Raw genomic sequence first — 267,216 nt, forward strand, 5'->3', positions numbered from 1 at the left:
TCTATTCTAGTAGCAGCCCCAACTCCAGTGGGCTGCAGTGATTAGCACACCCCCTCCCCTCCATCAGCTGATTGCTGCCCAGTGCAGTCATTTTATCCTGGGCTACCAGGATGCTATGTTCTCTGCATGTTTTAATAATCTTGCAGTTGATCCAACAATGGCCCATTAAGCCAATGTACTATCCTCAACACTAGAAGCTCATGCTCCATTCAACCCTTACATCTCCTAATGGGCATCCTTTCAGTTTCTGCCCAGCTGGGCAAAACATGCTCCTCTTGCTTTCCCATCCCTTGCCCGATGTCATGAGTACTGATGGTGAGCAGGAGGGGGCCCCTATCCAGGGGGAAAATGCATGGGTAGTACTGAGGAGTTAAGCAGCCATTCAAAGAGACACAGATCAGGCCCGCCTTAACCTTTGGGGTTTATCTGTCTGGGTTTTTCCCATGCTTCTTCAGTTTGTTAGGATTTTCTGTCTAATGTAGCAGTAATAAAACACTAGAGGCCTATTCCTTGTCTCGGCGTGGTTCCTGACTGTTAGGACAGCCACGGTATTAAACTTTCCCTACCCTACTCATTTTTAATAACTTTAAAGTATAACTAGGAACATTATAACTTTGTTCCTATGAAGTTGAACTATCATTTCTTTCTCATTGCGAAGTTTCAGTGGAATCACAAAATGTAGGAGGAAAACAACAACCTGTTCCCCATTGCCTCAATTATTGTATATCACAGAAGTGATAGAACCATAAGGGAAAACCAGAAAAAAGGAAGTCCCTGTGTTAGTGTCAAAACAAACATGTGGGAAGGGGATGCAAAGGCATTCATGAGTGGGAAAGCAAAGGAAAGGCACAGGGATTACTGGGGAGGGTACAATCTCTAAAAAGAAAGAGCAGGCCCTGATAGACTAGTCCACACAGAAGCCAGCCAGCAAGGCTTGCCTTCCTTGCAGGATGGGAAGGGCAAGAAGCAGGGGTATGACCAAACAGATCTTGAGGGACCACCTCTCTCCAATTACATCTACCCATCCCATCTGGTCTGACAGGAGAGACATGTTCCTGTCCCATCTATTAGAGAATGTAATCTGTCAGGACCCAGGAACAGAGCCTTTTCTATTGTAGTGCCTACCCTTTAGAACAGCCTTCCTCGACCTTTTGACCCAGGAAGAATCCTTGAAATATTTTTCAGGCCTCGGGGAACCCCTGCACATTCAGGCTCAAATATAGGCAAATCTTGTACAAATAAGTACAAGATTATTATATTTGTTTAATGTGTAGGCCTGTATAAATGCATTAACAGTGTTCTTAAACTAAAAATAAAGAATGAAACTTACCTCTTTAATGTGAAGTTGCCCAAATTTGAAATAATTTTTTAAATAAATCATGATCTCCCAGGGAACCCCTAGTGACCTCTCATGGAACCCTAGGATTCCATGGAACCCTGGTTGAGAAACCCTGCTCTAGAATATCATGTCTCCAGAGATTAGATTGGCCCCAACTCTGCTGGCCTTTCACAAAGCCTTAACTACATGGTTTTATAACCGGGCTTGGGGATCTGGATGCATGGCAGAGCCCATGAAATGGTTATGTTGATTTGTTCTTGATGGTTCTGTGTTATTGCTGCTGTTTACCTTGGCTGCTGATTATGTACGTGTTGCTTTTATAGTTATGTGTTTTATGATGTTTTAACTGGTGTCAGCCACCCAGAGTCATGAATTTGAGATGGGCAGCCATATAAATTAAATAAATAAATAAATCCAGACTGACACCAGTCCAGCACCCACTGCAACCCGGACTGGAATTTCTGAAATTGGCTTTAGACACAGATGGGAGGGAATCAGTTTTGGCTGCAATGCAGAATTGCCCTGAGTGAGTTTTCCCTATCCCAAACCAATATTCCAACCACTATATCCTACTAGCAATATATCCCTTTCCCATTAGCCCATGGAATAACTATACAATCCTTTTTGTTTAGCAGCATTAGAAACTCTTCAAACGGAAGTATCCTCTGTCTTTGTTTCCTCTGCTCTCTTCTTCTGATCGTCTCTCTAATAAGTAGAGAGTAAGTAAGGTCATCATTACATGCAGTAATGTCACATGCAGTGGTCACTTCCTGAATTTGCTTTCATATCTGTTCCTGCATTTATCTTGGAATGATCACACTTTAAAAATAAATTTTGTGTTCTGCCATGTACTTCAGGTTTTCTAAGTGCATCTGACAAGCTCATATGCTAATAAACACTCAGTTAATTTTGCTCTGGCAACATAGTGATGCCTTCTGTCTGTGAGTTCTGCTCTGTCCCTCGCCTTTTCATTTCCTTGTTGCAGCCAAAGTAAACAGAGCTGGCACTACTGAGCCATGCTGTGGAAGCAGTTCATTCTGATGTGGATTTTCAAATGATGCACTCAGTTCTCCACAGCCAATCCTGTTCTAAATTGCCCCTTATTACGCTGATATTTTTTATCTGATATCTTTGGTTGATGTACAGTTAATTCCTAATAAAAGAAAAAATACGCATAATTTTAGTTCATAGTATGCCCCCCAAAGATTTATTTATTAGACTACTAGCTGCCAAATGGCTAAAATCAAAAATATGAACAATGAATTAAAATTATCATCAGCCATGCTTGTCCAAAATGTGTTTTAAGGTCCTTTGGAAAGTATGCAAAGAAGTTGGAGCATTCCAAGGACCTGGGGCAGTAATGGTGAAAGCTAAATCCTGATTTGCTATGAGATGCAGACCTCCTCAAAGGAACTTTAGAAAAAAGAATTCACTCATGTAATCTAGACCTAGTCATATAGGTCTTCAAAGATAATAACTGGGACTTTGTATCTTGTCTGGAAACAAATTGTGGCAAGATGGGTCATAAAAGGAAACGATTAAAGAAACCATCATCAAGTTTTTGACCTGCCAATATATATTTTATTTTTTTTTATTTTTTTATTTATATTTCTATCCCGCCTTTATTATTTTTATAAATAAGGTGGCTAACAGACCTAATACTCCTTCCTCCCCCTATTTTCCCCACAACAACAACCCTGTGAGGTGAGTTGGGCTGAGGGAGAGTGACTGGCCCAAAGTCACCCAGCAGCTTTCATGCCTAAGGCGGGACTAGAACTCACGGTCTCCTGGTTTTTAGCCCATTGCCTTAACCACTAGACCAAACTGGCAGCTCCTCTCCTTCTCCTTCTCCTTCTCCTTCTCCTTCTCCTCCTTCTCCTTCTCCCTCTTCACAGGCCAGGGATGGGGAAATTGTGGCCCATCGGATATTGCTGAAAACAATTCCCTGTATTGTCCAGGCTGCTTGGGGCTGCTGGGAGTTGTTGTTCAGTAAAATCTGCCCAGCTAACTGCATTTTAAATTTGAACATGTTTGCTCCTAATCTCTTAAGCTACTCTGTCCTTTGAGAGAAGGTCAGGAGATGGCATTTTTTTGTCTTGATGCTCTGTAACTTCAGATATTTATATCTAGCATTTTGCCTATCTTTCATCCTTTTCTTCTGACTGCCTATATCAGGGTTCCTCAACCCTGGCAACTCTAAGCTGTGTGGACTTCGACTCCCAGAATTCCCCAGCCAGCAAAGCTGGCTGGGGAATTCTGGGAGTCGAAGTCCGCACAGCTTAGAGTTGCCAAGGTTGAGGAACCCTGGCCTATATAGAATGCATCACAGGATGAAATCTAACAGGAACTATATTAATTCTGCAGCCAGTGCTATCATTGCTCAAGGCAAGACAGACAGCTCAGGAACAGCAGCAAGCTAAGACCAGGCCTCACTTACTCAGAAAGGTCCAGTCTAGGAAGGGAAGGAAAATATCAGCTAAAACAGTGTTTCTCAACCTTGGCAACTCTAAGTTGTGCAGACTTCAACTCCCAGAATTTTCCAGCCAGCATGGGGTTGGGTTATTTGAGGAACCATCTCTCCCCAGTTAGATTTACCTGTCCCATCAGATTCAGCAGAAGAGGCATGTTACAGGTCCCGCCTACAAGGGAGTTTCATCTGACAGAACTCAGGAGGAGAGCCTTTGCTGCCATGGCACCTGCCCTCTGGAACATCACCCCTCCTGAGGTGAGATTGGCCCCAACCTTGCTGGCCTTTAAGAAGTCCTTGAAGATACAGCTGTGCCATCAGACCTGGGGATCCCATGGAGATGGGGAGCCTGCAAGATGGCAATATTGCTTGTGAGCTGTTGGTTGGCACTTTCCCCATTTTTTAAAAATGTCTTTGGTTAATTGGTTTTAACTCTTTTAATTGTTTTAATTTTAATTATATGAGTTTTGCCTTTCATGGTTTTAATTTTTAAATTGCTCAGAGTCACGTATGTAAGATGGGCAGCTATATAAATTGAATACAATAAATAATACATAAATTGGGTTGTTTTTATTATTGATTAGGATGCCAGTAGTCTTGTACTGTTACCATCTGTGTGATGTCTTACAGATTTACAGGACTTCTTTAAAATGTTTCAGTAAAGCAAGCAGCATAAAACCTGAGCCTGGCTCTAGTGTGTTTTGTTTTATCAATGGAAAAGACACAGCAGTAGCAATGAAGTGGGATAATTTAAAAAGGTTCTCAAGACTCATTTTATCTCCTGAAGGGGAGAAAGGACAGTAAAACAAAAACATGAAGCAAGCAAAGAGGAAGAACACTGAACAGGTTACAGTGAGAAAAGAAACAGGGAGATGCAGCACAGCGGAATGGCTAGCTTCACTGGAAAGGTGGATGCATTCAACAGTATCACAGATGACTAGACATGTACATATATAAGGAGAGACTTGAATGAAGTTTTAAGGCAAACAAAACAGGTGCAGAAAAAAAGATGCCAGTGTTCCCGAGCAATATGGGAGGCAAAGCAAGCCTTTATTATAAAGCCGAATTGCCCCACAAAAGCCCTCACAATTCATCTTTGCAGAACTAGTAAAAATAATGCAGGAACAATCAGTGCCCAAACCATTATTGACTGCAGAGTGTTTTAGGTTTCAGAAGCTCAAACAAGGAGGGAGAGTCCACTGTGGCATACAAAGCTGGATTTTAAAAACTGTCCGAACGTTGCAGATTTGGTAAAGGGCTAAATGATATACTGAGAGGTCAGCTAGTCTATAGAATTCTGAAAGAAAATGTTTTTTTTTAGAAAGCTGTTAACAGAGAAAGATCTAACATTTAAGAGAGTGTTTGAAATTGCTGTCTCCACAGAAATTGTTGCTGGAAGTACTATAGAGCTTTGTTTGGAGTAAAAGCAAGAGTAAATAAGTTTGCAATACCATACAGAGTGTAAGAGGTCAAAATGAATTAAGCTACTATTGTGGCAGAAGTTCATATATCAGCTTGATGCAGATTTAAAGGAGAAACCAGCAAAATCTGCACCATAGTGAGACATATTCAGGGATCTTGTCACTCAGGAAAAAAACCATTTGCAGGAAAAAACAAACCCTTTGTAGTCATCCACGCAATAAAGAATTTGATAAAGAAAGTGAAACAGGCACAGTTAGCTTGGAATTCTATAGCATTAAAGTAGGATCAGGCCGACAATACGCCTCACAGCAAAAGTGAATCACAGAAGTGTATCTGCACCACACTTCCTATCATGGAGACCATCAACAGTAAACTGAAAAAAGTATTGACAGATTCTGCACTTGTGTTTAAAGTTGGCATTGGCACATACAAACACAACAAAGGTAAACTAGTGATACAGAAGAATGCCACACCCACGTTTCACACGGCATATCCAGCTGCACATGCTGTACACAAAAAGATAGAAACTGAACTGAATCCAATGGAAGTTAAGGGAATTATTTCAAAAGTTTATTGGAGTACATGGGTGACACCTATCATTTCAGTAGTCCCCCTGCCAAAAAAAATAGAACCGTCAGGATTTGTGATTTAAACGTTTCCATTAATCCACTATTATCTCTGCTTACAATTAAAAATATTTTCGCTGACCTTGCTGAGGTACAACTTTTCAGCAGAATAAACCTAGCAGAAGTTTATTTGCAGATGAAAATGCACAATGATTCCAAAGCTTTTCTCACCATAAATACACATTAATCATTATAACAGACTTGTTTTCAGAGCAGCATCTGCATCAGTGCTTTGGCAGAGAGCCCTGGACCATGTGCCACCAGGCTGTCCAGGCATCCAGTACTACTTAGATGACATCATTGTCACCAGAGAAAATGATGCACTGCATCTGCAAAACCTGAAGACTGCACTGGAAAGATTAGTAGACTACACAATGAAGGCAATTTCTTTAAACCTAGTCTTACATATTAGAGTCACATCACAAGTATGCAGAGAAAATTCAGGCGGTTGTGAATGCCCAAAGGCCACAAAATGTGTCAGAGCTATTATTCTTTTTAGCTGTATTTCTGCCAAATTCAGCTACCATTATGCATTCCTTGTACAGTACTACAAGTGGGAGGGTATGCCATGACAATATTGTCAATGAAAACAATGAAAACAAGCTTCACAGAAGCAAAGACACCAGTAAAGTCAGACACACTGCTCACACATTATTTACCAGTGGAATTGGCTTGTGATGCCTCACAATATGGCATTGGCACATTTACGTCACACATCATGAAAGACAGCAAATGCTTTGCAAGTTTTGCATCATGCTTACTCCAGTTGCAGAGAGAGAAAAAATCCACAAACAGGGAAGTGCTGAGCTTGGTTTGAGAAATTGCACCTCAACCAATACTTAGATGGACAAGGGTTTAGCCGCATCATTATTCATCAAGCACTACTGTCAATCTTCAATGCCCCCCCCCAAGGGGGTCTGTTTACAGGAGTTGCTCAAATGCAGCACTGAGCTTTGTTTCTTGGAGTATACAGACACAATCATGCATGGGTAGATGAACTGTTTTGTTTACCTGAATGGAATAAACAGTTTGAGAAATCCACAATAGGTAGGGATTACTTTGACATGCTTTCTCTCAAGTGACTGAAAGTCTTCCCATCAGAGCCGACATTGTAGGAGGAGAGACATGTTAGCCTATGGTAGCCAAAAATCAGAAGGAATCTGGTAGCAGCTTTTCAGACTAACAATTTTTTATTAAAAGATATAAGCTTTTGTGATGGACTCGTCCCTGGGGGAGCTGGGGGTGTTGACGACTGACGGGAAGCTCTGGTGTGGGCTGGTCCATGAAGTCACAAAGAGTCGGAAGCGACTAAACAAATAAACAACAACAAAGCTTTTGTGAACTGCAGCTACATAGATCTGATGAAGTGCATGGATCTTTTGAAGTCTATACATGCAATGAATTGAGCTATAGTTCAGAATTTTAATGCAAACTTTAATAATATTTTTAGTCTGAAAAGGTACACCAGATTCCTCCTGATTTTCATCAGAGCTGAGGTGATTCAAAAGCTAGACTACACACCTCACTGATCCATGTAGTTTTATCAGTACTGTGATGAACTTACATATTTTCTATAAAAATATTGTGCTGTTTAAGAGAGAAAAATAAGACAATATACAAAACATTTTAAAAGAAAGAAAAACAGTAATATATAACTAATGAGTTATGAAATTGTAATAGCAAAGTGCCTGCCCTACCTGCACAAAGGCCCTCTTGGGCACAGCTTCTACCTGCTCCTTGAGCAGGAGCTGTAAGGTCAAGTTTACTCCCAGATTGTGCACCAATTTTGAATGGGGAAATACAACCACATCCAAGATGGAAAACTCCCAGTCTCTGGGTGCCCAAATATCCACAACTACTAAGTCTTGTCAGGTTTTAGGCTAAGTCTGTTCCTCCCCATCCAGACCTGCATAGCCTCCAGACTCCAGGACAGCATCATTTGGTTGGCCCGGAGCTGAGATGTACAGTTGAGTATCACCAGTATATTGCCCAGGAAAACAGGATGTCCAGGAAATACTGGGCATATAAAACTTCAGAAACACAGGTACACATCCAGAAAGGAAGTGACCCAGAAACACATCTTCCTTGAACCATGCATGTGCAAATTTGTATTCAACAAGGATTCTCTTTGCCTTCATTGTCAAGCAAGGATTTTAGAAGTGACTTTAATGTTAAATGTTTGCCCAGTTAGTTCTCCTAGAAATGGTAATTATCAGACTTCATTATCTGCTGATTGAATGGTACGCTGCTGGCTAATTTCTGAAAATTCTTCCGGAAGGATACTTATCTTTGCAAGACAATAATTATTTCCTAGACATTAAAAAATGACTTTCTGGAGGAAAAATTTTTTTTTTCTGCTTAATGAACTTTATTATTATACTTGATGTGTTTGATTATTATTATTTTCTGGCTGATGAGGATTATTATTATTGAAGTGTATTATTATTATTACTATTACTTTGTTTGATGTCTTTTATTATCAAACCGGAGAACAAAATTTACTGTAAAACCACCATCTTTTGGTGGTTGTGAGGTTATGATGCAAAATGGATGGGTCCAAGGTTCCCTGTTTTTGTTGTGAGAGGGTTTTTGTTTGCCTTTTTGGGGAGGTGTAACTATATAAAACAGTTTGATACTTCTGGGGATTACAGCTGCAGGTAAGGGAACTGATCACACAATTATCCACTTGATTATTTTTGGTTTTGTTTTCTTGGGAATGTTTTAAACATTACCACAGCAATGAAGAACTTTTGGCGTGCAGGCCTGATCTGGCATGCCAAGATTTTCCTCCAACACATAACTCTCTCCCACCAGCCTTAGTCTTCTCTATTCAGTTTTGCCCTTATATCTTTTCACTTCTCATCTTCTCTTGGATTGTCTACTGGTTCATTTGTTTGGTTCTCAATTAAACCAGGTCTAAAAAATCTGGAATATGAAATAATATGTTTTACTGTATCTAGATCCTCCTTCAGCTTTGGTGATCTTTTTTCTTTGTTAGAGCTCATGGCAACTTCTTGGTCTTTGGAACTTAGTTTAGAGCACTGCATCTTTGTTTAGAGCAGTGTTTTTCAAACTTGGCAACTTTAAGATGTGTGGACTTCAACTCCCAGAATTCCCAGCCAGCATTACAGTTGAAGTCCATACATCTTATAGTTAACAAGTTTGAAAAACACTGGTTTAGAGAGTTTGATTTGGATCTGTGTTGCACTACTGGCTACAATATGTTTGGAAAGTAGCTGCAGAGAACTTTGATTTTTATTGATCCTTACTGCGTTACTGGATGCTTTTGAATGCTTTTTCTCTGACTTTGATCATTTGTGCTGCATCTGTGTTTTGTTAAGTAATGGTAGGGGCTTCCAATTTGGAATTAGAGTTGCTTTACAGCTGCATAAATTTTAAAATTTGTTTGAATCATTTCATTGGCTGATAAGTGCACTTGAAATGCATTTCATTGCAAGGAGAATTACCTAAGATAAAGAATCATTAACTACTCCAAAGGGGAAGAAATGTGACTTGGACTTCTCTGCAACTTAATTAGTCATTTCCGCTCTGTGGGCAGATTACCAATTTTTAATCCTGTCAATTGCCTTCTTCCAAAACAATCCATTCCATCATCTACTTTTACAGGCTATCCAAAGGGATTTGGATAAGAGTCTTTTCTAATTGTATCTGGGAATGTCTAAATTTGAATCTGGGAACTATTCATGATCTACCATTAAGCTATAGCCTTTCCTTAAAACACTTCCTGAACCCTGAGACCAAATAAACTTAAAGTAAATATTTTCTGGAAGACTATTTGCCTGAACAATGAAGCTGCCTTTAAGAGAATCAGATAACTGGTCCATCTAATACAACAGTGGCTTCTTTTGCAGCAGTGATTAATGGCTTCAGTCCAGAGAATTTGCATCCCAGATGTATGACATTTTTTAGATGCATGTGAAAGCAACCTTCAAGTACAGTTTGATTTGAAATTTGTATAGCTTGGTAGAGATGCTGAACTTCAATGTTCACACTGACAGTTTGTGCTGCTTAGTAGTTTGATACTTTCTAGCACAGCTAATGAGACCTATATCAGTTTTTCTGATGATTCTATTGTCTTCACTAAGTTCTGGTTCCTTCATATTTTAGACACATTACATTAATTTTACATATACAATCAAAACTAATCTAATAAATTAACCATCCTTCTCAAAACTCTTTGAACTGCCTACTCTAAGTTCAATATATCCTGATGGAAGTTTTTATAATTTTAAAAGGATCTGCCAAGAACATCATGATGAGACAAAGAAATTCTCAATGTGATAGTGATCATCCATGTGGTAGATGACAAGTTATGATTAGAATAGATGTCATTTCCAATGAGAAATAAGATTTCAAAACCCGTAGAAAAGATGCATGCGATATTCATTCCTCTAAAAATTTGTATGCAAAAAAATACAAAGTAAAACTGTTTGCTATGCTATTGCATGAAGTTTTTTCCCTTTTGAATATAATCTTCTTGCTAACAAAGTGCACCTATTCTCAACAATTGTCCTTTTGGATAATTTCTGTTTAAAATTTTCAGTCAAGAGCAATGTAAACAATATATGAATTTTCAGTTCCTTCTTTTGGTTGGAAAAATTATCCTGCATACATATTGAGTTTAAAGTATCTTGAGAAGAAAACATTTGTTTGATCCAAGAAGAAAGCTTTTCCTTGTAATCTAACATAGTAGGAAGCGAATAAATGTATGTGTATCTTAGATTGGGAAATCAAAGCAAATCCACATTCTAACAGTCCTTTCATTATCTAAAAGTAAAGGGCAGACATACAGCACCATGTAATTATTTTAATTTTAATGCCATGCTTCTTGTACCCACATACTAAATTGCCTGAATGTTTTCAATCTGTTCACTTCTCCGGATCTGAAAATATAAATCATCTTAAGGCAATTGCCTTCTGAGTGAATCCACTGGAAAATAGGTACCTTCCAAGATAAAATGAGTTGAGCATGTCATTGTAAAACCAAGTCAGCTGAGAATTGAATGCTGCTTGAGATGTGGGATGATTCTTTGCCCATATTACTCATTGGAGGGTTTTAATAAAATGAAGGGTCCTTCATTTTAAAATCTAAAGGCTTCCCCCCCCCTTTTTTTTTGAGGTTCTTGAATTTATATTGCCTTATTCTTTTCCAATATAATTTTGAATTTGTCTAATGATAATTTCATATCAAATGTGAATAAAGCCAAAAGGAATAAATGAAAGGATTTAACGAAGTACAGTAGAATGATTGTTGAATACAAAGGATAACACAGAGCTGAGGAGCTATTCATGGAACAGTGATACACTGAGGGCACTGTTTGAAAACACTTGCATATTAGTACAAACAAAATAGGAGGGAGATGGTCCTTTTTTGTCCCACATGAATTCAGATTATAGTTAAGCTCTTTCCCAGGATTTCAGAGGTTACATTTTCTGTCCTAATTTAAAATTACTAAGAAATCCCCACGTGTTGCTCTGAATTGAGTTTTTTCCCCCTGGGGATTGAATTGCTTCATCCCTGCCAGGAAGACTTTGTTTCAGGCATCCACTAACAAATAGCTTCCATCACAGCTTTGCTCCCAAATTCCTGCTGGGTAATAAAGTCTATGCCTGCTTACTCAGACATAAGTTCTACTTTGTTCAGCAAGGCTTACTTCCAGGTGAGTATGCATAGGATTAGAGGCTAAGGCTACACAATAAAGCCTTTCCCTCATTAACTTGTTAAAATATTCTCTACCCATCCTTGAGCTGGCAGGAAACTATACAGGCATCTAACGTACTGTCTGTACACTACCTCTATTGTCTTTACTCCCAGTTTCTGCCAGTCACCTGATTTCCTCCAAAACCTAACAGATTTTATACCTTCAAGGAGTATTAGAATAAGGGGGAAATACTACTTCAATTCTACTTTGATTCCAATAAACAAAAGATGACTTAAGCCTGTCTCACTTATGGGTTAGGATGAGATGAAGACAGGGTCATGGGGACATAACAAAAAAGAAAAAAAAGAGAGATGACCATGCCACATCTGTGTTATGGTTAGGTGCAAGTGGGGAAAAGTCATAAGAAAGAAAGATGCATTGAACACAGCACAGCTTACTTCTTAGAGCACAGGATGTTTCTGGACATTGCTCTTTTGTTCTACATGAGGGTTTACTTCAAAAATTAATAATTCAGCATGAATAAGTATTTCTTATTACCATGCTTTTAATCAAGGGGTAGGAATTATGGAGCATATAGATTGCACTGAGCTCCCACTCCAGTCCCACAAATCATGTCATTATGTCATTGACCCAGAGTTGAAGTCTGTGTGTCAAAAAAGGCAGGATGGTTATCACAGCAGCACAATCCAAACCTTGCATGTGATGTTGACATGCATACAGAAGGGGTAGGGCTTTGAGCCCTCTGATAAAATTACATCTAGCCTTTCTTGACCTCCCTGCCCTCAGACACCATGTGTCCTTGCCATGCTCACTGAATGTTTGGTTTGTCTGTTTCCATGATCCTGATGTAGTCATCGGCATGGCTCATTGTACTGTAAGTCTCAATATTAGTGTTACTTAGTGAAGCAAGCATTCTGATTCAGTTATGGTACAGGCACATGCACTGAGGTTTAACAAAAGCAAGTGAACCACTTGATCTGAATCAGCAGATAGATTGATTATTCTCTGCATTTGGAGAAGAAAACCCAAACCAAGAAAAAGAGGAGGTGAAAAATATACCATATAATGTTCATGTTATTGCTTTAGGAGTTGGCACAATTGCCCAATATAGAGCTTTTAGATACACAACCCCAAAGCATATGTGTGTGTGTGTCTGAATCAGCAACCAGCATTTGAAAAATCTCTAACGAGTTATCAAATCATGAATGGAACATGGGAAATGAGGGAAAGTGGAATGGGGATGTGTATAGTTTTATCATTTTAAATGGACACATATACTATGAATACAAAGGAGAACTGCCAACAAAATATGCAGCATGGAATGCTTTCACTGGGAATCTCAATTTAGCATGCTGTTTTTCAGGAAAAAGAAAATTCCCTCCAATAGTTTCCCTGGTCCAACAGCTAATCAACATAATGGGTTCATTTTGCATCTGTCAGTGTCCTGTTTTTTTCTCTTTTTCTCTTCCTCTTCTCCATTCAGGTTATTTGTCCCTCTCTAAAAAGTATTTTGTAGTGCTCCAAATATCTGAACTTCCCCAGCAGCCGATTTCTATCTTGTGTGCATGGATAGTGCTGTTTTGGCTACATAAGGAATCTACAGTACCCATAGAGAATGCGTGTGTTATTAGTAGACATGATTTATTTTTAGAAGAGTCTTTTGATGGAGAGGCAGAGAGATTGGCTTCTTCCTCTACCCACTTACAGTACTCAGGGTATGGCAAACTGGCCTTGTGATGCTTCATCTTCTCCTTAACTCACATCTCATGCCAAAAGTGATTTCCTCAGTTCTAGAGTTACAGTGCATTGGATGGTTTTGAAACTCAAAATGGCATTTCTATTCTGTTCTTTCTCTTTAAAAAAATGATGGTACACAGACTGTGACTGGAGAAGTAGGAAAATGGCACTAGTTTCACACCAGTGGCATTTTTGTGTTGTTGCATAGTTTCTTCATAGTCCCCTAAGCTGACTGGCATTCTCTCTAGCTGGCCAATAGGTGATGGCTAAAAATGGTGGTTAGCTGGACTCTGCCTTAATTAACTCACTATAAATGAAGGTTGGAAATTCCTCTTAGAGTTTCTAAGATTCTGTATCTACACTACACCAGCTTTAAAGATACTTTTCTAAATTTGGTATAGCTCTTGCTTCCTTGATCTTACCCAGTTATGTGGGACCTGAGAGTTGGCATCCTGTCCCTTTCCTTGTTCTTCTCTCACTGTTTGTTGTTTCACCCTGGTAAAAAATTAGAAAGTGGCCCAGGGTAGGGATACAGCAAAGCCACCCCTCTGAATTGCTAGAAAGCAGCAGAGGGCAGGCAAAAAGATGCCACAATGCCCTTGTGTCAGGATCTGAGAAGAAACCTCAGGAGTCAGGAAGGAATGTGGGCTTCTGCCAAAGGGGAACTACCTCCCTGCAGCACAGCTTCAGAGGAAATGCAGCAAATCTGTCTTCTCTGATTTTTTTTTTTTTTTTGTGAAGCAGTAGCTGAACTGATTAAAGTTAATTGGCTCAGCATGTCAAGCCTGCCAAAAGCCCTACAGTGCCATGGGAAACAAAAGGGTGGCTCAGATAGGGAACCGGTGCTGCCCTTGTGTTTGGAAGGGCCCTCCAAGCATCTTTCTCATGCAGCTTCATATGAGTTGAGCTGCCACTGGTTATTATTAGTTTGCTCTGTTTTCATTGAATAGAATTATTTACTGGCTTATTTACATTACCTTAGTGATTTGGGGTACAAAAAATAACTTTACATTACCACTGATGTTTTGTGCACTGTGCCTTCTATGTATTGTTATTTGGCCATGCTGTAAACAGCTAGGGGTCTGTTAAGAATTAGATGGTATACAAATCTGATAAATAAGTAAAGCAATCCGATGAACCCCTTAATATGAAGCCAGTCTAGTGTGTGGTATCAGGTGACAACTGGAGAGAACTGATGGTAGATGTTCTCTGCAAGGGCTCCCCTCCTTCAGAGTAGACCCTCCGACACCCCCACCCCCACCAGAGGCAAGAGTGGCTCCCACTCTCATAATCTTGAGCTTTGAAAAACTTGGCTTTGGGAATGATCAGCCTGGAGTCCTGAGCACCAGAATTATTTTATTAATTGATATGAGAGTATATATCATATCATATGATATCACTATTCTATTGCTTTATTAATATGCATATGATACATCATCTAGAATCCTAGTCAAGTGAGACAATATAAATACATTCTGTATATAAAGCAACGAATGCACAATTTTCAAATCTGCATGCAGCCCTGACATTTATCAGATCTTACTCCAGGCATTGAAGATAAAATTGCAGAAGGTGGAGTTTTTTTGTTTTTTGCAGCACATTGAATACTCTAGCTGGTTAATATGAATGCACATTTTGTCTCCTGACCTGTGTTGCGAGGCAAGAACAAAAAACTATTCTAAGGTTCAGCATATTTCTTTGTTTGAAGCATGATTGTTTCTTGGTTTCAAATTTCAGTTAGTTCTCGCTCAATGAGTGGGGGTGATCCAAAGTCAGACAACATGCTTAACCTTAGAAATGACAAAGGTGGTTAAGGCCAGGGATAAAGAGGGGGTGGCCATGGGCATCCATGGGTGGTGGGGTGGGGAATGATCACACATACATGATGACATCATTCCCCATACGCCCGGAGTCATGTACTTGCATCAGATGTATGTAATGGCAGCATTGTCGTGGTGATGTCATTGTGCAGATGTCATTTCGGCCTCCTCAGCGTTTGCTGCAGACACTACTGGTGGCGGCAGTTGCACGCATATCAACCAGCCAGAAAGGTTGGATGTATTCGGTGGGGTGTGCAAACCATACATATTATCAGGCACTCTTGGAAGAAATAAAGAAAATGACCAAGCACTGCATGGTCTTATTCATATGTCCTGGAACTCTTCAGAACACATGATTAGAGTTTGGTGGCCATAACTGCATGCTGCCACACATGAATGACTTTCTTTTTTTTTATTTTTAATCTAGAACTTGAATTTAAAAGGTGGTTGTTGGAATCTACTGATGGATCTGTATGTTTAAACTTGGCAGGCTCCTCAGTTCAACCGAATACCTCTGTGAACAATGGCAGGAAGGTGAGATTCAAATTAGAACAAGAAGAAGAGACAAAGAAGAAGAGATCCGTCTAACTCTGAAAAAGTCGATGTGTCTGACATGCAAATGTAGCCATAGAGAGCAAACAAGACAGCTTAATTGTTTGTTTCTCTAAGGGAAGGAGCTAAACCCGGAATTAATTTGGCTCCGCTCGTGAACCAATCCGTTTGCTCTGCTTAATTCTGGCAATTAAAGAAGTTTCTCAGACACAATTAACATGTAAATCAGCCGCGGAGTGAGGGGCGCGCTGGAAGGAAACGGGGAAAAACAAGCACGGAAAGCTGGGCAAGGCGGCGTCTTTCCTCATGCGTTGAGCTTCATTGGCCGCTAGGGGCGCCGAGGATACGAATTTTCGAAGGAGCAGCTTCAGATAAGCGGCAGCCAGTCGGTTTCCCCGAAGGGAGGGGGCTGGGATGCTGAAGGATTAATTTATTACCGCTGCTGCTGCTCCCGCTGTTCGCTGGGCGGATTGGCTCCGAGGCAAGGACGGATTAACCCAGCCAGTAGCTGTTAGGATACGATTTGGGTATAAAGAGGGGAGGGACGTAGGGTGGAGTGGGGAGGAAGGTGTATTAATGGGAAAGTCGAGACAGATATGCCAGAGATCCCCGTGAAAAGACTGCAACGCGATGGCCATTCCGGGACGCATTAGATTAGCATTCTCCATGCACGCAACTGTCTGCGTATAGCCAGTAGGGCTGGCACGTCAACAAAAGCTGTTATTTGCCTGCGAGGACAATGCCTGCCCCGTGCTGATAAGCATCACCAGGAATGTCGGCTGAGACCGAGAATTTAGCCAAAGGACGATCTTGCTCCGGTACATCGGCTCCTAGTTACGCGATGAGCCCACTCTGCTCCTTAGAAAAAGACGTCCTGGGAGCACAGCAGCATGTTTTCCCAGTCGCGCTAAGGCTTCAGTCAAGAGTTGGTCCACTGTAGGCGCCAAACTTTTGTCGAATTGATTAAAGCATCACTGGCGTAGCGTCCCCTTCTGGCAAAAGCGGCGAATTGCAAGCAGCAAAATTACTATTTCTCTCCCTCGGCGGTAGAACCTTCGTGGTTACGTAGGATGAAAATACAGGATTACGCTACCGCTGATCTCTGATAGCTTGAGTGCGCCTGACGGGACGGGAACAGGTTGCGGCAGAAGGCTTCCGGCCTTCCTTATTGTATTTCGAGTTCTTCAGCAGCTTTAGTTGGGGTTCTGTCGCCCGCTGATCCTTCGCTGGACAGGCACAGGGCCCCGGCAGTTCTGCCCCGTTTTATTTCTTCAGAAGTGCGCACACCCTTTTTGACGGCCTTTCCCTCGGCAAACTGCTTCGCAGGCACAATGAGCTAGCCTGCGTTTCTTTCTCCTTTGACACAATCTCGCGTTGAGCCTCTAAAGTTTGAGACAGGCAAGAAAAAGTTGAGTAACTGCGGCACGATCAGATAGGGGAAGAAGGGAAAGTTAATTTTTGACGGCTATGGACCAGTTTTCTAAGATTATTTTAGGACAGGCTATGCTGCTTCCTTGCCAATAGAAGTTTTTTAAGAACAATGGCTGTGCATTTTATTTCTCTTGTACGTATTTCAGTAGTGCACGCACACGCACAGATGTCCCAGGGATGCTTCTAAGCTCAAAAGCTTTTGATCGGGGTGAATACGAAATGGTCAGCCAAAATATTATTCCAGAGGAGATCCTTATGTCGTGAAGTCTTGCATGCCCTTATTGGTAAGTTATTCATGGCACTCAAGGAAATACCAGTTCATGTGCGTGTGTGGGACGCTTAATGTATATAATATTGCAAGGCTTTAGTCTTCTGTTAGACTGAAATAATTATGATGTGATCGTCATTGCTTTTACGCGTGCCTCTCTGCTTTCTTGTTCTTTTGGATGATTTCCCCAACTTTCGGTATAGTATGCTTGTTTGGCAACGTTTCCTTTTTTTTTTAATTGAAACTCTTCCTTAGTTTTTTTTAAATTTGAGTTTTTCAAGAAACGAATAATACTTAGATTTTTTCCCCCTTCAATTAAACAAACTTATCCCAAGAGCGTGGGATAGAAAAGTACCAATGTACTACCGTTTTGATTGTGTTTTTGTGTATGTGGTGGTGGTGAACTAATTCTAAAAGAGATCTGACAAGTGCCCACACCTCACACATACCTCCCACCCACGCACCACAACTAACCCACTCCGTCGTCCAATCGGCATACACTCATTCATGCGCAGAAGTGGGTGTAGGTGGAAATAATTATTGGCCCGGTCCGTTTCCACGGAATCCAGCCCGGGATTTGACTCCACCTCCAGCCAAGCTGCTTTCCAGTGACAGAAAGTGTTGGGACTGAGTCTGGCACTGAGAAGAGGCAGGGCAAGGGAGGTCGAGAGAGGGAGAGGCGCTGCTCCGAAGTCATCCCCAAACACATTTCAATGACCAGGAGAGCTTGGGAAAAGCGCGCTTTCCTGCCGGCGCACGAGCGAGGCTGCTTCCCTCGGCGGAGTTTCCACGAAGCAATCTCGCCAGCCGGGAGCACTTTTGGGGAAGGGCAGAATAAGACAACGAAGGGACTTCCCAGATCCGTTGGAAGGGGACTTACTGGAGTGGAAATCAGAGTGGCGTTTGGACGAGGAGTACTTGAAGAGCCTGTATCATCTTCTCCCCACACCTACCCTTCCCCCCTCCCTCCCTTCAGTAGAGATGAACGCATCGCGTTTGCGTTCCCCAAACTAGTCCGCGCACTAAGCCTCTCTCCCACTCTGTTTCCCCGAAAAGCCCCCACGTAATAATGACAAAGGATTGCAAAGGCGAGAGTGGATCGAGTTTCGCTGAGCGATCCCCTTAACTGGATTACTAAATGGGACGCTCCATCAGCTAGTCTTGTCTTCTTAAGCCTCCAAATACATGCACCGACGAGGTATGTGAACTCTTCTTCCGCGTCGGGATCCGCGCGGGGCATTGTTCGGCAGTCGGGGAAGGTTGCGCGGCGCGGAGCTTTGCGAAGTCCTGCAAGGCTGCAGCAGAATGAGAAGCGGCGGCAGCGGCGTTCCCAGGAAGGCGAGGCTTGCGGCGGCTCTCTGTCGACTCCACTTTTCCCACCGGTCCTGCGTGCGGTGCTCCCTTTTTAAAATTATTTTTGCCGGTGGGGTGGGGGAAGAAAACGGCTACCACGCTTTTCTGTGCACGAGCCGCGAGCGCTAAGGAAGTGCTCCGAGATCGTTCTCCCTTCCCCCCTGCCGAAGTCCCTCTATTTTCGCAGCTTGGGGCCACCTTGCCCCGCTGTCCGCCCGGGCGCTGAGGAGGGGGCGGTTGCTCCGCGAAAGCAGCGGCAGGCGCGCACAATGTGCTCCCGGTGGGGAGCGCAGCCGTCGCGTTCCTGGCCGGCGTTGCCCGTCCCTTGACACGAGGCTTCCTTGGGGGGCTTAGCTGGGCGTGGAGTCTTTGTTTCCGAGACAATGTGGCAGAAGAAGGCGGCTGTGGGGCAGGTTGGCTTGCTTTTCGTGAAGGCGGGGAACTTGGGGCTCAGTCGCCCCCTCTTCCTCTCTCAGCCAACGCCTCTCCGCCTCCTTCGACGCTCTGCTTAGTGCCCACCCTGGTCTCTGGGGTGCTGGTGTCGATCGGCGCCGCCGCCGCCGCCCGCCTCTGGCTTTGTTTGCAAGGCAGGAGACGGGCTGGCGCAAGCTCGGAGCTCCTTTACCTAGGGGATCCGGGGATGTGCGTGCAAGGTGCTGTCAGTCTACTTTCCTCGGAGAACTAATGGGCTAAGCTGAGGGAATCGGGGTATTCGTGGACGTGTCTGGGAAGGGAGTGACTGGTTGCTCCGAGCCTGTCAGCTCCCGCGCAGTGCAAGCCTCTTGCTGCCGCCCGCCCTTTCCTCGGCTGCTGCCGCTGAAGCAAAAGGGGGTCGCGCGACCAGGCTACCGAGGCCACGCGGATAGACGCACACGCTCGGCAAACTCCGCTGAAGGGAGAGTTAATTGGGTTATTGGGCCACATGTTGGTTTATTTCCTTCCTTGGAAAGTGTACATGTGGGGCGGGGCAGGGCGCACGTTTCGTTCGCCCCTCCAGACCACAGCCACCCCCATAGCGGAGGACTTCGCAAAGCCGGATCTGGCGGCAGAGGAGTTTTCTGGGCGGCTCAGCGGCCTCAGGACCCCTCCGAAGGGTGGGAAGGGTAACTTAGGAGGAGGGAGAGGCGAACAGTGGAAGGAGGTGTGGTTGAATGTGATGAGGAACTCCTTCCATTGGACAAAGAATGGAAACGAGGAGCAGAGAAGAGAGTATTCCTGGCTCAGGTAATGGAGTTGGGGAAGGAACACAGTTGTAAGAAAGAACTACTAAAGAAGGAGAAAGCAACAATCACGAAGTGGGCTTCTGGGAAAGGAAATTCCTTGTTTAATTTGTGTGAATGTTTAGTAGGCAGTGCAGGCTGTTCCAAAGGCAAAGGGAGGGGTCTCTTTCTGTCTATACCTGCATGTATGTGTATAAATACACCTTGCGTTTAGCTACTTTAAGATTGGTTAACAAAAATAGGTTTATCAGGGGTACAAGAACCTTTTCTCAACCACAGGACTGATCTTTGGAACATCATTTGGAATAATAATAAAGGGTGTGTCTTTAAGCATATGCAGAATGACTTTTCATGACCCCTGGAATAATCAGTCAACCCCATTTTGGAGATCAGTGAACAGGAAGCCTAGAACAGAACAACAAAAAGAGCTTTCCGTGCAGCTCTGAACCCCATCAGTTCCTTCTCCCTTGAGTCCCACAAGAGAACAGCATATGCTAAGGGATTGGGGTGTGTGTAATTTTGTCTTCCTTAATACCTTAAGGAATTGGGCTGTGCCAAAAGGCTAAAGAAAGAAAGGGTTAATGGAAGCAAGTTACCAATGCATTGGGAAAGGTGCAATTCCAACTGCCCTCACTTTTTCCCAATACTACCTAGATTCTGTGAAAGAAATCTATCCATCATACCAACAGCTATCTTAAGCCAGTTGGAGAGGAAATTGATGCTGATGGCAGAAGATGGTGCTGTTGGGAAGAACTTAGATTGTGTTTGTGTGCTATGTATTATATCAGCATGAACAGCTTTTAATTGAAAGTTTTGTGTATTAAATGCCCTGGCTGTAAATTTGCTTGAGTGAACGTGGGAGGTTTCAATCTCCCATGAGTTGTTTTCCCTGCCTGCTGGTCTGTTGGAGAAGTGGACTGGAACTCAGGCACTGCTGGGGAGTGCACTTGGGGGGTGAATGGGGTGGGATTGAGAACTGCTGCGGATCACTGCCTTCCTTGGAATATTCAAAACAACAGTTACAGTGCAAATGTAATCCAAATAATGGGTACTGATTTCAAATCTAAGAAATGCATTTGGGTATTGTCAGGTTCCGGAAAGTTTTGCTGAAAAGTTTGTGTTTCTTAGATAGGAAAATATGTTTGCAGAGTTCATTGTTTTGCACAGAATATTGTTTTGAAAAAGTTTCATTGAAAAAGAAGTGAAAATCTATGGGACTAAGGGATTAAATTGTTGCTTTGGTGGTGTTGTTTTTCACTTGTACTCATGGTTTTATAAATCAATCCACCTTTTTTTGCTGGAGGAAATTACTGGATACTTGTAATTATATTTGAAAAGATCCAGACCTATGCCAACTTGACAACCAACTTAAATATTGTTAGCAAGGACCAATATTTGGTTATCCACAACATTGTCAGAGCAAAATGGACTTTAGGTAATTATAAACATATATTGAAGGTAACCACAAATACTAAGTAATTTCTGTTAAATAGAAGCAACTAAGCCAAATATTTCAGAATTAAGATTAATTATTGACCTAAAATTAAAAATGGCAACATCCTGTCTTTATTGTGAAAGCATTGTGGTCTTTGCACTGGGACCGTGATGTTAAAAATATGTAATACTCCCTCCTCCTCCTATTTTCCCCACAACAACTACCCTGTGAGGTGAGTTGGGCTGAGAGTGAGTTACTGGCTCAAGGTCACCCAGCCAGCTTTCATGCCTAAGGCAGGACTAGAACTCAGTCTCCTGGTTTCTAGCCCAGCACTTTAACCACTAGACCAAACTGGATCTCTAAAAATAAATAAATTAACTAAGTAATTTCAGTTAAATAGAAGCAACTAAGCCACATATTTCAGAATTAAGATTAATTGTTGACCTAGAATTAAATAAAAATGGCAACATCCTGTCTTTATTGTGAAAGCATTGTGGTCTTTGCACTGGGACCGTGATGTGAAAAATATGTAATATTCCCTCCTCCTCCTATTTTCCCCACAACTACCACCCTGTGAGGTGAGTTGGGCTGAGAGTGAGTTACTGGCTCAAGGTCACCCAGCCAGCTTTCATGCCTAAGGCGGGACTAGAACTCAGTCTCCTGGTTTCTAGCCCAGCACTTTAACCACTAGACCAAACTGGATCTCTAAAAATAAATAAATTAATTAACTAAGTAATTTCAGTTAAATAGAAGCAACTAAGCCACATATTTCAGATTAAGATTAATTGTTGACCTAGAATTAAATAAAAATTGCAACATTCTGTCTTTATTGTGAAAGCATTGTGGTCTTTGCACTGGGACCGTGATGTGAAAAATATGTTTATAGCTTTCGGTAGAAAAGAATCCTGCTAGTTACCACAACCTTGCAAAGAACCAGGAAAGTATGGATCTATAAGCCTTTACAATATTTTAAAAGAATTAACTAAATGTACTAATCTGTGCTTGAAACAATATATGCATATATTGTATACACACAAACATGCACATATAGATGTATATATGAGAAATGCTTTTCAAGGGAACATTTTTACCAGGATATTTTTCTACAAGGTATATAAACTATTTTTGATTGGAACACTGGTTGCTACTAGGAAAGCTTAAAATCAAAATCCAGAGTCTTCTGAATAAGGATTTAGAAAGCAACATACACACCATTATTCCTTCATGCTTTCTATTTATGAAAATCTCTAGACTTCCATAATAGTTTAATATATATAGGCTCTTGAGGAGAGAACATCCTGCCAGCAAGACTAAAACATGAAGGGTAGGGAAGGAAATAGCATAGAAGATAGTTGGTTCTATTGTTTTATGCAACAAATCAAAGAAGATCTGAACCATGTGTGAGAAGAACCTATGAACCACATATGTTGCTCATGCTTTCCATCATGAAAAAATGTTTATTTTTTTCCCCAAATGATTAAAGAGATGTACTTCATGTTCTAATCCACTGTTCCTGAATGGGAAATAACTGGCACTAAAGGAATAAAGAACAGATCTACCAAAAATCCCCAGCTGTTTTAATGATAACAGAAATAGATGGTATGTTCCACACAGGATATATAATTGGAGCAGTTGAAGTTTTGCCTGTTGAATTCTGGAAAAAAGAGGCAGCAGGGGTTAAAGGCAAGGAGCTGCCTTCATTGATTTTTTTTTTAAAGGAGAGCAAATTACTGACCTGTGATAAATTCAAAAGAAAACTCTGTTCATTAAAAGGAAGTGGGAAGCTGTAGACTTATTTGTTTGCTTGTTTGGGAAAGGAAGGGGGAAAGCTGTTAGTTCAGCAAGAGTAGGAAGAATCTTACATAAATGCAACAGGAAGGTGGTCACATGGTTTCCCACAATAGAGGACATAAAAGAGATTCATTTGAACTTGCTTAGTACATATATTACCCCTGCCTACTGACAGGAATATACTGTTGTGCCACATATAATCTGCATAAACAAGTACTTAAAGGCTAAAGGACAACTTTAGTATAATATTGGAATTTCAAATGAATTATTATAACATTCTGAATTCTTGAAACAAATTATATATGGAGAGACACATGAGAAGATGTATTAGTAACAAAAGTAATCCATTTGTTTATTATTATCTTTAAGACAGATAATGAGTGATGGGTTTGGTCTTTCAAAGGCTAAAACAGATTGTTCAGGAGAGAGGATGCATTGAAATCAGTGGGATCATTTGGATGAAATAAAATCCACAAAACTAAAGGTTTAGAACAGAAGTGGGAAAGCTCTGGTTTTGCCCAGCATCTCTCACTAGAACCCTGGTTTAGAATAGTGACATGTCCATTAGGGAATCATGTCCTGGAAGAAACACAATGATAACCATGGATTCTCTGACCTTGATGTAATACTGAAAAAGTATGCTGCCATAAGCAATCTGAACCAATCAGGAATGGACAGAATATCTGGTTCACATATTACAATAAGCCATAATATATTTTATTTTCAGTTTAATGTGATGTGTAAGTCATCCATTATGACTTGTGGTATGTATGAACCAAGCTGCTATGGCTTGTTCAACAAATTATGGCATAGTGTTTAGTGTGAAAGCAATAAAATCATCTGAATAAAGCTACAGAGCATTTCTCTATGTTATGGGCTACAGTTTAATATGCTTTGTAGCTCAGAACATAGTTGCTGCTGCCTTGTTATCTGGTTTCTTTATAGAAGCTGTGGTCCCCAGAATTTATGTAATTTAGAATATTGATAGTCTTTTCAGAGTATGGAACATTGTATTCACTGTGACTGCAAACTATTTCATGGCGCTACACAGCATATGTCAAGGCAAAGACTATTTCCTAGTATGTGTTTAACATGTATGTCAGTCTCTGAGAAAAAAAACCCTGACAAAATAGAAAGTATAGGACATTGGTCACCTCCTCAATTGTTAATCTGTCTCTATCCCTAATCTCCTCATTTGCATTTTACCCAACATTTTCTTCATTGCAGCAGAACAAGTTAGAAGCTAGTCTTTCTTCAGCAATGTCTTTAATTGGTGGGTCATGAAATGCTTTTAGTAATTAACTAATTACATTTCAAAGCAAAGATACGTAAGAGATATGCTGTGATCAACTCACCTGACAAAGATACAGCTGCCTGTGGGTTGGCAGCTGCTGTTTCAACCTATGGTTGCAACATGATTATTAACAACAGGAATCAAATTTGTAAAACTAGAACCTGTAGCTCTCTGGATTCTAACCTATAATCCTGTTTCACTGTTCTTAGAATTACAACATCTTCTGTTCAAGACTTACTTGACTGGTCCTTAGCTAATTTTTCACATCTATCCATGAAGCCTAAACTCAACAAATCCTTGCTAAGTATCTGTATGGCCTGTGATCTATATGACACCTTGCAAAGTAAACAGTTTTACAGGCTTGAGTCATTTTCCTAAGTAATTTGCCATTGGGTTATCAGCTCCAAGTTTAAGTGAATATGGTAAGGAATCATACATTCATTAATATAGTATGAACTTTCTGCTTGATTGTGGTTCCAGAGTATGATGTATAGTTGCTGACCAGTGGTTTACTCATTAACCTCTGTAGGCATTATTGACCTTTTTGGGATTAACCTCAACAGTGTGTCATTCCTGTTGCTTGATAATATGCCCTTACTGGGTACTTTATTATAATCCATCTTTGTGTCAACAATGTAGACAAAAAGCCACCCATGCATTGCTTTGTCAGTCTGAACATTTGACATGATACAGGGTTGGTTTCTCTTATTTAGATACTGGCTTCCAACAAATACGTCAGTTTGATTATTTGATGCCAGTAATACTGTTTATATAACTAAATTTACTCAATTGGTTGATCATCCTACTCTTCTTAAAGAAAGCCAAAATAACTGGATTTAAGATGAATTATACAGTCAATTTCACTGATGCTTAATTGGCTTAAATCCAAGATCCCTGGCAGATTGTGCTGAAAGATAGGTCAGCAGTACTTAATTATATGATCAGGAATTTGGCTTCAAACGATGAATTAGCATCTCCATTTTTCTGAAGAAACTGCAAGTCTAATATCCCAGTACTGAAAAATAGAAGCAGGTTTGTGGAATCCTCAATTTTAAAAAATCACTGTCGTCTTTTAATCCATTTAATCCAGATTTCTGTAATTTTCCATTGGGCTATTGAATCAGTTTAGTGTAGTTATTAGTAGAGTTTTAGTAGAAGGTATAGTGCTGTTAGCACCTTAGAGACCAAGATGTCTGTACTGAATTATATATAAAATCATTGCAGAATATTTTTTTTCTTGATAATTAAATCCCACCTTTGAGCTAGCATTGCAATCTCTCTACAATGCTACTCTAAATTAAAGCATAGGCCTAATTTTTTTTACTGAGGGCTGCATACCAGATACTGTGGTTGCTGCTTCGCATGATCTAGTGCTCATGTTTAATGAAAAAGCATTTGGGGAACTCTTGACAGAGGCAGTTACAGCTCAGACACAGATCAGTGTCAGGCCATCTGATGTTGTCCCAGGCTTCTGAAACTTGCTGTGGAAAACTAAAAATAAAACATTTGAGATATTCAGACTGTCAGAAGATAATAAATGCTTGTATGTACATACTGTCTAGAAATCTTGGCACAGAGCATAAAAGCTGCTAATGTTAAATTAAGAACCAGAGCAGGAATTAGAGGCAAGATAATAAATATATAGATAAAAATATAAACTTGCATACATGGACGTATCAGCAATATCATGTAAAAATAAACAGAAATGAAATGTCCAAGTAGTCTGTTTTCGTATTTTAAATTTAATTCAAGCTAAAGTTTAAAAAGTATCTTAGGCACTTTTGAGCCCATACTATATTAGTTTGCTGGGAAATGGCACAATTTAGTTTTCCTGAAATCTTGAAACAATTTCACATGGAATGTTACCACCATGACCCCCCCCCCATGTAATTGTTTGGTGTATTGAATAATGTAATAATTCCCCACCCCCACCCCAGACTATTTAAAACAAAATCCAAAACTCTAACTGCGTGCAGACTGAAAAAGAAATGGAAAATGATAAGCCAGCTATAAACAGCTGACAGTTGCTGCATCTCAAGAGAGAAGACATATGGTAACTCACTGAATTCAATACTGACCTTTCCTTTTAAAGGTATTTTAAATAGTAGCTATTGCTATATACAGGGTTTCGGTGCAATGACTTCACACTGAATATATTGGCCTTCCCAATTCTTTTCTCTAGCTACAAAGCAAACTTATGTGGGAAGGAATCTGTCATACCATGCTGAAATGTATGGTGTTTTTATTTCTGTATGGATGTCAGCCTGAGGGTTCATCCAGCATGCTTTTAAAAAGTTTATGTTTGTATTTATGTGCAACCCATTACCCTATACAGTAGATTCTGATTTTGGCTGCCTTCAGTGGAAACCAAATACTTCAGGGGAAACAGGGAGGAAAACTGTTATTTTTATTGCAGGGATTCAGCCAGTCTGGGCCAAGGATCGAAGGGTAGAATTTTTTATAGGGTGAAATTGTGTTTATCATATTGATTATGTCCTTTAAAAAGGGATTTGTTCCATACATATTCCGTGACTGCTCTTTGGCCATGACACAAAAACTTTCCAGCAATTAAAATGAACGCAGTTTTTGCAGCTACTGCAAGGGAAATTATTGTGTTTGACTTTGTAATAAAATAATGAAAGGTTATGCCTTAGTACCAGAAAGCTGAATTATTCCCTCCAAATGTCACGTTTCACAAAACTGCATATCTCTTCACTGCCAATAATACTTGAGTCTTGATTATGCCTTTCTAACCATTTGCATAGGAGGCATTTTCTAAGGAAGAGAGAAATAAGGAAGCACATAACTTGATGTAATTTAATCATTCTCATATATATATGCCAATTTTTATTGATAGCTATCAAAATCATCTTAATGCCAGTTTGACATGAATCTATGCTAATTCCTCTGTCATTCTTAAATTATGGTTTGGCTTGACACTGTCCTTGGCCTCTTCATCTATTAATCATGGAAACTATTTTCTTATTCAGTTGCCATAGTTTCAGTGCCTCTGATAGTGTTGGGGTGCCTTGGGAAAGGCTGAAGAGATACTAAGACTTGCAAGCTTTGCAGTTGTTCTGGCAGTTGTGTGGCTATGAAAGAACAGAAAACATCTTCTAATATAATTCAGTGTTGAATTAAAGGAGGTCACTTCTGGATATGTCTCTCTGGACCTTGTTATGTGCACAGCCAGCTGATATTTACTTCAGGATCTGCTTCTTATCAGTTCAGAGAGTAATGGCTACTTTTATGGACTGCAAGAAGAGCAAAGGCTTTTTTTATTAGGGGTGTTAATGAGTATTTGGATAAATTGGGGCTTACCAGATGATCTTGGTAATTTGTTTCAGGAGATTTGATGCTTATTTACACATGACAGGCCATCATGGTTCGATAAGACAAATTTTAAGCTCACTTTAACTATTTTCTTGGAACAAAGAACATTTGGCTGGCATCTGTGGCTGTTTCATTTGCCAGGGTTGAAAGAAAAACTGAACTTGTGATTCCCAGAGATATTACATTGATTGGAAAGATCCTTTGGTCCATCCATACTTTCATACTTTCTGCATGTTCATTTCCAATTTATAAGCTGCCTGAAGTTTAGATACAATCTTATGAAGCAAATGGTGTCTTATATAGAGGAAGATCACTCTGGAGAGGTAATCCAAGATAATTCCTGCACCTTTTAAAACAACGATCCACAAATAAAGAATGTTTGATTTAGTTTAGATCCTTTTTCTAAAATACCATTTACAGTATTTTAAAATAAATGCTAAATAGCAGTAGATTCTTGTGTTTGCATTCAGAACAGCACCATTTATGTACAGCAGGGTTAGCAAAATATGCTTTCATGCTTGGTCCTGTTGAACTTCACCTCCTCTCAGCCCTTTACAACATAGCCAATATTGAGGGATAGTGACTGCCATCCAACAATATATGGTGAGTCACCCATAATCCACCATATTGTACAAAGTAGTTGATGACATCCTGTTTTGACAGCAAAGTGGATGAATATTTGAGGGGCGCAGAACTATACTTACTACTTTCCTCCGTTGCTTCTCCCTGCGAGTTCATTTTTCCTCAATGAATTTCAGTAATAAAGGTGATTTTGGTTGGTTGAAAATTATATGGGAAAGACTAGCTATGGAGAAGGAAACAGCAGGAGAAAGAAGTGTTCACCTGCATGCCTCTAATGCTGTTAGAATTGGACATTTACATCTCTATGTTTCTGGGGCCATGATACGTTTTAATTCACGAAAATTCTGCAAGCAAAATTTGTGTGGCTACTATAGATAGGCTTCATTTTCTTTCTTCTACATAATATTAACAGTGAAATCCTGTACATTAGAGTTGTGCAGCATTTCAGATGAGAATGCAGAAAGCTGCTTTGGAATGTACAGGAGTGTATATTTAGCACCTATAAGCAACTCAGTAAACCAAATATATGTATTTTATGGAGTTGCATAGCAGCTTCACAATGCCAGAAAAGATGCAGCTGCTTTAAAGAGTTTCGGTTAATTATTTAACATATACATCTCTGTATGCTCCAAAGCACCTCTTTGCCTTCTAATCTGAAGTGCTGCACAGTTGATTCAATGCCTAATCTGAAGTTACCCCAGTTAATTCAGCGAAATCAAATATGTATCAACTATGTATAGGATTGAATCTTAAAACTATATGAACTGTGTGTGAATTCCATTTAGTGTAACATTGTTTAAAAGGTGAATATAGTTTTGTGAATTGCAAAGTAAAGGATTTGCTTTTTTCTCACTTGAGATGAAGGTATGATTTCATCATGAGCAGGTTTTCATTTGGTTTTTATCTAGCTATATACTATCCAAAAGACCAAATCTGACAAATAGCTGTAACTCTGTATGAATACAGTTATACTGTGCTATGGCATTGGAAAACTGAGTATCTCTGGCTCCCATCCACATTTAAAATTACTGGAAGTCTGAAAAGGCTAAACATCTTTATTTATTAAAACGACAGGGCCCACATGAGGTTAAAAATAGCAAAACAGATCCGTACCTGAGCAAACAGCAGTCCAAACAATATCAAACAAACTAGCCAGTCCAATCCCAGGGCAAATGGAAGATAAGCTTTTATATTATGTCAAAAAATCCAATTAGAAAATTAATTGTGGATCTCAGGGAAGGGAATTTATTCTACAGCTTTTATCAATTATTGTAAAAGCCTGCTTCTCATTTTGCATAGAGTTGTTGAAGCGGCCTATGAGAGAATGAGCAATATAAGAGATTCCATCTCTGAAATGTAAGCATCTCAGACTATATTACTACCCAACACCTTCAGTAAGATACTTATATATATTTGGGATGTATTTTCCATTCCAGAACCAACTAAATAAGCCATAATAGTCAAAGCTTTGCAGAAGTGTTATGGACAACTTTATTTTTTCAGGCGTGGAACTAATAATATGAAGAAACAGCAACTTTCGGAATTGTTAAATTGGTTATTTTTCAGTCAAGGAGGAACTTTGGAGCTTCATTTTGACATTTCAGCAATCTGAGTAGTACGTTCTTGCCAGGTGGTTCTCAGATTGCATTTGTTTCAAGGAATTATTAAAAGACTTTATAATATAAAATATATCCAAGTGTATTTTTAATTGTTTATGGCTTTATTTCTCGTTGCGTTAAGCTTTTGTGGTTCGAGAACTTTTGGACTGTGTATCATCATAGGAGGTTTGGATGGAACAAATATTTTTGCCTTAAGGGCATCACAGGGAGACTCTGGAACCATTGTTCATTAAGGAAAGAACACACATTTGTTAATAAAAATAGTCTTTTGATGTCTCAGTTCTAAAAAGTATATGTCTGACACCTTTATAGTATTCCCATGGGTAGAGCTAGTTTGCTTCAAAGGAAGTTTGAAGTTTGACAACATAGCCTAGTATTAAGTTATCTTATATCACAGGATGAAAAAGTGCTTTATATAATGCAGTTATTCAAAAATTACTGTTTTTACCTTAAATATGGTCTCACTCATGTATCAAAAACAAGGCAAACATCTCTTGAATTTTTTAGAAATGTACTGAACATTTTCTGACTCTATGCTTGTTTTCTGCAATAAAAAATGTGTGTGTGTTTTGTAAAAGGGGTTCTCTGAGCAGACTAGGTAAACGATGATAAAATGCTGTTAAAGTTTGAGAAGTGGTTTTTTTGTTTTTTTGCCCTATTACTCATTCTTATTGGCTTATTTTGAGAATATGGGTTCATTATTCCTGGCGAAGATTGTACCAGCTTCTCTGCATTTAAGTTGGACCTGTAACTGTGACAGAATCATTATTTTGAAATATATTTATAATTTGAGAAACATCTTTCCTAATAAATAAGTGGTTCATTATATTAAAACCATTCAAAGCACTGCTTGTGTTCATCCCAATAGTAGTACAGTAGAATAAATTTTAAAAATTGTACTTACTACTTACAAATAGTGAACTTTTGCAATTCAGACTTATTGACCTTTAACCATGTAAGTGAGAAATTACCTCAATTAATTTGATCTAATATTTGTTGTTCACTTTTCTAGGAAAATGCCTGTGGAACATAATTCCAGAATGGTTGTCTTGATGAGGCTGGTTTTTAATGGAAATACAATCATTTGGCTATGGATTGGACTAGAGGGAGGAGATAGCCTTAGTTTTAACCAAGTAGTAATTAATGTAAAATATTTTTGGAGTCCCTTTTTGTGCCTGTTATTATGACTTTTAATGAGAAAAAGGGAAGCTTTACACCTTACTGTGTTCCCAAACTCAGATTAGTTGATTCACATTTTGCTTCCCTCTAATATTGGACTAATGAAAATATTAAAGGGAAGCAGTACGTGAATCAACTAAAAAGTATTCCCCTTGATAGTCAGTTCTGTATGTAAAAGAACTCAGACAAGAAGGGGAGGAAACAGCATGAAAAGGTAGTCTAGATGTAGCAAAGAATTCAGTATTTTTGACAAAATGACTTTCTGCCAAAGCTATCGTTAAAATTATAGCAAATCTGTATTTTTCATTGTAAGGATTGAAGGATGAGTTCTTCACAGGCCATTCTAGCAACAGCAGAAAGCTGTTGTGTAAACTTTTGCAATCAATTTTATCATCTTCAAGGTGTTTCCTTTTTTTATTTTGATGAACAGAAGTTCAACATATTTGACTCAACTGCTTTTATTTCCTTAGAAGAAACATGTAATTAGAGTGTTGTCGTCCCAGCCTTTCACCTTGATTGGCACATAAAACCGAGACATTCTGCCAAGTTACCTTCTTTCCCTAACGGGAAAATGGTTGTTGTTCTTTTCTCTTAAAAACAAGTGCAGTTCCAGGATCCCTCATTAAGTAACACTGCATTCTGAAGGTTGAATGAGATTACTCATGGATCCTTTGGATTAGTAGCTACAGATTTAGAAGTTGTAGAGGAAAAGGAAGGGTTAGTAATGTGCACTTCCTGTTTCTCCTTTGTCTTACTCAAAATAACATTTTCATACATATACCCTGCTTAGTAGGGTATATCATTTCCCAATATAAAGGGAGGTTATAAATTCCTTTAGCAGAGGAGTTAGGGAAGTTTGGTGAACCAGAGAGAGACAGAGATGTCAGGTTATTGTCTTTTTAAACATAACTACCTGCAGAAAGAGTTGTAAACCTCTATACCAGGAAAATTATTTATTTCTACATTTCTGTGTGCCATGCTGTTTGTCACAGAAGGTGGAAAACAATGGAAAACAGTTTGTTAAATTTGTCCAAAGAAGGGTTTTATTTTGATTGAGTTTATTAAAGCAGTCAACCCTTTTAATAAATGAAATTGCATTCCCAGACTCAAGCTGTATTACTTCATCTTTAGCAAGTGGTTTAAAACTATCTGCCATATATTTTACAAAAAAGTATTTTTATCCATACTGGTGGGAGAAGTGCTGAAGGTGACATCATTTGCAAAAATATAAATAGCACCTAACACAAGTATTGTTGGTGTTAGAGAAAAGAATTACCTCAAGGTAGCTTTTTTATATGTGTCATGGTGCTGAAATTTAATGTACCTTTTATAGTGAGAGAATGATGAACACTATCAGTTGCATGGATTTAAACCATTTTATGTGATGGATATAATACTTTATATGACCTGTAACTTGCAAAAGAGATGAAATATTAATTTAGGAAAATGTGGGAGAGGTCATAAAGTCAATCCATTGTGTATTATTAGCAATTTTTATACTAGGATTTGACATATTAGGAAGCTTTCTTATGTCACATTGCATTAAGACATAATGCGGTTTGCTTGGTTTTGGCATAGAATGCTGGACCAGTCCAGCCAATTGTGGCTTGGTAAGGGGGGAGTTTACCCAGCCCTGTCTGTGTTTGCAGGTGTTGTATCTGGAATCTTCTCCGTGTGCTCCTTCTCTGAGAAATCCCCTGACTCTCAAATTTGCTTTTTTTTTTTTTTAAGTCCAGCGCTTTTTTAATGTCATGATGTGAAATTCAATATGGGGACTTTGTGATAAATAGCATAATTTATTTAAATATCACTCCACTAAGCGTTAAGGAAAGAAGGGATTGAAAACATTAAAGAGAACGTATTTGTGATAAATTGATGTGTGTTAGTTTCACCAAGGACATTTGCTGCTAGGCAGTATGCAAAATACATAAATGGCTTTACCCCTGAACAGAAAGTAAAAGGCCCTGATGATAGGAAGGCACCTTTTGGAGGACAGCTTCTACCTTCTCTTTCATAAGAGTAATTGTTTGGCAGTAAGCCTAATTAAACTCAGTGAGATCTACTTCTGAGTAAATATATATAGATTTGAACTGTCAATTAAGTTGTTTCCTCGGGGAGATAGAAGTTTCAGTCTGAGTACTCTTTGAAACTCCTCTTGGCATGAATGGACTTGAATGGCTATTGCTGTATCTTAGTCTTAAATTAAGATTAATTTAAGAGGGAAATAAAGACAGTTGTATTACGCTTTCTGCAGTATTTTTCTATGTTCATAACTAGCCTAAAGTTGCTTGATATAATAGCAATTTAGAATCAAGAATTTATACTATAGTTTTCTCTACTTTAGATCCTTACGGGGGAGATGGGCAGTGATAAATTTGATAAATAAATCAATTATAAAATGTGCGCGTTCAGTGTTACTGCATATCTCCTTTTGCTGAAATTTCACTTAGCAAACTTTAATTGCTTTTTGTTGACTGGTGTAATATAAAGTGCCAAGGAAACAACCATTTGGGTAATGTTTATCTAATTATATGGTATTACTTGTTGAAGGTCCAGTATTTAAGACAGGGGAAAAAAATCTGTTTTCTCTTTCTTTCTCTTGTCTGCCCTCTTGTGATAACTGGTTTCATTGCAACTTCTCTTACAAGCTAGATGTAACCAAGCAAAATGTTTGGTTATGGATTCTGAGGTGCGCGAAGTAAATTTTTCCCTTTGGTTATAATATTTTTTAACATTAATATTAATGCTAACATAGAATTTTTACAATTCAACCTCTGGTTTTTTGATTCTCATTAAGGACTGAAAATGAAATTCAACCAAAGTCAAATGCTTTTAAGAATGACACTACAGGAAAGCTCACTCAACCTTTAAATAACAATTTTCTTGGCACACTTGAGGGTAAAAATTACTCTAAGATATTAAACAGTTCCTGGAAAAACTCCCAATTTCCCCTCTCACTGAAACAAAGCATAGCTTTCTTGACTTGAAAAAAAATCCTTTTTTGTTTGAGAGAGGTAGGAACATTTTTAAGTATATAAAACAATTGCCCAGTAAAAAGAAATGTATGATTATTTCTTATGGTACAAGAATCCATATGAATCTTGTCTGTGATGGCCAGCAGTGTAGTTTTCCTCTTATAGCTCATTCATTAACTGTGATTCCATTAATTCATTCACTCTGAACTATCCAAATAGAATGGGATTGCATGACAAGCTGTCTATAACACTGCATTTGTTGTGCAGATGTAACCTAAAGAACAAAATACAGTGTTTGAAACAGCATATGGACTTAATAGAAGCAAAGATAATTTGCAAGGATAGAGGTTGGATTATGTTAATGATGTTGGTGAAAAATAGTTTTAACTAAGTTTTCTTTTTCCTTATCTCAGGCCTTTTCTTTTGCTTAGTAACTTTTACTTCTTCCCTGCATTCTGCATGTTGTTGTGTACCCCAAAAGGGAATAGTACAGATCTGGTAGCCCTAAGACACCTAGTGTTCTCTTTTCCATATAAAGCTAGATTTGGAGACTGGCAAGGAAAATGTATCCTCAAATCTCTACTCAGCCTTGATGTCACTCGATGGTCCTAAATTCTTAGGATTTGCTGTGAGAGTAGCGAAAGGGAAACTGTGGACATTTTGTATATTAAATATCTGTGCAAATTGATAATAATAGTATTTTAATATCAAATTAGCCAAAGGCTCTAATAAACATTCATTTATTCATAGTATCACAATGGTTTTTGATTAGTCTTAAAAGGGAAATTGTCCAAAGTTACAAGATTATTTGCAGATTTTTCTTTGATTATTATATCTGTATTTGGGTTAGCTTTACTAATTCAACATTATACCAACCCAACAGGTTCTGTTATACTGTTCTACAGCAAGTACCTGTGTCTGGGTCTCTTTGTGAAAAATCTTCATTCAGTCCTATTACCTGCCTAGAAACCAGACTTTCAAGTCAAGCAGTTCATTTGTTTACATTTGAAAGATGTGTTAATTAATAATCTCGGCACATGAGAAAGCTTAAGAACAGTAATTATGCAGTCTGAAACATGTCCCAGTGCCAACAAAAGCCTTTATAACCATTGACTCTGTAGCCCTAGGCAACACTGTTCTTGCCCTGTTGTATAGTCTGGTAACATCGCTAAACTGGAAATAGGATGTGAACAACATCTTATCTAGATAAAGGTTGGCAGAAGATAGGCCTCATGAAATATAGGAAATCTCAGATAAACACTTTGGACCACTGTCTTCCTAGACTATAAGTCCAAAGTCTTGTAATTTAGTTTTATGATTGCTGGGAATAGTGGTAACAAAAGAATATTTGCTTTGCCTGCAGAGATCCCAGGTTCAGTATATGGTATTTTTAGTTAGAAGGGTAGGTACCAGTAAATGAAGAATATCTTCGTCAGTGACACTGGAGAGCTGCTTCCAACTGAGTTCTCAGATCTCCTTCCAAGAATGCCAATTTTGTTTCATTAATGATTTTCCAAAAACTGATAAGAAACCTATTGTTTTAAAATAGGTTGCTTTTTATATAATGTAATTACTTTTTTCTTTTGCTTTCAGAATATTTTAAAGTTTTCATCACTGTTCCATTCTACTTCCTGCTGTTTTTGTGCTTCAATATATAATGTTAATTTTTAAACGTGAAAGTTGTATTTAACCATTGGTGCAGAGGAAACTATTTTTATTGGTATGGTCCTGGAATTTGTGCATATTTTTTTCTGGATCAATGCCTGTATTTGTTCTCTGATTAGCATGCCAGTAGCTCATTCGAAAAAGATGGCAGGGTCAAAGAAAAAGTGTATGTTTGTGTGTATCATATACATTAAAATCTCATATTTACTAAACAGGCTTTGCATGCAATGGGCCAAACTTCTGATTTATCTCATTTGCATAAATGACAGTACTGTGCAAATGACATAAATACCCATGATATTTATTTTATTTGCATAATGCTGATTCACTGGACAGTAATGGACACCTTTTTCATTAAAATGAGGTTTTACTATATGTATGTGTGTAAACAAAAATAATAATTCCTTGTAGGGATTTTAGATGTCTTCTTTCCAGCGGGGAATACTACAGTATCTACCAGCTTTAAGGGAGGTTAACATAAACCATAGGGAAGGTTAACCCTAACTAGTAACATAGGCTAAAATGAGATTGTGGTGTTTGTTACTGAACATTATCTTAGCATTTTGTGTGAACCAGTTTATCACTGTTAGCCCTAACAGGGATTATTTCTTTGTCTATAGTGCATAAAGGAAACATAGCAGTTGTGTTTTATAAACCTGGGTTTAGGATTTGTGTGAACTCAGCTGAAATATTTACCTATTGAAGGAAGTATGAAAATAGTTTCCCCTATGAACTGGAATTACTCTATAGGCTTGTGGCTGAGGAAGATGGCTTATGTACATTCATATAATTACTAGGGCTGTGAAGTGCTTTGTACTTGAAGGTAAAATGTGCTTTGTAGAGCACAGGAACAAAAATACATCTCTCTGCAACTCCTTAAACCAATCCTGGTCTTTTCTCTGGATCACATGGCTGCTTTAGTGAATCCCTCCATTTGTACTCCCATATACTCTGAAGTACTTTCTGTCTTCAGATTCAGATGCAGCCATAACGATTACCCCTTCATGATTATCTCATTGAGGTAACATACATAGAACCAGTATTTATAAACAGAGAAAAACGGCTTGGATAGAACTTAGGGTTTGTGTTTCTGAATTTTCATAAGAATATTGTTAACTTTTTAATTTAGCTACTTATATTTATGGCTTCCATTTACATATTAGAAGTATAATACCTCAAACTATGACAACAGTTTAGTCAAAGTTTCTCAGTTTCAATAACTGTTGTAAAATTGAATTGAAAATGCTTATGCTCTTGAACTGTTTAAATCAGACTACAGTTAGCATATTAAATGTCCTTTTCTGGGTGGTTTCCTTTGAATGAATTTAAAAAAAAGCAATTTTTGCTGAGCGTTTTTTCTCTAGAGCCTGAAGGCTCCTTGTAAAGCTGTTGGAGCTCTCTTCTGTAGCTATTTGGGAGATGATATAAGTGACAGCTAGGAGAAATCTTTGGATTCTAGAGATACTCATTTTGCAAAAGATTCAACTTATGTCCATTTGCTCACTAGTATATAATGGTTAATTTGTGGGAACAAGTCTGGTGTGGAGGTTAAGGCACCAGGCTAGAAACAGGGAAAACATGAGTTCTAGTCCCACCTTAGGCACAAAGCCAGCTGGGCATCCTTGGGCCAGGCACCCTCTCTCAGCCCTATGAAGGAGGTAATGGCAAAGCACTTCCGAAATCTTGCCAATAAAAGTACAGGGACTCCAGGCAGTCTCCAGAGTCAACGTTGACTTGAAGGGACAAAAATAAAATAAAATGGGAGAAACATATTCCATATAGATCATGAACTGAAGCAACAAATGTACCTATTTCTTAATTTGCGTAATATTGCCATAAATCAGTAAACCAAGATTCAGTGGAAGTTTCATTTAATATAACACTTCTACATAACTGTATTATGTAGCAGTATGTGAAAATTGGATTGTCTTTGTAATATTGTTCTTGTCAGAACTTTACAATCAGAGAAGCAGATACGCTGAATTTTCTTCCATTCTTGCCATCAGATATACAGACTTCTTTTTGCAATTATGAGACCTAATCATTGAAAAACAGAGGAGCTCCCAAAATGGTTAAGAACATACATGTTTTGCTCTAGAAAAAAGATTTAAGGACAATTTCAGTTATTTTTGAAGAGATGGTAGTACCTTGATATAGACCTGCTAATATAGTGCAGAATAGGTATTTTGCTAGGATTGGACTGGAAGCCAATGTGATATATTTTGTAGAATATTAAATTAAGATTTGTCAAATCCACATTCAACTATCCACATAACTGTAATACTCAGTGAGAATAGTATACAATATACAATATAAAACGAAAGTATTATAAATTGAGAGCCAGTTTGGTATAGTGAGTGAGAAAGTCTGCTATCCCTCTCTTAGGCATGGAAGCCAGCAGGGTGACTTTGGGCTCGTCTACTGTCTCTCATCCCTAGGAAGAGAGATAAAATTTATTTTGGTAAAATAACCAGATAACCAGATAAAACAAAACGTACATAAACTAAATACAGCATAAAAGCATCCATATAACAATCAAAAATTGAAAAGGTGAATGTTTGTATGAATGTACTATGAATTCTAATGGCCAAAGTATTGATGTAATTATTAAATAAGATATTAGAGTAATGGGAGTCAGTATTTCATTCCGACATAAGATAACTAGATCAGGTGTGTGTGGTAGACAGTTTTTTGTGCACATTCACAGCAATTATACAAAACTTTGCTACATTGTGGATGATAAAACTTTCCTTGCCTGATAAGAGGAAATTAACATGAAATTCCCCAGAATAGTTTGGTGCTCATAGCAAGAGAGGGGACCTGTTAAAATGCTACGGGTAGACTCTTATACCTGGCTCTGAAGAATAAGCTTTGTTGGGCTGGAGAGATGAGTGAGTTGATATAGTTGGCTGGTTGCCACCTGACATGCTTGAACCAAATTTGGATGAGTCCTCTTTCATTCTAGGACTCAATGTCTAGAGGCTTTTATTTAATAATTCTCCTAGCCTGAGTAAAATGAAGAAAATAAAAGGAGTCAAGGAAAAAGCCAGATGATAAAAGTTTTTTATGTATTGCGTGAGTCCAAGAGGATTCAAATTTGTCAGAGAGGAGGGTTGTAATCAGCCCAGCTGGAAAATAATGTTGTTTAAATCAGTAATTAAAGATTGATGCACTAACCTCAATCCTCATCTGACCAGTTTCTAATCTCAAAATTGCATTAGATAAGAATTTTGGAGCTTGGAGTGCTGCTCTTCTAAGCTTGGTTTGTACAATTTCCATCTGTGTGTAGTTTAGGTAGGGGTGTAGTTGGGAATGATACAATAGCTGAGCCAGGGATTTTGCAATGAATAATTTGAAAGCTGCAGGGATCCATTCTTCACCTTTTGCATGGAAGAATTTTAGAATGGCTGAAGAGCTTTCTTGAGCCCATGCAACCACCTGTGCATTGATGTGTGCATTCCATGAGTCTTGAAAGGCAACACCTACATATTTGAAAACCCTCACCTGCTTAATTTCCTGATTACCCAGTGAAGCTTCCTAAACATTTTAGTGAAGACCATTACTTTGGTCTTCTTCACCAAAGGGAAAGGTGATTTTCACAGCAGTAGCACACTAGGCTTTTGAGTGTGTGTCTAAGGCCAGTTGGGGTTCTTGAGATAATGGCTGCATCATCTGCATAAAGCAGAAGAGGAACATCCATATCTGCTATTCCAGGTGGATGGAAGTTTGGATCTGAGAGTTCTTTTGCTAATGAGTTGATGTATAAGTTGAACAGAGAAGGAGCTAAAATACATCGCTGCCTGACTCCCATGCGTAAAGGGAATGGGTCTGAAACTAGACCTTGTGGATTGAATCTTACTCTGATCTTAGAGTTTTGATACAATTTCCAGATTAGGAACTATAGCCTCAGGTGAGTGTCCAATCCCATTAGTTGAATATTTTTATAAAACATTGAACTCTGCTTTGATTATCAACTTGCAAAAAAATAACACACTTATGGTATTCTTTAAAAAGCAACCTATTGAGGACACTAGTGGTTTTTTCCCCCCAAGCTTTGTAAATTAAAATGAAAAATATACCCATTTCATCATCTAAAATGAAAAATACCATGGATGCATTTGATAGCCTCCCCTTCATAAGTTGGAGAACTTGTTCCTTCTTCAAAAGGCTGCAGTTGTCTTCAGTTGTAACACTTTATTTCCCAAAGATCTTTGTGAGTATTTTTTAAGATTGATCAACTGTCTGTGTGGAGAGCAAGTACTAAAATCTAGTTTGGCTATGAGGTACATTCTGTATGCCAAACTTTGATCTGACTACATGCTGTTTTGCTACATTGGAAATCTCAAGACATTAGCACAGCTATATGCATACATTAGAGAGAGAGAGAGAGATTCTAAAGGGATGTGGGGTTGTTTGTGACCCATGTCTGAATTGGTGTATTCATGCTGGAACGTGACAGCATTTGGAATGTAAGATCCTTGCTTTTCCCCCTTTCAGACCACCTCTTCAGCTTTCTCCCTGTGCCCTGTGGAAAGCTGCCCTAATTAAAGAAACATTCTGCTCTATAGGGGAAGAATTAAACAATGGATTTCATAGTTCAAAGCCAAATCTGGTTTTATGGCACAGCGTGTGGTTGAATTTTCACTGATTTCTCTATTTTTCCATTTATTGCTGTTGATGTCTTTGCTATATTATTTGTATCCTAATATTAAGCAAAGACTATGGATGCTACTGAGCTATCCCAACAAATGCAGTCTTACATGTAATTATATGCTTAAGTTTTATTGAAATACGTGGCAATGAAACATCTTTAAACCAGAGGTGAGATTGAAGCCTGTGTTGGCTGCATCTCTCTCCCCCTCTCCTCATTTATAATCTTTTTCAGCTTGTTTAGAGTTCCAGGGTGGCCTCAGCAGAAAGCTGCTGACAAATATTTGTGGTATGTGTGTGGTAGCTAGAAGAACAGAAGTTACTAATTTGTTAAACTAACAATAAACTTCTTTGTAAGCATTATTATAGCTTCTACAATACATTAAGACTACGTCTGTGATTCAGCCAGAATAATATATTTTCGAAAAGTAACAGAGAAGCTATTGTATGTTTTTGGGAGCACCTTGTAATTTTTAACTATAATGGAAACCTTGTGAATCTATGCAAAAAAAATTCTTTAAAAAAAACCTGTATTGATTTTCAACGTATAAGTAAAATACATAATGTAGAGTACAGAATAGAATACAGAACTAAAGCTGTAGTATTATTTCCTTCAATTTTTTTTCTTTCTTGATTGTATAGTTTAGTAAATAACACTATTACTTTACTATTGTTTAATTTTGATGTTACGTAAATATATTGAGAGCTCTTCCACCGAAGTCAAATTCCTTGTATGTCCAATCATACTTGGCCAATAAAGTATTCTATCTATCTATCTAAAGATAAAAGAAAAATGATAAAAGTGCAGAAATAGAAAATATAGAAGAAAAGTGACTTCCGACCTTCTCCAACATAGATATAAATGCATATTATACAAATGTAATCTCTTACCATTAGTTAAATGTTTAATAACATTATTTCTATAAAATCAAACCATTCAAACATCAAAACCCAAAATCAAAACTTATTTTTTTTTTCAGATACAAGCAAAAGTGGTTGCCAAATAGAGACAAATCCAGACACAGTATTTTCTCTTATCAATGCTGCCAACTTAGCCGTTTGTGCCAGTTCCATTGGCTTAACCATCCATTCTTCCATAGTGGGAATTTGTGGATCTTTCCATCTTTGAGCATATAAAAGTCTTACTGCTGTTATCATATATAGAAACAAAGTCCCATGGTGCTTCTCAAGCTGTTTGTCCATCAAACCCTAAAGAAACAGTTCTGATTTCATCTGTATATTCATTTTAAGAATCTTTTGGATCATAATGTGCAAAAAAAAAAATCCTATTACTCCCTTTTGCCTTCATTATTTGCACTTGCCACTTCAACACATCTTTTTTGGCTTACTTCTATGACTCTAATTCATTTTAAAGACAAGTCTCTTTTAAAAAAAAACTCAACAATTACATATCTAAGTTCTGTAATGGGTTGTATAAATGTAGTGTTATTGTTTTCAAATTTGTTGTTTATTCGTTTAGTCGCTTCTGACTCTTCATGGACCAGCCCACGCCAGAACTTCCTGTCGGTCGTCAACACCCCCAGCTCCCCCAGGGACGAGTCTGTCACCTCTAGAATATCATCCATCCATCTTGCCCTTGGTCGGCCCCTCTTCCTTTTGCCTTCCACTCTCCCTACCATCAGCATCTTCTCCAGGCTGTCCTGTCTTCTCATTATGTGGCCAAAGTATTTCAGTTTTGCCTTTAATATCATTCCCTCAAGTGAGCAGTCTGGCTTTATTTCTTGGAGGATGGACTGGTTGGATCTTCTTGCAGTCCAAGGCACTCTCAGAATTTTCCTCCAACACCACAGTTCAAAAGCATCGATCTTCCTTCTCTCAGCCTTCCTTATGGTCCAGCTCTCACCGCCATATGTTACTAGTTTTCAAATTAGGTGGATCTAAACATTTTAATTTGGCTAGGAGCAGGCCTAATGCTATTACCTCTATTGAACTCTCTTAGAATTTGAAATACTATGTCATGGGACCAATTTATTTGGCATGCTGATGGGCAATTCTGGAAGTTTAGAGGGTATCTTGTTGGAGAGGACTGCTTTACATTGTTATTTTCATATACATTTTCCGTTATCTGATTTTGATAGTGGAGTACTTAGAGAAAAGTACTCCCTCTCCCATTCACCGTCTCACCTTTGTGTTGCCTGTGGAGAATGGGGGATAGAACAGAAAACACATGAGAGGGTTGAGTGGTTATTCTCAAGAGTTTCTTTGAGCATAATTTAGAGAAAAGCATAGACCAGTGCTGCTTAAACTTTTTGCTATCAGAATCCCTTCCAACTTTTAAAAATTATGGAGAATCCCAAAAGAGCTTTTGTTTGTATGTGTTATATTTATTGATATTTACTGTTTTAAAAATTAAAATTGATGCATTCGCTGCCACTATCACTTCTCGCAATTGCTTGGTGAGGTTTTAATATTGTATTATTTTTCATCGTAGGCTGGCAAATAATTTTGATTATGGACCCCTGAGAGGGTCTTGGGGGACGCCTAGAGGTCCTAGGACCACACTTTAAGAAACATTGGTATGGACATAAAGTTTACATGTGAATATTATTATAAGTCATTTTGATATTTTCATGAAATTCGAAAGCAGTATGCCTTTTTGTAAAATATATGTTGGTGATGATGCTGAATATTTCTGTTCCATTTCTTGCATAGCCCTCCTCTGTAAATGTTTGAGATTATTTCAGGCATGGAGACAAAGACATACCTAGAAGGATAAAGTTTTCTTCCACTTTATATACTGCATCATCTTTTCCTTACTAACTCTCAGAAAAGTCCAAAGAATTATTTCAGGTAGCGTATGGAACTACATGAAAAGACAAAACTTCTCAGCTGAAATTTATGTGCAGGTTGAACAGTGAACCACCTCTGGCTTATAGGTAGTTTATTTATTTATTTGTCAAATTTATCGCTTGCAAGGTGTACACAGATATTTTATGTCTTCCTACAGTGACCAGTACTTCCTCTTTTTAGGTTTATAATCCTAACCCGCCCTCCACTTGAAAATAGAAGGGAGAATTGAGACATTGCAACAATGACAAGTGGATCACAAAAGCAATGACCAATATAGGGACATAGTATCTCTAGTGTAACTTTACTGTGCTTTAGCCTACATGCCAGACAATGTGCATGTAGTGTTTACATACAGGGCTTATAACCCAGATGTTGACTACCCTTGTTTGTATGCTGGATATTTATGAGCTGGATCATGGAAATAGGATATGAGCCTTTTGCCTATTATACATGTAATACAAATTCACTACCCAAAAGATTTGCTACCCAAGTTTTACATTTCCAGTAAGTCTCAGCAGCATGGTCAATGGCTGGATAATGTGGGCATTATAGTCCAAAGCATCAGGAGGATATCAGGTTGCCTACCTCTAACTACATGAAAAGCCTTTTTAGTGGATTTGGATTTGGCATTTGGTTTAACTGATTTTATTCTCAGTCTGAAATAAGGTGATTACATGTGCTTGACAGTGTCATTTGATGTGGGTGTGGGCAAGCTGAATATCCAGATATGATGCAACACTGTTTTATCATTAAAAGTTAAAATGGCTTAACGTGAAAAACTGCTTTCACAGTATGAATGTGGTTTGTTTATATACTAGTTGCAAAAGAGATCTACTCCTTAAGATTCTCTATAATATATACATACAAAGACCTGTGATGCCCTTTTGCTGGATCTGGAGCTGGGGAGCTTTGCTGCTTTAATTTGATGTTCTCTTGTCAGCTCCAAAAAGTATGAAACATGCATACATTAACTATCTCTTTTATACACTCTCTTACTTGGAAATAAGTTTTTTGTTCATACACAATCACAGTGTCAAAATGTTGGAAGGGTCCCACATGTCTAATCCCTGTTCAGTGCTGAAATCCAGGTCAAAGCATCCCAGAAAGATGCCTGTCCAACCTCTAATATACCCTTCACTTTTCTAGGTAATCGTTTCTACTGCTGAAGTGTTTGAAAAGCTAAATGGTCTTGCCTTTCTGTGTGACCTCCTTTCAGATATTTGAAGAGTGCTATCTTACCTCCATCTCCTATCATCTCAGATCTAAACATTTTCCTTCAGTCCCTCTTCATATAATGTAGTTTCTAATCTTCTGATTATTCTCTTTGCTCTTCTCTGAACCTGTTCTTGTTTGTCTGAGTCTTTAAAACATGATGCTCAATGCTTGACGTGGGATCTAAACAGAACAAAGTAAGATAAAACAATTGTTCCCATGACTTGGGAACCATATTTCTGTTGATGCAGCCTAAAATTGCTATACTCCAACCAGTATTATTTTGGAGTAAGTTTTGTATCTGTTTAACTTCATGCTGACACTTCCCTGTCTTGCTAAACTAGATTGATTGCATGCCTAGGAAGATACCACGCTCACTTCTCTTTGATTGTTTGAACTACCCAGGGCACGTTATTAATACTTTGCCATCTTACGGTATTTTACCATTGCTTTTCCCAGAATGTTTTGAAACACTCTTTGTTTACCTTCCCCTTTCATTTATGATATTTACCCATTCCATATGATAGATTAAGTGCTGACAAATACATCATATTGTATTCTTGAAGAACTTCCTGATTCTGAATGGTTTCATACTGCAGTTGTGCAGACCTTCTTTCTAATTGGTACCATTTTCTTGTCCAGTACTAGCTGAAGGAATATATTGTTTGCTGCAGGTTTTGCATTGCATTTTGGTTGACAGTCCTGGTTGACAGTCCTTGACGTTACTCTCTGTTTCTGTCCATTGAGCTTGTTTTTGTTACCCATATTGTCTGCTTTATTCTTTCCACATTTTTCAAGCCTTACTCTAGTACTTCAAACATGTCCATTAATTTTCAGACTGGCATTGAAGGGGCTTCTGCCAAACCAGAGCCTTTTGCCATAGTTGGCATTCATACATGCCTTCATATAAATAAGCAGATAAGATTTGCTTATAAGATATAAGCATGCAGAAGTTGCCCCAAATTCACACACTGAAAAAATACTTTTATATTGACTGTAAGAATGCATTCCAAAATTTTGCTTTGACAAAATTTGATTTGCTGTTACAAAGTATAAGAAGCCTGATATCTTCATGTTTCTACATATGCTTTCTTCTTCCTGTTTGTTCAAGGAAAGATATTAGAAACTTCTAATAGTGGTTTACAGCAAATAATAGTTTACAGTATCATTTGAATCTGGTAAACTATGGATTGTATTGTATCAATGATTTGTGTGAATTGTATTTGTACTTCATGCTGTGTTCACATGATCAAAACAAAACAAAACAATCTTTACTATGGCTTTTGGGCCAGAAAGCACAACAATACTGTAAAATACATAGACCTGTAATTATTAAAAAAACTGTTTAAAAATGCAATGAAATTACATAAAATTCATTATTATAGTAACTGTAGTACAAATAGTGGCAATCACCAAAATTTGTGCTAAACTTCAACTGTAGGTAGGATGGATACAACAAATGATAGCACAAAATCAGGCAACCGGGAAAGATATGTCAGATAGAAGCACTTGCTTATTTGGCAGGGAAGATAGGATAATCATGAAGGTGGTTTTCCCAGGGTGAGGTGAGGCTCCATTGCACATGTAAACTATGTATGCTTTTAGGTCAGCTCCAATCAAAAGAACAAAAAATATGAAATCAGTGGGAGTTGAAATTCACTTTGTTTCAGTAGAAAGATCCAAAGATCCATGCGTGATATAGTGCTTTGTTTTGGACTATATTGCAAAACAGAAGCATGAACAACTGGAGAACTGGTTGAGTGGAAAGCTGAATAATACTATTTTGGCTCTCTATAGGCTGGCAAATCTGATAGGAAAAGACTGAAAAGAACACAGGAGCCATATTGGTAACCAAATCCTGTAATCCTGCTTTCCTATATTCAGCAAAGCATTCTTTACAGGAGCAATTCTGCTGCTGTTTTGACTTAGTGCTGATTTCACTTCCCAACCCAGGGACAATAAAGCTCTAATAGTATCAAGTAACATTTCAAATAAAAATTATTTCTCTAACCTTTCTGCAATTCATAAGAGTACTGCTGACAATGTACAAATGTTACAGCCAATCTTCTATCTTTCTAGATTATTTTTGTTCACTTACTATGGGATACTGATTGTGGTGACAGCCATATATGAAATTGGAATTAAGATTCCACCGTGAGGAGTATCTATGAAAATATAGCCATGAAACAAAAAGATAAATGTGGTTTATCCTGTTGCATCTGATTATTTTTCAGCATCTCATTAACATTCTCTGTGTGCAAAACTGTTCCAAACTCTGTAAAGTGAAATGGAAATGTGGATAATCTCTCTGTATGGATTAGACAGAAATATGCGGCTTAATTATACACAAGCAATTTATCTACAGCATATGACATAAGAAAGAGTTGGTCTTGTATATAAAATCCATGGTATTGGAATTAAATTATTCACATGAAATCCCACCTTTTTACAAAATTGTATAACCTTCTGAAGATCTGACTGTTTTGCATTTTCTTAGCTACTCATTTGATGCAAGAAGCAATATAGCACATATGTATAGAACTGAGCCCTTTATTAGACTAAGAGGTTCTTTCAAAATATTAGGATTTTAAATCCTTTAAAAATAGGATTTCAGACTTCGTTTCTTTTTGGATTTAAAATAAATAAAATGTCAGGGAACAGATATTTTCTCCCCAACTGGAAACAAATTATTTGGAATTGAATGACAGTAGAGTATCTCATTTCAGGCTGTGGGACACTTAGGGCTGTGACTCCCAAGCTGGGAGAGTGGCTTTAACAGATCCCAGGAACAATATCAGAGCTCTCTGTCCAGAAGAGTGCAGTGCTAGGAACAGCTAAGATACTATGCAGAACCCTCAAACTTCCAGGCCTCTGGTAGACGACTCAAGGTTGAAGAAGACACGTAGCACCCATAGGGGTGAGAAGGGAATGAATGAATGAATGTGTGTGTGTGTGTGTGTGTGTATCTATCTATCTATCTATCTATCTCTTCTTGGTGTTGGAGGAAAATTCTGAGAGTGCCTTGAACTGCAAGAAGATCAAACCAGTCCATACTCCAGGCAATAAAGCCAGACTGCTCACTTGAGGGAATGATATTAAAGGCAAAACTGAAATACTTTGGCCACATAATGAGAAGACAGGACAGCCTGGAGAAGATGATGATGCTAGGGAAAGTGGAAGGCAAAAGGAAGAGGGGCCAACCAAGGGCAAGATGGATGGATGATATTCTAGAGGTGACGGACTCATCCTTGGGGGAGCTGGGGGGGTGTGACGACTGACAGGAAGCTCTGGCATGGGCTGGTCCATGAAGTCATGAAGAGTCAGAAGCAACTGAACGAATAAACAACAAAATCTCACTTCTGCAGACATTGTATATATCTGCAGAGGTCAGCAGCCAGGTCAGTGGTATATTCCTCTATCATTTGCTTTACCTTTTTAATATAACTATGGAGAGGCTCTGAAAATAGCATCTTGTGTCACATCCTCTACTGTGCAAGTTTTTAAGGGACATTTGATCTTTCTTCAAGATAGAATAGAGAAGCACCTGATTTTAACATGATTTCTGATCCACCAGATGGCTTATAATGGAGTTACTACTTATGCTTGAATTCAATTACAATTCATTTTATATTTATCTTACTTTAAAATTATTATTCTCCCTGCTGATTCTGTTTTTCTGCATCTTTTATTCTATACTCTGTTCTTTAATTCTAGGTATCTAAATTAGGAATTACCTTTGTTTCTTCTTTCTTTGGTTATACATCATTCTGGATCCTATCACAGAATGCAGTTGAATATGTAATTCCTTTTTTAAAGTTCTTTTTCCAAATCTATTCCAACATTCCCTTGATCAAATTCATTTATTTTATTGAATAGTAACTTTTATATCAAGAAACTCCCTAATTTTCTCAGTATAACTTTGACAGCAAGCCATGTCCTCAATTTTGTTTTCCAATATTTGTAATCTTATATCTTTTCTTTCTCTTCACATGCTATTCCAATGTATAAATATAAAAGACATCAGCATCCATGTCCCAACAAGTTCAGAAATACTAAAGCATGATTATTCTTTGTGATTATTTGTTGAGCTTAGATCATATCCTTGTTTTTCTTGCTGCCACTTAAATATTGCTGTTCCATATGTCAGCAATATTCAAATATTCCTTTAACTGTGTCAGTAGAGCAGCCTCCATTATGGTGTGAAGAAACAAAGAAAACAGACCAAGGGTTGAAATTCTTCTTTCATGTGCCACACCAGAAGTTTTAATAAGCACCTTCTTCAAAAAGTTTTCTAAAACCTATCAAGAAAAAAACAATATTTACTTAGCTAGCTTATTAAGCAAGCCTTGAGCAATCACTGTTTGCCAGGAGATTATACCTTTGTTTCTTCATCACTCATTGATTGTCAGATACCGTACTGCCAACAAAATCAGGGATTATTGTGAACAACCCCTCTGTAAAAAGGAACTTTTCCTCTGGGCTAGTTGCTTGATATATAACAGAGGAAAAGCTAACCTAGTTGTCTTTTACTGTAGATAGTAGTGGTATTAAATAGATACAATTTTAACAGCACACTAAAAAAGAATTAAAATTATCCTAAGTGCCATGAATATATTTCAGCAGATTTAATAGTCTTTCTAAGAGAGCTGGATCTAAATAACCACAGCAGTGTATAAATATCTACTTAGAAAGTGTATTGTTTCTGAATATACATATATAGAATTACATTTTTAATTAAAGCTATTTCAAGTTACACCATAACCAATTTTATATTTATTTCAGTACAATGTAGGCATAACTACCTTAATCTGAATCAAATTATATGACTAGTAATACAGTTAATATTATTACTATGTATTTGTTTAGTGATAATGGATTGCTGCACATGGTACAATAAATCTAATTTGTTTTGTAGAGGGTCCTTGAAGGCAGTATGCATGCAGTACAGGATTAAACTTATACTGAAGTTGGTAGACCTTAGTATTTGGGATGTGCAGCATTTTGGATTAAGAATACAGTAGTTTGAAATGCACAAGATGTATATGTAGCACTTACCTTAAACCAAATGTGTTTTTTCCAGGATTGTGGGGCAACTAAGAAATCTGAACAATCCCAGGAAAAGAGTAATATGCTGTAGGGAGTTGCAGACAAGGCTAACATTAGTGCCCTTGTGTTCTCCAAAGCACCTTTTTATGATCAAATCTGAAATGCTGTACAGCCTCCTTGGTACCACTAAGGTGATGGTATCTGAACACAATTTCTAGACTGCATAAACACAGTGAAGTTTATATCTCACTCATGCATGTAATACGTGCAACCAAAGGACATTAAGAAACGGCTGCTATGTTGCTTTTGGGTGAGCTAAATGAGATTAAAGTACAAAAACTTAATCTGGCACAGAAGGCACAGCATTGGGGAAGTTTTGCCTGTTAAAAAACTCACATTTTTGTGAGAGTCATAAGAATAAAAGAAGTTGGCAATTGTGCGCCAGCTGATGAATGATAATGAAGTAGCAAGAAAAGAATATTAACTAGTTGAGTGTTAGAAAATCTGAGTTTTTGTTGGCTTATAAAAAGCAGTCCAGAAGGAAAAGGAGAAAAATATTAAATTTGGGGTCCTGTGTACGCTTACTTCAAAAACTCCCCTATTGACTATAGTGAAACTTGACTCCCAGAAATGAGAAATAGAACGGAGCTGCACAGTGAGTCGATGAATAAAAAAAAGAGTTATTCCTTATATGGAGTACAGCATGATAGCCATCATGAAAGAGGCGTGTTAAATAAAATATTTCATGGGTCAGATGGATCAAATATTTGGTGAGTTCCACATAATTTTCCCCATGAGCAAGCATGTAAAATACAATGGTCTTATTAACAGTCCTGTATCAGATCTTGTTTCCTACAAGCAGTACCTATATACAATTCCTGCTCTGTTAAAATTGATTAACAAATTTGGAAACTCCCTTTTGTGATTTTGTGAGACTAGCTGAATTTAGTGGGATTTAATTCTTAGTAAATGTGCATAGAATAGGGTCGTAACAAAATGCCAAGTGTTTTTCCCCCCCGTATGTGTGGTGCGTCTGTGCACCCATATGAGTGTACACTCAGAGAACATGCAATGTTTTTTTTTTCCTTAAATACTTCTGAAAAGCATGTTTCAGAATTACAGTTGCTTCCAGTAATTAATTTATATACTATTCTAGAGACACTGGCTTGTTTATATCCCAAACTACTTTGGGTTATCATTGTAGTCTCACTGCTTTGTTAAAAATGCAGGTTTCAGGTACAGTTATGATATGAAACCAGTGAAAATAATTTAAGGTATTTTTTTATTGGACCACTGTGATTTGGTAAAATTATGCAAGATGTTATCAGATATACTCTATTCAACTGCATAAAAACATAGAGATATAATGTAAATGATTCTTGGAAAGTCAACAAATTATATTATGAAAATGAAAAAGTATACAATGGCTTTGCACATTATCCTACAAACATATAGTTGAGATACTTGACCTTCTCTGATCAGTGAAATTCTCACTACATAGCCAGTGAAAATGGTTTTGATTTCCAGAGTTGAAGTCTAATAGAGTGTATCTAATTGTATAATACTTGAAGTATTAAACATACATATTTCAAAAGTAAAAGTGAAGTGTATTTCTATATTGTAAGTAATATTCAGGAGCCCACACATACATATATGATTGTACCAGTATTTCCAATAACGTATTGAAAGATAATGAAACCTTAAACCAGAAGTGGATAACCTCAGCTGCCCAGATTTCAGAGACCTTCAGGAGGTCGCCCAATGATATAATGTAAATGGAAGGGGTAGGGTTAAAACTTTGGGGTCATTTTTTTCTAGACTTTAAAGTAGAGAAATATGAACAAAAAATCAGCCCCATCCTTTCAACTTCATCACCACCCTGTAACAAGAAATGTAAAATTGGGGAGGGGGGCAGAATGGGGGCTAAATTGGTCTGGAAAACTGCAGCTTGGACCTCTTTCTGTGTCTGAAAGAGATTTAAGGTTGGGAATAAGTGAAGGAGGTTAATTCTGAAGAAAAACAATCACACCCAAATTTTAGTAACATGACCTTGGGGTTCTGAGGACTACATACAGAATTGTCATCCCTCCCTTAAATTACTGTGCTGGAAACTGATGGGTTGGTTTGAAACTTGACCCAGATTCTTAGAAATGTTAATGGTAAGTAGTCCAGTCACTGGGGGGGGGGGGGGGGTTGATGCTTCTCTGGAAGGCACTGCATTTCCCCTGAAAGGTCTGTCATGCAAGACTGAAAAAAATACTTCTGGATTTGACCTTGTTCCTGACATTCAGGATACTTGACCATTCAACTTGGATTAGTCTGGGTTACAGTCTCTCAGTTTAATTTAACTTTACAGTGGTGTTGTAGGGAAAATTGAAGGAAGGAGTCCAAGGTACACCATCTTGAGCTCCTAAATGAAAGATGGGATAGAAATCTAACTGACAATTTGTTTTAAACCTCAAGGTTAGATTTTTGGCCTTTAAATGTTCGACATACATATTTGCCTACGCTGTAAGAATTTAGGAGAGACTATCTCCAAATTGTGTATTTTAAGAAGACACAGGATCTTCTCAGTAATGGTGCCCCAATAATAGCACTTTGTCCCCAGAGAAATCTGTTGGTCCAAGTATAGTGAAACTTTTGTGAAAATTATGAAGACTTAGAAAGTCATTCAACAAGAGCTTAGGGATGTGGCAAGATTTTAACCTTTAAACTGCTGAAGTGGCTGCTGCTCAGTTGTTTTATGTTGTTAACTATTTACATTTGGATTTGCTTAATGAGATGTGTTAATATATTTTATTGATATTTGTTTTTATTGTCCTTAAAGCTATTTTGAAGCTTCCTTTGAAGCATATTATAGGTACAACTCTTAAAATAAAGAAACTGAGATAACGTAGGATGTATTTGTTGAAAATACATCCTACGTTAACAGGGAAATGATTTTTTATAGCTAAAAAAACCCTTAGTGACTGACTACATGTACTTGCATTTTCCCTGCTGGAGAAGGAATAATCCTACAACTTTCACTTAAAATGCACTTCTCCAAGCAAACAAGGGAAGTGATTTATGGAAATATTCAGAAGGATACCACCTCCCCCTTATGTCATTTGACATGACAGTAATCAAATAGAATTTGTGCAGTATCTCATAAGAATGAAAACTAATTTAAGAAGAAATAAGATGACTCAGTAAATCATCAGGTACATCAAAAACAGCAAAAGGAACTCTAAAATGTGTGTCATTAGCTCTTGGCTATAAAAGTAGACTAAGAAAATGTAAAGGTAGAATGCTTCTATGCTTAAATTATTTAATAGAGTTAAAAAATAGAAAAACTTCACCATCAGCCATTTCATGAAAAAGAGAATGAGGGGCAGGCAGTGGATCAAATTCTCCAGTTTCCACTTTCAAGCAATGTGATTTATATTTTGAATCATTCTGCAGCTAGCCACAATGATGCTAAAATGACAAAATGACACTTTTTCAGGTGGATCATGGTGTCACATGCACATACATTTGTTTGTTTGTTTTCTATCCTGCCTTTATTTTTATAAATAACTCAAGGCGGTGATCGTACCCAATTCTCTTTCCTCCTCCTATTTTTGTGACGACAACAACAACCCTGTGAGGTGAGTTTGGCTCAGAGAGAGTAACTGGCCCAAGGTCACCCAGCCGGCTTTCATGCCTAAGGTGGGTCTAGAACTCTCAGTCTCCTGGTTTCTAGCCTGGTGCCTTAACCACTAGCCCAAACTGGCTGTCTATATATAATGTGTAGAGTTGCGTCATGGTACACACTTTGTAACTTTCTGTCCTGTCCTGTGGATATTTGTACTGTCCTGTGGATATCTATGGCTGTGTGTTTGTATCTTCTCTGGTGAATTGAAATTAAAAACTGCATCCACAGCAAATGTTCATTTATGCTATTCTCCACACAGCTGGAGATAATTGTCAAAAGCTAACTGGTGCACCTATAGAGGCTGTTGACTAGGGATAGACATGCTGCTGCCGTGAAGATGCATGCTGCTCTTGAACTTTTTTTTTTTTTTTTGCAGCCTCAAGTTAATTGGTGGAACAGTTTCCAACTATTCTCAGGTCTTGCTCATCGGCCATGATTGTAGCTCCCTCCACTGTATCTTATACTGTTGTAGTAGCATGGCTGAACCTGTAGGGTATAACCAGCCTTTTAAAAGGTGCTGGTACATCCCCTCCTCAAGAAACCATCACAGGACCCTACCATTCTGGACAATTTTCATCCAGTCTTGCACCTTCCCTTTCTAGGGAAGGTGGTTGAGAAAGTGGTGGCATTGCAGCTCCAGAGGGTCCTGGATGAAACAGATTATCTGGACCCTTTTCAGTCAGAATTCAGGCCCAGATATGGGACAGAAACGGCATTGGTCACACTTACAGATCTCTGGCGGGAGCAGGATGGGGGCAGTGCATCCATTCTGGCTCTTCTTGACCTCTCAGTGGCTTTCAATACCATCGACCATGGTATCCTTTTGGGTTGGCTCAGGGAGTTGAGGGTGGGTAGTGTGGTTCTACGCTGGTTTGCCTCCTTCCTCCAAAGCTGGTCCCAATCAGTATTGATAGGGAGTGAGATATCTGGCCCGCAGCCCCTCCTTTATCGCATGCTGCAGGGTTCGGTGCTCTCTCTCCTTCTTTTTAACATCTACGTGAAACTGCTGGGTAAGATCATCCATCGCCACAGGATGAGATATCATCAGTACACTGATGATACTCAACTATACATCTCCATCCCGGGTGACATAAGTGAGGCTGTGGCCACCCTCTCTCGGTGCCTGGAGGCTGTGGGGGTCTGGATGGGAACAACAGGCTTCAATTGAACCCTGGCAAGACGGAGTGGCTGTGGGCTAGGGGCTCCTGGGTATCCGGGAACTTAACATCTTTGGTTCTGGATGGGCTTGCACTGCCCCAGACAGACCCGGTGTGGAACCTGGGGGTTCTCCTGGGTTTACAGCTCCTGCTCAAAAAGCAGGTGGCAGCCATGGCCAGAGGAGCCTTTGCATAACTTCGTGTTGTGCATCAGCTCCGCCCCTTCCTGGATCAGGAGTTCCTCCGAACAGTCACTTATGCCCTGGTCACCTCCCACATAGACTACTGTAATGCACTCTACATGGGGCTACCCTTGAAGATTATCTGGAAGCTGCAGCTGGTCCAGCATGTGGGAGCACGAGCAGTCTTGGGAGCCCCAAGGAGGGCACATATAACACCATTGCTGCGCAAGCTGCATTGGGTACCAGTTTGCTTCCGGGTCCAATTCAAGGTATGGGTTATCACCTTTAAAGCTGTACATGGCATGGGTCCAGGTTACCTGAGTAACTGCCTCACCCCATCACATTGACCCATCCCACCCGGTCAAGCAGAGAGGGCATGCTACAGACCCTGTCCATAAGGGATTGCCAATTGGCAGGGTCCGGGAGGACGGCCTTCTCTGCTGTGGCACCCACCCTATGGAACAGCTTACCCCCGGAGGTAAGGCCCCCATTCTCCTGGCCTTCCGGAATGGGGTGAAAATATGGCTATGCCATCTCACTTGGGATGGGAGGAGGGACAGTCAGTCTTGGGGGTGGCTAGTATGTGATCATGCCAAGTACAAAATTATTGCTATCTTGAATTTTACATTTTATATCTGGTATTTTTATATTTTTATTGCTGTTTATGTATATTTATATTGTACTGATTTTATATTGTACTGTTTTTACTGATTGTTACGTTATTATCTGTAAGCCACCCTGTCGTTGGGTATGAGATGGGCAGCAGAGAAATCTGATAAGTAAGGTTGTTCTTGTAAACTGCCCAGAGTCCCTCCTCTGGGGGGAAGATGAGCAGTGATAAAAAATTGATAAATAAATAAGGCTGAGTGATCAAATCTCCTCTTCCAGAGTCTTTCTGAGTCTATACGACCAGGCTCTGCCTCCTGCTTTGGTGTGGTTGCTTGGTAGTTACTATTGTTGTCTTCTGTCTTCCAGGGGATGCCTCATCTGGTGTCCTTATTTGACAAACCATGGTAAAGCCAAAATAACTTAGCTTGATGTGTGAAATCAGTCAATGCCTCTGAAACAGAACCCATTTCTATCTAGGCAGATGTATCATATAGAAGTGCAGCTGAACCATCTTTGTCTATGAAACCACTGACAACATTTACCATTTAAATGGTAAAATGGAACCTCACCAATTGTTTTAAATAGTTTTATTTTTATTGTATTATAAGTTTTCCTCAGGGAGGATGAAAAAGCAAGGTAGACATTGAATGAAGAGTATTAAACATTTAAAAACTGTGAAGAAATAGAACTAATATATGCCAGGAAACTACCTGGAATTATTTAACAAGGCAAAACTGAAAAAATACTGCTTAACTTAGCTTCTGCTCTTTTTAAATTATTATTACTATTATTATTATTATTCCAGTCTTACTCAATCTGGCACTTCCTTTCAGTCTGGCACTGTCAATTCTAGACTTTCCATTCAGCATGGGCTGCTTTCATCTATTTTGCAGAAACCTGTTTTTGTTAGATATGTTTCATTTCAAATCCTTAATGTGATTGAGCAAGAATTCAATGTTTGACGAGCTTTGTGAAACATCGCCAGCACAACCGCAAGCAGAATTTTAAGATGATATGACTGCATCTGAAAACAAAAAGATAAAAGGAGATTGGTGCCACTACTGACTGGATGTGATAGGAAGAATTGCCCTGGATTAAACTCTGCTTGGATTAACTTTTTCTTATTACAATATTCAGCATCAAGATCTTCTGAAAGGCATCCTGACTGTTTATCAGCAAGTGTTTCATGCAGTTCTGAAAACAAATCTGAATAAATGGAACAAAGCAACTTAAATGGAGTGCCACAATCATCAAAGGTGCAAAGACAGGGAAATCAAATAAAGAGATGTTTTATGACCAGTTCGTCTACTTCCTCATTATCCCACTCAAGTTTATCATTCAACTGGTGGCTTTTGTAAATGAGCTTGTACTTTTAAATGTAATGTATCTAGATTTTCTTAATATTTTCTCTATGAGATGACCAATGCAAAAAAGAATGGAATTTCTGAACATTTGATATATATTTAGAGAAAAGAAGTTCAGCAGATCTGGCTTGACAAGCAAGCTAACTGCCTGAAAAATCTGCTTTTTTATTTAGGGTGTAAGAATTTTGTCCTTTTTCACAATTAATGACAATCTTTCTATATCAGTTCTTGTGCAAAAAAAGGGGGAGGGTAAAGGGATTCCAGCATTGGTTTAGAACAGTTGCTGAATGCTACTCGGTGTTCAGATCTGCAGCAATTGCACAAGTTTTTAATGTGAAAGGGGAAAACATTTAATATATGACTAGAGAGTGATCATATTAACTGTATTTAATTTTAATTAAATTTAAAACTAAATGAAATAAAACCAAATGTACTTTTTGACTTCATCCCATTGCTACTTTTTGGAGTATATGCCTTCCTTGGCCTGGAAAAAAAAAGTATACTCTGAATTTAAATACCATTATCTGGGCTGCAAAAATCCAGACACAGTGGAAACACAGAAAACAAAAGCCATTTAAATTTATTTAAATTTATCAGCCACCCAACTCCAGTGGACTCTGTCATGTAGAGGTCATCTAGATTTTTGCAACTCAGGCCATGTCTCATAGCCTACCTGATACAGGAAGTTAGTATATGTGTCCATCTTCTAAGTGACAGGAAGAGTTTGCAAATAGATAGAACATGAAGTAGTCTCTTACTTAATAATTATATGTAGAATTTGTTTTGCAGTTTAAGTGTTCAGAGCATTCCACATGTAGTATATGGCAGCAAAGTTTACAAAAGTTTAAAGAAAGTCATTATTATTATCCATAATGTTAGAAATGGAATGTCATATCTAAGGATACCTAGTGACTTTAAGGTAGAGGCAACATTCGGGGGGAGATGGGCAGTGATAAAAATTTAACAAAATAAATAAACATTCAAACAAGGGGCTATCTTATTTATAATTTGTCCTTTCACTTGTATACAAGACTCTTAGGCCTTTTAGGCTCTGCATCTTTTGTAGATCGTAGATTCCAAGCCATTATGATCTGAGTCTCTGTGTTTAGCTTTCCCCAAGCTTGGCACTTTCCAGATGTTTGGACTTTAACTCTCAACATTTTCAGCATTGATCTTGATGGCTGGGGAGTTCTGAGGTGATATGTACAGCTGGAGGACCCCAAGTTGGATAAGTTCTGATCTGGATAGTTTGCAGTTTTCAATTTTAGTGAACACTGTAATCATTCTATAATCTTATAATCTGCTAAGATCTCCTGAATTTTGTTCCTTGACCAACTACACAAAGGACCCATATTATTGAAACTTTTCTGTGTAAAATAGTTGCAGGTTGATTGTACTGCAAGAGGCCAGTGGAAAAAGCAATTTCCTGTGTAGGCAAGAAGAGAGAAGACAGGACATTTATATTTGCATAGGTAAATAAGATTATAATTTGAAATAAGCAGTAAAGATAGAAAGTTAAACTATTAATGGACTAGGCTACCACACTTGAACGAACAAGCTACACTTTTTGAAGGATATTTTTTACCATATTTTCCAACATTTGACTACTTCTTAAAAGAAGCTACCATGGAACATATAATTTGAGCCTGGTCATTTGTACCACAAGTGAAAATTCAGGATTGATTTGCTCTGTGATCCATTTGTTTGTTTTCCTGGCTGCCTATGGTAATCTCAAGTTTCTATCCAGTACCAAAGTTCAAAAGCGTCAATTGTCTTTATATCCTGCTTCTTCAAAGTCCAACTTTTGCTTCCATATATCTTGACTGCTGGTTCCTTTACTATTGATAGTTAATCTTAAAGGCAGAAGCAATCTACCACTTAATGCCTTCATTATCAATTCTAAGGTTGGTTGCAGTACTACTTGTGATCATTTTAGTCTTCTTTATATTTCATTTTAGTTCCATCTTTCACTATGTGTCTTGACTTTTATTACTAGACATTGCAGATCCTGTGTGTGTATATTTCAACCATATTCAGCATATGAGTTGAATAAATAAAGATATATCTATATTTATGAAGCCTTGTCTCATTCCTTTGTCAACCTGAAGCCAGTCTGTTTTGCCATGTTTCACCCAGACTGTGGCTTCTTGACCTGTATATAGGTTACTCATGAATACAGTGAGATGTTCTGGGATTTCCATTTTCTTAAGCAGATTCTACAACTTCACATGATCAACACAACTGAAGGCCCTTCTATAATCAATGAAGCACATACTGATTTCTTTGGCTTTTTTTCAATTATCTCACATGCATCAGCAATAATGTCTTTTGTACCTCAGTTTTTTTTAAAGCCAGCTTGAACATCTGACATTTTCCTTTCCATTTAAGGATCTAATCAATGTTGGATGATTGTAAGCATTTTTTTTGCTATCATATTAAATTATGGATATTATGTAATAGTTTGCACAAGACTCTTTATTTCAAGTCTTACCTTATTTTCTTTATAGACTGACTTCTTTCAATCTGTTGGTGACTGTATCATTCTCCTGATTTGTGGGCATAGTTTGGATGTAACCTTTACTGATTCTTCTTCTGTTGCTTGCTGCGTTTCTGTAGATAAATGCTTCTGCATTTCTGTATCCGACTACTGCCTTTGCTGTATCCTTCCTGACAATTATAGCAACATAATTCCTTTTTTGTTTTACATGCCCTGAATAGTAAACAGTGCCTTCTGTAAACTTCTGCCTCAAAGTGTCCAATTCCAGTCCATTTCAATTTGCTGATGTCTAGGATGTCAATATATGGTTGATTCATTTCATCTTTTACTATGTTGAACTTTTCTCTGTTCATGCTTCTTACGTTCCACGTTCCTACTTTATTTATTTATTTATTTATTTGTCGAACTTCTATTACCGCCCATCTCCCCCAAGAAAGGGGGACTCTGGGCAGTTTACAATAAAATTATTTTAATTGTTTTTGCAGTTTTGGATTTTCCTTTTTTGCATGACAGTGTCAGCAACTAGTCTAGTAACTAGGTCAGATAGTGTGGGTGCGCTCCAGGTCCCTTCCCTTAAATGATGTCATCTAGAAGGGCCTAGGCACAATGCCTTCTTGGTAATGGTTCCTGCCCTTTGGAACACTCTCCCCCCTGAAATCTAGCAGGCCCCAGCCTTCCTAGCCTTCCAGAAAGTCTTGAAGGCCTGGCTTTTTCTACATGCTTTGGGGTAGTGTGAATATGGAGCCAAGTAAAGGTCTTTGTGGATGTGTGAGGGTGTGTGACTTTTGAGGGGCCAAGAGTTTTTGTGATGATTTTTATGTTTTTTACTGTTTTTAATTGTTGATTATAGGCCACCTAGGGTTATGGTATATAAGATGGGCAGATTTATAAGTCTTTTAAATAAATAAATGCATCAGCAACTAGACATCCAGGAGGCTTTAATATAGACACGTCATAAATGCCATTAGTATTCTGAATGATCCCCAGGTCTTTGTCAGATGGCATAGTGAGTGCCATCTGATCTGAGGACCCCTTCATCTGGCACTATATTATTTATCATTTTATCTTGCCTTTTCAGTGGTTTTATTAATAAAATACAGGAGTGGCTTACCATTGCCTTATCTCAATAAAAAGATGGGGAAAATTTATCTACATTTAGCCTTATACAGTAACTTTATTCTACTTTAAAAAAAAAGCTTCTGTGGTACCTCCAACTGAAATGGTAATATGAAATACTGCTTTTATCTGCCTGATGTCTTTATTTTTCCACATCCAATTACTGTCCGTATCTTAGTAGTAACCCATATTATAAAACAAGACATTTGAGAAACTTTGTGACTTGTGGTGAATTATTACTCTGATTTAAGTAAAAATTGCTTGACAAAACTCCCATTCACATGAATGAAATAGTCTTTTCTCCATGAGTGAGTTTTCATCAAAGATTTATTCAAAAATACTACTGTATGAAGAGATTAATTCTTAAGAATTTTAAGAACAGGCGGCATTGCTACAAGATCCTTAGTTTCTCAAAACAGTTAACTATTGCCTGTAGTAAGTGTAGAGCTGGAAACACCCTATTGCTTTTAACTGAAACCAAAGTTAAAGAGAAAAACTGGAGCAACTTCTTGATTAAAAATAAAAAAGGACAAAGCTGTGCAGTAAAATGAAAGGAAAATCAATAAAAAATAATCTTTATGTAGTGCGTACATTATAGCAGACTTTCACTAGATACTGCTGAAGGTAGAGTTTTAAACCTCATTAATATGGTATGAATCTGAAAAACAGTTCTGAAAGAGTTTTACTCCAAAAACATGCTCCAATTACTGTAGGCAGTTGGTCAACCTGTCATTACGCTTATTGCCTTTGAAAGGGAATAATTTAAAGTTCATTTTGCTTAAAAATGCAGATGTTTGATTCTTTTGTGTTTGTCTATACAACCCTTTTTGATCCTAAACCACATGAACTGCTCTTTCTGAAACTTAGATCCTTGTACTATAACTTAATTTATGAAAGCTCATTTTTACCAGCTTGTCTTAACCTGCCAATTATTAATTACAAGCTGGGGTGTGGTGGTGGTGGTGGTGGTGGGGGAAATAGTGATAGAAATGGCAGAAGCTCTCATATTTGTGGTTAAACATGAAAATTTTTAACTACTTACATTAAATATTAAAAACAAAGCAATAAAAATAACTCTTAAATATTTGTAAATAATAAAGGGGAGGGTTTGTCACCATTATTAGTCAACAGTTCAGGGGAAAACTACTATATTTAGATTGTGTATGTGTGTTCCTATGGAATTATAAGGTTTGGGGTTTATATTTTTTCATTCTAAAGTAAAGACAGATGAGTGCTTCAGGAACGTGAAGCTAAGGGAAATTGATGTGGATTGATTTTAGGAGAAATATATTTTAAGGAATTTATTAGCTTTTGTTGTAATTACCAATATCTCTGTTCACTACTGTCCTCCTTTCTTTCTAGGACTGCTAGATTACAATTTTGAAAATAGTTCTGTGACTAGTTGGGGTATTCATTTGGAAGACATTACTTGACAAAGAATATGCATCATGTTCTATTTAGTATTAACACTATTAAATAATACTCCTGTAATATAAGAAGCATTATTAAATCCAGGGCAGCCTTTTTCAGTTGAGAATATATTTGGCTCTCAAGTTATATTATGGGCTGCATAGCAAAAATTTAAAAGGACATTACTTTTAATTTAATTAGTATTAACTTAAATACAGATAATATGCCCAATTCGATTACATGGGATGAAGAATAATCATTGACATTTCTGGGACTGGAACAATCTCGAATGTTCACAGGATGATTTTGCCTAATTCATAAATGCCTGGCTAGGACAAATGTCCAATACATTAGTCTTGTGCTCTACTTTCAGAAAATAGTCTTATATTTGAAGGTGTCCTTTATCTGAAAATCTTGGACCAGTCCAAGTCTCATTTCAAAATAAAGAAACTTTGAATTACCCCTCAACATGTGCATAGCAAACACAGCAAGCATACAGATCACTTGATTGATCTTTTCCACTGTGGTAGAGATACATTACATTACATTACAGTGGTTTATTTATACAATTTCATCTATACATATATATTAACATAATTACAGATTATGCAAATCTCCTTGCTTTCTTTTTTATGGGGACTGGTAGTTCCTTTCTTCAGTTTTGTAAGGTGTAAGCGGCCATTCTAGAATCTGAAGGAATCAGACAGACTGAATCTGGGATTTACAGTATGTGGGGAGGGAACCAGGATTGTGAAACTCATAGCAGCACACAAAATGAAGTGCAACAACTGAGCATCTCTAGAAGAGCATATTGCATTGTTTTCAATGTTTGCCAAAGACCCCTTGTATATTTATTTGAAAGATTTACTTCTACACTGTTAATCGCTCACCATTCAAATTACCCAAATATTCTAGTGGGGATATATATTATGAATTCCAACTTCATTATTATAATCTGGAAACAGGTTAGACTGATTCTGAGATGAGTGCAGCCAAAACCACACCTATATATGTTTGAAGGTGTCACCAGGCCCAAGATTCTTCAGGACAAACAGATAACACCACTATGTACTACAAGTATATACTACAACAGAAATATAACAGACTATAAGGACTGGGCCTGTTCAGCAGCCACAGAATGTTCAGTGCCTGGAAATTGGATGGGTGGAATTAAATGGACTACAATAGTCCATTCTCATGTCTTTCCTCTTTACATTTGAAATAATATGTATATACAGAAAGTGTTTGTTTACTAGTCTTTTCGTTACTCCAATTGATAAAAACTGACAGGCTTTCAAAATTAAAATATCTAAACAGGATTGAAACATTTGACAATAAACAAAAACATTACATCCATATTATAGGCCAGAACAGTCAAATAAACAATCCCAGTCGCAGAAGGAACAATTTATACTGTGTCTATTCCATAGTTGATCTTCTCTAGAATCAGAATTAATATGATATGCTGAACAGGATATCAAGTCATAGTTCTCCAGTGACATAAGATGTTTTTGTGGTATGAGTATTCATAAGGCTGTTCATATATAAGGAAGCTTGTCACTAACCTAGTAAAACTTTACCTTCTTTCCTCTTCTTGACCAGTCAAAGAATCGTTAGAGGGAGGATATTAGTGTCAGAATAAAATATTTACATTCTTCTGCCATTCCTTCAACTTTTGTGTAAGAAATATTGCTTTCAGGAGATTCTTGTCAGGGTTTAAAGGCACAGTGGTAAGCAGTTCTCTTACATAAAGACAGACTGAATTCAGAGAAAATAAATTGGAATATTAGGATCCTGCTAAGAAATAGTACTATTCCAATACCTGTTATTGTACATTATCAAGTCTTTAAATTTTATATATAGTGGCCAATAAAAGCAAACAAAAATTGATAGTAGAACTGATAGAAACTATTGTTCCCATACTGCAGGTGGTCCAGAAGGGTATCTAGGACTCAGACCACAGTCTATTGCATGCAGATTAAATTATTCTAATAGTAACTTAAGAAGAATATACAGAACAAAAAATATGCAACAAAAAGGATAAGGCACACAAATAATTGCACACACACACTCTCTCTAAATAAAAATAACTAGGAAATGAAAATTTAACATATGGCTACAGTCTGAGAGTGTAATGGTTGCCTAATCCCAAATACTCAGTCTCACAAACCCAGGCTTAAAGATAACTGATTTATTAAAGGAATAGTATGCAAATACAGAGAAAGCTGAGAATGAGCAAAAGCGCGCCAAATACAAACTTAAGAGCCTTGATTCTAACCCAGTCCCGCCCCGAGCGCTCGTTAGCAACCACCCCCTCCCAGGTGCTAGCAACCATTACATCTGCCTGGGAAAGTAACCTTGAACAGAGTTGCAAACCCAAACATACATTCCAAAGTAGCAAAATAAGGAGCACAGCAATAATGGAAAATACCAGCAAACGTTCAAGCATGTAAGACACGGAAGAACGGTTTGACATGTGAAACGTTACGATGTTAACAACACATTGAAATGGTGAACATGACACTCAGGCAATACTTATACAAGCCTGGCAGGGACTATAAACAGTTGAGGACGGTTATTATGAGGCTGAATTTAAACAAATTGGGAAATTAAAATATTCTAGAATTACAGAAAAGTGAGAAAGGAGTTTAACAAAAGTTTTGAAAGCTAATTCCATCCTGGTTATTTGCTCTTCAGTTTGAAAGAAAACAAGATTGCAGTAGTTTTTGTTGTTTTTGTTGCTCCATTGAGTCGTAGCCAACTCCTGGTGATTCTGTGGATGAAAACTCACCAAGCCATTCCATCCCTCACCATATTATGCAATTCTTGCAGCTGCCTTTCTGTTACTTTCAACACTGTACTTATCCACCTCATCTGCCATTGGCGTCTTGTGTCATCCACCTTGCCCACCATTGTAATTTTGGTCCATAGGTAACCTTTTCCTCATGGTATGTCCAAAGTATGATAGTTCTTATTTCCTGACCTTGCTTCCACTGAGCATTCTGGCTTGATTTCCTTTAGTTTCAGTGGTTGATTCTCTTGGATGTCCAAGGAATGCAAAACAGCTTTCTACAACACTGTAACTCAGGGGAGTCAATCTTCTTCCTCAGGCTGTTGTGCAAAGTCCATCTGTTGCATCCATAGATTGTGTAGAGGATTTAAGTGCAAAGATGTTCATATATAAGGAAGCTTGTCACTAACCTAGTAAAACTTTACCTTCTTTCCCCTTCTTGACTAGTCAAAGAATCAGAGGGAGGATATTAGTGTCAGAATAAAATATTTACATTCTTCTGCCATTCCCTCAACTTTAGTATAAGAAATACTGCTTTCAGGAGATTCTTGTCAGGGTTCAAAGGCACTAGGAGTTTTGAGGAGAATTTCATTTACCTTTGGAATAAAGCTCCAGTCTTCCTCAGTGTCTGCAGGCCACTTGATTTGAAGACTCTAACATATTTCATATGGCATGTAACATCCTGGTGGATGTGTAGAAAATAAATATATATATGTATTTATATAGGTTAACTACACAAAAGAAGTACACATTGTGTTTTCAAAGTATCATCTGGCAAAATTGAACACAGTGAGGTGTTTCTGAGGTTCTCTTCTCCAAAAATTGGATTATTGCCTAACAGTGGTATGATACCTGCTTTGTGGCTTTGGCAGATGCTTCCTGCCTCAAGAGTAATAGTGAAAATTACACCTTGTTTATTTTGCTAGTCCTTTCAGCTGCCTTTAATACCGCTGATTGTGAAGTGTTGGCTATAGTAACTATGTGATTTGACACATGTTCCTGGGAGTACTCTCAAAGTGGCTTTACTTGTTCTTAGCAGGTAGGAACAAGGAGCTTCTTAAGGATTATAGGAAGCTTCTTCCACAATATAGCACCTTCCAACATTTTCTCTTCCCTTACATGCTGTGCAATCTTGCAGTGTTTACTCAAAAGGTGTTTTGAGTAAGTGTGGTTAGATTGCAGCGTTCATTTGCTACAATCCAAGCTGCCTGAGAACTTGATTTAGAATTAAACTTTTATTATAAGGTAAAGCTGCATTGAATTTTGTGTCTACTGAGGCCTAAGTTGGGTAACTTTAATGTGAATAACTGGATAGTAGTATGGGTAAGGATGGGTTTTTCATAATGCTGTGGCAATTAAGATCAAAGGGAAAAAATTGAAGTAATAATGGCAGGTTGTTTCCTGGACAAAAACATTAGTGTTGTTAGGAATTATGCTCTACTGATTAATTGCAATTAATAGCTTCAGTGTGTTCTGCATGGGCTCATCCCCAGTCCACTCTTAATTTCAAGGGGTAAAAGTATCTCGTTCTTGATTCAGCTCTTGTTGGCAACCATAATTTATACCACTAAGTGTGTGAATATCTAGCCATCATGTGCTGGATACGAAGTGCTGTTGCTTGCGGTTGTATCCAGCCTTGAATCTAATTAATCTTATTACAGCAGTGTTTCATGGACTTAGTTGTAAATTCTTTTAGGACATGCCAAAGAACTTCAGGAGTGTTTCTCCCCACCCCCAAATACTTATCTGACATTTAACAGGAACAGCCCTTGATCTGTGGTCCTTGATTGAATGAAAAGGGCAAGTAGAAAATACTTGGCTGTGTAACACCTCTAAACACCTTATTTTTCTCCAAAGTGCTTGTATGTCCAAGCCTGGAAATAATACAAGGTCATCCCCACATTCCATCTTCTGGACAATTACCAAAGAAAACACTTTTGCTTGGCCTGACATTTTACAAGCAAAATTAAACAAGATTGTTCTGTCTTGTGTCCTGATCTCTTGCCATTTGGAAATATATTGCATAAGTTTTGCTTTAAAAATGTTATCATTCAGAAGTAGGCATATTGTGGTCCACTTTTCAATAGCCAAAGTAAGCAATAGCTGTTTATTGTTTTTGGGATTGATTTGGGTTAGGACAAAATTTATTTAGAATTTACATTCTCTAACATTGGCTGTATGGGAATGGACAGTTACCTAAAATATTTCTCCAGTGCTTTTTATGATATCTGTTAGATATTGCTCTTGGGAACTGACAAAAAGAAGAGACCAGAAAATCCCACCATCCCTTCACTTTGCACCTCATTTACATCAGTATGTATAACACGAAGAGATATCATTACATGCTGTCTATCTTCTGTTTGCTGAAATATTTCTTTTGCAATTGACATAAAAGCTGCATCTGGCTTACAGCCAAGGCTGCAACAGTGCTCCAGCCCTACATTTCGCTTCCAGAATGTCACATTCCTTTCTTGTCATATGTATTCTTTTTTTTTTCTTCTGGTAGCCATGAGGTTTCTGATACGCATACACGCACACACATACAATCCTGTGTGTGTGAAAACCTCTTTCAACTTAATTAGCTGCTGGCATTATGTTGTTACTTTAAAAAATGCTGGAAACATCTTGCTTTTGACAATGGAGTACCTGAAAGAAACAGCCACATCAAGCTTTTTCAGTGGACCCTTGCCAAAGACTGCTTTTATGTGTGCACATGTTCATATGTGTGTTTCTAAATCTTCATTATATCCAGAAGTCCTTTTAAATAATCCACATATTTCAGTTTGCCTGTCAACAATTGCTTCAGATATTTATTTTTGTAAAAACTTCATGATAAATTTAGTAATCAGTCTTCTTGAGTTTGTGAATAGAATTTTGATTCTCCTGTTTTGTAAATAAATCACTGAGCTGACTTGAGTTCTCATGAACCAAGGTATCTTAGGACAATGGCCCTTTCTTCTCCAGATAACTCGGACTTGCCTCTTTGTTTCCTGCTAGCAGTCATTAATTAGTGAGACTTCTCATTTTATATCAGCTGTATACAAGAGATCTAGCTATTCTAAATTGCTACATAAAAACTTCCTTTAATTTGAAGGTGTGGGGATTTAACCAACAAGAAATCCAGAAGTAATTGGAAGGAAGACATTTCTTACAGCAGTTTGAACTTTTTGCTAGCGGTCTCATTCTTAAGCAAAACTTGAACTGAAATTGTTAGGGATCTTGGCAGACCATTCAACAGCCCTGCATAACAAAGCTCTCACATAACTTGGTGCTTTTATAAAAATCCCAAGCCCTTTTAGACTGCCCTGATCAAGGTTTTTCTGTCATCAGAAAAAAAAATAATAATTCACAGTTTTCTAAACATTTCAAGAACCACCTGAATGGAATTTGATTACTGGTGGTCTTCAGTGAACTCTTGAACAAGCAGGCTCCTCTTGCTAAGAGAATGTAGGACTTATTTCCAGGTGACATGGGAAATGTTTACCCTTAAATCTTTAACAAGGTTTATTGCCATGAACACAATAAGCTAGCTAGCTAGATCATATTTCATTCTAAAATCTTCAGAATCAGTTTTGGCAAAACAAGCTTTTTCTCTTACAAACTATATTTGATACAAAAGATACAAAATATTATAGTGATATAAATGGTGTTTTACTGAAATTTCTTTAAAATTAATATTGGAAAACAATGTGAAATATAATACCTGTGAGAAATAAATAATCCATTTTATTTATTTATTTATTTGATTTCTATAGCTGCCCATCTCAACAAGTGACTCTGGGTGGCTTACAATATTTACTTTTTCATAACTGTTTTTCCATTTATATCCATCTCATTTTTTTTCCTGTTAAAAATCCCCCATAGCATTTTGTGCATATAATTCTGATTAAATCCCTCATCTGAAATTCAAGAATAACTTTTTCAATTCTTGTAATTACAGTTGGACTAATTTTGAAAGAGGAGGAGGAATATTTTCATTTCTTTGGTAGAAAACTTTATTTGCTGTTTTTTTAAGCTGCATACAGAGAAACCAAAAACTTTACAGTGCTTTCCAGTGTTTGCTATTGTTGCTATTAAATAGGCTTAGCGAATCTGTTAACTTCTTGGAATAGGGCTGAGTTTGCTGGCTGCCAGTTTCTCCGTCCAACAGATTGACTTGGAAATGCAATTTCAGAACTTCCTGGAAATAGGAGTTTATAATGGAATTACGGTGATGAATATTAATCTCTACAGCTTTGTAAAAAAGGGAATACTTTGTGGATTTGATTACTTTTTCTTTAAAAGTTCCAGTACACCAAATGCATTTCTGCTGTATCAGTGTTACTTCCTGTCACTCTCAAGTGCAGAACTTGTATTTGATGTGCACAATATCTACATAAGAATGTTTTCGAACAAATGATCTGTCACATATACTTCAGGATGATACATTAATTGAAAAGGACTGTACTATAGAAAAATATGCACATTTGACAGTTCTGGAAGGTTTATTACACAGAAGTGTAAAAAAAGAAAATGAAACCTTTTTTGATGCATAGAGATAAATGATGCCTTCAAAAATGAGTTCTGAATATCCTCAAATCACAAGTGCCCATGCAGTAGACCAGCTTGATCTAAAGGAGAGAGATTGAATCCAGTGTATTCTGGGCAAGAATCTTGAAGTCTGAACTACCATCTTAATAATTCCCTCAAGTCAAAATCAGTAAACGGTTTGTATGGAACATATGGAAGTGGCTTGGCAGGTGCAACAAATTATATTGTAGCTGTATTGTTGGTGCGGGGATTTTAGATTGTGCATGAATGGCTGTTGGGATTGGAGAAAACAGTCTACTTGCTTACTATTACAAGAGTCTGTATAGACTGAGATACAAGAAAAATAAATGGGAAACCATGGCACAAAACAAGTAAAATTAAGGAAAGAAAGATCTGGTCTGTACACATTGCTGTTGTGATCTAGCTATAATGCTTCAGAAGTCTGTAAATTATAAGAAAAATGTATGTACTATAAAATGTATAGCAAGAAAAGCTTCTTACAATTGAATATTTCTGTGCAGCGGGATCTGTGTGTATGTAGTCAGCTGTATGTACATTGTAGAGCTGGAACGTTGACAGTGGTCTCATACAGCACTATATGGACCCAGGTGATAGAAAACAATATATCACAAGCTATTTGCCCCTTAGGATTCCTGTTATCCAACACTGTTATTCTGAAATACAGCTCTTCATTAAAATAAAGGACACTCAGCAATCCATCTTTATAGCCCAGTTTGTCACTGAAGCAAATACAAACCTGAAATCCAACAAAGAGCTCTCATGATGGGGAAGGTAACAAGCTGATGAAGCTCTTCTTCATACTTAATTTTTCAATGACATCTATAAGGATTGTATACGGGGACCAGCTATCAAACTGAGATATTTTCCATTTTCCAGAGCTTTTTGTTCATACATATGGAATTTCAAGCATACAGCTTGAATGCAATATCAAGCATACTGCTTGACATAAAAGAATAACTAATAATGATTTCTACTCTACAGTGGAGTTAAGATCCATGTATAATCTGTAGTATATTCCTTGATATAGATTCAAGTAACAAACAGTCTCAGGGTCAGACAACTTGTTGTGTTAGGTATATAATATATGTATGCTGGTCTATGATCAAAATACAATTGATTGATTGATTATATGCAGCTGTTCGTCCTCTTTTTCTTCTGGAGGGGAGCATAGATTGCCTCCCTGCCCCCAGCAGTTAGATAATATTACATTCCTCATTGGTGCCAATGGAAAGTGGGTGCATACATGAATTTTAAATTGCTTGGGGGAGGGATATCCTTCCACAAAATCATTTATGCTCTTTAGTAACTAGCTTAATGGATACTTTAATTTAATTGGTATTACAGTTATCCTTCCTTTAATTAGGTTATTCTGTATGAGAGAATTTGCTCCCAAATAAAACATGAGACTAAAATATGGAAATACATCCCATAGAAGTAAATGAATGTCTCTTCTCCCCAGCCTATTACTGAAGTATTATACAATACCATTAATCAGAAGTTTCACTAAACTATGATTTAGGCTTGTGTGAATGAGACTTGGACAATATAAACCACCTTTTTTGTATTCAGTTAGCATTACATCCAAACCATAAACCAAATTTAATCATAGTTCTATTGAAAAAGAAAAATCTTTGTACTGTATGTTACAAATTGGCTTACTTCAGTGAAGCCCAGTTTAAATTAGCTGCCTTTTAACTTCTTTAAAAATAATCATGAATAATTATAACTAATTATAACTAATTAATTTCTAGTTCAAAAAAAGAAGGGAAAGCTAGCAATTACCTTGCCAACACAGTTTAATAATATGCGTATATGGAGAAACGTTAAACAAATTTTGACCCACAGGTAGAGAAGGCACTAGCATGGAAGAAGAAGAAATGTTGGTTTTAGAAATGAGTTGTTCCTCAAATAATGATTTGTGTTAATGAGACTTTCATGCAGTATAAATTCATTAATCACATGTCAAACAAATGGCAATTATAGAGTAATCTGCGGTGAAAATGAGGTGTATATGCATCTCTGTTCACTATTCAAGTGTCACTTTTTAATATAGTTTGCTATCAGCCAGGTCACAAAAGCCATATTAGATGTTTGAGGGCAACTTGGTTATATGAAAGTGCTTTTATACATCTCAGGTACATCTCAGAGATTTGAGCAGAACATAAATGAATTTGGTTCATTTTTATGATTTTACTCCTCACTCTTCAAAAGATTGCAAAGAAAAGTGACCTAAACGCAAAACAGGTTTTAAGTTTCTTCTAAACCTGGATGCTTGACGATAGTGGTGCTTTTCATTAAAGGAGTAGAACGCTTTGCTAAAGTAAATCTTTGATTCTCCATGGGGCTTCTCAGAGACAGTAGTAAAGTTTTGTATATAGTCTTGCACAATTGTATAATCCTAGGAGAGTCACTATACACACACACACACACACATGTGTATATATATATATGTACTGTATATATATACATACAAACACACATACACGCCATGAAAGGTTCTTCTGTTACTGTAATAGGGAACACATTTTCCCTTTTTCCCTACTGGCAAGAAACAAAATAATGAAAACATTAATTATGTGAATCCTAACTTTCCCCCTCCCCAAAACTATACCTATTTCTACTAACAGTTGATAAACTCCTGAATGTTGGCAGTTGTTGGACAACTATTTCTTTGTACCTGGCAGAAGTCAGTGCTGCATATTAGATCTAACTCCTTCGCTACCATGTACAACATCTGGATATCATTAATCTTTTGAAGGCCAGGTACTGTTTTTATTAGTCTACGCATTTACAATATATGAAAGAGGACATTGGATTACTCTATCAGCTTCATCTCCACTGGTAACCACTATGTTTCTCTATCCATATCTGTTACCCAACTCTACTTCTAGACCTGGGATTGCTTTTGATTGCATTGCTTATTCCTACCCTAAACTGTTATGAAGAAACAAATCATTTGAAATTAGTGGGAGTTATTTCCAGATAATATCTTTAGATCAGGTATTAGCTAGTACATTACATTAATGTAATTGGAAATTGATTTAAAATCTGGTTATGGAATTATTTCTCTTTTTTACCTTTAGGCAGCAATAACTTAGTCTAACATATTTGCTTCAACATAAGAAAACTAGCAGAACAGCTAAAAGCTGCATGGAATTAGCATCCTTTGATTCTTCACTAAGGATATAAGTAACTGGTTGTGCAGCACCTGTCTTGCAACATCTTTAAATAACTATGGGAAAGATAAAGCTGCTTTTAGGTATTGCAAACCAGTGCTATGTTGATGTTCCCAAGCATGATTTTGTTGATCAGATCCAAAGTGCTGTGTTGCCCTAATATCTGCTGGTTCTACCATACCTGTTTATGGCTTCTGGAGTTTTCACTGAATTTCTTACTCAAATATTATTCTGATGACAACTGTTCAGATTAATTATGTGATAGCAGCCTTATTTTTGTAGACCTTATTAACCGCATTATTGTAAATTATTTTGTATAACATTATTGACCATTTGGCAATCTGCAAACCACAACAATGATGGCTTCTCAAAGAAGTGATTGGATCAAGATTCAAAAGTGGTTAAAGTAAGCTTATTGAAATGAATATTGATAGGTTGATCATAACTAATTTGCCCCATGATTTCACTGGTTCTGTTCTAAACAAAATTAAATCAGAACAGAGCCCAGCCTGTTTCTGAAAACATTAATGGGAACATGTCTAATATTTGTAATTTTAACATTTAAAAACTGGTCAAAGGAATAAATATTTTTTTTAAATGGAATACATTAATGTAATGATTGCCTATTCCAATAAAAGGAGTCTCATCAGTAGTTACTAGAGAAAACTAATTTATTGAATGAATAGTATGCAAAGTACGAAGAAAGCTGAGAATGAGCAAAAGCGCGCCAAATACAAACTAAATACCCGCGCTTCAAACCCAATCCCGCCCCTCGCCCCACCATAGCAACCACCCCCTCCCAGGTGTTGGCAACCGTCACACATCGGCCTGGGAAAGTAACCTTGAAGACATGTCATAACCCAAACATACATTCCTGCAGAACAGCAAGGAGATTACAGCCTGGCACGGCTGAAATTCCCCTCCCCGCAAATGACAGACACGGAACAGGAGAGTGACATGTGAAACGTTACGATGTATTCAAACCATTGGAACGATGAACATGACATATCGCCCCCCTTAAAGAAACTAAACTAAGCAGCAAGTTCATGCGGCTAGGCAGAATAAAGACGGGCGAAGTGATTTTACAGTGTGGGACACGCATCAGCACCTATACATAGGAAGACGCGCATCAAAGAATCCACATGTGAAATGCTCCCATTCATCTCTACACAAGATCTAAGCATTAGCGATATAGATATTAGCATTGAACATTGCGATCATGACAAAACGCAAGGAACAGGTTACAGTGGTTAAACAGCATATAAATGCAAAAGGCTAAACAGCATGATAATGCTAAAGCAAACCACAGAGCCCCGCCCCTCCACTCAGTCCGGAGGGACATGCTTCCAGCAAACAAAGCCCTGAAACCCACCCCTATCTCGCCCGAAATCCAGGATTTCTCGCTGATCGCCAGCCTCGCTCGGTGGGTCCACCTCCTCTGCCCTCAGTGCGATGAATGCGTCGCCTTTTTCCTCAGGCCCCAAGGCGGGCTGTCTCACCTCAGCCTCTCCGCTGCATCCCGCCCGGCCGCCGCCGCTCTCCACGCAGCCCAGGCCCCTCGAGGCCGCACCCTTCTTGGCGCTGACGCAGGCAGGGACGATGGCTCTCTCCCGCCGCGCTTGCATCCCGTGGAGCAGCGCCATCTCCAGCCACAGGAAGTTCCTCATCCGGTCCCACTGCGCCTCCGAGCGCTCGCACCGCAGCTCGGCTTCGGTCAGCAGGAACACCCACCACTCCAACGAAAATGCCGACATGCCGCCCTCCTTCGCCGGAACCATGCAGCCACGCCGCGTCCCAGCCCGGGCCATCAAGGATGCCAGCCACTCCGGGGACCACACCGGGGCGCCGCTCTCCACCTCCAAACCCATCCCCGACTCCGGAACATCGCTACCGGCCACCGCGCTGAGGTCGCTCCCCCGCGACTCTGCCTGTTGCGGCCTGACCCGCCGATCAGCGAATTCCACCTCCGGAAACGTGGGGTATTGGGGTCTCCAGGTGGCATGAGCTAGCCCCGACCGAGCTTCCGCCACGCCGTCCCCGCTGGAGCGCTGTTGGGCCCCGATTCCTCCATCCATTGTTAAAGTCATCGCTAGCTCTCCCCTTCACCAAAGGCTTGGATGGGGGCTAGCGGAAAATTTCATTATGATTCTCAGCTTTATGTAATGGTTGCCTAATCCCAAATACTCAGTCTCACAAGCTCGGGCTTAAAGATAACTGATTTATTAAAGGAATAGTATGCAAATACAGAGAAAGCTGAGAATGAGCAAAAGCGCGCCAAATACAAACTTAAAAGCATTGCCTGTGAGCAAGTTCCACCCCCATCCCTTGTCAGTGCATGCCCCCTCCCAGGTGCTAGGAACCGTTAGACGCGCCTGGAAAAGTAACCTTGAGCAGGAGCGCAAACCCAAACATACATTCCAAACCCTCAAAACAACGGAGGGCGGAGGAATGGAAAAAGCCTGCATGGGTGAAGTAACACGGAACAGAAGATGACATGTGAAACGTTACAATGTTAACAGAACACTGGAATGGGTAACATGACACTTACCCATTCTTTAAAATAATACCATACATAGATTTTGGACTTGCTTGGTATTAGACAATTGAAAAAGGGATAAGGGGCTCCAGAAATACCAACATAGGTCCAGGGAATCTCATGCAGTAAATAATTTTTGTAACTGTAATTCAACAACATCCTCATTCTATTTTTAAAATTACAATGGATAACCCAACTATATAGCATTCAAGAATGATTATTTCGCCTTTTACATATGAAAAGAGAGTTGATCAAAATCTAGACATAATTGCTTTGTTGTTAAATAGGTAAAGGGTAAAGGTTTCCCTTGACATTAAGTCCAGTCGTGTCTGACTCTAAGGGGTGGTGCTCATCTCCATTTCAAAGCCGAAGAGCCGGTGTTTGTCCGTAGACAGTTCCGTGGTCATGTGGCCATCATGACTAAACGGAACACCGTTACCTGCCCGCCGAAGCGGTACCTATTAATTTACTCACCTTTGCATGTTTTCGAACTGCTAGGTTGGCAGCAGCTAGGACTAGCAACGGGAGCTCACCCTGTTGCGTGGATTCGAACCTCCAACCTTCTGATTGGCAAGCTCAGCAGTTTAACCCACAGCGCCACCGCGTGCCTTTTTTTGTTACATATCAGAGGCCGAATAAACAGAAACTAAAACAACTTTGGATATAAATAGATTTTAAGAGCTGCTTTTTAAGGCATCTTTTAAAAATGTCCTATCATATGAACATTTTTCACTGGAAATTCTAAAACATTTAATTGTCATGTTCATCGTTCCAATGGTTTGAATACATCGTAACGTTTCACATGTCACTCTCCTGTTCCGTGTCTGTCATTTGCAGGGAGGGGAATTTCAGCCGTGCCAGGCTGTAATCTCCTTGCTGTTCTGCAGGAATGTATGTTTGGGTTATGACATGTCTTCAAGGTTACTTTCCCAGGCCGATGTGTGACGGTTGCCAACACCTGGGAGGGGGTGGTTGCTATGGTGGGGCGAGGGGCGGGATTGGGTTTGAAGCGAGGGTATTTAGTTTGTATTTGGCGCGCTTTTGCTCATTCTCAGCTTTCTTCGTACTTTGCATACTATTCATTCAATAAATTAGTTTTCTCTAGTAACTACTGATGAGACTCCTTTTATTGGAATAGGCAATCATTACATAAAGCTGAGAATCATTTTAACCATCTTCCGCTAGCCCCGTCCAATCGTTGGATAAGAGGGAACGCTAGCGATGACCGAACATCAGCTTCGCGCAAGTGAAGGGAGCGAGGAAGAGCAGGAGGTGGCAAGGATCCGGCCAGCTCTAACCTCGAGAGCGCAAAGAGCGGCACGTTGGGAGATGCGGGATGTCCAATTAGATGAGTTGCTGATATCCATGCAGGAGAGCCTCAGGAGTGAACACAAAACCGTAATGGAAAGAGCACCTGGGAGGGGGTCTCCACAATTATCCTGGGAGCCCGAAATTCCCTTGTCACCGAGGGTGGTGGTAACCAACCAACCCCTGGAAGAGCCAGTCACTCCTGCTCGTATGAGAGCATTAGAGGACAAAATGGATCTAATAGTGACAATCCTGAAGGATCTCCCCAGGGGTGCAGAGCCCACCCCGGAAGATTGGGAGGAAGAGCCTTCACAATACCCAAGGCATAGCACCCTGCCACCCAGGGGGAGAAGCAAGACTCGATCAACCCGTCAGGTGGGGGGGCGAGAGGCAAGACCTCCTAGGGATCGGCCACCCATGGGAGCTCGGCGTACGCTGACATTCACGGAACCGCCACAGCCAGCTGAGCCGGTAAGAAACTTCCCACCATTTGGAGTGAAGTTCGATGGGGATCCCACTACGCTCTCCTTCTTTATCACTAATGCTAAGAATTATATGGAGGATTGGGGCCGGAACCTTCGGTCAGAACATGGCAAAATCAATTTTATTGCCAACAAACTGAGAGGGAGGGCAGCTGATTGGTATGTGCAACTGTGCCAGACCGAGGCAGCAGAGTTAGAGGACTTCGATGACTTTTTGTGGGCACTTAAACAGCATTTCGAAGACCCTCTAGCCCAAGAAACAGCTAAAAACGCCCTGAGGAAGCTCTACCAAGGGTCCCTCTCAGTTGCCAATTATGCGCTGGAATTTAAAGCGTTATCAGGGAAAGTAGAAGACTGGTCTGAGCCAACTTTAATTGAAATGTTTAAGCAAGGGCTAGAACCAGAAATCCTTCGTTGGGCACTAGGAAGAGACGATCCTAAAACGCTATACGGGTGGATCCAGTTGGCGGGCAGCGCAGAAAATGCCCTGCAAACCTATGCCCATACCAAAGAGCTTAGACAATCCCGACTTGCCAGAGGAGCGCGCACGACTGGACTTGCTAGCCGCCCCAAACCAAAAGCCTGGGAAGAGGAAAGGGAACGACGGTTCTCCAAAGGTCAATGCTTGAGATGTGGGAAGGAAGGGCATCGAGCCACGTCGTGCCCCAGACGCCGTCCAGAAGAACGACAGACGAAACCTGCAGTAAAGTCGCCTGCTCTACCATGGAAACTGAAAGCTGCCGTCACAGAACTGAACCCACCAGAACTACCCTTCGGAGAAGAGGAAGAAGAATTGCAATTTGAACAGCCGGCGGGAAAAGCCTACCACCTGCCCTGAAGGGTGCCCTAGGGCAGGTGGAAGAAACCGGGCGTAACCACGATTCGTTTACTCAAGCCCTACCTGCCGTTGGACCGCTGGCATCCTCAATCCGTTCCACCACCTCCTCTCATGATTGATAACCAACAACACTTCGAGGTGACATCTATCCTGGACTCTCGCCGCCAGCGCTCCGCTTTGCAGTACCTCGTTCGTTGGAAACATTTCCCTCATCCTGAATGGGTCGCTGCTCCTGACGTACTTTCACCTCGCCTGGTAGCCCAATTTCACTCTGCCTATCCTGACAAACCTGCTCCATAGCATTCTTTTGGAGAGGGGGCGATATGTCATGTTACCCATTCCAGTGTTCTGTTAACATTGTAACGTTTCACATGTCATCTTCTGTTCCGTGTTACTTCACCCATGCAGGCTTTTTCCATTCCTCCACCCTCCGTTGTTTTGAGGGTTTGGAATGTATGTTTGGGTTTGCGCTCCTGCTCAAGGTTACTTTCCCAGGCGCGTCTAACGGTTCCTAGCACCTGGGAGGGGGCATGCACTGACAAGTGATGGGGGCGGAACTTGTTCACAGGCAATGCTTTTAAGTTTGTATTTGGCGCGCTTTTGCTCATTCTCAGCTTTCTCTGTATTTGCATACTATTCCTTTAATAAATCAGTTATCTTTAAGCCCGAGCTTGTGAGACTGAGTATTTGGGATTAGGCAACCATTACAATAAGCCTCCAAACAATGCTGTCAAAATAGAATAATATAAATATGGTGGTCACATGCCACACATTATTTGAAGATGTACTCTAGTTGAAGGGGTGACCAAAAACAGAACAACAAAGAACCTTGAACAACAATATCCTTGAACATTAAACTGAGCTAGAAAACAGATCATCTTTCACAGACTTTTCCAGATGCTATATTATATTATTTAAATTATAGCACTTATTTTTAAATGTGCATCTGTTCCTATGAATTAGTATTTACAAGTTTAGCATAGATTGTGACCTCTTTTACTGTGCATTTCCTCCTTTTCTACAATGTATGGGGGGTACCCTAAATGAGACCCTGGTGGGTTATATTTGACTTAGTGGGTCATGAATTGCACAGAGTTGCAACAAAGGAAATAGCCTTTTTAAAAAATATATATTTATAAGATTTCTATATGCCTTCCATCCAACAAACGCTTAAGTAGTTGTCGGCACTGAAATTCTTATTTCAGTGTTTGTTAATAACTTGATAACAAATTCTGCAAACCAATAAAAAGCAAATAAATTCTGATTTCTTTTTTTTAAGAGCAGTATGCATCTAATCTCCAGCTTTTTCCAGTATGACTTCTATAGTTCTATAAACACACATTACAATCGAAAGAGGGTTGTGAATTGGGGGAAAGTGAAATGGCAGATGTTACAAATGAGAGCTTTGGGGGGAGAGAGAGAGAGAGAGAGTTTGTCACTGCATTCATTTCCAGTCAGGCATAAAACTGGCACCACACCTACTCCCTGGGAGATGAGGGATGTATATTCAATTTCTTCAGTAAAGAGCTGCTTTTAGAGCTTGATGGAGAGACAGGGAGTAGAAAAAGGAAGGTGTGGAGCTTAATTTGGTGAAGGAAGGAAGGGAGAAAGAGCATGTTCACTTCTTTGTGGAATGAGGCTTTTAATATAAAGTTTTCAGCATTTGTTGATCTTTGGTCCTAGGAAGGTATGCACATCATATATGCAGGGACTCCCTTCTCATCTCTTCTGATGCTTCTTGGACTAAAATAACCCCTCACCAGATGAAAGCACAGTGAGAAACTTCACTCCAGATAATTTTTTTTTTCATAGACAATAAGGTATATTATGGAATCTGGAAGCCTCAGCGTATTACAATGGAGCTGAATATATTCTGCTGGGACCCTCAATCCAAGGCTAACAATCAATCCCAGAAATATTTGCTGCTGCCTATCAGATGATTTTTAACATCCTATCCTTCAGAATATATCTACTTAAAGAAGAAAAAGTAGCATTTTAGTCACTGACGTGCTGCCAAAATGATTTACCCACTGAATGTAGCCTCGGCATATTAATATACATTTGATAATTAGGCAGTGATTCTGGCGATTGGAAAGTTATTTCATAAATCCATTCCCTCCTGTTCTAAATTGCCAAACTTTGACCTCCACTATGACTTTTATGATGGCGTAACCTGAATATGTATTGTCTAGAGCAAGTCTCATGGGACTAGTTTAAAAATATGAATATTTCATGCAGACATACTTGAACAAAATGAATTCTGTATATAGAGCAGGAAGGGAGATGGGAGCTCTTGTTTCTAATGCTATACTGTTACAGGGTGCACTATATTAGAGAGTGCTTGGACATTTTCCCTTTTAATTTCTCATCACAGTCACCTAACAAAGACTTCTGCTATGAGTCTTGTAATGTATCATTCAGCTAACCCAATTCCATCAGGCAATCAGGCATGTTTTAAATTTATGTTCCACGATCGCCATCCTACCATAAACCAAACCACCAACCATAAAATGTTGAAGAAAACAAATGGCTATGAAGAGCTAATACATGATAGTTCCAAATAAGTAATTATCACATGATAATGGGATTCACAATGTGAAGAAAGATTACAAATGGCTTCTAGTTAACTGAGTGGTGTGTGTGGTCTTATATCAATATATAATGATGCATTGACATACAGTATAACCCAAAATATGCATAAAATTTCTAAGCTGTGCATTTTGTCAGGAAGATGCCACATACAAACTTCAGCTGTATTGAATTTCCCTTTCCTCCCCACCATTTTTGGACCACCACTTGTCCTGTGCAAAAACAATAGGGAGTAGCTTTTGCAAGACAGGTGGTTTCTATGATTTTTCAAAAGAGGAGTTAAAACAATGGCAAGTATTCTTTTTTTCAACAACTAAAAAAATATCAATACATCCTTGCCACTGCTTTCCAGGGTTACTTTTGAAAGAATAATTTTAACTGGCTGCTTCCACTAGCCACCTTTATATCACTGTGATGATAATCAGCTACTCAGTCTTTTTCAGGTGTTTTTATTCCCCCTCTGAAAGTCAGGAAAATCACAGTCAGCGGTGATGTATAAAATAGCTCAGCAGAATTTCCTCAGGGAGACCACACACTATGGAGCCTACTTTACCTTCTACTCTAAAGCAAATTAGTAAATTGTTAGTATATGTTGCAAAATATAAATTTTCTAGAATTTTATCACAACAGCAATGTAATAAAGCATATCTTTCACAACTTTCAGTGAATTTATTGAAGGATGACTGGAGCTTCTACAATCATGAGAAAAGACAAGGTCAATAATGTCAGAAACCAAGTGACAAAATGTATATGCAATGAATAGGTTACCACAGGGCTAGATAACACATTTTTTGTGGATAATGTAGTTGGGGGATAATACATCACTTCAAACATAAAGGCATTAAAGATAACTGGTTTCATACTGTGTGATAAATCTTTGGTTTGTACAATTCCTCTTCCCACTTTATGCAAAAAATAGGAAATCAAAAGCTCATTTCAAGATTATATATTATGTCCAGATTCCTATTCTCAGCAACTAATCAGTGAAAATAAACAGGGCCAAGCTAAGGTCTCTGATTCTGATTTTGTCTGCTAATTTGACTTCACTAATAAACCACAATATCCTGGGTTCAGATGCTTTGGAGGACCGTGATGAGGTCTAAAATGAGAAACAGAAGCATCTGATGATCTCCTCTGAAGCATAAAACAGAGAAGAAGCATACAAGTGCAAGGTTTATATAGCCTTATTGACATAGAAAATAATCTTATTTTCCTATTGCATCTGAAACAAGGTAAAAAAGTTTTGGTCTCAAGAAGGTCCAGGTACAAAATTCAACATATGTATGTTCATCAAAATTGGGGCATTTATGACATCAAAATAGATTCAGTAAAATAGCTATATACAATGGGGGTTGTGTGATCCAACACGAGGAACAGCCAATATTTTATGCTTCAAATTTGCACAGTGGATATTGTTAAGCAGCTGGAAATCTAGTATTAAAAATTCATGGGAAAGTCTGATGAAACAGTTTCTCTGTTGAGTGGGAAGCAGACTCTGACACCATAAAATCATCCAGGCTCATGATGATATGCCATAGCATTTTCATTTAAAAAGACTCCTTAATATTTTTATATGGTATTTCTTTTATTTTTGTTTTAAGTTTGATAAAATATTGAAATGAAAGTAGATTTAAATTACTAGGATCATGGTTTAATCCAAATCATTCAGGAGATTTTGAGTCACATACTAAATGCTTTCTTTGACACATGTTTCCTTATGTGATGTTTTTTTAATAATAGGTATTGGGAGGGCTTTTTTAAAATCAGTTTGGAAATTTAATATACTGTAGTCAAGAATCTGCTCAACTGTAGTTTTTGATTTTCTTATCTTGAAAGTGTTTCACATCTTTTTCCTGGCATCCCTCTGCATATTTGAAACAAAGGTAATATACTTCTTTCAGAAAGGTATTATTTTTACTTTTAATCAGGAAAGTTTTGCTAGCTATAAGTAGAATACTTAGATTAATCAACAAAAGTACTATTCTGAAGCATTTTGCTAAGAACTAATTGCTGGGCTAAATTCCAGCAAAGGTTTCCATCCTTAAAATTGATCAAGGAGTACAACAATTGGGACACTAAACAACTAAACTAGCATGATTTGAACATCATTCAGAAGCACATTTATTTATTAAATTTATACCCACCCCTCTACCAAAAGGAACTCTGGGTGGCAAACAAAATAAAAACATAATACAATAAAACTACCATTTAAAACAATGAACTACATGAAGGCCCTGATAAAAGCTCACATTCACCCACCAACCAGCTCTATGAACATCCTGGCCCCAGTCCCTGGAGGAAAAGTCAGGTCTTCACTGCTTTCCTGAAGGTCTACAGCATGGCCATCCATATCTCCAGGGAGGGCTGTTCCATAAGGCAGTTGTTACAACAGAGAAGGCATGAATCTGAAGGCCTACCAGGTGACTTTGGTTAATCAAGGGGACCTGGAGCATGCCTACCCTTCCAGATCTTGTAGGATAGGCAGTCCCACAAACTATTTGTATCTTTCAAGGCCACCCATACATGTGGGTCTCAGACAATCTACAAAATTAAAAACTAACAAGTCCCCCATGAAAAAATAGATACAGAAAGTGTGTTTTCAAGTCCAGCTACATCCTGATTCCTCCATTTTCAAGACATATTCCAAAACTAGGACCAGCTGCTGAGGCAGCCAAATTCAGTGGCATCAAAAGTTTAGTCTCTTATTTTTATCATAAGAAGATAGAACCCAGGTAATATTTATATAAGGAACATTCACAAAAATGGGACTTACAGGTAAACCATTCTGGAATTTAGGGTGTATGACCTGTATTGTTTTGAAATTGACACTTTTTACAACCTGAGTGGATAACCTGGGCTGCATGTAGCCCTGACTCTCTTGTGTGCATTTTCCTAGAATCCATGCCAACCATAGATTCCAAAAGTTATTTGTATGTTTACCCTCATTTTGAGGTGGGAAACTCATGAACATTAAAAAAAAAAAAACTCCAGTCATTTCCCCCCACCCCACAAAAAAAGCAGGAAAAATATACATTTGGCCCTGTCCACATGGCTGAGGGAGCCCCATCTACTTTGCTTCAGTTTTGACCAACTGATGCACTCCTCTGCAAAAGTTTGCCTGTACCCTCTTGGAATGTGGATTGATTATCTTTTGGGGTGTTGCAGGAAAATTGCATTCCATTATGGCAATCTATAACCTTTCAGCCGATAGCATTTTCTATTTCATCCGTTGCAATTATAGATCTAAATTCATAATCTAGTGTTTAGGGTGAAATATCCTAGAATATACAGTAGTACTAAAATATACCTTCTCTTAATGGTCACAAACTACTGATGACTTCCTGTGAGCAACTTAGTTGTAAAGAAACATCACTTTTCCATAACTTGAATTTTAAAGAAGAGTGGAAGCAGTGACTAATTCTACTTAGTTTCTGAAGAATGAATGTGGTGTACAATGTGAAAGCAACGATGGAGGCAAAAAATAAAGATTGTGACCAATAATCTTTATTTTATAAATAATAGCCAGTTTGGTCTAGTGGTTAAGACAACAGGCTAGAAACCAGGAGACTGTGAGTTCTAGTGCAGCCTTAGGCATGAAAGCTGGCTGGGTGACCTTGTGCCACTCAGCCCAATCACCTCACAGGGTTGCTGTTGTGGGGAAAATAGGAAGAAGGAGGAGTATTAGGTATGTTCGCTGCCTTGAGTTATTTATAAAAATAATGAAGGCGGGATATTAAATAAATAAAAATAAATAGTAAATACAGGGATCACTTAATGCATGGGAAATATCAGAAGCTATTCTAGTTCATACTTGTACACCTCATCTTCGTGTGTTTAACTTTGAAGTTTATGGTGAAGCATCTCTCAAGTTAGTATCTTAGACCAAGGATGTAAAAAGTATAGCCCAGGTTCAACATGTGACCTGTCAACATCTCTTTTGTGATCTCCAGAGCGCCACCCCCATAGGCCCAAAATTATGGGCCCTTTCTCTATTTTGGGGTTTTGGGGTCTTGCATATAAACTCCTGAGTCTTCTATCAAAGTGGCCCCTGGTTCTGCCCACTTGAGTGTGACCTGTGAAAGCTCTTAGACCCTAGTTTGATTTTGCCACCCACATTGACTTGGATCTTCCTGGACAAAAAGGATAGTATGATGGTTCTGGGAGCTGGTTAATCTTTGCTCTGACGTTTAAAAAAATCCTTAGGTTATTCTTTAATTTTGACATCTGATTTGTTTCTCATGTCTGTCTCCTTTGGTTGTAAGCAGTTGTTCAGTACCAGGGACCAGCTTTGATCTGTGACTGTGTCAGACTTTTTACAGATTCCTACTTTCTGGTTCATGGCTCACCTCAGATTGAAGCTCTTAACTTAATCCTTGCAGGGAAAAAACAGCTGCCCACCTGTATTCATGACTGCTAGTTGTCCAGTGCTTTCCTTCTAATGTATGGTAATCTTCATAATTTTAACAAAAAGAGACACTTCTGATGTCTCTTACAATTCCCAACAGTTGTGCCTTGAGCATTTAATAGTATCTTCCACATCCCAATAAAAAGCAAAACTGCAAATCCTTAGCACATATTCCCTTACTATTCTGGGATTTGGGGGACGGGATATTGGAACAGGCTTTTTGTTTCAGAAGTTTGACACAGCAGTGGATGACAAAGAAACGTGTGTTATTTGAACATTAGAAAGCTAAATAGTCAAGTGTCTTCCTTTTATGTTGCCTGGGAACATTCTTCTGATTTGTTGGGGTGACCTTTTTTAATACTCTTTCCCAGACCTTGTGTCTATGCTTGAAAGGGCAGGGAATATTTCCTGCACAGGAAAAGAATTACTTTGACTTGTTCCTCCAATGATTCAGCATGTGGATTAGCAGTTTCTCCTTCTCAAAAGGTAGCTCATCCATCATTGCCAATTCATATATTCATATACTGCAACTTTACAGTCTTTCTTTTAGCAGGCCTCCAAGCTGAAGCTTTTTGAAGAGAGTAGAGCATGCAGCTAACAATACAGCTATGCTCCTTTTTAGATCCTGATTTACTTGGTGCATTTTTCTTGTATATCCACAAATTTACAATCTATAGAGACATATCATTTAAAAAAGGAAGGAAGGAATTCAGAGAAAAATGTGCTTTGGGCATAAGCGTAACTCCCATGAAACGTATGGAATGGATATGTAAACCTGAATTGATGGTTATAATGTCAACGCTCTGGGTGAAAGAGCCTTACAGAAGGACTAATCTTCTGTTAGTAAAATAAAGTCTGCCAGTGGCCACGTTGGGAAATACTGTTAAGCTAGAATGGTTGAGAATCTGCCCTAGTGAACTCCCAATGTACTGCTTCATTGCTGCTGAGTTAAGTTCACTGGGTCCTTGCAGCTAGCAGGAGTGATTTAAAAAAGACAGAAGGCCTAGTTCTTGTGGTTTGTTTCCACTGCCAGAATTCTCAACCGTCCTGATCTAAAACAATTTTTGAAAGTCACCAATTACTGAAGTTGCATGTAGATCAAATTATTTGATATTCATCCTGAAATCCATTTGAGAATAAACTCAGCTATAGTTAGTAGACTTATTGCCTTGGAATTCATTTCTTGCAATCTATGACCAGCATAGTCTGACGGGAGGAGATGGGCAGGGATAAATTAGATAAATAAATAAAATAAATAAATAGTCTTGGAAGTTTTTATACAAATACAGGTAGTCCTTGCTTAGCAATCACAATTGGGACCATCCACTCCATCACTAAGCACCACGGTCACTAAGCAAAACATTACATGACCACAGCGGGCTTATCATCTCACTTCCCTTCAGTCATTGAGCAAATCACCTCAGTCATTAAGGGAAACATCACGTGACCATGACTTACAATTTACTTCTGCCTTCATAAACTCTGCTTGTCACAAGCCATGTCATGAATAATGATGGCGAGCAGGAAGGGGCTCCCATCCAGGGTGGAAAACGCATGCGTAGTACTGAGGAATTAAGCAGCCATTCAAAGAGACACAGATCAGGCCCGCCTTAGCTTTTGGGGTTTATATGTCTGGGTTTTTCCCACGCTTATTCAGTTTGTTAGGATTCTGTTTATGTAGCAGTAATAAACACTAGAGAACTACTCGTCTCAGTGTGATTCTCATTGTTAGGACAAGCCAGTTGCGAAACACACAGATGGTAATCACGTGACCATGGGAAGCTGCAACAGTCGTATATGCAAGGACTGTTCACAATATTTTTTTTACACCATCATAACTTTGAATGGTCACTAAACGAGGTAGTCAGTAAATGAGGACTACCTGTACACCACATACACCTTTGATAATGTTATAATAAAAATCGCTTAGAAAGAAGTCCTATAGACTTTTGAGAAAGTTCTATAATGGCCTTATGAGGTAACATCTTCACTAAACTGGCTCTTAGGATTACAGAATTATTTATCTTATTCGGTATACTTCTTTTCCAGAAGAAATCTGTATATTTTAGAGAACCAGTATGGTATAATAATTATGATGTTGAATTATATCAAGGAGAACTGCATTCAACCTTAACCTTGAAAGCTCAGTAGGTGACTTAGTAGGTGACTTGTGCCAATCATTATTTCTCAATCCAACTCACCACAAAAAGTTATTATGAGAAAAAAGTGTGTTCTCTTCTAGGAATCCTGGGCAACAGCTTTAGGTACTTTCTATAGGATCTGAACTTAAAATTTGCTTTTTCGTTGGCAAGATCACTCTGCTTGAGTAGGTTTTGGATGTTCCACTCTTAAAATGTTGCAACTAATGTGACTATGGTAGAAATACAGGGCAAGGATATACTGCATGAGTGACTGGTGTATTCAAGTTCTGATTTACATTTCAAAATGATGAGCATTTTTGGATCGTTAGCATGGCTTTGATCAGTATTTTTTTTTTCTGGATGATGTTTGTAATACATGGAAAGTTTCAACCGTTTATAAGAGAACACTGATTATTTTTGAAATGCATGCTACAAAAACTTGCTCCTCTAAAGCTAAATTAAGCAAAGCTGAAGCTTGGTTTCTCAGTAAACTACACCAACACAAGCCAACATTAGTTATCCATAATTACAACAAGATGGGCCAGGCAGTTTTATTACTCAACAATTGACTTAACTGTGAATATTTGCATTTATTTATTATATTATACTCATTTTAATAGAAGTCTACTGAAATATTTTAAAACAAAAAGATGCTGAAAATCAAGGGATATCACGTGTCTCCAATTTGGCTTGAAAAGTACTCTCTTTACAAATGTTCAAATCATGTTAAAGTTTGGGCTGTAATCCAGTGGTATATTATGAGAAATGATGAATTTGGATAGAGGTCTGGTTCATAATATTTATTTATTTGATTGTTTGATTGGTTTCTATATCTGCCCAGAGTCACTTGTCGAGATGGGTGGCAACAGAAATTAAACAAACAAATAAATAAATAAATTATTATTATGAGCCAGACCTCTATGCAAATTCCTCATTTCTCATAGATTTGGTCCCTAGAAAGTCCTTCCCTCTCCTAAGCCTCCAAAGCTTCCTTCCTTTAAAAAACCAGCTTACCAGATGGACATACAAAATAGCATATATGCATTTAATTTAGTCTTGAAATTACATTCCACATGGAAAAAAATCTAAACATGCAAAGGTCAGCTGTTCTTGAACCTGGAATGGGTATAGATTTTTTTTAAAGCTTTGGAGTAGTTTATTAGAGAGAATTTATCAATTTATTAAATGGAATCAAATATTTATGGCATTTGTGGCCCTTGTTTTGAAAAAAAAATTCTTATTCTTGTATACGTTGATGATTAATTGTGATATGCAGTAGAAAACAGAAAAATAATAGTTTGTCATAGGTTCCTGGCAATGAAAAGAGAGTCTGAGTTAAACCATGGTGGTCCCTAGCTCAGGCTCCTGTGATTACAGAAAGAAATACAAATCTGCTGATGGAAAGAAGGCTTGTGCTGTGCATCTGGGAGAAGCTGGCCTAAATCATAACACATGTAAAGAAATTATAATTAGAAAACTTTACCATGTTTTTTGCAGGCATTTAGGAGTATTGATTTATTTTATGCAACTTAATTAGTAGAATTGAGCAATGTGGTTCTGAAAGGCATAGCAAGTTTCATTGTTCCTTCTTTTCCCTTATTTAAAACAAACAATTCCCCCCAAAAATGTTACACTTGATCTTTGACGTAGATATACAAATATATCTATATTTGTGTAGATATTTGTATTTTTTTAAAAACGCATATGCTAGAGAGTATAGAAAGCCATTTGAGTAGCACAAATATTTCCCAGGCAAATACAGTACTGAAAAAAAAAAACTCTGTTTATTCCTGTAGTTTATCTCTTTTATATTAAAGATGCTGCAATGAAACAGCGACTGAATATTTTTTTCCCTTGTCAAAAACAGCACTTACTGCTGCATTTGGTGCTTAGTTTCACTGAAAATCTTGACAGACTTGTGGAACTCCACAATAGACCTACTTTTATCTCTTAAATGAACAAGCATTTCGCCCCCCCCCCCCGAATTGTCCAGGCATCTTTGTTTAGCCTCCAATAGAAGAGAATATCTGTAGCTCAGGGTTGAACTGTGGAGTCCTTGGTGCTCTCTGAGCTTGGTTGTTTGCTTGCAGTGAGTGTGGGGATTGCTCCCTGTTTATATACAGTGTATAAATAGGGAGGAAACCCCACACCCAATAGCACTGATGATGTTACCTAGTTGGGTAATGAAATGTCTGCAAGCAAACAACCAAGCTCAGAGAGCATGAAGAACTCCACGGTTGTATAGCCTGTTTCAGAGTTGGATTTTGTCATTATAAGTGTCTCTGCTGTTAAGTGAGAGAAATGGGTTGCTTTTGCTCTAGCATCAGACATTGTACTGTAACTCTTTTTCCAGGAAAAAAATGTAACTGCTTCTGGCAACAATTCATTTATGTCTAGATATACAATAGTTCGTTGCTGGAGTTGCTGTAGTAAGCATCCATGGGCTTAGTACAAAGCGATGGCCGTAAACGTTTGTTTCCTACACCCATTTGTGAATAGTCTTTTCAGCAGAGAACTGGTTCAGTTGTTCAAATCCTATGAATGATGATCTCTAGTTGATATTATTCTTGAGTCACACAACTTACATGTTAAGTGTACCTCTTCAAAGAAAGCAAAGGCCTAACACAATTCCTCTAATCTTTATACTCTTTCATTTTAAAGAGTGATTGATAAATCCTTCCCAGTAGCAGCATTCATCAAGGTCTAAACAATGGGATCATTTTATTATATTTCTCTAACGTTTTTGGTGGTGGTGGTGGTGGAATGATCCACGGTACAACATTCTGACAGTCTTATCTTAGTTTCCAGTTCCAGACACAAAATATGCGGAGTACAAGATATACCTTACGCTACCTTAGAACAAAGATGTTTGCAGGAGGAGAACAACGTCCTGCAGATTATGTATGACACCTTCCAGTATTTCGTGTTGAAGCTGGAAGGTATAAATGCATAACAGTATTTTTTGAATCGAGATAAATTATTGTGATATCTTTGTAAACTGTGTTTACCTTGGATCTCATCACAAATAAATGTGATGACCAGCTGTCTCATGTAATGTGCTGATCATAAGATTAAGATCCTGTTTAAAGAATGTTTAAGTAAATATTATGGGGTGGGTGTTTGCATTTCAAGAAACATGTATATTTTCTAGTATAATTTGAAGAATTGACTCTGAAGTGTGGACAGAGACATTTGGCCTTATATTAAAATTAAACTTCCAAGTGCAATCCAACATACAGATTGTAACCTATGGTTTACAGTCTTGTTCAAACCATCTGATGAGGTAATCCTGGAAGATTGATAGCTCCCAATTTCCACAATGTACTGTACATATCATGGAGGTTTATAGGTGCTGTACCTCAGTAGCAATTCCTACTCTTTGAAATAGCCCCCTGCTCAGAGTGAGATTGGCCCCCACAATGCTGGCCTTCGTTATTAAAAACAGAGTTGTTTCAGAGAGCTTTTGGTTATTCATGATGTCTAAATTGATTGTAATTACAACTCTGTTTTTAATAATATTATGGTTATTTATTTTAATTTGTATGGTAGGTAGGTAGGTAGATATTACTGTGAACTGTGGAAGGTTTTGGGATTGCAGCAGGTAAAAATGTCTAATAAAGCTCATTTTTTGTAGTTTTGTGTTGAAGACTGCATACATATTTAAGAGAGAATATATTTCCCATTAAAAGCTCTAAAATGAATCCCTGCATGGAGAATGAGAGGCTGGAGATATTGCACTAATCTATCCAAATCATGGGGAATGAGGGGATACAATGATAGGAATGCTTGTGGTTGGATTTCTACGGAGCAAAGCAGGTGGATGGATAGATGACTGAGTTGTGAGAAAGGCAGAGAAATAGAATGGAGGTGACATTGCAGGTATGTAACTTTGGTTGGAAGCCTAAATCCTCATGAGATTTGTTTTGCTTTGGGCTAGCATACTCTGAAGCCGTATGTTTTTTCCACAACCATGCTGTAAACCATGGTTTTGGGCTTATTGTAATGTGTGAACCCACCACATTGAGGTTGATTCAACAAACTTACGTTTTGGCCAAAGGGTGAATCCACTCACTGGGCTTTTCTGCATAATCTGTTAACTTTGGGTGGCAACAGTTCAGCATTTACACTGAGATTTCTTGAAAGGGTGATGTCATCCTCAGCTTGCCCATCCTGGCACAGAAGCAGCCTGGAATTGTACTTTCCTGCTTCACTTCAGAGTAGTGTTTTCTGGCTTGCACCAGCACAAGCTTGGCTATGCAGTTTCTTTGCTGCACTTCAATTCAGTCAGTGTTTGTGCTTCTATTAGTAATTATATGAAGTGCTGACATGCCCACTCCCGTCTAGTCACTGGTTGCTGTGAAAGCATTTTTAGTTTGTGTGCATATACAAAAAGTCTGAACTCCACTGTGGTTTGTGAAGTGAGTCTTAGGCATTTCATGGGGTCTTCTGTATCTCCAGTAAGCAATGTTTTGAAACACAGTTTCATCGCTTCCTACTGTATATTCTGTTTGGTTAGAGAGAACCAGAGAATCACTAGACCATTTTGGAGAAGTGACCAATTTGGAACCACAAATTTCACATTGTTCTTCAGTATAATGAAGTTGGAAAGCGAATTGAGAAATCTAGATTCAAAGTAACATCATGATGATAGTAGAAGTTTGGGAATGTTATGAGGGTCAGAATAAAGGATGTGCTGCAGATGATACAAGTTAGAAAACAACAGCTTTCAGATCTCATATTGCCCTTTTGGTAGGAACTTCAGTCAATATTTGAGAAGTGAGCCCCAAACATTAAAATAAATGCAGTTCACAGATCTGCAGCTGATAGCAGCACTTGGAAATAGCTGGCATATGGCTGCTCTGTTTTATTCAGCACTTCTGGTTCTGTATACTCAGTAATGAAGGCTAAAAACAGCAGGATAAGGAAACTCAAGCAGTTGCTGTTGTTTGTTTCCAGATATTTCACAAAGGGTGAGGGCTTAGTGTGGTTAATTTAAACTTCTGGCTGTAAGAGAAGATACGTCAGTTGAACGATTTCAGAAAATAATTTCATAGTTAAGTTCTGATCCTCTTACATTTATCTCTGCAATTCCACTTGCAATTTATTATGGTAAAAACAAATCCCCTCTAGGGCTATGAAATCATAATAGTGATGCGATTGACCATACATATTAAATTCAGCTGTCGGTCTATCTCCAGTAAGGCAGAAGAAGTATAGCTAAGAATCCTATATTCATAGCCTAGTAAAATTACTAGAATAGGCCAAGGTTCCAATGTACAGTAAAGAAAGAAGCTTCTCCTGTGATCTCTTGTAGCACTAGTTGGGAATTTGAGGCAGTGTGGGATACTTTATTACCATACATACATTGTCCCAAAGGTGCATGTATACTCCCATGCTACAGGTCATGGCATTCTCCTGTTTGACAACCCATCATGTACACGAAGAATGCTTTCATATCCTGTTTCAGCCATCTTTTCTCAAAACTAAATGCATAAGCTTTTCATTGCTTGTGTTGATATTCTCATTTTTTTATTTAGTTTTGAAGATACACGTTCTTTTTGTTGTTTGTCAATTTCAGCTCATTCTCTGTTTTAGCTTTAGAGTAAATATCTCTATAAATCCTAGTTACTATCTAAGTCTTCCTTGATGATCCCTTTTTCTACTTAGTAGATGTCTTCTTTTTGTTATTCATGTCTTTTCTACTCTTTTTGTGCAGCCAGATGGCCTCTCCTGTTGTATTCTTTTTTTTTCTTTGTTGTAATTGTTTGGAATTCTGCTTTTAGTACTTGTTTTTTTTTACTTTTCCACATCAGCTTCTCCTACAATGAATGCTACTTAATATTGCTCTGTAGTTATTACAGTCTTATCTTCAATAAACTCTAGTAATTTTTTATTGATTAGGATCAAATCAAGAAACTGATGCCCTTGTGCCTTCCTCCATTCCTGAAGGAGGCAGTTGTCAGCAAGAGATTTTGTGGTGGTTCTTCCCCTTTCTGAGTGTGTAGTTCCAGCTGGACATAGTGAGGGAAAAGAGATTAAATGCTTGGCAGAGTTTATCTACCAAAGTAATTTAGGGCAATTGAACACTCTGATCAGTACAATTTCTCTGAAGGTGATGTCTTACAATATCACCTGAGATTCATTTGAGCCTGTGAATCTCAAGGAAGTGGACAGATCTCTGTAAGGCCAGCTTTGCCACCTGTGGCATTTTATATCTGTTGTACCTGGCTTGTGAAAGCTGACAGAAATGGGAAGAGAGGGAAGTCAAGCTGCAGTGAATTCTTCTTTGCAGGAGGGTGCAAATATATGATGCCATATAAAGAGGTGGTTAGGGTCCCTCAAATCAGCTGTTTGAAATAATGTTTCCAGCCTCCTGTTTTGGAGAAAGGTTTTTGAGAAGGTGGTGGATAGCAACTAGGCTCTGGATAAAGTAGATTATCTACATTATTTGTAGTCTGGATATAGAACTCGTTGGTTGCTGTTGTCGATGACCTGTGGTAGGATATGGATAGAGGGAAATGGGACGGTTCTGTTGAGCCTCTCGGCAGCCCTCTGTACCATCAATCAAAGCATCTTTCTGGATTGTCTCAAGGACTGAAAGTGGAGAGCACTGTGCTGCAGTGGTTCTTCTCCTTTCTGAGTGGGCAGTTCCAGGAGGAACAGCTTAAGCCTCTGGTGCTTCCTTGTACTGCGCTCAAGCACTTAGCACTTTTCCCATTTACATGAAAGCACTGGGGAAAGTCATCCGTCAGCAGAGGGTGAGATACAGTTAGTATGCTGATAGTACTGAGCTTTATAGAACTAGCCTGGGCCAAACAGGAGAGGCAGCACTAGTGCTGGGAGACTGTTGGAACTGAGCAGCAGAAAACCTCTACTTGGCAAAACTTCTCATTTCCATTTATACCCCTGTTATTTTGCTGCTGAATTTCAGTGGCACAATAACAGAGTGCTGACAGACAGCATATAGCCCATGGGTTGCATTAACTGGCACATAAACTAAAGCCAAGCCAAGTCCCGGCAGATCAAATCTTAGGAAACTACTTTTTAAAGAGGATAGATTTAGGCCATGTAAAGTCATGGCCAACAATGAAACAATATTTGAGTATGTCAGAATAATTATAGCCCAACATGAATGCCGAGCCCATAATAAAGCAATGTTTTGCATATTGTTTACAGAAGTAGACAATTTGGAGCCCTCCAGATGTGATATCCTGAAATTCTCATAGGTCTCAATTAGCATAGTCCATTTTTAGGATGATGGGAGATGAAGTCCAAAATACCAAGTTGCATATCTCTAGATAGCATGCAAGTTACTTGTTAGATTAACTGGAGCATCAGCTTTTTAAGAATTATGAGACTAGTGAACCACAGTGCTCTTTTTTCTGATTCTGACCTTTATTTCTCTTCCATCATATCTTTGTATAGGTATGGTATATCTAGCGATCATATATGCAATGAATGGTCACAAAATGAAGGATTTAGCATTGATTTAAGTTACACATCTTCTGCTACCATTTACATTGGATGCAGCATTGTTTACTGTTTTCACTGTTGCCATGAGTTGCTGCTAAAGATACCAGTTGATCCTTAGGGGAAATCTATGCTAGGACTGATTTTGCTTTATTTAGAAAATGTACCTTATCAGTATAGAAGCAGCATAAGGGACAAATTAACTGTTCTATTTCCAGAAAAAAATAATTCAAGTTCCTCACAAACTGGAGTCTCAAGACAACCTGGGATTTGCTAGTAATACAATATGTTTATATCTGCATAAATGTGACTTCAGTAATTATAAAGATATTTCAGCCTCTGATATTTAATCCCTATAACGTAGAAACTAAATCATAGTGATGCATGCATGGATAATACATACTAAACTAAAAAGAAATTGTCAAAACTGGGGCAAAAGTCATCTTTTCAAAAATAGAGATAGCACTCCAGATAATCTCTGTAGGAATATGGCACAGCTTTAAAAGCTATAATATCATTCCTATCATAGGAAATGGCTTATTGCTAACAACTACCTACCAAATAGAACCAAGGTTACTAAGGACTTTGGACTATTGATTCTGGCTACAACCTTTTAGAGAAAAGACTTCCTTTGCTTCCAGCTGTAGTACAAATGAATGAACAATGCTAATGGAGAAATGGCATCAGTGACTTGATAAAAGAGCTGTGGGCTAGCTATTTCAAAATAAAATAAATAGGCAGGCTTTTTCAGCTACCTGAATTTCTGTTGTTATGATGTTGATGGGTTAAGTTGTCCTGCAAATATTTCACTGTCTTAAATTTTAGTTTAAAATGTTTTTGTTAACAGCCACAGGATGGCCTATAATCCTTTACATTCCTAGCTATTGTTATTCCAAGAAACTATTAAGGATAGCACATAGCCTGCATATTTCATGACTGGAACTTGGATGATCAGACCCTGTGAACCCCTCCGATTAAAATAGCTAATGAGGAGATCTTAGGGCTGTGTATGCTTCAAAAATGATGCAGAAGAAGGCATGCAGAATTCATACAAGCACACCACCTCTCTGCTGTTAATTAAAGCAGCTCATCTTTTTTCAGTCTTTCTCACAAATCCCCCCAAAAGAAGCTTCTGCTTTAACATGTCGACTCCTTAAAGTTAACGTGACTCTAACCTGAACATTCAAAGTGGGCTCAAAGCACTTATTACATGATGGCTTTTCAACATAAAAGTCACATCTAAGACCCTTGCTTCAATCCACCTTTTCACTTCCTAAATCATAATTGGAGCATTGTGCGTGACCAAGTACATTATGGATTGCATGCTGACCTGCGGTTTACTTAGTCATGATTTGTTATATAAGCCATAATTGGCCCAGTCCATAAATCATACTAAGTCATAAATCATGTTTTACAAACCACATTGGCTAGGTTTATATAATATGACAAACACTTTAAGCCAAACATGGGCGGGATGTGTGAGTCTAGTCAATGCCACATTTAGATATCAGGAAAAACTATGGATTATTCAGATGCCAAAACATTGTTTAAAAGAACATTTGCTTTAAAGGAAATGTATGTTTCTTATTCAGCAGAAGTATGAAACCAACTCTGTAAACACTATTAGTAAGATCTAAGATCTAATTTTTAAACAAAGATGTAATGTTTCTTATCAAGAATTTAGAGAATACAGTGATGAGCACTGTCATTAGCTAAACTCACCAAGCAATATTTAAACAAATCTAAGGAATCAGCCATAAAGTATGCCAAGAAGCTATTACATTTTGTAGATCTGGTTAGGCTTTTGGAATCCACTATATACCATTCTATCACATCATGCAAAGGAACATTCTGACAGTCATAACTATTCAGCTGTCCTTGCACCTGTCTAAATATTCCTTTTGCAAAGATGATTACTAAATTATGAATTTATCTAGAAGGATATGGTTGTCTCTGATCTATTTCCAACAGCTGGATATGTTTTTTTTTTTACAATCTCCCTTCCCAGCCTCTCTAATGAAAGTACATTTATGAAGAAAAGGACTTACGTTTTAAAATAAATGTTAGATCTAGAATGGTTTTAAACTACAGCAAATTGTAGAAATTATACTCTCTCAAAGAACTTGACCACATCCAGTGAAAATGCTCAGAAATGGGCTTAGAAAAAACAAGTAAGTTCTTTTTTCATGCAGCATATAAATTACTGTGCACAGCTTACATTATGTTAAAAGATGTATGATTCTAGCTTAGAAGTATAATAATAAAATAAGATAGCCCTAGCAATTGATAATTATGATAAAAAGTGAATCTTTATTTTCAGACCAACCTCTTATGAGAATGCTAAAGAACAAGATATACTTATCCACATTTTGTTTATTTTTATTTATTTTATTTATTAATCAAATTTATCACCGCCCATCTCCCAAAAGGGACTCTTCACTTCAAGAGGAAGATACAGAAAACATGCAAAATATTTATTTATGTTTGTCTTAGCCTTTTTTATTTATGCTAGGTGTCAAAAAAACAACTGTTTTGTATATGTTTATCTACACTGGAAACTACTAAAAAAATGTTTATTCTAGTTCTTAAAAAATGGAAGTTGCCACCCTAAACATACAATGCAATCCTATACATGCTTATGTAGAAATAAATCACAAGGGCGATATTATAGGAAAATATGCTTTAGGATTGCAACCTTTCTCCAAAACCCTTTGTATGTTGATTCAGAAGTAAGGTTCATTTAAAACACTACATGTTTTGTGAATAAACATGTATGAGATTATAATGCACATTCATTAAAAGTTTTTCTATGTCTGGATAACACTTCTTTTAAAAGAAGAAATAGGTAGAAGTCATTATTTTTAAATGTGCATTTAAAATAATTACTAGCTTGTACAATCTATCAGTATATACAGTATTTGCAAAGAAATAATTTAATAACACTTGAAAATTACTGTTTGACCTTTATCTGCATTTTCTGCCAATGCTTTGCATGGGAGGACATTTAGTTGGAAACAGGTTTTGTCATACGTCCAGCTATGATGAGGATTTTTTCAAAACAGTTATTTTTCTTCCTTAAAAATAAAAATGTGTAAATGTCAATAAAAGTCTTGCTGAGCATCCTCAAAGCCTAATATTACTCTTTTGTTATCATAATATATATATTGCTTAGTCTGAAACATATTATCTGTCTATTTCTCTGTGTGTCTGTATTATTTCCTTCACCAGTTTCTTCCTATTTAAGCACATACAGAAAAGTATTTAAAGTGCGAGAGTCACAGTGATTGGTTTGGAATAGAAGCATTAAGTTGCTTTGATTTTCCAAAACACAATATATTTAAACAATGTACTAAAAGACCGAATAACTTGTCCAAAGTCTTCAGCACTTCTCCACTGGATTTTAGAATCATAATGTGTTAATCTTTTTGTGGAAAACACTTGTGCTTAAAGAAACTGGAAATTTACACCCAATTCGTTTGGCTATTTCCAAAAGAATCCATAGGAAGTTGCTACAAATGTTGAGGGCAAATATAGGGATATGCTTAATACATTAGCAGCTCTCTTTGTTCTTCTGACTGAGTTAGATTAGGAATAATAGATTGGAACCATGTCAGCTATGGATTTGGGAAAATAATAGAATAGTGACATATGGAGAATAGAAGTAGACCCTTGCAGCATCTTACAGGCTAGTGATTTTATTTCCAGATTCATTATTGCAAACCACAGTCTACCATGAGATAATATATTCTTGAGAAAGGAGTAATTTATATACACTGTGCTGGAATGTCTAGCAGGCCCTGGGAATACAGGGCAGGAAACAAGACTGTTGCAAAAGAAAGATCTCAACACATGGGAGGGAGAAGCATGAGAAAGACTCTGCTAGGCATAAGTTGAGCTGGGGAATGATTTTGACAGGCTTTCAGCTAGCAATAACAATCTTTTCAAAAGTCCATTGGTTCTTGTTTCCTACATTTGCCTGTCTGGAAGGGATTGGTATACATACAGGTGTTTTAGGGGTAAAACAGAAAGGGGAATGCTAAAAGGAAAGGCACAGTTACATATAAATACTGACAGTAAATAGAAGAGGTGTGTCATAATATAAGTACAGATAGTCCTCATTTAGCAACCACAGTTGGGACCAGTAACTTGGTCATTAAGCAAAATGGTCACTAAGTGAAACCATGACTGGGCTTATGATCTTACTTCAGCTTTCCTTTGCTTAACAGACCTGCGAAGGTCATAAATGTGAGGATTGGTCACAAAGTTACTTTTTCATCACTGGAAATGCTTGCTCATTATTAAACAAGGACTACCTGTCATTAAACAAGGACTACCTGTAGCAGAAATTGTATAATGTTTGAAATAGTTTTACTTAAATGATTCCAGAAACAAGCTAAGCGATGATGATGATGATGATGATGATGATGATTTCCATTTAAGGTTGTCTTTACCGTATTTACCTGGAACAATACAGAAAATCCAGCAAGGAAAAAGAAGCACTCTGCATCACATAGCAGGTTTTTTTTCCCCCAATGCAACAGGACATTGGAAATAAATTAGAATTTTCTGAAAACTGAACAGAATGGGACCAAATCTGATATGGCAAAAGGAAGCAGCAAAAGAAAGGCTAAATTTGAGCCATTGTAAGGGTTTAGAAAGAATTCTAGAAGCCATGCTCTGCATGAATTCCCTAACTTGTTATTCTTTCCAACCCAACTAAATGCTTTACCCTTTACATGAGCTTAGGACTGACCATCTATCTTCCAAAATCAAAATGGTATGGGACCAAATTTGGTGTAGGAGGAGAAGCCAGCCCCCCTCCCCAAAATCAAGTCTGAAAATGGGCCTAAAACCAAAGGCTGCACAGAAAATACTTCCCTCAATGCATAGCTATGGAAAAGGTTATAGGTCAGTGATTTGGAATGCTTCCAATGGTTTCTTAAGCCCTCTTCCCTCCTTATAATGTGTCTCAGAGTCAAACTGCTATTAAGGGATTCAAAAAAATTCCAGAGGCCATGCCCTGCATGCTTGCTCTATCTTATTTTGTTAAGAGTTAAAGATGAATTCTACCTTCATACTTCTCCTAAGCATATAGTTATTAGGTAGCTCATGGGCTGACAAATCAACATAAAGTACTTATCCTTCTCTGGAGGTTCCCTGTATCCCATGTTAATAGGAATTAATCATTATTAATAGTCAGCTTAATCTTGTGAGTGAAAATATAATTAAAACATCAATGACTTGATTCATTTTCTTTGGATAAATATCCTTTTTTCTATTCGATTTCCAGAAGAGTATGATACTTGTCCAAAGAGAGAAAAAAAATTGAAAAACTTTAAAAAAAAAAATTTGCTACCCTAAAATGTGTTTGCAGAAGTCACCCCAAAAAAGTTTAAACAATATCAGTGTGATATTTCATATTTGCTTGTATTTCTGAACTTCTTAAATGAACTTTTTATGAAAAAGCAAACTTTTTTTTCTTAGGACATAGAGTTTAAATAAATATAGTGTGATTATCGTTCTAATATTTACAGTAATAGGTCATTCTGTAGAGTCCATCAATCCCTGCTGTTCTCCTATGAGTATGAACACTCTTGGTCAAAGATGAAAGGTCCCCTGTGCAAGCACCGAGTCATGTCTGACCCTTTGCTTTCGCAACATTTTCTTGGCAGACTATAGTGGGGTGGTTTGCCATTGCCTTCCCCAGCCGTCACCTTCCACAGCAAGCTGGGTACTCTTTTTACTGACCTTGGAAGGATGGAAAGCTGAGTCAACCTGAGCCAGCTACCCGAGAATCCAGATTCTGCTGGGATTGAACTCAAGTCGTGGGGAGAGTTTCAGTTGCAATACTGCCACCTACCACTCTAGGCCACATGAGGCTTCTCATGAACACTCTTATGATCATTTTATTCTGAAACTTTATTATGCTTGTACTGGAAGAGAAATAGTTTGATAAATGAGCAAAAGCATGCATGAGCTGCAGTGAGATGTCAAGCATAATCCAACTTCAGTGGGGTGGAATTCCTGTTAGCAGTATTTTTCCCATGCTTAAATAAACAGTGTAAAGTTCATTTTGGACTGTAACCTGAGCTGAAGGTCTGCTTCCCACTTCCTAGACTGTCTGAACAGGGATTTGTAGGGCACTGTTTATGCAACTGCCAACTTATATATAAAAAAGATGACTTTCTACTCATGTTGATAGACATCTTCCTTTCCCAACCTGGAACCTTCTAGATGTGTTGGACTTCAGTCAGTTTGGGACATTAGGTTGGGAAAGTTGAAAATACATGAGCTGTGAAGCAGAGTCTGCTGATGTAATGTCAAAGCTGAAAAGTTGCTTATGAGTTAGTTCCAGTATACATAGGGCTATGAATCTGGACTGCAAAAACCAAGATGACTACTAGTTGGCTGCAAAGAAGACTATAACTTCTTGCTGCCATCTCATGATTATCTGGATTTTTGCAGCCCAGATTTTGTAGTCCTAAGTATAAAGGTCATTTATTTTAATTACATGCAAAGAATGGGTGACTCTTGTGCATGTTTAAGTTGCTTAAATTTATTTCCTGTGATTGTTCACACAGCTGCTTCCCTCTGGTGTAAACATACATGACTCTGAAAATGTGGTTCCCACTCCCATCTCCTTTACATGTATTCCTAGGTTGGTAATTTTAAAATTATGTTTATGGTTAAACATAAGCAATTAAAAGTAATATAATTTCCCTTGCATAATTTAAGATTCTTCATAGTGTATTAAGAAATATGCAACTCTCCACCTTAACTGTATTAGGTGTTTTAATTTAATATCTTATACCTGAATCACAGAATTAATCACTGTTAATAACTGGACAGATAAGCTAATATTGGCTGTGAAATTTCATTCTGAAATAAAGCAGAGCTTATTAATGCTTGTTTTGATGCAAGGAAAAGATACATATGTATTAATATTACAGTTTCAAAAGAGTTAGGGTTAGTGGTTTATATATGTCATGAGTAAGGATGGCGAGCAGGGGGCTCCCATTCAGACTGTCAAGCGCATGCGTAGCACTGATGAATTGTTCAGCCATTCAAAGAGACACAGATCGGGACCACCTTAACCCTTGGGGGTTATATGTCTGGGTTTTTCCCACGCTTCTTCAGTTTGTTAGGATTCCTGTTAAGTACTAGCAATAAATATTAGAGACCAGTTCATTGTCTCGGTGTGTTTCCTGGTTGTTAGGACAATATGGATCAAATGGACTTTCTCAAACTTAGTTACAAAGCTTTAATTTTCTTTGCATAAAAACTGGAATGATAGACAAGCACAAACTAAAACAACTTTCTTGAAAAAAATAAAAATTTCCTTAACATTTTGAAATTCTGGAAAATAATGAAAACTGGACAGAATGGGATTAAAACCCGCTCCTATACTAATTATAGGTTCAAGACCCCCATGAAATTTGCCTAGGCATATAAACCTCTCATTTTACACGTGAGAATTTGTGTAACAAAGTGCTCCCCATATTTTTCTTAGTAAGTTAATTAAAATTAATATTTTAACTAGAAGATAATTCTGTTAATTCAATAATTAGAGCTAACTTGGCTTTTAAAACTGGCTGTGGACACTAACCCTCAGAGGACAAAGTTTCTTATTGGAGAGTAAAACATCAATGCAGGACAGAAAATGTTCTCTGGTAGTTATAGCAACTTCTAGGGGCAGAGAAGATGCCGTTGCTGCCCGGTGTTAATGCTTATTTTCAGACTGTTTTTTTTCCTTTTAAAATAAATACATGTAATATTTTATTGTGCATATCGAAAAGGCAGAAGAAGTCTTTGTTACTCAATGGCTTTGGAGAATATATCTTTGTTTATAGTGTCTAAGAATTAGTTGATAAAAAAAAAGCTCTTATTCTCTTGTTTGTATTTCACAGGGTGAAGTGAAGGAATAGTCTCCCAGTTGAACTACTATGAGGTCAGAAGCCTTGCTGCTATATTTCACACTGCTACACTTTGCTGGGGCTGATTTCCCAGAAGATCCTGAGCCAATCAGTATTTCGCATGGCAACTGTAAGTATGAAAGGCAGGGAAATTGCAGGAATATTTTCTCCCCCTCCCCTCCCGGTATCAGGCCATAGCTTATTGCTGAGCAAGATTGAGGGCTGCAAGCTTTAGCAGGGCAAAAACATCCTTTCCTCTGCATCCTCTGAGAACAACCAGACTCTTTCACCTTCCCGGTCACAACCTTACCTATTCGTTGGTGCAAAACAATTCACTTTATCTCTGTTTTCAGGGCCAGTCTTATAGAAGAACTTTTAGTTATCATTCATGTCTCTAAACCTTGTTCTAAACAGTCTCATGTCACTGTTCCTCAGCATGTTAAACTTTCCAGTCACATCTTTTTCTTGAAAAATATTAGGCAACATTTCTTTCATAACCAAAATGAAAGGGACAAAACAAAAGCACTCCATTCCCTGAAACAAGAGGAATTAACCTTTGCTGTTGTTCCAGATCAGCACAATTCTGAACATACTGTTCAGAACTGAATGATTATTCGTTTAACTAACCTGCTATCTATCTATGTATTTATTTACTGTATTTATTCACACATATGTAGCAATAAACATACTACTTGCTAAGCCTTTGCAAGTCTAATGTAAAACAGAACTAAAGAACACAAAATAGTTTCCATTTGAATCCATGTGAAAATGGCAGTTTGCCTGGAAGAAGAAGGTTAGTACACCATTCTGTTCCCCATTGGGATTCAGATGCATCAAAGAGAAAGCATTTGCAATGTCTAGCTTTAAAAAGGTCATAAAATGCTTAATGTAGAACTTCAGTGTCAAAAGTGCTACAAATTGAGTACATCATTGTTAAATACTACAAATTAAGTACTTCCAAACCCCATCAGAATGCACTGAGGAGTTTTTAAGTATTTTGTAGTTCATAGTATTTAATTGGGATGTAAACAAAATAATAAATTAAGGATCATTTTTTTTATTTTGATGAATATAAAGTAATACAGGAGGAGTTGCAGATGGATACTGGAGGTCTCAGAAAATTCTATTTCATCGTGGCTACATGCATATAAACTTCTTTTAAAAGAAACTATCTTTAATTGACCTTTAATGTCACAGCAGACCCACTAAACTAGACATAAATTGATATTGTCCTGGGCTTTCTCAAGTTTAGAGATTGAAGGGTTTCCCATGAGGATATATTTGGTGCAAGCCATAAAAGCACAAATCAAACACTGAATTTGATTTGAGAGAGATGGTGCTGGAAATCAGAAGCTAAAGGGTTTAGCTAAATTTTCTAGCTTAGTTCATGAAAGAAAGGGACACTGAAACAAGCTAATGTTCTGTATCTTAAGTTTCAATAATAGAAGTAGATGCATTAATAATATTTAATTGGAACTCGGCTTATTTCCTGGCTTTATGTCTACTTAGGATATTTTCATTTGAATTATATAATGGGGAATAATCTGCCAAATTAACTTTTGAGAAAAGGTTTACTGTATTCCTGACCGTATTGTCTGCATGTTCAAAAAAAGTTACACGCTATGCTGGGCAACTGGCATGGTGCATCTTACACAGATTTATTTACTTATCAGGCCAGTGGTCAACTTTACCAAGTGAAGGAAGGAATGGGCACAAACTCATTTTATTTCATCCTAATTTGAGGCACACAATCCATATGGAAGTCTTAAGTTGTTGTATTTTAAGTTTAGGAAATCAACTCTCTTAAAGTACCTGCATCTCCATCTCACCCAAATTCCAGATGTAAACATTTCATTGAACTTTGAAGAAACATTATACCAACTCAAATCCTAAACTGTTTCCCTATTATTTAAGAAAGAAATTAATCCTGGTAATGATGAGTTGAAGTTTCCTGTCCTATTGATTCTGTACTTCAGTGTTAAGGCAGAAGGGCAAGAAATAAATCCATTAAATCAGGTTTAAGAAATTTTTATTCAGCTACAGATTACCTTTTTTTATACAGAGAGGTAATATAGTGGCATTATCAGAATGGGACTAGAATTGGAGTGGGGGGAGAATGGGTGCATGAGTGTTTTCTGCATTAAGCCTAAATAACCTTGCACACCAATTTTAGTTGTTTTCTGCTAAGGATTGTGGAAAACTAGGCCTAGTATTTTAGTGGATGGTCATGACTGGTATGATCTGGTATGATTTTTTTTTTATTTGTAAGCCACTCAAAGTCACTGGCACAATGAGATGGGCAGTGTAGAAATTTGATCGATCAATCAATTTCAGTATTCGCAGATTCCTTTCCCTTGGCTTAAGCAATAAATTACTAAACTGCAGGGGAGTTTCCTTAGTTCCCTTATTTTATCAGTCATGCCAATCTCCCTTTTACTTCTATCACTATTTATTCATCTCTGCATTTTGGGTTATTAACAGTCATCAAAATGTTTTTTGTTTGGGTTTGGGTTTTTTTCAGTAGCCAAAAAGGCTCTATTTTTGTTATGTGTACTTAACCTATGAGATGCGTATGAACACAAACGTATTGAATTGGACAGAGTACCTACTGCTTCTAAAGTTTTATAAGGTTAGCCTCCATTTGAGGGCACTTCAGACATTTCAGAAAATAATAAAATAAAAAAAGAAGATAACTTACTTTCCAATAAAAACCTTACAAAACAGTTTGCAAAGAAAATAAAAATACATTGTCTTTACTAGTACAAAACTCTGAAATTATTAAGTTCAATGAATGAGTCCCTCTGATCTCTCCCAAAAGCATGGTTAGTATGTTGCCCTGTGCAAGCAGCCTGTAATCATGTCCATTTATTCTAATCACAAAACAGTGTGGCTATTGGAGTAATTACTAGATTCTTGTAAAACATCTTATCCTGACAGATCAACTTTGCTAATCCAGGTCTAGCTGTTTAGAATGCGGCAAAGACTGACAAGAAAGCCAAATGTAACTGTTAAATATTTAAATGCCTAAAGGAAGTTTTCTTAACATAGGCACACTAGATGTGTTGAGCTACAAATATCATCAGCCCTAGGCAGTATAGATAGTTCTCAAGGAAGATCAGAGATGTACTTTAGACTTTCTGAGGGCATCACGTTCTGAAGAAAATGATGATGATGGTGATGAAGATGATGATGGATATAACAACCAATTGCTTTACAAAACAGAAGACTATGATCAATTGGATTATTGCTGTGTGATTTAACTATAATCAGAACCATTTTAACTAAAGCACCTAGGGATCTGTCTATCTCTATTGCTTTTCTTGCTTTTATTTCAATCTTCTCTGCTTTTTATAGATACAAAACAGTATCCAGTGTTTGTGGGTCACAAACCAGGACACAACACTCCACAAAGGCACAGACTGGACATCCAGTTGCTCATGATAATGGACAGAACCCTCTACATTGCTGCTAGGTCAGTATTGTTCCATACGATGCCTTGTTTTTTATAATGTATACAGGCATAATTTGGGGGATTGCCTTCATTTAATGTTTTCTTTGGGTGATATCCAACACCTAGCAAAATTTGAACGTTTTTCCTTTTTTTTTTTCTTTCCCTCCTAAAGCTGCTCACATGCTCTCAAGCAGCGTTTCAACATAGTCCTCCACATAGTTCATCCTGTGTCCCATTTTCCCAAGTTTCTGGCCTAAGCTCTCTTCAACTGGCCAATAAAAGTGTACAAAAATGCCAGGTCAGCTGCTTCCCCTCTCTTGCCCTTCCCTTCTCTTCCCTTCCCTTCCCTTCCCTTCCCGCATTTGTTTTTCATGGGGGAAGGGGGATGGCAACTGGTTTCTTTGTGAGGAGTTGACCCTCAAAGCAAGAAGGTGGGGGTTCTGGCCACTGGAAGGCTGGTTGCCTCATACCTCCTAAGGAAACACTGCAAAAACGTCTTCACAGTATTTCCTCTGGGGCTTGGCTCGGCTTCCCAAGCTGCTCTCAAGCCCCATGGCATTGGGGGCAGCACTTACATAAGTTCAATATTCACCTGTGGAAATGGGCTACATTTTTTTCATAAGATTTAAGAAATCTGTGGTGCATAGTCTGAGGATGGGAGAGGGAGAAAACTGAACCAGTCTATTCTGTCAATGGAAGCAACTTTTGCTAAAGGAATCATGTAGTTGGATTCCACAATGCTCCATTAGATTTCTTTCTAACTCAAGACAAGAATACAGTAGTACACATGACAGACAATGTGAAGTCTTCTAGTTTCCTATGAATTTGGGAGCTGATCCTGAATCACTGCATAAATCAACCTCATACCTCTCAAGCTTACCTCCAACTCAGGCCTGGTCTACATGTTACAGTAGGTTCACATTGCTGCCATTTCTCTGTGAGTCTATTAGTTTTGATACCATATATCACAGTTCCTCACATGGATACTCCTTGAAGAGAGGAAGATTTTTATGTCAATGTTTCTGGGATTTGTAGTATGAGACAAGTACTACAGAACATGTAGTATGCATGTTACAATGGAAAATGGGGACTCTAATTCTTCACAGTGAAACAACTAGCAAGGTAGTACATAGAATTTCTCTTTCATACCCATTCATTACAGGGTAAGTCATAGATATATGTGCTAAGAAATTATTCCTAAAGAGTTAAGCCATTGATTTATGATAATCTTCCCTAACCTGACATTTTCCAGATGGCTTATATTACATCTCTGTCATCTTCAGCTGGGGATGGCATGGGAGTTACAGTTCAGCACTTCTGGAGAACTTCAGGTGGCTGACCTAGATAGAAGCAACTTGTTAATTCCAATAGTGATTGGTAGGATCAAGATAACTAGTGAATGCTTCTTGGGCCAAATTGGAAGAGTGATGCCTTTCATGCTTTGCTTTGCTTTGCTTTGCTTTATTTTCTTTTGAAACTGAGGCCAATAGGTTTTCATTTTATTTAGGTTTGTCTTTAAGTAAGTGCAATAAGGCCATTGAAGGTTAAGTGCATCCATTTCATTCCTTTAACCCCCAGGCCTTGGAAGATTGTGTTACAATTATTTGGCAGTTTGCTTCTATAACGTAATCTTGGGTCTTTCATGGGCTATGACAAGGGGGTTGCAAGTTGCCCATCCCTATTTTAATCTGTATCTGAAGTGAACAGATCTGCCTCTGCCTAGAAAAAGTAGCAATTGTTTTACGATGGCAGAAGCAGACAACGTTTGGCCTTCCAGATGTTTTTAATGAAAATTTTTACAATTCTTTCCCATTAGTTGTGCTGGCTGAGATTGATGGGAATTAAGGTCCCAAAAATCTGCAGAGTACCAGGTTGCCTAATCTTATGCAAGGAGAATGTTCCCTCAGAATTGAAAAACAGGAACAATTGGCAGTTGTTCTGTAGACTGTGAAAAATCAGTGTCTCCCCCACCAACTCAAGCATTTGATATGCTAGTCAGAATGCATTTGTATGCTTTTACTTGTATTGCCTTAGTCAGTAATACTGCTGATCAGAAGGCACTAGTTGATAGCTTCAGCTGTGACCAGCACAACTCACATATTTATCTAGTAAGTAAGAACTTAGGAAGGGCCCCACTGGACCAATCTAGGCCAGTATTCTGTATTGGACAATGGCCAATGATAGGAATTCAGGAAGCTTAGCAACTTGAAGAGGAGGCAATAGCCCTCTTTCACTATTGCTCCCTTGCAGCTGATACATATGCTTGCCTCTGATTCTTGGAGCAGTAAATAGCCATAGTAGTAGCTCATTATTTGGAATATTGGAATCATTCTCCAGGGTTTATAAAAGAGTTTTTGGCTCTAAAGACGCAACTAACTGCCTGTTTTGGAAAATAAGCGCATTCTACAATTCATAGAATTAAATTTTAATGATGGTAGGAGATCAACCGTTTATTTTTAAAATTATAGCAAAGAAAGAGCAGACAGAAAAGAGTGGAAAATACATGTATTTTCATATTTGGCACATTTGAAGTTTATCTGCATTGTGTTGTGCAAATCATGAACAAACTTTTTTGTTTTATCTTCAAAATCTTATATATGCATCCTGGCCAGTCACTGGTAGCTAACTTCCAGGGATTTTAGTAAAAAGTCACAATGAGGAGCAAATCTTATTCAGTAATATGAAGTAAAATATGGGCTGTGGTATAGGATGGATGTCTCCTAAAGCCAGTGGCGTACCTAGCATATTTGACACCCAGGTGAAGGCAGATTTTTTTTTCATTCATCATTGCTGTGCCACCACTAACCACCTAATAGCTGATTGGCAGCAGCAACCCAACTCCACATCCTTCACTGGTCTCCTCATACCTTCAGCATCAGCATCCCCCTTATTGCCTGCACCTGGAGCAGACAGGTACCCCCTTGGTCACCACTGCCTAAAGCAACCACTAGAATTGCTTCGGTAGAAGCCAGCTGCTTAACAGATCAGTATTAACACTCTTCTTTGACATGTCAGTTGGATTTTCTGAACTGGTTCACAATGTATGTTTTACTGTGCTAAAAAAGAAAATTCAAGAGCTTCTGTGTAAGGACTACTTTATGTGACTATCTGGAGACAAGAAGCAGTCACTTAAAGTAACTTTGCATTACTTTCTGTCCATGGGAAACTAGTGTGCAGTAGACATCTCACCACACATTTCATTACAGATACTCACTGAGGGTGATTTGAGCTTGCATGCAAATACTTCATGTCTAGTGATGCCTTCCCAGGACCAGTTATTGTGGATGAGTAGGTAAATTATTTCAAAACGATTTCTAGCAGCAGCCTCTTCCAGAGCTGAATGCGAGCATTCGTTAATTTGTATTCAATTGCAGAAGAATTAACATGGTCTTCTATTTAAAAATTAGTTGGGCCAGCTTAAAATAGTTACATGGCATGGCAACTGGAAATGGAATTAGTAAAAATAATTGTTCCAGAACAATATTATTCAAAACCAGAGGCACTAGAATGAATAAACTGCTGAAAGACTGTCTTAGTAACTGAATATGTGAAGATGTTAGTTGGTGGGTTAAAAGTTATCCCAAGTTCTTGTCATACGCTGGACCTTTGGGCTTCCTTCAGTAGAATAAATTTCTTTTAAACAAACCCAAGGAGTATTTGCAATGATGATAAACCAATCATGCATTGATATTTAATTACATTGAAAATGCAAACATTATACTTTAACTGAAAAATCATGCATTGGACCATGCCTAAATTGTGTTTAGACTAAATGTATTTTTATAAATTTGGAAAGGGCCTTTTAGGTCAAAACTCCAACAGCTGCTCAGAGGCATTCCTGATAGATGGCTGTCTAACACCTGCTTTTATGGTTAGGAACTTTTTTCTGGCATTCATTTGGAATCTGCCTTACTATGATTTAGATCCAGTGTTCCATGTCTTGCGCTCTATAATGACAGAGAACAGGTCTTGACTTTTTGTCTTATAAGAAAGGTAACTTTAAATGTTGGCATAACTGATCATTTCCTAACCCCGCTTTTCTATAAAGAGGCCCACTATTGATCTCTGGAGGGCCCTGTTTATTTATTTATTTATATGTCAAATTTATATGGCCACCCATCTCACAAGTGACTCTGGGTGGCGTAAACAATTAATAAAACAATAAATATATAACAGTAATCATTATAAAAAATAACAAGGCACAAGAGAGACTGAATGTTAACCTTAGTAATAGAGCCACCTTAAGATCTCACCGATCTCCTGGGATCCACGGCCTGATGACTAGCCAGGCACTAACCTCACTTCGGGGGTGGGGGGGAATGTTCCATAGGGCAGATGCCACAGCAGAGAAAGCCTGCCTCCTGGGACCCACCAAGTGTAGTTCCCTAACAGATGGGACCCACAGCATGCCCTCTCTGCCAGATCTTGCTCTTCTTTGCTATCACTGATGTTTCTCTTCTCTTGCTGAGTGTGTCAAGAACACCATCCCACTAGCTTTGGAGGAGCCCTCTCTACATCCTCTTTTCTATTCATTTGAGCACTTCTGGGGATTGGATCAGAGGAAGAGGACAAGAAGATTATCACCTAGGAAGATGTCAAAGTGAAGGTTTTAGACCATTTGACATTCATCAGTACAAAAACACATTTTTCTGCACTGAAATTACACAAAAACTTTTTCATTCCAAATGCTATTCTTTTTTCTTAAACAAGAAAAAAATGGAGCAAAAGTCACTTTCATCTTTAGATAATAAACTAAAAAAGTGAATCATCTTTTGATAACTAGTATGAATGAAAATTTATAGGTGCTTCTGCTCTGGCAGTTTGGTGTAACAGGCACAGTGGCAAATATTAATCCAATGAAAGGTGTTTATCAAACAACTTTATAAAGACATTAATTGAAACTGTTCTCAGCATAAATGCTTGAGTTATATTAAATGTTTCTTTCCGTGGTATTCAAGGTTTTTTTCTATTGTTTGAACGAAGTGATATTAACTATACATTTGTACCTAATTAAGGACAACAGTAAAAACAAATTACTAACATTTGTGAAGGTGACAGCATTCAGTGACTGACTGAAACTTACTTACCTAGTTTTGCTTGGATTTCAGAAAAAACGCATGAATGGTTAGGACTTTAGGAATTATAACTGCACATCATTCTTAATGCCAAAAGTGACTTATAGAAATGGAGATTGAACCCTAATTGTGCTTTGGAGTACAAATGAGCATGAACATAGCACCTGTCCACAACACCTTAAAGAAGCGGTGTCTTTTCCAGGACCACTCAATAGTTGCAGTGGTTGACAACTGGTGTCACGTATACTCCAAAGCATATTCATCCCTTCAAGTTTGAAGTGATGCATGTCCTAGAAAATTAACTACATGTGATTTATTTGCATGGCATTTGGGAGCATAATGTCCCAAGGTAACAATAAAGCAGAAAATGAATTGCTAGTTCAGCTACTGTATAGCTGAATTGCTATAGACAGGAGGTACAACAACTGGCCCTGTGGTGTAGTTTTAACAACTTGAAACTGAATACACTCAAAACTGTAGAGATGGTTGTGGATTTTAGAAAGAATCCTTCTAACTCCCCTCTTCTTACCATATTCGATAGCCCAGTATTAGTAGTAGAGTCCTTTAAGTTTTTGGGCTCCATAATTTCTCAAGACCTGAAATGGACGCTTAACATCAGAACTATCATCAAAAAGGTACAACGAAGGATGTTCTTCCTGCGTCAACTTAGGAATTTTAATCTATCTCAGGAGCTTTTGGTACAGTTTTACAGAGGAATTATTGAATCTGTTATCTGTTCTTCTATAATTGTCTGGTTTGGTTCCGCAACCAAGCAGGACAAATATAGACTTCAACGGATAGTTAAGTCTGCAGAAAGAATTATTGCAATCCGCCTGCCTTCTATAGAAGACCTGTATATTGCAAGGGTCAAAAGGAGGGCGGAGAAGATACCTGCAGACCCTTCGTATCCTGGACATAAGCTGTTTCAACTTCTACCATCAGGACGGCGCTACAGAGTACCATATGTCAAAACATCTAGACATCGAAACAGTTTTTTCCCTTGTGCCTTTGCTCTGTTGAACTCCTAATTAATGTAGCATGATATAATGATTGACAATGTATGGTAAGACATGACTGCTAAGATGTGACTGGTAATGCTCTGTTAAATGTGAACATATGTTAGACAACAGATGCAGTATATTGTCCCTTAATTCTCCTTTTAAATTTGAGTGTGTGTTAGTTAATAGCTGTAGTATTATTTCCTTCATTTTTTTTCTTTCTTGATGGTATAGTTTTAGTAAAAAAAACATTTTTACTTTACTATTGTTTATTTTTGATGTTATGTAAATATATTGAGAGCTCTTCCACCAAAGTCAAATTCCTTGTATGTCCAATTACACTTGGCCACTAAAGTATTATATTATCTATATTATTATCTAGTGATACTGGCCTCTTGGTGTTCAAATCTAAAACCCTGCATAGCCCTAAAAATTAGTAGAGAGTAGATTGTATTTCTTTACCTAAAGTAGATAGTATATTTTAATGTTACATAGTCATAGCTATTAAAAGTTACCTTCATTCCAGTGGGCTTTGGGTGGATCCAGGTTTATATGGGTACTTGTTAGGTAGACTTCCCCCATCCTGCCATTATTAAAAAAGGTGGTGAATAGCCACATCTCTTACTTCTCATCCTTTGATTGTCTGTCCCAGAAAAGTGTTCTTCCTTTTCTTTTTGGCAGAAGTTGTATTGGGTGCTGTGTCTGGTGCTATTAGAATTGCAGCCATTGCACAGGCCCTAAGGAAAGCCACAGTCTGTGCTCCAGGTTATTTGAATGTTCTGAGAATCTAATTTGTTCTGATAGCAAAAGAAGGTGCTTTTAAGATAAGGGGTTCATAGATTAATAAATGTATACCCATTTACCCATTTGTTGGACCAGTGATTCAGATCCTTTCCTCTACTGCATTACTTCCATTACAAGAAGTTCATTTTCCTCTTGCTCAAAAGCATTGATGTACCTACATGAAAATGCAGTTCTCATGACTCCGCTAGTGCATTTGAATCTTGTGTAGAACATGGATGTCTGTGTGTTTCACAGGCATATTTTGCAGAAAACGTAATGACAGACGCATCAAGCTCGGATTTTGGTGTGTTAAATTAAGAAACAGACCATTCCCTGCTAGACCACCATTCCACCAAGGAAGAAATAATCTAACACAGTAGGTTTTTTGTTTGTTTGTGTTTTTTAACAAACCCTGAGGCTGCTTAACAGCTTATCAGGAGTTTGGTTGCTGAATGGAAGGATCATCAATTGAGGATATATCATGCTAAATATGATTTATTTTCTTGTGTAACTGCAGAAAGATATATACTCATTGTTAATTAGCACCCTACTCCAACATGAAGGGAAAGGCATAAAAGATCAGCCAGTTTCATGAATGAACTTAATGTTCATCTTAGAATAGATGACAGAATCCTTCAGCAGTTTGCCGGGAGCAGATGGATGATAATCAAGACTACATAATGTGGAAAGTGTTTCTTGGACAAAATATTTGAAAGCCATAGCTTCACCCTGTAGTAGGTCAGGAATGGGAACCCATTGTTGAACTCTTGATATAGCTGAAGGACAGCTTTCAGCATCTTTAATCTTTAGTTGCCTGGGCTGGAGCTGCTATAAGTTATAATTCCACAGCATCTGGAAAGTCTCTGGTTGTCCATTGATACATCTGAGCCATCAAGACATAAGCTGCTTTATATGACTGTATTATTGTCCATCTAGCTCTGATTGTATTATACTGATTGTAGCTGTTCCTAAGAGTCTTGCAGAAATTTTCCCCTCTGATCTGTTAGTTGGAGAAGGGAAGCTGAATGTGGGTGTTTCTGTAGGCAAGATAAACACTTTCTAATTGAGTTTTTATCCCTTCCTTTAAAATAGGAGTGCCAAGCATCCACAAGGTTCCAGTTTTCCCTGATCAGTGCTTTGCTAGCTAATGCACATTTTGTTTTGAAAAAAGATAAATTTCAATGTATTTCCTTGCTTTTTCATTATTTTTGAAGGCAATGCATTCTTTCTCAGCTTTGGGACTTGCATATGTAACAGGACCATGGCTATATCCCATGCACGTTTGTCCCCTACAATCCTTTATACTAGGATGCTAGATTGGGTTGCAATCTGGCTTAAAACAAGCACTATTAAATCTTTAAGTATAAAATCTGGAGAAGCTCTAACTAGCTTGAAGAAATCCCGATAAATGTGTCTTTCTCCAAGCTGGTAACACGTACTAATAGTTCCCACATGAAATCTTCTAAAGTGGTAGTGATTCCTTGGAGCACTTTATGTCATTAAATGTAAGCTGCCAAGGGCCCTGAATGGTTAGCCTTACACAACTATTGCAGTCTGAACTCTCAAGGGCCAAGCAGCACTCTTTCTCTATTCTTTATACTCTGTTGATTAAAAAATTGTCACAGGGAGATTAGATCATCTGGATGGCATGAGGCAAGTGTTGAAGAGAAAAATACATGAAAGACAAGCAGAATTTGAATAATTAAATAACGTTTCCTATAATAGCTACATGAAAAGACTGATTTTTCTTTCCTCCTGCCATCTTCACAAAAACACTTAGTTTTTCAGTGTGCATTTTGCCTTGCTCTCTCCCACTACACCTTTTGCTAATTTATCATACCTCCCCACCAGAATTATAACATACATTTAATGCCCATAGCTGTGGCCACGGGTCAAAAAGAGGCAGCATTATTTAAATTTTCTTTCCATACACAAGTGTGCTATAATAACAGTCTGTGGCATTGTTAACTGGAGGTGGGAAAAACAGAAGTGTTAGAATTGGTTTATTTGTATATATTAAAAAAAAAACTGAATTAGCAAGAGCAGGATGATGGAAAGCATCAGCATAAAGAAAACAGCCCAGACCTGTATCATCAGTTTAGCAGAGTCTAACTAGTACTTGGCAGTTCTTGTATGTGAACAACTGTGGATCAAGTAACATGTGTAGAAGTGCTTTTTACTTATCTAGAAATCAGAATTCACATAGAGCCAGAATTCTGGCATTTCCTTTTTTCTGAGAATTGACTGGCAAATTTGTCATAAGTTATTATGGGATTCCTCAGTTAGAAGGGAGTTAAACTCCATGCTGTGATGAATCTTACGGTTTTCTTTTTTTCTTTTTCTGGCAATTAATATATACAAAACTGCTAACGGAGGGTAAATGGAAGATTGTTTAGATATTGCCAGAGGATAATACTCACTTATTAATTTGCTATTCAAAGGAACACTTTTGTTTTTAACTTATTGGTCTATTTTGCCAGAGCTGTACAATAATGAAAATTTATGAGCAGGACGAGGACACACTGTTTTCATCTATGAAATAAAAATCAAACAAAAGAGTAGCTCTGTATTAACCTTGGATCAAAGTTCAGCCAGTGGAGTCAAGGAAATAATAAGCACTGAACTTCTCCTAAAAGAAATGGCAGTTTCTACAGAAGATTAAGGAATGTATAAAAATAAACACACACACCTTTCTTTCTCAGCATGGCATCTTAGAAAGAAAGCTGCTTCCAAAGGGAAGTTTGTTGTTTATTCGTTTAGTCGCTTCCGACTCTTCGTGACTTCATGGACCAGCCCACGCCAGAGCTTCCTGTCGGTCGTCAACACCCCCAGCTCCCCCAGGGACGAGTCCGTCACCTCTAGAATATTCCAAAGGGAAGGAAACTCATGAAAAACTCATGAAAACCTGATTTTGTTAATGAACACACCCCTTTTCTCTCTGTGGGGAAAATGTTGTCTGTATTTTGGCTTGCTGCAAATGTTTTGAATCTGCTTTAGTTAGAAGCTATCCTTGCTTCCTCCAAATAGACTTTAAAAAGCTAGTATCAGTGGAAGAGATTTCATTGCATATACTTCTGTCAAGACCTTCCTTTAAAATAGCAGATATCCAATTTCAGCAACAGACCTTTACTGCACAGGTAATAAGAACAGAGTCAATGTTGTTTTAAAGAACAATGAGTAAATAAAACTGTTCACAGGTTTATTCCTTTTTTATCAATCTCATTCTCCTATTCTTTGCTCCCCATTCATAGTAGATCTTTCAAGATTTGATTATACTGATGCTGTTTCTTATCTCATAAGGTGACATTGCCCTCGTATTTCACATAGTATAAGAAGCTGTATAAGAATATCACACCTATCCTCCTTGTATAGGTACTCCTTAATTTCTGTCTCCAAAGAGAACCTGGGAGTTAATTTTATTTATTTATTTTTGAGAAACGTAACTCTCAAAGAAAGAGAAAAGGGGAATTCAAGCAACTTACATTAAAAAAAAAATCTTATGTTCCCGGGGTAACTTTTCAAGCTTAACTCATCTATTAATTTAGCAAAAGAAAAATGTTTTTACAAAACAAAAAAAAGGATGTTGTCAGCTTTTCTCCCTGTTCGTGTTATAAATCAAACACTACTTCTATTGAATTTGGAAAAAGAACTTTTAAAAAAGAATAACCTAGGTTCACTGTATACACTAATGGGCAACTCTGGCTCCCTGAATGCCATCCAAAATATCTGACAAAAGATCTTCAAGCTTTTGAACATCTATGTGACCTATGTGATCTATTGGGACAGGGAGATGATGCGCAGTTCGAAGTTCTTCATGTACCAAAATGCTTTACTATGTATATCTGCTTGGGAAAGAGGAAAAGATGCCTCTGAACACGTGTAATTTGCTTGTTACAGTATATATACATTTTGCCTGTATTCCTTTTTCATCTGTAGAGCTAATGATTTGAAAATATCCCCATATAGCTTTGGTTCCTAATCTGGTACGTGTCAGGCACCACGACCCACTTATTTTTTTTTTTAGATTCCACAAAAACAAATTAAATGGAAAGCTCAAAACAAATATCTGTTTCATGTGTGTGTGTGCACATGTATGTCCGTATATGTGTGTGTGTGTATATGTATATGAGCCAGTTTGGGGTAGTGGTTGAGGCATCAGGCTAGAAATGGGAGAATGTCAATTCTAGTCCTGCCTTAGGCACAAAACCAACTGGGTAACCTTGGGCCAGTCACTCTCTCTCAGCCCTATGAAGGAGGCAATGGCAAACCACTTCAGAAAAACCTTGCAAAGAAACCTGCAGGGACTTGCCAGGCAGTTTCTGAAAATCAGACATGATTGAACAGATTAAAAAAAATGCCAAACTATGCAGACCCTTATCCTAATCTATCTTCCAGGTTGAGTTGTTCTGTACTAGTAAAAATTATATAGAAAGCATTATTTGTACCTAAAAGATTTTAGGGAACCCCTGTCTTCTCAGTTAATTCCTTTTTACACCTTTTGTTCATTCATATCACATGTAATTGAAAGAACTATTCATATTGAATTTGTGTTGATCGTTTCTCTTTTATAACACAAAGAAAGCATAAGGTATGTTGCCTGGCGTTCTTTGATATTATCCTTAGTTCCTGACTAAGGGGCAATGATTTATCTGATCACAAAGCACTCTTCCTGTGAGAAATGAACCATCTGAGTTTATCTTGGCATTCTTTTTCCCCTTTGTTTACAGGGACCATATTTATACTATTGATATGGATTCATCACATACAGAAGAGATTTATTTTAGCAAAGTAAGTAGTTTCTGTTATTCACAAGTCAAGGACACTCAGAATAAAAAAGCAGAGGATAAATAAGAAAAAAAAATAGCTTGTTCCTCAGGTTTTCCAGTCCTGCTTTTGAAATTGCCGTGATCATTTAGGCGGATATAATTATTAATAAATCATATAAGCAAAGTGCACACATTTGCCATTTTCATTATGAACTTTGGACAAGTAACTTAGCTGAGATCATAAGCAAGATTTTTGTATTGAAATAGGGTCATATGATCATTCCAACATTTTTACTTGGATCCTGCAGCTTTGACTATTATGATATAATAGTAATTATAAGTTACTAGACAAACTCCACTTAAATACTTTAATGATCACATTTTATAAGGAATTAAGTAGATATATAGACATATAGATACTAAACAAAAAAAATTATTCTATAATTCCTCCTCAGGATTATAGAAACTACAGGAGTATAAATTACTCCTGTAATTACTCCTCAGGATTATAGAAACTACAGGAGTATAAATTAAGAAGGAAACTACAGTATTTTTTTTCTATTAGTGCTGCCTTAAACATCCCAAAACTGATAGGATATATATATAATGTGCCATAGTTGGGGAAGGGTTAAGAAAAACCCTCATTTCAGTACTGCAGCACTTCTGGTATCCTAGATGTGATCTATTACATCATATTCAGGATAGATGTTACAGCTAAAACTAAGGGTAAGATGACACAGCTGAGGGGAAGAAGGATGATGCAACATCACTGAAAAATATTTAATTGCAAAAATGCTTAACCACTGAATTATAGATCTGGGTGGAAATACTGTCCAGAATCTTAATATAACTGTTAGCTTTAATGGCATTTTATATATCATTTGTTCAGCATTATTACATCAAGCTACTCAGGCTGTGTATCTATAAATGGCTCCAGTTTTCAATATTTCTCACTTAAGAGCAAGTAACTTAAAACTGTTGTGCTCATGAGCTAAGATCCAGCAGAGCAATAAATAAGCCAGGCTGAAATTTATTTTCAGATATAATAGTATACAAAATGTAAGTGATTTGTAAAGCCAACCTAAGCAAAATTGAAAAAAAAAGTTTTGCAATGGATTCTGAATGAAAAATGCATGAGTAAAGCAGTGGGGAAGAGTCTTCTAACATTGCTTTGCTTGCTTGACCAGGAATGCATATCTTTGTGACAAGGTAAATCTGCATAGAATATTGTATCTGCTATTTCTTTTCCTCATTTTTTGTGGGAACTGGGGCCAAGGACCGTGTAAGATAAATGTTAAAATTTATTGTAAACTTTTGATGTTCCTTTGTCTTGAAATGTATCATTGCTGAAAATCAGAGCAGTATACGAAATGTTCAGTTTAACTGAGATTCAGATACTGCTCTGTTTTTTCAGTGACAACTGGCAAGGGTATACATTTCTTGACTAAGATGGCAAAACACCATTGACTGATACTTTTTGATCCAATTTTTCATCATTTTTTCTTATTCAGAATCCATTGACAGTCTGTTGCAATTTTGTCTAGGCTCATCAAATTTTTGACTCATTATTAGAGTTCCACAGAACTCTTTTTACAGGTAAATCTGCTGAAAGTTTTAGACAGAGCAAAATCATTGGCCTTCTAGCTTAGGACCATTTGTACTGACTAGCAATGGCTCTGCAGTCCTCCCGACCCTCTCCATGAGCGGGGCGGGGGGCGGGGTTCACATGCAAAGTTGTTCTCTGGCACTCACATCAGAAGCTGTTGGACTGTGTTCCAGTTTTGAATTAGCAGATAACTTAGGTCAGATTTTTCTGTTCTTTTGGAATGAGCTCAAATAACGTGCTGGGCACAACTGTGAATCGGTGGAGAGCCTTTCTAACTCAATAGTCTTTACTTCACTAACCATTTTACTTGACTAAACCCGACTTCAAAATAACAGCACCAAGAAATATTTTCTCTGTGTGAAGGAGTTCCCCACTGTATGTTTTAACTGTTGTTAAAACAAAATAGAGAACAAAATTGCATGTCTGTATATTTATCTGTGTGTGTGTGTTTATGTATGTGTGTATGTATACATGCACACACACACACACACACACACACACACACCCCTATGTACAGACATGGGCACATGAGCATACATACTTCTGTCTCTCTCTCCATATACTCGCACAGCCCATTCTAACAGATTAAAAACAAAGAGTATGTATCAATTTGTGATACTTGCCTGTTAGCAAATTTACTTATTTTCATTTAAGAAAATGATACATAATTTGAGATTACTAAATAGCAGTCAAATCTAAGTAAATGTTCTACATCCATGAGGCTCCTGTGCTAGCATCAATCAAGCATAGAACAAGTATAGGGTGGTTTTGATAAGTTTATATTCAGCTAGTGTTCCTGGGGGAGCTGGACTATTACTCTTGAAATTAAAGACAACCCCCTCCACCCCAGGCTCTAATTGATTTCCTTCTTGATCCTTGCAGAAATTGACATGGAAATCCAGACAGCTTGATGTAGACACATGCAGAATGAAGGGAAAACATAAGGTAGGCAATTTTCTCTAGCAGCTGCCACTTTATTTCAGTTTCTTGACTGTTACCTTACACCGCTCTCTGTGATGCAGATTGCATCATGCCGTTCATTTCTTAGCTCGTAATTGCTTTTTCTCATCAGTTTATTGAAGATTTTAATTTGCAAAAACCAGTTTACTTGTAATGTAATGAAACATTGGGACAAAAGAAAGTGCAATATTGTGAAATACAGAGAGAATTAGAAACTTTTCAGGAATATACTCCTGCTCATTTTCCACTGGGAACTGACATAATACTGAGTCTTTTAGCAATGTAACATGTGATTAACTGTGGACAACTCTAGATCAGATGTAATTTCTGGGCTTGATTCTTTTTTCACTCTATCTAGAGATTATTAGGTAGGACACGGGACAGGATGTACAAGAACCGTCACTCCTGCTCTTACCATCTCCTGATTAGATCACTGTATTTCACTCTACATGGGTCTTTCCTTGAAGACCATCACAAAACTTCATGTGGTGCAGAATGCAGCTGCCTGCATGCTCACAGGCTAGTCACAGTATTGCCGTGTCACACTGCTGCTGCAAGAGCTGCACTGGTTTCCAGGGTGTTTCTGAGTGCAATTTGGGTAGCTGCTTGCTACTTTTAAAGTCCTATATGGCTTGAGGCCTGGGTAGCAGAGAGATTGCCTTTCCTATATAGATTCAGTCTGCTAAAGAGATCCTACCTACCATGGGGTGCAGCAGCAAAGGGCCCAATGGGGAGCATTTTCTGTGGCATTGCCCCTCCTCTGGAACAGCCTTCCCTCATTTTAATGATTGAATGTAAGACATTATTTATTGTTGTTGTTTTAATACCTGTAAACTGCCTAGGACCCACCAGTGTATCAACTGCATAAATACATACATACATACTGAGGTCCTATTCTTGATTCATGAGTGTCATTAAACTACATTTTGTGTAATAAACAGCAGCAGAAAAAGACAAGTATAATCCCTCAATCCCTGACAGCCAAGTGGCTTTAATACCACTAACGGGAAATCCATTGCTAACTTGCTTTTCAAAAGGCAGTGAAATTTGCTGAAACAAACAAATTGGTATAGTTTATTTAATTGTATCAAACATTTATGATGTTAATTGCTGAAACAGTATTTCAGTTCTTTTCCTTTTTTTAATCCTTTTGGCAGGATGAATGTCATAACTTTATTAAAGTTCTCCTAAAACGAAATGATGATACATTATTTATTTGTGGGACAAATGCCTTCAGTCCTTCCTGCAGGAATTATAAGGTAGGCATTGCATTTATAAGAGAATATAAGTAATGGGAGAGATTTTGCCATTAGTTTGCATAATGGCATGAAAGCCAGAAAGCACTGAGTTCCCCATAATTGCGTTCAGTGAAATTCCTACTCCTTCAGAATGTTGTTTCTTCAACGAGTTAGTGCAGAGAAAGTCACACAAGACCTTGTAAGGTTGCTGTTATGTAACTACTCCCAGTCTGAGGCAGAGCTTTCATGCCCTGCAGGGCTGAGGAAGTCTCTGCTCATAGAGAGGACCCTCCAATATAGAAATGAAGCAGAAAGGGTGTGCTTGCATGGAACTTGATATATAAATGCTTGATCCTGAACTGAAAAGGATGTTACTGCCTGAAGGAATTGAAGAACTTTTCACAATCCTTTTGGAATCTGTATTTATTGCAGTATACCCAGATCATGTTTGGTTGTCTCATAAAACATGATACTGCAATTTGGTGCACTCAAGTTATTCCTTTGGATGCTGCTAATTAAAATGCAGAGACCTGAAAGCAGAAGCCTGGAGCAAAGGGTCTTCAGTTAACCCAAACATATGGAAGTAGAAGGCTAATTGTGACTTTATGCCCAGCCCAGCAGTCATGGACATAGCCAACAGAGAAGACAGAGAAACAGGAAATTGGCTTGTTCAAAAGTGAAGAAGTCAGTACTCATCAGCAATACTGGTCAGTTATCCAAGCTCGTTCATTATAAAGCCAGCCACATTCCTCTTCAGAGAATAGTGCTTTCTCAGAATACAAATAAAATTATCTTCTGTTGCTGCCACTTATTATTTAATCTCATCTTTTCAAATGTTGAATTAATTCTTCCTTCTCTTATAACAAGTGATTTATTGAGACTGTTTCCAGGACTGGGCTCCTAGAGATCACCCAGTTCAATATTTGAGAAATAAGAAAAATCACTAATTCTAAAGAAATGCCTGTAGCCTGCCTCCATAGAGTAAGGAGCTTAAACATCATAATAGTGAACTCAGCTGGTGAATACAAAAAGGATTATAATCAGAATGAGATAATCATAGGAACCCCATGGCCTGCAAAAAAAAAAAAATTAAAAATCTTGGGGTACATATACTTAAAAAAATACAAATTGGTGATTTAGGAATGGGATGGCTGGTCTTAGTGTCCCCTTAAGGCTACAGCGCAGCTTGGAAAGTGATGAAGTCCCTGCCTCCCAGCTGCTTCTTATCAGTTGAACGCAAAACACTGTTTGCAATCTTCTGGCTGCAAGCAGCCTTTCAGAGGACAGAAGGGATGATTCCAGGTATTCTCCTTGATCCGGAGAACATTCCTGGGCTTCAAGAAAACCTTCCTAAGCCTGAAAAAAGTTACTGCATTTTCAGCTCTGCCTGCTGAACCAGCGGGCACAGCCATTCAGTCCACCATTCCCACTGGAAGCCCAAATTTTTCTGTTGTTTTTCTGCACTTTTTTAGTTTTTTTTTTCTTTCTTTATATGGGTTTTTATTTTGGTAGTTTTTATTCTTCTCTTGAAACCTAATAAAATTTACTATAAAGAATTTTTTTTTTAAAAAAGTCCCAGGGGGGAACCCTCCCCAGTTAATCTACTAAGGAGTGAGCATGCTGAGCATTCAGTGGCCACATAAGACTGATTGTCAGGGAAGGAAGCAGAATATAGGCATAGTAATAAAAGACAGAATAGGTTGTTCATATGGCATAACATAGTTCTTGATTCTTGTTTACTAATTCCCTTAATCATTAGCTAATACCCTTCTTTTTCTAAAATCACATAAATAATGCTTACACAATTCATGTTAGGCCTCAGATTCTTAAGTGAGAAGTAAAATCCTGAAAGAAAGTGCAGGTTATTCATAGAAGTGATTTAACATTTTCCCCTGTGTCCTCTCAAAAATACATCTTGGGTGAGCCTGGAATTAGAATCTAGGCAGATTGTTAGTGCAGCTGAATATGGTGATAATCAGGCATTACATATTCTCTTCAAGGAAAAAATAAAGCTGGCATCTTCAAGCTTATTGTGGACCCATAAAAGCTATTCTGTTTTCTTTTAGCAAATGGTTGCTCATAGGGGTATACATTTAAGTCTCTCTCTCTCTGCCATGTAAGAATGTGTGGGCACTTGGGGTTTTTTGTTTTCTTTTGTTTTGTTTTTACTTTGAGGAACTTAAAGGGAATAGATAGGGAAGTGCTTGGAGCCTAACTCAAAACATGATGTCTGAACATGTTGAATTGGCTGTATTCCAGTAATGCAAAATTTTAAATATTTTTTATTATTTGCCCATAGGAAACAATGGAAATTTGTGTTTTGTTATAAGGCCAGAAATTTAGGTGGGTGGCAGTCCATTCTGAGTGCTACAAACTCTCTAAAAAAATTGGTCAATATTTTTTTTTTAATGTAGTCAGGTGGCAGAAACCTGAGTGATTTTATGCTTAACTTTCTGTTTCTGTTGTTTGCTATGTGAAAATACAGATACAGATACAGATAAGTCTTTGTTCCATTCTTCCTTTGGCCGACTTTTCTGAAGTTTGGGAAGTAATAGCATTCAAAATGGAATACTACTTCATTTACTTTTTCAAGTTCTAAATAATTATTCTGACCATTGAATGTTTCAAACTCAGAATATTTTGCATATATAGTTCAGGAAACTGCCTTGGTGCCCTCAGAAATAAATTTGTCAGACAAATTTCAGGCAGCCTCCCAGTGGAGAAACTGTATTTTCAACATATGTCTTTTAGGAGGGTGGTGGAGATGGAAAGATAATGTGAGGGATATTAACAGCCTTTTCATTATTTTAGATGTTTCATTTCCCCTTATAAATAGACCCATGCTGGATTCTTCACCTACTGCCATGCTGTCAGAGAGTTTGCCCAGTAATACATTGTGAGGTTGTAGAAGGCCAATGAAATACCTAAGCTAATAAATTAGAACATTTGATCTGCAGGCCTTGACGCTACTGTCATGTCTTAAAACTCTGTTTGAATACACAGATAGGCCTGGAGTGTTATGCACTACACAAAGCTCCTTCCCTTTTACCTTCCTTTTAAACACTTCGCCATTCTAACAGAAACACAAATGATTCCATTTAGAAAGTCTAGAAGAGAGAAGATACATGACAGGAAACAAATGATGACAAATCATCCAATGCTTGAAAGAGGTCTCTCCACCCATGGGACTGACAATTTATTGGATGAGACTAATGATGCTTAGATGCATTATTATCCACACTAGTTTTTCAAATTCTTTATCTTATATTTTACTCTGTGGAAGTAAATTGAATTTGCTAGGTAGATCTGAACTGAAATAAAGCAAAAGTCATCACTGAGTAATCATAACACACTTGAATTTTAAGCCTGTAGGCTTTGCACTTTTCCCTGTGGCTTCCACTGTAAACCTGCTTTGCGTTGAGCTGCTTATTTGTATAATTATTGCTGCTCGGTAGAATATTATTTTCCCAGGGGTTGCACTTAAAGCTGAGATTTTAAGTACTTCACAGATTAATTATTGACAGACAATTTATACATGACACTGGTTCAAACCAATACTGTAAATGTTCTCCTGAAAGAGAAACAATTAAAAAAAACACCTCATTGTAAATTATATGGGGAAATGCAGATTCACTTCAGTGATTGGGAACCATGAAAAAATAGGGTTGTGTTGTTGTTTTTTTGTCATGAGCCCTTCGTGCAGTAGAGGGATGAACAAGCTTCCCCTACCATCATATGAGAATTTGGTCATTTGCCACAGTCACAGTTTGCTTAGCCTCAGTTATAATTCAGTATCAGGATTAATTAAAAATGTTCATAGCAAAATGTTAGCCAAGCCTCTTTACTCAGTGTACAAGCTAGCTCAAGCAAGATGCTAAAGCTTGGCTGAGCAATCTTCTTAGATGCAGAATTCCACAGGGTATTTCCAGACATGTGCAGGATTGGAATGAAAAGTGGATAGAATCTAAGGCAGCATGATGTCTCTGCTTGTTTCTCCTTGATTAATTTCAGTATATCTGATGGGATAGATCATCTGACCATTGTTAGTTTGTTCTGTTTCACATCTGTGAGCCTTGCATAGAAGTGGTTTTTAATCACTCGTAGATTTGAAGAATTTGTTTGCTGACAAATACCTGAATTCTGAAAGTTAAAGGGCTGCTACACAGCACTGTTCTTCAGTCAGGCATATATATACCACTGGTAGTGATTCAGATGAGATGTGGAAGAGAGCACATGAGAGAAAGAAGATTGAGTATACTGAGGTAAAACAAATTGATCATCTCAATATTATGTTTCCTGGAATCCAAGCAGCCTTTGAAATGATTGAGTCTAGGAGGAAAAATAAACCCCACAGCTTAGCATAAGATGGGAATCTCTAATTATTTGGATATATTTTTGGTATTGGGCTTAGGGGAAGACTGCACTGATAGTGGCAAATGCTGCTTTAGCACCAGTTATCTTGGTGGGACCTAGGTTATTTGACAAGGAATTGAGGCTATAAAGATAACAACTTCTAATCTATGAACATTTTCTCAATGTTTGTGCAGTTTATTACTGTAGTTTTAAAATGGTCTTGCACAGCATAGGTAAAGAGTAAGTCTCCTTCATGCTGACTTAATTCCTTATAACTTCATGGATACATCCATGTAATTTTGTTGGCCAACAATACCATTATCTTCTTCCAGGAACTTTTTTCAACTTCCCAATCTAGCCAACAGCCTTGAAATTGCTTCATGATCTCCCGTCCAAGTAATAACTAGGTGTAACCCTGCTTAGCTTCTTTGAAATAGCCATGGTCAGTTAGATACAGCCATCTAGGGGGACTCTCTGATACAATAAACAGAGGTGGAAAAAGAACTCTTCAAACAATTCTCATGCAAGATCACTGCCAGTCCTATTAGTTTGTAAAGAAATACTGCTGTTTTGTTTTTCAGATGGATACTTTGGAGTTTCTGGGAGACGAATTCAGTGGAATGGCCAGGTGTCCTTATGACGCAAAGCATGCCAATGTTGCATTGTTTGCAGGTAATAGAAAAGAAGAAAAATATACTCTTTTATAATGAGGTGCTTGGAGTAGTGTAGTTATACTCCTTCCTGAGATAAGTTTATGGGTGGAGGTGAAATCATCCATTTATGGAACGTCACATGGCTTGAACGAATTAGTTAATAGTCAAATAAATAAACCAACATGGGATTCTCACTTTTGAAAATGAATTTAGTTTCTGTTGTATACTTACAATGGTAAAGCATACTAATGTAACATTGAATCAGAGTAGGCAAAAAATCATTTCATAAGATACAGTACTTCATCTCAGCTGTTATGATAACAAGCTATTATATGTGGCTCCTACTTTTTCATGGCTAAAATAGAAAGGAGAAAAAAGGAGAAACCTGGTGTGATTAAGCTTCTTGATGTTTTGTTACTGGCTGAGGCAAGGGAGGAGACTGGAGTGGCAACTGGATTTAATCATGATGTATTATGCATGCAAGGAAATGCAATTAACTCTTAATTCTTTTTGCAGTAGTTTAAAAACATGAGTATGTGTTAGTGGGGTTAATTTGGGCCATTGATTATGGAATGGCATTTTAGAATTTTGTTCTTTATAGATTTTAGATTAAATTGTCTCATTACTGAAATTCTGTTAGCAACAACCCTTATGATCCCATCTCAAAATAGCCATAAAATATTCGATACCATTGTGGAAATAACGTCAAATAACTATTCAGACTATTTTTCACAAGGCCTTGCTCTAGGATAGCCAGTGCTGTATTAATAACCCCTCATATAAAAATGCCCTTGACTCATAAAAGTGTATTAAGCCACAAAAAAGTAAAGCAGGAACTTGAATCTATTTCCTTTATATTCCCAATCTTGGCAAGCTGATTTACGTAACTGCTCATATGACCTTCTTCAACCTGGCCCAAATGTGTTGGACTACATCCTGTAGCCATCCTGGTTGGGGTGATGGGATTTTTGGTTCAGTACTCATCGAGGTCACCAAAGTGGAAAAGATTGGTGTACAGCATCGCTGTTTGTATAAGAGCTAGTTTGGTCTAGTGGTTAAGGCAATGGGGTAGAAACCAGGAGACTGAGAGTTCTAGTCCTGCCTTAGGCATAAAAGCTGGCTGGGTGACCAGTCACTTTCTCTCAGCCCAACTTACTTCACAGGGTTGTTGTTGTGGGGAAAACAGGAGGAGGAAGGAGTATTAAGTATGTTCGCCACCTTGAGTTATTTATAAAAATAATAAAGGTGGGATAGTAAATAAATAAATAAGGTATGTGTTTGTGTGCGCACACACAATATTCAGTGGGGCAAGTAGGGATGGACTCTAGAACAGAAGTTTAGGTAGATTTAGGCAGAGGTGGGTGAATAACCAGGGAGCAGCAGGTGATGGAGAAGCAGCAAACTCCTCTGGCATATGTACTGTATATGCTGGGACCCATCAAGTTTCATAACTCGCCAATTCAGCATTCTTTCTTCTTTATTAAAAATAATAGTTGAGGTAAGAACATAGTTATACAGATATTCATTGTATTATATTCACTTTCTTTTCTAATGTATTGTATATAATGTATCTCCCTGAGTCGGGGAGATGGGCGGTAATAAAAATATGACAAATAAATAAATAAATGTTTTCCCTTGTCAAAACTATGCACCATTAGTTGTATGCTCCTCAATTGAATTAAGACATAGGTCTGAAGGGGATGGATATAAAAGTGTTAAGTCCCAATTCTAAAATTAGCTAGTTGTACTACTAGGAACGTATCTTGATATATTCTACTGTTATGATTAGATCAGGCATGAGAAATCTGCAGCCTGCAGGTGGGATATGGCACAAGGAGGGTCCCTCTGCCCAGACAGATTCTTTCTCAGACTGTCTCCTTTTCCGTGCTGAGAGGGGGAAGGGCTTTTGATATCCAGACAGCTGCTAATTGCATGTAAAAATAGGGTATGCAACATACTTCAAATTCATAATTTTCAGGCTCAAAACACTCAGTTTCAAGTTTGAAACAGTTGTTTCATGCTCAAAACAGGTGGTTCCAGCCATTCCAGAAGTGTTTCAAGCTCATATTTCTGTATGTTGTTTGAACTGAAATTGACCTTCAGAGTCCAAACAGCTTAGGGCCTGACTATCTAAAGCAGTGTTTCTTGCTTTAAGGATGCTGGTGGACGAATTCTGGGAGTTCTGGGAATTCACGTCCACACATCTTAAAGTTGCCACAAGCCTCAGGGACTCTATTGTCAACCCAGCAATGGAATCCAGCAGCTCAAGCAGGGATTATGCTGGGCTCCAGGGAGGGCAGTTCACCAGCAGCAATCCCAACTGCTCTTTGGAGCCCAGCTTCAACCAGAGTGCCTTACATCCTTCAAGGACTCATGGACAACAGTTTCCCCTCCCCCCCCAGGTCTCAGCTGATGCAAATCCTGAAAGGTCCACTTTCAGGCAGCAGACCAGATGATCCGCAGTGTGGCCCATCCCCAGGTTACTGCCATAATCTTCCTCTGCCTGTAACTGTCCTGATGTTTTTCCCTGCTCTCTCAGCATTCCCCACGCCACCCCCATCTCTTATATCACCCTCCCAGGCCAAGGATAATAAGGTTCTTGTTCATTATTGTCCATCCATACCTTTCCAGAGTATGTGGAGGCATCCCTATGTTTAACTGGCTGTGAATATCAAATATAATGAATAGAAGAGTATTCATTTACAAATATTTCTTTATTTAAAAGTAGACCACTAGCTTTTCCATCAGAAAATAGTGTTGCTTAGGTTGCTGAAAGTAGAGCAATGTTTAAACAATCTAATTAATTATCAACTAGTTATCTAGGATTAATCAAAATTGCATTTTAGTGTACATTTGCAAATGAGAACTATTTTATTGCATGCTTTTTATAATGTTGACAGAATTTTCATGCCATAAGACCCCTTGGATGGGCTATTTCCATGATTACCTAGCAGATAGAATTATACTATTCTTTCTCTTCTCTTCCCCACCTGCCATTTCCAATTTCACCTCCAAAGAGGGAAAGCTGTATTCTGCCACTGTGACAGACTTCCTTGCAATAGACGCGGTCATTTACCGGAGCCTTGGAGACAGCCCGACTCTGCGGACAGTCAAACATGATTCAAAATGGTTGAAAGGTAAATAAAGAGCTACAATAAGAAGGGGAACATTTTGAATTATACTCTTGGATTATCTGTAGACCTTGCTGTCTTTTACTTTTACTTTGCTTCTTCTGAATCTAGTCCTTTGATGATTGTTCAAAGAAAAGATACTTAAAGCACAAAGAAACCATACTTTATTTCAGCAATGCATTCTGTCAGGTAGAGGCACTAAATTGTCTTTTTTTACAGTACATTTGTTTCCCTTTTTTTTTCTCTCTCTCTCTAGTTGCTAGGTATTCATACAAAATCACAAGAGCCACCAAAATGGATAGCATCCAATTAAATTTTTAGAGGCTAGATATTTCATCAAAGATTGAGGACAAGGAATGGGTGAGGAGTTATTTTAGAACAGTGATGGCACCATCAGCTCATCCCTCTGATGGGACTAGGTAGTAATCAAGGCTTTGTGAAGTGTAGAGAATTTGTTCTGCAGTGTTAGGATACATCAATAAAAAATAGAATATCAGAACCTCCATTTTATTGTCAAGAAGTAGTGAATGAGTGCTGCTGAATTAGGCAATTTGTATGTTCTCAATAACGTCATTGTTAAGAATGTTGCCATTCATTCTTTTCCAATGGCATTATGAATGAATGCCAAGTAGCATTCTGTTATTGTGAAAAGGGGGGCTTTTGTTTGTAGACAAAAATGCAAAAGAGAGAGAGAGAGAAAGGGCACAGTCTGTAAATGATGTTATTTCCAGGTTTTTTTCCTTCAAATTATTGCATTTTTATAGGCAACTGAGTTTTTATTACTTCAGTTTGTAACTATGTTGTTAATTCTCTTTGATAAGAATAATCCTGTGTCTGCAAATAAGGAGAATTGGAATTCTGTCTTTGGAGTAAATTATGCAAATGAAATACTTGTATCTCTGATTTATTGGTCTGCATAATTTATTCTGCCATCAGGATTTTTTTTTCTCACAGACAGGGGACAAACAAGGGTAGAAGAATATATAATTTGGGGATAGATCAGTTGGGCCAAGAATAAAGAAAAGATGTCATTGAAAATGCAAGACAAACATCTGATCCCCAGATATCCTTTAGGAATTGGGTTTTCCAGCTTATCTTTCTATGATTTAGGGATGTTGAACATTGTTCACATGTTTCTAATTTCTTCCCTAAATTTATGAGTTAAAGAAGAGATCTATAACCTTGTGAGTCCTTTTCTAAATTCCCACCAAGATCCCAGTTTCTGTCATTACTGCCTCCCTGTGTATACATACACTACTAGACCTAAAAACTTTTCATATTTCATTTTAGTTATTTTTTGTGTCTTAACAAATTATTAAGACAATGCACTTAATTTTTTGAAGTCTTCATTCTGGACCATACAGTTATCCTGGAGGTTGGGCAATAGGTGTCCTCTCTTTCATCCTACACAGATATTCATTTGCTCTACCCCCCCAAAAAGACCCCATTGAGCTAAATACTTGCCCGTGAGTCTGGCACTAGTTGTTCACTGCACCAGTAATTTGTGAACTCCCTACTAGTCATCAATTAAGAGTTTTAAGTTGAAACTGATGATTGTCTTGATAATCATGTGAGAAATTTAGAACATTCTGTCTTAGGTCTCAAATGATACAATCGTTTCAGCACCATGTACATATATGGGGGCCGTGATTGGGGTAAGATAGAAATAAGAGCTCTAGGGGATTTAGGGCAGGTTGCTCCATTCAGGTGGTGACGGGGTGGGGGCACTATGGCAGGAGTCAGAGGGTGGGCCATCTTTGGGGAAGACACACCCAGTGTTTGGTACCAGTGGTGTGTTCCAGCCCTCTGTGCTCAGGCCTGGGCCCTGGACAACAGATCCGTCGAGGCCCTGGATTTCAGCTGCTGCTTCTTAAAGCCAGGTTGGTTAACAACAAGGCCCCCCTGTATTCGTGATTTGATCATCAAGGAGGGGGCAGACCTGGCATGTATTACTGAGACCTGGCTAGGCCTTGAAGGGGAGATGCCCCTTTCAGAAATGTGCCCAGCCGGGTTTACGGTATGGCACCAACCGAGACTCCAGGGCAGGGGAGGAGGGGTGGCTGTTGTCATCTGGGAATCTCTAACAGCCTTCAGGGGCACTGCTCCACGAGTGGCCAGTTGTGAGACCCTGTTTTGGAAGTTGGGCTTCCAAGAACAGTTGGGATTGTTGCTACTGTACTAGCCTCCCTGCCGCTTAGCAACCACCCTGCCTGAGCTGCTGGAGGCTGTCTTGGGGTTAGCGGTGGAGTTCCCCAGACTTATGGCTCTGGGGGACTTTAATCTACCATCCCTGGGGCATGCCTCAGAGGCTGCTCAGGAGTTCATGGCCAGCATGGTGGCCATGGGCCTGTCCCAGATTATTCGGGACCCAACTTGAAACAGTGGCCTCACGCCGGACTTGGTTTTCTTATCAGAGCAGTGGCAATATGATCTGAGGGGAGAGTCAGATCTATCCCCCTTGTCATGATCAGATCATGCCCAGGTAACCTTGAGATCCTCCTATGCCACCTCCCTCCGCAGGGAGGCAGAGCCCATTCGCTTGGTCTGCCCCCGGCAACTGATGGACTCAATGGGGTTTCAGAGGGACCTGGGGGTTATGCCCAAGGATCTGTTGCACGGTTCAGCGAAGGCCCTGGCTGCTACCTGGAATAGGGAGGCGGACGGGGCCTTGGACAGGATCGCACCTGTGTGACCTTTCTTGTCCAATTGAACCCAACACTCGCTGTGGTTTATGGAGGAGTTGAGGGTTCTGAAAAGGATAAAGAGACATCTAGAGCACCGCTGGAGGAAGACAAGGACCGAATCTGAACAAACAAAAGCTAGAGCTGCCATTGAGGCCTACCTTGTGGTGATAAGAGTGGTGAAATGTCAATATTACTTTGCTCTTATTACATCCACAGAATGCTGCCCAATGGCCCTGTTTGAGATCACTCGATCCCTTCTGGGAAAGGTGGGCCCAGTGGCCCACCTACAGGGCCAAGCAGAGGAGTTTTCTGGGCACCTGGAGGATAAAATTGCTCGGATCCATTCCAAGTCGGATGCCAAGCATGAGGCATGGTCTGTGGAGATCCCTGGGGAACATTCTTACCCTGTTATCTGGGAACAGTTTGACCCTGTTGGGCCCAAGGAAGTGGACAGGGGTCTCCAGACTGTAAATGCTGCCACTTGTCAATTAGATCCCTGTCCCTCCTGGCTGGTGAAGGCAGCTTGGGAGGTGACATGTGGGTGGGTCCAGGCGATCGTGAATTCATCCTTGGAGGAGGCAGTGTTCCTGGCTGCTTTTAAAGAGGCGCTGGTGCACTCACTCCTCAAGAAACCATCTCTGGATCCCACCATGCTAGACAGTTTTTGTCCAGTCTCCCACCTTCCCTTTTTAGGGAAGGTGGTTGAGAAATTGGTGGCATTGCAGCTCCAAAGGATCCTGGATGAAACGGATATCTGGACCCCTTTCAGTCAGGTTTCAGACCCGGATGTGGGATGGAAACAGCTTTGGTCGCACTTTTGGATGATCTCTGGTGGGAGCAGGATGGAGGCAATGCATCCATCCTTGCTCTTCTTGACCTCTCAGTGGCTTTCAATACCATCGACCATGGTATCCTTTGGGGTTGGCTGAGGGTGTTGGGGGTGGGCAGTGTGGTCCTGAGCTGGTTCACCTCCTTCCTCCAGGGCCAGTCCCAATCAGTGGTGATAGGGAGTGAAAGATCCGGCCCACGGCCCCTCCTTTGTGGAGTGCCACAGGGTTCAGTATTCTCTCCTCTCCTCTTTAACATCTACATGAAACTGCTGGGTGAGATCTGTTGCCACGGTATGAGGTATCATCAATATGCTGATGATACCCAAATATACATCTCCATCCCAGGTGACTTAAGTGAAGCTATGGCCACCCTCTCTTGGTGCCTGGAGGCTCTAGGGGTCTGGATGAGGAACAACAGGCTTCAACTGAACCCTGGTAAGATGGAGTGGCTGTGGGTTGGGGGCCCCTCAGTATCCAGGAAATTACCATCTTTGATGCTGGATGGGGTTGCACTGACCCAGACAGACCTGTTGTGGAACCTGGGGGTTCTCCTGGACTCGTGGGTCCTGCTCGAAGAGAAGGTGGCAGCCGTGGCCAGGGGAGCCTTTGCCCAAGTTCGTGTTGTACACCAGCTACGCCCCTTCCTGGATTAAGAGTCCCTCCGAACAGTCACTCATGCCCTGGTCATCTCCTGCATAGACTATTGCAATGTGCTGTACATGGGGCTACCCTTGAAGAGCATCCAGTAGCTACAGCTTATCCAGAATGCAACCACGCAAGCAGTTTTAGGAGCCCAAAAGACAGCCCATATAACACCTTTGCTGCACAAGCTGCATTGGGTGCCAGTTTGCTTCTGGGTTCAATTCAAGGTGTTGGTTATCACCTTTAAAGCCCTACATGGCATGGGTCCAGGTTACCTGAGGGACCACCTCACCCCCATTACATCGACCCTTCCCACCTGGGCAGGCAGAGGGAGCATGTTACGGACCCTGTCCATAAGAGAGTGTCGATTGGCAGGGTCCAAGAGGAAGGCCTTCTCTGCCCTAGACCCCGCCCTCTGGAATAAGCTACCCTCAGAGATAAGGCAAGCCCCCAATCTCCCGCCTTCCAGAAGGGGCTCAAGACATGGCTGTGCCATTGCGCTTGGGGTGGAAGGAGGAATAGTTTGATGTCGGGGTGGCTGGCACCATGATATGGCCCCAGGAAATTTTAAAATTTCTTGGGTTTTAGCTTCATACTTTATATTTTAGAGCTTTATTATATTTGTATATCTATATTTTATAATGTATTTTTAATTGATATTTAACTGTCACTGTTTCATTTGTTGTAAGCTGCCCAGAGTCATTTTTGAGATGGGCGGTGAAAAAAATATGATAAATAAATGCATACATACATACATACATGTCTCTGTGTGTGTGCGCGCACACACACACACACACACACACACACACAGGTGAGTAAGTGGATATAAATGAATGGTTAGTAGATTCTAGGACATTTAATAGCCTAGCCTTCATTTGGTCACCCATTCACTGCCAAAATTAGAATTGCACTTGAATATAATATCCAGTTCTTCATTACAGCCAACATAATTCTTAAGGGTACCTAAGCAAATGAGGCATTTTGCAGTTTTTGAATACATAAGTAAGGTTGGAATGATAGATGGTATCCCATGTTGATGCTGCTTTCCTTCTTTTCCTGGATGAAACTAATTTACTTGCTTCATATATATGATCTTTTCAGTAGCATTCAGAGATCTGATTGACCAGTCTCATGCCTAGATTCTTTTGTTTTATAATCAGCCTATGTTGTAAAATAAATACTTCCTGCAAAAACAGAAGATAAATACTCATCCCAGATTAGATTGATTTTTTTTGTTTGTTTCTTTGATGGGGGTTTTTATATTTATGAGCGCATGTTGTCTTTCTTTCAGAACCATATTTTGTTCATGCAGTAGATTATGGTAACTATATCTACTTCTTCTTTCGGGAAATTGCAGTGGAATATCACAGTATGGGAAAGGTAAGGGGAATAGCCTTGAAAGGAGAGCTATAAATCACAATGACAAGGTCACTGTTGTAAGAAAGATTCTGCTGTTCATGCCAAACTTTGGTAGGAATGAGGCATGGTGTTACCTTGATATAAAACACCTTTCTCGGCGGTGGAGTACAATTCCGTGATGGTAGGGATAGTGGGAGTTCTACAAATCTGAAGGGCACCAGATTAGGAAAAGTCTAATATAAAACATCCTGGCTTGTGGTGACAACAAGATTTAAAAAAAAAAAAAAAGTTCCCCCATTAAACTGGAAAACATATGGCAAAACTGATTTAATTCAAAGCTCCAAATAATCATTACAAGACTGACTTTAAAGCAAGGGAGCAGCTGCATTTGAAAGACCTTCATATGAACAACAGAAGTCAATGAGAAGAAATTTCAGTCTCGCCATGTGATAAAGCACAATGGAAGCCTTTACTGAAAAGACCTTTTAAGGAATATTTCCACAATAAATGTATTAAAAGGCTTACAAGGTTAAAAAGGAGAAAGCATGAATAAAAGCTTGACGAGTCTTCCATATTTTTTAAATAAAATATGCTGAGGATATGGGACTCTGGCTGGCAGTATGGGCCACGCGGATTGCAAATACAGAATGTCCTTTTGTTTGTAGGAAGAGAAAGCTGAGTAGCCTGCATAGAAATGAGTTTTACATGGGCTAAGAATGAATCTCCTGAAGGATTTATGGCTGGATGTGAAATGTCAGAAGCTTATCTTTCATAGCACAAAGTTCCAAAGCTGAATTTTGTTCTGTTTGTTATTTGTCACAGATTATAGGAAACAGGAGATCCCATTAAGCACCCAGCTCTGCCAATTCTGCCTTTCTAAAAAAGGAAAAAGCAAAATTCTAGTAAAAATATATTACAGATTCTTTATTCTCCTTTCTGCATTGCAGGTAGTTTTTCCCAGAGTAGCTCGGGTTTGCAAGAATGACATGGGTGGATCTCAGCGAGTGCTGGAAAAGCAATGGACTTCCTTCCTGAAGGCACGATTGAACTGTTCAGTACCTGGTGATTCGCACTTCTATTTCAACATACTGCAGGCAGTTACTGATGTTATCCATGTTAATGGCCGGGACATTGTCTTAGCAACTTTTTCTACCCCTTATAACAGGTAATCATTTTAATAGAGGGTGGCTATTTTCAACCCACTTGATAATATTGCCATAAATAAAGAGAAACAGGCTATTACACACTAACTCACATAAAATATGAGTTAAAGCATGTTCAGCTTTACATTACAGTGAAGAATTTTGTGTACTTTCAACTTGTACTAATTTGTTGAGAAGAATAAATGACTGGGAGTCTAGCTTTCAGCATATAGGTCTTGTTTGCTTCCTTCCCACTGGGGATGCATGTTTATCCTTGTACCCATTAGAAAAATCATCTGTTATTACTAATTTGCACAGTTCCTTTTCTTCTCACTGTCTAGTAAGGGCTTTTCTGCCTGTTCTCCTAAAATTTCAAAATAATCCAAAAAGCCAGAAAAAGTATTGGCAGTTCACTTTGGAGTGGTTTTTTGTTTTTAGTTAGAATTTTACAGTATTTGTCAAAATCTTCCATTGCGTTGCTTACCTGCTTGTTTGTCTACTTGTCAATAGAGAATCGTTAATAAATATGTAAGTAAATATTTATATGTTGTTCATATAAAGGTGGGATTTTAAAAAATCTAAAAAATCCAATCTAAATCTAAAATTCAGGCTGCATAAGTTTTGAATTCACTTATTCCTTGTTTTCTATATTGTTATCTTTTGTACACCATAGAAGGCAATTGATAACATCTGCTTCCAAATTTGAATTAATCACAGGCCATCTCACATGACATTCAGGCTCCAGGAATTATGGTTTGCTAAGCTTTGGTTAGAATAACAAAGGTAACAATCACAGGTTACTGTTTGCTTGAAGACGGTTCTCACTACTTAAAATTTAAACAAACTACACTTTCTCAAATTAAAATGTCATGGGAAACCCTTAGTGTTGATCTACTAGTGCATAAAATAGGAAAGAGGAGACTGAAAGTTCATTCAGATACTGCAGAAGTACACATTTTCAGTTTTACACATGTAAAATTTGTGGAGCTTGTCAAATGGGGCCTTTGACAAGGATGTAAAATAAGAAGTATATGTATGCAGAATAAAAAAAACATGCTTTTTAAAAAATCATCCCATTTTTTCATAATATGATATCTGTTCTACCAGTCCAGCCTCTCTTCATGTAACCATACTTCAAATCACTACAATTAATTTTAGCCTACTTCCTGAACATTGGCAGTGACTGAAAAGGGGGGTGGGGCAAATGTCATGAGAAGCCAGGGTTGCCTTTGAGGATCCTACCTCAGATTCGTAATCTTTAAATCTTTCTGAAGCTATCTCCACAGTAACCATTTCCTCCAAAATAAATATCATTCTTTCAATCACCCTTTCCAGAGAATCCAAACAATAGGGTTCCCAGTCTGTTGCAGTCCAACATAAAGCATTGTGAGATGCTTATGGGCAAAACATACAACAATTATAATACTACATCCAGCTGACCATGTAATACTATCGCCAGGATAGTTTGGAGATGGCAAGCTTTTGGGACCCAAAGCCTAATTAAAAACAAAAAGTTTCAACGTTAGAATGCCTCAAGGAATGTAATCATATTATTGCTGGAATGGGCTGGGTTTTTAAAATGCAAAATAGTGGCTATGGTACACACATTTTTTGCTCTTCATGAAATAAAAAATAAAAAATTGTACCATTAAAAACTGCTATTTTGTTACCAATTTCAAACGGCACCATCTTTGGGAGTTTGCAGAAGTAGCATTTGACACATGGATTACAGGTTGACCTGTAATCCATCACAGGTTGACCATCCCTGCAGTAGTCCTAAAAACTGTTCCTTGTGTGGAATTGGCCATTGTTAATTAAATTGGATCAATAATATGTTCCATTCAGGATTTATTTATTTATTTGCTTGTTTATTTGTTGTGTCCCCACCCATCTCCTCCCATCGGGGGACTCTGGGTGGTTAGGATAGTTTGGGTCATAATTAATAATAGTGGCAAGATCAGAAATGTGATTATGCATCCTGCTTTTTTTTCCCTTAAATATGAAAGGGAATCTTTGTGAACCTCTCCTTTTGCCAGATACATCTACATTTGGAGTCCATGTATCATACACAAAAGGAGATGTGCTATTTTGTGGTGTATAATAATTAAATTGCATGAGTCACTGAAGCTTCAGCTCTAACCATTTTATATAGTGTGTGAAACAATTCTCAAGTGTGTCTAGCACAATTCATTGTGAGCATCCTCTGTTCAAGCACTATTAAAAACAAATGGAGTTTGTAGGCAGAACAATGCATTCCTGCGCAAGCCTCTAGCAGATTGTGCTCCTTGTGAATCACAGGGAAATAGACCATGCCAAGGAAAATCATTCTTTTCCTCATGGACATGAGTTTCCTTCCTGCTAATGGATATGGCTTTTTTGTACAACACCCAGCACAACAGATGGCTTGAATGTGGCTATGTCCTTTGCTTTCTGCCATAGTACAACCAAAAAATAAAATAAATGGAAGTAACAGGAGTAATTCTGACATCAGGTCATAAAAGGCTTTAAAAGCATTCCCTCATCACTTAAGATTGTGTAAGCACTGGTATATTACCATGTATTTTCATTTATGGAAAGATATTAAGATCTCTTGTTCCTACATTCTCTGGAAAACTTTAGCTGATTAAAGTAAAATTATGGCTGTGATGGAGCCTATTTCCTTTCCCATGACTTCTGTTACATGAAATATTGAAGGAAAAAAGGAGGAGTTAGTGTTGGCTACCTGAAGTCAAAGGATGAAGTTAAAGTTAATGGTAGATCGCCTGTCATTTTGCACTGGGATGAAATTCAGGCAACATGGCATAATAGGTCCTATTGACAACCAAAATAAAACAGCTGCTTTGGGAATGATTAAGCCATGAATTGAAAATGCAGCCAAATACAAGAAATAAACATATTTTGTTTGGAAGGCAATTATTGTTCAAAATTAAATATATTTAGCCAAAAGAGGGCAGAGGGAAAAGAAGAAGGATTGAAAAGACTTGGTAGAATTGGGTCTAACATTCTTTAATGTTTTCCTTGCTGCATCTTTAATTAATCACAGATTTAATGTTCTTGCAGAGTTAATTTCATTAGTAATATTATTCCTTCAGTGCAACCTATCAGACATGTCATTTTTCCCTCAATTTCTTGCTGTTAAAGAACTTGCCTTCCATCTGGAGCTGTTGCAACCAGCTGTTTTTGAAGTAGACTTCTAACTAGTATTGTATTTGTAAACTTCTGGATTCCAGCATTTTGTCACATTTTATAAATTACAAGCCATAACTATGTAGATATTTGGATATTTGATCATAACTCTCCTTCATAAATAGGAATTACTTAACATATAGCCAGATAGTACTTACTATCTGATCAGAATTATGTAGCTTAAATCAGACACAAAACTAACATGGTAGACTGGGTAAGCAATAAAGACAGATCAATAAATTATTCATACATGAAAACCATTGACAAAAAAACCCCAAAGCTTTTCCAGAAGTGTTTGTGTAAGACTGTAATTATATTTGATGATTACTATTATTATGTTACATGCAAATAATCAGAAAATCCAAATTTAAATTGAACTGGAAGTAAGATGAAGCTGCATTTGCTTCTTTACAGTTAACTGAATTAAGCAAATCCCTGCACATAATAATTCAACCAGACGCATCCAGGAAAATGGAATGGCACAACTTCAAGAGCCAAATAGGTTGAGACTGAGCAATGTGCATCTCTCTGCAAAATATATCTGCTCTAACACCTGAATGCTTTCTAGAATGCAACTAGATAGCCACCAGGGGGTCAGAAAGTGTCACACTGAGCATGTGTTAAATTTTCAACAGGAGTTTCTTCCAGAAAGAGGGTTATAACTTGAGAATACAGTAATTTCTTAGTTCAAATTGCAAGAAGTGTATCTCAGCATCTTTGGAGTCACCAAAATTATTGCTGTGTGCTTTTACTGTTTTTTTTTTAATCTTTTGAAGAAGAAAACTGATAGAAATTGGCTGCCCACTGAATGTTTCTGTAGAAATGTCTTCATGGGGCAGCCTTTTACTGTCAATATCCAGAGGTTGCAAGATTCAGAATTGAATGGCCTATGACAGCTGCATGTTTCTCAGAGGAAGGGAGGGAGGGAGGGAGGGAGGGAGGGAGGGAGAGGGGTGAGAAAGATGCATAACTTAAGAATGAGTAACTATTTCTGGAAATGTCACATTGCAGCATCCCTGGCTCTGCTGTCTGTGCTTACAATATTCTCGACATTGCCAGTGTGTTTACTGGGAGATTCAAAGAACAGAAGTCTCCAGATTCAATATGGACACCAGTTCCCGATGAAAGAGTGCCAAAGCCCAGGTACATTTCTGTTAAGTGTGCAGCAATGCCAGGGCTGGAAGTCCTTTGGTTTTCATTTCATGGGAGATTTAATGCATAGTGTAAATGCAGGAGTTAAGAAGTGGAGGCAAATGCAGAAGCAATCTGAGTGTGACTCATACAAAGGCAAAAACTAAGACCTGTCGCTCTTGATAAAGGATTCAGTCAGGAAAGTGAGAAAAATTATGGTAAGAAGACAACCAAACTGTACAATTTATTTTTAGAAAGTAAAGGAAAGTTCAATATTTTCCTAAGAAAAATATCAAGGTAAGAACTTAGCACATAATGACAGTGCCTCAGTGTAGGTTATTCTCAGTCATCCTCATTAATAGGCAGAAGCAATAGGTTAATTGCTTCAGCAATAGAAGGGATAGTCTGCAAGCCCGTTGCTTCCTGGGCAGAGAAAAGTTTCTCCATTTCTAGCTCTGCAATTTATTATTTGTGCCGATGCCTTTGCTGCTTTTAGTTCTGGCCCAAAAACACTGCCACTGTGGGTGCTTTAAGCCATAGCCGCTTTATGCTGTTTTGTAGGTCCTAACGCTCATATGCAGTCAAGCAAAAGATGGTCAGAGCAGACACAAGCTACTGCCATCGTTGCCCCAAGTAGCAATTCTTATTCCCATATCATAGAATCATAGAGTTGGAAGGGACCTAAGAAGTTGTCAAGTCCAACCCTGCAGGACTCACTACACCATCCCCAATAGATGACTATGCAGCCTCTGTGTAAAAACCTCCAGTGAAGGAGAAGAAACCACTCAATGCAGTAACCTGTGCTGCTGGTTGACAGTTTTTATTGTCAAGAAGTTTTTCCTGGTGTCTAATATGTATCTACTGTACATCCTTGAAGTTTCATCCCATTAGTTCTAGTCTTGCCCTCTGGAGCAAGTGAGAATAAGTCCAAACCCTCTACAACATAACAACCCTTCAAATCCCCTCTCAACCTTCTCTTTTGAAAGCTGAACATACCTGGGTCTTTTAACTGTACCTTGCAGGACTTGGTTTCCAGTCCTTTCACTATCTTGGTAGCCCTTCATAAAGCAAAATTAGCACTGCAGGTAATCTACCTCCAACACCAAATTCGGTTTATGAGGCTATCCACTGCTGCCACCCAGCTTAAGTTCTAGGAAAGGGACAATGCCAATACATGGAATGTCATAAGAGACGATTCAACAATGGTAAGAGTCTTTTCAAAGAGCATTTATTGAATCAGTTCTGTCCCAGGCATGCAGCTATCTTTAAGTTTATGCCAAAAATGTGGTGGGGAGTAAAATAAATTATAAAATCCACTAATCTCGGTCAGTCTCCCATGATCAGAGGAATCAACCACTGACAATGTTTGCCACTGGACTCTCAACAACTCTGGGCAGCTCACAACAATCAAACAAAGAAATTGTAATAAAAATCGATAAAATATAAAGATAAAAGATGGCAAGTATGATAAAGCAAAGGGTCTCACTGTCCCTCACCAAAGGCCTCCAACAGTAGTGGAGTAGGAGGCATCCAGATCTCAAAGGGAACTTTGTTTCAGAGGGCAGGTGCTGCTACAGAGAAGGCACACTTCCAGGGTCCCATAGATGACATAGTTTAACTGAAGGAACCTGGAGCATACCAACCATGCAGAATTGAATCAGCTGGGCAGATGCTATTGAGGATAGGCAGTCCCTTAAGTAACCAGGCCCTATGCCATGAAAGATCATGTTCTCCTGTTATCCAGGCCAGTGGCTCAAATTCTATGAAAGAAGGAATTATTCCTTCAGTTTAAGTTCCAATTTCTGTTCCAAATATAGCCACAATAGTAACTTCTGAAAGCATTTCCAATGTTTTTTACCTGAGAAGAATTCTCCAAATGTTATCTACTAGGCAGTGCTCTACCTGTCCTCCAAGTATGCATCCCATAGGATCCACCCAGCCTCTTAGAAGACCTATAGCTATGCTTTTCATGAAGGGTAAACATTCTCCCTTATTACAACTAAAACTTGGTGTGACACACACCAGATATATTGTGTCCTCGGCAGTTCTTTTTCAATGAAAATTCATATTTTTAGGAATGCAAATAACATTTAATGAGTACAGACTGAATGAGCATTGGATCTTCTAAAATATACATCTAAATAGAACTGGAAACAATTTCTCATTCCTGGTGCTTGTTCCCTTCCGTTTCTTGATTTAAGCATGTAAATAAATCAGTAAAACTACATGCAGTGGGAAGATAGAGGCATTTATAGAATCAGAGCAAAACTGAAATACTTTGGCCACATAATGAGAAGACAGGACACCCTGGAGAAGGTGCTGATGCTAGGGAGAGTGGAAGGCAAAAGGAAGAGGGGCCGACCAAGGGCAAGATGGATGGATGATATTCTAGAGGTGACGGACTCATCCCTGGGGGAGCTGGGGGTGTTGACGACGGACAGGAAGCTCTGGCGTGGGCTGGTCCATGAAGTCATGAAGAGTCGGAAGCGACTAAACGAATAAACAACAACAACAGAATCAGAAAGATGATTATGTGCAGGAAAGTTGGTCACAAATTCCAACTTCATTTCAAATTATACAAGTCCTGCTACTTCTTACTAAACTTACCAGAACTCATCAATAAGGTGATATTTAGGGAATACTTATTATTTTGAATGTGTTTAAATCTTAAGGCTCAGTGAACTGTTCCCTAAAGTACTTGCTACTAATCTGACCAAATTTTGATGTAATCTTTGAGAAATCCTAGAGAATGGATGAAGAACCAGAATACTAGAGGAGATCATTTGGTGTCTCTATATTCATAAGGGAGAAAAAGAAGGATACAGGGAATTGTTGACCCATCAGTCTGATGTCAGTATCTGGGAAGATTCTAGAGCATGTCATTGAAAACAATGCAGGCATTACCAGTGGTTAGCGTGCATTGTCAGAAATAAGCCCTATTAAACTAACCTTATTTTTTTATTAGTTAACCTCCTTAGTAGATTATTTAAATACTGTAACTGTAATATATCTTGATTTCAGTTAAACATTGACAAAGTACCTCATCATATTCTGATTACAAGTTAGATAACTGTGGGCTTGATGGCATAACAATAAAGTAGATGTATAGCTTGTCCTTAAGTGGTCCTTCATCAAGGTCCAGTTCTAGGTTCTGTATTCTTCAACATTTTTATCAATGACTTTGATTAAGAGGTAGAAGGAATGTTTATTATTGCAAGAGACACAAAATTGGGTGGACTTAGTAATACCCTAGATGATAGAAGTGCATTTCAGAAATGATTTTGATAGGGTAGAAACTTGGGCTGAAAAAAAAAATGTTACCAAGATGGCCTGAAAAAAACTGTACAGACAAATGCAAGGTTCTTCACTTAGGAAACAAAAATCAAATGCCCAGGTATCAAATGAGGGACATTCAGTTTGACAGTTTTACTGAATGAAAAGCTCTTGGAATAGCTGACTACAAATTAAATGTGTGTCAGCAATGTGATAAGGCTGCAAAACAAGCAAATGAAATTTTAGGCTCTATCACTAGAAGTATATTTTCCAAATAACAAAAATAACAATTCCATTTTATTCTGTGTTGGTTAGACCCTTCCTTGAATATCATGGCCAAGTGTGGGCACCACTGTTCAGGGATTCAAGCAAAATACATTACGTTCAGAGAAGGGCAATGAAGATGATCAGGGCACTTGTGTTAGAGAGTAATCCAAAGTCAAAGAACTCTTCTATTAAGGATTGTTTTGTTCAATTTTTGTATCCATTTTTAGCTACATTAGCAAAGTATTTCATGATACATTGCTTTTATATAAACAATTGTCGTTTTGCATAGAATTGTTGAATATGGATGTTTAAAATTTGTAATTCATTTTAAAATTACATATGTATAGTTAATTGTCAGCTAAGAGGAGGTTACTCCTTTTTTCTTCCAATTTTTAATCGTTTTTAGTGTTATTGATATATGGTTCATTTAAAAAAGGAAGCCAAGCAATAATATAATGCAAACAAGCAGAAACAAATTTGTTGATTTGTTGCTTTTGATTCTTGACCTACAGACAGGAACTGTTCTTTCTTGTTCCACCTTCCCTTTTTCTTCTTAGAATATTTACATTTTAGTCATTTCAGTTTTGACCTGCACTGATCCCAATGACAACCTCTGCAGATTTCTCATGCATGCATACTTTTTGTTTGCATAATAATAGAGACTCTTTTTTAATCCAATGCTGTAAGCACTGTAAAATTGCAACTCTATATCATATACAATTATAATTTATAAAGAAGATAGTGTTCTTTATATTTAATTCAGATGTATTTCTAGTTACTCAGCCTGATGTGTGGATTTTCAGTGGGTTTCCCCACCCCTCCAACCCCCACAATTCAAAGTTTGGACAATCAGCCTTACTGTAAACAAGAAGAAAGTACAAAAAGGGGAATCAAGGGGTAGGACATAGTCAGCAAAAGAAAACAGATTCTTTTGCTGCCAGTATATAACTATTTTGGCCCAGTTGCCATAAAAGTATGGGGAGATTCCAAGAATAAACTGAGCACATTTGTACTGTAATGCAAGATAGATAACACTGTGTCTTATTAAAAGGCTCTACATATTAATGCTTCCAAGGCTCAAGTTTTCATAAGTGTCAAAAATAAATTGTTCTTGGGAGCCATAGAAAAGGGGATGCTTACTCTTTGCTGCTGACTGCATTTGCCCTCCAAGTTGTGTTTTTTACAGCAGCTTGATATTACAGTTCCAGGAAAAAAAATGTAAAATTTCCCTTCTACATTCAACATAGTAATAGTAATAGTAGTATGTATTTATTCGATCAGTGACCAGCAGAACATTCAACACAGTTGAGCCTTTCAGAAACAAATGTGAAATATGCCTTAAATGTGAGCAGAACATTACCAGACTATGTATATGTTTGTTGGGTTCCATGTAGATGGATGAACTATGAACATATCTTTACAAACTTCATAATCTGTTAAAGATATTTATATTTACGAATAGTCCTAAATTTAGTATTCGTGGAAGTGACTGTTGAATGCTAAGCTAGCATCATAGAATGACTAGACCAAAGAGAAATACAAGAGTGCTTCAATTGGAGGTTTATGTATTGTTCAGTTTCTTCTACAAAGCCTCTGGCATATTCTCAGCTAATAGCAGATGCTCATAAAAGCCATTTGTGTAGAATATTTGCACTAAGAGGCAACATAATCATATTTCCTCCCAACCTGTTTTTGATTTAGGCCAGGTTCCTGTGCAGGCTCCACATCACTTGAAAAATACACATCCTCCAATGAATTCCCAGATGACACACTAAACTTTATCAAAACACATTCTCTCATGGATGAAGCAGTACCCTCAATTGTCAACAAGCCATGGTTTCTGCGTACAATGGTCAGGTAAATAGTGTTCCTTCCTATTTCTTTCAAATTCAAGATTGCACTCTAATTTCGAACTCCCACATGTCTGTCCTGGTTCTCATTAATCTAGGACTTTAACTGATAATTGGTTAAGCAAACAGAGGACAGTTCCTGGTGGAGGCCCCAGAAATCTGTGCTGGGATCAATATGGTTTAAAATATTGTTGTAAAATAATCTGAAATCAGGAGTATTGAAGTCAATAAAGTAAGTATATAGATGTGATCAAATTATTCAAGATGCTGGAATTCCATGAAGCCTTCAAAGAGATCTAATAGAATCTCTCTAAACTGAACTGGCTATATTTTGAAATCTAATGCTTAAATAGATGGACCATTGAAGTAGTCAATTATGACAGGTTTCAAGTTTTTATGAGCTAGAATAGGAACAAGGTGATTGTCATACTACTGTTAGATAAACTGTAGTGACTGGGAAAAAGTTACTAATTTCTACCAGGTTTCCCTCAAACCATATCTCAAAGGAAACACTAATTTCTGTGTTTACATTTGAGTCATAATTTTAAATGACTCAAATAGAAAATTCTGAATAAAATTATCAGGTAGCTGAAGGGAACATTGGCCGGATATAAAATTTCTGGTGGGATGTTTTCAGGATGTACTGAGATCTGTCAGGATATGTTAAGGAAGCTCCAGTGTTTACACAAATGTTCAGAGGGTAATGTTGACATCCAAATAATCCTGTGTCAGCATAAGAAAAAAATAATACTTTCCTCCTTCAAGGATATATAAGCCAGCAGCCTTCAGAATCTGTAATTTAGAGTATCTGGAAAATATACCAGCTGATATGTAAACTTCATTTTTCAAGTAGATTTACACATTGCTTTATCCATACACATTCACATATATGAGAGTATTTACATATTTTAAGATATTTGGGGGGGGGGGTTATACAGGTTTGAAGAAACTAGTTTTCTGATTAAGAATCCAACAACATTAAAAAATATGTAATTATTTTCACATTGCGAAGCACAAGCATAGCTTTGCACATTGTGTGCCCTGCATATTGTATTACCATAGATGTGCAGTATGTTGATTCAAGCCAGGCAAAGGTGCTGCACATTGCTTCTTCAAGCAGCTGCTGACTGATATAATGAAGGTACACATGCCTGATCTAAAACACCTTTGTCAGAGAGAGAGTGAGTGTGTGTATGTGTCTAAAAATCCATGCAATAAACTTCAGTCAAACTTTGAAACTGTCAAAAGTTATAACCTGTCAGTTCTTCAGATGTGTTGTAAAGCACTGAATAGATACATAAATCAATCTTGTGGTAGTTTCATCTTGACCCAGGCTAGACCTGATTTTGTGCTGGGAAAAGAATTTCTATCTGTTTAAGTGCAGAATTAAAAGCGATTAAAACTATAATGCTGTCATTCCAGATACCGCTTGACGAAAATTGCTGTAGATAATGCTGCTGGCCCAAATCAGAATCATACTGTGGTTTTCCTTGGATCAGAGAAAGGAATTATTTTGAAGTTCTTGGTCAGGACAGGAAACAGTGGTTTTCTAAATGACAGCCTTTTCCTGGAGGAGATGAGCATTTACAACTCTGAAAAGTGTGTATCAATGGTTATTTCTTTTATTACATTATTTACCAACAAATTAGTTCTGAATTCGTATCTATTACTTTTATTCTCATGGGGGAGAATCCCTAGGGCAATTATTTTGTATTATTTAATTTTAAAATATATTATTCTCTTTTGTATTGTAATAGACTTTAATTTCCTTATGGGAAAAAAAGTTTAAAAGCAACACTTCCCAGTAAATAATTATACTACAGACATGAGTACACATGTATACAGATCAAATGCAAATAGTAGAATGCAAGGCATTCAAAGAGACGCCGCCTTGCCTCTGAGAAAATTATTTGGGATTTTGTTTGAATTTCACTCCAGTTGTAACGGTGCATCAGTATATCTTTCAACAATCACTTCCTGTCTCCAGTTCTGTAGGTAGGTAGGTAGGTAGATGCTATCCATTCAGTCATGTCCGATTCTCGGCACTTCTATGGACCAGCTCTCTCCACGTTTTCTGATCTTGTATGGCTTCTTTTAGTTGTTTAATGCTCTGGCTGGTGTTGCCTTTGATGGTGTCTAGCCAGCATGTTTTTTGGCAGCCTCATTTCCTTTTACCGCCGACCATTCCAAGCATAACTGCCTTTTCCAGCAAGTTTGATCGCATTACATGGCCAAAATAAGTAAGGTGGAGTTTTGTGATTTTGCCACCAGTGATATGTCTGGTTTTATATGCTTCAGTACTTGCTTGTTTGTCACCTTTGCTGACCAAGGAATGTGCAGGAGCCTTCTCCAACACCACAGCTTGAACGAGTCGATTTTCCTCCTGTCTAGCTTTCTCATGGTCCAACTTTCGCAATCATAGGTACCTATGGGAAACACAATAGTGCGGACTAATCTGCAAGTAGTTGCCAGGCTGATGTCCTTGCTTTTCCATACTTGATTCATGGTCATCATTGCTGCGCAACCTAGTGTAATTTGATGCTCTATTTCTGGACTGCATTCACTGCTGTGATCATTCAGGAAACCCAGGAAGGGAGGGAGGGAGGGAAAACAAAATTTGTGTCATGGTTAAGGTGTTGGATTAGGCTCAAGTTCAAGTATTTCAGCCATGGAAGCTCATTGACTAACCCTAGTCAGTCACTCTTTCTTAGCTCAATCTGCCCAACAGGGTCATTGTGGGGGAAAAAATTGTCCCTGGGGTAAAGACAGGATATAAATAAACAAATGCTTAAACTGCTGAGGAATACCTAGAAGCCAAGTGGCCTCTACAAATACCCATTAGGGCCAGAGAGGAATTTGGGGGTATTAAGGGGCCCTCGAGATATGTCGTATGTCAGGGTATGTCATTAGTTTTGTTAGGAGGCAAGGGCTTCATTTATATGGCAAGCCAATTCATTTACCTCCTCCCGTGGACCTACAGCCAGGCAATTCTCAATAGCCATAGAGGATTTCCTGGAAAAAAGGTACATGTGCTTCCAAATTTATGGAGAACTACTAATAGCGTGGCTAATTCTTTTTGGTCTGAAAAAGAAAAGGAACATTGAGATGACTTGATAAGTCAGTTTACTTAATTGACAAATTAAAACAATACATAAATATGTCCAAAAACGTTCTGAGAATTTTATTTTGCTTCTTTTCTGTTGTACTCTACTTCTGGGGTCAGCCTGTATAAACACTTTCTCTTATTTTAGATCCAAATTTCCATTCAAGACTCTCCCATTCTGCATATTGCCATCATACTGGCCGTCAGTGCTGTATCCTGTCCTTTCTTCCCAGGGATCTGATAAACATCGTTGCATACGGTTGTGAAGCTAGCTCTTAGAGTGAGGGCTGAAGGAGTGAACTAGACTTTCTGGCCCTGCAGAAAAACTACATATATTTTTGCTCCTTTATACGCGAAATGGTTTATAAAGGCTTCCTTTACATGTAGAAGAATGAAAAGCAAAGCGTCCCCCATGAGGTGGAGATGGGCAGTGAATAAATTTATAAATAAATAAAAAATAAAAAGCAAAGCCATTCCTTTTCTCAGTTTATGATAGCTGTGAGTTTATTAGGATATTCTTCAAAATATGGCTCAATTATATGATGGCTTCAGAGGGAAAGGTGAGGAACAGATCCTTTTCCTCCCACCCATTCTCCAGGACCTTCTTCCATTGGTTGTCCTAGATCCATACCAGAAGGGAATGACAAGTCATATCTGTGGCTCTGTAACAACTTACATTGCCTCCCATCTCTTTGGTACACTTCATCAAATCAAAAATTTGGCTCATATCATAAAGGGTTTGAATTTGGTCATCCAAAGGTATTATTCTAAGTGGAAAATGTGTATGCACCTGATTTTATTCTTTCTTAGAAATTTTTATTTTATAATTGAAGTCTTCAAGAATGATGGAAATGACTGTTTCCCCTTCGTCCAAATTAGGTGCAGCTATGATGGGGTGGAGGACAAGAGAATTATGGGTATGCAACTGGACAAGCAAAGCAGTGCCCTCTATGTAGCATTTTCAAACTGTTTGATAAGAGTTCCTCTGGGAAGGTGTGAGCGTCATGGCAAGTGCAAAAAGTACGTATTCCTTGATATCACCACCTCTTCAATACATATATTGATATGTTGATGCTGACACAGTAGTAGTAATAACAAAGAATTTCTAGAATGATTTATACATGTTTCTTCTATCAAGGGCCTGCATAGCTTCTAGGGACCCATACTGTGGATGGATGAAAGAAAGTGGAGCATGCATGCAGCTTCTACCTGGAGCAGCGTAAGTTTTAATTGCCCTTGGGAGAATGTATACGTTTCAGTTATAATACTGAGCAATACACTTTTGAACATTACTTAGAAGCTTCATTGGAAACCTACAGACAAAAATGTACATGACAAAAAAAAAGAGGAAGGAATGTTTGCATTCTTTTTATTGTCTCTGCTTCCAGAGTAGTATTTCAGACAAACTTTTTTCTGATTAAGGATGAAGATACATAAATATTAGGGCTGTGCGGTGCTTTGGATTCAATAAGATCTGCTTCTTTTAATCAAAAAACATTACCCCAAAAAACAAACAAAAACTGAACCACATTCTAAACTGAGAAAAGAATCGTAAAGTTCCTATTACATCTTCATCATTACAACATTGTTATAAGGAAACTAGTGCTATATTAGCTCAGTCTAGGATTGACCTAGTCTGGCCTGGTGCTTGGTTTTTTCATCTAGTTCAAAAAGTCCTCTCAAGACGGAGCAAATTGTTCTCAGTTTTTCCAACTTAATACTGACTTGCTAGTCTCTAACATTTCCTGTCTCCTGTTCTGCAGCCCATAAGCCATAAAATGAGCCTTGGATGCCCTCTGATTTAAAAAAAATAAATGCTGCCATGTTTATTTCAAGTTTACCAAGTTTCATCAAAAGATTGTAACATCACAAAGTCTAACCTTAACTCTAGCCCTGTTATGCTTGTTATCTGTATGCTACATGGAGATGTTTACATGGAGCGTAACAGAAAAATATAATTGGTATTGTTCATGATGGGCAAGTTGTTTTACCAGTAGTCTAGCTGCCCCAATTTGCACCAGTTGTTTTCAAAGATTGTATCAGAGTGTGTTGCAATAGTTTAATTGATTGGTGACCAAGACATGAGTGGTCCACATGGAGTTGCAACTGGCTCATCAGCCAAAGCTTGGTAAAGGCCTTCTTGGCCACAGCTTCCATCTGCTGCTTGAGAAGGAGCTGAAAGTCCAATAGGAACCCCAAGTCACAACCCATGTCTTTTGTGGGGAGGATGACCCCATTCTTTTAGAGTCAATGTTATTAGATCATTCAGATGTTTACTGACAGTTAGCAGCTCCTTCCTGTTAGGATTTAAATTTGAACTTGTTTTGCCACATCCAGGTCCTCATAGCCTCCAGATATTGATTCAGGACTTTCATACCATCTCTGGCTTGGCCCAGGGTAGCAATGCATAATTGGGGATCATCCTTACTTTGAGCCAATGCATAACTTCTCAGATACTAGACAGCACAGGGAGAAGCACAGATCCTTGACAGGTGTCATATTAGAATTTCCATGAATTCAGGAACTTTCCTCCCATGACCACCTGGAATCACCCACTCAGGTAGATGTGGAACCACCATGGAATTATTTCCCACCCCTAGCACTTGCTGGAAGTCCAGAAGGATACAATAGGAAGTGGTATCAAATGACAGCAAGACTCCCCCCACATCTGGATCTCATTGAAGGTCATCCACCAGAGTGACCAGCTCCTGTCTGGTCACTGTTTCTGTCCTGTGACTGGCAAGGATACAGATAATCAATTTCTTCTAGTATCCTTTGTAGTTGATTTACAGTACTACCAATTTCTAGACAGTCTTCTCTGGAAAGAGAAGGTTGGCAAGTGGGTGAAAGGGATAGGAATCTCTCTTCAAGAGAGCTTACACTACCAGCTCCTTGTAGGCAGGTATCATTTGTCTTTCATTTGTGAATGTCTAAAGTATTGACCTTAGATTATTTTAACATAGCATCCATATCAAATTTCACCTGAAAATAGCAGTTGGAAAGTATCTAGATGGTTCCTTATTTAATTTGGATGTTAAAGGATAGTTGTATATCTTAACACTTACCTGTCCCTCATCTCGCCCTCTCTCCACACATACCCACACATGCATCCTATTGGAATAACAGCTTCATTAATTCTCTGCCTCTCTGAAGACTCCTGTATCTCTGCTCACCTCTGAGTTTGGAGAACCTTGAAAAATACTGGGAATGAACTGCATGGAGAAGTATAACTGATGAAGAACGTTTTTTCTCCTTTTCTCTATTATTCTTTGGGAATAGTCCTGGTGACAGGAAAAAGCTCTTAATGCAATCCTGTATTTTTAAAGAAAAATATTCATATAGAAATGTTCTCCTAAAGGAGTAACTGAAGAGTAAAGCAAAATGAATTATTTTGTGCTTGTACAGTGCAACTATTAAAAACATAATTTTCTTTTTTATTTCATTTGTTGTCTCTATGAATTCTATGTAGCAGAGCACATATGTGCATTAATTCATGCTATTCTCTATTTCTTTCTGTTACTTAGATTGGCCTTTGAGCAGGACATAGAGCATGGCAATACTGATGGCTTGGGTGACTGCCAAAGTAAGCAAAAACATTTTACTCACTTATATTAATTTTATATGAGAGAAACTGTATAAATGTTTAAGTGCTGTTAACTCAGAATCAGCAACAGCAGAAAAAATATATATAAAAAATAAATTCATAGCAATAATGGAAACAGCACAAGGCAATTTACTTTGTTTTTTAAAAAAGGTAACATTTAAGGAAATGGGGTTTACAAAAATACCATATGTTTAAATGGCAATCTTTTTGGAATTAAAATCTAACTGAAGAAAATTTAGAGATTCCCCTTAAGTTGTGTGTCAAACATGAATTAATAATGGTGATTGCTTTTGAAGTTTGAACAAGAAAGTAGAGCTGTGCAGCCATCATGAAGGGCAACATATATTTAACAAAACAGACACAGCTCTTTCATCTTTATTTTTTATGTATGAGTAAAACCAGAATCCCTGACATGCAGATTATGACACAGGAGACAGTGAACTCTTTAAAAACTTGATAAGATATACTTTAATACTATTTTTAGTTTCAAATATACTTGTCTTTCTAGCAACAGTAATATAATCATAAAATCCAATGAGATTTAGCTTAAACAATGGCCAGCAATATAGGCATCCATGAGGACCTGAGATTTCACCCACTGGCCTTCATATTTTTTTATGATGTTGATGATGACAATGACAATGGCAATCAAACCTTTTAAGATTTTTATGTCCTAATTTGGAGTATCATGATATTTTGGCAACTTTTACAGTTATTTGGGGGGTGGGGTGCTTGTGCAAAATTATGTGGTGCTGCCCACATCCTGAAAAGTTTTCTGTCTTAGATCAAAGACATCACAAGGCATACTTGTGTCCCTCTTCTGGGGGAGATGGGCGGTGGCTAAATTTGAGTAATAAATAAATAAATACTCCAGCAGCTGTTGCAGCCTAAGAGGATGGAAGGTTCTGCCATTTGCTGTTGATCCCATACTATTGTTGTTACCACTGTTGTTGTTGTTACCATCTGAAATGATCATCATCATCCAATTTCTCCCATCATTTTGTATTCTATAGAATTCTCTAGAATTGACATTAAATCATTCTCAAATACTGCAGGTGAAAAAGAACGTTGTCCCATGTTTTTGCAGGAGAAAACCAACTAAGCATGAGGTTACCATTCTCTGGCAACTATTAGCTCCCCCACCACCAAGTGTTTCAGACAACTGACCCTGATTGGGCCTATGATCTCTTGCACAACAAAAAAAGAAAAAAACTGAAATGTTTTGGGGGAAGGTATTTTGTATCTTCCGAAAACTCCCCTTTCCTGCCAGAATTGTTCACTTCTAATTATTCTAATCATTCTGGTTCAGCCCTGTGAAAGTGAAATAAACATGTATTCAGAGTCAGGTTCCAGCTACAGATGTTTAATGCAAATGTACTTTTGTTTAATGCTACTTTAAACAAATAAGTGACTTGTTTTGACTTGCATTATATTTCTACTCAGAGAAATGTAGTTTGCCATGTCTCCATGCTAAAGTTTTGTTATTTCTGTTTACCTTATACTGTAGTTTTAATATTTTTGAGGTGATTTAAGTTTTTTTTTTCTGTGTTTGTGGTTATATTGATATTTGCATTCACTGCATCAGGAAATAGTATACCAGTTAGGTTTAGTGAATGGGAAGAATGGGTTGGAGGGCAAGCCAAGATTTATGTTTAAGTGAATAGGGTTAAATATGGGTGAAAAGGAAATGGCACAAAAAGGACAACTGTATTAAGTAATAGTCTATTGACTGTTCAACATAACATTAATGGTAGAACAGTGATCTTTATCTGAGGGAATACGTTTAGAGTACAAAGGATGGAAAAATGAGAATTGGATCCCAAAGCGATTTCAATTTTATGTGATGGCTGCTTCATTTCTCTTAAGAACATCTTTGAAAGAATTTATGAATATTTAGAGATTTGCTAAATGTTTTAAATGCAAACCTCCAAAGAAGTTAGTCCAGCTTTACTGGAAGTATTACAGCACTGCTTCAGTTTTAGCAAATGTATACCAGCCTCAAAATAACCCAAGAGCATTTATTTGATTGTTGTTTCCTTGCTTGTTTTTACCTTAAAATGGGATGAGAACAGTTCAAGGTGGGAACACTTCCAGTCAGGCTGGCAGAGTATCAGAACACTTCTAGTCAGGTCAGAACAGCTGCCTTGGGCTGAAGTTTGAAATTTACACACCTCTAACACATGTATAGCTAGACATTATGGCAAGATTAAAGCATATATATTTGAAGTTTTCCAGTATGCATGCCCTGAGAAGGTCAGATAGCCCATTTACAAAAACTATTGCAAAAAAAAAGTGCAACTGCAACTAATCATAAGCATTCTCTGTGATTAATTAAATGCTAAAAAAAATGCTCCCCCACCTTAATGTCTTCCACATGGGTTGGGCTATTCCACCCAGAAATCTCAGTGAGTATGATCAATATACTGGTTATGAATTCTCAAAGTTGCAGTTCAAACATCTGTATGGTACTACCAAAGTTAGAAAGTCTGTTGCATGTTAAGAGGGAAATTTAGTTCAGAGATTATGCAGAGTTACTTGGCACTTTCCCTTTCTGCTTTTTTCACTGTCCTAGTTTTCCCTTTACAGGGTTCTAAAAATGAATTTGTCCCTTATTCTGCTATCTTTAACCAGCCTTGAAAATATCCTGCTTCTTAAGAAGCCACAAAAAGATCCACAACAATCTTGTTGCAGAATAAGGAAAAGAAGATAATATAAACTGATTAGAAAATACCCTTGAGATTTTTTTTTAAATGAGCAGTTATTTAACATTCAAAACTCATCAACTGCATTAAAGAAATAAGCTCCTCCTTAAAATTGGCCTATTGGTGTTAAAAGAAACCTCAAAAGAAACATTTAGAGGTGCATATGCCAGAAGGCTTTTAAATTATTGCTCCTGTGCCAAGACTTCTCACAAACCAGCCATTTCCTAATTCCTTCGGCAGCAATTAAGGATAATTCTTTGTGATATCATTTTAAATATTTTTTCCTCACAACGTTGTTTTTAATTAATTAAAATGGAAAGAGAGAGACATAATGTGTGATTTAACAGAGAAAAAAATGAATCATTATACATTTGACGTACAGTACTTCTGGCCTCATCCTAAACAAGCACACAGTATATGAATATTTGGGGAAATTTACTTAAAGATGTAAACCTTTCATTCAAACCCTAAGCATATTAATCCACAAATTGACCAAACTGATTCTACTGAAGTCCATGGGAGTACTTTAAATATGACTTGAATTCAATAATGTCTGCAGGCTGCGTCAAAAGTGTCAAGTTGATGGCCACGTCTGTGCAAAGCCCCACCTTTTTTACACACATCATAACACACATCAAAAGGGATGAGGTTTAGATACCCCAGTCACAGCTGACTTTTTCACCATCCCTAGTCATCCCACTTGAGTTTGTTATCTTTAAAGCCACATTATATATCTGCACTGCTTGCTTTGTTCAAGTATTTCCCTATTCAAAAAAATACATGGAGGCTCTCAAACTGTTATGTGAACTATAATGCATATTGTCAGGATTCAGATAAATCTGTTTTATAAAACCTATTTATATGATTGGGTAAATAAAATGTAGATGCTTAAGAAATGATGAGTCATAGCCAATGTCACTTTTTACATATACCGCTAGCACTCATATTGTATATACTGTATTCTAAATAATTGTTTTAAAGAGTGAGCTTTCTCATCAACCTTCTCCAGGATAAGGAATCTGAAAGCCATTTAGCATTTTGCAAAATATTCATCTATGAATTCTAAATAAGGTTCCATACTGTATACTGGGATAATCCCATTTGATAGCTGTATATGTAATTGGACTATTCTTGTATGTGGTCCTGGTATCTCTGCCCCCATGTGAAGTTTATCTAATACTTTAAAATGAAAACTAAATAATTTCCTGGGATTCACAATTCTTTACACTGGAATTTGAGACAAAGACATTTTCATCACATACCTCTATTTCATTGCATACAAGTTTGAATTGATTTTTTAAATTCCAAACTTACTCATATAAATTCCATCAAAATGAATGTGATTGTTTGAAAAGTGCTTGATATTTAGCCACATAAGGAACATGACTAACCTGAAGAGATGTCTTTTTCCATAGCACTATAGGTTCCTATTTTTTAATGCTCATTGGAAAAATTTACCCTGTGATAGCCATTAGGGTACCTAACACAGCTTACTTAATGGGAAATGCTGCTTGTGGTTCAGAATTAGTTCTGGTTTTCAAGGCCTTAATACACTTAAATACAGTACACTTAAAGCTTTCTAGGCTCAGAACAATAGTGAAATGGAGAGGAAAGGACTATCCTGGATAGTCCAATGGAGAGGACTATCCTGTCCTTTATTTTTTTCCATTTTTTCTTCATTGGAACCCAGTCTGGTATGTATTTCTACTTTGCTTGGAGTGTATCTATTCTTGGAGCATCAGCCACTATTAAAGCTCACAGACAAAAGTGGTATTGAGAACAGAATTCTCCCTCCTTTGGGTGGGGGATATCTAAATTTTAGGTACCACAGAATTACACTGTATAATTTAAGTAGGACTAATTATGATATGTGTGCAAAAGCAATACATTTGTTTTGAAGGCCTTAGTGGCCCACCCAATGTTACCAGGATGCATTGTACAAGGACCCCTTTATATTCAGTTGATTTGCTACATCACAGGTGCCGTCTCTCATAAATTGAACTTTGATCATACCAAGAAAATGTTGTTGTAACAGCAATTGTGGTAAAATGAGCAAGATCAACAATTTCAATATTTTAATATTAAATAAATATTTTAACAAAGAAATGTCTAATGTTAAGAGTGAGAATCTTCAGTACAGAATCTCATGGAAGCTAACATTTCAATGATCTATATATCAAATAACAAGAGACATTACTGAAGAGAGCTTTTAGGTATTGATCCAAGAAGAAGTATGTACCACATACAAGGCACTGATCCAAATCTTCCTAAAATATTTCTATTTGAGATTAAGGAGTAGTACTGATTTTCCCATTGGCTGCAGTCCCTCAAATAGAACCAAGATCTTCTCAAATACATGATTCATTGTTTAATTCAAGATCCTTACGCTTTTCTTTAAAAAGAAAAATACCCCAACCTTTTATTTAAGATGCAGTAAAAATATTCCAAAACCTTATGAAATAATCCATTCTGATAGGCTGATCTCAAAACTGGATGTTGTCAAAATATCGCCAAACACTAGCAAGGATGTATGTAAATTAGTATATGTGGAAAGAGAATTTAAAATGATATTAGAAATAATTCTTTCCCCTTCCCTCCTTTTCCTTCCCCTCCCCTCTCCTTTTTCTTTTTTCAGATTCGTTTGTAGCACTGAATGGTAAGGAAATTCCCTAGTAATTTTGTATGAATACCTGTCTGTACAGATCAGTTTCAGAAGAATCATGTTTACAATCTTGTCAAATATTTCCATGTTTTAATTGTTTTAATATTGTGCCATTTTTTTTCATAGACATTTCAGCTCCTTCATCAGACCATGAAATGTCTTACACTACAGTGTATGGTCAGTTTATGGATTTCTCAAATAATGCTTGCTCAGTTCCTTGTCAAAGTGTTAGCTTCAGTCCTAAAGCTGTCATTTCCATTTTGTGGCCTAGTTCACTAAACTGATTCAAAATTCCATTACCCCTTGAATTGTTACAATAATTTCAGTCATGACCCTCTGGGAGGTCTTCCACTGAACTCACAAGTTCAAGCCAAGTAGTTTAGAAATTCAGATGTTTGAACCACAGAACTTTAAAAAGGAAATCTCTTAGAGAGTGGCAACTCCCCAGACCAAGATCTAGGGACTAGAAATACAGTATATTTCAGTGTACAAACGACAGCTAGAATTCATAGTTTGGTACAATTAAGAGCATTGCAATTTATGGAACCAAATCAAAATTATATATAAAAATGTTGGTCCACAATCTTTTATATGGTATAGAAAAAGGGATGCATGGGAGGGGTATTATGAGCAGAATTGTTCCTAGGTACTGCTTGGTCAATGTATTATTATGGAGGATTTTTTTTTTCCTACATTATATGCTCAAACAAACAGCAGCATTATCAGAACGCTGCGTGTTGAAAAGGAGAAAAGTTTGAGATCATGAGTCTGTTATAGCTTTGATAGACAGCAGGAGTTCAGCCATACCATTTGGCTTTTAAACTGCTTGTACCCAAAAGATTTGTTTCTCATGTTCTCATAAATAATCTTGTATTCAATACACAAATACGGTAACCATTTATGAAAACTGTTTGACTAGTATTAGGGCTATGTGAAAGCCAATTTGGTGTAGTGGTTAAGGCACCAGGCTAGAGACCAGGAGACTGAGTTCTAGTCCTGCCTTAGGAACAAAGCCGGCTGGGTGACCTTGGGCCAGTCACTATCTCTCAGCCCTGGGAAGAAGGCAATGGCAGACCCCTACCAAAAATTTTAGGGTTAGGATTGAAAACATCTGGGTGACCAATAGATAGCAGCAAAGTGATACAACTAGGTGGATGGAACCAATCTAAGTTCAATGTAGCTCCATTAAAAAGACCACAATTCTGGGACTATTTGGAGGACATAGACAACACAGGGTACAATCAAATTATTCATTTTTTCAACAGAATTAGTTGCTATCTGCTGTATGTTAACACAAAACCCATAGTATGCAATCAGTTGAATCCAGCATCTCCTTCCACACTGTGTGGGATTCTCTTAGCAGATTTCTGCTCAAAACTCTGACTGGGGAAAAAAAGTGTGTGTTGTTGATTTTTTTCCAATTCTGAAAAAAATATATAACTAATCAATTAATTTTAAGGGGGAACAGGCAACACAGCTATTCTCACATAGCATTGCTACTCCTCCAGGACTAGCTGAATAGATATGGCATCAGTAGTTCTAAGCAGATGATTACATAAAGGCAAAAATATATCTGTGACTCTAAAACAATAGAGAAACTCCTCAATCAAGAAAGGCAACACAATTTTTAATTTTGGCCACTGAACTGTTGGCAATAGATGAGATTTCAATTGCTGCTTTGATCACTTGCTGAAGTTAAAATTATTACAGTTGTACACATTTCAAAAACAATTTGGAAGAATTGCTTTGCCACTTAAGATCAGCACCTTTCATCGAAGCAGCTGCATTTTTTTCAGGGTTACATGGAAGCCTGAAAAAAGGCATGGTGCTTTAATGAGTTGAATTGATCCCAATCCTTAAAGCAACCACATCTTTTTTTAGGCTCTTACAGCATTTATCCTGAATCATTTTTAAGAATGTCAGCCCTAATAATTACCACAGAAAATATTTCAGAAAATATATTCCTGTCAAGCCAGATTCTGAGTTGATCCGGGACAAGCTCTTTTCTTGTATTAATAATAAAGCTAAATATCAGAATATTGACAATCATCCTGTAGTGCAATCCTATAACTATCTAATGCAAAGCGAATATCACTGAATTCAGTTAGATTATTTCCCATTAGTTGGTATAATCGTTCATGTGATAAATCAGTTTATGATGCCTAATATGCAATTGTTTTATTTGTAAAGACTTTTTTCTACTACAACCAGGTAAAAGTGAAAATATATTTAAATCATAAAGAAATTTCCTGGGGAACCAGGAATAGTAATGGAGGAACATGCCATAGTATATTTCCAAATGCCAAGCAAAGAAATGTTTTTTTTTCCCTTTAGAAGTTTTTGTTTACTGTAGTCACTTCCCTGCTTATTCAGGCTCTATATTTTTAGCCTCTGCACTGGAAGATCAGACTCCAGTAGTTGTTTATAAAACAGGTGATACAAATAAAAAAGCTGCACATCTGACCTTTCCTGCATAGTGATTTCCCATCTCCAAACTAACCATGCCAGCTAGGCAAAGTACCTGTTCTGTCAGGAAGCCAACTGCATGTGCATATGAACTGAAGGACAAGAGGCTTTCTTCCTGTAAGATTTTGTTCTATCTTCATCAGTTTTAGTGAACCAAGCCTCCATGCTACATTTGCGTTCTCCCTCCCTCTGCACCGATGATTTAACTTTCTTGTTTCCCTTGATTGCTGTAATCACTTAACAGAATAATGCATCAGGCATCTGAATACCTGCCTCTTGCAACGTGTAACTACCTACTGATATATTTTCCAGATCCTTATCTTTCAGTGCTCTAACAAAATCTAATTTCTTTTTTTTATATAAGAATTTTGTTAGATCTAATTTCTTTTTTGTATACTGCTATAACTACTAAGCTATATAAATTGTGTTGTCATAATACGATATATGATGCAAACTTCTAAAAAAGACTGTTGAAAGGCTCTTAAAGTGTGCATTTTTAAAAACTGACATTGAGAACAGTCATGTTTGAAAAATAATGTTGACGCTCATTGAAATAGCTTTTAGTAAAAATTCAAATATAGTACAGTATATCTTAATTATTTGTAGGAGAATTGCATTTAAGTCCATAAAGGAAGTAAATTGAGGAAATTTTCAGTTGTTTAATATACATATGGGTTGTGTGTGCATTTCTAATGCTATATTCCACAGATAATTAATAAATAATAATGACTCCTTAGACTTCTTTCAAGCTACAATCTTGAAAGTTGCAAGAAATCCCATTGCAGTGAATATCTCTACTCTACAGAGGGATTATATTTTACACTCTGAAATTTATGCATTGTACCTGTATCATAAAAGATGCAAAAGCATAAATCAGTAGCCAAATATATGTGAAGCCATTTAAAAGAACTCAGGCAGCACTCTTGGTCAATATCTTTGCTTAAAATCCTAGAAAGCTGTTTCTGTTATCAGCATTTTGCTCAATGAACTGTGATCTGACTTGGCATTAAATAATTTCTCACATGCTGCATAGAAATGCCTGTAAATAATGAATATCAAAGTTTTGTGTTAATATAATATTGCCAAAAGAAGTAGGTTGCTAATGAAGCTCAAGATCAGCGTAGCCAGTTAGAAAACTGCGTAGGTCCAAAGAAGAAAAGGTTGTGTAATCCAGTCTCATTGCACTCCCTTTCTCTTTCTGGCTCTTCATTTCATACTGTGATAAAGGAGATTTTATCTTGATTACCAATAAGATCTGTAGAAAATCATTTCTCAATGTGCTAACACATTATTTTTATTTTTTATTTATTTTTAACAGTGAACTTTAAAAAAACCCACAATACCAACAAGAAAGAGATTATACAGTGATTAGAAGGTGGCAAAAGAAAATCTAACTACATAAATTATAATGATTAAAATAAAGTAAATGCCCCCCAAAAAACGTTATAATAACTACATATAATAATATCAAATGAATTCAATACTTAAGTTTATCAATAAATCTAGACTGTACAGAAACATATTGCATCATATTCTCATTTTTAGAACACTGAAACTTTTTCAGAAATAGATAAGCTTAAATTCTGAATCCATTGCTTAAAATCAGGAGAGTATATCTAAAATTGGAAAGTTGTGTCTCATACTCAGTACAGCCAAAGTTCTTCATGAAGTGACAAATTCCATATTTTAAGAATATTGTTCAACATCACATTAAGATTCTTAACTATAATATTTATTCCCAAAATTTACTGACTTTATGCAGTACTTTCAAAACAAAATAAGGCTATAGTTGAACAAGACCTGATTATATTTATTGATTGATTGATTGATCAAATTTAGCTACCACCCATCTCCCCCAAAAGAGGGACTCTGGGTGGTTTACAGTAAAATCAAGCGCAAAATATAAACATTAAAATCTCATGAAACAATTACAATAAAATACAGTAAATAAATAGAATCCAAGAAAGGAATATATGAGTTAAAGAACCTTCAAATGCATTATAAAACCAACATTTAAAAAATCTAATAATGTCCATCCCTTTTCAAAGATTCTTTGAGGGGATCCAGTAAATATGAAATATTTTCTGATGAATTAATTTCATTTTTAAATCATAAGCATATTTCACATTTCTTCATACCTAGACCCATGGATTCTCCAAAATTGGGTATTTCAATTTTTCATTCCACAACTGAGATATACTGTATAACTCATATTAACTTTCATTTTACTTTTTAATTCTTTATAAAATTGAATTGTTGGTTACCATTCAAGCACTGCATGTCTTAAGCATCTTAAAACTGCAGGTAGCTTGGAGTCTGTTAGAGCATCCAGGCCATACTGGTCAATCAAAACTTTTACAATGTTTTAATTGCATATATTGCCAAGTGAATAATATAGGTGAGTCGTATTCAACATGCAATCTCTCAAAGTTTTTCAAGCAACCATTAGAAATCAGCTCAACTAAAGTGTTGATCCTTTCTCTAGCCCAAGCATTCCCGTAAAACATCTTCCACATGATTTCAAATTTGGGTTATTCCACAGTGTCTGTTTCTTGTGTGATTCAGGATCAAAATGTAATCACTTACCTATTAATAACTAAATGTGCCTAGCAGCTTCCAAGGCTAGAAATGAAGATCTTTGTTTATTGTACCTGGACCCTAAAACTTGTGAAGATTTTAGAGGTGTTACACACTTGCTTTCCAAATAGGCCCTAATGCATTAGCAACAGAGGGAAAAGCCTGAATTTTCACATTTGTGTGAAACACTTTCTAGCTCTGGTACCATCTGGTACTCATTAATTTCTTTACGTAGCTATAGTTTTCCATTATCAGTGAGTACTGTATATAGCTGAAGCATATGGCTTGGGAACATTTATTTCATTAAATATGTCCCTTGGGCAAATATTTTCTCTAGATTATCACATTAAGAAAAGGTTTTGTTTAACTATATGTATAGATTAAAAATAAAATGGCCTATAGAACTCAGCTAACTGAAAATTTCTGTACTGAATGTGGAGCAAAATACATATCAAATCCAGATATAAAATATAAGTACTACTTGTCAATAGCCACATGCACTTCTAATTCTTTTGGAAACAATTGTTTTCTTGTCCTGAGAACCACATCCCTTTTAAAGATAGATAAAGTGTAAACAAATGTTAGGACTGCGCTGAGTTATTTCAGAGAAGGCTAGGTGAAAAACTCATGACACATTTTTTATGGCTAGTCACAATCTTAGAGTTTGGTTTTGAGATTATGGTTAAGGACAAACATGAAACTGATAAGTATTCAGCATAAGCAGCCTTTCCTAACCTCTACGATATCAAAATAATGCTCCTTCTGTATTTGTATGCAATCATGACAGATGTTTTTCACATGCTACCTATAACACCCCCCCCCCCCAAGGATGTCTGTGCGGTTCATTTTTAAGGATCTCAGTTGCAGTGATCCCACTTATAGAAGATGCATTTTTTCATTTTTTTAAAATAGTAGCTAAGGCCTGAAGCTATATATTTATACATATATACATATGTATGTGTTTGTGTATGTGTGTGTGTACTATGTGTATCTATATATGTACAATGTGTGTGTGTGTGTGTGTGTGAAGCTAGGAATTGATGGATTACCAGTTGAGATAGTTCAACAGTCAGATGCAGCAGTGGAAGCACTGCTACGTCAAGAAGTTTTGAAGACAATGACCTGGCCAACTGCTGGAAGAGATCTGTATTCATACCCATTCCAAAGAAAGGAGATCAAACAGAATGCGGAAATTATCAAACAATTTCATTAGTTTCACATGCTAGCAAAATTTTGCTAAAAATAATTCAATAACGTTTGCAGCCTTACATTGACAGAGAACTACCAGAAGTCCAAGATGGATTTAGAAGAAGACACGGTATGAGAGATATCATTGCTGATGTCAGATGGATCTTGGCTGAATGTAAAGAATACCAGAAAGATGTTTACCTCTGTTTCACTGATTACACAAAGCCGTTTGACTGTATGGACCATAGCATGTTATAGTTAATTACAAAGGATGGGAATTCCAGAGCACTTAATTGTACTCATGTGGAACCTGAACACAGATCAAGAGGCAGTCATTAGAACAGAAAACGGTGAAACCGAGTGGTTCAAAATTGGAAAAGGTGTACAGCAAGGTTGTATACTTTCACCCTACTTATTCAATGTGTATGCTGAACAAAATAATTCGAGAAGCAGGAATGTACGAAGAAGAACAGGGTATCAGAATTGGTGGAAGACTCATTAACAACCTGCGATATGCAGATGATACAACTTTGCTTGCTGGAAGTGAAGAAGACTTGAAGTACTTGCTGATGAAGATCAAAGATTGTAGTCAGCAATACGGACTACACCTGAATATGAAGAAGATGAAGATCCTCATAAATGGACCAATAAAAATGTCACAATAAATGGAGAAGAAATTGAAGTTGTCAACAGATTCAGTCTACTCGGATCAACAATCAATGCCAAGGGAAGTAGTAATCAAGAAATCAAACGACGTATCATGCTGGGAAAATCTGCCATCAAAGACCTATTTAAAGTTTTCAGAAGTAAAGACATCAGTTTAAAAACAAAGGTGCATCTGACTCACGCCATGGTCTTCTCAATTGCCACACATATACCTGTGAAAGTTGGACATTAAAAAAGGAAAAAGAATTGATGGATTTGAATTGTATTGGCGAAGATTATTGAAAATACCATGGACTTCCAGAAGAACAAACAAATCAGTTTTAGAAGAAATGCAACCAGAATGTTCCCTAGAGGCAAAGATAACTAGGCTTAGACTCACATACTTTGGCACATTGTCAGGAAAGACTGATCGCTTGAAAAGGACATCATGTTTGGTAAAGTCGAGGGCCAGCGGAAAAGAAGAAGACCTTCAATGCGATGGATTGATATAATTACCGCAACAATGGATGCAAACATTGGAACAGTCAGGCATAAGACTGGCGCAAGACTGAACAGCATTTTGTTCTGTTATACATAGGGTCGCCATGAGTCGTAAATGACTTGACGGCAACTAACAAGGCCTGAAGTCAAGATTCAGTTTGTCCTTTACAGTCATCTTTGGAATTATGTTTCCAAATGACTTGAAGATAAATAATATGAACTTTATTGTCTGTACCTCCCCATCTTCACATTTAAGGGATTATAATATTGATAAGGTAAAGGTAAAGGTTTCCCTTGACATAAAGTCCAGTCGTGTCCGACTCTAGGGGGCGGTGCTCATCTCCGTTTCTAAGCCTTGGAGCTGGCGTTGTCCATAGGACACTTCCGGGTCATGTGGCCAGCATGACGACACGGAACGCCGTTACCTTCCCGCCGAAGCGGTACCTATTGATCTACTCACATTTGCATGTTTTCGAACTGCTAGGTGAGCAGGAGCTGGGATTAACAACGGGAGCTCACCCCGCCGCGCGGTTTCGAACCGCCGACCTTCTGATAGTTTTATAATAATTTAATATTCTGAAAACTCCAATTATCAGCTCTTAGATTTCATTATTAATGGGGAGCTGATGAAACTAGACTCCTTATTATGATAAAGAGTAATATAGTGCTCTTATCAGTGTTATTTTCAGGGTAAAGAACAATCATTATATCAGGGATTAGCTTTTGTTCCTGATGACTCCAGCCAAAGTGACTCTTTTAATCCAATCTGCTTTCCTGTATCTAGTTAATACATCAGGAATGGCAAATGTTCCTTAGTTGTAGAAAAAATCTTATATGAATTTTATGAGAAGTATTAATACCAATTCTGTAAATTCTGGCACTGAGCAGGAATAAGCAATCTGGTGCTTCCTCAGATGTTTTGGACTTCAGTTAGTACAAGCTTCAGCCAAAGGATTTTTGGAAGCAATAAAGACCCCAGGAAACCTGACTTACATTTTACAAATCCTGCTGGTTTGGCTCTCGTCCTGCCCTTTTCCTTTAGCTACCTATAGGTAACTAAAGGCTTTCCTCCTCTGCTCCTTTCTCCCCTGTATTACTTAGTCCACTGGACTTTCCAGAATCTCTGTTGGGCCTGATCATCCCAAGGCAAACCATATCACTTTGTATTTCTGAAGTTAATGGGGTCTTTTGAAGCAAGACCAAGAATACACATTAGCTAAATGAACGGTTTTGCACTGGATATGCAAAGGAATCCATATGCAGTCCAGAAATTTCAAGTAGTGTTTATATCCAGGATCATATTGTCAGTTTCTGTCTAGTCTGCAAAATAAAATCTCATTTTCTATATTCCATTGTAACTTTTTTTTCCCAGCTGATGTAACCCTCTCAACATAGTAGGCTAACTTTGAAAATTTTGTTTTGTATCCATTTTGATACAAAATGCAGCATTTGGCTTCCAGTGGGGTGGAGGATAGGTGGGAAAAGGAGATATGTGTCCCTAGTGCGTAAGACATTGTACTGGCTTCTTGCTGTTTTCTGGGCATAAGTCATTTTTAAATAGAATCTAGCTACATTGATTGGGTCTTTATTCCCAACTTGTATTTTATGAGATTGTTTGGCATAATCTTCCTCCATATTTCATTTAAAGGCAGCTTTAATTTGCTGTGATCAGCTGCAACAGCTCTAGAACCCACCTTTTAGAAAGGACCATACAAGGCCCTCTTTTGTTGTTTTTAAAGATACAGCTTAAACTATTTTATTTAAATCTGTGCAATAGAATCCTCCCAGCCAGACACATGGCTCCCACCTTGCCTGTTCTCCCAGGGATAGGGTGATTAGTGAACCCTGTGGAATTATTTGTCTGCTAGGTATAGTTTCATTCAGGGCACAAGTGGTCTGTGTTCTTATTTTATTGTTTCCTGATTTTAAAATGAGAAGCCACCCAGAACTGTGTGGAGTCAGACACTTTCTTAATCATATGTATGCATAAATATATAAATATTTTTTTCAGTACTGCTTAGTGTAATGCCCCCAAAAGTATATAATCCATAGCATGGAATAGCAGGATCCGTAGCATGGAAAGCCAGGATATAAATCAAATATATAAATTGCACTATTTATGTCCAAACCAAGCACATGGAGCAAAAAGGGCTAATTCTTTGTAGCCCTTGGCATAATTTGAAAAAGATTATGGGCAAACCTTTAGTCAGGTATGGCTTGGATGTCAGCAGGCCCACAACTAGGGTCTGGTCACCCGGGGCAAACATGGATTCCATGCCCATTTTGGTGCCCCCCCAGCACTCATTTTGGCGCCCCCCAGCATGGCACCTGGGCCACATGCCCTGCTTGCCCCCACCAGTTGTGGCCCTGCATGTCAGAAAGCAAAGACAAAGACATGTTGGAAAGAGAACAAGTCTGCCTCTCCACTTTGGCTTCTGTGCCCACCCATTGCTTGATTCAGTCCTACCTGCCTTGTGGCCCACAGTGGATTACTTCTGAAGGAATGTGGCCTGTAGCTCTGAAAAGTTTGTCTCTCCCTAGACTGTCAGTCTTTAACAATATTAAAGTCTGTAAGAGCCATTTTATTTCATTTGACTCTGCTCATATCCATTATTTCAGAGTGTTCCACTGGTTTCAGCCACTGTTTTATTTTGCATAATTGTAGGGTTATTACAGAAACAGTCAGGAGTTACACATACACATTTTATTTTTACACATACTTATACACGTTTTATTTTTACATGAAGCAACTTTCAGCTAATTCATGTAGCTCGCAGATTATCCTGTCTGTCTGTCAGACGCTATCCTGCATGTTCAAAATAAACTGTGCGCAGAGCTTTGATTTACAAGAGCACACCTTCCTTCCTTGATCCTGGATGTGCAAATACCTTTAGAAATGTTGCTTGCTGCCAGACTGCTTGTTCTCACTTTCCTTAACTGTATTTATGGTGCAAACAGGACACTCCAGTTCCCTACATCCCAGCATGACTACTTCAGACTCTCCAGCCCAACAGGATTATGATGCTGGAGGGCGCATACTAAATTGGAAGGATCACATTGGCTCATCTGAGAATACCAATCCATATGTGGCTGTCTCGTCGCATAATCACCAAGAGAAAAAGGGTAAGGCCTTGGAAATCATTCTTCCTGTGGGGGCAAGGGAGTGGGACTGACTTCAGTGTAACTGCTTCCAGCTGCTGCACAGTACCATGAAGTAAAAGTCTTATCCTGCAATTAAAAGATTATCACACACACACCCAAAATGGAGCAACTTTTTTTAAAAAAATAAATTTTATCCTAGCCGTTCAGTGGCAATGAAAAACCACGCAGAACAAATGCAAGACTATAAACTTTGAGCATGTTTGAGAACAAGTTTGGAAGGTTTAATTCAGCTCAGATGGTAACAGTGATGATAACATGACGATGATAAAAAATGAGCCTTGGCTTTACATTAATCCCCACTTGCACTTCCAGTGGAGTGGAGTGCAAAAAGTACTTTTGATGTTTAATTAATTTAAGCAGCAAGTTCAAGCCATGAAATAACATTAAAGAATAATCATTTGAAATTAAAGGTGCAGTCTACAAGAGCTTCCACTGTACAAGTTCAACTGAAACAACTTTCAGCTTGAGGTGGCTCCATTCATTTTGAAATAAATTTTATGAGCAGATTGTGTTTGAAGGAATTAAACACATTTGCTGATGAATGGCTATAGCAAAATGCCACTTTGGTTGGGCTTTTCTTTATAGTTAAAAAAAGTAATGATTTATAGTGGAAGGGGTCATTTCTCTGTTGGTTTTTTAAATTTCAGTTTCAGAGTTGTACTAAGTTTTTAAGCTCTTTAAATTCTCCATTAAAGAGAATTTAGCACCCCTTGTCAGCTATATTAGCACACTCTCTTTCAGACAGCTAATCATAAGGCAGCAGTATTTCTTTATATGTAATTAATATTCCTTTTTTCATTAAAAGTTAGGGTGGGATAGGACCAAACCAGGAAACAGCACATACTTAAAACTAGAGAGAAAAGGCACTTTGGGATGCATAAATTATTGCTGACTTCAACCTTACCATTATTGAAAAGAGGCTGCTAATTTTCTAACAGAGTGGTTGTTATCATAAATGCTCAGATCATGAAAGTAATTTAGTCCAGCTCCTCTAATACTTCTCAATAGGCAACTTCAGCTGTTTTGTCTTTACTTGGTTACAGCCAGTATCCTAAATTCAGTAAAAGTTCCATAAATTACTCTCTGGTTGAAGTGGCTTGAACTTGCAGCATTAATGAATTAAACAATAATATGCTTTCATCTCTTCTCATGTCTGGTAACAGAAATTCTCAGGATAACTATGGAATATCATCTACTGCATTACTGCTCCCATACAGCTTTCATGGATTTCAGTAAGGCTGAAATGAAATTCTATTCAAACCCCACACTAAAGAATAGGATATTTCAGAGGACAGTGGAAAAATTTGGGGCCATTTTTTCACCAGATTTAAATTAAGCCTGCAAGGGTGACTGATTTACCTACTCCCTGGCTCTCTCTCACCTTATCTCAAATAGGCATGGACTTTAAGGGGGTTGCAAAAGTTAACTTGTTTCATAATCAAACTGGTTTAATAGCAATTGTTCCATCAACTACCTGAAAGAGTTTTATAATATACAGGTCTTAGAAATACCTGTAAGCAAGAAAAGTTCTTGTCAGAGATGTTCTAATCAAAAATTATGGCTTCCTTTTGAACAATTTTCAAAAGGAAGCCATACATAGAATGCATTATATCATCAAGCTTGTGTATTTCTAGAGCATGGATAACTGTGATCAAGCTAGTTCTGTCCATCGGGAGCTGAAGATTGCACTAGAAAGGTAGTCCTTGTGACACATGCTGCCCAGGACTTCAAGGACAAAGCTGGAGCTAGAAGCAATGCACATTTTAATTGCATACAATTAAAAGAAACTCAAATTTGATTAAAAAGCATACAGTGGGTCAACTCAGACACCTTCAACCAACTGATCAGGCTCTAAAGTTAAAAGAGTTTTCAGAACTGATAAAGGCTTCTTGTTCTATGTGGTTTTTTTTTAGACTTTACAGCAGTTGTCTTAATGGGCAGGCTGACTACTTTTCACTTCCAAATTTCAAAAGTCTTTAGTGACTTTACCATAAGTAGAAAGCTTATTGGGTCATAATTATTTTGACTTGGAATTCTCTGAATGAAATTACCAGAAGGAAATTGTCAGAACTTGACATGCTTATTTAAATACCATGGAATCTTTGGGGTCTAATTAGGAATATTAACAAAGCTGGAAGCAGTCTGTACATGTTAAAGCAAGCAAACAATGGTGGCAGAGGTGTCTGCATGGTTGTTTACCATCATCACATATCTCTGTGCTGTTCCTCCTTCCTTTGCCCACCCCAGACCCACTTGCAGCTTATTTCTTGTTCAAGGGCAAAGGAAAGAGAAGTCAAGCAATTTCTGAAGGGAGTGTTATGCTTAATCTTCTGTGTGTTCAGTTTGGTTGTGGATTTATTTTCTTGTAAATACTTTTTTTCATGCCTTGAATTTTTGTTTTGCAAAATGCTTTGTTGGTGATTTTTTGTTATTCTTGTGGAAGGTGCTTTCCTTTACTTTGTTTCCCACACTTCAAAAATGGCTTGCCTTTAATTGTACTAATTCTTCAGTCACTTGCTGCTTTGTTTCCAATGCCACTGATGCCTTGATGATGTCACATCCATATGTTCAGCTTTTCAAATCTACACAAATATGTTAGGGGAATATCTTGAGAAGGAGGGGCTAATTAAATGGGTATTACCCATGGGAATGTGACATTTGTGCATACTGCAGCTTTAGTCACTAAATATACTCCAGAAGTGCTGTTGGGAGAAGGCCTCACAATTCTTGGCAAGATGAAAAACAAAGAGTGTGATACATAGCATATAATCTCTGTGTTGCCTGCCTTCTTTCTGGTTTGGATTTTGACCATTGAAAAATCTCCCCCATTATGCAACAATTCTGTTCATTTGAATTGGCAAAAATTTGCAAGTTTTGCTATCACATACTTTTCCGGAGTATGCTTTTTATTTGTTTGTTGTTTTTATTTGGTTTTTGCTTTTGCTTTTTGTGGTGTTTGCAGTGTTCTTTTATTTCTGTCTGTCCTCGTTTTTATTAAAGCCTATATTTCTCACATTGCAGTCTAACCATCCCTCCTGCTACCATTGTACATAGTCTTTCCCCCTGCCGGCTTCCATAATAGAAAACCCTTCCTGTGGAATTTCCAAGGCTCAACTCTATTTTCTATAAAGTAGTATTTAACTGCTGTGTTTAAATATTCTACTAACTGAAAGAATGTAAAGGAAGAAAGCAGAATAATATTCTCTGGCAATAACAAGCCCTTGCTGTTTTGTTGCCTTCTGTCCCTTGTCTGTTACCTCTTTTTCCTTATTAGAAATTCCTGATACATATTGTGTGTTCTCCAGTTGCTGTTTTCAGTCTACTCAGATGTCTAGAACATCTCAAGCTGTTCTTTTTAGGACAGAAACTGAACCTTAAGCATAGATGCAGGTCCAACTTCGTTGTTTTTTTCTGAAGTTCTGCTGCTCCCATCATGCCAAAACAGTGAAATGACTTGGGTTTTTCCACAGGCTGCAAAAATCAGTTCTGAAATTGATTGAAGAAAAATTATCTTTGGTGAAAGTAATCTTGACAACTCCTTTTAAAGCATGATGCTAAATGTCTAGCATTTCTCACATTTGGCTCTGTTAGCTCATTTTCACAATTTTACCCTTCAAATCAGATGTTTGCACATCTGGTTTTAATGAAGGAGCGGAAAAAGATGGTAGCCAAATCCTCCAAACAGCTGTATATCTGAAAAGAGGAAAAAGGTATTTCTTGCTCCTTTTCCAGCATTTGTATGCTTGGGTTTTTGCACTCATAAATTTCACCTTCATTAATATATTTAAGGATATTAAAAGAAAGTCTACATAACATGCTAAGCAAGATCTTCTGTGTTAATGCCTTCACTTTTCATGGTTTTAATGTCACTATAGATTTTAGTTAAAAGGATGTTGGAAATACCATTTCCAAGGTCATCTGAATACTCTGCAGCCCATTCAGGATATGTAAAACCGATAAAGGACCAAATAAAAATCTGTCAGGCCAAGTAAGCAACTTTATAATCAGTTCCATCTCTGAAGGCCAAAGAACCAGAACTCTTTTTAAGATGCATGTGGTTGGAGTCATTCTCATTTTAGTAAACCATTTTGACAACCAACATCAAAAGTAAACCCTTGAGTATGTGACATTAAAGAAGAAGACAGATTTTTTTTTGTTTGTTGTGCAAATTTTACAGCAGTGAGTTTCTCACGCTTGGGGTGCTGGGGTTTCCAAGTAGCATAACAGAGCAGAATTAATCTGTCTCTCTCCATTTCCGCCGTTTCTTCAACATCTGGCAGGGATCTGTAATTGGAATCCAAGTAATAATTCATACATACTGGTTTTTTATTGAATTGCATGAACTGCCTTATATTTTAACCTGCTGCATCCTCTTTCAGATAGAGACATAAATGTCTTTGTAATGAAGCAGAAGCTTGTTTAAATTAAATAATACCCTATACTGTTTTTCTCAGTATATTCTTTGATGAATGACAGTCCTATTCTTGTAAACATCCTTCATGTGTGTCACAAAAGGTTTGTTTTTAAGTAGGAGTTTTACGCGAAAGTGGAAAGATAGACTTGAAACAAAACATTTATATGAGAAAATAGGGAGACAGTTAAATTTCGGAATATGTAAAAGCGATATAAACCTTGTCTAAAAGCAGTATTCTACAACAGTACATGTAGCTTTACTGTGAAGACAGACACCCATACAAATTGTTGTGAAGATGAAGAAAATTAGACAAAGACTAAAAAATAATACTACCACAGGCTACACAATCACTGCCATGAGTACTGATGACGAGCTGGAAGGGGCCTCTATCCAGGGGGGAAAATGCATGCGTAGTACTGAGGAATTAAGCAGCCATTCAAAGAGACACAGATCAGACCCGCCTTAACTTTTGCGGTTTATCTGTCTGGGTTTTTCCCACGCTTCTTCAGTTTGTTAGGATTCTGTTTTATGTAGCAGTAATAAACACTAGAGACCTATTCCTCGTCTCAGGGTGATTTCTGACTGCTGGACAATCACAGAGCATTCCATCAACCACCAATCCAGATTCAAATTAGGCAAGCTAACATATATGGGCCAGCATATTTAGAGTGAGTAGACACAGATAATATACAGGATGTATGCAAACACACACGTGTGTGTGTGTGTGTGTGTGTGTGTACGTATGTATGTATATGTCTCCCATAATTTTATTTCCATCATAAAAGCTCTTATAAAGTAGGTTGGGCTGAGAGAGAGTGACTGTCCCAAAGTCATCCTGTTAGCTGCTTGGTTGAGTGAGATCTAAAATTTGGATCTCCCCAGATCTGACCCAATACATAGGAGTCTGCAAAGGAGCAGAAGAGGCAAGTGACAAAATGTGTGTCAGCTCCATCTATTAAGTATTTGCTTGTGTCACTGAAACTTAATATGGAAGGGCAGGGCTTGCATTATGATATCATGATACATATAATGTCATTTTAGCATCATCATGATAAACAATAGGTGCCCATGGTCCAACATCTTAAAGGCCAAATTGTATTATATCCCTATACGGTATATTTATTTTTATTTAGTTGTTATACTTCATTGACATCTAGATGCAGAACTATTAACAAGCAAAAACAGGTCTCACGGGTATAGATAAGTTTCACATAGCCTTTTAAATCTACTCATTTTTAGAAAGCATACCACAGGTAATCTAGAAAAACTCTAATATTGGCTATTAGCAATTGCTGACACTTCACATTTTTATTCGAGTACTGACAGGCAAACTATTGGCACTGGTGAGATTCAATGTTTAATATCCTTTCAAATCTAAGATAGTTCAACTTCGTGAAGAATCATAGGCAGGGACACAAGCACTGGAGCCCTGAGCCTGCTCTAAGGACGTACCTATTATTTGAGATAAAGTGAGCCGTAAACTTTCCTAAGCTATGGTTGTGAGTACCTGTACTGAAATTCCCTCTTTTATTATTCCCTGTTGCTATACCAGTTGTTTTTTTGTTGTTGTTGTTGTTTGTTTTTTGTGTTTTTTTTTTAGAGAGAGAGCCAGTTTGGTCTAGTGGTTAAGGCAGCAGGCTAGAAACAAGGAGACTGTGAGTTCTAGTCCCGCCTTAGGCATGAAAGCTGGCTAGGTGACCTGGGGCCAGTCACTCTCACTCAGCCCTAGGAAGAAGGCAATGGCAAACCACTTCTGAAATCTTGCCAAGAAAACTGCAGGGATGAGTCCAGGCAGTCATTGAGGATCTGACACGATTCAACAGCAAAAAAAAAAATGGCTATATCACAGTGGGATACAATTCCTACCATTTTGTTTGTGTATGGTATTTATATACCATCAGCCTCATACAGACTTCCAGCAGTTTACAAACATGTAAAATCCATAAAAAACCTAAGGCAACTCCATTTCAAAAAAGCAAAACAAACCCTGGTACCAATGCGAGTCTACCCTCACCAGCAATCAGATTGCTAAGGAAGCTCTCCAAAACAACTGTAACAGAAGAAGCCCTCTGGATGTCCAGAGTCAAGGTTTTCCATAAGAAAATGCATTGTCTCCAGCCTTCAGATGCTTAAAAGTTATTAGGGCATCATAAGACATAGACTTGTTTCCATATATTTATGCCTCCAGTTCCACTGGAGAAATTATTTTGAACTAAACCATAAGTCATGAAAGTTCTTTATAAACAGTAATGGCAAACTTGAGTATCAGGCAGAAAAAGTAGTTTAACCATCTTCTTTTCCCTTATTCCAAAGTAACTATTAATTCTGCTGCACCCATTCCAACAGTTTTTATACTTGCTTCCCTCCTTCCCACCACACACACAGTTAGTAGCAGCTTCAACCAGGCAGTTTACATCTCAGAAAGGGTATAGAAATAAAATGTAAACATGTCCTGCCAGAGCAACCGTCTGTGGTCTTCAAAGCATTGCACATGGCTTCTAATTGGTAAAATGAAAAGCAAGTAATTCAGTTCCATTTAGGAGAGGGAGCTGAAAGTACATACTGTAAATAAAGGAGTTTTAAATACGCTTAACTTTAACTGCAGGCTATATTCACACATACAATAATAGATCTACTTCTAGATGCAATTTACTTAGGCTGTTGGACTATCCAACTTTTCCTGCTGAACCATAGCTCCAACTTATTTGGAAAAATGATAAAAAATACTTAGTCGTATTTGCAACTCATATTCCTAAAGATATTTAAATAATTCGTATTTTTGTATTAGTATTTTGTGGTTTGTGTTTACTCTCAGTGATTAATATGGGTTTATAATGTTACGATTAATTTTGATGATCTAATTAAAATCACAATTCTTTTTTTGCAAATTCTGAAGGCAGAGTAATAATTGGTAATTGTTTCAACACTTGAAATCCCAAAGATTTATCTGGTAAAGATTATATTCAAGGGTTGTTTTTTTTCATTTTTTTTAAATTAATCACGCAGAGAAAATAAACCCTAAATCCTATTTGTTGAGTATCCTTATTTATTTAAAAAAGAGGTGGTTTCCCCAAACTATAAATGAGTTGGAGCAAGGCATGTATTACATACCGAAGAAGAACAGAAGGTGCTATTGAAAATAAACAAATGGGAAGATTGGAGAATGGATGGAAATTGTCCAAATGTGTGGGATCCAGCAATGGCTTCTTGAGGAGGGGGTGGACTACAGCCTCTTTCAGACCTGGCAGAACTACCCTCTCCCTCAGAGAAGCACCACCACATGAATCCATCCACATGTTGTCCCCTGAGAGACCTTGACAGCCAGAGGGACATGTCTCTCCATGCATTTGAAATACAGGTGGCCAAACTCACACTCCTGAGGACACTGCCCACTTCATCAGGACTAACAGATTCAAACACTTTTTGGGCAACCAAGCAAAACTATGCCTCAGTTAACTCTGAAGGACCTGCCAGCTGAAGTCTAACTCTCAGCCAATACAAGTGACTTTATCTGACAGATGCCTAGTATAGTCCTCAGAATGGCCTGTAAATGTTTCTCTGTTTCCTCCTAATCTAGAAGGGACCTAGTGATCTTAAATAGGGCAGCTAGCCAGCTCTCTGCAGATGCAATAAAGGTGTGTCACCCTTGTCACCACAAGGTAATCATATAGATATAGATATATTATTATTATAGATTTTTTTTTTAAAAGATAAAAACTAACACAAACTAATATAAAGTAAGAAAAGAAAAAGAAATCAAAGAGAAAGCTAAACGTGCAAGAAAGGAAGAAAAATAGAAAAGAGGATACAAAGAAGTAACAGCTGGACAGTGTAGTGGTTAAAGTGTCACCATTTGATGTGGGAGATGGGTTCAAATCCTGACTGGTGCATACTTTACTAGTAGGGGTCCTTGGGCAAAGATCCCCTAGTGTTTCACCTTCCTATCTCGAATATGAGAGTGTCACGAATTAAGAGAGTCATGCCAGCTCAGACATTGCCTAGACTAACAAAGTCCGTGCCAGATGTTGGGGAACCAGGACAATCTGATGATAAGTGGGCTACTGGAACAAACTATACATGGACAACACAAGAGAATCTGAAATGGATGGAATGCTGCTACAACAGTAGACCTAATGAGAGGGGATATGTGAAATGTATAAGGGAACTATGGGTGGACAGAAGACTACATCCACACTAACTGAGAAACAGCTGTTTACTCAATGCTTCAATGTAGTGAAGAAGCTGCTCTCACAACTTGAGATAGACCAACTACACATTATATCCTGGACTCAAAAAGACCTGTAGGAACAACTGATGTGCAGCCAACACCTGAAGCTGGAACATCACTGCCACCCCTTCCATTACAGAGCACAGCAGCTGATATGAAGTATAAGATCATGGATAAACTAGCTACACTCAACCCTCGAGAACAATTACCAAGGCTCAGTGGAGAAGTACCATCAGATAGTATGCTAGAAGATGCCAAAAGAGCCCTCACGACAATCCCTACTACCACCATAACTCAAACCAATGAACAGGTATACACTACAGCTGCTGTAATCCTAGAGATACTTGGCTACATGATCAAGAAGAACAGGAGTACATACCCCCTCTGGAAAATGAGGTTGGAGGCTAAGATCAAGGCAACTTGGAGAGAAGTTAGTCAGCTGGTGGAACTACAGAAGGGTGGGGACATTAAGGATAAGACTCGGCTACTGAAAAAATATAAGGGCCTGACTCCATCTGAAGCCCTAGAGACTGCTGAACAAAGACTCACAGCACTGGCTACCAGGCTAAGGAGATACACTAGAGAAGTAGAGGCCAAGAAGATAAATGCTCTCTTCACCAAAGAACCATCCAAGGTATACTCCCAACTGCAGTGCAACAACACAGTAACAGCAGAGCCACCAAGAGCACAAACTGAACTGGGAGAACATATGGGAGAAAGAGCAGACACATAACACCAGTGCAAAGTGGCTGCAGGACCTGAGAGGCGACCACAGCAATCTCCCAGAACAGGAACTAGTCACCATCACAGTAGCAGACATACAACAGTGGGTCAAGAACATGAAGAGCTGGACAGCACCTGGCCTGGACATGATCCACACCTACTAGCTATAGAAACTAATAGTAATGCATTAACACCTAGCAGCACAGATGAACTAGCTGTTAGCAGCAGGCTCCCACCCAGACTGGCTAACACAAGGAAGGACAGTGCTGATCATGAAAGACTCCCACAAGGGAACAGCACTGTCCAACTATCAGCCAATAATCTGCAACAGCCCCATAACTCCTATCAGGCATCATAGCCCTCAAGCTACAGGACCTTATGGGCCAGTACATGAGCACAGCTCAGAAAGGCATTGGGAACAACACCAGAGGCTCCAAACACCAGTTGCTCAGAGATAGAGCAGTCTCCCAAGACTCAAGTTCTAGACAGACCAATCTGAGCACAGCCTGGATTGACTACAGGAAAGCCTATGACTCAATGCCACACACATGGATCTATGAATGCTTGGTGCTCTGCAAAGTCAACAGGACACTAAGGACCTTCCTCAGGAACTCAATGGGATTGTGGAAGACAACATTGGAAGTCAACTCAAGGCAGCTCACACAAGTGGCCATCAAGTGCGGCATATGCCAAGGTGATGCACTATCCCTGCTGCTGTTCTGCATGGGCTTGAACCCTCTCAGCCAGATAATCACAAGGACTGGATATGGATACAAGTTCAAGAGTAGAACTACCACCAGCCATCTCCTCTACATGGATGACCACAAGCTGTATGCTAAGAGCAAACAAGACATTGACTTGCTGATCCACCTGACACGGATCTGCAGTGAGAACATTGGGATGTTATTCGGAGTAGAGAAGTATGGCATGATGGTATTAAAGAGAAGGAAGGTAGTCGAGACTGATGGGATGGAACTACCAGCAGGCCACATAGCAGAGATACCGAGCAGCTACATGTACCTTGGTATCCCACAGTCACATGGGAACCATGAAGAGGAGGCAAGGAAGACAGCAACATCCAAGTACCACCAAAGGATAAGACAGGTCCTGAAGAACCAGCTCAATGGGAAGAATAAGATCCACACCATCAACACGTATGCCCTGACAATCATCGGTTACCATGCCAGTATAGTGAGCTGGCCAAAGACATGGAGGCTGCCAATGTGAAGACACGGAAGCTCATCACAATGTATGGAGGTTCCACCTCAAAGCCAACACCCAGAGACTGTACACCAGCCGAAAAGAGGGTGGGCGGGGTCTGGTGAGTGTCAAAGCCACTGTCCTGGACGAAACCCAGAGCATCCAGGAGTACATCAGTAAGATGGCACCCAAAGATTAGCTGCTGAGAGAATGCCTGAGGCAGCAGCAGACATGGAAGGAAAATCAAACAGAGAAAGTGCCATGGCAAGACAAGACCCTGCATGGGATGTACCATCGATAGATAGCTGAGAAGGCTGACATTGGGAAATTCAACCAGTGGCTGGAAAGGACTGGACTAAAAGACAGCACTGAGGCACTGATCCCTAGATCAGCACAAGAACAGGCACTAAGCGCCAGATCCCTAGAAAAAGGGGTCTACCACATTAGACAGGACCTGAGGTGCAGACTGCAAAGAGGCCTCAGAGACAGTCCAACACATAGTGGCAGGGTGTAAGATGCAGGCAGGAACAGCATACACTGAACGGCACAACCACGTACCTTGGCATTGTGTACAGGAATTTCTGCACAGTATATGGGCTAGACCCTCCCAAGTCCAAATGGGATATTCCACAGAAGGTTGTGGAGAATGACGGGGCTAAGATCCTGTGGGACTTCCAGATCTAGACAGACAGGGAGGTACTGGCCAATCAATCAGACATTGTGGTAGTACACAGGGACCAGAAGACAGCAGTGGTAATAGATGTAGCAGTGCCAAGTGACAGCAACATCAGGAAGAAGGAGTATGAGAAGCTGGAGAAGTATCAGGGCCTGAAGGAAGAAGTAGGGATGATGTAGAATTAAAAGTCAAAGTGGTCCCAGTGGTGGTAGGAGCACTCGGGGCTGTGACTCCTAAGCTGGGAGAGTGGCTCCAACAGATCCCAGAAACAACATCAGAGCTCTCTGTACAGAAGAGTGCAGTGCTAGGAACAGCTAAGATACTGCGCAGAACCCTCAAACTCCCAGGCTTCTGGTAGAGGACCTGAGGTTGAGGAAGAAACATGACTCCCATAGGGGTGAGAAGGGAATTTTTTTAAAAATTATTAAAAGATTTTTTAAAAATCAAGATAAAAACTAATACAAACTAATATAAAATAAGAAAAAGCAAGAAAGAAAAAGTAAAAAATAGTAAAGAAAAAAAATATACAAAGAAGTAGCTTCCAATCTTCTTCACAGCAGTTATAAGTATATTTTAACTTCTCTCTCTAAAGTTACATCATGACTCTCTTCTTTCTATAATCTATCCTGTCTAATCATCAAAACCATAAATCACAAGTTCATTTTGTTCTGTTTTACAAAAAAGTCCATAAGGGTTTTCCAAACAGCAATAAAAATAGATATTGCCTTTTCTCTGATCAGAGAAGTCAATTTAGCCATCTCAGCAAGTTCCAACATCTTACCAACCATTCCTCCATTCTGGGTAGTGCCGAATCTTTCCATCTTTGTGCATACAGTAATCTCGCTGCAGTTATCATGTACAAAAATAAAGTTCCATAACTTCTTTCTGTTTGTCTATCAATCCCAAAAGAAAAAACTCTGGTCTCAATTGTATATTAATCTTTAAAATCTTTTGAATCAATGTGTATATTTGAAACCAGAATTTTCTAGCTTTTTATACATGTCCACCAAACATGATAAAATGTCCCTTCTTGTTCACATTTCCAACATAAATTTGAAGTGCCTTTATACGTTCTAGACAATTTCTCTGGTGACATATACCAATGGTATATCATTTTATAAAAATTCTCTTTAAGATTATAATGTATAAATTTCAATTCTTTCAACTACATATTTTCCTATTGTTTCATTTGTATATTATAACCAACATTTTTAGCCCACTTTATCATACAAGCTTTCTCTTTTTCTTCTTCTGTTTCAAATTTCAATAGAAGTTTGTACATTTTGGCAATTACATGTTCATCTTTTGTACACAATTTTATTTCAAACTCAGTCCTACAATGTTCAAAGCCATAAACACTTTGTACTTTAAATCTTTCTAGTAACTGTAAATAAGAGAACCATTGACAACTATAAGGTAATTCTTAAGAAAGGCTCTTACTGTGCTCAGTCACATTCCCTCTTTGTTTTCCTCCAGTGTTCTAGGACATGTCACTTCATCACCCAGGGTTCCTCTGAAAATCAGGGGGTGCTCCAGAATCTATGACATAAATAGTCCACATACGGGCAATTCAGTCCAAGACTGTCATAACCCCCTTATTCCAGGCAGCAGTTAAGGTCTCAGCCAAAGTGTGCACCAGAGCCTTAAGGACAACCCTGTTCCCTCTGGAACCCAATAGGGTCCATTAGACACTTGAGATGAATTGATCGTACAGGCTGTTCCTCCCTTCAGCGCAGTGCAGCCAGGGAGAACTCCAGGCCACAAGGGATTGATGGTAAGATCCCCCTAATTCAGATCACATCACCACTGCTTTGAAACAACAGATCTAATGTGTATCCCCCACCATGATCCATGTCCTCAATTAGATTGATTTGGTCCATGGTAGCCTTGTACTCCCAAGCTGCCTCTGAATCTGTACCTAGAGAAGGCAGCTTGAAGTCTCCCAATACCATAAATTTGGGGACTCCACCATCAACCCAGCTGCAGCATCAAGCAGTTCAGGTAAGGAGGCTGGCATGCTGGCAGCAATCCCATCAGATCCCTTTTTTTTTTCTCAGTGCGGTTATCCCTTATTATCCCTCCATCTTTGCACTTTTTATTTTTTGTTGTTTCTGCTGGAAGGGAGGGAATGTGTGAACTTCTGTGTTTCTGTGTTCGAGAGTAGTTTGTGCATGAAGAAATGGTTGGTATGTTCAAATGGGTTCAATTAATTTTATAAATGAAACACCTTTATTTACAGGTAATTAATTGTAATCAGCTTTATGTGTATCTTTATGCTGTTGGCCATACGCTTTCTTTAGAATGTTTCTTCAGGAAGGTATATGCATTTTTGCATGCATGTGTGTCATATTTATTGGGGAGAATGAAATTCTCAGGATTGTTTCATCTGGAGTAGGAATTCTAGGATGACAAAGTTGGGAAAATTGGGCATTGCACAGGATTTTTGTCAGTTTATAATTTTTTTTATCTATTCTTTCCTTTTGAGAGATCGTCTTAAATTCAAAATTGTATTCCTTTTGGGTAGACATGGTAATACAGTAGATTTATACAATGGGTAAATTGCCAGATAGTTCTCAGGAATGATAGCAGCTTCATAAAGAAAAGCTATTGATTTTCTTTTTCATCATGTCTTATGCCAACAGTATAATATATATTTACACTTCAATCCCAATTAGTAAATTATAGTTATGAGTGCAGCATTTGCTGCATCTGGTATTAATCATATTAACCAAACAGAGATGAGGTGATACAGATGATCATATGCTCCATGGATGTGCACCATCTTATGGATCTTCCAAGAGGTGATGGAGGCCAAGTAATGATGTAGTAATGTTACCAGAAGGGGTGGAGCTGAAATCCTGTGTCTTATTTCTTTGCATTTTTTCCAGAGGAGGATTTAAGAATAATAGTGGGGTGGGATACCCCTCAAAGGCAAATGTCTTCCATTCTAAATTGAATGGAATTGTAACACTGGGGGGGGGGGGCAGAGGGGGGAAATAAAAATCACATTGCTCAAAGTTTGCCAGAAATTTCAGCAGTGCAATCTCAAGGTGCTGGGATGCCATAATATTTGGAACAATCTGAGTCACTGTACCCCGAATCAGGTATTTCTGATTTTGGGGCAGAAATATGATAACATAACAAGGACAAACAGTCAAACAAGTTATTACTTACAATTATGGTTTCTTAGTATTCACCTGAAGTTTGTTATCCATTCTGAAGATTTTCCAGCTATCATAAAACAACTAGAAAAATGAAGATTTTGGATTGAGAAGGAAATTCTCAAGGAAGGAAAATTAAAAAGAAACATGCATACAGTGTCAACATTTTGCAAAACAAACCTCTTTTTTTTAAATTCCAAAAACAGATTCAGATTAAGAAGCTATTGGTTCTACCTCCAAAGGTAGAGTAAATCACCTCTACCAAAATGTATTTTAACACTGTAACTCTCTCTCTAGTTTTCTTTAAGATTCTTCCTGGTCAAAGAGCAGCAAATATGGTTATCAATTTAACATTTGTCATTTCTAGGACATGCCTCTGCACTCAGGTAGAATTTTTAAAATACTCAGAGCTGGTAAGAAGCGGCAGAAAAGTATGTGCCTACAAAGTTTCTGGAACTCTTGTCCTGCCCTGATGGTTCCATTCTCTCTCTGCAACTGTCATCCAGCTAGCAATTGAGATGCTGAGCTGTGTCTGCCTATAATCTGTTGCATTTCTAATGTCCCAACAGGCACAGAGATCCATGACTGTATCTCCACTATTCTCACAACGGGATAAGTTGTGCTTTGTTTTGCTTGTTGCTTGTATATAGGAAGCACAACGCTCAATCTAATATCTGGCTTTCAACTATGTTCAAGACTGAGCAGAGTGGAATCATTTCTTCCCTTCTATAACTGGGAGAAGTCTTGGGCTTGTCTCAGTCAGGAAAGCTTAACTAACCTCTTTCCATGACAAGGAGATGTATGCCACTGAACTCTTCCACATGGGCCAGGGAGGTACTGTAACTAGTTCTTGGTAGCAAGTACATGGTACCTAAAATCCTATTCATAAATGAATAGATTATATGTGCATAGGGGCTGTAAAGCTTCTAAGTGTGCAGAATCAACATGCATAGGCATGGTGGCATGCTGTCCCTTCAATCAATGCACATTCATTTCAACATCTGAAACAAGATAGTGTGTGTAGGCTTCCCAATTATATGGATGTTTTCAAGTCATTTCAGAGAAAACTAATATGAAAAGTGCTTATAAATCAGGATCATTGGGATCCACCTCTCATCTAGTTACGTTTATTGATGGTAGAATGACGTACAATATACATTTTAAGACCTGGTGATTGAGGAATTGGGGGGTAGGAAGTGCCCCTTCAGTCTCATCCCCCTTGTGCATTTTCAGCACATATGCAGTCATACTCTGTGAACAGTGCTAATGGCGTTCATCAGAAAAAGTGACCCAGACCCTAATGCACCAATGAGTCTCTGGCTTATGCTTTCCTCTGAGCTATTTAAGGCCCAGGCTCTAGAATCGTTTCCAGGATCGTATCATTTGTTTTTGTTTATTATTTCTTTGAACACATAAAAGTGCTTTCAAAAAGACAGAGGAAAGGAAAAGAAAATAAATACCTAAGATAAAATAGCTTATACATATCAGTGTCATTAGCTAATCCAGAAACACGGTGATAACAAAAGCCTTGGCAAATGTTGTTCTTCCAGCCCTACTCCAACTCATTTATACCAACCAATAGGCCTTTGTTCCAAAGATGGCTTCTGTTCAAAGTACTTGCCAAACACAACTCTCTAAGCAAGCCAACAGCACAGTTATTGACTGACACTAGATGCAAGAAAGGCATTTGAGCTAACAAAACAGTAGAAATTTAATTTCTGGCTTTACCTTCTAGCTAGTTTTGTGCATGCAGAAGCATGAAACAATTCCATCCTCTGCCTGGCTTTTAATCTTTAACTCTTCTCAGATGTAGGAATCAGAGTTCAGAATAGTTAGGCAACCTGGTGCCTTTGAGAAGCCATGCATTTGTGGAGAACCTCCTTGGTACCTTCCAGGCTTCCAGCACCACCTTATTTCATTTTAAAGGTTCTTCTGGAGCTTGAACTAGTTGAAAGAATAGATGCCTATACAGTCAGATGTATAAACTTCTTGTCAAATGATTTGAACATATCCAAGAATAGTAAATTATGAAATAAAATCATAATATGTCTATATGTGTATGTAAAGCTCATTTCAAGGTTTGCTTCTTCCCTACTTTCACTGGAGATATTTTAGCTTAATCACACTTTATTTCTCTAACAGCATGTGCTCATCCTTAATTTTATTAAAATCCAGAGTGGAAGGTTTATCCTGAATCAGTTGCACTTATGTACTTGGGCAGTAAGTCCAATCCTGTGTGAAACATATCGAGCCATTTAATTGTTCATGGGAACTTACTTCTCGAGACAACTACTTAGGACTCTAGGATGTTTCAGCAGTATTCCTTATTCATTTTGTCAGGTCATAATTAAACCTTCAGGATGAGCATACACTCAGGATATCCTCTTTAATTTTTTTGTAGAGAGATATAAACTGATCTTTAACCTGTACTGTTCAATATTATCTACCCTCAATATGTTTACCTCCACATACCTTGAACTAACCTCCCAAATGAGAAGCCAGATTGGCAGGGTCAACACCTCTGGGCAGTATAGGTTAGGGAAGACTGGTATACAGTTACAGGTAGCAGTTGGCCAGAGTCCCAATACCTGGCTAAAGAGAATGAACCTAGACGATAACCCTATGAATTTTTGTGTGCAAAACTTATGCTTTTCATTGAGTTCCAGTATAAGTGAAACAGATCAGTAATTTTAGCTAAGAGCCGGTTCCTTTGCACCTGTTTGCTTTTGATTCTGTCGTAGTCTGCTGTGTACAAGATTTAGTGTCTCGGGATAAATGCTTAAGCCCTGAAGAAGTGCATATTGCTGTTGCTTCCACACTTCAGAAACCATGACTCAGTGGCAGACTGGATAGGTGCATATAGAAAACCCTGGGTTCATATCCCAACAGTTCCAAAAAATATTGAGAGAAATTGCTTCCTGAAGCCTCAGAGAATCATTGCTAGTCAGTGTTAATGGTGAATGGGCCATCTCATTACAAAGCAGCTTCTTATATTTTTATTATCCTTTGGTATGTTCTGCTCTCAACTTAAATTATTATGGATTCAATGAATGCATTTGAAATCATGGAGAACAAAAAAAAAAAAAGCATAGCCCATTAATATACTGTACAAGTTCAGTCATCCTTTCCTCTGTACAGTAATGTAAATCTCTGGATTTACTTCTGACTTTCCAGAGATACACTCACACATCCAATAAGTGAGCTTGTCTTTTTATCATAATGGTGCCTGAAAAGCAGATTAATCTCTCAGCCACCCTGCATGCTATCTGTCTGCAAATACCCAACAAATATCTTCAGTAGCATGTTTTATGCATTCGATTTTTCATTCTTAGACTGCATAAATCATCTATCATTTACTTTGAATCACACATTTTTGAAAGTGAGACAGTTAATACCACAAGTAAGGGTCAGTCCTTCATTTTTTTTTCTTGAGAGCATATTAATACTTTTCCAAGAATCTCAAGAGGGTCCAGACTTATTAAATAACTATCTGAGATATTAGTCTAGGTTAGAAATTTAAATAGCTCATTTTGTATGGCTCAGTATGAAGGAGAAGAGACGATAAAGATATTTTAGAGGTATCTATTGGTTTGATTTTTTTGTGGCCATACTTGGCAATGGATAACATGGATTCATGTCCCTACACCTATGTGTCGCCTGGTGAGCAAGAACCGCGGGCACAAAATGCTATTCACAGATGTGTCTCAATGTACTGATTTATCATGTTGGTGATAAATGTATGTATGAATTTGTCAGTGCTAATTTATCATGCTAGCCCAATATATTGCCTAATTTAGGTAATACACCATCTCCACACCATCCACACGGTGCAGCCTGGAAGAGGTTAAGCACAATATTATTCCTGCCTGGCAGGAAGGGGTTTTCTCAGCTATAGTCCAACCCATTGCAAGATAGGAAAATGGAAGAGAGTTTTCTATGCAACCCCCACTATTAGTTGCCTCTCCTGGACTTGTATATTAAAGGGCTATGCTTTGATTCGTTGTTGTTGTTCTCTAAAACGTTTCCATGATTTCAAATGCATTCATTGAATCCATAATCCTGAAGAGTGGTAACTATGAGGATGGTATTTTCTTCAAATAAAAGCTTCAATGATAAGCATTCTTTTTGAATACTGTAGTGTGTTCCTGAAACACACTTTGTGAACAGTGTATCATTCAAACCTGTTCTTTGGATCTAAAAGTGGCAGTTCCAAGCATGCATTTCTTTGTTTGTTCATAACATTGCTTAATCTACCATGTAGTTTTGCTTTGGACAGCTTTCTCAAGGAGTGTCTGTTTCTCATTCTTGTGCACATTTGCAGTTTCAGAATCAACACTGCTGCTGGGAGCTTGGAATACCAGGTGGCAATACTACCACTGCCCTGGTTGCATGCCTTCCTGGCAAGGAGAGAGTGAGAAGAAAGATGGGCCTAGGTGGGCCAATGTGGCAGGCAGCTTGTGCACCCTCTGCTTGGCTGCTGGGCAGCTGCTGGCCTAAATCCAGTATTGCTGAATGGTATAGAGAAAAGTTAACAAGCAGTTTGCAGAACTACACCAAACTGGCTAGTAACAATCCAATGCATTCTACCTCAACCCCGTGTTCCATCTTTTTTTCATACCTGGGATAAGCAAAAAGAAGAAATTATCACCTACCCATTCACTGTGGTACCCCTTAAAATAAATAGGTTGTACAACAAACTTTTCATAGTTTTTTCAATACTGCAGATCTATGAAACAGTATTCACCCTTTGGGGGATTTTCTGAATTTTTGCACTTCTTGACATTGATTATCAGAAATCCATGTGGGTCTTATTGATCTATTCAGATCTGAAGTCTGAACAGACAAATAACACTGGTGTTTGGTGTTTGTTTCATTTACTTCACACCCAAAGTCATTCAACATGTTCTGAGCCTGTGTGAAAAGTTATTCCCTGTCTGAGTTCAATCAATTCATTTAAATGGAAGACAAGGCCATTTGTGTCAAAACGTCATTCAATAATCAGAGCTGATTTGGGTCAGCCTTGCTTTACATAACTCTCAAAAACTTTGGCCCCTGTCATCACAAATAAATTCTCACCATATAGATTCTAGAGGTGTTTCATGTGCTGCTCCCAAGAAATGTCTGTAAAAAAGTTCTAAAGCTCTGGGGCTCCACCAATCCACAGTCAGAGACATAATCATGAAAGGGAAAATATTTGGGACAATGGTGAATCTTCCCGAGAGTGGCTGTACTGTAAAACTACTCCAAGAACTCAGTATAACATCATCAAGGAAGTAATAAAAGATTCCAGAAGAACATCCAGGAATCTGTAGCACTCCCTTACTTTGGCTAAAGACTATACATGAGAGAGGATAAAAATGGGATACATTGGAGAGAAGCGAGGCAGAAGTTATTCTCCCTAAGAAGAACACTGATGCTCATCTCAAGTTTGGCAGGAAGGCACCAGGACGACACTCTAGATTTTTGGAGGAATGTTCTAGGACAAATGAGTCCAAAGAAGAATTTTTCAGGCCGCATGGCTGTCATTATGTTCAGTGGAAAACACACTGTATAAGACAACTCTCATACCAGATGTCAGGCTTGAAAGTATGTCATGCCTTGAGGAGGCTTTGCTGCCTCAGGACTTGAATGACTTGCTATCATTGAAAGAAACATGAATTCTGCTTTGTATCAGAGAATTGTACAGGGGAATATCAGTCCACTTGACCTGAAGCTGAAGCAAAAATTGATCATATAGCAAGACAAGGATCTCAAGCCATGCAAACATGTCTATAAGAGAATAAGGATGAATACAGGTTTTTTGGAATGGCCAAGTCCTATCTAAAGCCCAAAGAATGTTGTAGCAGGACCTGAAACAAGTGTCTCATACTAGGAAGCCCTCAAATGTTACTGAGTTGTAGCAGTTCCCCATGGAGGAATGGGCCAGAATTCCTATGCAGTTATAGGAGAGACTGATCACCAGTTAGGGGAAGAGCTTGGTTGTAGTGGTTGCTCCTACAAGTTACTAAATCTAAAGGAGCAAATATTTTTTTCACACAGGCATATCCCATGTTGGATTACTTTGTTTACAAGTAATAACTGGACCTTACCCTTAGTGTCATTTGTTCCCTCAGATTTCCTTTATAATCAGTAGGGCCTACAGGAAGCTCTGATGGCATTTAGTGGCAATGACATACAAAAACTCAGAAAATTTGAAAGACGGTAAATACTTTTTCCTAGAACAGTATGCAGAAATCCAGCATTCAGAAATTGTATTTTTTACATTTGCTAGGGCTACCAGATCTGAATGGCAGAACTCCAGTTGACCATTAAGAAATTTGGAAAAATATTTGGTTTTAATCTAGTGGTCATCCAGATTTTTAGCCATATCTGTTAGCCCTAACATTTGCAAAGAAATGTTACTAAGGGCACTGCCTTAGTTTTAGACCATCAGAGGAATACCATACTCTGAAAAGTACTAATGAAACAGAGATAAACTACAATTATCCAGAAACCTGCAGTGAACCATATTCACATATTCTAAATCTAATGAACACTAGTTGCCTTGAGCTCTCCCAAAATAAACAGCTGACTATGTTTTATTCCATCCCAGCCATATCAGAAAGGTCTTATAATGTGTATTAAGTTTTTACAGACTTTTCAGTTCAACTAAAACACCCAATTCCATTTCCTGTTTCTCCATAATAAAATCTATTTTAAATTTACACTTACAGAAAATCCTGGGGTGGGGCAGAGAGGTGTGAAAAAATACAAATTAATATGCCACTTTCCTGACCCAAAATAATTGCAGACAGATATTGTGATGGGAGCAAAATCCTCTTATCAGTGGATATGCTAAAACCTTCATTGTATTTCAGAAATGAAATTACGGTGTCTACAGGGATATGCTTCTAACACAATAAAGCTGTCACTTTATGAATGAATTTTATTTTCTCCACTATAAACTAAAGGAGCAATATAACTAAAGTCACTCAGCTGCAGAACTGACAAACATCCTGAGAGATTTTATTCCAGATCTGGAGGTGTAAGGGAAGTGGATGGGAGACACTTCCCAACCAACCACAGCAGTCATCATCCCAAGATGGGAAGCTGAAAATAGCTGCCATATTCTCTTCATGTATGATTTCTAGTCAACATCTCCACCACAGACAGCACTTCTAATCACTGAAACATTATACACTAATTAGCAGTTTCCTCATCAACCCTTCCAAAAATCCCATTGTGTTTCACTTACCAAGCCTTGCTCTATTTCTGTGGATGCCAGCATTTGCAGAGAGAGGAAGTAAAATTATTGCCTTGTCATCTGTTCCATATTAGATTCAACGACAAGGAGACAATGAGTATTGGGAAGGAAACCATACCAGGGCCACTTTACCCAGTCGCTGTGGTCATTTGATTGCTGCAGCTGTGAAGACAAAGGGTTATCCTTAGTGAATGATGAGATCACAAAAATAATAGGCACCTTTGGCACCATTTTGTTGTCATGCATGTAACACTGAATATAATGTAATAAAAATATTTATTCTAGGCTGAAACAAAGAGGATCAAACATTACTGATAGTAATACATAGTTATTTATGCCGCAAGTGTGCCCATTTTGCAGAGATAACTCTGTTTTTCTCTCAGTAAGCCTTGGCAAGAGAGCCAGTTTGGTGTAATGGTTAAGGTACCTGGCTGGAAACTTGGAGACTGTGAGTTCTAGTCCCGCTTAGGAATGGAGCCAGCTGGGTGACCTTGGGCCAGTCACTCTCTCTCAGCCCTAAGAAGAAGGCAAAGGCAAACCACTTCTGAAATCTTGCCAAGAAAACTGCAGGGACTAGTCCAGGCAGTCACCAGGAGTCAACACTGACTCAAAGGCACACAAAAAAACCCACTATCCCAGATTTGCCTTTTGTGGAGATAAGTGGAGCTTCACCACCAAAATGCCATATTTCTCTAATCTGATGCCTTTATGCAGATATGTTTCAGTTACCTTGGCTGGGAATTATAGGAGTCTAAATCCGATGCATTTGGAGGGTACCAGCTGGGGAAAACAGCACTAGAAAAATGTCCCCATTTATATCAGTCAGCTGTCCTATAGATACAATAATTTCACAAAGACAAGATTGTTTGTTTTCATTCATCAATGAATGACCCCAAACTGGTCTTCCATTTGGGTTGGATTGCCTTTCCCATCTACCCTTCTCTAAAATCTGTTTTTAGAAAACTCAGACATCAAGGGTTCTATTGGTATCTTGCCATTTCTATTTATGATTTCAGAAACAAGTTTGTAATGTGTTTGAACAATATTTGCTTCTCAATGCTGTCTGTCTGTTCTAAGATTCTTTTTGTAAAGCCCATAGTCATTGCTCTCTTTGCTTCAACTGTGTTAATAACTGAATAACTTCACTAGTGAGAAATGTCAAGCGTCACAGCATATTTTGTACTTTTTAACACAGTGAAGCTAGTGATTTTTTATGAAGTGAACAAAGCCACCATACTGTAAAATTCAGCTAGATCAGCCCGTTGATTTGTACATGATGCCAGCTCTTTCCTTAAGATCAGCAACCTTACTCTGAGATCACTTGGTGACTTTTGATACCATCAGCTGTGCTGTCCTTCAGGACTACCTGGTCGGATTGGGCCTTGGGGCACTGGTTTTACATTAGATCCAGACTTTCTTGTTGGGTCATATCTAGACAGTAATGCTGGGGCACTGCTGTTTTACACCTAGGGGGTTAATCTAAGGTATCTGGAGGGCTCCATCTTAAAACTGAAACATTTGCAAGGTCCACTTAGGCCATCAAGTCAACAGCTTTGCCCAATGCAGGAATCCAAATTAAGACATTCCAGACGTATGCTTGTCTACCCTCTGCTTGAATGCATCCAGTGCAGAGAAGCTCCCCATCTCTATGGGTAATTGCTCCCACTGTCAAGCTTATCTAACTATTACAAAACTTTTTATCTGCATGAAACTTGGCTGAGGGGTGGTGGGTGGATCTTTTGGAGTGGATGTCTTCAGTAGCCAGTTCCAAAGAAGCAGTTGGTAGATTTGAACATTGATTGAATACCATAATGGCTGGATGAGAGAAAACAAACTGAAGTTTTTTTTTCCCCCAGACAAGATGAAATATACTGTTGATAAGCAAGAAAGTGGATTTGAGGATTGAGGATCAGGATATCCAATACCCAATTCACCCAGGTGACTTCTGTGTCTCAGGGATGACTAGAACTTCCCTGTTCCTTATAGTTTGTGCTCCTATACCACACTGGCTCACATATATTTAACTACTAACTACTGTTACTGCAAGGTGCTCTACTTGAAAAGTATCCAGAGGTTGCTAATACGTTGGTTTTAATGTATGTTTTTTACTTTTCAAATTATGGGGAGTGTATTTTTGGGGGGGAGGGTTGGGTCAGTTGCCAGGTTTATAGTCTGGAAGTGCGCTTTGATCCTCAGTTAACAGTAGATGCTCATGTATATTGAGGAAAGGAGTGCAAGCACAGCAGTAGATAAACATACTCTCTGTGTGTACATTGTTGTAACTGTTGTCAGCTTGAATCAATCCACTGCAGGATAAAGGCTATGAACTGTAATCTATCATGTTGGTCTAGTGCAGGTTGCTAGATAAATGTTTCTTGGCTTCCCAGTCTAGAGCTGAAGAAGAGTGACTGGCCCAATTCACCCAGGTGACTTCTGTGTCTCAGGGATGACTAGAACTTCCCTGTTCCTTATAGTTTGTGCTCCTATACCACACTGGCTCACTACTAACTACTGTTACTGCAAGGTGCTCTACTTGAAAAGTATCCAGAGGTTGCTAATACGTTGGTTTTAATGTATGTTTTTTACTTTTCAAATTATGGGGAGTGTATTTTTTTTGGCTGCCTTGAGTTCTTGTTAGAGCAGAAAGGTGGTGATATAAATTAAATTGATACTAAGAATCAGTCCTATGTATGATTTACCCCAGCACTGATCAAGTTCTGCACAGCCTCCAACTGAGTATGAGAAGCTGGTAGACAGAGGAAGTATCATTGTATCTGTTTCCTGTATTCAGATTTGGAGTGCTGCTGTTTATGTAGGGACCAGGAAAAAAGCTTAACAAGGACTGAGCATAGTCAGTGGTGACTGATACCAACTGGCAGCTGGGGACAAAAAGAAAAAATGGGAGGGAAATGGAATGAAGCACATGGAATCCTGAATTCCATTTTCTTTCAGATCCACCTGTGGTAATAGTGTCAGAGCAGGACTTCGGAACAAAAGTCCAGGCCCCACTTGGTAGAATGAATAAGCAATCCATTCATGATGAGTTCACCATGTTTTATAGATGTAAAAGTAATGCACTAAAGATGATCCCATTGCATCAGAAATCTAAAATGATATTGCAGAATATCATTGCTGCTTGGATTCCTCAGTACAACATTAGTTTTTTGTTATCAAATTAACAAAATATGAGAGATTCTCCTTTGTGCATTGGAATCAGATAGAAACATTTTCCCTCTCTCAAAGCACCAAAGCCAAGTTTGTCTGATGAAATTGATTGACAGGAGACTCAGGAGAAACAAAACCAAGATCTTTTTCACCACATGCAAACTTGGGATGGGACTTGTTACAGTATATGAGATTGGTGATGTGTTTAAATGAGGATTAGACCTATTCATAGAAAATGCCAGGGCTGTCTACTACTTCCCCGTAAGAGGTGACTTGCCTCTGACAAGACTGTCTGGTAGGTATAACTCACAGGCTTAGAAGGACTCTTCTCAAGGAGACATCTTTGGCCCCATTTGTCCCATATTTAGGAAAATTACAAAAACTCATCTCTTTCACTAAACTTTTGACTGTTAATTGATTGCAGTGATAGTGATTCTGACTTTGATTTTAAATGTATTGATTTTACTGTTGTGTTTTACATTCTGTCTCTTTGTTGGTTTTGTTTTTAGCCTTCTTGAGTGCTAATATAAGCAAATGCAAGACATATGTTTAAGAAAAAAAATGGGCATTTGGAGGTGATACTTGAGTGTGAGAGAGAGAAATTTATTCTTCAGGTTTATTCTTAGCTGATTTCTCCTTATATGAAATAGTGAATTGCTTGTTGCAGCATAACAATTTCTAAAGAAAGCTAATTTTAAAATTGGTCTTAAATTTTGAAAAGCATTTCAGCTTCTAAAATCATAAAATTCACTTTGCATGTAAATATACCATGCATCTTCCATGACACTTTTATAAAAGGACAGCAGTTCTGTTGCATAGTGAGTAATGAGACACCAACTCCATTAAAATATGACTCGAATTCAGTATGTGAAAAATCTGAGTTTTCTGTAAAGCCTTGTCATCCAGGACAATCAGCTTCATTGTTGATCTGCTGCATAAGGATATTTTTTACATTTAATTATAGCAGTGTGGATTTTTACTACACGTATTCAAATGATCTCCAAAATATTATGAGATTTTTAAGCAAATGTTCATCATTATATAGTCCTAGAATCACAGTGTTGTAATTGACCTCACAGATCATCTAGTCCAACTCTCTGATCAGTGCAGATCTACTGAAGCATTTTGGACAGGTGACTATCCAGCCTTTGTTTGAAGATCTCATGGTTGGTTCCTGGCCAGTTACTGGATAGTAGAGGCACACTTCATACTGGGACAATCCAGAGTCACTACAGACAACAAAGCACCATTTGAGGAATTTGCAATCAAAATGTGATATAATCTAAACCAATTATTCTGCCAGAGCATCAGAGAGGCATCTAGTGTATGTTTTTAAACTGATTCATTCCATGTGAGCATGTACTTTTCTGCTTACTACTTTGTGCTATTTGTTGCAGGAGTGATCCGAGAGAGTTACCTCAAAGGGCATGATCAACTGGTGCCTGTCACCCTCCTGGCTATAGCAGTCATTCTTGCCTTTGTCATGGGAGCTGTCTTCTCGGGAATCATAGTGTACTGCATCTGTGACCATCGGCGTCGAGATGTGACCATTGTGCAGAGGAAAGAGAAGGAGCTGGTCCAGTCTCGTCGAGGTTCAATGAACAGTGTCACCAAGCTCAGTGGCCTCTTTGGAGACACTCAGTCCAAAGAGCCAAAGCCTGAAGCCATTCTCACTCCCCTCATGCACAACGGTAAACTTGCTACTCCGGGAAGCACAGCCAAGATACTCATCAAAGCCGACCAACATCATCTGGACTTGGCTGCTCTACCTACTCCAGAGTCCACCCCAACACTTCAGCAGAAGAGGAAGCCCAGCCGTGGCAGCAGAGACTGGGAGAGAAACCAGAATCTCATCAATGCCTGCACAAAAGATATTCCCCCAATGGCATCACCTGTGATTCCCACAGACCTTCCTCTCAGGGCTTCCCCCAGCCACATCCCAAACGTTGTAGTCCTGCCTATTTCTCAGCAAGGCTATCAGCATGAGTATGTTGATCAGCCTAAAATGAGTGATGTGGCACAGATGGCCATGGAGGACCAAAATGCTACCCTTGAGTACAAGACCATAAAAGAGCATCTCAGTAGCAAAAGCCCAAACCATGGGGTGAATCTTGTGGAAAACCTGGATAGCATGCCCCCAAAAGTCCCCCAGAGGGAAGCTTCTCTTGGCCCCCCTGGGTCCTCTCTTGCTCAGAGCAGTCTAGGAAAGCGATTGGAGATGCATTCTTCTGCTTATAATGTGGACTACAAGAGAAACTACCCTACGAACTCGCTTACGAGAAATCACCAAACATCAACGCTCAAAAGAAATAACACTAATTCTTCTAATTCCTCCCACCTTTCAAGAAATCAGAGTTTTGGCAGGGGAGACAACCCTCCTCCTGCCCCACAAAGAGTGGACTCCATACAAGTCCATGCTGCTCAGGGTCAGACTGTGACTGTTTCTAGGCAGCCCAGTCTCACCACATACAACTCGCTGACAAGATCAGGGTTGAAACGCACACCGTCATTAAAACCAGATGTACCCCCCAAGCCCTCTTTTTCCCCTCTTTCAGCATCCATGAAGCCTAACGATGCATGTACATAATCACCGTGGGGTGGGGGGGGACAGCTGGTGATCAGAGTATATCCTTAAAGATCAGGATTCAGCAACAGCAATGCTAGTTTCAACTGACCAGGAAACTGCAAAGCTGAAGGACCTACTGCTCTGGGAAAAAGTGGAATATTTTTAAGGAGTTGGGCCATACAGTCTATGGTTTGCAACTGTAGGACCCACCCCCACAACACAACAGCTCTTCACTCAAAAGACTAACTGCAAACATTGAGCCAAAAGCACACACACAAAAGATGACTGTGATCCTTCACTTTTAACTGCACAGAGCATCCTAGAACTGGGAAATGAGTGCTTTGAAAGCAAAAACACCCTAAGAAAGGAGCAACTCACTAAAGGAAAAAAGGAACCCATTGTTTAAGCTAACTCTTACTGAACCGTGGCAGACTCTTACTATAAGCAGGTACTGTGAAAGCCCATCAGTGTTACACCCTTTTGATTATAGCAGATTTGCCATGTTGGGCAAGAACAGCTCTGTCATAGGTTACTGCTACTCTTCTCTCTTAATGAATAACATGTGACTGTTAACGCAAGTAACTCTTATTATTTATTGTTCATCTTTTTTGTCTTTTTTTAATTCCTAAGGAAATCACTTCTGCCTACCATCATACAAGCAACTCTTTCCAGAAGGAAAAACAAAATACATTGAAAATTATGCCTATTTAACGTGAAACCCCATTAACTAGAGTAATTAAAACTCTTTTTATTTTTCCAATAAATTCACTGAGTTAAATAAGTTGGAGATGGAATTCTGAACGTTTGTGTTTGAACTCTCTGATCTCTTTCTGGAAAACAAACTAGAGGGGAATGCTTATTTCAATGTCAGTCCATTCTGCAGGCTGGCTTTCAGGTTACAAACCAAGGAAGAAACCTCCCACCACGCTATTCTCTCCCCAAAGTTCCCTTCTTCCTGAAGTAATGTCTTACAGAATAAACTCTTTGAACGCTGCACTTCCATGCCCCCTTGCCATGAATATGGTTTTTGTTGGTAGCTAATCCTTTCTGTGAAGGCACCAAATTTATCTCTGGCCATCTCATTTCACCCTTGTATGTCAGATGACAAACCAACAAACAAAAATGCACAGTGCAGATTCATCCGTACTTTGGTTTCTGCCATGTGTAATTTGCAGTTTTATTACACAGAGTTTGTTTTGATGGGAATACATCTTTTTTTCTCACATGTAAATTTGTGCCTTACACCCTCAGTTGTGTATATTTGTGAGCTGTAGTATGTACAATCGTTCCCCTCTCTTTGGAATAAATCAAATATTTATTTATCTCCAACCTCTCTTACTCCCCTAGAGAACTGGAGGATGCACATGTTTCATCCATCCATTCATTTAATGTTTCAGTTTGCAGAACAGCCCTCTGATCCATCAAGAAGACAAAGTGGTGGCAATATCCATTGCTTTGGTGTGATTCCTAATTGTGCCCATTTTGGCCTTCAAATTACCTTTGCACTATCCTGGCAGCATAGGTGCTCTTTGGTGACAGCATATCCTTCTACCTGAATATTTTGTTATCACTTCAGTATGGACACCTATCCTTTCCCATTGCCAGCAGTGTGGTATATCGCCAAAGTCAAGCACTGTGTGCCTTTGACATTCTGGTGGAAAAAAACCAGACACAAAGGCCTAAGACCTGTATAGCCCATGGAATGAAATAAAAAATTAACATAAAGTAGGCTGGTTCCTGCTGGTTCTCAACAACTGCAACAGGAAGGCAAACCCAGACAAATGTTGTGTCACACTTTTGGTTGTGAGAGAGAAATCCACCTTTTATTTGTTTTCATTTATGTAGGTGGGTCGGAAAAACGGGCAGAGTGTGTGCAGGAATGTGTGGTTTGGCAACCTCTTGGTTGCTTGTGCTTAGATTTTGCTTTTGAACTGTCATTATACCTATGTCAACCTACTGTGGCAAAAGAAAGAGAGAGAAATGGATGTGCATGTTTGATATTGTCTGAACAGAATGTTTGGAAAGGAGGGACAAGGTTTCGAAAGAGAAGATGTTTCTATACTCCAGCGGGGTTGGTTTTGCTGTCTCTGGGAGGAGCTCATTTGTGAACGATTTCCCTGGAAAGGAAAATCTTAATGCTGATAGAAGCATACAAATGGTCATCTGGAAGGCCAGGATGATCAGAACCAAAGGGACCTTGCCTCTGCTCTCCTTTTGTCTCCGCCTCCTTAGCTAAACCAGTTTGTTCATTCTTGGTGAACTGTGCAGAGTAAAGTCAAAGTAATGCTGCTTTCCAGGATTTCGTTTTGTTTTCCCCTTACCCACCACCCCCAGGTCTCTTCCTAAGCTATGAGAGATCCCTAATGAAAAGTAAAGCAGAGTTTTGTTTTTCCTCCTTGAAGCTCAGCCCCTAAACTCTGAAGGGCATGGTACCCCCTTGCTACATCAGAGCGAAGCAGTCTGTCATAATGTAGAAATGAAGGATCATTGCAACTTTGTTCAGGGATCTGCCTTTATAATATACATCAGACCAGTGACGGAGTTCACCTTGAGATGCCCATTTTTTATTCTAATCTGTTCTGTTTCCAGTTCAGACCCTCCCATGTCTTCCCTCCTGCTCCTGGCCCCATTTTCACCCCTTTGCGTGCAAACATTCTTAGACCTACGTGTGCCTTTTCTTTCCACCCTTGGTATACAGTGGTAGATGCAACCGAGTCAAACTCTCTTTTGTTGTAAAGTTGTAAAAAATACTGTCTTGTCACCAATTTCCCTACATCTCCACAAATTCCTAACATCATCAGATTCACAGTTTAATGTATGTTGTAAACAAAATGAAGAAAAAGAAGAAGGGGGGAAAGAGTTGAAGCATTTTATGAAAGAAATAAAATGGTAAGGGAAGGGGGGGAAAGGCTCTTGATGACAAAATAATAAAACCAGACTGTTCTACTTTATATTTGGTCTCCTGGCTCTTATTTACTCGTAAAAAAAGACATAAATTAACATACCCTGCAGAATTACAAAAATACAGAAAAGTAGGTTTGAATAATAAATAAAACTGATGGGTTCTTTTTTTTTTCAGTAGCAGAAAGCTTGCAATGGAAGTCTTAGCAAAAAGGTATAAAACTGTACCCCTCCTATTTTAAGTGCTTATGATTTGCCCTGGTAGAGGGCAGCAGTGCCCAAGAGCGGCTCTACCAGTCAGCTAGGAGAAATGGCAAGAGCAGGGACAATTAATGTCACTAAATACTCAGATACAGGATTTCCTGTCCTATCTTCAAAACAGAGTGCTCACTGTCTGGGTTTGCATAGCACACAGATATAATGTGGTTTGTTGGTCTTGACTTAATGTGTGAATTGTGCATTGCGAGCCACAGTTTACTGATTAGCATGATGTGCCAACCCAGCAAATAGTGATTATTCAATAAATGGTGGTTCAGCAAACCCTAGTTTGGGGCAAAACATGAACGAGGTCAGTGTGTCACAAAAAGATAATATCTCTGAAAGAATTTGTAACCACCACAGCCTAAGGTTCTCCAATAGATGTCCATGTGTCAGTGAATCACTAGAAAAACTGCCAGAGAAGGGACAATGTGTGACAACCATGCAAAACAAAGCACCATAGGAACAAACATCAGATGCTGCCTAGTTACCATATTCACCATTCAGCACTAAGATTCTATAAAGGAGGAGGATCTGCTACATCTTCTAAGCTGGAAGTTCCACCTGATTTATTATCTGTTGCCTTATTTATTTTGTCTTGTACAACATGTTAAATTACTGTATCTCCTAGTTCTGTTAAGATAAATGCTGTCCAATTGATCTCTTCAATTTTCCCCCCAGTAAGGGAGCTGTATGTCTTGCAAAGGTTGGAAAGGTTGATTTTAAGAGCTGGATTTTATATTTCCAAACATTTGGAAGCCAACAATTATTTCCTTGTTTCTTCTTCCCAAAAAGCTCTGTGATATTTCTTGTGGAATCTAACATCTGATAGGGACCACTTTGCATGCTTACTCCTTAGGGTTAGCACTCAGGCATGGATTAAACGCAAATCTCCTTTTTTGTTCCCCTAGTTTTTTTCCCTAGATTTTTTTAGCCATATTACTTGGAAAAATGCCTGAAAATTAAAGTGTTTGCACAGTCTTGTAACTCAAGAGTTGGCCTAATGAATGCAGTATCTTACCATCATATTCTCCAGGATAATCCATCAATTTGATAGTCATGAGACCTAGAAAACCTTCAAATTTTTTGGTCACTTAAAATATTCCTAAACATAAATGCTCTTCATGTAATGGATTTAAAAATCCAGCTAAATGAATGTGCTTCACAATAACACACAATGTACAAATACAAAATTAATTGGTTAGCCCAATCCATAGGCCTGTGAACATGCTCACATACACGCCATTGAGGAAGTGTTTCTGGAGGCATCAATATTATTCCTTGATAAATCCTTACCTAATAAGAATAGGGAGAACTGAAAATGGAAGGATATAGCTTTCCATTTTCAAGGGCAATATCATGAAGTACACAGCTCAATTTTTTCCCAAGGTTGTACATGGAAGTTTTCCCCTTGATGCCTCTTACAATGTATTCAAGTTTATAATGCATGAATAATGCATGAGCAAAGTAGCATAAGGTGCAGCTACTTACAGTCACCTTGATTTGGAACTACACACTTATTTCCTTGGCTAGAATGGCGACACGCAAAATTACCTGAAGAAACTGCTTTCAGTCTAATTCATTGATGACTCTCAGTGAACAATAGCATCACATATAAAATTGCCATACCGTGATCTATGGTATGACTTTTTGAAGCACTGAACACCAAAACCAGCAAACCCCAAAATGATGTCTGTACCTAGATTTTTTCAAAATACTTCTTTTGCCAAAGTCCCACACAAACATCAATTAATTTACATTTCCAGTGTTCCAAATTATCTGAGAAAAAATAAGAGTATGTTTAATTATTTCCATGGGACATTCACATAAGTTAGAAAAGGAAGCATATTTCATAACATTCTCAAATTCATATCACATTGACATCTGTACATAGAAATTATACATAAGGCTTCCAAATTTGTACAATATTGGAGAGAGTGTGTGTGTGAAAGAGCAGGTACATGCATGGGAAAAGGTATTTGTGCTTTATTTCCATGACACCCTTTACATGTCATAATATTTTTAATTTGTTTGTTTTAGAGGACATTGTCCAAGCTCTAAGTGTAACATTTAAATGTTACAGGAAAACAATAGGCTCACAGATGCTCAACTAGGAAGTACTTCAAAAATCTCTTATACAAGGCCATGGGTGGTGGAAGCCATTAACAACTACATACACAGGGGAAAACTGCAGTTGTGATCCTTGTGTGGCCATGCTTAAGGTAAGAGTATCTGACAGAGTTTTGCTACAGACTCCCTGTCGTTTTAAGAGCAAATGTAACACCAATCTCTGTACGCTTCTATATATTCATTTATGCCTTGCATTTCCTCAAGAAGCTGCAAGTATAGTACATCATAAAATCCTCTTTCCTATTTTACCCTAACAACAGTTTTTTAAGGTAGGTTATTTTGATATTTGGTTTGCTCATGGGAAACCAATGAACTACATAGCTGAGTGATTTTGTTTTCCTCTGTTCATTGTCCAGTATTCTAATTACTACACTACATTATCCATTTCATTTTGGCTGTTTTATCCTGGCCAAACATACACTGAATTCAACATCTGCTGTCTGTTTAAAAATCTGGAATTTAGACTATTTTAGGACTAACCGGGACGCGGTGGCGCTGCGGGTTAAACCGCTGAGCTGTCGATCGGAAGGTCGGCGGTTCGAAACCGCGCAGCGGGGTGAGCTCCCGTTGCTCGTCCCAGCTTCTGCACACCAAGCAGTTCGAAAACATGCAAATGTGAGTAGATTAATTGGTACCGCTTCGGCGGGAAGGTAACGGCGTTCCGTGAGTCATGCTGGCCACATGACCCGGAAGTGTCCTATGAACAACGCCGGCTCCAAGGCTTTGAAACGGAGATGAGCACCGCCCCCTAGAGTCGGACACGACTGGACTTTACGTCAAGGGAAACCTTTACCTTTACCTAGGACTAGCAGAGTTTTCAAATTTTCTATGTTTACCAAACTCTTTGTCCCCTCTAGTTCAGATGAAAAAGTTAACCAAATATTTGCTATCATAAAGTGTTTCTGGGCTCTTTCAGACTTGAGGTGATAGCTTTTGCTTGGATACAAATGTTAAATTTTCTATGGAAAGAATCAATCTTCCAGGAAAGAAGGAAGTTGTTTTCTGTCATTGCTCAGGATATTATGGAAAAACAATGTTGCTGGAAACAAAATCAGTGACTGTATTAGCAGAATAATGATACTAAGAACTGCTTCACAGCAGTGTCAAGTTACACATCAAGCATAGAGTTCACATATGTTTTTTGTTCATATATATTGACAAAAATGCAATTGTCTCATACTTTATCGTAGATACCTATTGAACACTTGAAAAGAAATAAATATAGCACTTATAATACATGAAGAGAGACATTAAAGAAGGCTTCCCTATTTTCTGACCTCTTGGAAGGGGCAAAGCTCTAGAAGTACAAATGGAGGCCATTTAGAAAGCTAACCAAGGTGAGGAAAGGACTTCATCTCAAAGCTATGCCAGTAGATGATGACAAAGTTTATTTCTGGTTTTGTTTGTGTCACTCCCACCCCCACCCCCACCCCCACCCCTCCCAAGGCCATTTCTCTCTGAGTTTGTCAAAAATATTTGGTGCAGAAGTGTACCAACCAACTAAGTTCCTTGGGTCACGATTTCAAGCTCCACAGAATGCACAGGTTCAATAGATCAAATACTGTGGTTCCAGTGAGAGTCCAGCAGCTGAGTCCTGCCCTGGGGCGTTTTTTATCAAGTAATTGGATCTCTTTATTATAAGTCAGTCACTATCTCTTCTTTGACAAACACTTTATGAAAAATGAATCCGCAGCTTCCAGCCATACTTGAGTACTTCTTCCAGTGGCAGGTCATTCCAAGTGTTCCCATTAAAGACTTGTTTGTCCAGGAGCCTCATGGACAGGAGATAGCCCTGGGAGTAGAAATGAAAATATATGACATGCACCTTTGAAAGTCAAGTTTAAGCCTCCATGTTGAGAGAAAATTCCAGTTTCTTCCTCATATTCAGCCTTCCACTCTGACTGGACACCAGAAAACATTACCACTATCTTAATAAGTTCATTTAACCTGAAAATTATCATAGGAATACCCAGTTAAGTTGGGAAATAAACAAGAACCAAAAGAACACAATAAAATATGAAGCATTTTCTTTGTTGAAAATTGAAGGGACATCACAGCAAAGAATGAATTATTCAACAGTTCTAGGCTGGATTAATTCTTCAGGTAGGACAAAAAGATAGAAGAAAAGCAGTGGGATTATCAACTTTTTAGTCAATGCAATGGCAAAAGATTTATTTTGTTGATGGCCATCATCAAAAGATTCACATTTAGAATGTCATTGTGAAATATGGATGCTCACTGCAAACCAGTATACATTTGCATAATAGTATTAAGACACTAGAACTGCTATTAAGTAATCACAGTTGAGTGGGTTTTATTCATTCCTGCTCATCTGCCAGGGGAAGAAACACCATGTGTGAAACAGATTCTTTCTCCCCCTGTCCACTCTGCCCCAAAATTGGCTCATAGAATTGGGAGATCATCTGGAATAGATTGAAAGGGAGTACAGAGCTTTAGAAGGAAGAGATTCTTGAGCAGAAGTGGAAAGACCACTTCTGCAATGCTAGATGGGTCCTTATTTAGAGAAGAATACCAGTGACATCAACGTTGGATCAAACAAGTCATTTCTGATGACTTCATAGTTCTTGAAGACAGCACAAGGGAAGAGAGTTAAACAATAGAAAATATTAGAGAAGGAAAAGTAGCTTTTTCTCAAAGGAAATCCATGTTGAAGCTGCTGCAGTAAAACAACAGAGCATCTTAAGTCTTTCTTTGTGGCATAAACTTTCATGTCATTTCAACAGAAACATCAAGCTATATTATATCTCAACAGTATATTATTTGAAGAACTTCAAAGAGAAATTCCAGGATTAAAATATTATCAGCAAATGAGATTTTATTCTTTTTGGTATTCGGATAAAATTCATGCAGGACAAACCAAGGAAGAATATTACGAATTTATGACTTAACATAATTAACTTCTCATATTTATATTCTTTGGACCTCATTACCTACAAATGTATGCATCAACTAACAGAGAATACTACTTCATTAAATCAATAGAGCAGGCTGTAATTCATGAAAGTCCACATGTTGCAATACATTTGTTCATTCTAAAGTTTCACAAAATCATGACTTTGGTTTATTTTAAGCAAAGCTACCATACGCATATAGAATCCAGCAGAAACATGTCACAGCACGGAGGAGCATTCAAGGAGAGCTCAATACAAATCTTCCTTCTAATGGCAGAAAATATCATTCAGTTGATATTTAATAAAATGTCATTATGTCTAATTAACATTAAAATTATATAAACATGTTAGCCACCTCAAGGTATTTATAAAAATAAAGGTGGGATAGAAAATAAATTGCTGCAGATCAGATATAGATTACTTCTGTTGTAAGGCAGTTTAGTCCTGGTGCCTGAAAAACCCACAATTTAAGAAAAGCATATGCATCCTTAACACACACACACTGATCCAGAGTCACATTAACAATCCTGTTGATTTCAGTCCAAATTGTTGCAATAATATGACAGATCCAAATATGTGAGTTAATGCTCCAATTCCTAAATTGCATCTCCAACAGCAAGGCAATTGCAGCCAATCCTTAACTAAGTGTTCTGTGAGGATCCCAATATACACAAAACATGTCTTCATCCATTCTTTAATTTCATATAATTTAAAGCAGCTCCCAGATAATTTACCAGGACAGAACATTCAAGCTCATTAAACCAGAGGTGATGTTAAATAAGCAATATCATTTTTTGTTAACTTCTTATAAAAATAGGTAATTGACTTAGGAGATGCAATTGATTTTTCTAAAACATCCAACCACTATGGAATTCCAGACACAACAGTGGTATCTGGAGCAAATAGCCCAATTAATAAGTGCCTGAGTTGAATAAATTACTATTTTTTAAAAAATCAAATAACCTTTCAATTCTGCAAAAGTTTTAAAAACAGCTCCCATAGAATTGAGTTTGATTATTGCGGTGAGGGAAGAACTACATTCCAAGAAGTTCAGGTACAAAAGAGTTAATGAAATCAAAAATGGCCAATCTGGGCTGTGGGCAGAGACAGCAAAGCCTGGGAAACGCAAACTCTAAGCAGCCAATCAGGAGCAGGAAAGTTTTCCTTTTAAAAAGGGAGGGGCCTACACCATTTTGCCTGTGGGTTTTTTGCCTCTCATCATTGGGGGTGGGTTTGTTTTCCTTGCTCTGGCTCCTGCCAAGTAAGACACACACACATCAAGAGAAGTGTTGGACAAGTAGAAAGAAATAGCCACCTAAGGAAACATGGGGCTACTGTGTATGCAAATCAGGATTTTAAAGTTTTTCTTCATTATTGTCCAGTAGAAATAAACATGTATATGGGGAGAAATACAAAGACAGCAACAACAAAAATTAAGCACAGATATAGACCGAGATGGGTATGGATATAGCTTTTGTTTTACTACAGTCGTACCAAAGGAATAAAATGAGCTGGACATTATGACAAAGAAGTAATATCTGGGGAAGACACTACAGGTTGCTGTTTTTCAAATAACTGCCCACTTGTCATACCTGACTAAAGCAGCAGCACAGTTGCTGTAAGAATGGTCCATGCAATTTCTTTGACTTATGCAAACATGTGTACTTATTATTACAACTTCCCAGCATTTCCAGTAGACCAAAAGAGCACCGTAGGGGGGTGAACTTTCCGTGTTCTGTAAAACATTACCAACATTATGCGACTGGTTTTATCTGCTGAGTTTTGTTCATCACTTTCTTTTCTTAGATTTTAAAAATGAATTTATGCTCTTTCCGGGGAGATATTAAAGCAACAATCACACGTTTTGCAAAGAAGAAGAATGTGTTAGACTTCTTTATGAATAGAAACAGGTGCATCGTCATGTACCTTCTGACTTCATAATTTATACAGTGTAAGTCTGCAGGGAAGGGCTATAATTGGAGTTGAGTAAGTGAGGTGAAAATTGCTAGGTAGCACAGCCATCTGCATCTCTCTTAATTAGGCAAGTTCATCACTGATACACAAACTTTGGGCTAGTCATCTCTTTGGCATATGTTATCCATCAGGCTAAGAAGTTCATCTTATAGGAAGATGTCAGTAACTAGGGATATACTGCCGATATTATACCTAACAACCACAAGCAACAAGTCATATATGTAGGTTACCATACACACAATATTAGTATGTGAGCATATTCAATCTCTCAGTAGCAATGATGTCTATGTTTGTCTAGACATTGTTATGAAAGGAAATTATGGGTAATATAATCAAGTCATTGATTTTGGAAGTAAGTATCCATAATGCATCTGTGACTGTCAGTACCCTATTCACTATATTAAACAGCGCCAGTTTGCCTGCCTCCATGTAAATCTTTTAATTCTTTTTGCAAATTAAACATCAGCCTAGATTTTGAAACCAAAAGTGATGGATGGTAAGAATGTGGCACATCTGCTATGGTTCCTGGTAATTCCTCTATTCTATGAAGTGCTTGAGACCATTCTAGAAAAACAGATTTGACTAGAAGACATGTGTGCCTGACTGCTAAAGTGTCACAGGTGACAGCTGTAGCCTTAGACTGACTGGTGCTGGTGCTTCCTGACTGTGCTAAGGCTGCAGTTCCCAGTCAGAATGGCAAATGTTTTTCAGAATCAGGTCTGGCACTGTAAAGCATATCCACAGGTTTCATGACGAAAGCCTCAAGTGAAGAAATAATCTTTTGGCAGAAAAACCGCTAAATTCTAAAATCTTTCAGGATCAGAAGCATTACAGATACGTTTAGAAGCTCAACATTCATGACAAAATTAATTTCAAACCTGAAAGTGTGAGGTGGCCATTATATGCAGACTTGATAGGTTCATTGGGCATGTTCTACTAGCACGTGACACCGAAATCACAAAAAAGGTCATGCATTGCTTCACTTCAACTTCATTTCTATTTGCTAGATTTATTGTTGCAGGTGAGGAGTTACATGGATAACTTACATACTTATAAAACAATGAATAAAGTTCACTGCCTCTATTCACTTGCTCAGTTTGATTTTGATAAGCAGGAACAAATAAATGGGCATTTCTTTTCCTGGTACTAAAGTCTTGATAAAATCCCTTAGAGAAAATTTCATTTCCCCCACTCCATCCCCATCAGTTTGTGCACAAAAAGAGTAGTTTTTTTAAATGAATATAAGAAAAATAACAGGCTTTATTTCATATATGCCTCAGGAATTAGAATATAATCTTATCATTTTTCAGAAAAATATATTCTGAAAGGTTCGAGGTTCTGATAAATGGAATTTTACTTATTGAGGCATCAAATTGGAGATTACATTCATCCCTTACTCTAGACGGGAGAGGGAGAAGAGAGAGAGAAACACAGACTTTATGTTGCTTGGAATCAGCCAGGAAGCAACGTCCTATGAGATGGGATGGTTCACAATTTTGCAAAGAGCAGGAGACAAAGAATTCATTTTACATTAAACTGGTTCCCTTGGCAACACAAGGAAAAAAAGAAGAAAACAAGATGTTTTTAGAGGTAGTTCAAGGATCTCTGTAGCTGTCTTATGATATAGCCTATTTCTGTCTAATTCCTTCTTTAGATCGCATAAGGACAAAACAAATTTTGTAGTATAATATGGATATCATTGTCAATTTTATTTTTAGACACAAAGAGACAGACACCAGTTTTGAAGCAAATTATATTTTTTGATAATTTTCAAATGTCAGAAATAAACCTATTTCATATTTCAAAATAGGATCAAAATATACTTCGATAACTATCTAATCCTTTCTGGAATTTACTTCAATGAAATCAACCAGTAGAATTTTTGCCCTTGTCCTTCCCTTCATTTCCAAATTCTAGCTACCAAAGGGAAATGTCACTTACTCTGTTTTTCTTTTTTCCTTCTCCTCGAGGTACATGTAAACCATCGGTCTCAACCCACCAAATGAATTGCTGAATTGTCTTCTACAATCAACATCCTGGATAGTTCTTGTCTTAACCTTATATTTAAAATATCTAAAGACCATTTCATTTCTTTCTTTGGTAATCTATTAATTTTGAAATATATAAATAGCTCTGAACATCACTCAAATAATGGGATGATATGTTCGCCTCTGGCAACCAGATAAATTTCCCAAAATGAATAAAAATGCAAGAAATAGAAATTTGTATTTCTGAAATCAATCCATATATTCTAAACCTTCTCACTGTAGGCTTGGTATAATATGCATCAGAATGAGATTATAACTGATGAAGATTCCATTTTCTAAAGTGCCCCATCTTTCTTCTAGAAAAGAGTTATTTGTCATCTGTTGTGTATCTACAAGGCTAAGAAGAAAGGAAAATGTATGTCTACAAAGAATTTTCTACCTGTATGTCTGAACCAGGCATAGAAAACCATCTTGATCTCTGAAATCATAGACCATATAGTTAACCCTGGAGAATGTACTTCTAAACAGAGTTCTTTAACTCCCAGTATAACATGCTGTAGTCACATCTACCAATGTAACATTAGAAAACATACAAAATCACCTTACCATACCATATTTACATTAATAAGAATATATGGAATTATTTTACTCCATGTTTGGATTTTAGTACTATTTTTTTTCTACACATGCATCTCCTATTCACCTCTATTGGGTTACATATCTGTATATATCTACCCCCACCTCCCTTACCTCAAGGAAGCATATAACAGTTTTCCATCCAAGTAATGATCAGTCCCATATATGCTCCAAACCTTGGTACTTTATTTGGTAGAATCCTGATGTAAATCAGATGTTTATTTTCTTCTTTGCCTAAACTCCCTTCCACTTGCGTCCCCCACTGCCAACTGATTAAGCTTTAGATCTGTACTCACTGTTAACTTGGAAGTCTTTTTGCCCTTCCTACACCCTATCCTATAATTCCTCTGTTCCCCTGTTTGATAGCATAATAATTAAGCACGTTGTTGGAGCTACAGGGAAGACTAAGTCTCTGCATTGCCAAATCAAGCTACTTTGCTGCTTTAAGTGACTACCATACCATAATCTAAGAGGAATTCTCTTTTACAGGATTGTAAAGGGCAGCTCTTAGGCCATTCTGCTTCATTTCAGTGCACTAAATGGGGATTGGAAATGGGGGCTGGTTTTACAGGCTGCATAACCTCTTTCTGTGGCTTCCAAAGTTACTCCTGAAACTCAAAAATTTCTTTTATAAACAGCCATAATACAAAGACATAATTTCCTATTATTTTTCATGAGAAAATACTCCTTCATAAAAAAAAAGACCTCAAAAATCCTATCTTGCCTACTTCAGTAACATCACCACATCCACGGTGGCCATTTGTCACTTTTATTTTTTGAAGGCTACACCACCACCCCCATCCACCAAAAGTTGTCCACCCCTGCATCTGTGGCTCATGTAAGAACAGGATGGCTGACAGTTTACTGATGGAGCAAAGACCATTGATGAAAATTTGGTAGCATATGTTGGGACTCTCCAAGCTAAATAAAACTCTTACATACATGTTTGTTGCAGTCTAAGAACCTCAAACCTTTGTAGGTTATCATACTTGGCCTTCAGCTTTGACAGCTGGTACAATTTGTGCAATGTGCAATAGCAATTATTGGGAAAGATTTCTGTATGAAATGCTAGAGTTACTACCATAATACTTCCCCTGCTCCCATCATTCTTGCTCAGCATAGGCATTGACCTAACAGAGAGCTGGTCTGGTCTGGTCTGGTCTGCTATGAGGCAGCTGTCAGTGTTGCTGTGCAAGTAGCTGGTTTAGATTTATAGGAATCAGAATTTCATGTTATTAATATATATTTGTATTTATATATTAATATATTTCTGCAACAAATATATTAATCAGATTCCGATTTTCACAGAATATAGAACTTTGCACTAAATAATCAGCTAATGAAGTGCAGCAAACAATTTGTAAATTATTATATTAGATTTGAACTTGGATTTTTAAGGGGCTACATTAAAATAGAATTCTGTCTTGATCAATCCTCTTTCACCGGCATGAATCAAGCCTGGTGGCTCTGCAAATTAAGGAACCATCTATTAGCTTCACCTATAATAACAACAAAGAGATAAGAAGTATCAGAAATGAGATAACCAATTTTCTGTATTTATTTATTTGAAGAATTGATGTCTGTTTTCTCTCTGAGCCATCCTCCAAAGCAGATGTTGATCATAAACTGCCATCTATATGCATCATGATGATGAACTCCTCCAACCGTAACTTCTTGAGTAGAACATGCTTTCAGCTGAGTGACAGTATGCTATGGTAAACCTTGGGCATTTTCTTCTTTATAACCAAGGTGTCATTCCACATAGTTAATATGATTTGTTCATTCATCTTTATTTGTTCGCTTCTCAGATTACATCAACAATAAAGCTCCATTTGCAACAGCTGCTAGAACAATAGCAAAGGCCTCCAATGTCCTAATGATAATTGGAAATAGCTGTTGCTGTTAGAAAAGTAGGGAGTGGAGATACTTTAACTGAACAATGGGAATGTTCAATGAAAAAGAGTTGATAGAATTAGAAAATAATTGTCCCCTTCTTGAAACTTTTGGATACAGTGGGGTCACTGTGTTGATTATAACTGAAATGAATACATCATTAAGATTCACCAAATGGAGGCTTTCTCAGTGTGTGGAGTCCTTGGTGCTCTCTGAGCTTGGTTTTTTGCTTCCAGACCTTTCATTACCCAAGGTGGTAACATCATTAGCGCTGACCAGTGTGGTGTTTGCTCCCTGTTTATATGCAGTAACTTGCCCTGCCAGTGTTGGTGGGGGTGTGGTTTTATCCTTGGCTGTTCCTTGATTAGGGTATTGTTTTCTGCTTGAACAGGACGTGTTCTGGTCTTTTTTGTTTCCTTCTTAGCTTTTTGTTGTCTTTTGAATGGTGTGTAAATATGGTTTACCTCTATGTGTCTGTTGATGGCTGCTTTGTCTGAGTGCCAGGCTTCCAGGAATTCTCTGGCATTTTTGGATTTGTCTTGGTTTAGGATGCTCACAGTTTCCCAGTTGAAACTATGGTTAATTCTGTCCATGTGGTGTGAGATTAAGGAGTTCTTATCATGTCTTCTGACTGCTAGTTGGTGTTCGTGGATGCGCTCTGCTAGTCTTTTGCCTGTCTGTCCTACATAGTAGCTGTTACAGTCCTTACACTGTATGTTGTAGATGACTTCTGTTTTTTCTTCTTGGGCTATTGAGCCTTTTGGTTTACTTAAGATGTTTTGGAGGGCTTTAGTTGGTTTGTGTGCTATGGTTGTTTGCTTTAATTAGATTATGGATTACAGTTTAGTTGATGTGCTTTTGTTGATTACGGCTGTGTGCTTTAGTTGGTTTGTGTGCTACAGCTTTCTCAATATGATAAAGATACAGGCATATGGCTTTTCAGAAGCTTGAAATATTGTAATATACATAAATGTTCCATGTACTGTAGTATGATAATATACATTCCCAGGAAGCTTGTACAAATTGCAACCTATGGTTATCTTTGCATGGCACTTTAAAGCAAAAAGGACACAAAAATGTAAGTGCCTCCACCATTTATAGTTCTTTAATCACTGCATCATTTAAATGAAAATGCCTGCCATTTGATATTTAGGGAAACTTGAATTTGTGACCTACAATAAAACACTTACAGAAACCAATTTTGGTTTCTGTAAACCTGAAATGATGGCACCTCCAACTTTTCTTGAAACAATATTTGTGACCCAGGTTGGGAGTGTTGAATATCAGTACACACTCACTGAAACAGAATCAAAAGTATGGTAAGTAGGCATTTATAATGGGTAGTAGCAATATAGGAAGATGCTGGAAGTGGGTGATCACTTTAGCAACAATGGCAAAAGCACCATTTCATACTGCACAGGAGAAGGCAATGGTAAACCACTCCTGCATTTTATCATGAAAATCACATGGATAAGCAGTACAAAATTATTCACAATATGTGCCAGATGATAGGCCTCTCAGGTTGTATGGATTCACCATTCTACTGAGGAAGAGCTGAGGATCTTTCAGAATACTAACAGTGTTTATGATCTGGCCTGATTAAAACCTTCATGATGTTGACTTGCTGATGTTGCCATGCAAGAAAAGAAAATCTGAAGATGCAAAGACAGAATTACAATAGGAATGTGGAACATAAGCATGAACATGGGAAAGATCTACACAGTAAAATATGAAATTAATCAACTACACAGTGACATCTAGGCATCAGCAAATTGAAATGGGCTGGAACTGGATACTTTCAGCAGAAGATCACACTGTTTACTACTTAGGAAATGAAAAAAAAGAAAGGTGTTGCTTTTATAGTCAGGAAGTATATAACAGGATTGTTCTTTGGAATAATGCAATCGAAGACCAAATAATATAAATCAGATATCATGGATAACCCTTTAATATGACAGTTATTCCAGTTTGTTTCAATCACTGATGCAGAAGAAGAGGAAGTTGATGAGTTGTATGGTCAAATTTCATCTGAAAGAGACAGACAGATGTGCTACTTCTTGTTGAAAACGGGAATTTTAAAGTTGGAAATATTAAGGAGGAAAACATAGTTGGACTGTGTGGCCTAGAAAACAGAAATGAAACAGGAGAATGTCTTATCAATTTCTGCTAATCCAATGATGTCTTCATTGCTATCACAGTCTTCCAATAACCAAAACACCTATATACATGAACATCACCCAAAGGAGTATACAGAAATCAAATGCATTATATATTATATTATATATTATATATTATATATTATATTATATATATTATATATTATATATTATATATATTAATTATATGGCCACCCATCTCATGCAGTGTGGGTCTGGACGGCCTACAAACAACCATAAAAACAATTTTAAAAACATTCGAAAGTACAAAAAATTAATATTATTATGAAAGGCTAGGAGACAGCATCAGATTATAAACAATGAATTCATCTAATCAAATTACCATTCCCTTGTGATCCTCAGGCATGTTGACACAAGCAAGTTTTAAGGGATTTCCAGAAGGCTGGGAGAGATGGGGCCAATCTAACCTTGGGGGAGATGATGTTCCACAGGGCATGTGCCATGGCAGAAAAGGCTCATCTCCTGGGTCTCATCAGATGTAATCCCTTCAGAGACAGGATCTACAACATACCTCTTCTGATGGACTTGATGGGATGGGCAGATGTGGTCAGGAAGAGGCGGTCCCCCAAATAACCGGGTCCCATGCCATGAAGGGCTTTAAAGGTCAAGACAAACACCTTGAATTGGACCTGGAAGCAAACTGGTAACCAATGCAGCTTACAAAGCAGAGTTGTAACATGTGCCGCTCTAGGGGCGCACATAACTGCCTGCGCTGCTGTATTTTGTACCAGTTGAAGTTTCTGGATACTCTTTAAAAGCAGCCCCATGTACAGCGCATTATAGTAGTCCATCCAGGAGGTGACCAGAGCATGAGTGACCATGACCAGAGTCTCCTGTCCAGGAATGGGCACAGCTAGTACACAACATGAAACTGTGCAAAGGCCCTGCTAGCCATAAGTGCCACCTGCTCTTTGAGCAGGAGTCACGAGTCCAGGAGGACCCCCAAGTTCTGCACCATGTCTTTTTGATACAGTGCAACCCCATCCTGTACCAAAGATGGCATAGCTCCAGAAAAAGCAGGCACAAAAACCCAGAGCCCCTCTGTCTTGCCAGGGTTCAGTTGAAGCCTGTTTTTCCCTATCCAGACCCCACTGCCTCCAAGCAAACTGATAATACCTCAGCCCACGGTAACAGATGAGTTCCCCCAGTGGTTTCATGTAGATGTTGGAGAGGACTGAGCACTGAACCCTATGGAACACCACACAGTAAGGGGCGAGGATGGGATCTTTCCTCTCCAATCACCACCAACTGGTATCGACCTTGGAGAAAGGACGAGAACCAGCACAATACAGTGCCACCCACCCCTAAGCCCCAGAGCCAATCCAGAAGGATCCCATGGTCAATGGTATTGAAGGCCACTGAGAGGTCAAGCAGAGCAATTCCAATCCTGCTCCCACCAAAGATCATCTAAAAACACAATCAATGCCATTTCCATCCCATACCCAGGCCTGAATCGTGACTGCAAAGGGTCCATATAATCTGCTTTATCCAGGGCCCTCTGAAGCTGTTGTGCGACCACCTTCTCCCCCACCTTCCTCAAAAAGGGGAGGTTAAATAGTGAATTAAAATTGTCCAGTATAATGGGGTCCAGCAATGGTTTCTTGAGGGGGTGAACCAAAGCCGCCTTAAGAGGCAAAGGAACAAACCACTCACCCAAGGAAGAATTCACCACCTCTAGAACCCATTCACATGACAACCCCCAGGCAGCTTTAAGTAGCCAGGAGGGGCATGGATCTAAAAAGCAGATGACAGTCATGAGAACCCTGTTTCCTAGGCCCAACAGATTCAAACCATTCTCAGATAACACGGCAAGACTCCATACCAGGCATCTCCCCAGGAAATTGGGGAAAATTCTGTACAGTGTCAACATTCAAGGTACCTTAGAAGATATGCCATACTTAAAAGAACTTCTAGTACTAGAAGACAAAGTTATATCAGTGTTCCAGCCATTATCAAGTCAGAAGGCTGCAGAAATTGATAGAATATCTTCAGAAATATTGCAAGCAACAGAAGAAGAATCTGTAAAGTTTCTAACCAAGCTACGCCAACAAATCTGGGAAATGACACAGTGGCCAAAAGATTCGAAGAGATTAATCTACATACCAATACCAAAGAAAGGAATCATAACAGAATGTGCAAATTATTATAGAATATCTTTAATTTTACATAATAGCAAAATCATGCTTAGAATGTAGGGCTCTGCACTGGATGATTCTAAACATGATTTTGCTATTATGGAAATCAGATGTTCAAGATAGCTTTAGATAAAATCCAGGAACAAGAGACATTATTGCTGATGCATGCTGAATAATTGAGAAAGCCAAAGAATACCAAAAAGAAGTCAATATGTGCTTCATTTATATAGAAAGGCCTTTGATTATGTCCAGTTTGTCAAACTGTAGAATGTGCTTAGAAAAATGGGAATCCCAGAACATCTCATTGTCTCCATGAGAAACCTATACACCAGCAGAAAGCCACAGTCTGGATGAAACATGGCAACATAGACTGGCTCTAGGTTAGCAAAGGAGTTAGACAATGCTATATACTCCCCTTATATATTCAAACTATGTGCAAAATATATATTGAGGAAAGCTGAATTGAAAGAATATGAGTGTGGTTTTAAAACTGGAGGAAGAAATGTTAACCTGTATTATGCTGATGACATTACTCTGACAGCGGAAAATGTAAATGATCTGCCAATTCTCATAATGAAAGTCAAGGAGCACAGTTAAAAATGGGGCTAAAGTTAGATATAAAGAAGACCAAAGTAATAACAAGTAAAGTAATCAGCCTTTGATTAACAAAGAGGATTATTAGAGTGGTAGATAGTTTTTGCTTTAAGCAAAATAAGATTATAAATAGTAAAGGAACCAACAGTCAATTGTTTTCTCTATAACACTCTACAGAAGAGCAGGTTGGACTTTTCAAAGGCAGGGCAGAAAGAGTATTGATGCTTTTGAATTTTGGTGTTGGAAGACTTTTGGGAATACCATGGATTGCCAAGAAAACAAACGAATGGATCACAGAACAAATCAGTCCTGAGTTTTGACTCAAGACACATATGACCAGGCCCAAATTATCATGAGAAACCTATAATCCTGGCAACGGGTGAAAGGAAAAAGGAAAAAGAAGACAACCAGCACCAAGGTGAATAGACTCAATTATAGCAGCAATGGGTGCACCATTGAAGACCTGAAGGACCAGACTCATCATTCTGGGAAAAAAATCTATCAATGCGGTCACTAAGAGTTAACACTGACCTGCTGGCACATAATCATCATCAATCATCAATGTTATATGCATTAGGAAATATGGTCATAAACCTGCAGCTAGGTTCTTGTGAAAGATTGCTGAGTGATTTCTCCAATGTTTTTAAAAAGTTTCAATCAAAACAACTGATGAACTGGGTATTACCTCCAAAGACAAGTTGCTGAAATAATTTTTATAAGTAATTCTATGGCCTAAAGTAACATGCAGTATGCAACGTTGGAATCTATTTATGTACAACATATACAATAATTCAATAGCTGTTAATTGCTCTGATCAATGAGATCTAGGTATGAAAAAAAATTATTCCAAATATTGGTTCATTTGAAACTTGTGATTAATCTTTTTACAAAGTATAAAATAGTAACAGGATTTTCATCAATGTGTTTAAAAAGGGATTGACAGAGGAACAGGAGCAAATGGGTTCAGAAAAACTGGAAGAGGTTCAAGAAGGGCAACAAATAAGATCAAGGGGCTAGAAACCGTGAAGGCAAGAGGAGACGGGGGGTGGCGGGGAAGACTTAACATCACTCTTGAAATACCTGGAAGGATATCAAATAGAAGAAGCTCAAGACCTGTCCTCTATCATTTCAGAGATAGAGAAAAAGAATTTGAATTAGAGGATGGCAGACTCCCAAATGATTATCAGGAAAAATTTCCTAACAGAACTGTTTGATAGTGGAACCAGTTCCCCAGAGAAGTATTCTCCTTCCACTAAATATGTTAGAGCAAAAGCTAGACAAACATTTGTTTAGAATGCTTACATCTGGATTCCTGCACAGGGCAGGGGTCTGGACTTGATTGCCTAAATGGCCTCTTCCAGCTCTATTATGATTACTGGATTATGATTTGATTTTCTTTTATGTCATTCCAACAGGTTAACTGTTTCAAGTGTCTCGTTAGTTAATGAAATCAGGTGTACAGCAATTTAAGACAGTTTCATTTAGGGCTGTGCTGCAACTAAGAGCAAAGTCCGTCTCCCACCCTGAATAACATGTCCCAGAGTTGGGTGGAGGTGCCTAAATTGCCCTGTCTTTTATTCAGAATCCTCTCTGAGTTCAATCTCTTATATTTATTTTGTGAGTTCAGTGAAAAGGGAGGTGCTACATGCCAGGGGAGAAGGAGGGAGTTTAAATTAGAAGTAGGACTTTTGATGGACTGTCTGCAAAACATCTTGGTGGGGAGGGAAAGCAGAGAGAAGAAAGAATAAGATGGGATTCAGAGATCAGCAGGTCTGTCTCGTTGCTCACTCAAGGGCAGTCAGAGACAAGCCCCTGGAAACATCTCCCTGTTCTCTCACACCCCACCTGCAATCCAATGAAGGCAGGTTGGAAGGAGGCAAAACATCTAACGTGAGTTTCTTTCCCCCTGTGCACCTTTTCATCAGGAGGAATGCCCAGATAGCTGTTAGTCTCTTTCCCTTTGTTTTATCATTGGAAAACTGATTTTCCACTGCAGCCCCATCTGCCAGCAAGCAGATTGCAAAGAGTGGCAGAGACAATCAGCCGGCTGGATTTACTCTCCACTGGGACAGCAGCAGCTCCCCAAAGTAGTGCAATATAGTAGGTTTCATAGAGTCTATATATTCACCATCACCGCAATCGCAAATCATTGTTACTGGCTTTGAGTTTGATGACATTCTCTTCTCTAAAAGACTGACAATCTGTCTTTTCTTTTTTCAATTCATTATGTTCATTCCCATTCTCATGTACCTTCTTTGCGTTAGTTTATGTAACATTCTAATTCTCTTCTCCATATTTCCCATCCCTTCTTCCCTCCCTCCCTCCCTCCCTCCCTCCCTTCCATCCATCATGCAGTCTAATCTTCTATTTTTGTTTTTAAAGACAATCATTTCTCAGTTACTTTACATAGCCCTCCTTCCTTGCTCAATTATTCATTGTATTACTACAGTATATTAGTTTTTTATTGACTGATCAATAATTGTAAATATAAATATATTATTTTGGGTGTTCCCATCATCCTGTATCTGCCCTATTGGTAAGTGTGTATCAGTATATTAGGCAGTACTACTCCCCCAACCCATTTCACCCCTTTTCTTCCTACTCACTTGTCTCCTCTTCTGTATCTACCCACTGTCACTCACAGAGTTTGGTGTAGCTAAGGGGAAAAGAGGTGGAGACAGAGATATCAACAGCAGAATCATGGTTGCACAGATTCTGGCCAATAGGGATCCTGAAAATCACAGATTATTTTGGGTGAGGTTTTGATTTTTAAAAATTGAGTAGGTATTCAAAACTTCTCAGCACATAAAATGTTTTAAAAAGGAAAATATATAATATGACTATACCCAAGTAAATATCAGTGAAATGTAGTTTCACATGGATACTACTTACTTTTGGTTTTACTCTAATTAAGAGATGAAAACTGCCTTCTGTGTAAAAGAACTTTTAAAGTTTAAAAGTAGTCTTGATACATAGGAATGATGGGTGCTTGAAATTAGCAGTAAGCTGGATGAAAGTGAAGAAGTAAACTTCATCCAAAAAGCAGTTATTGGTGGCCAAGAAAACTGCCTGCTCATTCTTCCACAAAAGATCAGGTATCCTGGGATCAGCACTGCTCCTTGAGTTTTAGGTGATGGCTATCACATTGAGTTTCTTTTTCCAGCTGATTTACCTTTTTCTTTAAAAGAAGAATAATCTTCATAGCTTGCATATACCAGCCAATTTAGCTTCATTATTACATGCATTTTGTAGGGAGTGCCATTGAAGGCAATATGGGAATTTCAGTTTATCCTGATCTGGCAGTTAAAACACTAAGAATTTCCATACTAGCAATTTATAACATTACCCAGCCATTCCTGCAGCAGTATGAAGCCTGTCAGCATTAGGGATATATCACCACAGCAGTGGCTGGATGAGGCTATAAATCATGAATATGGAAATCCTCATTGAGCCTTGCAGCTGGAAGTACATCATGCTAGTCTCAAAAGATTGGTTATTGGTCAGTTCCTAGGCTAGTGATAGGGTTGATTTGGTAGCTGAGAAAGCAATGTGTAAGCTGTTCAGTTAAATAATTATAGTCAACCATTGTAATCAGTAAGTACTGACCTATTTGATATGTGATATTTTAATCCTTCAGCTTCTCAAGCCCAACAAACTATAAGATTACCTTATATTAAAACTATAAAAAGTATAATAAAATTGCCCATTGAAGTAGCTATATTAGCATGCTGCAACAGCATCAGTCAATCATACCCTTACAGTTTAAGAAATTTGTCACATTTTGTGACAAGCTTTCATGGCTTCCATACCACTCAGCAGATCTATAAAATGTTATCCTGAGCTTTATGAATTCAGATGTACTAGACCTTTGCAGATCCTTCAAGGATACCTTTGGAGTCATTGAGCAAATATCACTAAACAAGTGGCCATTCACAAAATAGTTCCTGGTGACAAAAAGAGTCATCTTGGCATTAATGGGATGATTAATACATATAGTATACATTAAAATGATACCTTAGTCTAGAACCATTGATGAAAAATTAAATTAATTGGTCTATGATAATGAGTGTTTTCCACTGCAGTAATGTTCTAACATTCCTTTGTTCAAAGATGGCAGTTTAAGGTAAATTCTGGAGCCCAGGTCTGAGACAGCATCATAAAAAAATCTACAGGGGAAAATCTCTCTCTCTCTCTCTCTCTCTCTCTCTCTCTCTCTCTCTCCCTCTCCCTCTCCCTCTCCCTCTCCCTCTCCCTCTCCCTCTCCCCCTCTCCCTCTCCCCCTCTCCCTCCCCCTCTCCCTCCCCCTCTCCCTCTCCCTCTCCCTCTCCCTCCCTCTCCCTCCCTCTCCCTCTCCCTCTCCCTCTCCCTCTCCCTCTCCCTCTCCCTCTCCCTCTCCCTCTCTCTCTCTCTCTCTCTCTCTCTCTCTCTCCTGATTTTTGTTAAGAAAAAGATCTCTTGACCTTGACTCCAAAGAGCATCAAAAATCAGGCCAGTCTTCCAGGGGATGGCAATTCACAAATGGTTAAAACTGGAGGCTGTTTTTCTTTCACTCACAGTTGTTTGATACTGACAAATTCTTCTCTTTCACATCAAAATCCCAATACTCTTGTGAAAGCTTTTCTTTCCCATGAACTGAACATTTTTTTATATGGCCCATGAATGAACTAAAGAGGCTCACATTGTCCATGATGAACCAAGGGCACAAACAAGGTCAGCATTAACCAAGAAGGCTTTGACCGGAGGTGGGGGACTCTCCCTCAAAGAGTTTCAGTTATTAGACTGAAATATTGGCATGAAAAATGGGTGGAGGTGGGGAAAACAATTTTTGTTGCCAAGGCCTGGCCTTGAAAACTGATTGTACAGTATGATAGAATGCCATTAATAGGTGCCATGATCCTATAGTGCTAAAACAGAGTAAGTGGCACCAGCCAAATACTCATTATCAAAGTTATACATTCACATGACAGAAAAAGACAATATTCACTCAGTCCATTTCTTTAGTGAGAATCCCCCGCACACACACACATACAAACATCTCTCCCTCTAGTACTAGCCAATGTTAGCTATACAGATGTTGCCAGACTACAACTCTCATCATACCTCATTGGGCTACATGTTTTCCGTTTCCACTCTAGCACATCATAAAATATGTTAGGCTGAAGAGAATGTCCAGGGGAGGTCCATAAAATCAAGAGCGTGGCCCTGACTGTATGGAAGTCCCATCCCTTGTTTATGTGTCATGCCAATGATGCATATAAAAACGGGTGCAGCTTCAATCACATAATCATAACTGCCATCTTCACTTTTTTACTTCTTCTCCCCCTGTAAACACCACTGCTTTCTACTGGAAGGCTTAGACCATCAAGCCACAGGAGTCGATATTACCAGGAATAATATTCAGAGGAGATGTACATGGCCAGAGTGCTTTCTCAGATGCTCAAACTTAGGTGACCAAGCTGTCTCTCAGTTGAATGTTTCTCACAATCCTGTTGTGATGATAAAAGTGGACAAACCCATCTGTACTACTGTAAAAGCTCGCCTCTGGAAAGACCTGAGCAAAAAATACTCAGGAAGAAGGTCACGTGCATAATGAACCTTTTGTTTTGTATTATTTCACACTGTTACATAAACTGAAGCCAAAATGAAAATGTTACATCATTCTGTGAGCTTTTTCTGCCAGCACTTGAGCTAATTAATGTTCTTTTCCTATACTGCTATCGTGTACAGCACTCAGCATAAATGCATGGTCAGCCCAACTTCTCCTTGTGCCAAGGACAGAAAGATCTGCAGATTGAAGGTAAGCATGTTTCCCTCAGTGGTCAGGGTTGTGATCTGACCAAGGTATGGGGACAAAGAAAAATGAATGTTAATTCTTTTATACCTGCCTAACCTGCAGTTTGGCATAAGTCATTCTGGGTTAAATTGCAATTTAGTACAACTTAAACTTGTACAATTTATTGGTAATGCTTGATGTTTGCTTGATTTGGATGGTCAGTTACCATCCAAAATACAGACGAATGAGGACAATAAAGTACTTCTTTATTCCCAAGTGTTCCCAGTTTGCCCTCAGTTAGCCAGTTCAAAAGATCTTCATCCATCTGAGAACTGGCTAAACAAAACACCTAGAAATACTGTATAAGGAGTTGAATTGGTGCAAGATTTACAGTAACACCAGAATAAAATAGTATTTAAAAAAAACATTCAAATGGAAAAGACTCTATATAAAAAATACATTCCAACATCTATATTTAAACACTTTTTTTCTTACAAGGCTTTGACAATATTCAGGATCAGACTTCTGATGTCCTCCAGGCCAGCTTGACTAGGAATTCTGAGAACTTCCAACATATGTGAAGGGAAACAGATTAGGGAAGGCTGTTCTAGAAACAGGCTGAATACAAATAATGGTTTACCAAGTTTTATGCATATGCATATGTATTTATATATATATTTGATAGCTATACAGTCACATGGAGATCAGCTCACATTTGGAACTTGCCCCACATGGGAAGAAACTTTCATAACACATCTGCAGTCAATCATAAATCCAGAGGAAAAAAAAACTCATTTTCCCTTGGGAACATTACAGAAGAAGAGACAATCGCTAGGTTACTAAAATAAATAAGTTATCACTCGAGAAATAATAATCTAACAGTCCAAGCAATTGATTAAGTTCTCTTGGCCTTGAATATACTGTAGGTCACTTCATCAAATGGTGAAAAATAAGCAGCAGCATCTGTAGCAAATTACAGTGATGCCAAATCAAAACGTGTGTGATGACATAATATGCAAATGTTGTGATTAAGATTATGTACTTGCATCAAGAGGCCTGATGCAAGTACATACTTCATGACATTTATATGATTATGTCATCAATCAGAGATTTGCTCCTGCTATAGAAGTCCATGAAAGTATGGATTACGAACCAAAGTCTATCATGTATCTGCAGGGAGCTAGCTTCTTCCAAGAGTATGGTTGCAATGTAGTTCTTTCCTCAATGAAGAAAGACCTCATTGATGGCATATTGTCATACATGAACTATCCATGTAGACCACATTATAGTAGTCTAACCAACTGGTGACTATGAAGGGCAACAACTGGTGCACTAGTCACAGCTGGACAAAGCCCCTCCTGTCCATGGCTTCTACCTGCTGATCCAGCAGAAACCACAAGTCCAGGAGGACCCCCAAATTGCAGACCTGTTGCTTCAGAGTAGTGCTTCCCCATCAAGAGTTACAACTGGAGCTGCTTGAGCACCCTGATGGACAAACAGTAACTCTATCTGCTCTATCAGTTTAAACCTGTTCTCTCCCATCCAGAACCTCACCATCTCCAGATACTGAGATAGGAACTTAACTGCCTCACCAGAGTAGAGGGGTAAAGTGGGGTATCATCAGCATATCCATGATACCAATCCCTTGCTAATAGATTATCTCTCCCAACAGCTTCACATTAAACTGTAGAGGCAGAAGACTGATCCTGTACACTCCACAAGGGAGCAGCTACTGAGACATCCTAACCTCTCTCACCATCACCAACTGGAACTGTCCACTGGGAAAGGGGCAGAACCACTGTAAAACAATGCCTCCAATACCCAACCCCAAAATTGGTCCAGAAGGATACCATAGTCAGTCGATATTGAAAACTGCTAAGAGATCTAATAATATCAGGACAGGCACACTATTCTCATCCAGATCCAAACAGAGGTCATCCATTAATGTGACCAAGGCTATCTCTGTCCCATGCCCAGATGTGAATCTTGATTGACAAGGATCTAGATAATCCATTTTGTCTAGCACACTCTATAGTTTGTCCTTTACCATCATTCAACAGTCTCTGCTAAAAAGGGAAGTATAGAGACTGAACAATCATGATCAAACACTTCTGGATTTAGGGAAGGCTTCTTGAGAAATGGATGCACCAGATCCTTCTGACAGCCTGCTGATGTAATATGATAGAAGAGGCCCAAACCTGGGCATGTACACATGCTCAGTAATATTCACTTTTTAAAATTTATTTATTAATCCAAACAATCATTCAATCAATTTGTATGGCCGCCTATCTCAACAAGTGTCTCTGGGTGGTGAATTTTTAATTTCTACAAACAATTCCCATCGTAAATACAAAAATTAAAATACACACAGCTGTCAGCCTTTCCAGGTAGACCAGACAGGAAACACAACCAGATGAGCTAATTCTACTTTATTGCAAGGCTACATTAACAGAATCTTTCAAGTCTGAAAGTACAAATCTCCTGCTGTCTACTTTACAGCTGGAGAAGCTAGGGAGGGTCCCTTCTGAGCAGCTCAACCCACCCACTATGCAGCTGCAGACTATGCCATCTCTTATTTGACAGTTCTCTCTTCACCCCAACTCCCAAAGTCTTTCCCATATATCATTACAGCAGCCAAGGAAGATGTCGCCATCGCTGGTTGTTAGCACAACCAGGAGATGGGACCCTTCACACACTTGGGGCCCCAGCCCTGAGCACAGAACCAGGTCTTTAGGGCCTTACAAAAGGCCAGCAGGGTCAAGGCCATCCTAATCTCTGGAGGGAGAATGTTCCATAGGGACATTTTTGTTCCGTAGGGACATTTTTGTCCCTATACTCCAGGCATTACTTTTGCTGCTTCATCTCCTAGAGACCCTTGGAAAACCAGGGAGCTGCCCAGGATTGAAGAATAGATAGAGGCTACTCAGGAGTGTTCAAGGGCCCAAGTCACCTCCTTGGTAGTGTCAGGCCAGGCCCTAAACAAATTCTCCCATCATATTATTTAGAAAATCCTAAAGCGCCTGCCAGAAAACCTTTGGTGTCTGGGGCAGATGATCTGAATAGGTCCAACCCTGCGTAGGTCACAGACAGCCATCAATCAAAGCTGGACAGGAAATTATCTGATTATAACAAAGGGTTGCTGAGAACATCTAGATCACACAACAACCACTCCAAAGTGAAAACAGGGTCTAATATATGGCAACCTATGTATGTCAGATCTGAGATTACTTGGAACAAGCCTATGGTACTATGGAGGTCATGAACTCCTGGGCTTTCCCAGACCCAGCCACCACCACATGGAGATTAAAATCGCCTGACACCATCAGGCTGGAGGACTCAATCATCAACCTGGTGATCAGGTCCAGGAGCCCTGGGATAGTTTCAGCTTACCAGCAGGCAGCCAGTACATCAATAGGACCCCCAACTGTTCCTGCAGCCCAACCTAATACAAGGCATCACATTCCATCATTTGAGCAACAGTGATTCTGGTCACAGACAAAATTTCACAATAGGTCAATGCCACCCTGCCATTCTGGCACTGAGTCTGATGCAGGACCTGAAATTCAGCTGAGCAGATTTCCAAGATGGTGATATCCCTGCCTTCACCCAGCGAGGTTTCAGCAATATATAATGAGTGGGGCAATAAGGAGAAGCCATGATTTGCCAGTTTGGGGAGTGAGGTCTTTAAAATAGTAGTGGATATGTGTAGCTTACCAAGTTGCATTGTTGACAATGTTTACTTGTAGGGTAATGAAACATCTGCATCCCCAAAACCATTCTCAAAGAATTCTAACAATGCAACTAAGGTCTTTGTTTTCTACTTGTTTCACTTTTCAGATAAAAATTACTATGTTTCTGGTGTTGTGTGCCCCCAGCCTTAAAATGACAGGAAACCATGTTAATAAATTAAAAGGATTTCCAGGATGCCACAAAAGGTGGGAGGGGGGGGGTGCAGGTGCTTCAAGGCTGGATGTGGTCCTAGTGCCATAAGTAGTAAATGGTTGTAGAACACACATCGTGCAAATAAAAGATCCCCAGCCTCATCTGTAGTACCTCTTGCTTTGAAAAGGATCTGAAATCACATTACTAGAAATGAATTCTGTAAGTGACCTTGGACATCTGCTGCTAGAGAAGATAATTCAGGGCTGTATAGATAAGTGGTTTCATTCAAGAGAAGGCATACAGTATCTTCTCCATTTGGCCTTTTCCCTTTTAACAATACTCATCCTCATTCCTTTTAACCCTTGTCCCTTCTAATGTATATGGGAGGAGCTATTCTTTCACTCAGGAATTTAAAGTATCTCACTTGTGTTCTAAAAGTTATTTGGACATATAGCAGAGTCAGTGCTGCAATATACTATGGGGAACAGCTGCTGTACAGGCCATCTGTTAAGGAACATCCCTGTAGGATACAAAGCCTATGAGTGAGCCAGTTTAGTAGTGCTGTGCTTCTTTAACGTTTGCTGGTATTTCTTGCCAAATATCAGCCTTCAACCTTTCCCCTTCACTTTGTTTTACTAAAGCATAAATCTCTGACTTTCTATTCAAGGGAAAGGCGGGCAACTCTTAAGTCCAAGTTTTCCTCTTTGTTTAAAGAAAACATTTCAAAGCAGACAATGGACACAGTGGGATTTTGAACAACAGACATTTTCTCTGAAGACAATCAAGAATGTGCTTTCTGTGATCCTTACTAACATCCCTTCTTCTTGTATTTGGAAAAAAAAAGCCCAGTTTCAGTCCATGTGGAGTGAAAATTAAAGATAATATCTATTAACAATCACCATGTTTCAGCTTTAAACAGAGTTGTCTATAGAACAGATAGCAGTTAAATGGAATATTAAGAGTATCACAATTTCCAGTAGGACACTACATTAGTGTGTTTGTTTTTAACAAGGTTATTTTTTAAAGTTTGCAGAATTTTAAGATTTTAGATTAGAAAGTTAAATATCTATATCTATACTAGCTGCAATATAGCTGATTATGTCATTGTAGTAGTGTGGCTGACCCCTTAGGGAGAAAGGTTGGAAGTATCAAATTTCCTGTCCCAGAAGCATTCTGGCCTACGCAGCCTAACCCTGCCTTCTACTTTGTGTGATAGTTTTTCCTGCCACTACCTATCTTCTAGGGAAGACCTTACTGAGTATCCTCCCCACTAACCCCAGTGTGTGATAGGGTTAGGGCTTAAACACCATGGGTTACTTTCTGGCAAATTTATAAGAAAAAAGTGAGAAAAATAAAATCAATTCTATAGCCACCTCCTGGCCCTGTACTATTGAGGCATGAGGCTAGAGCAATAAGCCCTTTTTCTTCTTTCCCCTCTTGGAGATAGAGCACTCTCTCACAACAGCTAAATAAAAACAAACTTTATTTGAAAAAAAAAAAAGAGAATATAAAAATCCATTTTAGACTTTAAGTGGTTCTAAGCAAAATGTCCAATGGCAAAAGAGATTCTCTCTATATATATCTATATCTATCATCTATCAATCTCTGCTCAAATCACAGCTAGCAACTTAAAAAGCATCTCACCTATGAAAATATTAGGCTCTGGGCAGACCACAATAATATGCTTATCTGCTCCTAATTTTAAAAGCAACTCTGTTCTAAAGAGATTCCAAGCTGAATAAAACACACAATTATTGTGCTTGCGGAGAAAACATCAGTACCAGAGAAAAAGTATTAGGCTTAAAGACACAAAGACCAAATAAAAGTCCTGGAACAGATTTCCCTTTCTTTCAGTTATGCTTGGACTTCCTCCCCAGTTCCTTGGAAATTCCAGCCAGTTAATTCTGAGGGTACTAAGGAGCTGGTATGAATCCCATATCTCTTTTCAGTGATGGTTTCCAACTTCTGCCTTTGTTTTAAAAATAATTTTTTCCTCTAGCAAAAAAAGAGAGGGTTGTGCTATCTTCCTAAATATGTGATTTCCAGCCATGCTTCAGTCATCTTAAATATGTATTGAGACTCCCACCCTGCTGGTTGTCAGTGAATGTGGGGTGGGGGGTGGGATTGCCTGCCCGTTCAGTATCTTTGACATCCTTCTGTTAACAGAAAGATAATAAATCAGAGGTTGAATATAGCTTTGTGAGCTGAAGAAGCCAGAATTAATCTCCAGGCTTTTCCAAGTGCTGGAATAGACTACTGCATGAAATTCTGAGCGACCCATCAATATAGACAGTGCTGAGGTAAAGAGACTAATAGTTGACTTGGCATAGGGTTGTTTCCTACATTTATGTGTAATCATGTAGTAAACCTCCATCTAAGTATGCTTAAGATGGCATTTCTTTGAAAGAGGAGACTGAAGGATTCCCAAATGGCATTCTCAAATCGATTTAGATATTGTGGGCCTAAAAGATTATTCTTTATTACCTGCGAGACGGATGGCTAATTATGAACTTCATGGAGATGGAAAGATCTCTATCACAGAATGATGAGAATCAATGCAACTTAATTACCTTTGAAGCACAAAGCTCAAGATTACTGAACAATTCACAGTCATTGTTTAATGGCTTCTTTTTCCTGATTATTCATGACTATTAGGTATGAAGAGATCATACTGATATATCGGTCTGATTCAGATATATGCAGACCTGACCAGAAAATATATTAGTCAATATAGAACTCTAGCCAAAGATGGAGAGATGGGTGTGCCATTCTATGAGCTGAAACTCCAAATGCTCTAAAAAGCCAGAGACTCTTCAAAAAGTATTTAATCCCCATCATGAAGCATACATGGTGATTTATAAACACAAGGCATTTGGAAGCAACAGCTTGGGTAGATATAGGACAGGGATTCTGTATTAAATTAATTATGGTTTTCCATTGTAGTTTGAAAGCATTTTAAATGTCTTTAGGACAATGCTTGCATGTCCGCCCTATCAAAGAAACAGCCAGAAAAACATGGTTTTGTCACTGGAGAAGTGATGCTGTTCAAGCAAAACTTCCATCTAATTACTAAACCTCTATCTGGGAATAGCATATATTCAAAAGTGGAAAGAATGAGGAACAATGTTAAAAAAAAAAAAAAAAGCTGCTGCCCCTTCTTCCCCCTCCCAAGATAGTGGGAGCTGCAATCGACCTGTTTCTAAGTATTTAGAAATAGTGCTGCATTTATCTGCAAACCCAGCAGAGATTTGTATAAGCCAGCTGGGTGACCTTGGGCCAGTCACTCTCAGCCCAATTCACCTCACAGGGTGAAAAGGTTGTGAGGAAAATAGGACGAGGAAGGAGTATTAGGTATGTTCACCACCTTGAGTTATTTATAAAAATAATAAAGATGGGATATAAATAAATAAATAAATAAATATTGATATTTCCCAGTATTCTGTTATACTTTACCAGAAGGAAGCTTTCATGGTACAGCAGGATCTTAACAGATTTAAGATTCACAGATTTAAATTCACAGCAAGCTGATAGCTGATGTTATATTTATAGTTTTCTTAAAATTTTAATGTACACATTGGTATCCTATCTAGGCACAGCAAACCTTGCCTCAGTTACTACTATAATTTCTGTCAAATCCAGACACGAAAACTGTTATGCTTTAGATGTTAACAGCAATAATGGAGCCACCTCAAGATCTCACCGGTCCCCTGGGACCCCCAGGTCTGATAACATCGCCAGGTCTTGAGGGACTTCCAGAAAATAAGTAGGGGTGGAGCTAACCTTACTTCCGCGGGGGGGAGGACGTTCCATAAGGTGGGCACCACGGCAGAGAAGGCCTGCCTCCTGGGAAAGCCAAGTGTAGTTCCCTAACAGACAGGTCCCACAGCATGTCTCTCTTGCTGGATCTGATGGGATTGGCAGATAAATTGGGGAGAGGCAGTCCCTCAGATAACCCAGCCCCATGCCATGAAGGGCTTTAAAGGCCAAAACCAACACCTTGAATTGGACCCAGAAGTAGACTGGCAACCAGTGCAGCTCGCAGAACAGAGGTATAACGTGTGCTGTTCTAGAGGCACACATCTGCCTGCGCTGCTGCACTCTGCACCAGCTGAAGCTTCCAGATACTCTTCAAGGGCAGCCCCATGTAGAGCACATTACGCTAATCCACTTGGGAGGTGACTAGGGCGTGAGGATTGTTGGTGCTGATGTGGGAATAGGAATGCACATATAAGCTTGTCTTAGTGTTAAAACTAATTATAGAACTTGCTTCAGTAAGAGTGATTGAAAGACAAGACAAGAGATGGTGGTGGCTCATATCTGTGGAGCTTCTTTCCCATAGATCAGGAGTGGGCAATACTTTGGAGGCCAGGGGCTATTGTTAAGATTTGGGCAGAGGCAAAGGCCATAGTTTGGGAGGGGTTAATGTAGCAAGTAAGTCAAATCTCGTCATGCATATGGGCAAGTTGAGAGTTTCCTTTTTCCCTTTGGTGCAATAGAATTTTTCCTCATTTTCAAAAATGTGTTAAGCTTAATTCTATGTCTTCCAGCACCATTTTAAGTGTCTCCTGGCTCAAAATGTTGGGAAACCAAGGAAATTTGGATGAGGCTGAGGAGCAACAGTCATCAGAAAGCCCCAGTTATACCCACAGAATGAGCTATGCTTCTAAACCTACTCCTCAGAGTTTCTAAATGGAGCTAATATAATCAGCTGATGGAGTCAGATGGGTTCATGCACAATCCCATAAAGCAAATCAATTGATACAAAAATTTCTCTATTTTGTAATTCCTACCACATTTTGAATGACTGGTTCTTTAGCAAGGGAGACTATAAAAAACAAGTCAGCCTACAAATTCAAAATGTTGTAGGACATGTGTAACAAAATATAGGTAATATTACTGCAGCTCTTTTGCTTGTGCATGTTTATGTTGTTGCTTAATACAGTGAATTTGGCCCGTGTTGCTTTTCTCTGTACTCTTCCTATCCTGAGCAGGATAGGAAGCTGGCATGGCTTTAGAAGTGCTGGAGAAACTGTATCATTATTTTCTACTGCCATTTTAAGTAAGTAAACTGTAAGAAATTGCAGTATCACTTGAGGAAACAAAAATTATTCCTATGTTTTCTTTAAATATCCAGTAGAAGAACCAAAGCAATACAACAGATTGAGGTACATGTGTTTTCACATACGTCATGAAGACTGAGGTTCCTATTTGTCATAAACATTAGGGCAATATATTGTGCTGCTGGGCAAATACACTGTCCCTGGGCATCTGCCACTTATCCCTCTTTCCGTAGAACATTATGATTACACCATTCTGAAATAGACAAAGTCTTACAGCCTCTAAGGCAGCACAAAGATTGATGCCAAACCCTTGGCAGAACAACTACTTTAGAAGATTAAATGAAATCTACCCTGGGAAAACCTTTCAAATTTAGCAGAGAAAGTTTTATTGACCTTAGTTGGTTTGTTACAAGATGAAAAACAAAAGACCATGACTTGGATCCAAAACAACATAAAAGAAATCCAACATGTAATGAAGGATATGTCCCAATGGTAATATCTCAGAATTCACATTTAGAATGATACCTGTCCACCAGAGAACAATTGCCCAGTATTCAAGGATCCATTGAAAATCTCAGATTTTTAAAATTATTTTATTTATTCAATTTATATAGCCACCCATCTCAAACCAGTGACTCTGGGCAGCTAACAGTCATAAAAACAGTCAGACAGTTAAAACAGTACAAAAGAAATTAAATACAAATAGCAGCCAAGAGATATTAAAATCCATCGGTGCCAGCACAACCAGGAAATGGGGCCCTTCACACACTGGGTAACAATGAACATTCTTTATGCCTGAGGGATGGTTAAGATATAACATTGGAAAGACAGTGGGTGTTGACAGAACTGAAGAGCGTGTCTGCCACCTCAGTTATGCTTGCAAGAATCCAAGCAGAGAGGAGATGGTATCCCTAGTTTTAGTCAACAGCTGAGCCATAATCTTTGAGTTGATATTAGCAATTTATTCAAGTTCCAAAAAAAGTTAGGATATTTCCTTCTTTACAATGAAATGGCCAGTACTCCCCACCACCCATCTCTAAAGGAGCCACTTGCACCACATGCTAACTTATCCTGGACCCTATTTTTCCCTTTTTGGATATAGCCAAGATAATGAACAGTGGAGAAAACGTCGTTGTCGTCATCAGACATTATCTGGATAATTCCTAAGTTCCTGGCTAGAATTAGAATTTCCAAAGGACATCAGTCAAAGGTGTGATTCTTATTTGGTCTTTGTACTGTTTCTTTCCTTCCTTCCTTCCTTCCTTCCTTCCTTCCTTCCTTCCTCCTCAGCATCATCACAGATTGGGTCACTGAAATGGATTGTTTTTAAGGAGCTTATTCATTTTCTCAATGAGCACAAAGGTACTCATTGTGTTCAGCCTGATAGCGCAAGTTTGTTTTTTTCATAATTCCTTTTTATGCATGCCACAAGAAACAAACAAGTGAAGATCAGATTTTACAACAAGCTAGGAAATTTCATTAGCAGACTTTCTGTTCTTGTTCTTATTGTTAATTATTTTTCCTAGTGTTTTGTTCACAACAACAACAACAAAAAAGATCTTCCGAAAAGAGCAAGTGTTAAGCAACAGATTTCCTTGGACAAAGCTCAGGAGATCACAGGTAAAAAAAAAACTTCAAGAATGTTAAGAGCTAAAGGGTGGATCCAGCAACTTGAACATTTATCTTTTCTCAATTCAACCACAAATGCTCTGCAGCCATCAGCTAAATGATCTATTCTTTCTCCATTTTTATAAACAAATTGGAGGTGAATATTTTGAATCTCATGTAAGCATAACAAGGATGAAATACTTGTTATATGGAGTGCTCAGAGTCTCCAGCAAGGACACACATGTACATAGAAAATGCTGATTTTCAGCTCTGTATTCTCCAGCTGTTTAAGTATCTTCTTCCTTGCAACCTGGGTCTTGGCCATGTTTGGCATGAAATCAAATAAGGAAAGAAAATTAAAGTGGTGCACTTATGACTCATGATTCACAGGTTGGCCAAAGTCCAGAAGAACCTGGGGGCTCCAATTCTTCCTTTCAGAAAGGAGAAATTCAAGTAATTTAGGATTAACCACCTGGACAAGGGTTTCTTTATAGAGATTTACAACATTTGTTTATATGCTTCATTGATTCCTTTATTATTGGAGAATACAGCTTCTTTCTTTATCTTCCTCCCTCCCTCTCCTTCTCTCTCTCCAGATTTCTCATTCCTCTGGATAATTTTGCCAAGTGGCAGCTGTTACTAGAGGAGAGGAAAGTAGTAGAAGGTCCAAACATGCAAATGCAAATGCAAAAGAAGTTGGCAACTCCTCAAGTCATTACACCAAATAGCATCTCTGCTGTGAGCCAGATTGTGATCCCTCATACTCAAAAAGCAATGCAGTCCAGTATATGCTGTGTACCCACCCATATCATTGTTCGACTTCCTATTTTTTGTTCAGCACCTCAGTGTGTTTTATTTAAACCCTGGCTAATTCTGGAGAGTTGCCATTGAACAGAATAATCAATATTGGGCTACACGGACAATAGTTTGCCCTGGTATAAGGCAGCTTCCTGTGCTCCCTTATAATAAAAGTAATAAAAGACTCTGAATAAGAATCAACAGCAGTAGGTATTATTGGGAATTTCTCTTAATCGTTGGTGGTGCTTGTTCATCTTTCTGACTGTGCAGTTGGTAAAGCAAATGGAGCAAAATCCCCTATTGTGGTAAACTTTATAGGACAGACAAACTGGAAACAGTTTGAGAAGACAAACTAATGGACAATGGAAACAATTACAAGAAGGGGAATAAGCTTATTTTGGAGGTAGCAGGAACAATACCTACCCAATCATGTTTAAAAATCTGCAGTACTCTGGCTATAAAAACTATAGGCCTCATTTGATAATTCATAGAGGCATTAATGCCTGTTCTCCTTTCATGTACCATCTCTCCACTGAACAAGCTGTTTTAGACATCAGATAAGATGTGATAACAGTAAACATGTTTGCTGAAATCTGGGTCCAACCATTTTTTATGGCACTTTTTAGAACAAAACTAGTGCACGTGAGTGTTTTTTCATGGATTCTTAAGTCTCAGTCAATTTAATTTCTGGTGTTTGAGTCTGACTGAGGAAAGAAAATGAGGGTCATACTTGGGCTGTTAAATTATTTCAGTCCTTAAGGAATAATGCAGTGATGGCATTAGAGGTAGCAAAGGCAAAACCTATCTTCTATTTGGAAGGAGGATTGAAGATTTAACACATACTTCCCAAATGTGTGAAGTCTTCATATTTTATTATCCATTATATCATACCATTATTTGCACATAAAACAGGAAAAATCATGCCTCTGGAGTTCAACAGTGCTGATCTGGGACTCCACCTTGGAATTTCAGATTGTCCACCCTGGGCTAGTCTAAAGTAATTTTTGGGAACCAGGCAAAATGAATTGGCATCGGTGTCTATAGTATATGAAGGCCACATTCTCGCGAGGAGCAGCTATCCAGAGTCGTAAGTGGGAGATCTCTCAATCTCTCTTTCTCTGGAGAGAATTTCATCGGATCTCGGATCAGAATTTGATCTTCACCACGGTGCTGTCCCTGCTTTCAGAGATGCTCATGGGGACATCTAATCCACTATAAGTTCCCACACAGAATCCTCACCCAGAAGCCACAGTAATTGAGTTTCAATGGACACTTGACCCGCAAAAGCCTCACTTTCATAAACACTTTCAGATATAATTAATTTACAACTTAATAGAGATCTTCCAACCAGCAGGAAAGAATAAAGACACTCGGTGAGTCATCATCTTTTTGGATAAACTATTGGACTTTCCATATGAAGATTGGTGTCTCCTAGAAGATTGGAATGGGGTGGTTTGAGAAAAATATTAAAAATACCCAAGGCAAACTACCAAAGGTTTTCTTTGTTCCCATTTACAGTTATCAGAAAGATTTAATATGGATAAAAATACTTATAGTATGGAGCAAAGAAAGACAGTATAAACTTTTGTTGAAATTTGAAATGGAAGAACAGGTTAAGGAATGTATGATAAAGTGGGCTAAATATAATTGTTATAAGATACAGATGGATCAATGGGAAAATATGTGGTCAAAAGGGTTGAAATTTACATTTTGTTATGATCTTAAAGAGAATTTTTATAAAATGATGTATCGTTTGTACATGACATCAGAGAAATTATGTAGAAAGTACTGTATAAAGACCTTCTAAATGTATGTTGGAAATGAGAACAACATGAAGGGGCATCCTATCATGCTTGGTAGACAAGTTAAAGAATTTTGGATTCAAATACACACATTGATACAGAGGATTTTAAAGATTAATATTCAGTGGAAGCCAGAACTTTTCCTTTTAGGACTGATTGATACACACACACCAAAAAAACTATAGAAGATTATTTCAATATATGATTACTGTGGCAAGATTACTATATGCACAAAGATGGAAAAATTCAACACTACCCACCATGGAGGAATGGTTGATGAAATTGACAGAACTTGCTGAGGTGGCCAGACTGACTTATTTGATTAGAGAAAGGTCATTATTGACATTCATCAGTGACTGGAAACCCCTGGTGGACTTTTTACCTAAAAAAGAAAATGGTTTTGTGACGGTTTTGATGATGAGAAAGAACAGGTTATAGAAAGAAGGGAATTGTGATGTAATCTTAGAGAGGTTTGATTAGAATTGTATGTGTAACTGCTGAGAGGAAGATTGAAGCCATTTCTTTATATTTCTTTGCATGTGTTCTGTTCTGTTCTTTTATTTCTTCTTTTTTCTATCTTTTTTTCTTTTTTCTTTGTCTCTTTTCTCCTTTTCTCTTTCACATTTACTATATATTTTTCTTCAAATGTATTTCTTATATATGTACAATCTTTTAATAAGAACTATTTTAAAAAGAAGGCTGCATTCTGTTTTGGAACCAGCCAAAATATGAAAATGCAGTTGGCCTCCAGAAAAAACAAATTTTGATTCTGGAGCCACTATTTCTATTTTAAAAATAATTATTATGCCTGTATCTGTAGTGCAGGAAACTGGAAAGAGAAGAAAGTTTATTTGGGATTTCTACAGATAAATATGCAGTAAGGTTCCCTCATCATAAAAGATGCCAAGACTAATGCAGCGAAATGAAGAAGCATTCTCAATGTAATGAATCTTCCTGTGCCAAAGTGAGAGAGGCATTCTTTAAAAATACTGTATGCATAGTACTTAGTGATGATAAATATATGCAAATGATCATAATTGGGCACACCTTGTAGTAAAATACTACCATCCACATAACTTATATTAATGAAAACCAATGAGGTTTTAATTTATCCTGCCACTACCAAAGAGAAGGAGCTCAGTTAATAAATGCTTGTTTCCCAATTACAGCATTCTTTAAGAATCCCATTTTAGCATATACTAGTGAGGTACAAAAAATGTATTTGTTTAATATATCTCTCCAATAGCCTTTGCAAACCCATGATACCCCATCACAAATCATTCCAAGAGTAAAATCACAGTTTAATATTGTTTGCACATCTCTGGTTTTCCTGATCAGGTAGCCAAAAGGTTGAAAGCAGACACCTAGAACACATTTAATTCTTTGGAGAAAATAGAGAAGGAGAAAATGAATATTCCAGTCCAACTTCTCCCAGCTTGGTGTCTCCACAGGAACTCTAGAAAAATATTATAATGGACTGCAAGACCAAAATATTTAAATATATCCAAAAGGCACCAGGATGAGGAAGACAGTTGAATATTATGATTTAACTGAATCCCTTAATCCTTAAACCCAATGCGATGAAGTTTAATATTATAAATGCATACAACTGTATTCATCTCCTTGTCATGGATTCTCCCATTTGACTCCTCTCTCCCTTTTGTTAGTATGGCTGCATCTGAGAAGGAAATATTTTTGTGTTTCTAATGCTGCTTTATAGGGACGCGGTGGCGCTGCGGGTTAAACCGCTGAGCTGTCGATCGGAAGGTCGGCGGTTCGAAACCGCGCGGCGGGGTGAGCTCCCGTTGTTAATCCCAGCTCCTGCTTACCTAGCAGTTCGAAAACATGCAAATGTGAGTAGATCAATAGGTACCGCTTCGGCGGGAAGGTAACGGCGTTCCGAGTCGTCATGCTGGCCACATGACCCGGAAGTGTCTATGACAACGCCGGCTCCAAGGCTTAGAAACGGAGATGAGCACTGCCCCCTAGAGTCGGACACGACTGGACTTTACGTCAAGGGAAACCTTTACCTTTACCTAATGCTGCTTTATCAGCATGAATCATCAGGCAAAATTCTTCAGAACATCATAGTCAAGATTTTATTATTTTATTTATTCATTTATTTTATTAAACAGATTTATATGGCTGCCCAACTCACACACAGTGACTCCGGGTGGCTTACAGAATTAAAAACCATAAAAACACAATAAACACAATAACATATTCCAATAATGTCTGGAGCTAGAATTTAACTGCTGCTAAAGATCCAGGGAGAAGAAATTTTAAAAAAAAATCTGTATTGTATCTTTCATTTTGTCCTTCCAACTGCCATATGTCAATTTTTTCAGAAGTTGGGCCATATATTTATATTTTTGAGTGATGAAAATCTGTAATTTATTATTTACTTTGAAGGCATTATATAAAATAATAACTTTTCTCCCATGGAAAATAAAGAAATGGTCCTGTTGTTCTCTTTCTCACTTTCTCTTTCATACAAGACGATGAAGAATGATTTTCCCCCAGCAGGTATCAAAAATCTTTTAGGATTGTGATTAAGACATTACCAAGCAATTACTAATGTTTGAGTCAAACATGCTGCACAAAATTAAGTCTCTGGTTTCTATATAATTTAGAAAAGAGAAAGAAAAGATGGGTAACATATTTCTTCCTATAACTATCAAACTGTGAACATCTGAAGCACACTGTCAAGGCATATCTCATCCAAAGAACCAGCCAAAAAGTCAACATTGTTTTCATTTAATAAATCATTTGTATTTCGGGATGGCAAATTGTCAAGGTTTATAAAATAAACCATCTGAAAGCTTTAATTTGCCGTCACCCAAACAACACAAAACTTAAGACTGCTTCTAGAAACCCCAGCTTCACTGGAATCACAACTCTTCTGAATTCTGAAAATTAGTTGGGACTTAGGTATACATGTGACAGCCAGTTTGGTGTAGTGGTTAAGACACTGGGCTAGAAACTGGGAGAGAGTGAGTTCTAGTTCAGCCTTAGGCATAAAGCCAGCTGGATGACTTTGGGCCAGTTGTGTTCTCTCAGCCCTACGAAGGAGGCAATGGCAAATCACTTCCAAAAATCTTGCAAAGAAAATTGCAGGGACTTGTCCAGGTAGTCTCCAAGAATTGGACATAATTGAATGGATTAAAAAAAAGTTTGCATGTAGTTTATTCTTTTTTCATTATTAGTCATGCCTGTGAGATGGGCAGCTATACATATTGAATAAATAAATGATGATCCATTTAATCAGCAATCAAATTTATGGAAATAGATCACCCAGGGTGGGACTGGGCAGAAGACTGAGGTATCTGAGGCAGGAATGGGATCTATAGCACTAGTTGACTGTGATCATGATAAAATTGACCACCATCACAAAAACTCATCTCAAATATCACTGATGGCTTTCCTTCTCCCATTAATAAAAAGAGTACATTTCATAGGGCCCTTTTCAGAGAACAAAAATACTGAATTTTCCTTTACCCGCATTGTGATAAAAAATCAGCCCTCCTCCAATGCAGCTTCCTTCCCTTCCCTTCCCTATTTATTTATTTATTCATTAAATTTATATCATCGCCCATCTCCCTGTTGGCAGAATGCTGGGAAAGCCTTTAGCCCAGGAGAGATCAGAAAAGTCACACACCAGGCATTTCTATAAAAATAATTTATTTACAGAAAGCAAAACAAAAGCAAAACATATTTAAAGGACTTAGCTCTCATTGAGAGCTACCTGGCTTGCTACATGCCAGCAGAGAGAAAAAAAGAGGAAGTAAGAAACAAGTCCGGGCAGGTTCCTCCCCCCAGGCGATTTGCATCAAGCACATGAAAGGAGACAATCAAATACAACCTCTTCACCCGGCCAAAATGATTAGGTACAATAGCAGTCTTAATCGTTAGTAGGAAAACATCAACACTCCCTTCCCTTCCCTTCCCTTCCCTTCCCATTATTTTTAAGCCCAAACCTAAAAGAGGTGTTTGCTCCTAATCCTGATTATCCCTCCTGCTAATCTGTATTTTTGTTATTTTGTTTTATTATTTTCTCACTGAGTCAAACAGAACAACCAAACAACAATTTAAAAAATACAGATTTTTTTAAAAATGAATTTTCTGTAGCAGATATTGCAGAATCCCCAGATATTTTCTTTCTTTCTTCTCATAAAGTAACATTCCTGCATCCAGGAGTTGCCACTGTTATATTAAATTTATCATGACAATCTAATAAACCTACCTTGTCAAAACAGGATTCTAGCTAATGCATGTATCTGCTATTTCCTATACAGTAGATACACACCACCCAGGAAAAATGAACAGTGTGAACCATGCCTACACAAAAATATAAACCGATTCTTTGTGAATAATTTATGCTGCAGCACTTGTAACAATCCATGGCTCTATTGGGTCCGGGTGTGCTCAGGCAGAACCCACTGGACAAGACTAGCTTTATTTTGATATATGAAGGCTGAGAATTGCTCAGATGTGAATTACCAGCCATGTGAAACAAGGCAAGGCTTACACCTATGAGCAATACATTGTTTCAAACTCATTGGCCCACTTGTTCTAGGCTCTTAGCTTGCTTCACTTCCAGAGTGAACAAAATACAGTCTTTATGGTTTCACTGGTAATTTTTTTTTGTGGTATTGATGATGTTGAAGATGATAATGAAGATGATGGAAGAGAAGGAAGAGAAAGAGAATCTGACAGAACCTGATTCACTGGCATTGCATTAATATGCATAATTCCATCTAGAGTAAAACTGGATTCTTTAGTATATGCTAAATATCAATTCTAGATTCAGTTTAGCTGAGGCTGCCATTTTTTGTTTTTGTTGTTTGGTAAAATTCACAAAATGTCTCCTAACCTTTTAGAAGTGCACAAGCATGAAAGCAAAGACTGAGGGCAGTTTAGACACATTAGAAACAAACAAATCTTTAGGTTATATGCACAGAGGATATCCTATGGGGACACATAGATGGGTGTAATGGTTTAGAGTGAAGAACAAGGACAGAGAAAAATTCAGTTACATGAAGCTCTCTGAACAAATGTAGACCAATAGTGATTATCTCTCAGCCAATGTATTTCACCTTGAGTTCTTGGAGGACAGTTTGGATGAATCTGTAATAAATAAATGGGGAAAAAGTCTTACTGAGATCAACCACTATATTAATAATACACAAGACAAATTCAACCACTATACCTAATATTTCCAATTCAAGATAACCCTATACAACCTCAAAAGAAAGTCCTAGTTCAATAAAGGAGAGCAAGTCTGTGATGTGATAGCATTTAAGGGTGAGTTATGATTGTCATGGCAACTTGTAATAAGGTGAGAACCTGGTGTGGCTGACATAAGCATAAAGATGGATTAATGAATTCAGAACATTTCTCAGCACCTTCCTTTGCATTAAGATTTTTTAATTTATTTGTTACTTGCATTTCTACAACATCTTTTTCTAATGACAGTAACATTTTCTTGCTTCAGTTGGGCTTTAGTAGCGGGGATATAAAAGTATAAAAGTATGAGGACCAATCTGGGGTTTTGTTTTGGCTTTACTTGATCTTTATGACTGGCTCTCAGCTCTTACAGTGGAGTGAGTTAGAATGAATAAGTAAAATAATGAATTGCCACCCTTTCTCATTTATCTAAGTATTTTGGCACCAAATCAGAGAAGATGGAAAGTAACTTCTTGCAGGGGTTCCTGTGCTTCATCTTCTTTATATATAAGTTTTAAGGTGAAACAAGCAACTTCCTTTGAGCCAATGTGCTTAGAGTAATTTGAGCATCACAATACAGGACAGACTTACAGTTTCATTAAAACTCCAGTCTTCCAATACACTTCCCAGGACAAGTCCCCAAGCTTTTTGGACCAGTGGGCACATTCAGAACTTTGCAGGCAGGTGATGGGCACTCTCACAAATGGTTTCCATGGCAAATGTGTCCAATCACAAAATATCCACACAACATAAAGCAAACAAAGCACTGGACTGCACTTCCTTCACCATGTAAGAATGTCTCTGAGATCTTTGTTGGACCCAGTGACATTGTTGGAAAGCTAGATTAGGTGGGAGGAAAATGTTTTGTTTTGCAGCATGCTAGCTTCCTTTTAATTTATTTTTTAATTAAAATAATCTGAAAAAAAATGTTTGACAGGTTTGCACATTACACTTATTCACAGATGTGGTTTATCAGGTTTTGGCTGAATGTGTGCAAGTCCAGCCATTGTGGATTTGGTTAAAACAAAGCATGGCTAAGTGAGATGTGTGAATTTATCACATTCCAAGGAAATTCAAGAGATTAAACTCCATATCTAGAAGTATTAACATATGTTATATTCTATGAAAGTTGCAGCAACTTTGAGCGGTCATTCAATCCTTGGTCTCTTTCCTATAAATTTCCAATAATTGTATGACTGGTATACAATTACCAATATTTTATTTTATAACTACAGGATTCCCAACTTGACAATCAAGATTATCAATGTACCCACAGACACTTCACTTGGCACATGCCAGTCTTCTTGACTTACACTGATATTTAAGAAATATTAAGAATTAAGGAGATGGCATACTACAAAACAAAATGGCAATATCACCTTTATTTCCATAAAAACACATCTGGCTTCCAAATGCATCCTGCAGGTATGACGGGTAAATACAGTACAATGCTTAGTTTGCAAATGTGCACAACTTCCTTGAACAAAACCTAAACTAAGTAAGCGAATCATTCTGTAGTGAGGGACTAGACTGAGTTAGGCTGAGGTAGAATTATGGTAAATCAATGCATTGTAACTGATTCTGTCCCCATGGCAGCCGTTTTGTGAATGGACAATCCCTTAGCATCACCAAGAGCTTGCTGTTAAAATTCCAAATGTGCCCATCAGATCCAAAAGTGTTTAGTTGATTACTGTAATATTAAAATGACTAGGAAAAAATGAAAAACAAAACATACATCCAGAGAGAGAGAGAGAGAGAGAGAGAGAGACCAAACACACACACAAATAAAAATTTACAATATTATACTAAACTAACAGTGACTTAGCTTTTACAAACTAAACCATGCCTGTATAGAATCATACTGATCAGTCTTTTCATTTTAGTTTCATCACATTACATCAAGCAATGATTTTGGTGTTAAAAAGCCAATTAAAAATCTGAGAGTGAGCACCTATCTTCAATCCAGAAATAAAGCAATGTTCCAAGCTTGATAAATACGAAGTTCTTCACAAAGGTGATGGTGATGATCTATCTCTATCTCTATCTCTATCTCTATCATCTATCTATCTCTATCTTCTAATGCGCTTATGGGTAAGATTGTTTAATCTTACCTATAAGCTCATTAGAACTTTCAAACATCTGTTTATATCAATATGAAACTGAAAACTAGTTTACAATGTTTAAGTCAAGAAATGATTTCCTAGGAACATTCCAAGGTATTTATATCTGTACAATAGACAAAACCCCATTTCTCACTAATTTCCTCAGATATTCGATATCTAGCTGGAAAGTTAGCAGTTGGTTAATGAGCTCTTAGCATTTTCCCCCACATGTAAGAACAAAATCATGGACATTTAAAAAAGAGAGTTTGTGACTTACAACTGGTCTCACAAATCATTTAGCCCTATGGGGAACTCAATCAGCTATCAAGTTAGGATATCAGATCTAGGCTGCAAAAATCTGGACAACCACTAGATGTCAGAAAGTCTAAGATCTGCAGCTGTAGTCAAAGTTGTGTAATGCTCAGAAATTGAAAGTATAGCATTCTGAGAAGTTAGTATTTGTAAAATGGTTGCTGCTGACTTTAAAGGCAGCTGCAGTATATCTTTTCCTAAAATGATGGCTATAATTCTGCTTGTGTACATATGCATGGAGTATGTGTCCTATAATTTCAAAATACAGTATATCAAAATGTAACCATGTCATCTGAAAGCCATTATGATATTAAGCCCTAACCTATGATGAATTTACTGTGGCTCTGTAGTACACATGCCTTCAACAATGACATAACAATAATTTCAAACCATCCTGATTTGCTTCAGATATCTAAAAATTCTGGTTTTTTGCAACCTCCCAGAACCAATTTTTCCCTTTCCCCTTCTGCATAAAATCTGCTTATAAGCATAATCATTCTGTGTTCACAGCATTTGCTTTCTCACTGAACAGACTGCCTGCCAGTTCTCCCATTTTTCACTTCCATTTTACATGGGCCCAGCTCAGGAGAAAGCCCTGGAATGCAGTTTTCATAGCTTGCAACACTAGGATTTACTGGAATAATATATTTCAGATGGAATGGTGGAATTGATAGAATAGTGAAGTGAATCTTTTTTGCTTTTCTTTTTCTTTCACAGAACACTGAAAGCTCAGCTAGGCGGAATAAACTCAGCCGGTGACAAGTCAAGTGCATTGTGGTTGGCTGGCATTCTCAAACTTCACTATTGCTAGCTCATGCTAGACAATACTTGGTTGAAGGTGCTCCCTGTGAGCTTCAGATCTTGCTAGGGTTGTCTGGGATCAAGAATAGTGAGGATGAAGTCAGGGAAAGCCTGTCGCTTTTAATGTAAATGGGAGATGATTTGCGGAAGAAACAAATGTTGGTGTGACAAAGCTCAGTGTGGCCTGATTTAGTTTGTAATGTGTAATATCACAGTTAATAGAAACATTAACTAAGGAACTGCATTGTTATCACATAAAAATTAACTTTTTAAATGGAGTTGGAGAAGACGTAAAAATCTGATTCATTTGCTTCACAGATAAGTATGTGACATTTTGTGTGTAGCACACATAAAAACCAGATGGAGCTTCAATTTTACTGTTGTACCATGATGTACCATCATGACTTTTTTTTACCACACCCTTCAGATGCTTCAGAAGCATCACACTCTCCATTTTTCTCTTACATTTCTTTGATACTTTTCCCAATTAATAGTCTATTTACACAAATATTTCCCCATACCACATCAAGCAATGATCAGAGGGTTTTTAACTGAAAGAGACTTAATTATGAATAATGCTTTCATTTTCTGCTTAAAATGAGGGGGGATAATATTTCAGTATGAGTAGGCTTGTAAACTAGAATGTGTACTCAGGAGATTTTCTTTAGGCAGTATAAGAACATAGTTCATTGCTTTCAAGCCAGTAGCTTACAGTTTCTATCCTATCATCTCCAGAATGAATGTGGAGAAGCTAAAACATCTTTTACTGAATGCTGACAGAAGAATCCCAATATTCTTAAATCTATGCATACCGCATATTCAGGTTCTCTATACATACTTAATACTGACTTCTCTAAGTATACCTGGCAAACTTAGGCTAGCTCTATTTGAACAAAAATCCATTCTTAAATCTGTAGTTGGGTAATATATTTTTTAGGATCAGCCAAAATGGTACAATAGAATATGTACTCCACTGACTTTGCCAAAGCACTTCATCAGTCATGATGTTCCCAAAACATGGAATGGGGAACACAATCATCATTGTTTGCTAATGTTCTTGAAATTCATAATTGATGAAGATGAAGGACATGAATCTTTGCTCTCCAAAGAAAATCCATGTTCTTGGTTTATCATTATTCTAACTGTTCACATTAATGGGCTATTGATCTCGTATATATGAATGAGATCAAGGATTTTAAATCTTCTAAATAAGTATTGGCTAAGACACCCAGTTATACACTGAGTCTGTGTCTGTCACCAGCAACTGAGATTCCAAAATAAAAATATGCGTGTTCAGTCTTGGCTTAGATCTTTGTGGGGCAGCTTATATATTGAAAGCCTACACAGGTTCACTGTACTTAATAACAGCCAGTATAAATCCACCACACTATGGGCCCCTTCGCTTCACATAGCTTGAAGGCTTGGGAAGGGCAGAATGGAGATGAGAATTCTTAATTAATCCTGATAGCCTTTTATATAGCTTTTGTGCCTTCGAGTCAGTGTTGACTCTTGAAGACTGGGCAAGATTTTTGAAAGTGGTTTGCCATTGCCTCCTTCCTAGGCTGAGAGAGTGCCCAAGCCAAGGCCACCAGTCTGGCTTTGTGCCTAAGGCAGGACTAGAACTCACAGTCTTCCGGTTTCTAGCCTGGTGCCTTAACTACTACACCAAACTGGCTCAATAACCTTTTGGCACACCTACATTTATTCTAAATGTACTAATTATAGACTAAGGAATCTGTATAGTGTGCAGGGTTGTTTTTTTCTTCTTTCATATTGGTAACAGTATAGCACTTTATAAGTGGTAGTAGAATAATGAAAAACAATAGTGAACTGGTACGGTAACTGAACCTCCAGATGTTGTAAAAGTCAGAAGTCAGGCATAGAATATTATTTGTTAATTTATTTTCCTGATTACCAGCGGAAATACTGTATCTCTGACTCTCTGAGTGAACTGAGATGATTTAAGATGTCATCAACTAGCCTCTGGAAAATAATAAAAGAGTTCCTAGAAAATATTCAAATGCCCAATACACATAACCAAGGGATAGGTGGGTATGTGTGCATTAAATGCACTATGGACATTAAGTAAGTTTAATTTTAAAAAAAAGTTTAGACCCTGAGAAAATGAATCAAGAAATTGCATTCATGAGAAAACTTGAAGAAGCCTATGACATCAGTGCTTGTATACATCTGATCCTTCCCTTGAACTATTTCATACAGAAGCAGCCAAAAGCATTACTGATCTGTGTTAGCAGTTAATGCGGTCAAACCCTGATATCTGCATGTACGTATTAAAAAGCAGAGCTAAATAAGCTATTAAAAAGTTGTTAAATTCTGATTGCAAACAGATGATAGCTTTTTAAGTTAAAAGCAAATTTGAAATAAAAACTGCTGTTCATACCTTCATCTTCCTTTGGCCTCTAGTACATTTTTTTCATGTTTTTTTCAACCATCTTTGAAACTTATTTGAGTAAGAGGCAGTGATTGCATAATAGAAGTATATGAGTACATAATAGAAGTATATGAGTACATCAGCTTTCCATAACCTTAAGGCCCGTAGAACATCCATATTCCCAGCAAACACCACTGATAGTCTTGTATATCATGGGCAGCAAAAGAAACTTAAGAACTACTTTCACCTCTTTAAAGCAACTGTTTCCACCATCTCTAATAAAATCAGTTACAAGCTCAAAGAGCAGCTTGTTTTGCATGTGCCATTGTTATACCTCTTCCCTGACCAGAGAAGAAATAAGCAGACCACTATAAAGCATTAACTGAATCCATAGGGTGTGATTAAATAGTGGTTTCAAATATCCTATAAAATCCTGTGCAATAGTTTGTCCTCTGTTCATTTCTATCTCTGATATACTGTACCTTCGTATAACATAGCTCAACACAGCATACACCAACCCATCTTTTGGCCCAACACTACAGGAAAGAGAAGATGGAAGGCAGAATTCAGACAAGGATTTACAACTTGATTTCAGTTTTCATACAGATCAGCTGAATTTGCTCAGTGGGTAATGATACAGAATTCCTGAAGCAGAACTGCAATTACAAAGAAAATATAGCTTCTGCAAATTGTTGAAGGAACACATGTGATACTTAAACAGCAGCAACAATTAAAAGTAAAGACAAAAAGAGCTTCCCCTTTGTGACCAGACTAGTAGTCATTGGCTGGGCTGTCTAAAGAATCTGGATATTGAAATCCCAACATATAGAAGCAAAGATCACATAAGTAGATTCATGGAAGATACCTCTTAGGTACCTTTTCTTCTGATGGCTGAATGAGTGATCCAACGAGTTTGGATCATTGCTAATTTGAATGCTAATTTTATCACATTGAATGAGTGATCCAGTGCTAATTTATTCAAATGCTAGCTGAGAAGTTTTCTGGGCCACTAGTGATTCTTGGTTTAGGATAATGTCTTTTACTGAAGAAAATCCCTATGGCATAATGCAACAGCTGGAGCATGGGACAAGTCCCATTGGTCTTATATCTCATACATGCATGCATACATAAAAGTAGTCAGGAGGTAGAAAGGCGACAAAATTGTTTACTGAAGAGGAACAGTGCAACCACCCAGTTTTTATTTCATTGTTTACTAATTTCCAATTAGTAGCATATGTAAAGCAGGCTCCTGCTTAAAGCTTTGCCTTCTCTAAGGTTTCCTCTTGAGGTTGAGAGCAGGGAGGAAAAAGGAGAGAGAGAATGGGGTCGAGTGATGTTCTTCTTGCTCCTATTTCCCAATTCAATTAAATTACCTTGGCTCCCTGCACAAAAGCTAATGCAATGTCAGGAGCTAACTGTGATCAAGAATGACCAAACTGCAGTTGCGTCACTAGGCCATAAATATGCGGGCAATGAATTAGAAGAAGTCGAGCACTTATTCCCTTTAGCACACAGGCAATGTCTGGGAAACAGCAAGTTCTGAAAGTGCAACTGTTAGGAAAATGAGGCTTTTGAAGAAGGCAGAGAATCATAACTTAGAGGCCTTCCATTTACAGAGAGCACAACAGCATGAAAGGACATGAGGCCCTGTTGCTGGGGAAGGAAGGTGAAAGGGGGATTAATGAGGAAATGTCAAGGCCAACCCTGCCATTAGAAAGAGCGAGGCAACTGCCTCAGGCCGCAGACATTTGGTGTTATGAAAAGACAGCAAATTGTTAGTTATGCATTTATTATAGTTAAAGTAGGCCAACTTCAGTCGCTATTTACTTAAGCCCTATTACTTTCAATCCAACCAACTGAACTTTTGCTGCTGGAAAGTGAGAAGAGATGCTTATGAGATTTTGTGCCTCAGGTACCAAAATACATTAGTTGGGTGTCAGTCCTATGTGCTAATGTGGGTGGAGGGGCAGGGCAAGAAGAATGCTATTTGCTGGCTTGCTTCAGGCAGCAAATTGTCCCGAGATGACCCTTGGGAAAATATGTGAAAATTGTAACAGATGATGCAGTAGATTGGCAGTCTGATGCTTACTTTAATTTTCTGGAAATAAGTTATTTTCATAGAAAAGGATATTACAAAACATTACAGATTTATTTTCAGATGCTTCCATTTTTCATCTGTGCAAATAGAAGGAGAAAGCTGAAAGAGCGAAGTCTGAGCAGATCAATGTTTTTAGTCAGTTTGAACCAATGATATTGTAAAACAGAAGCTGAGAGAGCCCCTAAGCCACCTTGTACATCTCTCTGAATTCTTATGTTCCATGCTTGCAGAACTAGTATCCATACAACATTGGGGAGGAATTGCCAGAGCCCACCATCTCTACCCATCTTTGAGGTCTTCTTCTGCATAAGTGCCCTGTGAAAATATTCTTGAATACACTGTGAACATTTTCAAACTGCTAATCACTTAGAGACTGGGACAATGTGGGAAGGATGATCCTACTACCAGACAGATTCACAGTTGGCTGAACAACCATAGCCAATGTGTGGTCTTTAAGGGTCTATGTCCACACAGAGGGAGAGATGCAGTGGGATACCTCAGGATTCTGTCCTGGGACCAGTACTTTTCAATACCTTCATAAATAACTAAGATGAGGTAATAGAAGGGATGCTCATAAAATTTGCAGATGACACAACACCGGGAGAGGAGGTTGCTAATACCCAGAATACAGGCTGAAGATTCAAAAGGATCTTGATAGAGTTGAACGCTGGGCCCTATCCAACCAAAAGTAGTCTGATGATGAGAAATATAAGGTACCACAATTAGGCAGGAAAAACCAGGTGCACAATACGTGCGAGAACAACACAGATTAAAAATAAGCCAGCAATGTACCAGAGCTGCCAAGAGAGCCAGCACAGGTATAGCATCAAGATCACAGGGAGCGATAGTACTGCTCTATGCTGCACTAGTCAGACCATACCTGGAATACTGCACCCAGTTCTGGTTACCACAATACAAAAAAGACCCTGAGAAATTGGAAAGATGCTGAGAAGAGCAACAAGGATGGTGAGGGGCTTGAAGGCCAAATCTTATGAAGAGCAGTTAAAAGAACATGGCACATTTAGTCTAAAGAAGATAAGACTAAGGGGAGACATGAAAGCAGCCTTCCAGTACACAAAGGGATGCCCCAGGGCAGAGAGTGTGGATTTATTCTCCATAGCACCTGAGGGTGAGATAAAAACCAATGGGTGGAAGCTTAACAGAGAGAGATTCAAACTTGAAATAAAGAGGGATTTCTTGACTGTGAGAGCTATTAAGGAGTGGAACTGCCTGTTTCCTGATGTCGTGGGTGCTCCATCACTGGAGGTTTTCAAGAAAAGATTGGACAACCATTTGCCTGGGGTGGTATGAGGATTCCTGCACTGGGCAGGGGGGTGAAATAGATGACCTCCAAGGTCCCTTCCAATTCTAATTCTATGAAATGGAGAAGCTGAAGAGCAAAGCACTTTCTCTTGCAACCAATCCAATCAATCCAGCAGCTCCTGTGGATGAATACAAGTTTCCAGAATACAGGGATAATGTGGATTTTAATATTTCCTAAATAACTTTGAAAAGACTTGCCAATCCTGCAAAGTTGGGAAAATCAATATATGTAGATTTTGGTTCCATTTTGTCAATGGTTTAGAAATATCTAAGTGTGATATAGACAACTCTATGCTACTTAAGATCATGGTGAAGTCCTGGGTAGGACTGATACCAGAAAATACAAGAAGAACTTTAAGACTTTCCATAGAAGGTGCCTGATTACTATCAGGCCTTTGCCTACAAGATGAAGAGAATATATATACTATCTGGTGTAAATATGATGGAGCCAATGCAAGTAAGGAAGTCATTGAACTGAGGCAACTTGAATAATTCCTGGTCCAACTACCTGACCAGCTCTATGATCAAGTCTTCCTAATGGGGGATCCATGGCTATGGAGAGGGCAAATGAGATGGCCCAGAAACTGGAAATATATTAACCCAGGGAATGTTTGAGGCAGGAAACTTGGCAACTCAGAGGTAACCCAGGGGATGTACCACAGCAAGCACACACAACCCCACTATCAAGTGGCAAGCATTCTTAAATTAGACAATTAAAATTCAGATATAATACATAGTACCAGGCCTCAAAATCCCTCCAAAAAAGCTCTGTCTTCAACTTCTTCCAGAAGACAGACAATGCTGGAGACAAACCAACCTCCAATGGGAGGCCATTCCAGAGGGCTGACCCCATCATCAAAAACAACACTTCTGGGCTTTGGCCCCCTACCTCCCAGAAATGGGGACAACTGGCTGCTTTCCCTGGCATGACTGAAGTGGTTGGGCTAACTCTAGTAGTGTCCTGTTCGGACTATGAGACAGCCAGGCAGATTTTAGAAGGAATTCTTTTTTTACAGTTAACTATTTACATCAGATAAGAGTCTATTAATTAAGCAATATAGTTCAATCAAGTCTACCCAGGCAGTGGAGGAGAACAAGGCAAGGCTGCAAGATCAGAAGTAGAGGAAGTTCATGGCAACACAGCAAGGTAGAACTCAGCTGCTCCTCGCAATGAAGCAGCAAGACCGGGTGTAGCTACAGCACATGGCAAGAATGGAGCATGAGGCTCGGCTGAAGGATGAGGCAAGGAGGCAAGGCAAGACTTGGCTATGGAGGCAAGGCAGGACTTGGCTGGAATGGCAAGACAAGGCTCGACTGCAGAGGCAAGGCTGGGCTCGACTGGAGTGGCAAGACAAGGCTTGGCTCTGGAGACAAGGCAGGACTCGGCTGGAGCAGCAAACAAGGCTTGGATTTGGAGGCAAGGCAGGATTCGGCTAGAAGAGAGTGCAAAGGAGGTAATTCCACAGTGATGGAAGGAGCTGGCATTGGTTCCACATCAGCTACAGGCAAGGCTCCCAGTTCCGGCAAGGACTCTCCTGAAGAAGTAGTTAGCACAATGGATCGGTTGTCTCTGGCAATTTGCTCCTTGAACTGGTGCCTTTTTATCCAATTCTTTCTGTGCCATTTCTCCTCTGGAGCTAATCAGGCTGCCTTTTGCTTGGCTTGCTTCTCAGTTCTCCTTTCACAAGCACTGATTGGAGGATTCAAACCTACCTCCAGTTTCTGACCAATCAGCGCTCAGGATTTTCCCACTCTGCTGAGTCACTCCTGGTTTCAAATTCCCCAATTCTTTCCAGATAGGTTTTGTTTTCCCCTTTTGGCTCAGCATAAGTTTCGATTTCCCCTTGTTCAGAGTCAGAGTCAGGCTCAACCATCTCCCAAGCATGGAGATGTGGTCCTGCAGGTAACCTGGCACAAACCTGGTCCTGCAGGACTTAGCTCCACTGTTGAGCTGCTCTTACTGTTCAGAATTTTTTCCTAGCATTCAACTGGAATCTGCCTTCCTCTAACTTAAATTCTATTTCATGTCCTGCTTGACCTTCTTTTGTGTGACATCCTTTTAATATCTTAAGAGTGTTATTATATTATTACTGTCTTCTCAAAGCTAAATATTCCCAACTACTTCTGTTTCTCTTCATAAGACTTTCTATTCCCTTGATAATTGTTGCTGCCCTGCTCTGAACTTTTCCCAGTTTGTCTGAATCCTTTGTAAAGTGTGGTGCCTGGAGAAGCATTCATTTCACAAGGTGGGATAAATAATTATTTCCTGTAATTTGGAAACTAGAATTAAATGTAAAGTGCTTTGATATAAACGGATATAGAAGTCAGACACATTTGTCAAAATTAATGGGTAACCCAGTGCAAGACCACATTCTATAGCCTCCCGTTACATACAGCATTTGTCCCTGGCAGAGATGAATGGATCTTGGAATAGCACATTTCTTGGTGTTAAATGTTCCAGACAGTTCAACAATGTGCTTGATAAAAAGAAGAAAAGGCAAAAACACCCTGACCCCTTTTTTAGTAAATTGTGTTTTCCTGCATGATGGCAAAAGTTCTCCATTTCAGCAGAGATATTTAGGAAAAACTGCAGGGAACTGATTTTGCAAAATGAATATGAACATTTATAATTTAAGGCAAAAAAATATTAAAAAGATGGAGCTAATTAAAGAAGATATCAGTTTAGATCATATATTCCCAATTTAAGCCAATATAATTAACTGAAGGAAACAACAGGGAGTCTGGTGTAGGTTTTCATGGCCTGTATCTCTTGGGAAGTGTTGGGCTTCAGGGTTTAGTGACTGTGGTCTAGACAACAGATTTCCTGATGTTTTGCCAGGAACTGTGGCTGGCATCTTCAGAAGCACAGGCAACTAAGCAGGTACAGACTAGGCTCCTGTCTTTATAGCCAGGTGTTCCGACTTCTGATTGGTCTTTAGCTGAGCCAGTTTATGATTGATGCAGGAACCAGACCTTACCAACCTGCACCAATTGGAAAGCAGACCACTTTGCCTCTGAGGCTGCCAGGAAATCTGAAAGATGTCAGGAAATCTGAAAGCCTGAAGCCCAACATTGCCCTATAGGGAGTCTTGTTGCATCTTAAAGATGTATAGGGAACTAAATCAGGAGTGCAGACCAGATTCCATCCCGTCACTTCCCCCAGTAGGTCAGATGAAAGAAAGTAGAGTGTAGCCAAAGTAGAGCAACATAGTTTTTGAGCTTTCTAAATCAAAAGAAAAGGATTACAGCACATTCACTTAAAAGGCAGGCAAACTGCTTGATGTTTGCTTTCAGCAGAAATGTATCACTGGTATTTGTCCATGTTAGATGTAATAAAATCACAACTAGGCAACCACAGACATAGAGAAATAGTTGATAAAGCATTTTTGCAAAGGTTTACACAGATAAACTTTAACTGTAATTTGATTGTGAATACACAGGATTAAAGCTCAAGGAATTACTTGCTGATGATAAAGGGCCTGTTGAGTCCCCTCATAATCATGTCCGTAGGTTGTCCACTGTGCAGGTTTTATAATGTACAAGAATCAAACAATGACCCAAGGTTATCAATCTATCCTTTTGCCTGTACCAAAAATTAGACATTGGCACTGACTTGGACAGTTTTCAGTGTGAAAATCTTTATAGTCCATCAGGCTTTTAAATATATTTTAAGTTCATGTGGACTGGTTGAAGAATGTTGCTCTGAACTGGACACTGATTGATTTGTGCATTTTATTGGATTTTGTATATTTATAATATTGTATACAATTGTATAATTATGCAATTATACCAATACAATACAGCCCTGCAGTATGGGATGCAAGTAGGATATGAGAAAAGTTATAAAAAAATTTAAAAATCAGTGCATAGAGATTTGAGGTGCACTTCAGCCAATTTAAAGTGCTAATGGGAAGGTGATTATATACAATGATGATACATGCTGACACAAAGTATGAATGTGCTACTACAAAATGCCTACATGTGGCTTTTTGGTATCATACGAATAGGTTGGTTTTGCCCTGCAGCACCTGTTAAATATGATCAAAGGAAGAATAAACTGAAAGGATATTTTAAGAAGATAGCCCTCTGTATTCTAAGAGGTAGATCCATAAAAAGTTTATCCTTCTCTGTCTCATTCATACTCCTATTTATTAAGCTATATATATTTTGCAGTTTACTTAGTAAAGGTTAATCCAACATTGGAATAAATTATCTTCCATATGATCAGAAATGAATATTCAGTATCCTCCCTTTCTTCTATCAGTAACTTTGTATAGCTGTTTTCATTTGCCTTCTGAGATCCATATATTATTGAAGGAGAATTATTTATTACCTCCCATGATGGAATTATAGCTTCATATTTATCCTCACACTCCTTCACAACAAGTTAAGGGAAATAATTTTTTCTCACTGCTGGTATTAATATTAGTATTCCCAAATGCATCATTCTTGCAAGTAAAACACTTTCTGTGCTATTACTGGGCTAAAAATTAAGAAATCCAACTCAGAACTACTCTTTTTCACTATGCTCACATAAATGGTACAAAAATCCTAAATTAATCAGAATTGGTAATGATTTCTTTCAAACAATAACTGGAGGATATGCATATAATTAGGCATATGGGCACACCAAGAAAACAAGGTGCATATGTTCACCATATTTTTGGGAATATTTACAAGAGAAACAGATATGCAGTAGGTAAAAAGCATCACAAGTTGAATTACAGGCACAGTTTAAAACCACTAAACCACAGAATAATGAATGTAATGAATTGGGGCTCAAGATTGATCAGATTTTAACTAGGCTTTATTTTTCAACTGTTCACCGCCTTGAATGCCCTCTGGGCAGAACAATAGGATATGAATGAATGAATGGTACTTACCTGATTTTACAGTATAAAGATATGGTATAATTATTCCACATTTTCCCATGTTGGTTTGGTTTTTTACTTGTTCTTATTTTATACAACTGAAATACAGTAACCAAGCAGAAATAGCAGCCTTTCCTAATGCAGACAATACTCTGAATTTGGACCTTAGGAACACTCGTCCAAATGCAAGCTCCTTTTTTTTGTTATTGCTGTTTGTATGCGATTGCACTTTTACTATAATAGCTCCAGGAATAATTTGCCATTGGTCTCCCTGCCCTCCCCCTCCAGCTTCTAAGAAAAGCTTGAGAAGCATAGACAGTATCAGCCAAGTGCCTGCATGAAGCTAATAGCTTTTCCTTGTAAACTCTTGAAAAATGAGTGTTCCTCATCTAATTATAAGCATGGAGGCAGCAGCAGGAGTGGGCAATTCTATAGCAACAAAATTAATTACAGCTAATGGAGGCATGTTGAGGCAGATCGTATGTCCTTCATTCCATAGTATAATCCACAGTTCTCCACACACTAAGGTAGTTGGATCCTCCACTAACAGCTGCTTACTTAAAAAACATGGCTTGTTTTGCTAAGCTCTGTACTGCCCTTATTTTGTCTCCTCTCAAATAGCGTGGAGCCAGTATTTTGACAGGCATTGCTGGTCTTCAACAGAGCTCTTTTCTAAGATCTTCCCCACCTCTTTTTCTTTTTCTTTTAATTTCTCTAAGAAAGAGGAAAAAATAAATTTCAGGAAAAAGAGGGGACCAAAGACCCTTAGTGCAGACTTTTCTAGAGCCTGCCCTGTGGAAGCAACAATTTTGCTTCATTGCCTTTGAAGTCTGGTTCTCGGCATGTGGAATTTAATTTAAAATGAATCTGTCTCCTGCTGTGTGGATCGGCAGCTTGAAGTTTGGAATGAAGAGATATCATGCTGCTCTGTGGTCATAAGTGGCAAATTTACCTCAGTTTCTATTTCTGGATGAAGAACAGAGCATCAAGAGGATGTTAACCCAATGAACCATTATAAAGACTGACTTTTTTTGTTTCTGTTTAAACAGTTAATTTTATCCAAATGCAGACACATATGCACAAAGATGAAGCATCAATTAAGCAAAATAAATACTGAGCCTGATTTTTTTTTTGGTTACCTTTGATGTTAATAGAGCTATAGTGTTTAAATGCATTTGTTTCTCAGGAACAAATCCATTTAAAGCCATATGCTGAGGTTTTTTTCCTCATATATGTACTAGATTTCCTTATTGTAAAGGAAATAGCACTGGAGTTTATTCCCAGTTGTTCATCCCAATTATTTCATAGGTTAAAATACAGAAAAACTAGAGTTGTGATCTCCTTTAATAAGCTATCAGACTTCATGTTCAGAAACCAACATTGGGCAAGGAAGGAATGGAATTGTCTTTTGTACATCAATGCCATCTATTCCAGCATGTAAATCTTCTGATGGATGCATGCTGAAAATCCCAATTAATGCTAAATTGTTACTCTTACTATAATTGATGCTATGGTATTAGTGTCAGCTGAATTGCAGAGAAATATAGGGATCATACATTTCTAGATATATTCAACTAGTATATATTCAAGTATTTGTTTTAAGTTTCAAAATTTTCAATTGTTGCAATGAGATCAGACAACTTCCATCCAACTGAAGATATTAACAAAACCTTTGGGATAGAAACAAGTTAAATTCATTTACTGTAATGTCATGTCTACTTTGAGCCCAATTCATACAGCCAACTGGTTTAGAACTGGGCTTTGGGGTTAATTGATGATGTAATCTGATCAAACTACTGTACCAAAAATGAGAATATCATCTATCAGGTATACCCTCAGATACATATGAATATTTTCTTCCGAATTGAATGCTTTCTTCACCCCTCTCTCTGGATGCAAGAAATTTCTACATAATTAGATTTATAATTTTTATTTTTTGTTTAGGGATATAAACAGTAAAATGCTATTAATATAATCTAACATGCACTCACCCATGTAAAAATAAAGAATTGTTGGTGTTATTGTTACATTTGCCTTCCTCAGTATGGCACCCTATAGATATAGAGGAACTGTAATTATGAGAATTCCTAACCAATGCATCCAAAGATCATCTGGAGGGTAGCAGGCTAGGAAGGTGTCAAGCATGTCATGAGTCTTAAAGCCATCCAGTCAGATTCCTCCAAGATCAGTAAAGCACTAAAAGCAGATGAAAATTAATGCTCACAATGTGTTAACTATTGTCTGCTCTCTATTGCAGACTATCCCAGTATCCCTATGGATGACCAGCAAGTCAATGATGTTACCATGTGACTTAGAGAGAGAGAAAGGACTGTTCACATGCTAAGTCTTGAGGTGAGGATATTGTCTGAACAGGGTCCTTATTAAGAGGCAGGTTTACATCCAAATGCTCATTCCTCCTCCTCCCTTACATACAAATACATTCAGACAATTTAGAAGTAGTATGTCCCAGGTAACCTCCAGAATTCCAGACAAGCAGCTATTATAAGTGGGGGAGGATGTACAAAATAATTTTATATAAAGACGTTGCTGTTACTGAGTATCAAGAATTAAAGCACACCTCTGCTCTGGGAAAACAAGTGATAGCACCTCCTTATATAACAGCCTCATTTTTTTTTTTCCTTCAGTCAGAACTGCTGCTGTTGCTGCTTTGGTTTTTAAACAAACTGGTACTCTTACTAAACACAAATAATTGAGGGCGGAACTTCCGGTGGGGACATGGCGGACTGAACAGCTGTGCCTGCAGGCTCAGCAGGCAGAACTTAAAATGCAGCAGTTTTTTCAGGCTCAGGCAGTTTTTTCTGAAGCCCAGGAGTGTTTTTCCGGAAAAAGGAAAACACCTGCAATTGCCCCATTTGTCCTCCAGATGGCTGCTTGCAGCCAGAAGATCACAAACAGCGTTCGCGCTTGACTGGTAAGAGCTAGCCGGGAGGCTGGGATGTCACCATTTCCAAGCCCCGCTGTAGCCTTAAAAGGACACTAAGACTGGCCACGCCATTTCTAAATCACCCAATTTATATTTCTTTTAAGTACATGTACCCTACGAGTGGCTTTCCTCAGCAAGGAGAAGCAGGTTCTTTTGGTGCTTATTGTTATTTTTGGGATCAATTTTTTTTAAGTTTTGGACTTTGTTTTCCCTCCAAATATTAAGGAGGATTGAGAGTAAATAATTGTCTCTCTGTTATTAGTTTTGTACTAAATTTGAAGATATTGGCATTTTCCTACACTTTGAATTGGCTGTTTTGGACTTTCAGTTTTCTGCTTCAATTTTCCCTGGGGAACTGTCTGCACATCTCACTTTCACTTGTGTAAACACATTCTGAATTCTTTCATATCTTCAACTTTCGCTGGTCAAGCTCCTAGGGGGTGCCATAATCTACTGCTTGAGACATGGAGGGTTTAGACTTTCTCTGACTTCCAAGAAGATTTTAAACAGATTCTTTCTGATTCTTATCAAGCTTTTATGCAAGGCATTCAGGACATTGTGGAAAATATGAGGTCTAAAATTTGTCATCTGATTGGGGATATCGTGGATGAAACAGAGGAATTTAACAGCGACAGAAATGTCTCTTCTAAGAGTGAGATCGGGACTTCTGTTGAAATGCTGGATGAAGATCCGATAGTCGAGTTGAAGAAATTAAAGGGAGAGATTGACTTGCAAGCCATAAGTGAAACTGATCTTCTGATGGAACGCTATGGAAAAGAATGGGTTATTGTGTATGGGAGGACTCCTGAAGAGAAGTAGGAATTTTTGTGTGGGGCAGTTGGGCTGTTTGATTTTTTTAAGAAAAAAGCTCTGTTTGCATTGTGGGGATATGTAAATGCTCTGGTTTATTTTGAAGTGGGATAAGGGTTTAAGAATATTTATCTGGATTGCTTTTAGGGTTTGGCTGATTTGATTTATCTTTAACGATCTGGATTAAGATTAATAAGATATAATAAAAAATAAATGTCTAGTTTTGGGTTTAATATGATTAAGATTATTAAAATTGTTATATTATCAAGTACAATGGCAGACAATTTACATGTTTTATTTTTGATTTTTATTATAGTAGACAGGAATGTATAGAATAGTAATAGGAAGGGAATAATTAAGTAATTGTTACTTTGGGGGGGAGTTGTTTAGGAGGTTTATGTATATATATTTTTCTTTTAATATAAGGGGAGGGAGCAACTGTAGTGATTTTTATAATGTGCCAGTGGAATGATTTATAGGAATAATGTGATTTTGGTTTAATATAGAGTAAGGGATTGATTATGGAAAATCGTTGTATATCCTTGCTGTTAAAAGTTGGAAGTCATCTCTTTTTGTAATCTTGAAAATTTTTCTCTTGTGTTGCTACACTTCTTTAGTTTTTTCATTTTTTTACTTGTAGTTTTTTGTTTTTTCTGTAGTTTTTATCTTTGCTTGAAACTTAATAAAATGCTTATTAAAAAAACAAATAATTGAGGGCATAACACTGAATGATCTTTGTTTCTTTATCACAAGTTATTTAATTGGTTATTGAAGCATCATATATTGGGATTTAAAATGCTACCATTTTGATCATTATTTAACCTCAAGAGTCTTGAATGTGATTGAAAGATACTAGCACAGAAATTGTAGCAACATGAGATATGGCTGTGCTCTCTTTGAAAATGACCTAGATGTTTTTGAGAGCTGTTGTGAAAGAAAGCACAGCATCTCTCTGCTATTCATTAAAACAGTCTGACTCTTCAGGGTTCCATGTGAGCCTGGGAAAAAAGGTTCTTCTGCTTTAAAAAAAGCAGATTTCCTTCCTTCCTTCCTTCCTTCCTTCCTTCCTTCCTTCCTTCCTTCCTTCCCTCCCTCCCTCCCTCCCTCCAATTCCAAGGCCCAGAAAAAAAAACATGACAGATTGGATTAGACTGGGCCCTTGTGGTGCAGAGAAACATGTAATTATATTTCTGGCTGATACAAGTCCACTCAATGGATTTCACATTCTTTTAAGACTTTGGTATTTTTTAATTTATAATGTTGCAAGGTCAAAGGCAAGGCTGATATTAAAAAGGAGTACATCAACAAGAACTTGGGCTGCTTCAAAGCAAGAGGGCATATTGTCCTGACACCAGGCATGTATTGTAAAAAGAATGAACTGTTTAAGCCTAATGGGATTCACCTTTCAGAACACAGGAGTGAGGTCCCCCAGTATGATGTTAGTGTACATTCAGCAATGAGATACCAGAGTAAATCTCTTTAGCAATAGTACAGTTGAAGGGGTTTACTGGAAGGCATAAGGAGGAGATGAGTTTGCCAATCTCCAAAGAGCAATCCCAGCAGCAATGCCAGCAGATGGACTGGGAAGGTGGTATTGGCTGCCTTTTAATTGGATCCAGCCTCTCTAGTAATACCAAACACTGTTTAGCTGTAACCACTAAAAATGTGATTGGTTTTAACCTCATTATTGTCATGTTCTGTTCATGATCCATTTTACAGACTATGCCACCGACATAAATAGGACACAAGTAAGCAAGAAAGCTTACTTATCAACTTATATTCCCGTACCAAAAAAGGGAAACACTAAAGAATGTTCAAACTATCGAACAGTGGCACTCATTTCACATGCCAGTAAGGTAATGCTCAAGATCCTGCAAGGTAGACTTCATCAGTTCATGGAGCGAGAATTGCCAGATGTACAAGCTGGGTTTAGAAAAGGCAGAGGAACTAGGGACCAAATTGCCAATATCCGCTGGATAATGGAAAAAGCCAGGGAGTTTCAGAAAAACATCTATTTCTGTTTTCTTGACTATTCTAAAGCCTTTGACTGTGTGGACCATAACAAATTGTGGCAAGTTCTTAGTGGTATACCAAGTCATCTTGTCTGCCTCCTGAAGAATCTGTATAACGACCAGGTAGCAACAGTAAGAACAGACCACAGAAGAACGGACTGGTTTAAGATTGGGAAAGGAGTACGGCAGGACTGTATACTCTCACCCTACCTATTCAACTTGTATGCAGAACACATCACGCGACATGCTGGGCTTGAGGAATCCAAGGCTGGAGTTAAAATCGCTGGAAGAAACATTAACAATCTCAGATATGCAGATGATACCACTTTGATGGCTGAAAGCGAAGAGGAACTGAGGAGCCTTATGATGAAGGTGAAAGAAGCAAGTGCAAAAGCTGGCTTGCAGCTAAACCTCAAAAAAACCAAGATTATGGCAACCAGCTTGATTGATAACTGGCAAATAGAGGGAGAAAATGTAGAAGCAGTGAAAGACTTTGTATTTCTAGGTGCGAAGATTACTGCAGATGCTGACTGCAGTCAGGAAATCAGAAGACGCTTAATCCTTGGGAGAAGAGCAATGACAAATCTCGATAAAATAGTTAAGAGCAGAGACATCATGCTGACAACAAAGGTCCTCATAGTTAAAGCAATGGTATTCCCAGTAGTAACATATGGCTGCGAGAGCTGGACCATAAGGAAGGCTGAGAGAAGGAAGATAGATGCTAGGGAGAGTGGAAGGCAAAAGGAAAGGGCAAGATGGATAGATGATATTCTAGAGGGGACGGACTTGTCCCTGTGGGAGCTGGGGGCGTTGACGACCAACAGGAAGCTGTGGCATGGGCTGGTCCATGAAATCACGAAGAGTCGGAAGCGACTGAATGAATAAACAAGAAAGCAAGAAAGCAAGAATCTAACTAACAAAAACAAATTCAGTAACTGTTACAATGTCACATTCAACATCTTTTTTTCTTTCTGCCTCTTTAGACTTGTTTTTAAATTTCTAAATTATTCTTATGTTATATCAGGCACTTTTCCCAATCTGATTTCTCTTCAGATTGTATAAATCTTTTGCCTTTACTATTGGATCTATTTTTTTTAAATGTTAAGCACTGAGAAAATAAATGGGGTAATTAACTTGTTCTTGAACAGGTATAATCCTTCTCTTCCTCCACAGGGCCTTGAGGGGTCACCAGCGTAAATCAGCCATTTTGCTTAATTACAAAGGAATCTTCTGCCAGAAGCTAGAGGCACCTGCAGGTTTGGTAGCTGCATTGTACTCATAGGGAAATATTTTAAATGGAGAAAGATTATTGCAAAACAGTCTTCAATATTAACATTCAAGTCTTTTTCGTCTGGCATTACAGTTATTTATTTAAATGAGTCCAACCATTCCCTTCCTGTCACTTAACAGTTACTACTGGTTAGATATACTCAGGCCATCTGATCCCTTTACATGAAGCTCATGAGCTACAGTTGGAAGCTTATCTTGGGCCTGTGATATCATTTGAATCCTGAATGGTCACCCTTTTGTATTTGCAAAAACTGGAGTTTGAAGCCTGTAGCATTTCCATTCCATGAAATCAATAGGTTTCAAATTCTGGATTCCACAAATTCCCAATGGCAGCTGTCCCTGATCCAGATAGCACAATAAACCTGAAGTTAGCTCCAATTCTGCATAAGGAGCCATACAACACAGAGGAAAAGATGCCAGCAACTCCAGCTTGACTAACTCCCAAACTAGGATACACAAATTAAATAGCAGAAGATAAAAATTAACTTACGGTGGGGGAAGAAAATGGCTGTATGAATTTTCTTGAGAGTTTTGTCACCTAAACGTATTGGTGTTGATTAACCAATCCCTATGTTGTGAAGAACGGTTGTATTCTTGACTTTAAGGAGCCCATACTTCCTCAGGCTCATTTTCCACATATAACAGCTTCTTCCTGCTCTCAGCCACCCTGAAATCAACAGGAAAGTGTGGCATGGCTTGGGAGGTCAGATGAATAAGACTTTTTGCAGGGTGAAAATATATGTCTATCTGTTAAAAAAAAAAGTACACTCACATTTTGGTACATTGTGCATTTTGAAAACAAGGATGTGTAATACAAAATGAAGTCAGAAGCAAGGTCCTTGTGTGTTGAATTTCTGTTCAGCTAAAGCATGGAAGAAAAATAATACAGAGTCTTGTTTGTTTTTTACATGGTCTTTGGAAACCAGAATACTGTGCCATTTGCCTCCTATGTGCTGTACCCAGAGCTCAGCAATTTTCTTTTCTGTTATTAACCATATGGCTCTTACCCTCTCAGCAACACTGAGAGGTCAGGGAATGTGTCTGTACAATCTGACCATTTCCCACTTGTATCTTTCCTCTAAATGGTATTGATATTTGATTTGAAAAATCTTATTTGAAATAATGCTTATGGATAAGACAGGGTTCTTTTCCCAGATGCATTTTACAGACTACTGAAGTGTTATAAAGAAAATGAAACACTTTGTCAGTTCAAGAAGTGCTAAACAAACTAGCCCACAAAAAGAAAAAAAAATATGGGGCGTGGGGTGGAAATAACGGTTAAGAAAACTGACAAGTCTTCTTTTAAGCAGGGATTTGGGAGACAAATAAGAGATTAATATGGCGCTGAATCCACTGAGCAGTTTTCTGGTACAACTCAGTAAAATTGATGTTGCTCTTCTACAAGACCCATTCAGTTCAAGAGGTGGGTGATTTAGAACTTTCAGTGGATTTTATCCACTATATGATAGGCAGAGGAAATTGTTTTCAGAAATCCAGGAAGGTGGGGGGCATGGTCAGTTCCCTTGTTGAAAGATATTATTCAGCAGCTTATTATTAGAGTGTTATTATCGGCCTGCCCTTTTCCCAAGAAGCTCTGTAAATGGCAATCTTGTGAGAAAGATTTGACTCAGAAATAATATGGTTTTTCCCCTTGAAAACAATAAAATTCATAGATGATTAGGCATTTGAACCAGCACTTTACTTATGGCAGCTTAGTGCTTATGACAACATCACTAAACCTTCTTGGCTTTTTCACGTTTTGCAGACTTTTGAAAGCTTTACATGAAAGTGAAAAATTTAATCTTGTGGTTCAGTTGTTAAACGCTGCATCCCTTAGTGAGAGAAACGTATAAGGAGGCCATGGTTTTGGGGACTGAGAGCTGTTGAGGACAGTAGAAACATCAGGGATGAAATTTTCATCCTGCTTGGGATGAGAAATTAACAACTCTCAAATGTTTAAAGCCCAAAATTATTTAACTGGGTCTAATGAGATGTAACGTATCTATTTTCATTCATGCTTTCATGCAAAAAAGGATTCAAACATCGCACTACAAATATCATGCATTTCCCACCAACATTTTGGGGATACAAACTTGGGGGGCTACTAGGGCTGTGAAAATGAGCCCAGAGAATTGCAAGTAGCTTGCCTTAAATCATATGCTATGTGTGTGTGAATATAGAATCACTCATTTTAAACATAAATCCATATTAATAATAAAGTAAGAATCAGTATCATCCAATATTTGAAACAGAGAACAAAACTGTACCATCTAGAGCTTTGCTCACTGGATAATTTTCAGTAAATAATTCCCCGTTTGAGAAGAGAACAAGAGATATGAACATTATATTTAATATGTATTTAATTCCCAGTATGCACATTAAAATTATGGTCCAAGTGTGCACATTAAAAACCATCTGTAAAGAATATAACCATTCTACATGCTTTTGTTTCATTTACCAAGTTTTTGAAAAATCAATACTTTGTTATAAAATACTGCAGGATTAACCTGTTAGAAAACCTGGGAGACTGAATAAACTTGTACTTTCCACAATTTTTTACACATCTTCAACCTCATGCTATAATCTTTCATGTATTTACCAAGGACTAAATCCTCTTCAGCATAAGAACCTTTACCTCAGATTAATATGCATATGGATGGCTCATGAAACTTTTCCCCTCTTTGACTCTAAATTCTACACAAAAGATAGTCTTGCTAGCCTTTGAGAATAACTAATAAAAAAGATCATGTATGTAAAATGGCAATGCTCAAAAAAGGTAAACCATTTGAAAAAGATATGGCTATAGCAAAATGGAGAAGGTAAACACCATTGGCCGTCCTGTCATGTGATCTCCCAGAAAAACTGTAATTGCAGTGAAAACATGAAGCTGGGAAAATAGCTGAGAAAAGAACATATAAGGTTTTTCACACACATCTTATGAGGAGAGAAAATTGAAATGGGCTAAGACACTGGAAGTTAATAGTGTGGAGTTTAATCTCCAACACCATTAACTTCCAGTGCCTTCACCCATTTCAACTCAAGAGAGACAGAAGAAGAAAAAGGCTAGCAAACAAAGATGGAAGTAGGCAGCTTCAGGCAGCCAGATATGCAGGTTCTGGGTTGATTCAAGATCACCAAAGAGGAGAAAAACACCTTGGAGTGGGATCTATCTATCTGGATTTGCACAGGGATCAAGAGGAACTGAAGACACCAAAAAGAAGATCCAGGTTGTGTCAATTGTGAGAGGTTGCTAGCTAAGTTTTAACTGAAGTCCTTGATTAACTCTTTGAGAAATTTAATCATAGCTACACGTTAGGACAGGAACACTGCTATTTTAGCAGAAACAATACTATTTGAGTCAGGGAGATAATCACAGAATTGTAGAGCAGTTACATCATAAAGAAATTGAAGGCAGAAACCAAAAGAGGGAAGAAGAACTGAAGCTCTATTTATATGTACTTGTTGAATGCTACTTCCATAATTATCTAGCTGAAAGACTCAATCTCATAAAGAAACCATTATCTTTTAATCCCTAATATGTTATGAATAAAGAGGGAAAAAACACAACCTGGTTCATAAGAAGGTCTTCATAGTGCTAAGTCTTGTCTGATCAATCCAAAGAACGCATAACAATGACAACTAGAGATAAAGCATACATAGATTTTAGGATCTATCAAGTACTTACTACATTTTGAACATAAAATTGAGCGTCAAGTTTTATGAAACATTTGCATAACTATTACAAAGTTTCCTTAGTTGTAAACTGCATCCAATAACAGATTTCATATTAGATTTCAAGCTCCATAGAAAGGAAGCTTTGGTGTTGCATAAACAGATATCTGAAAAGTTGTCTATGAGTCAACAATTTGAAGTAGGAAATCTGTTTTTCTTATTTACCTTTCAACTGACAGATCTCCCTTAAGACTAATCTTTGATTATAGTCTGATTTAGATTTTTCAGAAATGATTTAACTGAATTCAACATAACCTCTAACTTGTCGTATCAGTTTATCATATTTTCCACACAAAATGTTTGTATTATTAATAGTAGCATTCTTAAATCACTTTTCTGCATGCTGGAACTATCATTCTCTCTGTCTCTCTGTCTCTCTCTGTCTCTCTCTCTCTCACACACACACACACAAATAGCAAAAAGCAAGTTTTAAAACCACTAGAGGCCATAACAGTTTTAATCCATACTAATAAAACTAAATATGGATGCAAACGTTTTTCTCTTTGATTTGCTCAATAGGAGTTATTTTCTTCCTCCTGATTATATTTCTCAACACTCCCAAAGAGCTTCTCTTGGTGAAGTTTTATTCTGCATTAAATAGGGCAGAATTTAATAAATCACAGATCTCATCACCCAATCTACAAAATTCTCATTCAGTTTCAATTCCATAGGCAGCAGATGAGAGAAAAGAACGCCAAGCAAAGTGGCCTACAAGGCCCAAGGTATATGCCAACATTTCATGGTTCATTATTCTAAGCTGTTTCGTCTTGGTTCTCAATTATCATCAAAACAGGAAAGCTTTACTCCAAAATGGTGGGCTTCCGTTCTTTCATTACTGAATCCTCTACTGAAGCAGCATATAGCTGTATGTTGCATCTTTACCTGCCATTCCCATATCTTGCTTTTTCTCAAAGGAACCCAGGATGATATATATAGGGGCTTCCTGTTTTATTCCTACCACTCTCCTAAATAAATTAGGCTGAGAGTGATGATGTTTTGCTCAAAGCTATTATGCTGGCTTCTTGGTTGAGAAGGACTTTAATCACAAAAATTATTCTTAAGATAATAAACATCTGCAGCTACACATTATTGGAGATAACAATGCAGAGAAATAAACAGAGCAAAAAGTTAAGTGCTACCAGTGGCTGTAATCCAATAAAAAGATTTAAGTGTTTCACCGCTGGTGAAAAAGGCCCATTTAGTTGAACCTGAAAATTAAGATATGTAAACAACAGAAACAATCTGGGGGGGGGGGGAAATGTCCAAAAAGGGGGGGAAACCCAATTAGTTTTTAAATTGGCCCTGAAACCTATTTAAAGAGAAATACATATTCTGAACTGCTAGGCTGGGGAAACAGCTCCAGTATTCAATCCCTTTTAAGTTTTTTATGCATTGCCACTTAAGAGTTACAATTCAAGTGTGAAGAAAGAACAGAGGTACTAGCACTGTGTCTTATCAAAGAATTTAATAAAGAACACTGAAAAAGTTTCATTTCCCAAAATTAATTACAGCAAACAAATAAAACCAGCTGTCTAAACAGCCACACAACAGAGATACCTGCTGTATGCAAGTCCTGATCTTCTTGTGCCGATTCCTTTCTTAACTGATCCAATTTAATTATAGCCGCAACTTTCCAATTTTAGGAAAATACGAAGTAGTAAAAATGATGTTAACCTTTTAACTGAATTAATGTAACATTCTGACACAACATAAATTTCCTTGTTTCATTCAGAAGACTGGAACTTCACCCAGATAAAGCAAAGGAACATCAACAAGTTCTGGAAATTTCACTGACAAATGGTATACCAAAGCCAAACTAGACAAAGCATAATTTTCAGAAGCAGAACCTAACAGAAACATAATAAGCATGGGATCCCAATTAATGTATAATGGGATGGGGGGCAGGTGAGAGATTTAATCTGTTGTCTCCTGGCGCTATACTGAGGGAATTCTTCCAATCTGATCTGCTTTAAAAGAAGACTTGAACAGAAACTTCCAGCACAGGTAGCAAGTGGATATGTAGGTGCATGAAACTAGACCCCGTGACCATCAACAATAGGATAAAAGCCTCCCCTCTGCAGATATCCATACCTGATCACATCTTCATCATTACTGTTTATTTATTCCCAGTATTTATTTCCTCTCCCAATTCTAAAGGATTCTGAGTGGATAACAAGATGAAGCATACAACATGAAAAAACAAAGCAAAAAGCTTTGGCGTTAAAAAGGCTCCAAGCACAACTAAGGACCAAAAGCAGCTTTTAAAAAGCCTTATAATAATTGCTGAGTGGATCAAGTATCACCCAGGTTTGCTCCAGTCAAATTGATAGTAATTAGAGCAACGATTAGGTGATCTCTGCAAAGTGTAGGTCTAGATCTAATGTGGCCTTCCAGGAGCTAGAAAATCTCTGCTTTCACAATCCACTCAGCCAAAAAATGTTTATGCCTAGTCATCTGTTTGAAAGGCAATTCCTTTTGGTTTTAGATGTCTGCTTAAACTAAACTTTATTTCTTTATTTTCTTGGACTTAGCATGTTAATACTAGCATAATGGCAAAGCATTTTTAATGAATTATTTCAGATAAATTCCAAACACCCAAAATAACATAGAATTTCTTCAGTTCCAGGGTACATATATTTAGTATCCTTATCATGAAGAATCCTATATTGTGCTCAGTGAGTACAGATACTATTTTAGTTTTGATCTTGAATTATATCTATCTATGCAGGAAATTTAAAGTAGCTGTGATGGAATGTGTCCCTGGGGGCGGGGGGTGATGTGGTAGATTTCGATGCTGCCACTAGCTCTCAGGAAGGAGGGAGCGCATTCCAGGGAGATGAGAGAACTCTCAGTAGTCCAGGGGCTAATGGTGGCAAAGCAAGGAGACTCAAGGTAGCCCCACCCTAGTCTCTCTGATTACTTGTGCTTGGATTAGTTAGAGTAGCTTTAGTCTGGCAAGATTCTGTCTATATGGTGAGAGCAATAAGGAATTAGAGTTGGAAGACACTGACTCAGCTTGGTTCTTGGCCTGGTTCTGACAGTAGCCCTATCTTAAGATTTTATATTCAGGCCTGCTTAATGCAGAAATGCTGCTGCTGCTGCTGCCTTTTCAGAAGACACAAATTCATCCTGCAGCATAAATCACTACAAATTCTCAAAACAATTCATATATTTCAGCCTGGGCAAACTTTTTGCTTTAGTTATTTCATAAATTCTATATACCCATAGAATTCAATCGTTTGTCGTATTTATCCCATTTTAGTCTGTTTTTCTTAAACAACACTGATACTTAGCTCCTTAAAGTTATAACTATATTTTTACCATTAGCAATTCTGAAAAGGAGAATACTGGACAAAACTATGTTGCTTCTTTTAGCTTGCAGAGACTGGGAACTTGCCTTGATAAAGAAGAACATGAGCAATCTCTTGGTCAACAAATCCAGTTTTTCTTACTCTGGCAGCAGCTCTCCAAGGTTTCAGGCCAACCAACAAACCAATTTTTATTTCAGTTAATAATCAACATAAAACAGAAACAACCAGACGAACTAATAAAAAGAGATGAAAAACATAAAGCACCAAAGTTCCAGGTCTTCAACAGCCTCTTGTTAACTAGATCCTCTTAAATTATAAGATCCAGATCAGTAAAAATCACCGTGCATAGACAGCAGAATCTTGTATTGACTTGCTTTATTTTAACATG

General features: G+C 38.2%; 1 protein-coding gene across 1 annotated transcript; it reads left to right on the plus strand.

Annotated features, from left to right (window-relative positions):
• Window positions 1-17,871: 17,871 nt before the first annotated feature.
• Window positions 17,872-195,866, plus strand: SEMA6A (semaphorin 6A). The gene is made up of 19 exons (XM_063295310.1): window positions 17,872-18,544; window positions 101,714-101,849; window positions 105,074-105,191; window positions 116,754-116,814; window positions 119,281-119,343; window positions 120,516-120,617; window positions 125,531-125,621; window positions 128,620-128,739; window positions 134,181-134,269; window positions 135,196-135,413; window positions 139,588-139,719; window positions 144,949-145,104; window positions 146,520-146,696; window positions 149,080-149,220; window positions 149,339-149,419; window positions 151,725-151,783; window positions 157,142-157,162; window positions 167,504-167,668; window positions 193,915-195,866. Exons 2-19 carry the CDS (start codon window positions 101,750-101,752, stop codon window positions 195,102-195,104), a joined length of 3,084 nt encoding a protein of 1,027 aa, XP_063151380.1. The 5' UTR covers window positions 17,872-18,544; window positions 101,714-101,749; the 3' UTR covers window positions 195,105-195,866.
• The last annotated feature ends 71,350 nt before the right edge of the window (window positions 195,867-267,216 follow it).

The sequence above is a fragment of the Candoia aspera genome, chromosome 2 (genome assembly GCF_035149785.1).
Source record: "Candoia aspera isolate rCanAsp1 chromosome 2, rCanAsp1.hap2, whole genome shotgun sequence".
Lineage (NCBI taxonomy): Eukaryota > Metazoa > Chordata > Lepidosauria > Squamata > Boidae > Candoia > Candoia aspera.

Coding starts and splice junctions, on each gene's coding strand:
- SEMA6A (XM_063295310.1), top strand. CDS start 101,750: ATGAGGTCAGAAGCCTTGCTGCTATATTTCACACTGCTACACTTTGCT. Junction 105,192..116,753: donor ACCCTCTACATTGCTGCTAG/GTCAGTATTGTT, acceptor CTTTGTTTACAG/GGACCATATTTATACTATTG. Junction 116,815..119,280: donor AAGAGATTTATTTTAGCAAA/GTAAGTAGTTTC, acceptor TGATCCTTGCAG/AAATTGACATGGAAATCCAG.